A 242,369-nucleotide genomic window follows, 5' to 3' on the forward strand; every position below is an offset into this window, starting at 1 on the left:
ACCTTTGTTTCTGGCTGTAATAATTTCTAATCCAGACAACGGTACAAATTTGGTGCCCAGTTTTGGCTATGGAGTTCTGTTTAGTGTCCTGTGAGTACAGCGAATGGTTCTGGTGCAGCAGTCCATGCTGGAGCAGTGTCTGGGCTGAAAGAAAAAAATTCCTCCTGGGGGAAACCATGCTATATAGTCTAGCAAAGCATTGTAAGGAATGGTTTGCTGGAATGAAAGGTAAAGTGTGAAAATAGTCCTGACTGCTCAGCAAACTGTGATTTCTACTTTATGCCTTTTGGCAGCCTCATGCCTTTTGCTTTCTCCTACATTACCAACATACATAAAACTCAAGCCCCTGGATTTCTGGCATATTAGCTATTTTTTACTGAGGGGTTAGCCCGAGTTGTTCAGGCTGCGTTTACCTTCAGTACAGCATCGCCTGTCTCCTGAGTAGACCCAAGGGACGCGGTTGTGTGGACTGTCAGTGGGGATTGTTCAATGTTATTATTGCAAATCATCCCTGGGAACCTGCCTTGAGCCGTCCAGCACCTTCAAAGACCCTTGACTCTCCATATGCCTCTGTGCTTCTAAAGCACTAGTGATGGGAGGACTTGGCCAGGCAGAGAATGCAGGCTGGCTTACGCCAGGACTTTTCTGTAAGTGTGATACCATTTTCTCTTGTGCAGAATATTCCTTGTCATGGAGGCTCTGTTGCCTCTGAGCAGGTTTTTTATTTTTTTTTTATTTTTTTTATTTTTATTTTTTAACAAAAGAAGCTTGATCTGAAAAGGTTATTAAAGTTTACAGACTTTCTATGATAGATGGTGTTTCAAAATCTGTTTTTATGATGGTTTTACCTTCTTAAGTTTCTAAGTTTCCAATCAACATTTATAGTTTCTTTGCATCTATTCTTCATATTTTCACACAACATTCCCCAAATTTCCATTTTTCTGCCTTTCTCCAAGCTAGCATCTTAAAATCTAAAAGAAGAGTTTGATTTTGAACAGAGCTGTACAGCTGAAAAAGCTCACCTTGCAGAGACAGAATAAATCTGGTCTCTCTCGCTTTTCTACAGTTTGTCCACTTGAGCTTGTAAGGTATATTCAGAGATCAGCTGAAGAGAGGACAGTGGTGGCAGACGTGGATCTCTGGTCATTATGGCATCTGCTGGATGCATGGTAAGAGACATAAAGCCTATGGTTAAAGTGTCCTGCACTATAAACAGCATTATGCACACCTTAAAAGATTTCCTTTTACAGTATGAGGCTGCGTGAATTTTGCTTGTCATTATTTTCTATTGATTTAGTCACAGTAGTATAAAACTGTTTATATAGCACTTCATATTTAAATGTCTCTTATAAACACTATCTTATTCAGATGAAAAATGTGTATTTAATTCCAAGCTTGATTACAATTTTTCCCAAATAATTATCAGATGCCTTTTTTGACTTATTTCCAGTTTTAGTGCTAAATGGAAAACGAGAAGTAAGCCATTGACAGTTGGTTTTAATCCATTTCATTTGTTTTTGACCTTTTTCCCCAAACTACACTATATTTGCAACAGGGAGGCAGACAGAATAATCAGAATACTCTTTTGTCCACAAATCATGAATCTAGCATCTATTTTTTGCCTTGGTTTCTGTCACATTTAATTAGTTAACGAAATTTATACCAAAACAGTATTGGAAAAGGATTCTCTCAAATAATACTGAGCTGCTTCCCAAAATCACATAATTCAACAGGAAGTCTGTTAATCAAATGAGTTACTAATTGAGCTAGCATTCAGTTCATAAAGGGATAGCTCAGATGTAAGATACAGGCTACGTCCTGTGCACAACATAATTCTGTGGTAATTATTAATATTTCAGTTTTTCACAGTACTGAAATACAACAAGAAGTTAAAATTGCACACATTTTTTTTTAATTCAATTGAAAGGTTACATAGAATTACAGAAACCTGAATTTTCTTGTAAAGCAATTAATTTTCTGATGAGAACAACATTTGTTGGAAAGCTTTGATCTTGAAGGATGTATTAACAAACTGGGAAACAACTAATTGCTGAACTTCACATCCCTGGCCAGTTTCTAGTTGCATAATATTGCAGACTGACTACTCTGTAGTTTCAGATGAGATGGTATTACCCCCTGCTTCCTGTTTATTTGTATGCAATTTCACAGTGAACTATGTTTCATTGATACTTGGGTACGATCTTGTATCCCAGGACCCGTTTAAGGGTGAAAAGCATTAAATGAACAGCATCTCTCTTTTTCTTGCTTAGAGAAGACAGAGAAATGTTCTCAACACTCAGCTGCACAAGGTATAGAGTCAAGCCCTTATAATCTGTGGCAGAAACTCCTTTGCTATAGGATTTCCTGCTATGTAATTGAAATGTTTGCCTCCAACAAGGAATTTACTTCCACCAGGCACCAATCTATCCTTACATGCCAGACTGGCAGCTTCCTTTGTTGTTTTGAAGAGGCTGAAAATTCTTTTAGGAATTCTTTCAGACCTGTGGGACTAAGCCTACTATTTAGTTACTTTCAATTGTATCTTTGTGGGATACTGAAGGTTGAACAATGCCATTTCAAGAGCCCAATTCTCATTCTTCTTTTCTTCATTATTTCTTATATGCTGCCAAGTCGTAATCGTGACCCTCTTGCAGTAGGTGTTCTGTAAACATTTGCACAGTCCCTCTTCCAAAGAGCTTGTAATTTAGCACAAAGACTAGACAAGATTAAAGGAAAAAACTCAGAAGCAAATCACTTGGATGGGGTTGGTATCCATCGTGTCAGGAAGCACCAACTATTTACTGAGGCGTTTTCGGTTCCTCTTCTGAATGTCTTCCTGCCACCAGAGTAGTGGTTAAAATCACCATAACCATATTATTATTATTATTATTATTTTAATTTCATTCTCCCATACAAAATCCATTGACAGAAGTTTGTGGACACTTACCACATTGAGTCAAATACTATGCATATAACCCCTTGTAATGAAGGCTCTATCTGATGTCTTGTCAGGAGGTTAATTCTGTCTCTTCAGCACTAATTATCTGGGCAATCATGACTGATTTCAGGGGGATCAAACCTCCAAACATTTCTTGCTGGTGTATTACAGAAGATTTATTCTTATGTTCTTTGGCACCTCCAGCGGAACATGGCAGGCTCACAGCTGGTCAGGGATGATACCTGCCATGATGCAGAAGCAAGTGACCGAAGTGATTTTTCAGCCTTTCTCAGAGGAGGTGCTATGGGATGGGGGATGGAGAGCAAGCAGAGATTGATGGGGTATGGAGAAAGAAAGCTTTTAAAGCTCTGTCTGCACATCCATTCATATATTCTCATCCTGTAACATTAACATGTGGTAGACATCCAGCCTAAAGTGGAAGCTATGCCCTATTTTCACATGAGCTCACTTTGTCCCAGCTTTACTGCACTGTTTGAACTCACAGGTGGCTGCAGACCTGAAGCAGCCCCTCCATTCTTGCTCCCCCTTTCTGTCTCTCTGCTTACTTTTTTTCCTGGCTTGTAGCTTGGAAGAAGAGATGGAAGTGGATGAACAGGAAGAACACTAAGCTACAAACTATGTGCATGGTGGGATGTATCTGAAGGACAGGACAGCATTCACCTTGGTCTTGTTTTGAGCTGTTCATGGCTGATCTCTGATATTACTGCTGACATTGCCTCATTGTGCAGACACTGTTGTGCAGCCCACTGACAGTCATGGGAGCTTCGCAGTGTGTATTAGAAAATATGTTAGGTGTGGAGAGGAGACAATTTGACTTCTCATATTTAAGAAATAAGATTTGTCTTGTTTCCTTTTCTTGTACTTTTAGAACGAGATGAGCTCTAATATTTTTTTCTCTATCACCTCATAAGCATTAAGTCATTCTTCAGAAATGTGTTAGAAAAAAATTAAAAATGAACCAAAAATGGGGGCAACAAATAACATAATAAGATTTTTAATTAAAACATGGTTATTCTGATGCATAAAAGACAGAATAGATAATCGAATAGATGGATAGATAATACTTTAACTGTAAAACACTCACTGATACTCCTAGAAATATAGGAATGAAAAGTATTTTATAAGCGTGCTGTTAAAATGCAGAAAGATCTGTTCATTTCTTGACACCATATGTCTGTTTCTTGTATTAAAGGGTTCGGAAACATTGTTTATGGATATTGCATGACCATGAATGCCAAAAATAATAATCCTATTAAATTTAGTCCAAATAGCATGTAATGAGATTCAAAATGATATGTTAAATACACATTCTAATAATGAAACTCAAATTGCTTTACAAATAGCATTGGGAGAACATTAGCCTATTTTGATTCTAATAATTACTTGCATCCTGTGTTCCAAATCTATTCAATATGCTTTTTGTAAGAACAAATATTTGTTCTACTAATTGTTCTGCAATTCTCCTGGTTATTTTTAAAAGGCTAAAGGGCTACACAAGACCAGCAGTTGTCTGTTACAATAAAATCTGGTTGTTTTTTTTACTTTAATCATCTTACAGTATTTGAAGAAATTAGGTTCTCTAATACTTCTGTCTTTTGTCCAGATTTGAGTTGTCTGTGTTTTGTATACTATCATTAAACCACTTTTCAAGTGAATCCTTGCCAGACTAAACATAATCTTTCCTCGTAGGACATTCCAACCAAACCCCATGCAACCACTATAGCCCTTTCTGGATTGTCCTAAGATGTGGATTCCTGCTTTTTAGGCTAGGTACTATTCCTAGTTTATATTTTAATTCTTATGCAGCTATTAAGATATTATCATCATATCATATTATCAGCTAATAAGGAGCTATCGATATATTTTTGACTGCAGAAAAATGTAAACTCTCTATAAAGACACCATATGTTTTAAATGTTTTAAAATATTGTTTTTAAGTAGAGACAGAAAGACTACGAATGGGAGAGGAACTCAACTTTGGTTTACTTCTGGCTTCACACTGAAACAGCCGGGGATCTCGGTGGGTATTAGAAATGGACCAGAATTGTATAAATGCTACTTTATCCACCCCTTGAAATATTTATTCAGGTTTCTTTCCTTAAGCTTTCTACAGATGTGAAGTCGATTAGTCTTCAGTCTTACTGCCACAATCTCAAAGACCCAGTGTGTGGCCTCCAACACATGGAAAGATGACCAGTGTGCAAGATGCACAGGGGACTTTTCAGATCTGAAGCCAACAGTCTGAAAAATAAAGTACCTGTGGGAAGTGTGTCTTCTTTCTATTGACAGTGAGATCAGGTTCAAGAAGTTAAGCATGTGAGTTAGGTAACAGGACAAAAGTCAGGCAGACCAAGCCTCATTATCTTCATTTGCCACCACATTGCATTTGTATTTTACTCTTTTAAAAATGCATTAATTTCATTTTATACCACACACATTGAAATTTTCTGAAGACCACTGTAAAATTACAACTTTTTAATAACTTCAGCTCTTTCTAATTTCCCTGCATTCCACTTAAAACAAGGAGGAGAGAAACTGTTAGATAGCTAAAATGTCCATAACAATATCCTGGCCTTAAAAATGTCCTATGTTTGAATGGTGATTTCTTTTTCTTTTCTTAGCTGAATTGCATGTAATTCTTTTCACATACATGGAATAGTCCTGGGTATCAAGTACAGCTGGGATTTCTGAATACAAATACAACCTGACTGCATACCACTGAAACTAAACTCAGTTGCTTGGAGAGTCTATTGGCGAATTCCTTAAGTCTCATTAATCACGTATGTGGTGACACTGGAGGGGGCTCGTTACTTTTTTATTTCTCATTTGTCTCTGATATTCCCTGTTTATTACAAAATCCCTTCCTTTTCTGGAGTTATAATGTGGCTATTTTCCAATACAGTTGTACCCTTTCATTCCCAAGTGGAGCCACCCATGTGCGAGAGCTGGGAACCTGAAGCTTTTGATGAATGTCCTTATTGGCCACAGAGCAAAGAGACCATGACAGACCTCAGAGATGCTTGACGGTGTGGCCCACCAGGGAGATAACAATTACAGATGGAGTTTGCTTATGCTGCTTGTGTAATCTTATTCCAGTTTCAGTAAGGCAGAGCATATTTGTCCCTCCACTCTTCTCTAAGAAATCTGGGATTTCTCTTTGAAAAAATGCATATCTATTAGGAAATTTAAGAATTAATCTACTGTCTTTGGAACACAGATTCTCTCTTCCTATGTTGATGCCTAGAAAAAAGTTTACAAAGATATTTAGGTGCCAAACTGTGTTTGAGGGCTGTCACACACTGTGCATTGCAATGGTCTCAGTTTCTGTAACTGCCACTACCACTGATGTTTAGCATGGGCATGTCCTGACAATGTGCACTTTTTCTGACTGCACTAAATGCAAACTGCTCTTGATTTTCACACCCTGCCTGTAGGAAACTCTACCCTCTTTATTGAGTAGCTGCACGGAAATCTTGGCAGATAATACGGGACGAGGAAATTATCATCAATAATTAAACATATACTTCAAATTATTTAGATTCCAGATTGTTAAGAAATGGATCTGCCTAGCTCTGTGCAATATGCTCTTACTGCTTCAGGAAAACCATGTGTCTCCTTATGCTCGTGTGGCTATCTAAACCTAACAGAGAGTAAAAGGAAATGTGATGATATGAACATTTCAGGGTGCCATGACTGCATCATGTGATCCAGCTACCCAGCCCTTGAACTCATCTTTGATTTCACTTCCAATTTGCTTGCACCTGCTACTGCATAAACAGACGGATATTTACAATGTAATGTTGAAGCTTAATCTTTAAAAGGCTCTAGGCTGGATTCCTCTCTTGCCTCTGTGCAGCAGTATATCATGGCCACATACTTTGAGGGGCAGTCATTCCAGGCAGCTTTTTACTAAAGGTGATGTGTGAGGTATGTGGGATGGAGCTGTAGATAGATTTCACCTTGTGTTTACACTGCAATAGTGAATGCTGTTCCAGAGGTCTGCAGTATGCTTTTATTGCACAGTTAGCACAATGAAACTCCATTTGATTTGATGAGCAGAGGACAAATTTTGAAAAGCACGTGAAAAATATTTAATTCATTTTTTGATATGTGACCTCCATATTTCATTTTTCCAGAGAGGTAAAAGCTGGACTTGAAAACATCATATCTGTCAGGGATCTCCTGGTTCTTTTGCTAAGCTCATAGCAAATATTCCTTGTCTGGAAAAATGTGATCTTTCAGAAGAAAAACTGTGTGTGGGTATAGGTATCAATTCAAAGCTGCAGGTATGCAAAAGCATAGCCCATCTAGGAGAAACAAAGGACTACAGAGAACTATTAGCTCTAAAACATGCACTGACACATATATATATGTATGTATATATATAGCAGATGTAATGTCTAAGTATTATTCACATAAAATCAAGAGCACAAAAATTTATTGCAGGATTCATGGAGTCTGGCACTTTTTTCTTCATTCCAAAAGATACTCAGGTGGTGTTTCTTTTCTTTATTTGATATAGCTAATTCCCTTTTTGGTTTCTTGGTAGGAATTTGGCATAAAAGAGAACACCGCTGCTGTGATTCCTACTAATTGTCATGTTAAGTAACTTGACGCTAAGAGCTACCATAGGTGTTAACAAAAAATTGCTTCCAGAACATAAATGTGTGTTGCCAGCAGAATTTAACCTCAGGCTGTAATAGTAACACTGAGGCACGATGAGGTTGAAGTGGAGTTCTGCCAGATTTCCCCATGCAGATTCTGCAGGTGTTTCCCTGAAAAGGAAGAGTTGATAATAGATATGATGGCAATTTCTTTGCTCCAAAAGATAGCATGGGCAAGTAGACTTTTGGCATGTGTTTTGACCAGGAAATAATTCGTGATCTCCCTGATATTATTTTAATACATTTTTATAGAAAGCATAAGGAAATTCATGTTAAAATATATCATGTGTCAAAACCCCTGTATTTGATAAATGAAAAATGTTGGTGGCTATTCCCATAATGCTTTTTGAATTGGAAACATGGGGAGAAATCAAGAAAATGGAAAAGAGCAATACTTCAGAATGAAAACATATGAAATATAGAAGGTCTATTTCTTTTTTTTTCCAATCAGCTCTACTTGGCAATTTCAAGAAGATTTTGCTAAAACCTAACCTGCTGACTCTGCAGCCTGGGAGGGGTGATGACTTTCCATTGCCTCAGGTCCACTAGATGAGTCCAAGCAGCTAAAGGTCAGTCCCACTGTGTCCTTAGTTGCAGCAGCTTCATTCCCAAAGACACCAGCTGGAGTCACACCCTGGTGCATACTGCTGTATCCTCTAGGGCGGCCTCTCCTCTCATTCGTAATGCAAGAAATCAGCTAAAGTCAATGGAGTTAAGAGTAACAAATGGGAGGAAAAAGAGAAAGGAGGGTCTTTTGTCCATAAAAGCTGCTAAATGTTACGTGCACTTCAGCCAGGGCTGATTCCACTCCCATTAAGGGTTTTATACTGCTGGAAGTGCTAAGGAAGATCTGTGGATCAGAAAGCTGTGAGGCTCTCTTTCATCTGCAGTGGCCACCAGCATGTCCCAGGTGTGGGCTGGATTGTGATGCTCTATGGAGACACAGATTTACCTCCCAAGGAACGTGGCTCTCAAGTGCCTGTCCAAGCTGTTTAGCTCTGGGCTGGCTCAGGCTCTCAGTGAATGAGCACGTATCTGCTGTGGTAATCATGATCCTTTCCTCTCTTTTGCCAAGAAAGATTTTGGATTGACCTGAACATTTCACAGGAGTCCTGGAATACACAGGAAGAAACATAGTTGGGTAAAGAATAAATTTTAGGTCCAAAAAAAAAAAAAAAAAAAAAAGGGTTCTAAGTACTGAGAGGTGGGACAGTGCTGTTCTGGCATAAATTCAGCAAGGTGGATATATACGTGTATATATGTCTCTACATATATGTGTATATATATATGATTGGGCTTTGCCAACCCAGACAGACACACTGGGACAAAGTCAGTCTGTCCATACTCCCCCCAAACCCACCCCGAGATTATAATCAGCATCATGGCTGGCTTTTCTCACCTTACAAGTGCTGTCCCAAATGTACCACAGTTATACACTCGTGAACCTGCCCCATTCCCTCTCCCACACTTGTCTTTTTCCCACCCCTGTGTGCCTGCAGCTCTCCTTTCTGCCTTTTAGCACAGCTGAAATCAAACTCAGTCTCTCCTTACATCTCAGTGAATAGGGGGTGAGTAAGTAGCAGGCTTGGAAGGGGATGTAAATTTCTTCAATTTGCGTGATTTTTTAATCCCTTTCTTCTCTTTTCATGAAATGAGATCACTCAGTATCTCAACAAATAATTGATGTGTTGAAATTAACCCAAAATTTAAGTCCTGTGAACAAGTCACAAGGCAAGTTGGATTCTTTTTTTTTTAATTTTCTTTCATTCTCTCTTTTTTTTTTCCTCTTTTTTCTTTTTAATGGTGAATCCAAGTAGGGGAGTATTGCCAATGTGCTTATGAAAAAATGACAGACAATCCATCTGCAGAGAAAACAAACAAACCAATGACTAAGTCTCCAATCCAGGAGAAGTACATCAGCTTTCACCTGGCATCCGCGTGGCTTAGTCTAATCAGATTGAAAAGCAGTAGAGTCTTGCTGGATAGAAATGAACAGGCAAAATTTCAGGAGAGATAAAATATGAGATTTAAAATGTATGTTGGGTTATACTTCTACCCTTCCTGGGACCTGGGAAACTGGGAATTCACTCCTGGCCTTATCATTGACCTGCTCTGTATGTGAGGTTAGTATATCTCTGTGGTTCTGTTTCTTCTAGTGCAAAAATCTGATACTCAGACTGCTCTGAAATTTGAACTCTGCAGCTGAAACATACTGCAACAGGGAAAATATGGCAGGGTTTGTAGAAATGGTGTTTTTGTTTTTTAATCCCAGAGGTGCATTTGAAAAAAAAAAAAATCAGGCTTGAGGGACTCCCTTATTTGTTGCACATGTGTATGTATGGGGGTCAGAGTGCCAGCACCTGGAGTCTGACTGTTGTTCGAGGGTCCCAGTGTCTGTAGTGCCAGCAACTGGATCCAGTGCCATTGCTGGTGCACTGGAAGCAGGTGTGTGGGGCTCTGAGGGTGAGTCCATGGGCAAATTGGCTACTGGAGGGACCAGGGGAGTCCTGGTCAGCTGCTGGAGAACTGTGTATGTGTGCTCGTGTGTTGCAAGTGAGAGGATCTGTGCAAGCGTCTGCAGAGGGGCTGAAGCCTTGTATGTGCAGGGAGTCTGGGATCCAGAGCTGTGTCTGAAGCAAAGCCATAGGGTGATATTTGAGAGCAGGATAAATTTGGTAAGGCTGGCAGCTGGGTGACCCATGTGAGGGTGGAGGTTGCCCTGACCAAAGTCAAACTTTACTCTGTGTCCACCCACCTGCAGGCTTAGCTGGGGGCAGCCATGGCAGACACAACAGACACCTGAGACCACTCAAGTTATTTTTAATCAAAAAAGGGGAATGTGGTTCAAACCCCACTGCAACCTGCCAGAAGGCTCCCATATATTTGCATGATATAAGATCGTGAACAGGGAAACAAACTGCTTTGGGAAATGGTGTTATTGCATGGATGTATCCTGGAGTGAACTAGCTCGGAAAAAACAGCCTCACAGCAGTGAAGTTTGAGTGGGATCTTCCTCTGCACATCCCCAGCTATTTCCACCCCCCCTGTTTCTGTACTGCAAAAGACAATTGGGATCAGTGTTGAAAGCTGAGAAATATTGTGAGAAACATTATTCTTGGAACAGCACATGTATGTGCTTAGGGATGAGAGGGGACGTGTGCCAGTGCGGGGTGGTTAAGGAGGCTTCAACCACATTTAGATTAAGGCCAGATTTAGGCTCAGCCCAGGAACTTGTATGGGTGTTTGCTGCCTGTTTTCCAAAGCTAAAGCTGAAACTGAGGAAAACTGCTTGAACAGAGGGAAAGAAGAAGGTTTACAGTGTTTATCTATACGGTTAAAAAGCAGGTTAAAAATGATGGGAAATTAATAGGAAAAATAATTAATTTCCAGTATTTGCTGTAAATGCCACCACAATTTACCAGCATTTTGAAGAGTTCTGCTATGGGACGTGCACAGCAAAGGCAGGCCTGGAGCTTTTGTCTGCTACAGGGTTTCACCATCTGCAACCAGACAGTAAATGTTAATCTGTGGCAAAGACAAAGCATAACCTCTGATGATTCTTCACTGTAGCCTTTGCACATCATCTGGCATCTGCCTATTTCACTGAAAAAAACTGTTTTAGATATATGTTAAGAAGGAAATTTAGAGATATTGCTTATAAAACTGGCATATCTCTCCTCTATATAGACTCTGAGAAGAGGAGAAACCAGTAAATAGTGATGTGAGTCCTTTTCACTGTTTTGAACTGAAATTTTAGTTTTAGTAAGGTAATTTTTCTAGTTTCCCTCCTCAAAGTATGACAGAAGTACTATAGAAGTAAGATGATTTTTCTGTTGAAGAAATCTTTTGTTGTTTTTTAGGATGTTTGGTTTACCTTTTTTTAAAAAAGCAAATGCTTATAAATGTTATCTAAACTTCCATGATTTTCATTTTGCAATGTCATTTTAAAATGAAAAATGTTTTTCATACAAAAAAGTAGGTCAACTATAGTGATACATTTTTTTGAAAAATACATAAAAAACAAAAAAACAAAAACAAAAACAAACAAACAAACAAACAAAACAAAACAATGCCATCGAAGATGATTAAACAGTCACTGATACTCCAGGCTGTTCCTTGGTTTGCAGTACGTGGCATAGGAAAGCAGACTATTAAAATTCAGCTGATAATGTAGAATGATTCCTGTGTCTAATCCCTGAGTGCTGTAGAAAAGGAGAGCTTTGTTACTGCTAAGAGACATTTAGCTTGAATTCCATCAAGCTAGGTAACTTCAGGAATTAAAAAATAAATCTCTCAGGCTCTGTTGAAATCTTTTTTTCCCCCTCCATTTTCCTCCACAAAAGAAAGGACAAAATAGTGTGGAGAGGAGAATTTTAGACATGCACATGTTCAGTGAAAAGATACTTTTTAGCTATAAGAACCAGCTTGTTGCCAATTTCCGTCAAAATAATTCCCCAGGTTAAATCCTGGCCCTATTGAAGTCATTGTCCAAATGCCCATTGGCTGCGAGGGGAGATCAGGATTTGTCCTGCTCAATTCATTAGTGATGGTATGAACCCCAAGCAGTATTACACTTCCTTTAAAGAAAGAGAAGCTCCTACTTACTGTTTATATACCAACGTTATTTCTCACACGTTTATTGTGTTACTCTCCTTAATTTGGTCCCATGCTGGGTCCCTGTGGGATGCCACTCAAACATTATGTCAATGATCTCAAAATTGAACTCCAGCGCTTTATTTTACAAATGGCTTCTAGCAGATGTGTGGCACACTTTATTAACTTAAGTACCCATTAGTTGAAAATTTCATTAGTTTGGGGGAAAGGGATCAGTTTCGTCAATAGATCTGGTATGGGTGGACCCTTTGTGTCAACCTGACCCATATCAAAATGGATTATTGTTGTAAGTGAGACAAGCGACCTAATGTTCTGCCTATTATGCACACATGATCTATAACCTTTTAAAATACTAGTGTGGGAAAGGAGCACACTTCACTGCATCCCCAAACCACGGATTCTTAACAGGTGGCAGTCCCTCTCTTAGCAACCTTTGCTATGGGCTGCCTGTGCGGGTGGATGAGTTATCAGGGGGTACAGTTTCCAACCAGGTAACCAGGGGAAAGCCGGGATTGAGAATGAAACCAGAATAATGAACGGCCCAAGGGACATTTTAATGAGCGCGGGACACAGCTGGTGGAGCTGGGTCTGTAGTGCCATCGTCTGACTGACCGGCGCATTTCGGCCAAGGCGCTTTGCACGCTGCCTGGATGTGTTGTACTGATAAAGCCAACGAGGTAAAGCTGGATGCGGTCACAGCAGCAACATATGGTACGTTTTACTCCACAGTTTTAATGTTTTGATGCTGTTCACTCCCTGAATGATGGCAGCGGTAGTTTCCAATGCATTTGTTTGACCTTGTTTTGGAAACCATTTTAGGGCCAGCGTGAAGGCCACATGCAAAAATATTTGGCGGGACCACCCACTAAAAGGTGCACCATGCAACCCTGTGGCTGTTTTCTGCAGCAGCTCTCACACGTGCCCTAAACTGCTTGAAGAGAGAAAAGTAAATCTGTCTGGAAGTGATGAATCGTTGTACACAGCAAAGGACAGTCCTTATCATTAAGCTATTGCTTCATGTTTCTCCTCACCTTGTATCGCACACTATAACACTGGGATGTAAGCAATAATATTACAGTAGCATGGCAGCTTGTTCCTGGAGAGCAACCGACAGCAAATGCAGGCTTTTAGTGAGGTTCAGCTAACCATGAAGCCTACCGCAGCCCTCTGAGGGCTCTGTCACTAGGCAGGACTACAGGCAAAAGCCCTCTATTCATTGCCTGCTAGATAATAAATGGAGAAGAGCACACTCAAAAAATCTTGGATAGTCTGATCAATGGATTGGCACAAAATGTTGCTGAAATATGGAAAGAAAAGGGCAACCCTCCAGACACTGCTAAAGTTCTTCCATGCTGCAGGGCACTGGTGCTCCAACATCTTGTTCTGGTGGCTGCATTGACTCCTCTGGAAGTACTTGGAAATGATCTGCTCCCATCCCTCTGTCATCATGTGGTGAGGAATACGTGCACACACACAGTAAAGCTGGTCTGTTTCTGCCCCCCACCCAACCCAAAGGGGATGTGCCACTCATCGCACATATGAAGTATAAAGCACATGCACTTTCATGCTGGATAAAACTCTGTCAGTGTCTAGGAATTCCCAGAAAGAAGGAGGTTGTTGCAGGGAAGATTGTACAGCTCACTTCTGCTGAGCTCTGTGAGCTGTGGGGTGGGAAGCAGGGTAAGGTTGGAACTGGTCTGGCTGGGGCAGCCCCCTCCAGCTGCCATCCTCACGAGGGCTTGTGGGGATGCCTTTCCCTGACATATATTGGACACTGGCGTTTTAGCGAGGTGATATGAGGTGTGAGATAGCCAGGAGGACACCAGCTGGGGGAAACTGATACTGCCAGAACGGCTGGTCTGATTTGCAGCCAACTCCTTGCAGCAGCGTCTGGGCAGCCTATGGATGGGACTGGCTGGACAAGAGTGACACAGCCTGAGGTCTTAGGCTGTACGTTACTGGGTACAGCCTCTCAAAAAAAATGAAGTAAATAAATAACAACAAAAAATCACTACAAGAAAAAAAAAGAAAAAAAAATGAAGAAAAGAAGAAAGGAAAAGAAAGGAGAAAGGAGAGGAAAGGAGAGGAAAGGAGAGGAAAGGAGAGGAAAGGAGAGGAAAGGAGAGGAAAGGAGAGTGAAGGAAAGGAAGGTGAAGGAAAGGAGAGTGAAGGAAAGGAAAGGAGAGTGAAGGAGAGTGAAGGAGAGTGAAGGAGAGTGAAGGAAAGGAAAGGAAAGGAAAGGAAAGGAAAGGAAAGGAAAGGAAAGGAAAGGAAAGGAAAGGAAAGGAAAGGAAAGGAAAGGAAAGGAAAGGAAAGGAAAGGAAAGGAAAGGAAAGGAAAGGAAAGGAAAGGAAAGGAAAGGAAAGGAAAGGAAAGGAAAGGAAAGGAAAGGAAAGGAAAGGAAAGGAAAGGAAAGGAAAGGAAAGGAAAGGAAAGGAAAGGAAAGGAAAGGAAAGGAAAGGAAAGGAAAAAGGGAAAGACAGCAATACTGGGAATGTTTTCTAAAGGGTGAAACTGACTTTTGGTGATTGGGAAGATGTTAGCAAGGCAACACTGCTTGGACCAGCAGCTGTTCACAATATGGCAGGCCTATGGGATTTTGGTACAATTACTAATCCTGGTTTTCCTGGCTATGTCGATACTGGTAAGTTAAACAGAGCCAGAGCAGAGATGCAGGGACTGGGAGACAATTGTTTGCAATATTACATTTTTAGAAAATTCTCTGGCATGTTTTTGACCTCAAACAACTACCACTCTCCCAGACAATTTCTGGGCACAGTTCTAAAGTTAATACAGACCAAGGAGCATTCCCAATAAGCAGCTTAGGGCTGTGATTATCTTGTTGTAGAGACCAAAACAGTCAGATAATACTAATGAAGATGGTGTCAGCAGTGGGTTAGAGTCAAACAGTCCTGGCTGTGCCAAGTTCCCCAGCTGAGGTGCAACCACTCACATAAGGCCATCATGAGAGGCATGACTCCAAAAACCAGCTCAAACCTCAAGTGAATAAAAAATGTCCATGGTATTGTAGCATTGTGCAAGTTTTCCTTTGGGGAGAAACACATCTGTTGTAGCCATCTCACTTTTAAAAATGTAGTGTGAGGCTCTCCTTTACCTACCTATGCCCCTGATTTTAGACAGAATGTTTGAGTATGATTCGTTGAAAACAGACCAGTAGGTGCTTGTTTGGTGGAAAAAAGGACTTGCTTTCAATACCATGGAATGAAGAGGGAAGGTTTTTGTGCTCAGCATTTGTGGAGAGAGAATTAGTTGTGGACAGACATGTTCATCTTCAGTAATAAAGCTAGGTTCAAAGAATCACAGAATCACAGAATAGCTGAGGCTGGAAGGGGCCTCTGGGTCCACCTGGTCCCACCCCTGCTCCACAGGAGGATGCCCAGGACCACATCCAGGTGGATTTTGAAGATCTCCAGGGAGGAGACCCCACAGCCCCTGGGCAACCCGTGCCAGTGCTCGGTCACCCTCATATAAAGAAAGTGTTTCCTCCAGCTCAGAGGGAACCTCCTGTGCCTCATTCTGTGCCCACTGCCTCTTGTCCCGGATTTCCATGCTTAGTGAGGGTTTTCCCTCCTCCCCCTGCCAGCTTTGATTGTTTCTCTGAGAGGTAAATTGTTTTCTTGGTAGTCAACTGAGCAGAGAGAGTTTGTCTGGGTTCCTTCAGGAACTGTCAGCCATGCACTGATTTCGTGGAAGTACAGGTTGGGTAAGAATAAATGGCTCAGGGAACTGAAGTCAAAAGTTTATAGGATGGGCCCACATACTCCCAGTTGGGGCTGAGGGCTTCTAGGGGGTCATGGGACACTTTACTCAATTTCATGCCTGTTTCCCACTTCTAAAATTTAGGTTTATTTGTCTCCTGCAGAAAGTGTTTTGGGGTGGACTGAAGAAAACATTACATGAGGTATGTCCACTCTTGCTATACAGTGTCAAATCATGGTAAGTTGTGTTATGAAGCAAAACCACCTTAATTTTATTATGCTTAATCTTCTGTCCAGCACTGAACAAAGAACTTAGGGAGATTTAATTCTAGCCATTGTTTCTGCTGACAAGCTGAGGACCCCCCCTCTCAATTCAGCAAGCAAACATGCAGTCTAGTTGCTTCTTCAGCTCAGGTTCATTGCAATAATTTCAGAACATTTTGCTGGAAAGTGCTTTCTCACAGCCAGGTCTCCCATGATACCCATATGGAGTGTACACTGTACTCTCTCATTGTTTCCTCCAGAGTCTAATATATCCTTTACAGCACTTTCAGCTTGAAATGAAGTGTATGACCTAAAGTCTATAGAATAACATGAATCACTGGACAATAATTTATGGGGTCGCCTCATAATTACTACTGAGTGTATAACATGACCCCTTTTCTTGGAATATATATAGGAGAAAGGTTATTTTTGATTTTTTTTCTTGTTGGTTCAAGTCAACATTGCTCCAAATATGAACGTATTTATTGACACCACATTAAAAATAATCATTGGTAAAACAACCAGGAAGAAAGCTTTTGAAACTGGTAGAATTGTCCTTCTGAAACAGGGAGGGTGGGGAGCATTCTATGTCTTGTGCGTTTTCTATGAGAGGTGATTTATTTTTAATTTATAAAGAACCAAGATCTGTTTAGGGATCTGTAATAAGAATGAACTAACTAGATGATAGCAAAGCATGTTGCATGTTGATGTTCCAAAAAACATGTTGCATTTGGAAGGAAAGCAGGCTAAAGCAAAGAAGCAGCCAACAACTTAAAGGGGGAAAGTTAGGTTTTGGGCTTGTTTTGTGGATTCTCAGGTTTCTGCATTTATTGCCCTTAAGTTATAAACCCCAGTGCTCTTCTCCACAGGGAAGGTAGAACCAATGAGAAGCAGAACAGGCAGTGGTCAAACCTGTGCTGTTTTTGGTAGTAAATGCAAAAATCTTTGGGCAAAACACTTCTCCCATGTTATTTTGATTATCTGCAAAAATTTGAGCATTGGAGGATGAATTTTCTTTTTCTATGATCATAAATGATTTTCAGGTGCACCTAAAGCCCACTTGAGTCTTGAAAAAATTTAATCTTGATGGTCTTACATCCCTTGGTACTTCTGATATTCAGGTAGGGAAGGAAGAATTTTGAAAACCACAAAATTTTCTGTGTTCAGGGCCCTCTGAAACATGCTGGGGGTGGAAAGGATGTGGGGACCTGTTGCTGCCTTTGCCTGGGCAACAGCTGCAGTTGCAGGAGGAGCTGTGGCATATACAAACTTGTGTGCTATTAAAGAGATGTGATAGGAAGCTGGCGTGTCTGACCAGTGTCTGAGCAGGACTGTGCACAGGAAACTTGCTTGGGTGTATATTTTCAGAAGTTTCTAAGAATGACCTTACGTTTAGGATGGCTGAAGGAAAGGCCTCACATCTCCAGAAAAGGTGTTGTACAAGATGTGTATTTTTAACATATATTTGTGGGACCAGAACCAGAAACCTTATTGATTTCTACCAAGACTTGATGGTTTAAAAGCACCAAGACACTTCACACCAGAGCAGTGAATGTAGGGGACTGACAACCAGAGAAAATCAAAGCCTGTGCAACAAATATTTTAAGTGCTGTGCTTCAGAAGCCCAACTTGTTGCTCTTCTGGTATTCAGGATCCCTTAACGCCGTTGCACATTCCAGATGTGCATTCCAGACTGCTCCGGTTCTGAAAGTATGCTTGGCTTGACAAATACACGCTGGTTTTTATTTATTTATTTATTTATTTTATTCCAAATAGAGATGTATTCATTTGCAATCATCAAAAAAATGTATATTTCTGGAGGAAAGCTTGGGCACAGCATGCCAATACACCGATTATGAGTGTGTAGAGTAAAGAGTTACTGTCAGGCTGCATATGTTTTAAATATCTAACTGCAGAGACCAAACTACGTAGGGACATCAAATGGATCAGTGACACTTGGAAAACTATGGGTACATGTCTTCTAGTAAATTAAACAGTGTCAAGGCATGGGTACAGGTGCTGGAACATACTCATCTGCTCTTTTCAATTGTTAGAACAGTCCTTGGCATGGTTTTGGCCTAGATCTACTAACAATCTCCCAGACAATTCCTAGGTATGGCTTGTGAGTTAGTACAGGCCAGGGACCATTGCCAATAGGCAACATGAAGGCGTCTGTCCTGTTCTAGAGGTTAACAGAGTTTAATATTATGGATGCAATCAGATTGTTCCAGATGGCTTGATGGCCCTGACACTGTTTAGTTTACTAATATAGACGTAACCTTTAGGTTTTATACTCATCCACATGGACCTGTGACTCACATGTGCCAAACAAGCAGCTGTGGTGATTTAAGATGTTATTGCACCTGAGGTCTTTGTTACTGGCTCTTGCTGGAGGTTGCTGACCCCACTGTAGAGCTGCCAAAAGTAATGTGCTTCAAGTGTTTTAGACCGGTGAAAGTCAAGCAATGATGTGAGGTCTGTGCATATACTGAATGTGGGGAAAAGGTGGGTGTAAGAAAATTCTTCCTCCTTTCGTTACATCCATGTATTTACAAGGCTTTAGCTCAGGTCAGTGCTGTCACTGGAGCTGTCACTGTCTCATTCTTTAGCAAAGAATGCTCTTAATCATGAGTAACCTTTTGGATAACACCCCTTTCTCAAAGCTGCTATTTGGTTTCCATGGACTGCACTGCAGTTCCTCCACTGCAGTTCCTTCAATCTGGTATTGCCCATGAGTTTTGCACCCTAAAATCTATATAGCAATGATATTTTCACCAGTAATCACACTTGCTTTTAGAGACGGATTAGCTCAAAACAGTTCAGTGTCTGCTCAGTTGTCCCAGGCAGATTTATTGTGAATGGAGTCTTAAGGCTACATACACAAAACAATTTCATGGCACACACAGTCCTTTAGGTGCTTAAATCCAAAACTTAAATATCACAGAGATTAAAAACATAAAATAAATAAATAAATAAATAAAATCTCCTCCTCTCAGCTGTTGTTTAGTGACAGAAGACATGAAGTCCTAGTGATGTGTCAGGTTCTGCTGATAAACCCTACAACATGCCTAGTTTTAAAATTTTAGTATCATTACCAGAAGATCTTCGGTCACCTAGGACTCTACAGTCTATCAGCTTTTAATAGATTTCTAAGTCAGTCCTGATTGTTCTGAATATTTTAACTAATTTGGGATATTTATTTTGAAAATATCTTTTTTTTTTTTTTAACTCTTATCTACTTCTGTAAAAGAGGAAAGATCAAAATGTCACAACTGTAGCTCCTCTTTCCTTGTAGTGCAGATGAGAGTTTTTCCCAGCTGACAAAGAAGACCCACTCTCTGTTTCTAGCTCTCTACTCACCATGTAAGCTTGTCCCTCCAATGTTTTCCCCTCCCTGTATCATTGCCATGCCCAGGTAAAGTTTTGGGGCAGGGTTTGCAGTCAGGGTGTGGTTCAGAATGAGCCATTCCTCTCTGAAAGCTGTGTTGCCCATACACCGCTTACAGTTGGCCCATCTGGCTGGCAGAAAATCTGACGAGTCTCATGCATATGCTATGAAATAAATATTTTTAACCTGCACTTAATATCCCTTTCCCAGCCCTGATTTGTTCCAATGCACTGTCCTCCTACTATAGTTACAAAGGCTGGTGGTTTGCGGAGGTGGTTCTGTAGCTGGGAGAGACACCGCAGGGACAATGTATATTCAGACACACTGTGCAAACAACTTGATATCAAAAGCCTTCTCCTCTGTGGGATAGATTTCCACTTTGAGATGCCTGATTTTCTAAGTTGTCTGTACAGCCCCACTGGGACCAGGGATCCTAGCTGTGGCAAGGTGGATGTAAGACAGAGATCTGAGCATTAAGGATATATTGATGTGGTTTAGAAAGGAGAAGAGAGAAGAATGAAGGATACACAGAGTGGGAAAGGACTTCCTGAAAAAGGAGGGATGCAATAAGATCAGCCTATGGAATCAGCTAGCTGTGCCCCCCAAATTGCAGGCCACCCAGGGTCACCTGGCCAAGCAGCAAGATTACACATAGGAAAGAGGGGGCTAGGCCTGTGAAAATAAAAATAAATTAATAAATAAATATCAAAAAGCCCAAACCACAGTATTCATTAGAACAATACTGGAAGAAAATGTTTAATGAACAGGGGCATTGTCTAAGAGTCACTTACTGCACCTTTTGGCAGCCAGACCAGTGGCTTAACTGAAGCATAAAATATTGAGAAATCCCCCCCAACTTTATGCCAGATACTTCCAGGGTCATATCAGAAGGGACATGAAAAGGACATAACCAACTTTGAATACACAGGATTGAAGAGCCAGTTGAAAAAAAAAAAATTCCCAAATTCTGTTCACATTACAGTTGGTGTGTATATTGCAGTGCTATGGGCACTCCTAGAAAGACAAGCACAAATGCATGAATGCCCTTTTGTGTGCTTTTTCTGTTTTTGTTTTTGTTTTTGTTTAGTCCCAGAGGGCACTATCCCAGGCAAACTAGACTTCACAGCCTGGTCTTAGAAGACAAGCTCAGAGATAAAGTTAATTGAGCATAGGTCTTGCTCAGTTTCCTTGCTTTCTTATAGTGCTTCTCTGGTTGGAGAAACACAGAGCAGTAAATATAATTTAAAAGGCATCCTCAACATTTCCAACATCCTTAGCATCATAGCACATGCCATTCTTGTCCTCCAAAGTATGTGGGGAAAGCGTGGTCATCTCACACAGTGCACAAGGACAGCTGCTGTTTAGTGGTTCTGTTAATCACAAGTGCATTCTAATAACAAACAAATTCTACTACTTCTTATTTTAAGCCAAGTTCATGTGTTTATTTTAAGAACAAAGGCCCAATTGCATAAAGTATTGGTGTTGCTCTAGCCAAAAAAAATTGTAGACATCTCACTCCTCCCTTCCCCAAAAGAAAAAAAGATGCCTTATCTGGTTGACTGCAAGAGCAACATTCTTAGATTAATCTCGAAAAGCCGTCTAATGAGTAAGAGGAATGCATTACATCTACACAAAAGATCACATTTATTGGCCTATCTTTTCCCAAAAACAGATTCTACTTGTGCTGAAGATAAACAACAGCAGTAAAGCAGGGAGTCTATGAACATAAAATGTCATCTAGAGCAATTTTCTGTGACTTCCAATGGGAGTGGGGAACATGTGAGCTTCCTCCACTTACATTACTAAACAGTTTTGAGAGCTCAAGAAGCACTGAAGTCAGGCTTAATACATGTTTGTGTTGCATGATTGGTCATGAATTCCACTGGAAGACTTTCCTGTGGCAGGGGCATTCATAAATAGACTTTCCTCTGGGGAATCTCTAGCATTAAATGAGTATTAACTCACAGCCTTTCACTTTTTTTTGGGGTGCTTACATGTCCAGACCTTCCCATGAAATTGAGTGATTTGGAGTCAAAGGTACATCTGGAGATCATCTGATCCAACACCCTGCACAAAGTAGAGACAACTTTGAAGCTGAATTCAACTGTGAAGCCAGATGAAGCTGCTCAGGACCGTGTCTATTTGAGTTCTGAACATCTCCAAAGAATTTGATTCTAGAACATCTCTGGGACCCTGTGCTAGTTTTTGAACAGTCACAGGGTGATATTTTTTTCTTCATATAGATATTATCTATTGTTTGTTGTCTCTTCAGTCTGAGAAGAGCTTGACTGTTTCTTCTTTTTAACCACGGAAGAGGTTGCAGAAGACACCAATAAGTTTTTCCTCTTAAGACTGAACAGACCCATCTCCATCATGTTCATATGCTGTGTGCTGACCAGGTTGTTGGCCTCTGCTGGACACTGTGGTACGTTCATGACTCTCCTGCACTGGGGAGCCCTGAACTGGACATAACAATCTGGATGTGGTCTCACAAATGCCAAACAGAGGAGAAGGATCTCTTCCCTGTCCCACTAGCTGCCACTGCTCAGTGTGCAGTTAGCCTTCTTGGGCAAGAGGCCATGCGGCTGACTCACGTTCAACTTTTTGTCCATTGGGAGAATAGGGATAGGTAGATATAACATATAAATGTTGTGAGCCAGCAGTGTGCTCAGGTGGCCAAGAATGCCAATGGCATCCTGGCCTGCATCAGAAATAGCGTCGCCAGCAGGACTAGGGCAGTGTTTGTCCACTTGTACACGGCACTGGTGAGGCTGCACCTCGAGTATGGTGTTCAGCTTCATGACCTGCAGTACAAGAAGGACATTGAGTTGCTCGAGCATGTGCAGAGAAGAGCAACAAAGATGGTGAAGGGACTAGAAAACAAGACACGTGAGGGAACTGGGGTTGTTCAGTCTGGAGAAGAGGAGGCTGAAGGGAGACCTCATTGCACGCTACAGCTACCTGAAAAGAGGTTGCAGCAAGGAGGGTGTTGGTCTCTTTTCTCACGTGAAAATTGATTGGATGTAAAGAAATCTCAAATTGTGCCAGGGGAGGTTCAGACTGGATGCTAGGAAGAAATTCTTCATGGAGAGAGGGTTCAGGCACTGGAACAGGCTGCCCAGGGAAGTGGCAGAGTCCCTGTCCCTGGAGGTATTTCAGAGATGAGTGGACATAGCACTAAGTGGCATAGTTTAGTGGTGTGACAGGGCAGGTCAGGTTGATGGTTGATGATCTTGAAGGTCTTTTCTGACCTAGATGATTCTATGATTCTGTTATTGTAAATGTATGTATGTATTATTGTACATTGCATATTACATATTTTATCTTATATATCCAAACCTTTATACTATCCACAAGAAAAAAAAATTGTTTTTGAAAAAGTTCTGTTGCAGACTTATCCACAGTAGAGCAGATGAGCTATCTGCTAACTACATTATGGTGGACATCAGTAATCACTATGGGAGTACTTGACTTCAGAAATAGAGACTGGCTGCACACCAAATACGGAGCAGAAGTGGGGATGGGAAGAAGAAGCAGCTGAGTTTAGCATCAGACTTTCCAGTATGTGCTGACTTTTTGGTATCAATCTTTGTAGGCTATGCTTTTCTACTTTAAACAGTTTTTAGTTGGAATTATTTTTTTAATGGAAAAAAAAGTAATGTAATTTTATTAAATAAATCATCTTCTCCCTGTAATATCTACGAATTTGCATGCCTTGCTAAACATTAAACCAGATGAAATGGGGCTTGGTTACATACGGTTAAGTGGCACGCTTTTTATGAACAGTAAATGAGATAATTATTTGTTATTTTTAAAACAAATGTTCACCCATAAAAAGAAACATCTCTATTAGACAGAAGGTGACTTCACAAAGGTGCATTATGTGGCAGCCAAAAATTGAAACGGGTGGCAGATTATTTCCAAAGTTAAAAGTTTATGGCAAAACCACGATATAAATTAACTGCTAGCAGCCGTTGAGTCCATTCCTCGGATCATTTATCTGTATGAGAGTGTTATATGTTTGATGCCTGGTATGTATGATGGTTTTGGGGTGGATTAGAGTGTTTCTGAGTGATTTAACACATGAAATCAACTCCAAGTTTCTAAAACAATAAACATAATGATGGGAGAGAGAAGTCAATACATGTATCTTGATTTCTTGTTGCCATTACAATGTGCCTATCTATGTCAAGGTCTTCAACACCATTAGAGTTATTAGATTATCTCCAAGTCATGAATTAGTTCTGTTCTGACAAATCTGCTGAAATGTAGAGAAGTATAATTCCCATTTTACTGCTGGGAAATTAACATATGAGAAAGTAAGATGACCAAATCATGCAGTGGATCTGGCCTAAGAACTGAAAAAAAGCTGGCATAAGAACTGAACTTCAATCCAGAACGTGAGCTATTAAAACTAGATCCTGCCTCTGTAATGGGTAATATGTTGTGAGGGTAATCAGTCATGGGGTATTTATTAAGATTTGCAGAAAGCAGAAAGATAGGGACATTCTCTAGAAAGCTTAAGAAGGAGGACCTGAAGGTCCAAATGTCGTACACATATGCATGGCTACAAAGAAGTCACCTGCTGCTGAGATCATCCCCCACTAGTAAAATAAAAATGTTAATTTTTAAAACTAAATTTTATTTCTCAAAAGGTCTGAAAATTTCAGTTTGAATGTTTTGGAGAAGGAGCTGGCAGATGCTGAATATGATCCAACTGGATCATATCACAAAACTATAAACGAAATTCATCAGGGTGTTTCAGCTAAAAGGAGAAAAAAAAAAGTCAAAATGTTTCACTGTGACATTTTACAAATACAACTTTCCGATTCTTTGTTTAAACAAGAATTGAAGCTTTGGATGATGAACTTTGTGGAACATCATTGGTGATGCTGCTGAACTAATGGGAGCTGAGTGGGAAGAGTTACCTCAGCTAGCTGCTGACAGTCATCTTGGGAAGACTTGGCTAGCTCAATGTGCTGAAATGAAGGGGATGACCTAAGGATTAAGAATTAACTTTAGGCTTAACTTTAGGCTTTTAACTTGACAGTAATGTACATTGTACATGTGCGTGTGTTTGCATGGATGTATGTGCATATAGACAGATGTGTCTGAGAGAGACAAGGTGGGGTTTGTACTGCTGTAATGCATTTGACTTCATAGCTTTGCGTATGTGGGCTGTGTGTGAGGGATGTGTGTTCTTTTGAGTTTGGCTGGCTTTCTGTTCTGCAACATTCAAATAAATGGTTTTGCATAACTTTCTGTATTGTTTCTAAGTAGTTGTAAGCCAGTCATTACCATAGAGAAAAACAAAAGCTTATTAAAGAAACAAATGTAATAAAGACAGAGAAAGAGCATTATGGAGAGACAAATAGCCTGTTAACAATGTGAAATGCCTATTTGAAGTGTCACAGAAGACAAATGCAGTAGATGACTGTGTGACCTTTTTATTAATTAATGACTCTCTGATAGTATTCAAAGGTAGTGACCCAGAAATAATTTAAATTAGAAGCAGGAAAGCGCAATTAACACGTACACTGAAACTCAGAGACAGTCTGAGTTTCTCTACCACCTCTCCACTTTTCTTCCTTTTTTACAGCAGTGTGTTACAGCCCCAATGGGAGTGGGAGGTGTGTGGGAGTGCATGTGCACGCAAGAAACGGGGATTTTTCTGGCTAAATGCAGAAGCTTGATTCAGTTAGCATAGGGGTCTAATAGCTTTTTGCTACTGGTTTTGGATCTTGACTGTCTTTCAGGTTGGCTACCAATTGAAAACTTAAGAATATTAAAGGCTTTAGAAAGAAAAAAAAAAAAAAGGCATTTTAGGGTCATTTCTGAGTGCCATGGAGGGTGATTAGGACACTGACGACAAAGCTGTACATTAACAGATGGAGTGATTTCTGGAGGTTCCAGCATGAAAAAGCTTTCAAGCCTGCACAAAGAGCTACAGTTATCAGTGCTTTCAGGGCAATGGTACACTTGAACAGAAGGGCACCCATATATCACTTTTTACAGAAGGTGGTCCTGAATAAAAACAAAATCAAGCTTTTCAGAAAAAATGTCTTAATATCATAGCAAATACTGAAAAAGGTACTACTGCAAAATAATCAGTATGTATGCTCACTGTTTTTCTCTGTTTGGCTACAATTTTGGGATACATCTAACTGTGGCAAAGGTAGTGCTATCAGGAGAAAAATGTAGGGAAAAGAAAAATAAGTTATGAAGGCTAACTACTTGCTTTGCATCCTTAGCCAAAGCTGTACACAAAACAGAGCAGAATATAGCCTCTGTATATAACAGAGTAGAGTATAACCTCTGCTTTCAGCAAACACCTGGCAAAAAAAGTTTGGTGTAAGTATCTCATACAGCCTTTGTTATGTCCAGATGTTGGTGGTGGAACTGCTGCTCTGTGTTTGATCCTCTCCCTCTGCTGATGCCCAGGCTAGCAGATGAGCTATCTCCAACCATTCTGAGAAGATCTATCAGTGCTGTTTATTCTCCTAACAGCTACCAAAATCACAGTCAAAGTATGCTTTTGTGGTGTATTCCTGCTTGCTGGGAAAGCCTTCATGGTTTGGTAAGGCAGGGATACTTCTGTCTAAACTGTCACGAATCACACTGAAGACAGAATTCAGGATGCTTGTAAAATGAATACGGTACTGGCAAAGATTATGGGATACAGCTGTAGGGAACGATAGCGTTGGCCACGAAGAATTTGTCTTATGTTACCTATACTACCCACCTGATTTTGCAAACTTATACTCCTGTAGGTATATAGCCAGCATTATAGGAATGACGGACTGGTTATGGATACACTTACGTACCCAGTATATAGCAAGCTTGCAGAGAAGTACTTTAAGGAGGGTAGGGCAGGCCTTGGCCCATCCAAACTGCAGAGTGACTCACATCAGTAAAAGAACAGTGAGGTCTTGCTTCTTCTGCAAGAGAACGCAAAAGAAAAGGTTTTCAACACTGTAGGTGAAAGCAGGTTTAAAATCCCCTCGCTCAAATATTCTGCTGTGCCTGGAACCCAGAAGTATAAAAGAGAAATTAAGGAGGATCTCTGCAGTAGGTGGTCCAGGTTGATACAAGTCAGTATCACAGGCACTGAAGGTCAAAGGAAATGATGCATTATACTAAAGAATAATACGAAATAGTTGGCAGGTAATACCCTGGAAACTGTGCAGATTCCCAGGGTGTTTGGGTGGTGGTGTGTGGTTAAGAATAAACCTATTTTCTGGAGAGAAGACAATTCAAATAGAAACATAGTTGAAGACCTGTTATGATATCTTACTGTCAATCTAAAGACAGAAGTTCGAACATCCTAGCAAAAATGCCCTGACACCTACTTCCCCTTAACTCAGCCATGATAGGGTATCAGGTTGCACAAAGCAGAGATAGCGGATGGATGGACATGACATGATCACCTTGACCATTCTATTTAAATTCCTGTTATTGAAATATGCCTTAATCATACAAGTTCAGCAGCATTCAAAACTTCTGTCAGTCTTCCAACTGGATTGATGCCTGCTAGACATAAAGGTTTTATCAGAAATATGCTGCTATCTATGCATATTTTGCTAGAGGCTGGCAAAACAGTGGTAGGCTAGCAATAGAAACTATTCAGATTATTGGTTGCATCTGAGCTGGATACTGGGTCCTGTGCCTCATAGTTGGAGACAGAACGATGATGCATTTACACACAGGGATATGGCACAACTTCTATATTTTTGTATAATGATGCATTGGAATTATGAGGGAGGCTATTTCTCATAAATTATTTACCAAAGAGTAAGTATGGTGTTAAGTACCATAACATAATGCCACACCACTTTAGTCACAGAGAGTGATGAGATAACTCAGGCTGGAAGGGACCTTGTGATGTCTGTAGTGCAACTTCCCACTCAAAGCAAGGACAGCCTTAAGCTCAGGGTGGGTTGCTTGTTTGCTTGGTCAGGTCTTGTAAACCTCCAAAATTTGCTTTTGTTCTGCAAGGCCCCAGTTTCCTTCAATGACTTGGATGGATAATGAAATGAGAGAGAGGGTGGTGAGAGAAATAAGCATATTTCCATGTTTAAAGCATGGGACCAGAACCCAGGAGTTTTGGCCCCAGCTCACTTTGTGGTATTAGGCAAAACTGGCTATCATTAGGTATACAGAGAGACTCTGGTTAGCATTGCACAGGCAACCTTCATTCTGGCCTGTCTGAAATTTGTTAGTGCTTAATTTTCCTCTCTGCATGGTTTTGCAAATATATATATATATTTTTGTGTAGATTTTTATAGATAACAATATATTTTTTTGTCCTACAGGATCATAAAGTGCTTCTCAAATTATACTCATAACTAGCCAAAGCCTACGGCTGCTGAGGCCAATAGACATTTTGCCATTGATTTCATCTGGGCCAGGATTTGGCTGAGTAGCAACAGAATACAAGCAGTTCTGTACGTCCGTATGGCCTTTAATAAATTCTGCTTTCCCATCTGAGTAATAAATCTGCCAGCAGAAGAGGAGTGCAAAATTTGGTGTCACTTACTGAATAACTCAATTTAAACTTTGTAAGGTATCAGTAGGCCATAATGACAATTACTCTGCAATTATCAATAGCATAAAATAGAGATGGAGATGGATAATGCACTATACGGTAAGCTTAGATGTGGGTATGTGTGTAGAATCTGTGTATACACAGCAAATGTATACATGTATTTTTAAATCACTTAATAAAAGACCAGCTCCAGTTAGTTGCATAACCTAAATTCTGGAACATTTTTGCTGTCCTACGTCTGCGAAAGTTTTTCATTTAGGAACACACACGTTTCTTGTCAATGTTATTTCTACAATCACTTAGTTAGAGCAGGGCATATTGTTCTCTGAATTTCTTGTTAAAATGTTTCACTTAATTAAACTTTTACAACCAGTTCTGCTCTATGTCTGATACTTGCTGTAAATTATAAAGAAAATCCCCTCTGGCATTTATGAGAATTCAGATGAGGAAGACTATAGGAAAAAAAGAAACCATGTCAGTGAGCCCTAGATAGTTGCTCATTCCCTGTTATCTCCCACACAATTCAAATTAATGAAATATATTATTTCTTATTAAATAAACGAGGTTGAAAAAGAGCCCAAAATGGAACTAATAATATTTCAAATGATTATATTGCTAAAGTTTCATAAGCGGAGTCAATTGCACCATTATTTGAATATTTGTGGTTTTGTCTACATTTCATGTAATTATATGGAAAAAAAAAAAAAGTATAATTTGCTAGAACCTAAAAGAAAAAATTAGGAAAACCAAACAGGAATAGAAATTAAAGTTACATATAGTTGTACATGCTCGTGGGTCATACCTGTGCATGCCAGGCAAACACCCTCCCGCCCCACCCACCGTCAAAACGTGGCAGCGGTTTCAGAGGGGTGCTTAAGATGACATCTCTGGTGTGGGGATTTTACAGCAGCTAAGTTCCAGCAAGATCTACTTTTTTGAGATCAATGTTCTGCTTCCAGGCCCTCCCCAAACCAACTGTGGAATGACTGCAAGATGGCTGTCACATCGATTACAGGCCTGAGAGCTCTAATCCAATTGGCGGCAATGCTGCTATGAGACTTGGAAGTCTCCTCTAACCCCTAACCACAGTTTAGTGTGCAAACTATTGTGTTTGCTCTTGGGAATCTTCACTCTTGCCAAAGAGAGCCTGTATTTATGCTGTTTGGCATATTTATTATTCAGTTAACCCATTCTTTATAAGTAAATCCTTCTTCAGAATTTATAACCCTCCCAAGAACTATGGATGATGGACAGAAATAAATAGCCATGAAGGGGAAAACAAAAGAAAACAGAACTTTAAATCTCTCCTCTCCCATAACTTTTATATATTTTTTTCTTTTGTCCTTTGTTTCACAGGGCCATTTGTCATGACGGAGGGAAGCAAGAATCAGACAGGGTCTGAGAAATCTGGTTGTGCTTAAACATTTGTGAAATTCAGGGAAATGAGTTGTGTAATCTGACATCAAGTAAAGATCAGATGACCCATAGGCTTCAGTTTCCTTGTGAATGAAGGTGAAAAAGCTCTGCAGTCAACATCTTTATTTATTAGTATACTCAAGAGAACACGTAAACAGGGATTTTTATATCTCTGGTTCCCCTGGGCAGGGCGATATACACAGATTAGTTTTATTTAGGATCAGAACTTTTTTTTAAAAAAAAAAAAAAAACACAAAAAACTTGTGATGGCTGAAAGCCAAAGCGAAAACTGAATTACCTTATTTTCTAAGAGATGCTCACTCTCTGATGAAAGCTAGATAGTTGTGTATATACAACTGTGCTAGATTCATTCTGATTTGGGGGTTAATTTAGCATATGTGAGAACAATCATTAGTTGCAAACTAAGAATCATATTATGGTTTGTGTTGGAAGGGACCTTAAAGATCATCTAATTCCAACCCCTCCTGCCATGAGCAGGGACTTACTCAGGTGATAATATCTGGTAATAGGATGTCAAAGCTATATAGCCCAACCTGCTCTGAGATCTTGCTAGATCAGCATGGACGTGCTGCAGAGCAGGGAGTGTTATTACTGCATAAACTCAGTGTGGGCATTAGGAACTCCTGTTTCCAGGACCTGAGCTAGCAGCTTTGCATGACGCTGCTCTGTGCTGTAAATATGTATCTGCTGCCACAAAACTTACTCAGGTATTTGTAAACTAGTGCCCCATTGCTTCCCATATGTAACCCATTGTACCGTGGGTTGAAACCAGGCTCTAAAACGTCATGACTGCAAATAAATCAATGAGATAATTTCTGTTTTCCCATTAATGAACCAGCAAAAATCATATTCCAGACTGGATTGATTGTATTAAAACAAACATGTACACAGAATTTCTAGTCTTGTTTGTTAAAGAGTTTATTCTCAAAGAGATAACATTATTTCAGCCTAAGTAGGCCTTTTTCAAGGACTATCTATACAGTATTCCAATAGCTGAAAATAAACCATTACAGTTCCACACATATTCCACCTCAAAGTAGTCCTATTTTGTGAGGGAATTCTTCAACTTTATTAAATTCATCTTTAAACTTGGAATTCATTTAAACGAGATCTAGGCTCCTGCCTAGGGGACTGAGGGGAAAACACTTCGATTCCTGTCATATTCATCGATGTCAGTGGAACTTTGACAGTCACCTAAACTCATGATAAGCAAAAGTTAGACAGCTTGATGTCAAAACAGAAGTATCATGGGGAAACAGGTAAGAAACCCATGTATTTCTGAATCATAAATTAGCCAGTAGGAAAAAAAAGTCTAAATTTCTTTGTGAAGCTTTCTGAAAACTGATATATGTGTAGATTTCTTTTTCTCAATAAAACGTTGTTGTTATCTGCAATTGTCCAGGACCCAGATTTCTATTCAATGATAATCTTTTCTGCTTTTTGATATTTTTTCTGGAATTCATTACTTTTTTTCTTATTTTCTGTATGCTCTCTTGCGCTCCTTTCCTCTTCTTTTTCTCCCAAACTCATCTATGAATGTATTTCTAAGTTGGGAAATAAATGTGTTTTCAAGTTGTTCTTCACCTGGCTTATAAATGTGACCTTTATTTTAAACCTGTTTATTCTGTGTATTCTGTAGCTTTTGCAACTATTTACAATATGTATTGCACATTACTGGCTTGATCCAACATACAGTGAAATCAATGCAAAGACTTCCCGTTGACCTTGAAAATTGTTGGATTAAGCCCTATAGTCCAAGTAAAACTAGCTGTAATGAATGACACAAAAATGTAATAAAGAACTCATTTATTGGCTTATTAAGCTTATTAAAATAACCTACTGTAGATTATTCAGTTTTCAGTTACAAATTCAGATTCAAACAGTATCTACCTGAAGTTCCAGTATGCTGATTGCTGTTATTTTTAAATACATTGTGGTATAAACTTTTCACTTCTCTTCTGCATGTCCATTCAGGTCTTCATGCGCTTCTGTATGTTTTCCAAAATCTGCTGAATACTCAGCTGCTCAGTGGCAAGTTGTTCATCAATGAATGTTTGCATTTCTTCCCATTTCCTGGAGCCTTGTTCAATGCCTTGCTGAATTAGTGTGCGTGTTAATTCCACCTTTTTTCTGAGTGCCTCTCTGCTTTTCTGGGGCATTTGGTTAATGGACTCCCAATCAAATGGCACATCTATTCTAAGCTCTCCTTGACGAACAGCTATATATGGTTTTATGCTGTCAGCTGTTACTTGCTCAAGCCAACGAAGAAGCTCAGAGATATACTGCAGTAGTGCAGAGTACTTCTCTATAGTTAGATCAATTAACTTTTTGGCCTCACTGATTAGCTTTTCTTGAGAATCACTAAGCTGCTCATAGATCTCCTGGAGTTTTGCCTTGACTTGCTTGTTGTATTCGTTGATTTTCCTTTTAGCAGCTGCAGACCAGTATCGGATCTTTTCCTGAGCAGCAGATGAGAGCTCCATGACCTTCTGTTTTCCTTTCCCTTCAACATCAGCTATAAGGTCATAGTATTCCTGGCTGTATTTTTCCACCAGTTCTCTTACTTGGTCTGTCAGGCGTGTAAATGAATCAGCAAGATCTCCAACATACCTGGTGTGCCAATTCACTAGTGTGTCTATTAGATTCTTCAGCCATCCTAATACCTTGTCTTCTACTTCATAGTATTTCACTGACCATCCAAGTGTAGTTGGATCAAAATATTCTTCCCGCAATGCCCTTATATAGAGAAGCAGCTGGTGCAGCTTTTCTGAAAGCTCCTGGAATGTCTTCTGGCTAAAAATTTTCACCTGAGAAATGTATTTTTTAACATCTTCTGCCAAGGATCTAAGTTTCTGTGCATAGACTGAAGCCATTGCATCTTTGTACAGCTGTTGTGTTTGGACTTTGATGTCCTCAAAATTTTTGGACTGCAAGCTTCTAACTATATCTTCTGCCTTCTGAAATGTTTGTTGCACTATTTGTTTAAGTTGGTTAAGCTTTCCTGCAAAGTCAGCTTCCTGGAGAGTAGCAAACGTCTGCCTGATTTTTTCCTGCAAATGTTTCAGCATTTCTTTAATTTGATCAAGTACATTACGACCTCTAAGAATTGTTTCAGAAGCAGGAACTCTGACTTCCAGCTCATTAATAGCTGCAATCAAGGCATCAAAGTATTCCTGAAGTTTTGAAAGGCATATATCAGCAGTTTTTGCTGCCTTCTCTGTAGTCATAAGGTATAATTCTTCACCAGTGTACTTTTCAGAAAGCCCAGGAACCTGGAATTTTGTAGTCTTCAGGAACTCAATGACTGAATCAATTAGGTGTTTTATTTTCTTGTGATACTCTTCAATTATGTCAATTGTAGCATCCAAAATCTTTGCTTTTAGTTTTTGATATTCAATCTGTCCAGCTTGATCTGCTGCTTTTTGATACAGCTGTTTAGCCTTCACCTTCATCTCCTGATATTTGCCAGAGGCCTCATTGGCAGCTGTGCGAAGCTGAGCATCTATTTGGTCTATTTGTTTTGCAGCAAATGCATATGCTTTGTCAGCATTATTCTGTATCATATTCTTCATCTTCAAGGTGGCAGCACTAATATCCAGTCCCATATGCTCCTTATGGTACCGATTAACATATCTATAGACTGCATTTGTCATTTTAGGTACTTTGTCTTTTAGACCCAACAGCAAGTCTTTGGCAGCATCCTCTTTCCAGTTGAATTTCATTTGAATCAGGTGAGGATTCTTGAAGGATATCTCACTGCTTAATATGTCAATGTCCTTCTGAGGAGCAGACTGAAAATATAAGATGGGATAACCAAAAGATAGCTTGTAAATAAAACAAATCCCACATTATTTATAATAAGTGTATTTCAATGTTTTCATTTTGCATAACTTTACATTTAATATATATAAAGATATATACACTACAAATTTTTGTCTACTGTATGTTTGCTCCCATCTTGAAAGGTTATTTTGGAACAAATTATATTGTATCAAGGTACGCTGTGCCTCTTTGCACAGGAGTGCCATAACATAATTTAGTCTTTTTGTTTGTTTTTAAAATCAGACTGCAAATAAGATTTTTCTTTCCTTTCTATTAAATGCTATGAGGCCTCATAAAACCTGTCAATTACTTAGGAGATGACCCTTCCGCTCATTCTTGAAATTATTTAAAGTGAATTTAAACAGCCTTTCCTTAATATGAAAACATTAGAGGATTTAATTTTGCAATCATTTAAATCAATGAAACAATGAGTGAAAGCTACTTAGAGTAATTAAAGATCCTCAAATCTATTTACATAAACACATTTTCCAGTTTTCAGTAATAAATAATGAATTATGAGTTGATGGTGATTCTTAAATTAATTTATCATCGTGGAAGGTAAAATATTTTGTAATTGTGGTATGCCAATAATAGCATCTTTTGTTAGCAAATCTAAAAATGTTTTTACTTCTCATAATGTATTAATGGATCCGAAAAGAAGACACATTACGTCTGACCACTTCCAGGGGCTTGGTTCCTATAAGGGCAACTTTTGTAATAATTGTAAGTAGCCTGATGGTTTGGTTATCAAAAACTGTTTCTGTACTTTCTTCACTTTCAGCAGGTGTATTTTCTTGATCATGGCAGAGGGAAAAAAGCTGAAACAGTCTCTTCACATAGATGCTACTTTTAGAACTGGCAAGGCCAATGTAGGAAATAAAAAACATAATTACTGATAATACACTTTTTCTTTGGACAAAGGGTGTTTAACTTATGTCTTAATATCAACATACACAAACTTTAAACGGGAGCTTTTTTTCTGACCGCCGCCAACCTTTTTGCTTGTTATTGGTCATATCAAGCTTACCCGAGTTCGGTAGTAAAATTTCTTCTTCAGAATGTCAGTTTCTACTTCAATGAGATAGCCTAAGGTCCCAGCAGAAGGTGTAGATACTGAAGAGGATATTGTGCTGTCAGTCGTTTGATAACGTACATGAATATCAGTAAATGTTGGGCTGATGACGTCTAGTGATGCAGTGTTGGCCACAACTCTACAACAAAGAATACACAGCTATAATGAACACAAGAAGACAGCACAGGCCCTAAGGAAGTACACAATGCAGTATGCCTAAATATAACACTACCTATGATATTACATATATGTCCATGTGAACAATACCTTTGTCATCAAAAGAAAGTAGGGCTTTATTATCCAAATTTCTTAGGATTTAGCCTAATATATTCAAAACTTCATGTTACTCCAATTTTCCTTTTTTTAGATACCATATTGAGCTCAGTCGAGAATTTTCATTGAATAACGACAACAATTCAAAACCTGTAGCTGCCCTGTTGTAAGCTTTCTAAAGACTTCTATAAGCTGACTTCAATTTTTTCCATCGACATAAGTTCAGGCAGTATTTTGTATCTGCATTTGTACTTGCCTTCTCAGACTTCTGTCCCTTGGATATATCAGCACAACACTTGGAGATCAAAACAGGCAGTTAGAAGGCCAACTCTGTAATCCCTAGTACAAGTACTTGTGAATAAAAATTACTCTTTAATGACTTGTGCTGACAGAGGGTTCCAGTGAAAAAGCTTTGTTGATGGTCAGATCTAGAACCGCTCTGAATATGAAATGCTGGGTTTATATCTTAGCAATTATGTGAAGTAGGGCTGCTCAGAAAAGCTATGTTGGAAATACTGACAGAGAATAGCGTTTCAGCTATCTCAAGATAGAAAAAGTTACCACCAATAATGACATATTAGTTACATAGGTTCTTACTAATTACGGCAAAGCACTCTGGGGCATTTTGTGTTCAAAGCAACAAGTACATCATTGGCACTTTTGTCTATTATGAATTAGATTGTCAGAATGGGGCATTTGTGTTCAAAGCAACAAGTACATCTTTGGCACTTTTGTCTATTATAAATTAGATTGTCAGAACAAATCTTTACCCAAATCCCCGAAGAGTGACATCTTGCTTGTAGTTTGCACTCAAGTCACGGTGAGAAAGGCTGCCAGTGGTCTTCATAACAAACATGTCTCCTTCATATTTGTAGTTTGAAACAGCTGTGAAACAGATTTCAAGTGTGTTTTACCAGAACAATACAAAATACAAAATGTTGAGCTAGTCCACAACTAGGCCAGTTGTGGACTGTTTCCATTGTATGCAAAATTATACCTCAAGAAACTAAATGACCATAATGCCCCAAATAAAAAGATACAAAAATGCTTGTTCAACCAGAATATTTTAAAAATTAAATGTTCCTCTATGTTTATAATAACAGGGGTATAACATTTTGCATTCATGCAGACCAGAAATGGGGATTCTAGATTCTAATCTCTTGAGAGTTTTATAATTTTGTTCTTATGTATGCTTTTACTATTATTCTAAAGTCTAGAATTAAAAACTATATGGATGCCTGAGCTTTCTGAGTTGAAATATTTTGAAAACCAAATATGTTTAATTCATAATGATTAATTATGAAAATTAATGGTTATTTATGAAAATTAATGGTTAATTCTATGGTTCTATAAGAAAAAAGGTAGGCATTTATTTATCTGAACTGGATTACATAAAAAGTGAGCCCGCTTTCTCTCATTTAAGGGTATTATCTTAAGCAATGGGGAAACATTATGATGTCTGCAATTTAAAGTAAGAAACCTCTATATAAAAAAGAGATCTCTTCCATTTCTTTTCAGAGTGTGCCATTAGTTATACATATGACTTGTAATTAGCCTTCAAGGTGTCTGACTGAGACTGATAATAATTTATGAAAAAATGCTGATGAAGACAAAAGGAGATGTATAATCTAATGTAATTGCTAAACAGAAAAACAGTATGGAGTGTTTACCCCAGAACTGTGGCACATAGAATTATAATGTCTTACCATTCAAGTCATATTCCAGGAACTGTAATGTTGAGCTGCAGGTAGAGTCGACAGACAGTTCAAAGGAGTCCTTTTTATTTGATAAGTCTGTTCTCCAGGTGACATTGTACAAAGGGGAAACAGCTTTGAAAGATCCGGTCAAGGCACCAAATGATGGAATGTAAATTCCAGCAGGCAAGGACACCTTGAGAGGGGGGATCTCAATTTTCTGTTCAGGAATTGTAATTGTAGGAAAATCAAAATCTGCAATCTTATTAGCTACTTCATCCAGATTTACATGGAAACTGCCAAGAGAAATACTCTTTGGAAGAGTGAATTGAGACACAGTTATTTGGTATTCAGGTACTGTCAGCTCAAAATATGGTATCTTGTATTCTTCTAATGTAATATAATTGGCTCCTACATCCACTTTGGGGAATCTTAGTCTTGGCAGTGTGGGTAAATTGACGTCAAACGGCATCGTGTTTAGAGTCTGTGGAATTTTTATGTTGCGCAAGTCAATGGTGTAGGCTGGGACCTGCAGAGTGGTGAAAGGAACTCTGAACTCTGGAGTGCTGAAGACAGGACTTGGAACCTTTAGATGTAACTCAGGAATATTGAATGTGAAGCCATCGGTTAGCTTATTCACAGGTATGGGGAAGAAGGTACCATCATCACTCTTTGTGTACACGAGGGATGCTGAAGCATTTAAGTATTGCTTTCTGTCAGCACTGGTAGTGACGTCCAACTTCAAGATATCCCATAAGCTCTTCTCAGCAATGGGACACTTCATTTTTTTGAGGAAGTCCATGTATCCTCCCAAAGATCCAGAAATATCAAACTTTGCCTTTGATTTTTCATTTGATAATTGCATATCATGTCCCAAAGATAATGACTGAATTTGGCTTTCACCCTTCCAGCCAACTTTCTGGTTCACAGTATTGATTTTCATTAGGACAACCTGATTAATTGAGGCTATGTCCAGGAAGGAATTTGGCTGAGTGGCTTGAATCTGAAGATCTGCTGACATGCTCCAAGGAGCCAGCTCAAAGGTTGCTTTGCATTTCTGAGACCCCGTTGTTGTGAAAAGAGGTGTATATCGTGCATAGTTTTTGCCATTGTGCTCCCAGACTGCATAAACACGTCGAGTAGATGCTTCAATTGCAAGTAGTTCTTTCATTTCACTGTTCCAGAGTCCATCTGCTTGGGAGTTGGCCTCAAGCTTGAGAGATGACCTGGCTCCATTAGCATTCAGGTAAGTGTTTGCCTCGTGGACCAGAGTTCCAGAAAATGAATTTCCAGTGTAAATTACTCCATCAATATTCCCCTTTGTTGATGATTCTACTGATAGGTAAGATGTAAGGCTCTCTAAAGCAAATTTGTGAGCAACTCCTCCCTTAGCACTGGTGCCATATTTAGGAGTATTAAAATCATACATTACTTTTAGCCCAGAGGAAAGAGTGGGTTTAGACTTAGTATTTCCAGAAAGCTCTTGGCTGAAATTCACTTTTAATACTGGTGTGTTAATTTGTGCATTTGTTGTCAATGTTGCTTCCATGTTCCTCCTTGTGAGACTAATAGTGCTGTCATGACCTCCTCCTAGAAATTTGTTATTACTCAGAGAGAGTGCTGTGGCCAGTTTCAACCCCCTTTTTCTTGTCAAGCTGGTTGAACCATCCAGCTTAAATTGTAGTGCATCAAAGACAGATGAAGATGAGATACTAAGTTGCCCAGCAATATCTGACTGATTAAACAGCCCAGCATTTGCAGTCAAAGTGATCACACTGGATTTAAATGAGAAGTCATAAGTAATATTTCCCATGGCAGGAATTAAGATGTGATTTGATGGGCTATTGATTCTGAATCTAGGAAGCTTTAGAGTGCGTAGATCCTGTGGAACATGAAGGACTGGAAGTTCCAGAGAAGGTAATACTAGTGTGTAAGATGGTACTGAAAAGCCAATAAATGGGACTGTGAATCCTGTTGTACTTATTTCTTTTGGGAGCATGTAACCAAAGGCTGGCATCTCAGCAGTAAAAGGAGAAACCTCAACATTCACAATTGGAATGGTGTATCCTGGAATCCTGAAGGTCCGTGGCAGTTTGTTCAGTGATGTCTGTATTTTGTATTTGTCAAATTTTGTTTTGGCTTCGTTATATGACTTTGTGAGAAAATCTAGAGCTGTGTTTCTTCCTCTCTCAAAATATTTGTTGAAGAAAGTGATGTATTTATTAAGTGCTTCATGCACTGTTGCTAAAGGAAGCGGGATTACATGCATGTCTTTGTTTTTCTCATACTGAGCATTCAAATTTAAATCAAATGATTGTCTTGTAGTCTTCAGTAAGTCCTTCAGGCCTACCCGTTCCCACAGTGAAAAATCTTTTAGCTGAGGAGTCTGGATTCCAGTATAGGGAACATTAAGCTGAGGAATGGTTAGAGGAATATTTAGGAAGTCTAGGTTGGCATCTCCACTCATTTCAACATGAGCTTCAATTCTGTCATCATTGTTGCCAGCAGACATATTATGGGAATACCTGTACTGATTGAACCTGCCAGTAGCTTGCCAGCTGACCTGCTGAACAGAAGAACTGAGTGAAAGACCATAGTTATTCAGGAAGTCAATTTTGCCAGTCAATTTCATTGGGAAGCTGATTTTCACGTTTCCATCATTGTTTGTTAATACTCGAATTTCAAAAGGCTGTGCCAAGAAGAAAACCTCATTATTTACAGTCCCAGTAATCCGTCCATTGAGACGAGCATTGTGAGAGCCTGTTAATTCTACTTTCATTCCTCCAAGCTGTACTGTGCCTTTTACATTCAGAACGCTACGCCCCACGCGCTGTGACTCAATTTCAGACTGAATCTGAAGTGTTGCATAATTTAGGAAACCACATTCATATCTCACAGCTTGGCTGACTTTCAGGTACTTATCATTTATTCTGTAGTCACCAAAGAATATAATAATGGGACCCTCAACCCTGAAAGTGGCATGTGAATCATGAGTGCCTTCATCGGAGAAATTAGGAGAAGCCCATTTCCAGTTTCCTTTAGCATTGGAGGTAAATGATATATGTCCTGCTTCTACCTCTGTTGTCATATTATTGACGAAATCAGCCTGGCTGGAGAAGGCAGCCTGTGGAATATTCAGTCTGTGGGAATACGCTGTTCCACTTTGTATCCAAATTTTTCTTTGCAGTTTGACCATTAATTTATTCTGAAGCTCTATGGAATTTTTTGTTGTATAAAAGTTTGCTCTGGTTTCAGCTTCACCTTCTACAGAAGTCCCTAAAAATACCACTTCATTGCTGTGATCAACTTTAAGGAACCTGTTGTTGACCTTCATGGAATTTTTAAGGTTCAGCTGTTTCATCTCAGGGGCCAAGAGACGTGAATCTGCAATAACACTAAAAACTAGGAAATCTAATTTGGATGTTGTTTGAGCTGAAAGGGAGGTCACAAATTCTGGACTGTTTACAGATGTTGTAGTATTATGAACTTCAGCTTGCGTAGACAGTGTAAAGAATGGAGAGGTAACTCTGAAAGCACCAGACAATTTGCCAAATGTAGGGACAGTCACTGTATGTGGGATACGTGGAAGTTGGAACTCTGGTATCTTCAAGTCAGGAATCTGGAGCTCATTTAGATTTAGCTTTGGAACCAATAATTCCGGTATTTCAAACTGAGGCATTTGTAATTCTGGGAAAGAAATGCCAGAAAAAGGCATATCTCTCATCTTCAGATCTTTAAAATACAAATCAATTGCTGGCAGCTGAAAATCACCAGACATGAGTTCGTCTATTGTTCTCACAATCTGCAATTTAATCTCATTTAGGTCAATTGTATAAGATGGAACTTTAAAGCTATTTAGAACAGTAAACTCTGGTGTAGTAAATTTCATTGGGATTTTCATGTCCTTTAGTCTCTTAATATTTATCTCATAGGAGGGGATATGCAGATCAGTCAGTGGAACAACGAAGTCTGGTGTTCGAAATGTTGCTTCCCGAAGACTTCGGAGACTGAACTCAAAGGCAGGTATAGTGACTATAACAATTCTTATTTCAGGGACTTTAAATCCTGTTTCAACAAACTGGTTTAAATTTTCAGCCCAATTTTTTAGATCATACTCCTCAGCCAAAATAACAATTTTTTTAAAAGCTATGTTCCACTGTTCAGAAATGTATATGACAGCAGAATTGTAGAATTGGCTTATCTTCTGAAGATACCATTCAAATTCTTTGGAGATATCCATGTCAGAAATCCTCTCTCGCAGGTCTTCCAGATGCTCATTTACTTTGGCTTTCAGATTAGCAAATGTTGTTGAGTTTATGAGCTCCTTGAGCCAGTTAATTATGGCAGCAAGCTTGGTGTCCTTTAATTGTTCTATGTATTTTGAAATCACAGCACTAAAATCTTTCATATACTGTTTCAATGCTTCTGCTTTCTGTGGAAGTTCTAGATTTCTGAGTTCCTCATTTATTTTCTGTGTTACTTCTTGGATTTTCTCATTTGTTTCATCAACAAACTGGTTATAGTCAAAAGACTTGAGTTTTTTTATAACCATGTCAAGGAACTTGTTGACTTCCTTTATCATCATTGCATAATCAAAGGTTTGTACTTTCTTGACAGCATCATCAATAAAAGCAAGAATTTTATCAAAGTATGTCTTCACATCAATTTTTTTCAGGTAGACAGTCAGCTTCTGGACAGTTTCTTTTATTCTGTACTGGTTAAGCAGTTCTGTCATTCTGTCCATTAAAAAATACACCTGCTTATCAATTTCATATTTTACAATCAGTTTATGTATATGACCTCGGAAAGCACTGATCTTCTCGGACACTTCATAATCCTCCATCCAATTTAGAATAAAGTCTTTGATTTGTTCAAGAACTTCTTTCATTTTTTTAGTTGGCAATGAACGCTTCAATTTTTCTAAAACTTGTTTAACATCAAACATTTTAATCTGCTGTTTCAATTTTTCTGCAATGCGTCTGACATCAATATTCTGAATCTGAATTTTGAGTTGTTCTAGGCTCTCCTGTATTCTAGCAGTGATCCTGTACTCATCATCTACATTTTTAATCCAAGCCATTGTGCTGCTTCCAATTTTGCTGGGATAATATTCTTGAAAAAAAAATTGTAATCTCTGAAGAGAGTCAACTACAGTCATTCTTATGTTATATTTGTTATCTAGAGCTGTTATTTTTTCAACTATTTGGTCAAGAAGCTGTGCAATAAGTGCTTTAATGTCAAACTGTTCAAAATTGTCTTTGATGTATTGCTCAATTTGTATCAGATAGACCTGAAGCTGGAGCAGTATTTCTTGAAGATTTTCCAGGGCTTTTTCCAATATAATTTGGAGATCATCAGATGTTATTCTGTAGTCCTTTGTGAAAGCAATCAGATTAGTTTTCATGGTGCTAACTCTGCCTTTCAGATCTAATTTCTCCACGTAATCATTAAGGTGCTGTGGGAGTTTATCCAAAGTTGCCTTGTATTGTCTCATATATTGATCTATGTCAATGTTTTTCAGGTAACTTTGTACAGCCTGCAGTGTGGTTAGCATGGCACCTCTGATTTGCTCAAAGTAGACTGGTAAGTGTTCCAAGAGTGGTAGGTTAATAACATGCATATCTTTATTTTTATCGTACTTCACAGAGCCAGAGATGCTGAATTCTTGAGGCTCTGACACACTGCCCGTGAGGCCTAATACATCAATGATGTTAACTTCTTCAGAAGTGAATGGTAGTGTGATTGATGTATCCATCACAGAGAGATCTGCTAAAGCTCTTCCACTAAGTTCCACACCGGTCTTTTCTGCGTCATTGTAAGCATTGAGATCTTGTGAATACACGTTATTGTTCAGCTGACTTTTCAATTTCCAAGCGCTGGACTGTTCTGATGGAGTAAACAGCATATGAACTTTGTTATCAAGCTGAGTAGTGTATCTTCCTCTAGACTTGAAGCTGTGACTGGTAGATCCTCTGTAATCATGGGAGAAAGTGAAAGCAAGAGGCTCTGCTTTAAACAGGAATTTGCTGTAAAGGTCTCCTGTGTGTTCACCCATGGCAATCAGCTTTCCATTACCATTGGTATGGACATCAGCAGTGACAGTAAATGGGGCCATAGTGGAACGCAGAGTGTTGCTGAACCGGAGAGATTTGGAATCACAGTTTGTGTTCATAGTAACTGAGGTAGCCAGTCCTGCTATATTGAGATTAACTCTGTGACTCACTGCTGCACCTTGAACATTTGCAACCGTATCCGTTTTAAAGTTTGCAGTTAGATCAGCATATGTAATAGTGTAGGTATGCCTTATTTCATCTGCTCCATAGGCTGCTCTCATATTGCCACCCAAGTTCAGCTTCAGAAGCTCGAGGAGCAGTTCTGCTTTGTTGGAAACTTCAGTTTTGGTGTACTTAATATTATTGCTCAGCTTAGCTGTGAGTGATTTGGGTTGCAGCTGCAGATCAAAACCATGCTTGTGGAACTTGTCAAAGCTGAAGCTGTTGTCTAACTTTGAAGAAAATGTTAGGGATAAACCAGGAATAGTCAAGTCATTTGAGTACTCCAGCTTAATCTCTTTGAATGACCCTTGCAAATTATTTGAGAACTTGAGTCCTTCTCTATTAACTCTGAAGTTTAAAACATGTTTATTGTCCATACCCAGAACTGTACTCTGATATTCACTTCCCAGCGTTACTTCTGTTAAGCTGACTCTTCCACCAAGATTGAATTTTGCATTGTTTTTACCATAGCGCCCAGAAGAGGATAGTGACATAGAGCCTCCAGCAGTATCAAGTTTGGCATTCATTTCACTCTGCATTGTCAATGGACTAAATTGCACATTTGTAGTTGCACTGCTAGCTAGACCATACTGATTAACATTGAGTGATGACTTATGTGCTGCTCGATTCCTTTGATCGGTCAGAGAGATATCAGTGTTGAAAACAAGATCCTGGGAATTGAGAGAACCTGCAAACAAGGCATAATACTGGGCTTGCTTGTAAGTGGCTTGGTACTCAGAGCGAAGTGCTGCCATCTTCTTTGACAAAATTAATTCAAGCTTATTGACAGCTGCAAGTTGTCGATACCTCCCATTTGTTTCAGATGTCATTTTCAGCTGGCTATTTTCATACTTCAGTGAAGCTGTGTTCTTTAATAGTCCACTTTGTACATCAGAAACAGAAGTAATGGAAAATACATCATCACTGTATCTACCAGATAGCTGATTCGTAGCTTGCAGGTAAGGAGAATCCAACTTCAGATTTGATTTTCCTTCCAAAACCTGTCTCTTTTCATTGTATGAGCTTGACATAGTATAAATGCTTCTTGCAAAGACAGAAGCCACTTCCAGTTGCCCTTCCACCTTGACATTATTGATGTTCATGTTATTTGTTTTTTCAGAAACAATATCACCGGAAAATGAAAGCTGAGGACCCAGAGTACTCGATGCCATAAGTGATACAGTGCAGTTTGAAACTAGACTAGGTTCATAACTCTTTGTCCTAGACAATTTAAAAACTGAAGTTAAGAGTCTGTGCTTCAGGTGATTTTCATATGCACAGGTGAATCCATTTCTATTATAAGATGCTTCGCCAGAACCTGAAATAGGAAAAAGAAGACAAAAGATGACAAAAAATGACAAAATGATGTAATCTATACCGTTTTGTCTTTAAGATTTTGTCTGATGTCACTAAGCTTTTATGTTACTACTTGAACTGCAGTTACTGTTGCTATACTATTTTGCTTTAAATGAAAAAATATTTTGGTTGATCCTGAATATTTCTAAAAAAAATATAAAATAATATTTTTATATTTGGGGCTAAATTTTCAGTGAATAAATCAAATCTTTATATCGCTGTATGAAATATAATTATGAGATGATGCAAAGTTATGTCATGATTTAAAATTTAATTAACAAGATGGACTCCCAAGAATAGCTGAAACTACAACATAGCTAACATTCCCTTTTCTAAAAATGTCATTTTTATCATACCTCATATGAGGTGGGAAGTTGATAAGAGACTAAAGTTAGCCTGACCTTTTCCAGTTTAAGAACTATCTTAAAAGAACACCAATTTTAACACCTGCCTAGTCTGAATCTGGGCTAACTGCCATATAGTTACGGCAGTATATGGACACATATAAGTAATAAAAATATATATATTTGTGTACCTATATAGAGAGAGGGAGAGAGAAAAACAAACTGGAGGCATACCTACACACATGCCTGATTTTGAAAACACTTGACTGGTGAAATACAGAAATGTTTATACGATCATGCCTTCAGTTCTGAAGAACTGTGCCTTTGGTATGGAATATATTTGAAAATATATACCTTAAGTCTTTAGCAAGTTATCTGACTTCACCTTTAGTGCCTAAATAAATGGATTCACATTGTCTCTTTAAAAACAAAGAGAAAGTGATTTGAGATTACACAACCTCTTTCTTTAAATAAGCAATGTAAAAATAAATGGGCTGTACCTGATACGTATAAAATAAAGTCATTTAAATAGTTTTGCCAGCATTACAATATTAGCACACATTCTTACCTTTCACATTGTAGGAAAGTAGCTCAAAAACTGAATCAGCATTCGTGGTGTAAGTAGTTCTTATGCTGGATGCTTTCTCTGTGCTGCTATTAGCCAAAGTGTATGCTCCTGTCCAGTTGTAATAGTTGCTGTACACATTAGTAGAGACCTCTAAAGTACCCAGTAGAGGCACAAGAAGAGGGTAGGATTCTGGAACAGTAAATGCTGGGATTCTGTATTCCTGAGATGGTACATTTATTCCTATTGACTCCATTACCAGAGGAGGTGTTTTAACAGTTTGTGGCACCCTTATGTCATAGGATGATCTTCCACCAAATGGTAACGGAATATTAATCAGAAAACTGTTCTTATTGAAGATGTATTTGATCCAGCCTTCACTAGAAAATAAAAGTGATTCTGTTAAAAGCTGTGCAAGTCCATGACATATACACAGAAATGATTCCTACTATTCCCAGGATAATGGGCTTATATGGTTATATCAATGTCCTTACTTTAGGTTTAGAGAGAAATGTAAAGATTATCTCAATATTTTTGAAGCGCTCATCTATCAGAATCTCCTGAAAGCATTTTTGATATCTGAATTCTGTCAGTGTTTTTTCCCCTTATTTCATAATCAGGAAGACTGAGAGATCAAATAGTCATAGAATCATAGAATGGTTTGAGTTGGAAAGGCCTTTAAAGAATATCTAATTCCAGCCTCCTTGCCATAGGTAGGGACAGCTTCCACTAGACCAGGCTGTGAAACCTGTAGTCCAGAAACACAATATTTCCATAAGGCCTTGGATTAGAATTCAGACATTCCTGAGTCTTTGTTCAGAGTTTAAATAACCTTAGCTCACACGTAGAGAGTGTCATTCAAGGGGCCACACATGCAATTGTTATGAATCTTGCATTTGATTTTCTAATCTAAGAATTCAAATCTAAATCTGCCTTATGCACATTCATGAAAAGATGTATTGGCATGAAAATGAAGGAATTTGAAAGAAAATTGTTGGTATACAGGAAAAGATAATTCCTCCAAAAGTCGTGCTGCACTTCAGCAAGGTGTCATGCTGAGTACCAGAAAAAAGTGATTATATTCTTTTTTTTTTTTTTTTAAATGATATATGCTTACAGATAGGTATGAAAAGTCTCACAAGCATTAGATGTTGTAAGAACCTAAATTAGCAAGAATTTTTCTCTCTGATCATAAGCATTTCAAAAGCTTAATCCAAATATTCAGGATTTTTTTTATTTATTTTATTCTGAACAAAAATATATAAAAATGTAAGCATTCCACCAGGATTTAGGACTGGAAAAATGGATTGTTAGCTGAAAAGTTTGTGGGGAATATGTGTAGTTATGAAAAGACAAAACAGGAGGAAACTTTGCTCATTTGTTCATGAACAATAAGCTGGCAAAGATACTTTTCTTGTTTGTCTAACTGGTCTTTTATATTACAAAATGTTCTTTTTTACACTTAGAGCTATTTCCTAAGATGAAAATTAAGCAAACATTTAAAAAATTTGTTCCTTACATGAAATGGTTAAAAAAGCAACATCACAGAGAAGTAGAAATTCCTGTTATTCCAATGTGCACTATTGGTAAGAATGTAGGGGAAAAAACATTTTCCTTGCTTATACTTAGCTTAGGAATGCAATGAAAGAAATAGAGATGTAACATTTTATACTACCTCTGTGAAAGACGATATACGGAAAAACAGCACTAAGAGATAAAATGCAACGCTTCTCCCCATCTGTTTATATAATCCAATCTTACACTAGCTTCTTTAGTTCTTTGCATTCATTTTATCAATCAATATTTCCTTAACTCATGAGCAAACTATACAAACAAGATTTATCAGAGTAATAGCTGTGGGTGTACCACTGAAGATATTACCAAGCACCACTGCTCCTTGAATCCTTATGCATGAGCAGAGAAGCAATATGGTATGAACACTAATTGGCAAGAACTATATATGCTAGAAACTGCAATGAGATCAAATTCTGGCAGGCACATGAACATTTTAATGACTAGATCCACTTCAGCTGATTTATTTTTTAATTTCCTAGAGACAGAAGGAATATACTATTTATTTGCTGCTGGTCCCTCTTTTTGTTGGTCAGGCCTTACCTTTCAGAACTTTTTAATATATTGGATGATTTCTATCAAATTTGACAGAAGGATAAAAGCCTCAAGAGTAATTACATTTATACAAACTCTGAGAAATCCAGAGTAGCTGGAGGAGATGGGCTCAAACTAGTACAAGTATCCAGCCCATATGTTTACAACCATGGCATGTGCTGCCTCTGAGCAAGTGACAGATGGAGTCAGGGTACTTATACATCTACTATACCAGTGAAGGTCAACCAGAGTGTTTAGGGGAATAGGAAGAACTGTCCAGTAGGACTGCACAGGAAAAAGTACAGATGTTAGGGTTATGGCCAAAGAGGTGTCTGTAGGGATGCAGAACACAAATCTATGAGAAATCTGTCTTCATTAGTTCTGTGACTCTAGAGTAAAGGTTGTTGAACACTGTATTTTTGCTCAGTTCTCATTACTATACAACACAAGACTTCAGGATGTATTCATTCATATGCTGCAGGAATGATTAGTGTGGATTCAAATTTGTCTTACTTAATTACATGCATCATTTCCTCTATATAATTTAGTCTCTCTGGTCCTAAAATTCTTTGTTATTATTCTGATGTTATGATTTTTACAACAATTCCACAATGTTTAATAAAATAAAATAAAATTAAATTAAAATAAAATAAAATAACACAAACATAGGAATAAATATCTGTTTTCAGTTTTCTGTGTGATTATCCTTATTTCTCTATCTACCTTTTCAGGAAAAGTTCTTCAGGAATGGTGATAACAGGCAGGTTAATTTTCTGAATGCTCAGTTCCTGCAGTCCACTTAGTTTGGCGTGTAGAGTCTGGGCATAGGGGACATCTTTTGATGCCTTTTGCAGCCAGGTGTTGGTTGCCTGCAACGAGGAGAAAAGTTTTCCAAAGTAAAACAAAGTTTTAGGACTTTCCAACCCTTTAAGTTATGTAAGTTATCTGAAAGCCAGCATAACAATTAGTATAGCACTAGCCATCTGATAAAGTGGTTGGCTTGATCAAAGTTGAAAATATAAATCGTACTCAATCTGACGAGTGCTTTTACAAGTAGTACCCATTTTGTCTTCCTTGGAGGAGGCAAAAATTAGTTAGGACTATGCAGTCATGTTGTAATTAATATCTACTGTAGGTTGAAACATACCACAATAAATTGTGATACAATATGTCGCATTGTCATATCCGTATGAGCAACCTTCTGATCCAGCAGTTCATTGGTATACTTCTCTAAAGTCTTTGGGTAGTCTGAAAAGTCCACTGGGAAGCCAGAAGACATTCTTTTCACAGCAGCACTGGCACCTGAATTCCACTCTAGCTCAACTTTTTCAGAATCTGAAAATGATTATTTTAAAAGAAAAGAGTAAAATTAGTATATTTTTGTTCAATTTAGGGGTATAATGTAAACTAAGGTAATAAGTTGTTTAAAAGTATAGGTTGTACACATGGCTTATGTTTTTGCTCCTACCATATCTGAAAAGAACTCTTTCTGAAATTCTGTTCCCATGAGTTGTTGCAGCTGAGCTCATCTGAAGATATCCTTTGGTGGGTGAATAATTAACCAATGCTTCAGATCTAAGTTCAGTTTGCAGGCGAGGAATAGAAATGGTGCCTCCTATCATCGCTTCTTCCATTCCAGCATATCTGTGAAAGCAAAATGTAAATACAAATGTAAAACATTTCATTCTACGTTTTCACTATGTCTCAGGAGCAATTTCAGCATTTAAATCTAAAGTAAAAGCATAATAGATGTTACAAAAGATAGAATGAATAAAACTTGTATACTTCTTTATGAGTCAATTAATGTTTTCAGCTCCTGTCGGTTACTTTGTGAAATTTAAATTAAATTGTTATAATGCAGCTGTTTGGATATATACAAGAATAATTCCATATTATATATAATATAAATCCATAATACTGAAATGGATGAAAATATCTACCTGTCTGTTAATGTTCTACCTGAACCAAATTCTGAACTCAAGCTGAATTCTCTATTAAGGATACTGAGTGTGACCATGAATCAAGTAGAAGTAAAACACTTGACAAAATATATTATGCCACTGGGCTTCATTTTCCTTTACTCACATTTATTTTATCTCTGTAACTTTGTTGACTTGAGCAAACTTCTAATATTATGTTAGTGCAAATGAAAGGGAATTGAGGTCCCTGACATCTGTCCAAAGCTCCCACTGATATCAGAGGCAATTCTGCATGAACAGCAAAGACAAAGACTCCCTGGGGCACCATCAAGATCACAGAATTCCATGGAAGATTGAGGTTTATTAAAGAATGTGATCAGCTCATTTCACCATGGGCTTGTGAGGCAGACAATTTTAGAAACCCTGGCAGGCTGAACATTTTTGTTAGGTCCCCTGTAGATGTTCCCGGAAATATTCTCATCATGAAGCGTGGGAATTTTTACAGGAAGCTCTCAGTTATTTTTGGTTTTGTTGCTTATTGAGTGCTGTTAGATTCCTTCATGGGGAGATGTAATAACATTTTTTTTTTTTTTAGAGCTGAATATATCTAGTAAATGATAATACCTCTCTGAACAAACCTTGCCTTGTTTATATCCTTTGACTATCACACCTGCAATAACACTAGTACAATGTCATTCTTGTAATCATGTTTGCAAACATGGCAGAATTACCTCAAGAATCTTCCAACAGAAATTATACATGCAGTAGGAAGGATCAGTTGGTGTATTAGGTATAGTTATTTTATGTATTTGCGATGGGTAACAAATAAAATAATATTTCAAGGGCTTTTAAAGGGGGTTTGAAGAATGAGTTTATATGTCTCCATACACGAATGTGCAGTTTCTCCAAAAATGAGATATTGTTTTCCAAAATTTTCAACGTTCAGTAAAAACTTCAGCTATCTTATCCAAAGGTATCTGAAGAAGTCTAAATGGTTTTCTGAGTTACCTTATTTGGCCAGTAAGAGTAACTTCAGGAATCTTCTTGTTATTAAAGTCCAAGACAAAGGTATATGCTTTCTTCCCCGAAGTGGATTCATCACTAATTCTGAAGTTTGTACCAAAGTCAATATCAACATCTGGAATGTGGACATCGCTGGTCAAAATCTTCCTGTCTCTATTGTACTTGAAGGTCAGCGTGGCTTCATGCTGCTTTACACCTGGAAAATATGTACTCTGGTTATTCACAACTATGGAGTCTTGTGGATTTCTCTAAAAAGGAATCAAAAACCAATCAACTAGAAATTATATTGTCCTGGGGATCTAAGGCAACCTTTGATGAATTTCAGTTAGAAACTGGGTCATCTTTTTCTCCTCATTTTCTAAATCCATTATGGATTAATCCAGTCACAACTTTGTTACTTAAAGTTGCTGTCTCCCTTTAAAAACTTGCTTTTTATGCAGTTTTTCTTAATTTGTATGCATTACATTCATATTTTATCAGAAATGGTATTTTTCTCTTATATAAAGCCCATTAATTTCTCCTTTTCCTTTCTTTCATTCCCCAACACCACATTTTCATTTAAAATACATTAAAGCATTTTTTGGGATGCAAAATCTGCCTGTCATCACGAAGATTTTTCACCAGGATTGAAAACATTGAAATGAAATGAAATGAAATGAAATGAAATGAAATGAAATGAAATGAAATGAAATGAAATGAAAGTGAAAGTGTTGGCCTGTTTGGTTGTGAAAACAGTGTTCTATTTTATACTGTAAATACCTCTATTGTGATTTATTCATAACAATCTTTTTCCAATTCAATGACATATAGCTCAAAACTAAGCTAAACCATACTGATTTTTCAGACTCTTACCTTCTGCTTGGACAGCAAATTTCAAAGTATCTATCAAGCCATTTCCCTCTCTCTGTAGGTCATAGTTTGCACTTGCAGAGTATTCCTTCACTTCTCCTGTGGACACTATTTCAACTTCATATCTAAAGGAGGAGTAAACAAATGTCTTATAAATAACTGATTTTGCCATGACCACAAACAGTAGAAAACATACAATTCTCAATAGCTCTCATTCTGAGCAGCTCATGTCTGTAATTTGAAGATTTTTAAAGGTAAGATTTATATGAGAGTGTACTATAGATACTAAGCTCTGAGAAGGAAGGTTATTTAACACAAAATAGACATAGTCAAAGCTTTTCTAACTTACCTGGTTTCTCCAGTCAAGGGATAATATGGAGCTGCATCTGTGGCACTGGCATTAGAGTACAATAATTTGGTGCAGAAATTTAGACCAGCAATGAGAGGCTTGCATGACGTCCAGAACTCTCGGTTCTCAATCAGAGGTGGAATCTCTTCAGTTTTGGTTGGAGACACCAAATGTAATGTGTTGCTGGAAGAGGAAAGTGAGCCATTTATTCCCAGGACAGGTGTTCAGATATTACACATATGTTGTCTGATTAGTAAGGTTACAAAGTTACTTTCTGAATAAAAATAACTTACTGAGGAAGGGGCTTAATGAAATAACATCGGTAGTTAACAGGCATTGCTATTGCAATAATTTAATGTGAGAGAAGAAAAAAATAAAAAAAGAGAAGGGAAGGCAAGAACACAGCACTGAAAGTTCTCATTGAGTTCCCATTACCTGACACTGAGGAGCTTTGTTGGGGTCTTTGGAGCAGGAATGCTGAATTTCAGCTGTCCAGCTTTCACGCTAACATGTGCTTCAATTCCAGACTCATGGAATATATTGGAATTCATCTCCACGCCACTTCTAGCAAATTCAGGCATGTTTATTCCCAGGTGTGTTACAAACTCAACTGCTACTGAAGGTTTAGCAACGAGTTCTGCTTGCATCTATTTAATAAAACCAAAAAGATGTATTTATTTTTACAATACACTTCCTATACTTTTTAGAAAACAAACATAATACCCTCATTACTGATAAACTAAAGGTAGGTTTTGTATAATTGATTTTGCTATTCAAAATAATTGATTCCCAAGTCACATCAGCTGAGGGAGCACATAAGTGGTAACTGTCATGTAGCAAATACAGCAAGATAATATCACCAAGAAACCTTATCTAATTTACTGTACAAGTACTCATGCTGCAGAAGGAAAGTATGTTAAGCTACTTGCATGTATTTTTAAATAATGGCTCTGAAAACAAAAACCATTGTGGAAAAAATATAGCAATTTTCAAAAGCAATGAGTAAGGTATTTGGAAAAAAAAATGGATCCAAGATTTGAAATTCTCTAAACAGAAGACAGCTAATTTTCAAGCTTTTGTTTAGCTATTACAGAAAGAAGGGACAGAATGCAATATTCTGGAAAACACTCCACAAGATACTAAATAGCAGCCAATAATAACTTTAAGGGCATTTTTTAAAATGTTTACTTAAATACTGTGTATGTTAAGAAATTAAAAGTTTATGTGAACTGCAACTATTGAGAACTTTATATAAAATATTGACTAAAATAGAGTAAAATAGTTACTAAAACTGGAAAAAAGTTTAAAACTTTTAAAATGTTAAAATATGTTTAATTTCATATAAAAAATGTTTCCTTTAGCTCATTTTTTCAATATTTAATTGGAAAGCAAATTTTTCACTTTGATTTGGTTACATCAAAAATTTTTATTAACTGGTCTGAAAAACTAATTCACATGCTGTAGCTTTTGCACTACTCTCATTTTGAAAGCATACATAGAGAACTACACAGAGATTAAAAGGATTATTGTAAAAGGGTGATTAAAATACATTTCATTCATACATTTCATTATATCTCATATTTAATTTATCATATGTGTTACTTCTTACTTCAATGTAAATATCCACATATTAACTGGTAATGTAAATTACCACATATTAACCTCTAATAAATTAGGTTTTGTTTTGTTTTGTTTTTGTTTTTGACTTCAAGAATATTTGGTAGTCTTTAACATTCTTTTGGTGTTACAGTCTAATCCCTAAATAAGATTGTAGATTAATAGGAGAAGACAGAACAAAGAGCTCTTGAGACTTACACTTTTTTGATGAAGCCTCACAGCTACTTTGGCACCGGGTGTCGCTATTCCGGACAAGGCAAACTTCAGTTGCAAACCTGCTCCAGTTGGGAGCTCAAACTCATTGTCCATGAACATGTAGTGGACAAATAAGTCTCTGTCAACACCTTTTGAGATGGCCTGTGCAATCTGCGAATCAAACAAGGAAATTAACAGATCTATGCTGGATTCTACATTTTATCTCCTGTCTTGACATACACATATGAAAGTGAGTTGGTTTAGATGACGTAACATTCTGGCTTCTCTAAAATCAATGGCAAAACACTTTTTGGCTTAATTGAAAGCAGCATTTTACTAAATACTCCTAAACTGTACTACATCTCCTTTTCTTTTTAAGATGATAGACTATTGTTTAATATTAATGTACATTTTTCATAATAAAAAGATTAGTAATATAACATACTGGCAAGCACTGAGATTTTGGGCATTGTTCCAGTAGATATCTCAGTCATACAATAAGATCTGAACCTGCCTTTTTTTCTGCCCTTCCATTCACCCATCTTCCAGGAGGACTCCACTTGGTTATTAAGGGGTCTTTATAGGTTCCTCAGAGTCCTTCAGACTACATTTTGGTATTTCATTTTAAATAATTTTATTTTTATGTGACCAGCACTGGCATCAAATATCCATTCTTTACATAGAATGGCTATAGATCAACACAATCTAAACTTTAAAAAAATTGTAGAAAAAAAACCACAAATGAATAACACATATTAGTACACCAGAAACATACCATTTCGGGAATACTCTGAAGAGTTTTAATGCTCCTTAAAAGCATGCTTCCCAGCAATTTGAAATCATTGAGTTTCAAGTACCCAAGTTCTTCTCCCAGGATTCTCAGATATGCTCTTCCTTCAGGAGCTTCCTTGTTGCTTAATTCTTTTAACAGTTTTTCAAGGTTAAGCATTATTCCTTTCATGACCTCCTGAAAATTCAGTCAGAAAGTAGTAAAACAGATCTATGAGAAATCTGTAAGATCACACATCTAGAACAATTACTCAGTTAATGTCGGGTAATCTGCACGTGCAGTTCTTGCCATTTTGTCTGCTTCCAGTCAAAGGCCTCTCCCACATGCAATTACAAAAGAGCATTGCTAAATAGCATTAAGGATTTCCATTCTAGCGTACCAGAAAAGGAGAAAGCTCATACACAATAAGCATGTAAATGCTGCAGTTACTGAGTAAATATGGGAATGCCGTACTGCACAGATAATGTTTTCAAGCTGTACCTGATCCTGCTTGCCATCCTGGGAGTAACCAAAGTAGTCAAAGAGAGCTTTGGAAACCTGCTCTGGCACTCTGCCGTCAACCCAGTACAGGGCCTTGCTTGCGGTGTCTGGGAAAAATCCTTTCTCTCCAAACAAAGCTTCCAGTGTTGGTTCAAAACCCTTTCCATCCAAGCCAAGCTGAAATGAACAGAACAATACCATAACTGAGACAGCTTCCCCACTTCTTTGGAGCTTTACAACAAACAGACTTTCTAGGGAACAAAAAATGCATTTAAAGTGTATCCTACAAGTCTCTGATTCTGAAGGGAAGATATGCAACAGAAGAGAATACTAGGTCTTACGATTCATTTTCTTTCTTTGTCGAGGTCCAACATAAAACCTACACATAGGCTGTATCTCACTTAGAATCTACTATGAGTACTTCAGTGTGCCAGTAATGACTCATTAGCATGAAGTCAATTTGTTACAGATGGGTTCATTTTACCCTAGCTGAGGCCTTCAATAACTCCAACAGGGTCGTCCATCCAGTCAGTGGCAAGTGACATCACATAATGGATGGCTTGCTCTAAAGCCCATTGAGATCAAATGAAAGTCTCCTTGTAAGCATAGTGATCTTTAGATTTCTCCCAAAGCTTGTAAAAACAATACATTATTCACGGAAAGTTGTTATAAGCAAACAGAAGTGAGAAAGAAAACAGCTGAATACTAGCAAAAGCTTTCGATAATTGTTGTACCTCAAAGATATCGCTTGGGCCAAATCCATATATATCCAGGGTGGTTTTTAGCATAGTCTCTTTAGGAACATAACTGTTTGGATCAAATATCACATTTCCTTCTACTTTGGCAGAGATGGGATCGACTCCAGGTACCGAAATTCTTTTGGAAACCTGATAATTTTGTGAGAATTTTCTGAAATCTTTGGCTGTTGGAACCTCATTTCCTTTCAGAGCTTCTTCAAGCTGGCTTTTAAGACTACGAAAGAGGATAGCAATGCAAAAATGATTAGTATGAATTCCAGAAATACATTTAGCTTTAGGTGTGAGATTTCTTGTCTCCCTTGTAGACATTCATACAACTAAGGTGACTGTAAATGGCTAGCTCTCTGTACATACTAATAATAAAAATAAGACTACGGGCAAGAGTGCAAGTTGGCAATGCTCTAACAAAAACATAGATTTACCCAGCTGATGTTCTTCTTCAAACAAACAAAACCAAAACAAACAAACAAACAAACAAAAATGCAAAAACTGCATTTCTAATATAACAACCACTGCAATTATGGAAAAACTTTGTTCTTCTTAGGAGAGCAGTATATAACAAAATTTTACTTACTCTTCAATGCCTACTTCTTCAGAGTCTAGGATGTTGGCAATGTGTGAGGCTACAAAGCTTTTCACTTGCTCATTCTTCTCCTTTGTTAGGACTCTCAAAATCTTTGTAAGATCACTTGGGGAAGGATTTTTCATCAGTATGAGATAGGCTGCTAGACGTTTGTCTGCAAGTGCATCCCCTTGGAACACTTTCAAAAGTGCTGACCGGTCCTATGTAAACAGAGAAGGATATGTTTTGCACTGATGAGCTGGCTAGTAGACATAGTGTCAAGCTCCTTTGGGAACATATAGGGTGAAAGAATTTCTAGGATGTATTTTTTTAGGACTGTGTAAACACAGAGCACCTTGTTTCTAAAACTGACCAAATGTGTTTCATAGGTATTATTCTGATAAAGCTTCTTTTCATAGATTTTTTAAATAGAAATTACTGTTTTGGTTAAAACAGATTTTCTTATCCTGTATCTGGCAGGTTAATTTTCTTTTTTTTTTTTAGAATAATGATTTTTTTTGTTGGGAATCTGAAGTGTTCTGGTCTGTGGAAAAACCTTCAAATTTGGGAAAAAAGAGTATCATTCAGTTTAAGAAAAGAAGGTCATCAAGATATTCTGCTGCAGGAAAATAAAAAACATAGTTTGAAAATGATGAATAACAATAATAAAAAGTCAAATGTTTTAAATGATACTAAATCTGAAGATGTAAGCTCCAGGGGCTTCCAGGTCCCAGACTCCTTAAACCTTGTCTGGAAACAAGATCTCATCTTTTAGAGTAGGAAGTTGTTGATGTTGAAACTGTTTTTCACTATACTTAGCTGAAGTGCACTGTATAATGTCACCCATTCTGTAGGAGGTGCTTTCGTATCACTGTGATATAAACATAAATCTCACTAGTACTGCTAATAACAATGACAACAAAGTGACAGTATAGAATAGAAACGTGATTTTTCTTAGTTAAATCCATTTAAATCTGGATTAATTCCTTAGTTAAACCTAGCTTCAGATAAGAACTCCATTTAAGACACTCTGACAGGAACAGATCCAAACTTGTCATTTGAATTGAAACTGTCTATATAAAGCAGCTTCATCTCAAAGGAGCAACACCCACCAAATCTGAAGTCTGCAGAACTTCTCAGATGTGTGAACAAAAGCTAAACTAACTAAAGGAGTTCCAAAAAAGCTGCAGACAGCTAAGAGGGAGATAGCAAAAATATGAATTAATAGCAATGTCCTAGTTTATTCAATTATTTATGTGAACAGTAAGGGTGAACTGAAAGCAGTTTATGCTGGTTCTTGTGACCCAGTTTACCTCTTCAGTAATAGTCATTTTCCTGAATGCCTGGATGGCTGCTTTCTGAACTGAAAGTGATGCAGCTTCATTTCTAATACATGTCTTAAGAGAAGATTTCAGGTTGGGTTTAGCTTTCTCCATTACTGCACCCATGTTTCCAATAGCCTGTCAGTGATAAAAACATAGAAAAATGATAAACTTTTTTTCTCCACCAATAGAAGTAAAATAATACATGTGCTACAATAAGGAAAAAATAAAAATACCCTAAGTGTGAGGTATGTGAGTTCAGCATCCCCAGAACAATCAGTGCCAAGCAGTGACATCATGAAGTCTGCAACATTCATTATTTCCTCTGTCACAATCATCTTCTCATTATAGAACCTAAAGCAATAGAGATATTAGAAACAAAAGGAGAAAATAGGAAATGCCTATTTATTTTTGTAATATTTTCTTGAGGTTATTTTGTAAAATTACATGCTACCATTACTTACTTAGTAACAGAATGACTCAAGCCATAAAAAGAAGCTCTACTTGGCTGATACTGGGCCATGTTAAGAATTTCCTGTATTCTTTCTGGAGTTGGAGAAGGCAATAGTGCCAGTGTGTATGTAATCAAATCTACCACAAGTGGATTCATGTTTCCAGTTCTCAGTATTTGAAGAATGGCGCTGTAGCACTCTGGAGTCCCACACTGAGTCAGGGCCTGAACTGTGAAGGAACTGAAAAGAAAAGGGATGGCCTTGGTTAATTAATTCCTTGTTTGCTGTTATCCCTGCATGCTTCATGTCTGAAAGAAAAATTTGACGTGTTTATTAAGGTGTGTTAATATAAATCATGTATGCTAATGTATGACTGGAAGCAAGTCATGCAATTGCTTATCAGAAACAAGTTTCTTAGTTTTATAAGCTACAATGTAATGACTAGATATGAACAAGAATAAAGTATTAACAATACTGTCATTACACAGACATATCTTTTTTTTCTCCACAACCTCAGACTTTCCGATACCTTTCTGTATTAAAATATATTGAACTAGACTGAGGCTCTGATCCTTCTACAGACTGAAGACATGAAGTATGTGTAAGTCCAGCCAGGACAGGAATAGTCTGGGTGGGGAGTGGAGGACAGACCAAAGATTTGTGCCCTCATGTCTCAAAAAATCTCACTTTCAGTACTGTGTTCTTGGAAATTGGTATTACATTGTTCTTGAGAAAAATTAGATAAAAGATATTTGGCTGTAATAACATATTCACTGGATTGCATCAGGCGTACACATTTGGGATGGTGGTTGGGAGAAAAACTCTGTGCTGTGCTTCAACTATAATTTATAGTTCAGCTTTTCCAGTAAGATTGGAAGATTTGAGCATATAATGATCAAGCAATATTAGTACTTCACAGAAACCTAGAACTTTCAGACCTATTTAAATTCTTATATTGTTTTCATGTATTTAATGTTCAAGTTCTCATTACCATCCAAGAATTTCTGATGGAAAAATATTAAATTCAAAGTTCTTACTTACTCTCATTTCTCTCTCTAGATAATTAGTATGATACTTATCTTTATGAAAGACAATCTTTACATCCATTAAACTACAATTTAAAGGAGTGTGAAGCAAATCAACTTTGGAATTATTTTGCTATGTATTTGATACATGTTGTATTTGTATAATGAACTGTTGGAACATACCTTGAAGTTTCCATCATCTTTGGTACAAGAGAGCCAAGAGTGGTGTTGTGTAAACTTCTAAGTCCAGAAACAAATTTGTAAAAGAGTCTTGCTCTTTGCTGGTTTTGCTGGGAGGCTGCAAGTTTCTGCAGTTCTTGAAGAATTTTCAAAACAGCATCACCCTGACGAGAAAATTTGGCATCTGCAACTTCCAGGGCAAGTCCTTTCTCCTCCAGTTCATCTAGCAATGAAAAAATGGCATTCTTTATATCTTTATCACGGACCTGTGTTCATTTTTACCTTTTGCTATACGCAATATAATTAATATCAACACTACAGATTGTTTTATACCACAACTGATGAAATTTAACAGCTGAAGCGTTTGTAAAAATAATGGAATGGAGTTTAAATACAATCTCTCCAAAGTAAAATCATGATACTTATTTGCATAAAATTTCTTAAAATTTCGTGAAAACATTTCCTTGACACCTTTCGTATTAGCAGAGTTTGCTTTTCTAATTTTTAATGAACGTATCTTAGGAGAAATATGCTCTGACTAGGAATAAGAATTGCATTTTAAAGAAGGGTTTTTCAGAACCTAATTATAGAAATCATGAACTGTTTAGATTTGGCAGCTGAAGTTAAAAGCTGCAAAAGGAATTATGGTTAACTAAGAAAGTATTATTAAACTAATTTCCAAAAAGATTAAATTATTTTCCAGACTATTTATAACTTTTTTAACTATAAAGATTAATTTCAAAATTAAAATAAAAAGACAAAGATCATTTAGAATTTCAAAGTGTTTTTAAATTTTTCAATTTTCCCCCACTTCTCCCCAAATCTTTTTTATGTCTGAATCAATGAAGATTCATTAAAATTTGTTTTAATTTTTTGGTGCCCTCAAACACATCTTTAATGAATTCACTGTTACAAAAAAAAAGTTCCCGTATTTAACATTTATTGAGGATCGCAGTTGTACCTCCATCAAAATTTCTGTTATTGATCTTTGGAGTATCTTCAAGCTTCAGTGTCTGGTTGACCTCTGTCATCATACCATAACGATTTCTAGCAAACAAAGACATATTCAGAGCTTTAGATGAGTCTAAATACCTTTGAGGGATCTTGCTATGCTTTTTGCCTCCTTGAGAACAAAATGCATATTTGGGGAAGAAGTCATGGCAGAATTTAATACATCATCATTCCAAATAAATATCAATTTTAGAAGTGTTATATTTAGTAGTGAGCAACCTACTTGTATGAGGAAGGCAGAAACAGGTGTTTTTCACTGCAGACAACATCTCTTACATGCCTTTTCTTTGCATCAATATTGTAATGACAGAATTGAGTACTACTCAAAAGGGTAGATAATGGGATGTTCTGTAAAATAAACAATATGGCAGACATTTTATTGAACAATGTAGGAACAAACATAGTTTTACAGGCTGCCACACTTCTTCTGTAATGTTAACAGTTACAGTATATTGAAAATGATGGTGCATAACTGTAATCATTCTCACACAAAGAGGAAATTGTGCTAGTAGTAATCTTTATTCTTAAGTCTCTTCACAGGCAAAAATCCCACTGAAATTTTTCCTCTGGCCTCACTGTGATGTTTGGCTTAGTAGTTACCTCATGATCGATCCCCTGTTGCTTACGATAAAGGACTCATTCATATGAACTAGTTTGCAATTTTTAAAGTAGTTCAGGCCCCGCATAAGAGTTGATGTTCTTTGTAATTTCACTCTTATTATACACATTTTAAAGATTTCTACAACAAGCTGTAGAAGTGGCAGAAATCAATAAATGTATTTTTTCAGAACTATATGAAGTCCTGTGTTTTTCCTTTTTTTTTAGGAAAAACACTCAAAGGCACAGATGCCATGTTATCAGGAAGAAGTCTGCAAATATTCATGGAAGCAACTGCATTTGATCATTGTGGATTCCTAATAGCCTGAACAGTATGTCAAAACTTTTACTTTAGGGCAGAGAGCCATGTCCTGCACATCACAAAAATATCAGGGTGTTGGTGGACTGTATGTTTTACGTGAAATGGAAATGTTGAAAATTTTGACCCAGTAAACAAACAATTTGTGCATGATCTGATAGGTTATTGTGTAATCGATAGTACCAACTCCTCTATAGAAGACAAACTATGAGATGGTCTCCTCTAAAAAATCATGAGAAGAACATGGAAGACGGTAATTATATTATTTTTGTCTGCATCTGTTCTCTATTGACAGCCAGCAAAATCACAGTCTGTTCTTACACAAGGGTACAGAAAACCTATTGAAACTTTTATAAGATAAATACAAAATTAGTAGTTGTTTATCATTTTAAGTGATGCAGTGAAGAATATTATATTACAGATTTTTAGTGGTATACTTACTAGTCCCTTCACAACGGCAATGGGACTGACATAATCTCTGATTGGGCTGAAATTGTCACAGGCTTTCAGGTTCCTGTTAATTGATATATCTTCTGCAACATTTCCTTTCCTGGATTTGAATTCAACGTCAGTGTCGCACTTTCCATATACAGTATCCTGGAGAGAAGAAAGAAATTGGTACCTTTATTCATGCTGTCAGACGTTTTCTGATCTAGCAGAAATGCACCCTCTCTCATTTGAATTTCCATGTCTTCTGAAAATTATATTTAGGAGTAATTCTACTAGGTGAGATTTCTTCCATTTGTTAAGGAAATAACGTGAATGGTTTTCAAAACACTTACCATAGAAATTGTTTTTACATTTTCCACTGTTTCTGTTGGCACAAGCAGAGCCGAGATGATCCCTCTCTTGAGATTCAGGACATTCAAAGGTTCATCCTTCTCTGGATACAGCTTGACTTTTGTTCCATCCTGAATGCTGAATTTTAGCTCATGTCTGTCCAAAAAACCCCCAACATTAGTATGAAAACATGTCAAAACCACATGGTGAAGAACATGCTGTCAATAAAATGATGGGCTACACCTAAAGCATCACGTTTATTTTGGTCTATGATTATTTACTATTCATTGTTACTACTATTACAAAGTCTTACTATTAAAGTAGGTATTTCCCAGCAAAATTCTAACCAAGGACATTCTGATATCACCAGACTACGTCATCTAAGGACAAGTAAATATCAGGAGCAATGGCTGGAAGTTGGAATTGCACAAATTCAGAGAGGAGATAAGCAAATTTTTAGAATGAGGTAATTATTAACTACTGCAATAGGCTACAAAAGGATGGGAAAGATTCTCTGCTAGTTGCGTTTTTTAAATAAAACTGTGATTGTTTTCTGAAAAAAATATTTTAACACTTCCTCAAGTTGTTTTAAAATCTATGGCTTAAAATGGTTTGGGAAACAAGAGGAAGTGGATAGTGAGGCACTGAAGCATGCCTAAAGGGGCACGAATACAACACACTAAAGAGCACTGAGGTCTAGCTGGGTGGAGGAAATAATAGCAGTAAGCTACGAAAGCAGATAAGTAAGGAAAAGATAAGTCCCATAGGTCATTAAAGATCATGATAGGAAAACTGGACTTCAGTCTCAAATGCCTTTCTGTTGCACAGTCTTTGTACCATATCAGCAATGGAAAATGATCTCAAAATGGCTGCAGACAGCCATTTGAGAATTTCCTTCTAAGAAGGAACCTTCCACTTGCAGTAATCTATTGGGAGACTAACCAACAGTTTCATTATGTAAATGACACAAATTACAAAGACATTCTAAGTGAAAATTCTGGATAGAAAAAAAAAAAAAAAAGAACAAACACTTCCCTAGTCACAACCAAGAACTGTATCAAGTTAGCCCTAAATAGAGAGAGTATTGCTGTGGAAATAACGTATAAACCTGCCATCTTATCATCAGTGTGTTCTAAGCCTGGAAAAGCATAGTCAGGGCTGTAACATTACCAGCTGTTCAGTGTTAAGGTTACGGGTGTTGATGTATTGATATTGATGTATTGTACTGATAATTGATATTGCTTACTTGGACATGGCATTTGCAAAGTCTTCAGAGTTCTTCGACTTTTTCAGCATGGATCTTCCCTCAGCGTCAACACCAAATGTCTCCCTTAGGGAGCAATGCATTGTCCTCAGGATGAAGTGGCACAGCTGTGGTACCTCCAGTTCAACCTGAAAACACAAACAGGTTGTGTTTATCTGTTTTTTCATTACCATGTTTCCAGATCCAGTTTTGAGAACATAGTCTTCCTTGGCTTGGTAAATCGTCAGAATTGTGCTGATAGCAGTTCTTGGGAAAGATTCCAAACTGATCTAAACAGCTTAAGGTAGCTTGAGGTAGAAGACTTCAAAGCAGGTATTGGCTTGGCTAATGGCATGGAGTATACACACAGTAAACAAGCAACCTAGGTTCTGAAAATTTATAGTACTAGAAAAATTGTATGAAAACTTGAGTCATTATGATTGATGTTTAGACTGTCAAATTGTGTGAGCTAAATAAAGAATACTTTCCTCAACTACTCAACTTCTGAAAAAACATTTAAAAACAAATATTTTTGGGAAGCTGGTGCAGGATTAGGATGGACATTAGTTTAATGCCCTGTGGAGTCTTTTACCCCTAATGCACTGATCCTGGCCTGACTATTACCACCAACAGGTGACCAAGTTGTCTTCATGGCATCAGTGAGCTGTCTTAGTTTAACCTCTAGAATTGTTTGATATACATTCAGCCTGGTAGCGAAGCAAAGTTCAACTACCAGGTCTTCTTCCTCTCTCCCCTAAAAGTACAGCCAGATCAAGACAGAACACTAACATAGCGGTATGAAGGTATGAAGTGCCTTCTGTCTAGGATAGGGAGGGTTAGTCTTCAGGGCTCTCAACATGTACTTTCAAAAGAATAATCCTGTTTGGAAAAACACTGAAGGATGTTTCTCAGTTGCCAGCTCCTATGTTACTCAGTATACAGTCCCAATGAGTTGTATTTACTCTCTTTTCCTTACCTTGCAGGTGATCTTTGAACCGCTTCGAGAATCTGCTGTTCCCGTGATTCCATTTGATGTTTCTGCTTCATATAAGTAAACATATTTCCTGAGGTGTTTAAATCTGGTTGCATCTTCTGCAATTAGGAAAACAAGAGAGCTTTTATCACTTAGTAGGATTGTGCATATTGAGATCCTTACAATACATACTTAATGTCGTGTAACTAAAATGAATGCCCCTCATAAAGGAAGCATAAGTGCCCCACTACTCTCTTTTATACTTGCTATAGGGGAGTTTTTAGACAGAGAAGTAATGCCTTCATGTCAGCTGGATATTTTCTAAAGTAGCTATAGCTCAGACAAAAATTTTTGGAGGAAGCATAACTTTTTGGGTCCCATGTTGTATAGAATGAGAACTGAAAATATGACCCCACCTGGCCTTAGAATCACACCTAATTGAGTTAATGACAGAACCAGCAGAAAAGTTAAGATGTGGAACCCTTTTAAGAATGACCCCATTACTTTAAAAATACACTAATCAAATGGCAGTTTTAAAATTCTTAATAAAATGAATAAAATCACCTAAGATTTTGCCTAATAATTCAAAGATGCAAGAAACTCTACCTAAATCACATGGGAAAGACTGAAAGCAAATAAACACAGAAAGGGATAGAATGTTAAAACTAGCTTTCTCCATTACCATTTTACCATTTCATCTGAATTTACAGAATATCTTCCTGAAATGTGATATACTGTAATGAATTCGCTTAGTAGATCAATGATTTTCACTACAGTAGACTTTTTAATGGTGTTAACTTTTTGCTATATAAAATTTGCTATATAAAGACCATCCACTGCAAGACAAAACCACTCAGTCTTTGAGCGAGGATGAAGCAGGAGGAAGGATTAGTGGAGGTGTTTCTATTTTATATCAAAGGAAGCCATAAAACATAATGGTCTTCCTCAAAGGGATGAATATCACCAGTATTTAATGTGTTGCTGTTGTTTTCAGAGGCAATTTGTCTGTAATTTTAAATCCTACAAGCAAAAATGAACATCATAACAGAGACATAAAGAAAGATTATTTTGGCTCAGTGTCAAATACAGAGCTATAAGATATTCTTTTTGTGTCTGGAATGTATAATGTAGGCCAAATAATATCCTCAGGTACAATGCACTCCCATTATATTTACAGGCATCATTTTAAACTAAACATATGATCAGGTATTTAAAGTGACTGTATTAAAGCATTTTAGCTGTATCTGAACCTGAAATAACTGTTCCCTCTGTTCGGACTGAGCAGCTCACTGCGACTGTGACATTATAGTGATGCTGAGTGAAACTCATTTTCCTAAATATCTACTATGTAGTTATTTGTGACTGTCTGAACATATCTGATCTACTTTTGCAGAAGAAAAAGGTACAGTCATCTTGCTATAAACCCAAATGCCCACCATCAAATCTGTATGATTTTGCTTGCCTACACCTGCCATCAATGTAGGTGTACTCTTCCTCTTTTATAAAATATTTATCATGTCACAGGGCAAATGAAATGGCATCTTGTCATATATACCACAGAATTGCATACTTAGGGAGGAGAATGGAACATTACTACGGATATTGTATTTCCTCACTGGACTATAATTTTTATAAGCTTTAACTATTTTAATAGTGTTTTAACTGAGATTACTTTCAGGAAATTGCTCGACTTATAATATAATTGCTCGATTATAATATAATTAATACTTGCTACCATACAGTCATCAGCATTACTGACAAACATTTGACAAATTACTTAAGTCATCTAATTAACCTTAAATTTAACTGCAGTAAAAAAAATCACCACTATCCCCGTTACTTTTTACTGTCCTGGACTTTATCACTGCTTAGCTGTACATTCTCAGAAATGTTTGCAATACCAATATCTGCTAGGCTAAAGCCAAAAGGCTAATTATTGCTTCATTTTCTGCTTTTGCACAGGAATAGATGGAAAAGGAATACGGAAATGATAAGATTAGAAATGCAAATACCAATGAATTTATTATATCAAAAATACACAAGAAATTGGCAGTGAAGCCCAGAAAAGAATTTGAATTTCTTTCAGGCAGCTGAAATAGCCTCAGTTGCCTGGCGGTGGTGCTAAAGTATCCAACAACTGAAAAAAAAAGCCTGAAGACCAAAAGGGACAACAGACAAAACAACTTATTTGGTACTTTGACCCTGTGGTGGAACATTATGTGTCTAACCAAGCAGTCAGGGCCAGTCAGAGTTCATTATAGAGATAGGGCATAAAGTCAGCATTTCCTGAGTCTTGACTTGTTTTAAGGAATTGCTGTCCTTGCTGACAGAGTTGATGATTTATTCTGCAGTTATTTAGTTAGAGATCCAAGTGCAATTCTGTGGGTTTAGCAGCCACTGTGAAGAGTACATCAGAAGTGAGATTCAGCTCATGGTAAAGTGTAATGTGCATAACCTCACTAGTAAAGCTTCACATCTGATAAACAGGGATTTCCAGATTAAGGAATTTACACCTGAGAATTAAGAAATTAACAAAACAATGAAAAAAAAAGCTTCTTAAAGGGAGCTTTTTAAAAAGTTTAGAAACACTATCTCATCTCTTCTGATTTTACTAAAACTTTTGATATTCTTATGGTTAAGCCTTATGGATAATTAAATACTTGAAATAAATGACAGTTAAGACTTCAGAATATTGCCATCACTTTTGTTACACTTATTTCTGAGGCAGAAATGTGTGGAATAGGAAAAAGCTTTGAATATTGTATTTAGTTAATATAGCAACATGAGACAACAAAAGCAGATGCAAGAAATCAGTTACTTGAACATCCGGGATTTCCATTTTCAGGTGTTTCTTCTTCTGTAAGGAATAAAAACAAGAATTAAAAGTTGCACAGGCGGTTTATAGTCATAAAGCAAGGACTATGTATATATAAAAGGAAATACTACATTTTCACTGTAAGACCTGTCTAATTAATACCAACTTTTGATGTTTTCACTGAATTAAATTACTTTGTTTTACAAGGAGATGGATCAGCTTCTAGGTTGGCAAGTATTTTTAATGGTTCTGTATTACATGAAGAAGTTTAAACAATAGGCATAAAATTCAGAGGTAGACAGATGAAATACACCTTGTAACATAGTTTGCTTGCTTTAAATGTTTTGTCTGTTTGGAACACAGAAATACTGCATAATGAATGAATGGCTGTATTTCACATTTTGTACATTTGAAAAACGACAACTTTGATAAGTAATACTACAATTCTCTGCTATTAAACCTTTTTTTTCCAAGAATCTTTTTTTTGGTAGACAATGTAGGGCAATAAATAGGATTGAATTATATCGGTCAAGATAAATATACTTGTTGATTATTTTGTTTAAACAATCAATATGCTTTCTCTGGCAACCAGTGTGAATATTCAGAGTTCACACTTTGGAGAAAAAGAACATGAATTTAAAACCTATTTAATTTAAGAATTGTTTGCTCCATTATGTCTTAGACACATCCCATATGACTATTGTATATACAATAAAATATATCCTAGTAAGTTTGCTGCACTCATGTGGTGCTATGTCATTCCTTGGACATCACACATAAATGCCAACACTTTTCAGAATATTTCCTGCAGACTTTCCAGGATTCCATAATGGGAATTCCAAGGCTGACCACTCTATTGTAATATAGTAGCAACAGTAATAACACTAATATTAAGCATTAGAAAAAAGTGCATTGTTCAAAATTTTGTAACATCAGTCAGGAACAGAATGGTAGTCCTGCAAAGGTGTATTTATGCTGAATTGGATCTGCGTATAAATCCTGACAGTGGTTCAGAACTGCATAATTGGCCCCAGACTCATTTCCCTCCTTGAGGTTCCTGCAGTCATAACACTACAGTGTCATATTTTGAAAAGCCACTTCTTGGGAAGCAAAGAGAGAGCTCACAATACACTGCACCATATTGATCCAGAGTGTCTTTTCTGATTTTAGAAAGAAACCTCTGCTGGTCTACTGCTTTTATTACTACTACTGATGGCTGTGTCTCCTTAACACAAAATTGTGTTTCAAACCTAAGTGCTACCTGCCAAATACATTTTGCTTTATTGCTTCCATTTTTTTTTTTCACGCACCCCAAACATGGTTCAGCAAAACCTGGGATAAGCCTGAACTGTAAGCTGCAGTAGTTCCATGGATGTGAACAAGGACCGCATTACAGAAAAACAATCAGGCCCAAATAAACTACTTGAATTCCTTATAAGTTGTAAAATACATTAAATCTGATCAAAAGGCACCAGAAAACATTTGTGTTTTTTCCTATGTTGGGATCCTCCTATAGTTGCCCAGTCCTCCAAACGGAAGAGATGGCCTCTTTAATCACACTTACCCTCTCTAATTCTATAAACCACTGTCTTGCTGATTTTTGCATTATCGTTGTTTTAATGAGTTCATAAATAAAGCAGCAAAAAGCGCTGCCATAAAAGGCGGTACTTACGTGTGAGAACACCACTGCTGAGCAGCAGCAAGAGCAGCAAGAGCTGCACAGGGCCCATGGCGAGCCCCGAACCCTCTTGCTGCTCTCTCTTTTCCTCTGCTTTTCTTTCCCTCCCCTCTTCACCTCTTCCCTACTGCCTCAGAGGGAGAGTGAGCCTTCTGACTTGGACCTTCACTTATATAGTCTGTAGCAAGCAGCTGAGGCAAACGGTTTAGAAAGCTCGGAGCAAATTGCCAAAGGTCCAAAGGTGAGAGATCTAGATCCTCACTGCGCTCCAAACACTGCACTGCTTTGGTTGCTGGGAGTCCCCAAAGGCAGAAGACTGAGCATATACTAGATATATGTTACTCTTCCACTGTTTTTTTTTTTTCTTTAACAGAGTTTTGAAAACAAAAGCCCGCAGCTACAGCATCTCCCAATGTATTCAAATATATTTCCCGCATTTACATAGGAAAGCTTACAATGCATAAATTATAGCTGGAAGAAATGATCACTGCAGCATGCTTTCACCATAGATGTTGAAAGGCTTGAAGGTGTGAGTATTTGAGAAGATGAGAGTATTGTGCAATTTAGACATCTTCCTTTTACAGGCAGAAGAATGAAAGGTTAAGGATTTTTACTTTGTTCTGCTAGAATTTGTCATATGCCTTTCTAAAAATAAAAAATAAAAATTAAATTTACTTGTAATATTCTGGCAAATCAGGTCATATTCATGTTGAAAGTGAGCTCTGTACAATTCCTTTGTCTCCTTAATTTAAATTCCATTTCATTTGCTAATTGTAGCAGAACTATGAAAATCAGACAACAAATACATCTGAATGAAGAAGAAAAGCCTACAAATATAAACTAAATTCAAATACAAACAAATAAAAAGCTGTTTATGAATATGTACATTGGTACTCTATTGAAACTAATATAGGTGAGGGGGTTGCAATTAGTTGATCTTTAAGGTACCTTCCAACCCAAACCATTCTGTGATTCTAATTTCATTAAAAAAAAAAAAAAAACCTAAATATGGAAATAGTTGAGAACATTTTGTTCAGTAAATTTAATTTTCATATATCTGATCAAAATGAAATGTTTTGACTTTCCCAAATCAAAATATTTCCTCCTAGCTTGTTGAATCAAAAATTAAATTTTGGCTTAGCTAACTGGTAATTCCTTTTCCCTTGAAATGTTACTATGCATCATAGCAGTTATCTTTAAAGTCTCTTATTTCTCTGTATCTTTTCGCTCTTGGACTTCATGGTTAAGTTACCTTACCATTCCAGCATACACTACAACCACGTATCTCCTAGCATCAGTTCAACCAAACAGTAAGCATGGGGCATACTTTTCAATAAAGGAGATATCTTATAATTAGGATTCTGTCTGATCGTATTAATTGGAACATGCCATTTCTGAGAGATTTCTTGCAGAAATCTTCTTTGCTGAACTCATCAGTATTGGAAACATCATGAAAAGAAAGCATTTCTCAGGCTTTTCCATTTCTATTTCTGTCCTTGGTTCACACCAATCAGATACAATACAACAACCAACAGATTATTATTTTTACTTCCAAAAAGCAACATAGCTTTTTGTTTACTTTTGTGTCCACAGCTGCCTCAGTAGGTTTGTAATACAAGTGATTTTACTTTGTAACATGATTCTACCAAAGAGACTGTAAAATAATATCGTATTTTTGTTCCTAGCATGTGATCCCTTTCTGCATTCAAATATCAAGAAATTTTCACTATTATTTAAAATCTGTTTATTTGTTCACTTTAGCACTGCAGATTAACAGAGCTTTGGATTGGCCAGTGTTCAGGATTCAGAGATTTGTTAGCTACTTCCATATTTTGCCTTTGTCTCCTCGCTGCCTTCAGGTGTTTCTCTGGGCCCAAGCAGAGGCAGGCTGATCGAATTAACATGACATTGCATGGACGTAAATAGATTACAGAAGTCATGACTCAGCCCATAAGCATGATAAGCATGTAGGTAACGTGGGTACACCATTCCTCGGGGACAGGTTTATATTGCTGTATTACCTAGTCAAGGGACAGCAGGTGTTTCTCATTGCTGGTACCACAGAATGTCACACACTACTTTTATCTGTTCCGTCACCAAGGAATCACGATTGGAAGATTCAATATACACACAGAGCTAGACAACATAAAGTTCTTATTTAACCATTTCTGTGAACCCATGAGCTTTGACCTCAGAACAATTTATCTTCTGGATCAAACTGTTTCAAATGGTATTATCTCATTTTATTTTGCATGTTTCTCAATTACTTTTAGCCAAGTCACACTCTCTCCACTGAATTTCACTCTTGCAAACGAAACAAAGGCTTTGGAGATGGAAACATTCTGAAGTCTGGTGATGGTATTGCAGCTCTGACGCCTTTGCATCTTTTGCATTCCATTTGACAAAGAGAGGCAGAGGGTATCAGTGCGGATTTGAAAGGATGACAGAAAATTGAACTTTACTCCCCAGTGTTCTACACTGGGAGTAGCTCCAAACTTTGGTTTATGTTGTATACCTCTAATCTATACAGATTTGGTCCTGATCTAAAAACCAATTACCTCAATTGTATTTCTCCATCCGTCTTTGGACCAAGCTGTCTGCAGTGAGTGCTGTGTTCACTGGTTCTTTTCTCTTAAGGATTTTTTTTTTGGCTGTGTTACATAGAAAGAGGGAGTTTCAGCATTGGGGCTCACCATGGTAAACTCCAGGCATTGCTGAAGCACAACGTAATACCAGAGACCAGTAACTCTGTTCACCTCTCCTTTCAAAAAGATTAAATACTAATATTAAAAATTATTATAAAATAAATTATATTTAGAAAGGAACTGGTTTTGCACATTTCAGGTTTTTTGCCTTAGGAGAGCCTAGTAAAATTCCTTAAATGAGGTAAAAAAGTCATCAACGTATGTTAATTAACCATTAATTAAATGAAGTTCTATGTTTTGTTTAGGAAAATGTACAGCATTTATTAATGCTGATGAAATAAGAAAAAAAAAATCAAATCACTATATAGCCTGAATCAATGGCCCTATGAATTGTAGGAAGTATGATAATGCTTATTATATGCTGAAATAATTTCATTCAGACATAATATGCGCATGGTTATAATGGATATGGATGATCTCTGACATGATGTGGAAGACTTCATAATAATGGAATCAGAGAATAAATTTAGTTTGTAGGGTATCCCCCTAAAAGTCATCTAATGCAATGCTACATTCAAAACAGATCTTACTAGATCAGGATGCTCAGGGCCTTACAGTACCTTAGAGGGCCTTATGGTACCATAGAGTCCAAACACATGCTGAAGGCAGGATCATTTGATGTTCTGTCCTTCATGGACTTCAATCCAGCTGTGGTATTAGCAGGCTAATTCTAATTCCTCCTCACCTATACATGAACAAATGTATACACAAATGTGTTTGAGTCCATTCCTTTGCTTTAAAAGACTGGAACAGCCGCACTTACTTTGGAACTACAGAAGTTGCTGTGCCGTGGTCAGAGAGGGGAGCAGCCTTCCTGATCAACCTGGGACTACTGTGCTACCAATATATTAAGTTTCCAGGCCCAGAAATAAGGCAAGTGAATAATGAAACAACTCCTATGCGGTTGTTAGGACGTATATCTGAGAGTGAGAAGTTCTAGCTTCAGCTGTGTATGCACTGCACATGTGGATTAAATGAAAGCATAATACAATGTTGCGGTTTTACAGGGCAGGCAGCTCAGCACCATGCAGCCGTTCGCTCTCTCCACACCTCCAGTGGGATGAGGGAGAGAATTGGAAAAAAAGGTAAAACTCCTGTGTTGGGATAAAGGCAATTTAATAGGACAGAAAAGGAAGGGAAAATAATAATGATACAAAAATACATAAAACAAGTGATGCACAATGCAATTGCTTACGACCCGCTGACTGATGCCCATCCCATCCCCAAGCAGCGGTATCTCCCCTGGCCAACTCCCCCAGCTTTATTGCTGAGCAGGATATTGCTGAGCAGGGACTTGTAGCTCAGGACTAAGTACATTTATTGCCTACTTTCAAACTGCCTGAACTCTTGCACATAAGATATGGCGCATCATACACATCAGTATATCACTTATAATGAAAAGGGACTTGATGGTCACAGTCGCATGTGGAATCTAGAAAAAACATTTAAGGAAGCTCAGCACAATAATCTACTGCCAGCATATAACTGGGAGTCAGCAGGAGAAAGCATTTTTAGTATGTCCTATTCCATAACACTGGCTGTGGAGGCCTGTATTTATGGTACAGATGGCAAGTCCTGATAGCCTCCACAGCACTAACACTCACTGGTCCTTTCTTTTCAGAGTAAGTGTGAGCATTGTTGTAACATTCCTCCTATTGTATTTAGGGGTGGTCATATGAGTACCAATAAAGAGAAGACAGAGCTAATACTCTAACTGAACCTCTTAAAACTGATAAAGAATTTTGGCTTGGAATTTGGTTCTTAGCCATACTGTGTTAACACTGCGTTTTTTGTAAGGCCTTAGTCTTAAAGAGTTCTCCTGACATTCACAGTCTGGATTTGTTTCTAGAAAGAACAATTTATCAAAATTTGTCTTTATACTTTTGTCCACAGCTGTATAGAAGAAGTCTGTAACCTTAAATCACTCACCTGAAAGTGAACTGCCTCCTTCTTATACATGTCCTTTCCAGAGAGGAACTGTTTTTCTCAGTTCTGTTTTGGTAATGCCAACAATAGCTTTGCTAATACTGATACATATACAAAATCCATCAATTTTTCTTTAATTATATATTAATACCATGGCCTTTTACTCTTCTTGATGATACTTTTCTTTTACATTTCCTTTTTCGGTCACTGGATATTAGTCAAATCCTTTGACAGAGGTGGTCTAACAGCCACCATCTGAGTTGTCTAGATACACCCACCATCAATTTCAACTTATGCTTACTCAAAGGACAAAGGCCTCTTCACTTAACTCATGCAGATTTTTTATTAAGTTTTGCATCTCATTTCACTTAATGACTTTAGCAAAGCAGCAATACAAACAGTTGATGGAAGAAATCACACAAGATACTAAGTTTCCTATATTGCAAAGAATCCTTGTGCATCTTCCTTTCCCTTCCTCTCCCTTCTCATTTCTTTTCTTGCGTCTTTTCCCATTTTTCTTTTTTTTTTTTTTACTTTTTTTTTTAATTTTCTGAGAAATGTACATACTAGACGGTGCTCACATTTCTTTATTATTTGTTGAGGTCAAGGCCAGCACTTCAGGTTCTTTGGGAGCTCCTTGGAAACATTGGTCTTACTCTTCTACTGTGTTTCCCAGATCAGTGTCATCTGTTTAGGTCTTAGCATGTCCCTCATCAGAGAAAAATGGTTGTATTTTCTGGCGAAACACCTATGGTGCTAACCACAACCCAATGGCAATTGGAGGAAACTGTGTCTCCCAAAGGAGGTGTTGGAGGTGCATAAACATACACTCTGTTTGTCTAAGAACAGCTGCCAGAAGCCTGCTGAGGCATCAAGAGTAGAAAAATATTTGGCATAAGCCATCTCCTCCAGAATTTCTCTCCTTGTAGGTAGTGGAAAATGTTTCCTTTTTACATATTTATTGAGTTCTTTTGAGTATATTCCTGGGCAAATGGTCTGCCTTTTTTCTACACTAACAAGAAAATGTAGCAATTCTGTTGAAGCTTTTATTCATACTTTCCTTTCAAAGTATTAAGCCTCCCCAGTTCTTTCATTTTGTGTTGTCCCTAGGCAAAGAAATGTATTTTTGAATTGTGGTAGGTTGGGCTCTCTAAATTCAGTTTTGAATTCTGCCAAGAGATTCTTAAAAAGAATCCTGAAAACCTTGACTTTATTCTCTCTCTCCTACAAGGTGACATGTTGAAGTGCTTAATGTATTTCTAAAATAGCAGTTTTTCCATTCCCCCCTCCCTTTTTTTTTTTTTCCAGTTTCCACTATCTATACTTTCCATTCAAATATTTCCTTCTAAGCTCACCACTGGAAGCTTGATCATCTAGTGTCTCTTTTAGTACAAACAAAAGTGTTACTGGTACAACTTGTTCAGTGCATCTGCAAAAAAGTTAAGACACATTTACTTTCTTAATGACAATTCAGGGATTTCCTGCAGCAAAATTATAATGTTGTTCCAGTAACTGCTCTTGAACCAGTGGCAGTTTTTCTTCACCATTTTTGTCCAGGTTCTAATGTTCCATTACGGCCAGCCCCTCTGAGATATCATGTCGTACCAGAGCATCGTGACATGAGTGGTTCAGTGAATCATGTTTTTTTGAGAACTCCAGCTCAAAGTTCTGTAAATTTTTTGCTTCAGCTCTCTCATTGTTTCAACCCTCCAACATATTCATACTGTTAGAGCACATGCTGTCTCCACAGACATTCACATACACAGGATGCCACCTCTGCTTACAAAATTCTAACTGCTTTCCCCAAAATGATTCTCTCCACCACTGTGTTTTCTGTGAAGCTTTTCCTCATCTCCACATCTGGCCACTTCTCAGAGACTCAATTTGTTTTCCAGATTTACACGCTGAGTCCATTAACATAGAAACAACTTCTTTCCTTTTTTTTTTTTTTTAAGATTTAATTTTATTTTTATTCTGTCTTTTCAAATATTTAGCTGTCACATATGCCAATTTTCTACAGAATAGTATGTTCCTCAAATGTGCACACTATGGTTTAACACAGCCTTCTGCATTTCAATTAAATAAAGCTTTGGATATGAGAGTTATCAGTTACAGAACTACTGTCTCAATTTTTTTCTTTTTTTTCTTTTTGTTTTTCTTTTTGCTGTTTTTCATTTTTGTTTTTCTTTTTGCTGGCTTCTGCTGCTCACAAATACACCAAGGAACAATGTTTAAATCTTTTCCAGTTGTTTTGGGAGTTCATTTTTCCACCACTCTGAACAATTTGTTTTTTCTTTTTGCTCTTTGAGCTGTTCAATAATCACTCAAAGTCAAGGAGTCTGACAGGTTGGCTTCACTCAGTGTCAGAGCTGATCCATCAGTTGAAGAATTTTAACTGATTGATACTGTACAACACAAATTTCTACAAAATATCACATGCATTTCTATGAGATCATTCCAGAGCATTTTCAAGGCACAGCTCTGCTCAGGAAGAGAAAAAAAATCTGTCTTCACATAATCTGTAGGGAATAGAAGCACAAAGGGACTGACTAACTTGCCTTATATAGCATAAGAAGCACTCACTACTAGCTTTCTTCTAACATTAGATAACCAACACTCCAGAAGATGCACCCCTTGAGGTACTAGCTGCTTGAAGGCCACAAGGGAGGTTCCATGAATTAAGCTTGCACGTGATAGTTAAAGAGATAATCAGGTTTACCTATGTCTCATCTGAGGAGGAGTTGTTTTTTTTTTTTCCATTTTATGAAAGTGCTGATGCTGCAAGGAAGAAAAAAAAAGTCAGTACCTTTTGTATGACATGACTAGAAATGATAATGAAATATATGAAGCCATGAAAGTGATAGCAGATATGGCTGTCAGGTCAGGACTGAACTTTAATCTATATGCGGACCAAGTTATAAATTTCATTACTGAATGATGAACAGCACCTGCTAGGCTTGAGGCTCTGAAAAGTTAAAAAGGAAGGGGACATGCCACTCAGGTTATTGGTACTGACATCAAAGGCTTTTCACTTTCTGATCACCTTTATAAATATAGCCTTAATGAGCAGTGGGCTCTGTTTCCTTCATAGGGTAAATTTTTTTTCAAAATTAGAAACATCATTGTAGTAGTTGTGATTTTAAATTCTAGGACAGGCCAAGGGTCACACAGATTTCAGAAAAAAAAATGCCTTTTAAGGTTGAAGAGGCTTTGCATGTGTGCAGCAGATTATTGCGGTGGTTTAGTATTACCTGTACACCTGAGTATTTTGCTGATTAAACCGCACAATTCTACTGTTGATAAATAAAATTCTTGGTTAAAATCTATTTCCAATATTATTACATTTTATTTAGTAAAATCATGTTGTTTTTTCATTATCTCCACCATATAGCAAGAAAGCATGATAATGGAAATAAGCATGTTACTCCTTGTTGTCTTTGCTTACACATTTGATGATGTCCCAGGGGCTACGGTGATACCATATCTTAATTCCATTTTTAAGCATCAAATAATGTGGTCAGATTCTTACACTGGGCATAGAATATGTTCTCTATCCAGCTTCTGTTGTGGGGGCTGATGGTCTGAAAATCAGTCCACCACATCTTTGAAAAAAATGCCTCTTTCCGGATAATAAGTGGTTGCAATTGATTGTCACGTAAGTTAAAACTCATTTACATTAAGGGTTCAGTGAAGATGCAGCATTTTGTTTTATGTTTGTGTACAATGTTATCTGATTCTCTACCAACAATGTCATTATTCATTATGCTGATCACTCAAATGAAACCAACCCTCATTTAACACTAAGATAAGATATAAACTGCAAAAATCTGTTAAAGTTCATCTTTCAATAGAAGCTGGATCTCAGAAAAGAGAACATCCTGTTGTTCTGATGTTGTTTAGTTCAGATGTTATTTAGTAACAGACGGAAAACTTCCAGAAGTTAACTTTTTAAGCTCCTTGAAAACAAGTTTAATCAAGTTAAACAAAAAATCTAAATATTTATTTAGTTGGCAAGAATGAATTTTGGAATTATATTTTTTGGTATTAAGAAAATCATCATCTCAACATACCAATTACTACATAATTTAATGAGAATGGACAGGTTTCTTAGAGAAATACAACACTAAGTGTTACTGTATGTGTAGGAATTAATTGGTTGACAATGATGGAGTTATGTTACTCTGTCTGAGGATTTGGCTCCATTTTGAAGCTGCCTCTTTGGCTGTTCTTGTTTGATGGTCTCAGCAGCCACTTCTCTGCTGACTGCCCCACCATTTGCCTTTCTGTTCCTTGACCTTTCATCATCTTTCCTGCTCTACGTGGCATCTGTTTTGATTTTTCATTACTACAATGGTGCTTAAATTAAAGAAATTTTCCAGTATTTACCTCTTCTTGTCTTTATTTTTATCTGTTTATCTGTTATTATTATTTTTATCTGTTTCACACTATCCCAGTGTTACCTTAATTTCTTCTTCCTCCTAGTTAGCATTTTGCTAAGCCTTGCTTTGGTGCTATATTGCTGAAATTCTCTTTATCTTCCTGTTCACTAAGCCCTTGTAATCCTCTATCCTATCCAGAATTCCTCTGCAATAACAACCAAGCAGATTCTCATCACACACACTTCAGCTCCTTAAAACGGCCTCTTCTGTTGCATTAAAACATGCATAACCTCAGAGTGCTTTATTGTGTGGCTTCCTGCAATAACATGCTTTCCATTTCCTAAGTTCATGATGCAATGCTTATACAATGGCATTATATCCTCCAGATATGCAGTTACCTATTCTAGAACCATTTTGAGTTGCAGTGTAGACTTCAGGCCTACAATGTTCAGATGTTAAGTTTAAATGAGATGTGCTTCATTGTAATGGTAAGAATTTGGGGGCAGACAGGAATATGCACATAGTTGTGAGCATTTCAGAATTGTAGTCAATGTGTAGAGGAGAGCAATAAAGCAAAGCAGCAATGTATTGAAGGAAGAAAATGGAGAACAGTGTCCAAATGTATTATAATAATACAAACAATGGTATCTTCTCAACAGGAACAAAAATAATAGAAGCAAACAGAGCTATTATTCAGTTCCTGTGGTAAAGTTCAAAGAGCATATAGTGGAAACCGAGAAGGATCAGATAGACAGGTCAGAGCCATGGAAAATATTCCAATCTGATAGAGACTGAAGAGACTGCCATTGTTTGCTTTGAAGATGAGATAAGAAGAGATAAGATAAAGGCACAGAAAATAATTACAAATATAAAGAAAGAGAAAAAACACTGTGAGTCTCCTTTTCCTGTAGTACAAGAAGACATCTAAGTACACATATGTGGAATCAGTTGTTGAAATACAGCCGACCAATTCTATTTTCAGCTGTTTAGGATATCAAGAATATCTGCATGGAGGTTAGAGATATGACATAGATCTTACAAGAGATTTTCACGCTTCAGTTAGCAACTGAAGGTCAGAAAAGACAATCCATTGAATAAGAAATGATACCAGATGCCCAAGTCTATTTAATCTCACTAAAAAAATAAAATAAATAAATACAAATCCACGGGTAGCTTTGGGGACTTCTGTTTGAGTCTCTTCATTAATGTATCTCTTAGTTTAGCAAATATCCTGGACGTTCTCTTCTAGCTAGACTGGGACCATATCACAGTCATGTTCTACAAATACAAACAAGAATACTTCTTGTGTCTGCTGATCTAAATACAGACAAGAGAGACTTAAACTTGAAGATAAAACAGTATGAGAATACAGAAAGGATTTAATTTATGAATTGGACATCTTAACTCATCTGATATCTTGGAGTGTTATGTTTGGTCTTCACCTCCCTCTCCAAGAGGGCAAGAACCTTTTATAGATCATGTATCATAGATATCACTACCTCAGTAACAAAAGAAATCTCAAAACTATATACTAAATGCCTGTGACTAAACATCTGATTAAACTCGTAGATCTCCACTGACTGTAATGGGAACTCAGACATTTAGATTATCTGCAGACCCCTACATCACAGAAAATAGCTTGTAGCATTTCACTGTGAATCATTTTACATTGCTTGGGAGAGTACAGCTGTTTCTGTGTGCCTACTTTATATTCTATAAAAATCTATCTTCTTGTCTGAATACTAGTTGATAAGGCATGATTATAGTGGTGTTAGAAAATAAACTTAAAAGATTAAATTATGTTCTCAAAGTAAAATTTACTCTCACCAAACTTGTACTGATACTCCCAGTATCTTAAGTGAAATAATTTCTGATGCACCCAAGTCAGAATGTAGAACGTAGAGTGAAAAAGAATATAGAATGTGGAATCATGCTCCTTGTTGATGGATGGTAGAGTTTGAAATGGTTATAGCTGAGAATGTAAAACTTCTCCAATTCTTTGAAATGGCAGTTGTGCTTAGAAGGTCAGATGTAAGAATTTTTATTATGCAGTTTCATGGGATTAATATCAAACCTAACGTTGAATTTCAGTTATCTGAGATTTATGTTGGGAAAGTGAAAATTTCCCATGACTTTAAATTTTGGTAAAAAATTACTCTAAAATGAAATTACATATGGGTTTAACATTTCCATCTCGGCTCTTAGCTAAGCCTGTGCTGGAACCTTTCTGCCTTTAATCACTACTGATGTACATTTAATTCACCCATAGCACAGAAGTAGAGTTAGATCAAATGGTCAGCAGTGACCATTATCAGTGACCAAATGGTCAGCAGTGAAATAGACCACAAACAAGTTATTTGGGATGGCAGTTTTCCTGCTTAAAATTAGCGTCCAGAAAGAGAAGACAATAATGGTTAGGAAAGTGTTAAGTCCAGACAACTAGAATGCATTTTGTCTTTGAATGGGGCCCTGAATGAAAGAAAAAATATTAAAAAATAGAATATAAGGGAAAAAAATGGAAGGATGGAATCAAGAAGTTGGCTAAGTGATTGGGCTGCTCAAGTATTTACACACAAGATGCCCCAAAATGTAGACAGTAATTATCACGAAGAGAAAACAAAAGAGACCCATTAGTACAGAAAGACTTATCTGACAAACAGATTTGCTGTAGTGAAGAATGAGATGAAGACAGAAAATGCCTGGAAAAGAAGAACAGAAAGGAAACTAGCATCAGGGGAAAAGGGTGATGAGGACAACCAGATTTGTTTATATTAAAAAATGACATGGACCAAGGATTACTTTCTGACTCTGAGGCCAAGTGGCATGGTACAGTCCATGTCCATCAAGTTAAATTCTCTCGTATCACCAAACAAGGTGCTCACATGCAATATCCTGACTTCAGGTAAGTTTCAAATGGTGCCCAGGCATTATTTGGGACAGTGCTTCTTAGGTTGGGATAAAAGTGGGTCATGGACTCTGATTATTATCTGTGAGAAAAAGTAAGGCCCAATTAACCATGGTTCTCTTTAGATTACTAGTGTAGGTGTAGCCTCAGAGAGTAGAGTCCAAGGAGACATGAAGATAATATACGAAGAACTGCAAGATTAAATGGAATGCCATGACCTGAGGACAGAAGACAAGCAGGAAGTAAAAACCCTGGGATTCTTATCAAATTCAGGAGAGGTCAGGTCTAAAAACCTGGGAAACATCTTACTAAGAAATATTTAATATGCCATCAAAGCCATTATATTTTGTCATCAAAGTGTATCTAGAGAACGGAAGGATGTAAGTAAGGATATGAGATGTGAATGAATGAATCTGAGGAAGCCTGAAGAACTATTCACTGTAAGCTATGCTGTAAAACAATGATTCTGTTGGTTTCATACTGGAACAGGTCTAGATTGTCAGTTTGGGGGAAACATTCAAGGAAGTGTATCACAGTATCACAGATTTCTAGGTTGGAAGAGACCTCAAGATCATCGAGTCCAACCTCCGACCTAACACTAAGTACTCCACTAAACCATATCGCTAAGCTCTACATCTAAACGTCTTTTAAAGACCTCCAGGGATGGTGACTCCACCACCTCCCTGGGCAGCCCGTTCCAATGCTTAATAACCCTTTCGGTAAAGAAGTACTTCCTAACACCCAACCTAAAACTCCCCTGTCGCAACTTTCGCCCATTCCCCCTCGTCCTGTCACCAGGCACGTAGGAGAACAGACCAACCCCCACCTCTTTACAGCCTCCTTTAAGGTAACTGTAGAGAGCGATAAGGTCGCCCCTGAGCCTCCTCTTCTCCAGGCTGAACAAGCCCAGTGGTATTATTTCCAGTGATTCTTCCAGTGGAATTTCAGAGATTTTTTTTTCCAAGGGAGAAGGATATAAAATTGACAAGGGAAGGAAAATAGGTAGACTGTTGATTAGTATTTCTAAGAAAATGAGGAATGTTCAGCCACTGACAAGCATTTATGAAAAGAGAATTGTTCCTAGGGAACACTGAAAAATCAAATGAAAAGCATGATGTTAAGTATTTGCAAGAAGAATGTAATCTCTTTACTGCAATGCCAGTTTGGAATTTCCATATTAAACAACGGGAAAAAAACTTGTAAGGGAGAACTGCAAACCTAACTGAATTAATAACCTTGTCATAAAGTACTATTAAAATAAGCAGAGTATTACAGATGAATAAGAAAAAGATCAACAAAGAAGTTAGATCTTGGAAGTGTTAAGGGAGAACTTAAAACTCCAGACAGAAAGTACAACTGCTGTAAAAGAAAGCAAGCAAAGGAAAGATGGGAAGAAAGGAGCTGATAGAAAGACACTGTTAAACTCCGTCTGAAAATTAAATTGACATCAACCTCAATTCTCAGTAACATATCTTGGGACACATGCAGGACCAGAACTGAAGATGTTGATTGAACTTTCTAGTGATGAAGGGAGGTACTTCAGCAGTGACTGTGCCATCAAAGTTAGTGAGCTACTGAGAAAAAAGAGCACAGTTAAAAATCGGAGTAAATCTCAGTATGTCTTTCTGTGGATATAGCCTATAGTCAACAAAGAGATTAGAAGATCACACAGGAAGGGACTAAACAAAATGAAAGGTAAGAACATTTAAGAACAGAAAGGTTGAACTACTGCTTTAAGCTAGAAACTTGTATACCAGGAAAAAAAGGAGAAAGGGAAGGATTTACATGTATTCATGTGCAGGATAACCATGAATGGTGAGCTGTGGCATAAGTGGAGAGCAGCTATAATCTTAGGCTCTATCAGTGAAAGCATTTGCATCTTGATAGGGATATATTACTTATTACCTGCTAGAATATAACAGTAATTGCTAATTATTTTCCCTAGTACTGCTGGAATTTCATGTAGAATACTATAAGCATTTGTTGCCCATATTCAGCAAACATGAATTCAAACTAGACAGGCAAGGAGAACTTTCTGAATCAATACAGAAACAAAATGTTTTTTTTTTTTTAGGAGGGTACAAAGCGGCCTGACACTTCTATCCTAGGGAAATTTGAAAGGACTATGAATGATCCCTGTAAATCCACTGGAAGAGAGAAAAGCCATATAAGCTTAAGGATGATGTTGTCACGGGCCCAAAATAAAGCTGTCAAAGGTACATCTAGGCTGAAGACTGGAAATTATGCATCAGAATATAAGCCTTTGCAGAGGAATGGTGATATCCTAGGGGACAAAACCAAACAGATTTAGAGCCTAGTTTAATACATTTATGACTAGCATAACAAAACACAGTTGCTTGTGATAGCACACAGGACTGTGATCCTAAGGATTTAGATAGTTCTTTCCAGCTTTATGCTCCAGAAATGTGGGCAGCTGTGCAGAAATGAATTAAAAGAATGATGAAAATATACAGTGGTTACTTCTTTGATGAGATCAGTAGCTTAAATCTGCAGTGTTCTTACAGAAAGACCTTTCTGTTTGTGGACATTTGCACCTAAAGTTAAACATTACCCTGAAAGGTGAAGCCCCTCATTGCAACATCAGAGAGTATTTTTCCTCAAACACTGACAGGTTTCTAAAAAGCACAAAGACAAAAAATCCCTCTGAAAACATACCCTAAAATTTCAGGAATGTTGTATCTAAAATAAGAATTGTGTCTATTGTCAAAGGCTGACAACTATGCAGAAAACCATAGATTAAACATTTATGATACTGGAATACTCAGGTCCAGCACTACATTTTGTTTTCTTACTAAATGTGATTATGTCAGAGAATGGAAGACAAAAAGCAAGATTTTCAAAGGCACCGAGGACAGTTTAACAATGGAAATTAGGTGCCTAAGGGGTGTTATGCCTCTGCATATAGATTCCATCATCTCTGCAATTAATAATGTTCAAAAGTCCACCACTGTATGTGAATGTGCATGCACAATAAGTGCTGCTTGGTGTTCAGAGGGAACCTCCTGTGTTCCAGTTTGTGCCCACTGCCTCTTGTCCTGGCACAGGGCACCACTGAAAAGATGGCTCCATCTTCTTTCAGGTATTGATATACCTGAGATCCCCCTCCTCTTCTCTAGGCTAAAAGGTCCCAGCTCTCTCAGCCTTTCCTCATAGGAGAGATGTTTCAGTCCCTTCATCATCTTCACAGCCCTGTGTTGGACCCTGTCCATGTCTCTTTTGTACTGGGGAGCCCAGAACTGGACACAGGACTCCAGGTGTGGTCTCACCAATGCTGAGCAGAGGGGAAAGATCACTTTTCTTAACCTGCTGGTAATGCTTTGCCTACTGCAGCCAAGAATACTGTTAGCTTTCTTAGTGGCAAGGGCACATTGCTGACTCATGCTCTCCTCCCCCGAGCGATTCTTTCCCTTATAATCTCATTAGGTCAAATAGTCCCTTATAATCTATAATAGGTCAAATTTTGGCTTGACTAAAGAAATTTGCCTCATTGCACTTCAGATAAAAATTCATATGCAAAAAATCCACATAATGCAAAAAACATTAAATCAGACCTATTTTTCCATAATAACTGGAACTGGTAGGAGACATTGGCTTTCAATGAGGCATCTAGCTTACTGTGACAGTTATTCTTCTAACTTATCTGATAAACCCAAGCTACTCAGCCTGCTTCCAAGAAATCTGTCTACATAAAACACTGATTTTATTAAAAAACACATAGTATTAGTTGATATAGAGGAACGAAGTTTAAAATAATTTCCTCTAAACTATGCAGTAAGCTCTGGAGTAAGATGGGCAGGCTTTAAGGACAGCCGTTTCCACAGATGTAGATTTCAAAACCTTACAAAGCCAACTGTGGATCATCTCAACGTTCTTTAGCAGAAAGGATAACCACTTCTTTTGATGGTCACACCCTCCTGAAAGGTACCATTTCACCCTTCATTGGCTTTTCTCCCCAAATGCTTAATTTTTCCTACGATGGGGATATTTATTGAAAAAAAAAAAAGATCACAGTTTATTAGAATATATACCATTCTGTGGCAAGAAAACAAATACTAGGAATAGGAGGCATTTCAATAAACTGCTGACTGACAGCAGAACTCATCAAACATTCTCTAAACTTTAATTTACTTTCTGTTGTAATTCAGGCAATGTGATGGTCATATAAAGCACTTCGTAAAGCAGTTAATGTTGTAAATTAATATTGACACTTCATTAGTAGAACGTAGCAACCGTTATCTGTGGGGTTAATCTATTAAAATGCACTTATGCTGTCATTAGCCATGACAATTCTTACAAATAATTTAAAGATTTCTTTTCACTGGCTTACAGTTACCTACTTATGCCAGTCGAGGAATGATTTCCATGTGATAGTGGGGGGTACACCATGTACACTGTGTTTCATTACTACAGTCACAAATTCAACAGTGAAAAACTCATGATGTCATGAACATAGTTAAAAGAGGGCTGTTCTTGGTTACATATTTATTGTTGTTTGATACAGATAGAGTAATAAAAGTTAATGATGGAAAAGATCTGAGCCAAGCTTTAGAAATATGGTAATAATTAAAATGAAGCTGCTAACTATGTTAAATATGACTGCATACTTAACCAATTAAAATGAACACCGGGTAATTTTTTCAGAATCTAGTAGCCTCCATTGTTAAAAAGTTGATTAAAAAGTTAGCTGCTATAAACTCAAGCTTCTTGTTTCAAAGACTAAATACAAACTTGAAAGCTTAATTTTTTTAAAGCATTTGGCCTCGTTAGATTGACAAATTATTGTGGAATTACAAACGCAGTGCTACCTTTCATTCTGTTTTGTGGTGGATTTTTAAAGGCATTAAAGAGGTGCTTTGTGTTCACTATTGTATTTGTAAAACTGCAGTGTAAATTAGTTCTCAGAGTTCTTGGCCACAATGCTGACACTTCCACAAGTATCTGAAATTGCTTAAAGGTAATAATTATTGACATATCATTACACTGCAGACTTCAGTATGACCTGTGTTTGACTGGGAATTCGTGTGAAACCCTGGACAGAGCACAGGCTCAGAACAATTGCTTCTGGGACAGAGTAGTAGCTGCTTCACTGGAATATCTCCAAGAAAGTACGCAGGGCCATCATAAATGCTTTGTCTTCGAATATGCATATTTCTGTACACATTAAGAAAATGTACAGCATCAATTATTTCTTCATCAGTAAAGCTCCTAAAATAATAATTTTGTAGTGCCTTGTTACAATTGCAGTACCAATTTTGTTTTTTAATGATAAATAAATGGAAAGGCAATTTTAGCTTTGTTATGAGACAGACAATTCACATTCAAAGTTATACACATAGACCGAATATACTACAATAAATACAAAGTGAAACTGGCTAACTTTTCATGTCTGCAGTTGTGAAAACAACAAAGCTGACAGAAAGCAGCAAAACCCACCTGAAAAGCTGGGTGAATTCTTGAGCAGTGAGGCTTCACAAAGCTCTGCCCTGCTCTGTTTCTGCTTGAGAGCAGAATGCCTGCCTGTTACCAAATTCAGGATTGCACTGCAGTCCTTTCTATAAAGATATATGCCAAGCTGAGCTCAGGGCAACTGAGGAAGGGGTCAAGGAGCAAAGTGCATGGGATAAAAAAGAAGAAAGATCAAAGTAAAGAAACTTAGCATAAACCTGTTAACCTAACAGATAACGAAGGCATTAAAAAAGAAGGAACTAAATAAGTGATACTTTGATATGAGGGAGTTTGCTGGGATGCGGTGATTGACAGAATCTATTTTCTTAGATAAGAAAAGAGACCTGATGGAAAGAACTTCAAGGGTTATCACAACAGGCTCCATTACAAGTACCATGGTCTTAATCACCTGCTGCATTTTATGGCAGGAGCAACATGTTCCATGGAAGCAGACAAGGATGTTTTGTGTCCTAGAAACACTGGATAACTAAATGTCTTCTTACGGTTCTTTCTCTACACATTTCTGTCACTGCGCAAATGATTATTGAAGCAAGCATTATTGAAGTCTCTGGACACCGCTGTCTTTCTGAACTACAGGGCTGTAATTTGACAAAAGCATAACTTGAGGACGTGAACAAATCAAAGCCAACAAATGTGGCCTCTGCTTCCATGGTGATTCTTTGATGGTAGCCCAGCTGAAGACAGCAGATGACTTGCTTTCAGAGCTGAGAAATAAGCAAACAGTAGTTTGAGGAAAAGGATATTCAGCATTTTTAAAAAACAGGATAGGAAAAAAAAAATGAAATCAGTCAAGATTATAGACTATTTTTTAAAAGGAGAGGAAGGACTGCACTAGACATACAGTGAAATAACCTGACATGGAAACAAAGAAGTCTTATTTATTAAATTCAGTAAATCCTATGGAAGATTTTCTTACCAAGCCTCTTCTATTGGGATAAGACTTAAAAGCTACTTTTTATCAAAATTCCATTTTTAAAAATTATTATTATTATTTTTTAAATTATTCTCTCAATTTTAAAGTATATGTTTTAAGTTTCCTCAGTGCCATATGTCCTTGCAGTCTTCCGGTTAGCATAAAAATACATCTCCCGGGAGCTCCAAATACATTCAGAGTTCATCCACTGGCAGCTAGTTACTGACAGAAGAGTCCCATTATGCACTTCATGGCCTGAGAAAATGTTGAATTTTCAGAACTTCATATGACAAAAACAAAGACTCTCATTTTCAAATGTCTCCCTTCCCCATGATGAACATGCAAAATAGAACAGGTACAAACGAAATGTGTAAATGAAGAATTTCTTCTCTTGATTTACCTCCTCAGGCAACATTTTAATGATATTTATTCACCTACTGTTATGGATTCAAAATGGGATTAATTTCACCTAACTTTGAATATCTATAATCTTAAATTGGCCTCGCAGATTCACCTGACCAAACACATCTAACACAAATACCTGTATTTTAGTTAGAACCTAGGTTTGTCCCACAGCTAATGGGAGAAAAAGGTACCTCCAGGCACAAATCATCTCCTAAAGTTAAATCCAAACCAGTGGAAGTGAGTTGTGCTAAACATGCCCAGTTCTTTTCACTGAATGTAAAGGTAGCTTAGACAGCTCATTCAGATTTTAATGCTGAACACTAAATATATATTAGATGAGCTCTCCCGAATCCCAAAGAATAAAGAGATTTTAGAAAATATCAGAAGGTTCTTATTTTCTCATTTTGGTGTCTAAATGTTTACATTTACATAAATGTTTACAGTATATCCTTTAGGAGACTTAGATCTTGCTAAAATTAAACAAGACTTTAAATGCCTTAATTACCTACAAATCATTTCACCTACCTTTGTGCATCTATAGTAGTCTAACTTTGATGAGTTACTTAAAAATGATGCATAACGATTATGTGATTATGTTTACAAAAACCCAGCTCAATTTCACCCTCTGGGTGTTCTTGAATGTTTTAAACTTTTATTATTCCTCCTCTTTATGAGAAAAGCTATGGAAGATGAGGTCAAACTACAGTTCTGTAGATATCTAAGTTGTTTTTGTATATGCTTTCTGTGTTTATATCACAATTCACAGTTCTTTCTAAACTAATAATAAAGCATTTACTACTTGGGAGCCTGAAAAAACCACAGATATAACTTGTCTTTTATAGTCTGAAATAGGATCCTTTATCCGTGCCTTAAGGAAAGCAATGTAAAGGAAATTGCATTGCTTGTAACAACAATAAGGAATTCACTGTAAACAACTATTCTGTTCATGTGTAAAGTTTCCAGCTCTTAACATAAGTTAACAAAGAGGATGTCAGCACTTGCATGTATTTTATACATTCACTATAGAAATGAGCACTGCTCCAAGCTTAGTGTCATGAGTAGATGTGAATTTCAATTTGCAGTCTTCTGCAGAGGTAGTCTTACATGTATGATATGTCTTCTTAGGATTGTACTAACTGCAAAAAACAGTTTCCTTAAACTAAAACTCATGTATTCATGAATTCAAATAAATGTTTTTACCGAGTACTTCCCTTCTCAACTTGCAAATAATTTCAGTATAAGACATGTCATTGGAAATGGTTAGACAAAAGGTGATTACTTCAAAGGCTTATCAGACCTCTGTTATAAGGTTGTTGCTGCAACCCCTGGTTAGGGTCACCAGTCCTGCAAAGATAGGATTAAAACAAACAAACACAAAAACAACAACAACAAAAAAAAAACACAGAAAGAAACAACTTACATAAAAGACCTTTCTCTCTTTTCCATATCTGTCTCTTTTAAGACATAAATACTCTTTTCTGTTTCCCTTACAGGCATGAAGAATGATTTCCAGACTCCTCTTTGGTAAAAGACACTTAAAAGTAACGTGCAAACTCAATTATTATATAAGAGAATTTTGTCATTTCCATCAAGTTAATTAGTGGAGGTGTTCCTTTGCAATACAGACGAACAGACTGCTGCACTCAGCCAGTTACAGTGCCTACAGAAAATATGTCTAAATACTAACTCAAACCTACAAAACACATATTACTTATTTCGATGAAGGAAACAGTCAGTAATGTGACATGTATCTAACAAACATATATGCAAATTCCAACTGACTTGTAGAGACACCTATAAAATGGAAAGCAAATTCATTAAAATCTTCATCTTTCCTCATGTTTTGAAATTACAGTTTCAAAAAATACTTTCATCTGCGTTCTGTTAACTCCAGTTGTTATTTTTCACTTTCTCTTGGAAAAAGGTGGAGTAAGGATTATATAAAAAGAATTCATCTCTCGCTTACTTAAAACATTAAAAAATAGCTCATAATCACTATAGAGTCCTGTGCCATAACATATATAGCACCACTCTGCCACTTTTTCTTTATTAATTATTTCCTTTTGAATAACAATCGGTGAACCCAGATGTCTGAAAGTGAGAAATCATAGCTGTGGCATCTGGATCCTTTACAGATTCCAAAAGTAAGTCCGCTACTGGCATTTAAACAGAATCACACTCTGTTTAAGTATTTATACTGCCTTTGGCTTGCTGTATTATTGTGCATTTGTTAATAAGCCCGTGTGCTTACATTTTGACTTGAGAAAACTCTGTGCACTTTGGAAGAAATCCTATCCCCATTGAAGTCAATGGGAGAATTGCCATCAACTACAAGAGCATCAGGATTTCACCCTTTTGAGTTTTTGTTCACAAAGAGACATAGAAGTTCTTCAAAAATCTTTCAGTCCTGTAAGCCTTCATTACTCATACATTTAATAAAAAAAAATAATCTAGGGGAAGAGGTTAAGCTAAAAAAAAAAAAAAAAAAGGTGGGTCTGGCTTTATATTGCCAACACACTCATAGATCTCCAAGTTGGACTGGCTCTGGCACAGAACATGCTAGGACTGAGAGTCTCAAATTACTCACAGAATACGTGACAGCATGTAAAGGCTACTGAAATATAAAGATTTTGACCCAAAGTTACAGGCAGGGTCTATTGGGTTCACAGTTCTGCCAGAACTCTTTTGCTAAAAGCTGTCATGTACCATGTTGCCATGAACCCTCCCAGTGGTGTGTTTGCATTTCTGCTCCCTCCAACAGTATGTGGAAGCCACAAAGATTCATAGATAAGATGCAGCATAAAAATAAAAAAAGACAAAAAAAAACCTCCGAAGTTGGATCTTTCAGACTGAGATTCATCACATATTTTGTGAGTTTCTAAAAGCCTTTCACAAAAGCAGAAAAATTTTACTAGAAAACCCTCCATAGATCTAAGAAGAATTTCTCATGATCAAATTCTAATAGAAAGTGAAATATTTAGAAAATTGAGCTCTTTAAACCTTCAATTTCTCAAAAAAAAAGGGACTAAAAAGTGCTGGGAAGACTACTGTGTACTTTTCAGTGTCCTGGTTATTCTGCCAAAGAAATCTAGGGCAAATTTATTTTAGTTAAACATTTATTTGGTGACCACTGTTTCTACAATGATTATTTTGCTATCCTCACCATTAACCCTTTGTTTCTCTGAATGCAAGCACGTGTCACAATATTAATCTAAAAGGAGGTGTACAGAAGTTGTTAAATTGCAGAACTAGTTTTCATGGTTCAAAATCTTGGGTTTTGCAGCTCAGTATAATTTAAGCCACAAACCATTCCCGCTACTCTATAGTGAATTATAAAACATATCAATCCCCGTTACCCCAAAGAAAAGAAGTAATAACATGCAAGGTAAGTGGCTTTATTTTTTTTTCTCATGGTTGAATGCTTATCCACTAGGAACAGACTAAAGGTTTAGTCAAACAGACAAGTTTAGTCAACAGATAACTGCCAGAGTAGTTCTCCATGTGCTCACTCCTAGCTTGCAGCAAATGAAACCTAACATCAGGTTAAGTCCACATTTCCTTAGGGTTAAGCATATGTATGTTGACAGCTAGATCAGCTTATCTGACAAGAAATGACTTAAATTATTTCAAAATAAATTAAGCCAGAATACATTGAGCGTATATCTGAGTTGAAGGTTGAACACCAATATTTACTTTCTATTTAATTTGAATAAGTATAATATTTGGGGTTCCCAACTAGTCATTCCAAAATGGACCAACATTTGGTTACAACCCTTATGATCCATCTGCACTTCACATCTACTGCTTCTCAAAGCTGCAATGTTTTAACCTTTTCTGACCACCAGTATAGTCCAAAACTCTGTGTAACTTGAGATTATTTTAGCTTTCTGTTTCTAAGATACAGGGTACTTTGATTGCAGAAATATGTCTGACTTTAAAATATAGTACTTTTGTGGAACTAAACTTTGTCACACATTGACAATAAGCAGCTGAAGACTTCTTTGGTGGCTAATGAGTAAATAAGAAAAAATAATGAGACTGGGATTATTCAGCCACCTATTCTCAGACCTGACAAATCTTTCTAGCTTCACCTATAGTCAGTAGAAAGGTGGGGGTGAGTCAAGATATTCTTTCATTAGCAAGTACTGCAGATTAAAAGGAGTGGACACACAGAACAAAATTATTTATGTTGAGGACCTAATAGCCAGAGCATGCACATTTTTGTGGATTTTGGATTAATTTCAATTTGCTCCCACAGAATGAATATACACTAGGACTGAATAGCTTAAGGTGCATCCCTGCTTTAATTTCATTTGAAATTAATCCAGTTTGTGTACTTTGAGACAGTTTGAAAATACGAATCAAAGCAGAGTAGGATGAGGTTTGCTTCAGAAGCACATGTTGGATTGAGACTAAAAAATGAATGCAGTTGCATCTTCAGATCATCTGAAAAGATGCAATGTTTTTGAGGTTCTTATCTTTCTCTGCTGAGCATCTGCAAATGGAGACAAAATAGCTAGATAAGGCACCTGAGGCTGGGTAGTATGAGTAACTACCTGCATCTCTACCGTATTCTTATTCCTGTGTCTCTTCCTCATAATAGAGATATCTAGAATAATAACTTAAAGGTGTGTCTTGTATCTCTTCTTACCCCTGCAACACTGTCAGCTGTTGCTAGGAAAGTTTAGCTGCTTCTCTACTTCCCTGACTCTGTTGAGTGATTTGGTTGCTGCTTTTCTCCATTTCTTTCTTTGCTTTTATTTTGTACATTTTGGAAAGCACAAGATTTACAATGTGTCTTCCATTAAAGAACACATAAGATTAATTTCTCTGAAATGCATTTAAAGCTGATTTTAATTGAAGGAATCAGTATGTTATCACTATTACTATTGTTAAAAGACAATGTTAGCCTGTTAGTTACCATTGTAAGGAACAGATCTTAGCCTGGTATTCTTTGCTTGCTCAGGACTTCTTATCTAGGTAGGAATTTTAACTGAGCATGAAATACAGGGCTATGCCCACAGAATAGCTGAATAGAAGTAAAAATAGGAGGTTCTTCAAATTAATTTAGGAAATTATCTAGTACAAGGGGTGGTGACTGTAGGAAATTATCTAGTACAAGGGGTGGTGACTGGTTCCCATTGCGTTTTTATCTATCAGCTAATGGTTAGAGCAGTCACCTGAAAGCTAAGCAAATCACATGAAACATGCCTGGACAAAGTAGTCTGGAAACTCTGACTTCCATTTCCTGGACAATTGGTTTAACTCTCTAGACTGCTATACAAAAGTCTGATGCTTACTCCAGATGTACTTTCAGATGAAACTATCTGTGACTGCTGTACTGTGTGATGAAATAAATGCTGTCCATGTATATTAGAGGTGCTGAGAGAGCACTGATTGAATTGACCTCCCAAAGGAGCTGAAATAGACATGCCTTGTTTGTAAATCATAAATGGTCTTACAGGAGAGACAGGCACTGGAAAGCCAAGGTGGTGATGCTTCAGGGAACATGTAACGTTTTCAGCACCACAGTAAGTTTTCACTAAAATAAGCACCCACAAAATCTCAGGTGCCCAAATAAGATTTATATGAAACACTCCGTTGAACTTAGTTACCCAAAATCCCAACTGCACTGTTTCATATGCCTGAAGGTCTTTTTTTTTTTTTTTTTTTTTAACCTTGCCCTTTGAGAGCAAATGGATGAAATTCAGGCTTTGTTTTAGTCCAGCCCACTTCTATGTGCAGTATTTTGCACTACCTCTCTATATAATACATATATTAAAAATAACTGGGCTAGTTTGAATTCTGGCAATTAATATTTCTGAAATTCACGCCTGGACTGCTTTTGTAATAAAAAAAAAAAAAAAAAAAGAGTAATTTGCTAATATCTTGCATTTTTTTCTATTACAAAACAGATGAAAAATCATGCCTGACCAATCTGGTGGCACTCTATGATGGAGTGACTGCATCAGCTGACAACGGAAGACCAACCAATGTCATCTACCTGGACTTCTATAAGACCCACCTAATATCCAGATCTCTAAATTGGAGAGATATGGATTTGATGGGCAGACCATTCGATGGATAAGGAATTGCCTTGAATGTCACACCTAGAGAGTGGTGGTCAATGGCTCTATGTCCAGGTGGAAGCTGGTGATGAGCGGTGTCCCTCAGGGGCCTGTCCTGGGACCGGTGCTGTTTTATATCTTTATTAACAACTGTTGTGGTTTAACCCGGCTGGCAGCTAAACACCACACAGCCGTTCGCTCACCCTCCCCCCTCCTTCTCTGGGATGGGGGAGAGAAACGGGAAAGTGAAGCATAGACCCCATAGACAATGGGATTGAGTGCACCCTCAGCAAGTTTGCAGATGACACCAAGCTGAGTGGTGCAGTTGACACAACAGAAGGAAGGGATGCCGTCCAAAGGGACCTGGACAAGCTTGAGAAGAGGGCCCAGAGAAACTTAATGAGGTCCAACAAGACGCAGTACAAGGTGCTACACCTGGGTCAGGGCAATCCCAGACTTGAGTACAGACTAGGTGAAGAACTCATTGAGAGCATTCCCGGGGAGAAGGACTTGGGGGTTCTGGTGGATGAAAGCTTGACATGAGCCAGTAGTAGGTGCTTGCAGCCCAGTAGGCCAACTGCATCCTGGGCTGCATCAGCAGATGAGTGGACAGCAGGTGGAGGGAGGTGACTGTCCCCCTCTGCACTGCCCTTGTGAGGCCCCATTTGGAGCACTGCGTCCAGGTCTGGGGCTCCCAGCACGAGAAGGATGTGGGTCTGTTAGAAAGGGTCCAGGGGAGGGCCACGATCAGAGGGCTGGAGCACCTCTCCTGCAAAGAAAGGCTGAGAGAGCTGGGGCTGTTCAGCTTAAAGAAGAGAAGACTCCAGGGTGACCTCATTGCAGCTTTTCAGTACTTAAAAATGACTTATATAATAGATGGAGAGCAACTCTTTGCTTAATCAGATATTGACAGGATGAGGAGGAATGGTTTTAAACTAGAAGAGAGGTGATTTAGAGTAGATATTAGGAGGAAATTCTTCACACGGAGGGTGGTGAGGCACTGGCACAGGTTGCCCAGAGAAGCTGTGGATGCCCCATCCCTGGAGGTGTTCAAGGCCAGGTTGGATGAGGCCCTGGGAAACCTGATCCAGTGGGTGGCATCCCTGCCCATGGCAGGGCGAGTTGGTACAGGATGATCTTTAAGGTCTCTTCCAACCCAAGCTGTTCTCTTATTCTATGATTCTATGAAAATAGATTAAAGCCTAGAGACAGCTTTCCAAAAGCATTTAATTTTCTTGTGATGCAAAAATGCACCCAATGTCTTCCATTTATGTCACTCGTTTATGTGATTACATGTATGCCACTTGTACTTAGCTGCCTGGATGATTTAAGAAATTCTCTTCCAGGCCCGTTCCCTTAAAAATTCTGACTGCTAATACCATAGTTACAGGAAATGTTTATTTGAACAACAATTTCCAAGGGGAAATTTATGAAAATCTTGTGCATATTTTCTCTGTTTTTCTCAGGGGGGAAAAAAAAAGTTTAGGTAAAAACAAATAATAAAATTTGAATTATTTTATCTGATTGATCTTGGTTTTCCAAAAAGTGTTTCAAAGTACATCTGACATTACATTTGCCATGTATTAAGTTGCTTTTCTAGTTAAAAGGTACTTTTTTTTGCTTATATACAACTTTCGTGTTTGAGTTTGAAATTGAAACAGTCCTATAAAAATACGATTAATTAACAATACTGAAAGACAAAGATTTTTTTCCTCTATTAAGATAATTTTGTTATTCAAATCAATTGGAGCATACACTTGCTATAAAGCAGCAGTTCCTTCTGTGTTTAAGAGTAGTTTTACATGACTAACTTCAAAACATTTCTTTGTTTTTCTGCTACTAATTCTATGAGCTCATTGCCACGCAGCAAACGCATTTATTATGCTGTGCAAAGGTTGCAGCCAACAGAGATTTGTTATGTACAAAGTCCAGGTATCTAGGATCCTAGTAATAAAAGCATGGTATTTCTTGCTGCTTCTTTATAATCCAAATGGGCTCAGAAAAAACAGCTTCTTTATAACTTCTCTGATAAGGACTGGGATAAACAGGAGGTACGGGCAGACGCTGGTTTCAGGCTTGAGTTCATTCACTTACTGACACTAGTTTTAACCAACATGCACAATACTGATAAACACTGGTAGAGTCAGCACTATTGATAAGACTACTTGCTCCCTGTACAAATACTGCACAGGTTTTGCAGTTGAAAAAATTCACAAGAGTGCTTGTCAGAAGTTGTTTTTGGCTAAGAACCAACTATAGTGTACTTCATCTACAGAGCCTGTCCTATCTTAGCTTCTCCAAGTCCATAAAGTATACAGGAAATACAAGGAGATAGAGTTGTAGCCTCTTCAATGAAAATGAATCTGGAACATCATATCTAGGACAGATTCATTGTTCTACCATTAACTAGAGACCATAAGTATTCCTATTACTTCATTCTCCACTGGTTGATTAGACTATGAAAAGGAAAAATACAGAGGAGGAATTATACATTTAGTCAGGAAAGTGAGACAGTAAGTGAACAAGTGAACTCATCGACAGCTATTTTAATACTCATGCTTCTGACTAAGACTGTAAAGCAAACAACTGACTTTTGTTCCACTCCCAGATAATAGTCTGAGTGTTACCAGGAAACAGTAGCGATTTATTCAAAATCTCATAATTATTGTGTCCATTTTCAATTTTCAGAGCTGTCACTGCGATGCTAGCTAATTGATCCCAGGACCACTATACTCTATAGGTAAGTGGTAACGAAGTCCTCCTTCTTCCAAATAATAGTTTTCCTTTAACTTCTTATGACAACCACAGCGGTTTCATGGCTTAAGAATGTACTGAGGTATAGGACTATGATATGGCCTAACTTCAATTATGTTTCTGCCCCACTATTGGTTCTCTTGCATTACACACACACAGGCTCAGTCCACATTCATTTCTTTTAACCCCATGTGGGAAGGAAATAGATAAAAATGAGTAGAGGAACCCTGGCTCCACCCTACCAAAGGATAGGACAAGGGGACTGCTAAAGGAAGGAGCCAAAAGCAAATCACCTATCTTTCAGAAAAAAAAAAATCCTACAACAATCAGTTATTTATCATTTCTACCAATAGTTAGGAAAAAATGATGCACAAATCATTTAGGATTTTAGTAAAGATACCCTTTGAATGTTACATTGGATATTTTACTTTAAAAGAATAAACATGAATGACAATGTTCTTAGTAATACTATAGTAACTAAAACTTAAGGTGAGAAGTTATTTTCAAGACTACATTAGTCCGTTTGTTCTGAAAATGAAACATTTTGAAGATGAGTTCAGAACACAGAAGCATTTCTATGACATTATGGGCATTTAAAAACATTGACTGAGAGAGCTGAAGAGTGTTTTCAAAAGCTGCATCTTTCACATGTGGAGTATCCAAATACAAGATTTTTTTAAAATCTTATATTCTATATGAACTTACGTCAAATATTACGTAAATTTGTGCCACTACCTCTACATTTCCTTCACATTTTTGAGGGTTTCTGTAGAGTTTGTGTAGTTGAGTTCGTAGTTGTTTTTTTTCATACAAGTTCTCTAGCAGAAAAGTTTAATGATTTTGACGATTTTAAGTAGATATCTTATCTGCCTTCCTCCATTTTGATTTCTGGCAGTAACAGAATCCTAGCAGTCAAACTGTGTATAAGAAAGTCCATAAACTATGACAGGAAGTTGAGCACTGAATGACTGATCCCCTTTACTGGTTAGATCACAGAATCATAGGGTAAATTAGGTTGACAGGGATCTCATAAGGTCACCTGGTCCAATCACTTCTCAAAGCAGAGCTGACTTCAAAGTTAGAGCAGGTTGCTTAGGGCAAGCTGACTTGAATAATCTTCAAGAATGGCGATTCTGCAATCTCCCTGGGAGATCTGTCCTATTATTTGTTCAAATTCCATATTGTTCTTTATATCTCTGGAATATCCCTTGTTGTGTTTTGTTTCCCTCAGCTTTCCACTGGTCATCCCTGAGAAGAGCATAGCTCCATTTATCTCAAAGATGAGTTCATCAAAGAGGACACAGCACCCCAGATGGCTGCTCTCTTTCTAAAACAGCCTCTTATAAGGCAGGCTGTCATAGCTGGGGGGGCACAGTGCTGACTTATGTTCAACTTTTCTACCAGTTCCCCTTCTGCAGTGCTGGTTTCTGTCAAGTGAGATCCCAGACTGTTCTGTTGCAGTCTTATTCCACTCCAGGTACAAGGCTCTGTAATTACCTTTGCTGAACTTCACAACGGTCCTGTCAGCCCACTTCTCTAGTTTGTTCAAGGCCTTCTCAGTAGCAACCCTGCCCTGCAGCCTATCAGTCCCTCCCCTCCATTTGTTGTCACCCATGTACTTGCTAAGAGTGCATTCTGTTCCATCTTCCAGGTTGTTAATGAAGATGCTTGTGACTGATTAAAACCCTAGATGTGGAATTGACTCGCTGAAAAAACTCCTAGAACGAAAGAAAGCCCAGTGGAGATGGGCACGACCTATTAAGCTTAGAGAAAAATATTGGATGGGGTTAACCACAGCTGCTGCAAAAAAGCTGACTACCTCATCACCAGCGGACCAGAGGGTGGCCTTTGTTTTAGATAAACAGCTTTAGATAGACAGTTGAATGGATAAACCAATGGTGTAAATGTTTCTTCCTGAGTTCATTAAGAGTGTGAATGCATCTCTGTGTTAGCCAGACTAGCACGTGGGGAGTGAATAGCTAGCTCAACAGAAGAGTATAAAATTTTAAAAAATAGCAAAATAATTTTGAAGAGAGCAACAGGCTCAACCCAGTTCATTCCCAGTGACTGGGGATTTCCAGCGTTGTGACAGTTGAGCATAGAGACTAATAATGGGAATTACATTTGTACTGTGATCCAACTGCACATTGCAATTGCTTGTACAGAGATTTCAGTACATTTATTGCATTTCTAAATCAAAATCTTGTGATCAAATATCTTTCAAGAAGTAAACTTGATATTAAATGTTACAACCCCCATGAATAGTTTCAGGCCTGGTACTGAGCCCCAAGGAAAACCACTAGTAACCAACCACCAGTAGTGGACTATATTGTATACTAACCATTCTCTGAAGCCTTACAATCTAGCCAACGTTACAATGAACACACCCAGAACGCACCTCCCCAGCTGGGTCTCAAGTCGCTATGAAACATTATTTTGAAACCTTGCTACAGTCTAAATAAAAAATAGCCATTTCTTGACACTATGCTAGCTTTCTTCCAGTCCTTAAGAAGTGACTGAAGACTTATAAAAATCAGCATTAAAAACACAGAGACCTCCTCAAGCAGCTTTAAAAAAAAAAAGTTTGGATGCAAGCACATCCCTATGTGCTTATTTGAAAGTATGCATTGTAATAGCTGACATTTAATATCTTCATTAGTTGCTGTTAGAGTGGAAAATACTGGAGCATGACCTTATTATAGTCACCTAGCATACTTTCCCAAAATGAAAATAAAATATTTCTAGAAAACTTCTGCATATTCTGCATTGTTATTGACAGCATATCTTCACTGACCATGTTTGTTGTTTAAAACTTCTAAAATCGTAAGTCTCCCAAACATGTTTTTCTCCTTATCTCTTTGCTTTTCCTATGACTTTTCTTCATTTTCTAATTTCTCAGTTACAGCCATTGCTGTCACTTTTCATTTTTTTGATTACTAGCTCCCACTGTATTTTCAATCCTGTTGTATTTTCAATCCTGTGTGACTGTCTGCATTGCGGTTTTCCAGGACCTAGTATGCTATGAAAACATACCGCTAACGCTCTCCTATGTACATTTAAAAGTAATTGGCTCATGATTGTTCTCTAATTGTAAGATGTTACTGGAAAAATGATGTCTCCGTTGTTTTGTTCACATTGAAATCTCCATAAAAGTGCAGCTTGCTTTCCTCTTAGTCCAAAATAGGGTTATTCTTTTAAACTCCACTGACAGTAGAAGTTCTGTTTAAGACAGCTACAGTCATTGCCATGCTTAGATGAATAGAGCTTAGTGTGAGGAGAATGGGCTATAACAGTCTTATGTGACTATCTGGCCTGCTTCTAGTGCCTCCACTTCTCTCAGGCCTCACAGAAGTAGCAGGCTGGATGTGCCCACAGTAGCTGCTAGCTTTCATGTGCTGTTTATTGGAGGTGGATGAAGTCCTCTTTCCAGTTATGTGACAGGCATGTAGGTAGTCTAATGATTGGTGAGGTATTAAGAAACTGAAGGCAAGGAACAGAAATGCTGTCATCAATTCATGCAGACTGCTCCCTGTTTTCACCCAAATTTTAATTTGATCAGATGGAAGCCTTCTACTTCCAGTCACTATCTAAGTTACTTTGCTGGTATAGGCAAGAGTAGCCTATGGGCAATGAATATATGCCTGTACTATACAGTCAACATGCAATGCACTTCATCACAAAAATCTGCTGTTTCTGAGAAGCACTCCGAAACTTGCTAGATGTTTTTTGTGTTTGCAGTACCTCTGATCCTGAAATTGATTCATAGGATAAACTACGGGGATGAGGACTACCCACAGATGTAAAGACAAGGTTTTGATATTAATGTAATTTTTTTTCAATGTAACATCTATGTTTTTTAGCTCTGTGATACATAATTGTGACAAAACAGAAATATTTTATTGTAATGAATAGACATTATTTACCAGTCTGAGACCTAGACCAGTTGTCTTGGTAAACAGAGAACAAAAAGCCAACCGAAATGTATGATAAAAGATAGTATCTGTATCTCTGACACAGAAAAAGAAAAATGTAAATTAGTAGTTACTACAGCCAAGCAAGGCAACGAGTGTAATTAACTCCATCACTGATTACATTGCAATGTTCTATGAGGAATGGTAACATAGCAATTTTGAATACTGCTGTGAAAGAAATCCAGGATTTGCAATACGTAACAAAAAGTAAGATATTATGATCCAATTAATACTAAGTTCTGAGCACCTTTAGGAGTGATGAAGAATACGTATGCAGTGCATTCCTCATCTGCACTCACTTCATAGAATTAGGATGAGGAATACTATTAAAAATGTCTATATGGACACAACAGACCATACTTACTCCTTTATATATTTTATCATTTAAGTGTTAAGAGGATGGTGTCTTCCTTAAGAAAATGCTTATTTACAGAAATGTGTGATTCTGTTCCCAGCTCTCTTTTACATTTGAGCTTGTGCTTATGACTAGCTATTATGCACATAATTATTCATGTCTTTAGGAACTGATGGAGATAAAACGACAAAAAAAAAAAAAGATATGAGTTAGCTCAAATAGTTACAGTTTATGCACTTACCAAATTCAAGGTACAGTCTCCCAATTTTTAAAGTGCTGTTTTGCAGCTTGAACGATCTGTTTATTCTGCTATATCATTTGATTAGTTATACATTTTATCTTCAATGATTCACTCCCTGAAATAAGCATGACTGACTTTATTGATTCCAAGGGAAGGTTCATGTGAGAACAGTCACATAGACTAGCATAATTACACCTTAGCCTATATTTCTGCAGACCTGTTTGCGAAGCTTGTTTGCAAAATGTATATGATTTTTTTTTCTCTTGAAAATTATCAAATCATCCTTACATTTCAGGCTTGTCTGCAAGGATCCTTTTCTCAAGTCACTGTTTTATCAGGTGTTAAATTAGTCTTGAAATTTGGCCTCAATCCATCTGGACAAACGGACTTAATTAGCACATATTTATGTTTCACCATCTCCTAAGAGGGAAAATAAAATAATTAGGTAAATATACATTTCAAATGCAGCTACGAATTTCTTTTATAGTGAATCTTTCCTACAGCAGGCATACTTAAGATATGCTAATTATCAAGTTTCTAAATTTTGAAGCAGCTGGAAATAAAAAGGTAGAGTAGGATTTTCTTGTTGCAAGTTTGTTCTTAGTTTGATAGAAAATGACAGTCACCACTTTACATGATAACAAGTATCACTAGTGGCTAAAAGATTTTTTCCTATCCAGGTGGAAAAAAAAAAGCTTTCAAGACAAAATTTTAACTCAGTTCGTACAGGTGGATGTGTGCTGACCTGATCTTTGAGAACCATTGGTATCCCAGCACTGTGTCTGAGCCCCGCTCCTCACTTAGCACTTGATTTGGGTGTCAAGCTTTCTGATTCAACTCCAAAGTATAACTAGAGGTTTTTAATATATATTAAAAGCTATAATTGAAAATAATTTTATCAGAACTGGGCTGTCTACACACTTGTGCTTTCAAAGGCATCTATGGGAACACTCTTACTCTAAGGCACATAACGTGGTAATTAAATTTGATGTGGCAGCACTAAAGAGAAAAAATGTTAGTCTGCTTGAAAAGAACTATGAAAAGATGGGGACATGGTACCAGGAAGACAGTTCAGCATTTAAAATGCAAACTAGAAAGGCTTTGTCTAAGAGAAATCTAGGAAGTCTACAGAGCCTCAAAAAACATTAAGCTGTGAAGTTTGATGTAGCTTCAAAATCTGTACCAGTGCATTATGTACATTTTCAGTGCGGAAATTTCCTGGTCTCACTCACCTCTATCAAAGCTAAGGACAAAGGCAGATCAGGTCAGAGTTCTGAATCAGTCTCACAGCTAAGGTGACAGAAACATATCAATTACTCTTCTTAGAAAATACAAAACTGGAACAAAAATTCTACTAAGGTTGTTTTTTCCTTCATTTAGCACAAAATCTACCCAGTCTCTCAAAGCTCTTGGCATAATTCTGGATTGTAAATAAAATAATTACTTTTTCATACTTTTGTCTGATCTTCTATTTTTGTTTTAATTGCTCCAAAATATGTATTTGTGTTTTCTACAGAAAATGCCAAAAATATTAATTTGAGTAAAATATGAACCTTCAATGTTTTCACGGAAAACCTTTGGGTCCAATTATTATGTTTTACCCATTCATGACTCATTCTGTATTACCCATTCTATAACTCAGAGAACCCAGTACATAATTTGACTTTCAGTCCAGTTATTTTGTGGGAAGGTACAGCAGCTTTTCTCTCATGTATGCTGACACTGCAACTGAAGGTATGACTGCAGTGGAGAATGGTTTAAGCAAGCACCAAATACACTATTTGGAGACTGTGGGTGTCAGAGCAGGCTAGCAACTGAAGTACATGCCTAAGGTCCCCAACGTGATTGCACAATCTACGATGAAGTCTGTGCAATTCTATCCTTCCTACTGTTTACCCATGTTATCACGTTTAAAGCTACTATATTTACCGACTTGCTTCTATTCAATACACATTTACATTCTGATTTTTATTTTGCTGGATACGTACTTCCATTGGCATACAGTTCTCAAATGATTTAATATTTTCTCAATTACTTAGTCAAGCCTTAAAGGGCAAAAATATATTTTATTTACTTCAAAAGATTCCTGATAAGACTTTTTAGAGGTATTGCATGTTGTGTAATTCTTTGGGGGGGAAAAATGATAAGAATTATTCAAGGCAAACACTTTAGGGCTCAGATCAACTGATAATGCTCAACTGCAGACCACACTGACCCGTTCAACTGAAAGATCATCCTGACACAGAACACATGAAAGAAAATATTTTCCATGGACCACTATGACCATTTGCATGAATGTGACCTCAAGCTCCCCCTACCTTTCCCCATCCCCTGCATTATCCCATGTAACACAGAAAACTGCAGTGAACAACCTGTCAGCTAAGCTTCAAAGCAATTTTCTTCAGACACAAGGGAAATTGGGGACCTACAAATATAGAGTCCAACTGCCCAACCACTTCAGGGCTAAAAAAAAAAAAAAAAAAAGCATGTTACTGAGGGGATTATCCAAATGCCTCTTGAGCACTGACAGCCATGGGGCACCAAACACCTCTCCAGCAAGCTTGTTCCAGTGTTTGATCACCCTCCCAGTAAAGACGTTTTTCCTAATGTCCAGCCTAAACCTCCCTGGCAGAACTTTGTGCCGTTCCCTCATCAGCAGCTACCAAGGAGCAGAGACCTGCACTTCCCTCTCCACCTCCCCACCTTGGGAAGCTGCAGAGAGCACTGAGGTCACCTCTCAGCCTCCTTTTCTCCAAACCACACAACCCAAGCGTGCTTGGCCTCTCCTCATAGGACGTGCATTCCAGCTCTCATACCAGCTTTGTTGCCCTCCTCTGGCCACTTTCAAGTACCTTAACAGCTCCTTTAAACTGTAGAGAACAGAACTGCACCCAATATTCAAAGTGAGGTCTCACCAGTGCTAAATACAGTGGGAGAATCACCTCATTTGACCAGCTGGCCACGCTGTGGTTTAGTGCACCCCAAAATGTGGTTTGCCCACTTGGCTGCCCTTCTTTTACATTAGTCAGGGCAGTGACAGTGCAGTTTGCCAACGAAATACCTAGAAAAGTCACTGTGTACCTTTTCGTGTGGGAATGAAATTATGTCCTTAGATATCTGCACAGAGAGTCTACTTCTGTGCACCAAGCGTGCCAAGCAGGACCTGGGATTATTCTCTGCCCCTGCACCCAATTGCTGTAATTCAGTTGCACCCTCATTACTGAAACTTCTTCAGTCTCTAAACCAGGCTGACATCCATCCAAATCTGTTGCAAAACAGTCCCAAGCTGAATCTATGATCATGCCTAGGACTTTTTTGAAAGTGTTTGTTGACTCATGACAAAGGACTACTCCACACATAAGAATCACCATAAAATAGTCAGACCTGTGATATAAAATTTGGACCATTCCAAATTTAACAAATTTAATCATTTAATGAGTTTAATCATTTAATGACAGATGAATCTGTCACTGATTTCCATTAGGGTATTTTTTTCTCTTTCTACTGAAAACAACATGTACACATTTCAGAAAATATTATCTAAATTTAACCTTGAGATAACATCTTAATATTTCAAACATAACACAGGTAATGAAGCATCCCAAAAGACGTTTAGATGTAGAGCTTAGTGATATGGTTTAGTGGAGGACTTGTTAGTGTTAGGTTGGACTCAGTGATCTTGGAGGTCTCTTCCAACCTAGATGATTCTGTGATTCTTGCTTCTAACTGTCAAAGCTCCATCCACGGAATGGATAGAACCATGTAGTGGCCTTGCTACATTATGTATGTCAAGGTATGATCGTGGATTACATCAAATGCAAGTACAAGCACTCTAGTGATATAGATGTTTAGCAGTACGTGGGAATTAAAAATTAATTTTGTGCACATATGGGCTGGACATGAGTTGTGCACAACTTCCCCTTGGAAATGTGGTCATTTTGAAGATGACTGGCTCTCTCTGTATTTGGAACCCATTCTTAACGTAGACGTGAAACACTTTGTTAACGATATCCAGTAGTGCCTTATGATTTCTTAATAAGGTAACAGGGAATGTTCTAAACTAAGAAATCGATATAGAAAAAAAGTACTATTATAAGAATTTATATGGAAATCCACGGGGTAGTACTGGAACCATGTTTATTCAGCCTTTTTAGCCACTGTTTTAGATGTTGCTGTTTTGAAACCAAGGTACAATGCCCTGGTAAACCTCAGAGCACATTTGTGGAGAGCATAATGGGACCAGGTTTTGCACTGAGGCTGTTGAGCTGGTACTAAAAACCTAGTATGTACATGGACTGAATGTGTTTTACATGGCTTAGATTGCATGTAAAAGTAAAGTATATGAAGCAGAAATCTCCACCTGCCCAGAAATACCACTTTACATGACAGAGATGGGAAAACTTAAGAGTAGACTGAATGCTGGGAAAAGAGCTTAGCACAAAGTCTGGACTGGGAGGTGCGACTTACATAATTTCCTGAATGTGGCCAAACTCTGGGTCAAGAGTGAGTGAATTTCACTTAAAAAAATCATGCTACTGAGTACGTTCTATCTTTCAATAACGTTACTGTCATCTTTCGAGTCTTGATCCTATATTCAAATTCACAGCTGAAAAATTCAATGAGATCCATCCATCTGTGCAAGTCTGACTGTGCAATCAGACCTTGAAGTGTTAACTTCATATATATTGTTTGTGCTTTAGGGGACAAGAGACTCAAAATGAATCTGTAACAAAAACAATGAAAAGCCAATCAGATACAAAAAAAAAAAAAAATATATTTTACTTTCCACACAGTATTAGTAACACATGTAATACTTTTTTTTTTTTTTTTTTTTTTTTTTGTTCCTTAAATATATGGAGTGAAATCCTGGCCCCAGTGAAGTCAATGGGACTTTTGCCATTGACTTCAACAAGGACAAAATTTTCCTCCGGTGCTGGTGTGATTTTCAGCCTGTCTTTGCCCCTTTAATACTTGTGATGACAAAATCCTGTAGTTGAATTCCAAGGATGGATCAGCACCCTGCAGCAATTAAAACTGCTGTAGTATATCATGCTTTTCCAGTATTATCTGAAAGACCCATCATGCAGAAATACATTTTGCTTTATGCTGTATAACTAAAATTTACCAGAGAATAATTAAAGAACAAAAAATGTTTTAAGATGTTGTAACTTAAAATCTATGTCTAAACTAACCTCAGTGGGTAAAATAATGTATGCAGACATCTCAGAGAACAGTATGCTTCCTGCACCTATCCAAAGGTAAAATTTGGCCACTCACTAAAACAGAACTGGTATTAAAGGCCACACACATACATATGAACATCCAAGAGTACTGGTATGAGAGAACAGGTTGTGCTGAAAATATGAAAAGCAAGCAAATGTTGTAATGACCACTGCCATTGTTTGCACTTTGACTTCAAATTTCATGCAAATGACTGATGACAAATGCCAGAAAACACCTTTAGGGAATTCATTCTGTTTGTAAACAGAGACAAGATGGAAAATATTTAACAAGATGGATATAATGATTAACGTCGAAGTCTAACACTGCAAGGCCTTTAAGAAAAAAGAACAAACATGGAACTAGCTTAAAACCATAGACCTCGGCTTCAAAAAGATGCTGAGCGCTGCTACAGCAGGAATTAGAGATGACCAACATGCCTGAATAAAAAGGTCTTTTACAGATTATAGACCTGAACCTGAGATGAAGAAATTTAAATAATCAAAGCCTTTTCCTTTACTTTTTTTTCTTTTTTCTTTTTTTCATGTTTTAATGAAAAGTGTGCGCAGATATTCCAGGTAAAACTGCCATCCTTAAACTTTATGCATCCAGTGGATACCTTCATAGACAGGGTCTGAGCCAAAACAATTATTTGGTTAATACTGTGGAAAGTTTGATTTTAACTTGAACGTGTAAAATTCACACACAGGTCTGCTAAAATTTTAAGTGAGCATGAATTAAGACCATACAAGTGTCGTCAGACCTGCATAACCCAAAACATGTACCTCTTCAGACACCCCACAGTGTTCATTAAACTCTGCAAGAGGCTAAACTTCCTTCTTCATATCCAGCTTGTAGGGCTGGGGCCAGAATTAGTTAATCGATATGGACCATAAAAATGAATAATGTTAAAAACCTATTAGATCATTCAGTTTGTCGTTTTAGAGAAAACTAGATGATTGAGAAGGTTCTTTTCCACCTCTTAGTTCTTGTGATCCCACGACTCAAATTTACGCACCATCACTACATGCAATAGATTGTTCGACTCTGCATCAGAATTATTATTACTCAATATTTCTGATGCATTTCAATATTGAAATATTATTCAATAGAAGAATTGCCATCACACATGCAACTTCATTTTTCCCTCAGAGAAAACTAATCTCAGTATATAAAAAATCCCAGACGTCTTGATCTACATGCAAAAGTTTTAGAAACACAGAATTTACTATGAGAAATAGAACTTTTGAATCCAAGGAACTAAAATTGTTAAAGTTCTATTTTGAAGCTGATTACTCCTCTTCCTGTAGTGATATTCAGCCTCTCCATTAGCCTTTCTCTTCCACTGCCATGATGAGGAACTGGGAATTTACCCACTGAGAGCAAAGTGTAGATTCACTATGGGTGCTTCTACATTAAATTTAGTTTAGAACAGGTGAATCTCCATCCCCACTTACCTCAGTTTTATCAGCACTGCAGACCTGTTTCAGTGTGCGCAAACCTGAATCCTTTGGAATGAAAATAACCCCCAAAAAATCTTTTCAAAATTCTAGTGGGCATCCAGTCCATGTGACCACACTAGAGTTTACCTTAAGCAATCCCTCTGGCTTTAAAATCTACTCGATGTGGATAGCGGGTCATCAGCACCAATCACTTCTCTTTACAGATCTACTCTGAGTGTGCAACAGGAATTGCTAATGTAGATGGAGCCTGAGATTCTCTCAACCCGCACAGCAGATTAAGTTCATGACTTGATGTGATTCTCCTCCTATACTTTGCCCCTGTGAGACCCCACCTGCAGTACTGCATCCAGGTCTGGGACCCCCAGCCCAAGAAAGACGAGGACCTGTTCGAGCAGGTCCAGAGGAGGGCCACAAGGATGATCAGAGGGCTGCAGCACCTCTCCTGTGAAGACAGGCTGATATAGCTGGGGATATTCAGCCTGGAGAAGAGAACGCTCCAGTGAGACCTCATTGAAGTCTTTCAATACTTAAAGGGGGCTTGTAAGAAAGATGGAGAGGGACTTTTTACAAGAGCATGTAGTGATAGGACAAGGGGCAATGGTTTTAAACTGATACAGATTTGCATTAAATATAAGGAAGAAATTCTTCACTCTGAGGGTGGTGAGGCACTGGCACAGGTTGCCCAGAGAAGCTGTGGATGCCCCATCCCTGGAAAAGTTCAAGGCCAGGTTGGATGGGGCTTTGAGCAACTTGGTCTAACGAAAGAAGTCCCCACTCATGGCAGGGGGGTTGACCTTTATCTTTAAAGGTCCCTTCCAACCCAAACTATCCTATGATTCTTATACACAGCTCTACATTATGTCTAACTGACATGGAAGATGATATAGTGGCATGGCCTTACTACACAGCACCACGGAAACTGCACAGGAGAGAAACTCATCCTAACCACTAATACTGGGACTTTATCTACATAGCTGTACTGGTATGGTGTAGTTAGTACAACAAAACTCATCTGCTTTGGGTGGCCCCAATTAACAGAAATTCTACTTTATGCTTTGTTCCATTGTTTAAGAACAAGTCTCAATATGCTCTTTTAACTGTAAAATGGTTGTATGTTCTGATACAATGGGCATATCTCCTCCTTTCTCTAAGAGTCATTGCCACTGAGAAGTGGAATGTGTATTTTAAGAAGCAATAACTACTACCTACTGCTGACAGTATTTCATAAAAGCTGTCTCCGTGCTCTGCTTTTTGATATGTAAACTGCTAAGTTAATGGCTATCTTTGTAGCAGCAATTATTAAAAAATACATTAATAATAATAAAGCAAAAGTAAGATGACATGTCATTTACTAAAATAATTGAAATGGAAGTCTGACTGTGTACTAGGTAAATAGGTATAGCAAATTAAATATATTTCAGAGTTAGTCCAGGTTGCCTGGACTTTTCAAGTGGTTTCAAATTGTGCAATTAACGTGATGACCCTTCTAGTGAAACTCTGCAGCACATGCACTCTCATAGTTCATTATAGATCAGGCTGAATTAATCACTCTAGTGCTCCTTCCTCCTACTGAACTAACACAAGCCTATTTTCAAGCATCCTGCTAAACTTGTGGTTGTTCCTGCCACCTAGTGGCTATCACTCAAGTTAACAGAAACATAAAAAGGACCCATTGAGGATACACTTTAAGAAGAAAATAGAAAAAAGCGCACAAATTTTTGTTTTTAGATGACCATTTAGAGTCCTGCTGTTTAAGTCTGTTGAATACTACAAAAAAAAGCAAAACAAAACAAAACCAAAAAAACTTCTGGATTGATTTCAGAAACAAAGAAAGAACAAACTGGTATACTGATCTTGCAGTATGGAAGGTTCTCAACAAATTGTTGAGAACTTCAACAACAACCTCATCTTTTCGGGAAAAGCTAACAGAATGATGTGATTATTTTTATATCACCTGTTTCTAATGTAATTTTCATAATTTAAAACAATAATCCTGGGCTTACCTAAACTGGAAACAGTGCTCCATCTACTGTGCGATTTATCTTAAATAAACAGGCTTTCTTCATTTTCAGAAGTTGGCAGTATCTTGTATTTCTGCTGTTGCCACTCAGTTATACCTGTCTGTCACATAAATATTCCCTTTCAAAGACACTTTCATAAAAGACAATCACAAATGCTATTAACAGGAATGCTATTTTGACTTTTTGAAAAGCATTTTTTTACATACAATAAACAGACATCAATGGCTGCTGCGTTTTTTTTATTTTATTATAAACACTGCTTTATTTTCAAGTTTTCATGAGACTCTGAAGTCAGAGGGCTGGAATCAAACCATGCAGAACAAGTTCCTCTGCCCATAAACTTTAGTATGTAATGACCCAGTAAACAAATCCTATAGAAGACAATTTCAAAAGTGCTTTGTTACAGCAGACTGTCCCTAAAAATGAAAAAGTGTAACAGCCATCTATTCTAGAAAGTTCTATGATATTATTCAGAAATAATCATAACAATAAAGGACACGTCCCGGAAAACAGATTAAAAGTAGGATGTGCACTGTCTAATTCCCCTCCTCTCCCCCAGTGGAATCAAAGCAGTTATGATTTTTACATAATTCTTGCTGAGTATCAGGTGCTTCAGAATGAGATTCAGTCCAGTCAGAATACCCTTTACTGAATCATCATCAGGAAGGAAATGTTAAGTATAGGATGAAGTCTTAAAACATTCTCTTCCCTTCAGCTGTGGACATATTCCCCTCTTTTTTTGTAAACCATAACTCTTGCCTTCCACAGAGGTAGGTGGTTAACCAGCTCTCCCACCCCTCCTCCAAGGAATTCAGTGAGGTTCACTCTTATTTTAAAACTCTTACAGAAGAGAAGCTGACAATTCCTCACCTCTTCTTATGTGGTATCCTCCTGATGGCAATGTATTTCCAGGATTTTTCCAACTGCTCAGATCAAATCAAATCAAATCCGTATTCACCACCCACCAAAGGCGCTTTAGGAAGGCTGCAGACTACTGAGACTACTGTTGGTGTTCACACTGGGAGATGAACGTCTATGCCATCCACAAGGCATCCTTTGGATAATGTTTCAGCATCCATGTAATTTTTTTTTAATAAAGGATTACATTCTCTTATGTTCTGTCCCCTCCAGGGAGAGAGAGTTCTGAACAGTATTTTCAGCTGTTGCTCACCCCCCCACATTGCTATGTTCTACCTCCTGGCAGACAGCAGGCAGTAGAACTTCATTTCTGGTATTGTGCTAACATGTAGTAAGAAGAACAGGTTTGCTTTCTTTATAGCACACTTCCATCCACAAGGAAAACTAATATCCAGTTCTTCACAAGAAACCCAACATGAAAGCATACTGAACACAGTAAAACAGTCAGATTGTCATCTCCTACAGAATTAAAAAAAGAGTACATACAGCCATCTCATACCATGAGTACAAAAGGCTTTTCTAGTGAAAAGTTTTACTTTTTCATTAACTGTTTTTAAGGTCTATGTAACAGTAACAGCAAAAATTTCCTGAAGAGAAGACTAATACTCTGGCCTTACACGAAGTGCTTCCTTGTTAATTAGTTTGATATATACAAAATACAACTTTAGGCTCACTTCAGGAGTTTCATGTTACACACATTTTTTATTCAAGACTTGTTAAGAAAAGCCTCACAAATAAAAAGATAACGTTAATTCTTCTTTCATATTATTTTACATTGTATTATTTTACTTTTATTTCTGTCAATGTGATATAAATAAGCTTACCAGAATTTGTTAACTTTCCATACTGGATAAAACAGCAAAAATATGGTTACCTCACAATAACAATGAGGAAAGAAAGCATAGCTTTTTGTGGGAATAACAGCAATACAGTATTTGTAAAGTTCAACAGAGGAAAAACTGAAAACTTGGAGCTGGATGTTTTACTTACCCAGTAAACAACACTGGGTAAACCACTTCAGATTTAGTACTAACTGACATGCAGTTTCAGCAGTATTTTAAAACATTCACTACTCAAATGTGAAAATTCAGTAGATTTTGCAAGTTTGTCAAAATTCACTGTAGGGATGTTATGGGTTGTATCAATACTGTTATTTCTGCTTTTGGCCATTATATGCTTCCTGAATGCTTACAAAGGCCTCTAGTGACCCTTCCCATCTCAGAAATATTATTGGAGGAGCTAATTTTTGAGATTTGGAAATGTTTTATGTACACCTGACACTTTCCAATGTAGATATCAAGTCTAGTAAAAAAATGATACCAAAGCAAACCAAAGAGCTATCAAAAAATGCCACCCTATGTCAGAAAAGACAATTCCTTCACTGGTTGAAGTAATGTAAAATCGCAAAGAAGTTTTGTAACAAAGGCATAAATAGCTGTCCTCTCTTCCCAGAAAGAGGTGAGAAAGCTACATCTTCTAATCTGCCCTGACAGATTGTCCAGTCATCTTCTCTTTTCCTTTCCTCCCATCCACAGTGGCACAACTTCAAAAAGGAGGGACAAACTGCATTCCACCATGCATAACTGCACATGGTTAAGGCACTCTGCAGGGAAGTGGCACACAGTTTTTAAACTCAGTCATGCTGAAAGAATCCATTTCTGATTGTTCTAGCCCTAAGATTATTATATTACAGCTGCCATCGCCACTGTAATTTAAGTAAGAAAGGATGTAGATATTGCTGCCTTCAAAAAACAAAAAACAGTGATAGCTCTGTGCCTTTAGAAGTGAATTTTGGATTGTAATCGGAGAACAGCACTGACTTTAGCTGAAATTACAAGTGAAAGCATAGCACCACCCCACATCCCGTAGTAACATTTAGTATTCATAAACTCAAGATTGCTCCTTCCCTATTGCCATACGGAGGCAGCATTCTCCCTTCGCACTGAAGAGGATGACTAGATGTCTACCTTGGATTGTAAATTTCAGTCTGAGGTTTATAATCTTGCAATAATCTAAATTCTTTACAAGTTTCAGTCTTACCTTTGCTCCCTATAAACACGATACTAATGAACTCCATTTTTACCTAACTCAGCATAATTAGACCAATATGATGGATGTGAAATCTGATAATCTAACACCAAGTAAAATACTTACATTAATCTAGTTAAACTGCTTAAAAACACCTTAGAGAAGGGAAAATTTCAGTACTGCGAGTCTTTCATTCATTTATTACTATGCTAAATATAGTTGTATACTACCTTTAGAAATACACTGGACATCCATCTCTAAAAGAGCTAAACATATGATGATCTTTAGAATAAGAAACCTTAAATTTAGACTACTCTTAAAAGAACACCCAAAAAGCCCTGTCAGTACATCAATGCAAAATGCAGTACCTCCAAATCAACAGATAATACAGTATTTGCAAATTAACAGATTTATATGAACAAAGTGCGGTATGAAATTAGCTGTTAAATTACTGTTCCAGATTTCTTGAGATACAGACTCGTTTATTTGCAAGATTTGAGAAGTTTCCTTAAGTTTGCACCTCCTGTTAGAGGTGTTCAGGAAGGGTGAGATGCCTCCTGCAGGAAAGCCTTCATGAGAAACTACCTGAAGACAAGTATGGATGTGAAACCCTGCTGCTACTTCAGATTGCCAAGGCCAGTTTAACAGCATATAGGTTCTGCAGCTGAAAAGAGCCAAAATGGGAAGACTGGCGTACAGGGGAAGTGCATAGGACATTTCTGCACTGCATTAATGAAGACAGTAAACAACCCTACAGTTTAGAATGAATATGTATACCCTTATTTTCTATCAAAGAACAAAACGAACTGCACAAAATTCAGTCTTCCAAAGCAGTCTGCCAGTAATGACATACTGTTGGGCAACATAATAATTCAAGAATACACTAGGCATTCTTTCCAGGTTTATAAAGCTAAAGGTGTACCAGTGATAGACCTGTACATTTTTCATTCTGAGTAAATCTTATGAAAAAAGATAGAATATCATGGCCATGCATGCGCACTTACCTGCAAAATTAAACTGAGTACTCTCAGTTTTGGGGTTAATTCAAGTAGGTATAATAGATTTAACGTATATAATCCAGCCTTCACTGTAAACTGTACTTGGAGATTATTGTATCTAGACATTGCAAAAGCATCTTTTCTCTCCCGCCAGTTTAGAAAATATTAACTACAATGCAAGAACCCTGACCTGTGACAAAAAGCTGTAAAAAGTGAAGGTAAGCCCTTAGAAACTATTATACACATACAAATTAATTCAAACTGTGAGGGAGAAGTACCGTACATCGTTTGATATTTGCAAGACTGTTCGTCATATCAAGTTTCTTGTTGTGACCACCTCACTAAACTTGCTTTCTGAATAAGAAATTTTAAATAAATAAATAAATGAACAAATAAATAAAAGCACAACTTTCTTGTAAAGGCCCTCCCCTGGTTCCATGCACCAGATCCTGCTGATGTGGGACATTTAAAACTTCCTATTAAGATGCACTCAGTTCCATTCTGGAGAAATTCTTGATGACGGGAAAGAATGAAAGCTCTCAGAGCCTCTTGAGGTATTTCCTGAAGATTTGATGACCTGCAACTCACAGGCATCTTTAAAAAAGGTTAAAGACTGTTATGACAGACAGCTGCAAAAAGCAAATATAAGAAAACAAACGAACAAACTAAACCCACGAAGTGACGACGCCTCAAACCCCGACCTCCCCCCCGCCCTGCTCAGCACAAGATGGAGGCCGCACCTCCGTGCTGCACCGTGCCGATTGGTTGGGCGCCTCCAAGGCACTGCTGCCAATCAACCGTAAGCCCCGCCCCTCCCAGGAGCGTGTATATGTGTGTGAGGAAGTAGGTGCGCCGCCATTTTGCCGGCGTGGGACGGGTGGTGGCGGCGGTGTATTGCTCGTCGGTCCGGCGTTGAGGTGGTGGGAAATGGTCGTGCACTGGTGGTTATGGCTCTCCCACGTCCCTTTCACACTTGTGAGTGTTAAAGTTGCTGCTGCTCGGGGGTGGCGGTTGCCTGAGGGTTATGTGTGCGTTGTGGGTTTGAGCCCAGCTTCACGCTCTGCTTCTGCCAGGGTGTCAACCAGCCCTGTGCAGAGCTGCTGCTGTAGAGGGTGTGCAAATCCCTTAGGCTCTCACTCCTGTCCTACTTTTGGTTGCACTTTAGAAGTTCTTTTGTCATTCTGTAAATCTGCATTGTAGTGGTGTGTGATAGATTATAGATTTTTGGTTGGCTGAAGCCCAGCAAACAAGAGTAGCTGTGTGACCAGTCTTGTTTAGCAAGTATTTGTAGTGTTCTGGTTATGTGTTCTTTTTTTTTTTCCCCCCTTTTTTCTTCCTAACTTCTAATGAAGAAAGGTCTTACTATGGTTTTAGGAAGGTGGGTTCAGTCTTGTAATGTTGTTTTTTGAAATCTTAACATTTTAATTAAACTGGATATAAAGAACTTCTTCAGGGTGTTTTTGGGAGGAGGAGTGTTTAGAGAAGGACAACAGGAATTTTACTTTCTAATGAATTTATTATTACCTTCTAGAGAGGTGCAGAGCTGCTATTATAAGGGCTCAGGCTTCTAAGAAGTATGTTCTGAAAGCATAAGCCATATCTGGTGTAGAAGGTGAGTAAAGAGCAAGAAGTCATTTTGTGAGCTCTGAAAATTTGATTGTTTTGGTGTGATGCTATTTGGGTTATGATAACTGGAAAAAAACACTGATGCCCAAATTGGAACACATAACAAATGAAAACAGTGGAAGAAACGAGATTTGCAAAGCATTGATGATGCACCTGGTGTGATTTGATTCTGTCTGTTACGGTCAGGTGTGCCTGCTAGGTAGACAAGATCATTTTCTGAAGGTTGTTTTCATTCACTTAAAAAAAAAAAAACCAGAACTTAGCTTTCTGTGTTTTTTTTTTTTTAACCAGCAAAAGCACAAAGCGGGGGGGTTGCTTAAAGAAGGTGTAGTCACATCTGGATTTGGTACTGCTTTTATTGAGAGCGTTGGTTTTTTTTGGTTAGTTTTGTCTTTTGGTTGTGTTTATTTATTTATTATTTTCTGAAAAGTCAAGTATCTACAGTGTCATCTCATCTTCCTTCAGCTGAAGATGTCCTTGCACATGGGAGGGGGTTGGAATTAGATGCTCTTTAAGGTCCCTTCCAATCCAAACCATTCTATGATGGTAAGCTTTACAGTGGAATAAAGAACGACAGGGATCAGTGTTTCTTCTGAAGATGTATGATCACTAGCTACTTCACGTATGCCTGCGATAAGAGCTTCTATTCCAATTCTGTTGAAAAATCGTTTGCAAGATGAGGAAAGTCTTGTACTAATAATTTCTAGTTCAAATTGAAAGCTTCACTTTTAATGTTATGTAAAAAGTCATAGATCAAGCATGTTTTGCCCATTTTGTGTGTTTATGAGCTGTCTTTGCATTTGACAGACATTGACTGCCATAATTACTTGGTTAGAACAGTGGTTTAGTTCACAGAGTTTCTTGGTTAAATTATAGGCATGTATTGCCTTTTTAAACAATGTGGAATTGCAGATCCATTGAAATGTCTAAATTTGGATGAAAATGGAAACTGATCTTGAAGACCAAATTATAGATGAAGGTCAAGGCATAGTTTGAATGGTTTGAGGGTATTTAAACTGTCAGAACCAGATGTTACAGAGCACTACAAGTTAAGACAGTACAAAACATATTTGACCCAATTGTTAGTTGATGGGCATGGCAGAAATGTTAGACATAGATAATGTATTCTGTATGTCCTTGCAATTAAGAAAACTTAAAATAAGCTAAAGCTATATGTGATAGTGTAATGAATATAATTCAAAAGATGAAGTAAACAGTAAATCAGAGCATTAGACGTCGTTGGTTTGAAGAAATGATTCACATGAAAAGTCACATAAAAAGAGCACAGTGTGAAAAGAAGTCCTTGGTAATTCCTATATTAAAAAGAAAGAGAAATAATCTAGAAATACTTCTCCAGGTAAATTCATGTAACTGCAGGTCTAGTACAGTGATACTCTGGATCTCCTTTGGAGACCACTGCGGTTGAATTTATTGGATACAGATCAGATCACCAGAGATTTATAAAGGACATGAATTGCCTTCCACTTTTTTTGAGCAGAAAGACATTTTTTTCAAAAAGAAACAGGTATTTTCCTGGTCTTATCTGCCCCCTTCCCTTCCTACCTTTGTGATTCCCCTTACCAAGGTATCTGATATCTTTAGTTCTCTTTATCATTGTGGGAACCACTTTCTGATGATAAATTATGCTCAAGTGAGAAATGTAGACTGCAGCAATGAGAGCAGCTCTAGAGGTACTTTTTTCAGTTATTACCTGAATATCTTTGTAAAAAGACAATTGTGTCAAGTATATTACAGTAGCATAAAACGTGACAGTTACACGTTCAGTATATGTTCTAGCCAGAACTGTAAGAATATGCTGTTAAAACATTTTAAAAACAAATTTCATATAAGGAATTAGTTAATAAAGGAAATACGGAAAATTGTCAGGCTGATCTTGCTCCTTCTCTTTGCAGACAGAATGAAATCTCTGACTCCTTCACCAAAAGTAGTTGATATGAATCTGAAGATCACTCATATAGAGTGCCATCCAGAATGCGTGGTCATAGTATTCAAAGGTCAATGCAAGGTGGGGTGTGAACTTGACTACCACATACTGCAAAATGAAATGCAACGTGTGTTCAAAGTAAAAGATAACGTTGACATTGGTGGACCTTGTTTGGTGGAAGATGCGGAAGGAAAATGGCATAGAGGAAAAGTTCTGGAAAAGAAAGAGAATATCTGTAAGGCCTTTCTTATAGACACTGGACAGGTGCTAGTGGTTGAGGAAATACATATTGCTTCTGCTGGTGATGATTTTTTTCAGCTACCTCCAAAAGTAGCTTGGGGGATTTTTGCTAACATACTTCCTCTTGGAGAAAAATGGGGTCCAAAAGCCATAAACTATTTTTCATCACTGGTAGGATTGCAGATTACAGGTCATGTGAAATCTGTTACATCGTACCAACTTTTTATTCTGGAAGTACCAAAGGTCATTAGTGATATTCTTGAACTGCAGTTAGGAAAACTTATCGATGGAGATTCTTTTTGTCTCATTGTAGAAATGTTGAAAGTGTTTCCACCAGAAACATTTAAGAGAATGCCACAGTTGTTGCAACAGAAACGTCCAGTCCAGGAATTGCTTACTTTTAGTAATTCTGAGAAACCATCAGACTTTTGGCCAGTTCCAGATCTCTTTCCATGTCTACCAGCTGGTAGTAAAGTAAATGTAAAAATAACTGTTGCAATAAGCCTGAGTGAATTTTACTGTCAGATACAGGAACGGCAGAAAGAGCTGGAAAATTTGACAGAAGCTATGTGTTTGTACTACGAAGCTATCAGTACAGAGAATAATACATCTTTTGATAGTTTAGGGCTACTTTGTGCTGCTAAAAGGCAAAATGGACAATGGCATAGAGGAGTGATAAAACAGCTGCAGCCCAACCACGTGGAAGTCTGGTTTATGGATTTAGGTAGTATCGAAACTGTGCCATCTAGTTGTGTTCAGAAACTTAAAGTAGAGTTCATGTCACTGCCTATGATTTCATTTCCATGTGCGCTGTCTTGTTTTGGGAATCAGGATGAAGCAGTAATAAATCTTCAGCTGAAAAGATTTATACAGGCCTTGACAGGACAGACTTCTGTGTGTGTCTGTGTTGATTTATTCAATGCCAGTAAACACTTGTATTATATTACGCTGCAAAATCAAAATTTTGGAATTAATGTTAAGCATCCAGAGAACTTGAATGAGGCGGGTGCATCATTTGTCTCACCTTTGGAAACAAAAATCTCTAGCATTGGTGTAAGCTACAAAGCACGTGCCTGGAGTTCATCTAAAAATCGCACTGGAAATAAACAGACCAAGAACTGCTTACCTGAATGGGATGGGTCTTTATCAAAACACTGCAAAAGAGTAAAAATGCAAGTGAATAGTTCCTATACTGCTTTCGTGGTGTATGTCATAAATCCATCCAACTTCTGGATTCAGACATGTGCATATCAGAAAGAATTTCGAGCCCTCATGAAAAATATTGCAGATGCATATAACCACTGTGGAGCTGGTGACTGGGTCCTTGAAAACCCAGAACCTGGATTACTGTGCTGTGCCCGGTATAGCAAAGATATGCATTATTATCGGGGTGTTGTCACTGAAGTGCTTCATGTAAGTGTTACTGTCTACTTTTTAGATTTTGGGAATACAGATACAGTTCCCTGTTATGATGTGAAAACATTGCTTCCAGAGTTTGCTGCTTTGCCGGCTTTAGCTATGTGTTGTGAACTTGCTTGCACTTTTCCTGTTGAAGATGTGTGGGTTAAAAAGGAAACTGATTTCTTCAAACAGATTGTATTTAACAAACTGCTGCTGTTTCAGGTCATTGGAAAGCAAAATAACAAATATATTGTTAATGCACAGTACAGGAATGCTGTGCAGGAAAGTAATGTTGCTGCACTTATGGCTCAGGCTGGATATGCAGAATACTGGGAAAGAAGACCAGTTTCTGCTCTAAATCTGTCAAAAAAACGTCAAGCCCAGAATCCCCTCCAGTTAAAGCAAAAATATATAAATGCACGGTGTACCTCTGATATTTGTAAAAACAATGTATTACAAAATAGACAGGTATTTGAAAAGGAAAAAACATTAAGCACGTCTTCTAGGCTGAGAAAATCAGTGACACTGTCCTCTTTTGGAAAAGATGCTCTCTCTGAAAATCATAAGGTCAGGTCTCAGTCATTTTCCCAGGTCCCAGTACCTGAGAAAAAAATACTTTATAAAGAGCTTGTGTTTAAACCAGGAGCTGTTTTTGAAGTGGTGTGTTCTTACAGTGTTTCCCCAGCAGAGTTTTCATGCCAGTTGCAGAGTAAACTGCCAGAGCTAAATACTTTAATGAAGCAAATCCAGACTTACTATAAAGAGCATACCATTCCTTACAAAACTGGACAGGTTGCCTGTGTTGTTAAGTGTCCCAAAGATGGGAAATGGTACAGAGCTAGTGTTTTGCAGCAAGTGTCCGCAAATGAAGTTGATGTGTTTTTTGTAGACTACGGTTATCGGGAAAGAGTTCTACTTAATGATCTTCAAGCTGTCCTTCCAGATTTCCTAACTCTGGAAAGTCAAGCCTTTCAGTGCGTGCTTAAAAACGTACCCTTACAGATTGATGCACTTAATTGGCCTGAAGAAAAGTGTAGACATTTTAACGACTTCATTTCTGCTGCTAGAGGACCACTGACTTGCACTGTCTGCGCTCTAATTCTTTTAAGTCCAAACTGTTTATGCAATATAGTTGACTTACAGACTCCGTATATTAGTGCGGAGGAGTTTCTCAAGGAATGTGGACTCAACCGGTCTGAATATATTGGATTGCAAAGACTTGCACCTCTGGGTTCCATGTACAGTTTTTATTACTCATCTTTTAATATAGAAATTGGAAGCGAGGAGGAGGTTTATATAACTCACATACATAGCCCTTCAAAATTCTATTGCCAGCTTAATCGAAACAGTGAAACGATAGAGGCATTGATGGGAAGTGTTACTGAAATAAGTAAGATGGCAAATCATGCAAAATATGATACCATCAGTACGCGATTATGTATAGCCAGATATTTTGAAGATGGTCTGTTTTATAGAGCTTTGGTTTTTCCTGTGGAATCAACATCCTATCTATGTGCTGACTTTGTGGATTTTGGAAATAAGCATATGGTAGAGAGAGACCAATTGATGCCTATTCCAGACTCTGCCACTGACTTAATATTCACACCCATGCAAGCCATTAAATGCTGTCTGTCAGATCTTAAGGATGCAAAATTTCCAGCAAGGGTTATTAGATGGTTTGAGGAAACTTTCCTTGGTAAGCTGCTGAAAGCTGTAATTGTATCCAGAGAATCAGATGGCCAGATTGTTGTGGAGTTGTATGATGGACAGCTCCAAGTAGGTCAGAAAGTTAAAGAAAAAATATTGGAAGAATTGGCTTATGTGACAAATTATACCGAACAATTTGTTGGAAGTTATGGAGTGATACAACACATAGATAACAAAAATAATGGTGAAGTAAATATTAAAAGTCCTGAAAGGATTCAGTTGAAAAATGAACTGGAATTTCAAGCAGACAATAAGTATTACCAGGCAGATAACGGACAGAATTTTGGAGATGAAGAGCAAATTACATGTAGAACACAAAACCAGTGTTGTGGGTCCTCAAAGCTGGTAACTTCAGAGGGCAGTGAAGAACCAGGTTTTCTAAAACCTTACAGTGCTGCTATGGAGCACAGAGAGGAACCTCTGGATGGAACGTCTGCTTCTCAATCACCATGTCATCCTTCTTTAAGTTTAAAGGAAATAACTGTAAATGCTCTCTCTGAATCTTGTACTGAACAACTAAATTATACAGGTCAGCAGGAAAGGGATAATGAAAATATTCCAAAATTAATTAGTCTTCCTCAACGTGATATTCAGGTGAATTCTGAAGTAGCAGGGTATATTTCTCATATAAATAGTCCATCGAGTTTCTATATTCATTTTGCAGAGGATGAAAACTTAATAATTCAACTAGCAGAAGAATTAAATGAAAGCATGCTGAATATAGGTCATGACAATGGCTTAGGTGAGCTCATGGTAGGGGATCTCATTTTAGCAGAGCATGCCATTGACTGTTTTTACTATAGGGCAGTTATTAAAACTCTGAAATCAGGAAACTCCTTTGAGGTTGAGTTCATTGACTATGGCAATACAGCAGTTGTAAGCCTTTCCAAAATGTGCAGGATTCAGAAAAAGTGGTTAACTTTGCCAAGGCTCAGTATTCACTGTTTCCTTAGTGCAGTGAAAAGTACTCCTGATGAAAGCTGGACTAATGAAAGTACTTCCTATTTTGTAAACAAAATAAATAATAAGTTAGTCACTTGCAAATTCTTAGAGCAAGATAGAGAGCAGTGGAAGGTAGATATAATTTGTGATGGAAAATCTATCTCTGATGGCTTTCAGCAGAAAAGTGGCAGGACAAGTTTGCAAAACAAACCAATATTTAGATGGGAACATATGCCAAAACAAATTCTGGTTACAAATGATAATCCTCAAGATAGAAAGTCTGTGAGTGACTTAGGTGGTCAAAGGAAAAATCAGACTGCTAAGATGAAGAATAATTCTAAAATGTGCTTAAACATCCCTCCTCAAGATCTAAATACTGATCAAGTAGAAAGAGCAGAAATAATTAATGCTTCAGCGGGTGGAGAATTTCATGTACAGTTACTTAAAAATCTGCAAATATTAAATGATTTAAATGTCATGCTGGTCAAAGAAGCACAAAGAAGTGGTTTACTTACGGTGGATAACATTGAAGAAGGGTTGGAGTGCATGGTAAAATCTGAAAGGAACTTAAAGTGGTATCGATCGAAAGTGATAAAGATGTTTATCAGGGAGAGGTTAATGCTAGTTTTTTTTATAGATTATGGCAACTATGAGATGGTGTCCTTAAATAATGCAAAGATTCTCAGTGATGAGATGAAAAGCATTCCTAAACAAGCTGTGCTTTGTGAATGGGTTTGGTTAAAAAAAATGAATAAGGTTCCATTTGTCCATGTAGTAAATGCACTCCTAGATGGTGGAATAAGGATCTTGTTTCTGAGATATTTGGAATCTTCTCATATCTGGGAAGTAGATATCTTAATAGGGAAAGTTCTGCTTCAGGAATATTTGAATCAGCTCTTAACAACTATTGTTGGACTGGAAAAATCCAGTAATACAGACTGTATGGAGTTCCGGGAGTCATTCAGGATAAATTCAATCACATGGACACTGCTGCAGAGTGGCAGAAGGTATCCTGGGTTTGCAACTGCAGTTACTGATCCTTCAAACTTCAGCATCCAGTTTGAAGACTTATTTGATTCCATGAAAAACTTGTCTTTGCTGCTCTCTGATGTTCCTGATGACTTGCCAGCTTTGCCAGAAGAACTTGTGTCTCCTGGTAACAGCTGCTTGATCCAGTTTGGACTGGAAGCACAGTGGAACAGAGTACAAATATGTGATGTGACAAGTCAGTCTGTTGTTCTTACATTTATTGATTATGGCTTTCTGAAAAGCATCCCCTGCTCAGAAATCCATAGACTTAAAGTTATTCCGGAAAGTCTGTCTTATTTACCGCACTTGGCTTACTCTTGCTGTTTACATGGTATAGTTCCTGCCACAGGGGAATACTGGAGTGACAAAGCCAAACTTCTGTTTCAAAAGCTTCTTAGTAAACCAGATCTCATATTCCATTTTAAGCACTATGGCTCTGGAATGAGGTTAGAGGTTGATGTTCTGTATGAGGGGAATAATCTAGCTTGTGCCTTAGTTGCTGCTGGCCATGCAGTCTACTCTGCAGGTAGGTGCTGCCGCATTCCAGTTGATGGAGTTGAATCAGCCAAAACGTGCTTGCAGCCTAATTACCCAAATTCTAAGTGCTGTGGTTTCTTTTGTGAACCAGATTATAACTAAGCCAAAAAAACTTTATTTTTTCTGGTAGACGTAAAGCAAAGAAATGAAACAAAAGTATCTGAAGGATAGGACTGCTTGTGATAAAAGTTCCAGAAAAGGTGTTGGGAAAGAGGGTCCTGATACATCGCTAATAAGGGATCTGAGTTCTTGTAACACTGGGGGGGGTGTGTGTGAGACTGAAGTCTTTAAGCACTGTGATGATACAAAAAGTAAAATTGATTTCACACAGAGTAAATCTACTATCAGAAGTAGTGGTTGAGACTTGTCATTCTGATGAACTCCAGTCTCTAAAGACAGTGTGAAGATACCATCAAGACATTTATTTGAATAATAATTAGGCTGCAGATTAAGAAAAAGTACTACTTCACTGCATGAAAAAGCTCACTCAACTCACATTGAGTGATAACTGTATATTTACTTCATGGGGTTATGTTCTTTGTAGTGCCAAGTAGTACTTAGTTTAAGTGCCTCTGGATAAAAGTTTTAAGGGTTAATTAACTGTAATTCGAACTTCTGGCTATCATTCAGTTCTAAGAGCACATCTTGGGTGTCTGTTTTTTTAAAAGATTATCCAAATACCTTAAATGGCAGTTCTGTTTGTGTAGTATTAATGTGCAACTAACGTTTTAAAATTTGATTTTTGCTAATGTAAAATAGACTGTGTCTTAGCTCAGGTGGCTGTACAATACTTACCTAATGTTACAAAATGGAGCCTAGTAATGACAGGTTGTTTAAAAAGAAAAACCAAAGAGCTGTTATGAGTATGATTTTGATGTTCTGCTAATTGCACATTAGCTTTATTTGCAAGACTGTGTTTTATTTTAAACACGTAATGAATCTAGCTTGAAATTATCATTTCTTTTCTGCAGGTCTGATGGCCAAGCTCCTTAAGGTAGAGATTAGATAATGGGAAAGTATTTTCAGGATTACACTGTAAATGAAAATAAAGATAACAGCTTTAGTCATTGTTTGTATGAACTATCAGAAAGGCATTATAGGGTTATGTTACAATTGTGAAATGAAGTTGCTGGGATGTCTTGCTAAGGATTTGATTCCCAGTCTTCTTTCTTTGTTGTGCACTTCCCCTATCCCCAGCCACAGCTGTAACAGCATCCTCCTTCCAAGTAGTAGAAGAGGCTATGCTTGTGACCTAGCTGAGAGGGATTGCCAGAGGATTTGGGAGTTTAGATGACTTTTGCTATTTGTCTTTGGGCAGGCATAATTCTGAGTAAAAATACTACTTTGATTTGGTAAAATTTAATTGGAAGCTATTGCTTATCATTTGGTTGTACTTACTAAATATTTTTCTGTACATTATGCATTTGTTTATACATGTCATTGATTACTTTGTTTTTTTTAAGTATGTAAAAGTGATAAAGAGCCAGTTGCATTTGGAATTAAAAATGATGTATACAGTATTCTGCTTTTTTGTTGTGAATAATAAAATGCTTATTTTCTGTGCGTAACATGCCTTGCCTAAATCATTCTGAATGTTTTGAAACTTCCTGTGACCTCCGTGGTTGGTGAATGCGTTAGAGAGAATTTGAAGCTATGTCTCTACTTTCTTTGTGGGATGGTGCCACAGAGCAGTCCTTGCCATCTAGTCCAGCAGCTGTGAAGCAGATTGTATCTGTTGCGTGCCAAATCAAGTTTTAGTTTTTAATGCTGTACAAATGGCACAGCCTTTCTGTGGGCTCACTTGTACAGCTTGCTAGCATGAGATGCATGCCTCCCTCACCATGCATCTGCTCTGTGCTGCTCTTGTACTCTTAACTCACACCTTAAAGGGAGCCAGGCCTCTTGTGGCAGACAGGTAGGTATGCTTTATATACCATACTTGCAAAGTAACTTGCAGTTACTTTGGGAAACACTTTGCATTATTTTTAAAGATGTACAGTGTGTATTGACGACCATTTGAACTCTGTTAAAAAGATTGTGATCTTTTCAAATGCTCTGACATTTTACAGTGTCCCCAAAAGCCTACCTGGTATTTGTGGGAGTGGGTGTCTTTTTCTTGGTTATATATATTTATTTCTTAAGGTAGCTGTAAGATGGTATAACCATACAGTGAGATGTATCTGAGTTTGAGGAACTTACCAAGCAACATTATTCTCTAGTTAAGACTACCTCTTGCTGATTTTGGTGCTCCTTTCTGACTGATTTAGCAGGAGCCCTATGCTATCTCCAGAGGGAACTGTGTCGGAAGAAACTGTGGGCCTGAGAGAAAGAGATGATTAAGGATTCATCTAGCAAGAAAGGCAGAGGGAAGGAAAAAGGTTTTACTGGTGATATGGGGTGGTGATTCAAGACTGTTGAAATGTCAGACCAGTTACTAGATGTTAGTATGGGCCAGGAACCATAGCTATTTAGGTTTTCAGGCATAAATTTAGGTTTCAGTGCTCACTACGTGTGAAGGTTTTTCAAGTTTGCAAATGAAAAAACAGGAAATATGAGTTAAAAACTTGACGAAGAACTTTTAGAAACTAATAAGTGATCAACTCTTCCATAAAAGCAAACTTAAGGATGCAGAAGAGCCTCTGACATTGCTTTTAATGACTGCAGAATCATAGAATCATAGAACATCCTGAGTTGGAAGGGACCCACATGGATCATCGAGTCCGACTCCTGACACCACACAAGTCAATCCAAAAATTCAGACCGCGTGGCTAAGCACACAGTCCAGATTGTGTGTATCCAATTTTGCAGTGTCAGAGGTGGCTTGTACCTAATTTGTTGCTTTGCATTGAATAGCACATACTTTATACTGAAAGAGGATGTTTATTTCCAAGTGGTGGAATAGAGGATTGATTAGAGATGGGATCATCTTTTTTCTTACAAATAGCTATCTTTTTATGTATTCATATTTAAAGTTGAGTCAAACTGGAAATGCTTGGTCAGCTGATCTCAGCTGTTATCCAAAATTATGCTGAAAAGGTAAGAATATACACTTAAAAAGATAGTGTTCTTAATTGTGTACACTTTATATTTGGGTTACTTAATTTCTTGTAGACCATTTTATCTGTGCATTTCAATTTTTAGTGTCACATTCAATGTTGTTTTAAGGTCTTTAAGAAATAATCTGTTCTCTAGTCTACCTTAACATTTTCTTTTAACATTTCAGTGCACAATTGTTCTTTTATAGACTGATCTTCTAAGGAACAAAATCTTAGTTTTGCAGGCTGTCAGTTTTCTCTGATGCTCGCTGCTCTTATTCCAGCATTCAAAAGTTGTGATTCTACTGACCAATTTCAGATGTCTTGGTTAGAAAGGAGGACTTAATGGCATTACATCTTGTTAATGCTGGTGGCTGGATAGGAGAGGAAAAGCAAGTTTTGCTTCTTTATCTGAGGGAAAGTGATCCTGGGCTGGTCACCAAGCACCGTGTAGTATGGAGTCAGCCAGTGCTTTCTTTTAGTCAAACATGACAGAAAACTGAGGGTGCAGTCAGGCTCAAGGGTGTGGAGCTGGGGAGGATGTTTAAACTGCCGAATACGATAACAACTGTACATCCCTGCTGAGCAACTTTTCGATTCTAAAGCTCTGTTTTGTATTGTGACATTTTCTTTGACAAACCCAGTAATGACAGAAACAGTCATTTTCACTTGATGTGAAAAGAGTTTGTGATTTTTAGCTTAACTCCTCTTTGGATTTGTTTAGGAGGTGTTTGTATGGTGACAGGGCCTCTCAAAGACAAATTCTGCTAAGCATGTTTCAGAGGCTGAGGAGGCTGCTTGATCCTGATTAACCGTGTTTGAGCTGCACTGACATCTGGTGGCTCTGTGCACAGTTCCTGGTAGGCATTTTCAAGCTATTTATTACATAAGTTTCTTTCAAGTGATGATCTTGTTGTATCTGTCCAGAGAAAAAGTGAAATGTTAAATTAAGCAGAGAAAGGAAAAAAGGAAGTTATTTTAAGGGAGGTCTGATATAAGAATGTTTGCCAAATGGTTTCTCTAGGTATATAAGTATTTTATTTGCAGACTGGGTATGAAAAAACTTAGAAATGCTTGTTTCCATTAATGCCCAGTAAATTTCTATTTCTTAATTGTTTAGACACATTTGAAAACCTCCCTGATTTGTCTCTGAGGAAGATTTTTTTTTAAGAATAATAAACATTGTGAAAGCAGAATCATGAAAATACTTATCCAGCACTGCACTGACTTTAGGGAGAGCCATCTTGATTCCTGCAGATTTAATAAGGTTTCTAGGACTACCATGTCTAGATCTGCATAATGAAGGAATTAAAATTGTCTGCAGTGTAATTTTTAGTGAGCAGTAAACATCAGGAATCCAACTGGGTGACCCTCGAGTATAACCAGACCTAGTTCTGTGAAATTATTATGCTGCAAATAAAAGGAAATGGAGTAAAAGTGGGGTTTAAATGAGTTTAATATTTTTTTCTACTTTAAAGGAATACCAAGGTGTTGAGAGCAAAAACACTATTTGACAGACTTTGATTCCGATTAATTCTTTAGTGTTTAATCACCCTGATTTCATAGGAGCTTGAACTTAACACAAAATACATGATCAAGCTTTTTAATTACGTTCATTTTCTTTAAAGCCATGGAACCACTGATCTCCTCTAATCTGACATTCCATATAACGTGGAATTTCACTTACTTTTGCATTAAGCCAGTATTCCCCCTTTTGCCTCCAAGGGTTCAGACCCTCATTTCCCACCTTCAGGCGATAAGCATGCTATTCCCCCCCTTGAAGCTGTTTTACTGTACAAAGATTATACTGTACAGTATTAAAGAGCTGTGATACGTCTCTTTTTCTCCAGCCACAGGAGTCAAGTCTAGGAGCTAGACAATTCTTTGGGCAGGGGGAAACCTATGCTCCAGTTTCTGCTCGAATGAATTCTTCGGCATTTGTATGTAAAACACTCCTTGATGCAGCAGCTAGGGGAGCAGGCACTACGACTTCCATAATCCAGTCATGTTCTCTGTTTTCCACCCTTTATTTTCCCTAATTAATTTTGCATCCTTTCTGCAAAGCAGGGCACCTCCAGCAAGAGAACTTGAATGACTGATACCTTTGGGACTAAAGCACACACCTGAAAGAACTGAGGGGGGAAAAAATCAACTTTGGTCGGAAATAGAGAATGAACTTTGTATTTTCTCCAGTTGGATTGAATGTACCAGCCTGCTTTATAAAAGAGTTTATCCACCTTATGTGCTTTAAAAGGTGAAACTTCAATATGAGACAAATTAGGCTTCTAATTTCATGAGGAGCTAGAGGATTGAAGAACCACCTACCTGCAGCATAAGGTGGCTGAGGAAGGGGTGGCATCTCAGGTGCCTGTGCTTGGTGTTTCAGGTCGGCTGCTTTAGGCAGTTCTCCCTTCAGACTCACGAATCATTTGGAGCGTGTCCTGAAACATCTGCGTCTTGTCATGGTGCGGGCTGTGGAGTCTGCTCTGACAGCCGGCTGCCTGAAGTTGGCTTGGTGTGACATCTAAGTGGGCACTTCTCTCGATGCAGTGTATTTTCCTGAGCTACATCTACAGATAGCTTATTCAACGTAGTGAGCAGTCATTCATAAAACATAAGATAATGCTCATTTTTCCTATAATGTGCGCTGTTTACATCACTGGCTTTGATGTTAGGAGTTCCAAGAACAAATTCCTACTAAACCACAGCCAGAAGTAAAAGCTCCTGCAGATTGTATGACATTTTGAGAAAAAACATTTTCCCTTCTTACTGAAGCTGTATAGCAGTGTGTCAAAGTACTTGGGAGGGACAGAAGGGAGAGGGCATGGTTTTATAGCTTAGCTGCTAGGGCACAGAAATACAGGGGTTAAGGTATGTGCTCTAAAGCCTCGCTTCTGTGATGCGTTCACTAATTTATCCACAGTGAAACAGTTTTGAGAGGAAGGAATGAAAAATGACCTTATTGTTATAGCTTGGTGATGGAAGGTACGGTTTTGGACACTCTCAAACTGAAAATGTCTCATTTCCTGGTTGGATGTTTTAACAATTAAGCTATTCCTTTGCATTTGCTACCCTCTTCTCAGGCAACTCTTGGAGGAAAAAAAGGCTAAAAAGCACTGTCCCATGCTGTTTATATGGGGTGTTCACTCAGAGTACCCTTATTGTAAGTGTGGACCCCTAAGAGCTAGGCAGTAAGAAAGAACACCAGTTTTGAGTGCTTGGTTCCTAAAGGATGTATGCTGAAAAAGGCCCTGACTTGGATTCCGGCTGTGTGTACGTGGGAGATAAGCACTGAGGTGCTGAAATAGTTCAGGACATGTTTAGTAGCGCAGCTCCGAGTGCCTGGGGAGTTGGGATATCAGACAGGAAGGCAGCTTGTGACTGCAGGGGCCTGCAGGTACAGCAGCTGCTGAGCAAGGTTTTTTTAAATAACAAGTCTGAACCTGAACACTACCATTCCGCCTAATGCCCCTTGTCAGAATTTATTAAACGTAGTCCATGCACCCTAATTCATGCTGTTAGCTTTCATCAGAAATATTCTGGTGTATTGTAAAAGTTAAACCTATTGCTCACTTTTATGTTTGTTTCCACCAAAAGTTGATGCTTTCTGGTATTGAAGTGGGATGGAACTGTCTTGTACAACAGTACAAGCTGGGGACCAACTGGCTAGAATGCAGCTCTGCAACAAAAAAAAATGTATCCAGTATCAGGTGTTTGGGTTTCTGATGGACAACAGGCTGAATATGAGTGAGCAGCGTGGCTGTGTGGTGAGGTGAAGGTCTGCCTTGGTACAGGGCTAGATCACTCTTCAAAGACCTAAACTGAAGTTAGAGAGAAAACAGACTCTTCACAGGCCGCAGCATTTTACAGAAGAAGGTTGAGGAATGATGGACACAAATTGTGGCAAGGGAAATGCCAGTCAGATACAAGAAAAAAAAGGATTTCCAACAAGACTGGCAGTCTGCCTGGAGAGGCTCCGTATTTTCCATTCCTTAGAGATCTCAAGCCTTGACTGAGCGAGGCCCTGGACAACCCACCCAGGCTCTGAAGCTAGTCCTGCACTGAGTGGGGGTCAGACAAGTCTGTTCCAACCTTAGCTACTCATAACTATTATTTTCTTGGATTATGCACAGTGTATAGTAGACATACCTGAACTAGTTCAGGTGATAGTTGGGGAAGGGATGGTTTCATGTGGAGAGCTTGCTCCAATCTGGGCAGTGGTGTAGACTTTGTACTGCATTCAGTCTAGGTAATGTATAGCAATGCACGTACGTGCTTGATGACATAGTAGAGATGTAGTATCTCCATGCCATTCTCTGGGAACAAATTTAATTTAGTAGGGCTGTCAACACTAGGGTACCATCATAATGTGATTTAATGACGACAGACAATATACTACAATACCCAAAACCACTCTCCCTGCTTTATTTCCTTCAGTTTTGAGACTTTTGATATAATAGCTTTTTTTCCCAGCACGTGCTTTATACAGGTATGTGTGCTTAGGAAGGTACATTTGGCTGAGCTAAGTAGGGCTTCTTAATAAACCAGGAGTTTGTTTTGTCAATGATTGTTTATTCCATCCAGGCAGTAAGAATCTTACAGCAAGTTTCTGTCCCTTTCCACTTTTCAAGATGTTCTGTACTCTGAATCTTTTTCAACAAGCAGGGTTTTCAATTTAAGGGAATAGACATACTTGATAAATTTCTTCGGTACTAATAACTCTAATTTTGGAGTGGGTTACATTTGTAGAACATTACAACATTGTTATATCTGTTATATGGTTATAAATAGAAAAAATTTTGCTTGTTTTTTTACTTTTGAAACGTTTCATCAGAATGAAATTCATTTGTAAAAGAAAACTGTTGAAATTCATCAGATTAATGATGGTGAGGGTTAGCTGTGCTTTTTTTTTTTTAAAGGGGGCTATTTACTGTATTTCAAAGGTTTACTGTATGAAGTATAATACATATAACTAGAAGTAATGGGAGGAAATTAAAAATAATTTAAACTTCCTGAAAATGAGTTCTATTAGATTGTAGAATAAGTTCCCAGGGGAAGCTGTAGAAGCCTCATTATATGGCTTATTTAAAACTAGATTAGATGAATTGCCTGAAAGGAACAAGCTTAGGTTGTTTCCTGTGAGGCTGAAGGAGGTGACCTCAGAGGTATATTTTGCTTCTGAAATATTTTATTCTGTGATGTGGTCCTTCTGGGAAAGTCCTGTTCATTCTTATATGATATTTTGTAGGTGCTCCCCTTTCTGTAATACTTGGTTTATGGTTTGGATGGGTACACAGGAGAGCCTGGAGGTTAATTTTGAAGCTGCGCAGTAAAAATCCAGGTATATTTGTTGAGTCTGTTCTCTGCCTCAGTGGCTATATAAGTACTTCATAGGAAGTGGAACAGTCCCAAAACAAAAGGATGTAGGAGACCCATCTCAGAAGACATCTATAGCAGTGTTCAGAAAGCTCATCTCAGCAATGGTAGGCCTTAGTTTAAATAAATATTTGAGGTGGTTCTTAGAGCAGAAACCACAGCTATTCCAAATTTCCCTTTTATAAACTGAGCCTGGCTTGACAGTCATCTCTGTGTTTGGCTACTCTCACGAAATGGGGTTTCACACTTTCTGAAATGGATGTGAAAGACTTCAGCTGGAATGTAAACATCTGAATTTGAGCTAATTACCACAGGCTTTTTTAATAAAATGGAAAGAAACAGACTTTTGTGTTGTGATGCATCTCACTCCAAAGGAGATGTCTGAAATAGGTTGGGTGAATTGCTCCCCAAAAGCACACACTTCTCTCCGGTGTCTGCCAGGGGAGCTTATGGTGTTTGCGATGGCTGCAACATAAATGATCTTATCCTGATTAGACCCCTTACCTTCTTGTCCTACTAGCAGCAGTCCAAATCTAAACCGTGCTGCTAGATTTGACAACAAATTAATTTGAAATCAATTAGACAGTATGTTCTTCCACTTTTGCAAACCCTGGCAAAGAAAGCGACATTCCTGCAGGCCAAGAACCACCCAGCAATGTGCAGGAAATGGTTTCACACGCATCAGTGACTGCCTGAGATGGCACTTTGGTCTTCTCACCTGCTGTTCTGGGAAGAGCAGCATTGTACAGTTACACAGAATTTCTCTGTCCTGTTCACACGGAAGCTCTTCAATGCCCCTTTTTATTTTTTTTAAAGTGATCCCTACATTAGTTTCCACTGAAAGCTCATAAGGCATGTATGATCTGAGCTTTCTTTGTTTGTAGTGTTTATAGAAATCTACATTAGAAATGAGACAGTTTCTTCTAGGGTGGCTTTAGAAATGCTTTTTACAGCATTCTGTCTTTTTTGCAAGTTGGAGTATAAACTCTCAAAATTACTAAAAGACCCATGGGCTATAAATTTGCAGTACTCCAATGTGAATCCACAGTATCTGCTCCAAGTTATGATTTGATAGCTGATGCCAAAGGGAGTGTAGACATTTGTTTAATTTTGGATCATCAAGTCCAAAGCTGTCCTGGTGATTATGGCATGCTATTATTTTTGTCCCTGTCAAAATCAATGAGCAGTTACACAAGTAATGGGCTTAGCTGAGCAGAGATGCTGAAAACACGAGGTTAATGATGAAGAGCTGGATCAGGCACAAGAGTGTTTCAAAGAAGATTTAAAGGGGGGGAAATTAAGTTGTTGAAAATGAAATTTTCTAGTATTTTCATTAAGTTTACAAAATAATTGTAGTGCTTTCAACAAGAGAAAACTGTGGTTTATGGTACATTTAGACGATGACTATGTTTTTTAAATTCTTACTTGGAATTAATTTTTTTCCTAATAATTATTAAACTTCAATCACGTGATGCCAAATTGTCTTCCTCACCAGATGGTATGTTGTCATATGTTGTGGCACTGAAGTGACCATTCACATCTGGCAAATGGGAATCCACAAACAAATTTCTTTAAAATCACCATTAGATTTTGCCACTTCCGATGATGCTAGTAGATGAATTTTCAGAGCTTTCTTTGACCAACTATCTTTTCCCCCTAATTACTGTTTTCTTGTTTCTCTTTATTTTAGAGGGGATTCCATTTGTTGTCTCCAAATGTGCTGTGAAATTTTCAGTTCCTCTCAGGAGGTATTTGCAGAGTTTTTCAGTTTGTGTTGTGTACTGCTCAGTTTTTCTCTGCCTGCTTGGGCTCCTTGAGGATTGTGCGTATAAAACCGAGTAACAAGACGCAGATAAAATAGTGTACTGATCAGAATGACTGTGAAATTACAAATGTGGGAGGCACCTGTGAATATCACTGTAGGCTGGAGATAATATTGTATCCACAACCCATTTTTGGCCTTATTTAATCGGAAAAAAAGTTGAAAGAACAATTCGACTAAGTCGGTAAGAGATTGAAAAAGTGTGCTGGACAGGTAGCACAATGTTCCTATTTCACCAAAATACGGTTGGCCACCAGGTGGAGACTTTTCATTAACTATTCCTGAACTGAAGATACAAAAGACAAAAGAAGTTATCGGCATAAGAAGCCATTTGCACAAAAATAAAATAATCCCATTTATTTTTCAGTTCTTCTTATAGATAATTCTTGCAGTGAAAAGTTTCCCAAGCTGATCTGAGGAGGCGAAGTCTTAATTCTGGGGAGGAAAAAAAAAAAAGAAGCGTATAGTGTAAGATTTAGCAACATAATGCTGAATTGTTTTATGAAGTGATGGAATTTGCTAAAATTAAATATGTTCCATCTGCCTGATTTTGCTTTTTTAAGTGACCAATCTTGAATTATTTTCATTTTAAATGACCTAGTTATGAAAACTCTTTGGCCTTTGGAATTTGCAGCAGGTTTAAATAACATTTATCTTTGTGTAGCATAGTTAATAGCAAAGACATAATTGCATGCTTTTCTGTAAGTGGAAGTCCTTAAATGCATATACTAATAGGCAGCATCATCTATAACAATCGTCAAATTTATGGAGGAAATTGGTTTTCAAGCTATTTATGTATTAATATGGAGGAGAATAATACTAAATTGGATTTCCACCATTTTTCTTTCTATTTTTATGCAATGAATAGGACTTGTTGCCCTCTAACTAATCTGTCTGTGGACTTTCAGCAGTGGGGCAGGAGGATAAAACTGCTCTATTCCTCTCCGATCAGCAGTAATACCATTTTTCAGCTATGGACTGGTTAGTTGGAAAGGGATGAGAAGTGAGTAAATGTGGATGCTGAGTGGAAGTGAATGAAGGGAACGAAGGATAAAACTGTGAATCAGATTGCTTAGTTTGTGCGGAAGATTAGCCAGAAAAATGAAGATGAGGTGATCTTGGATTTTAAAAAAAATATATAGACATGTATAGACATGGTATAAATGGGTGCATGGGAAAGAGTGATGTGAAAAAGCAGTGAAAACTGCAGGCAGGTGAGGAATGAGGCTCTAGTGAGAATGGAAAGCAGAGGGATCTCTTTGGGGTTACAGCTCTGTGTGGCTGTACACTTCAATGTGGTTATTTTTTATTCCCAGTTTTTCATCCTGAAGGAATTTAGGCTTGGCATCCCTTCTTTCTCCCATTGGTTCTTGTGGCATATCTCACCAGAAGATACTTTTAAAAAACTCTGCATTTAAAAGAAAGAGTAAGTGGAGTTAAGGCTCACGACAGGGCCAGTGACATCTGCTTTGGGCCTGGGGACAAGACAAATGTTTGGTTGTAGCACAGGGAGGGAGTTATGGAACGGAAGGATGTGCTCTGAAAGTAAAAAGGTGATGCCAAGGAGGTTCTCGCTGCCTGTTGCTGATTGTAAGGAAAATGTCTTCCATTCTTCCCTTTCTCATCAGGGATGCTGCTATGCTACATCTAACTCGTTCCTTGGTTAAAATATTATTTGCAGCTACATAACAACAACAAGCATGAATTTAACCCCCTGTTTCAAAAGAAGGAAAAATTAAAGCGAAGTTCACAAATATTAGAAATCCAGTTTTAAAGATCTCAGAGGACTTTTATGATCAACTGGTTTGATTTCTGATGTATGGTTCCTGGGAAATTAAGGAATTTGCTACAGATTTTGAGTACCTCTTGATGGGGTACGAAAACTGCAATTATTTTAAAATTGTGAACATGTACCTGGTAGGTTCTGCTGTAGGGTTGCAACTACATCTAAATATGATGCTTTGTTGCAATTGTCCCTTGTGTGCTGTTGACAAGAATTGGAGTGCCTTAAGGCAAGTAGGTCTGGATGGGCTTCTAGTTTTCAGCATTTTGTGCTGTTCAACAGTAAGGACTTTTTTTCTTGTTATCCGCATTAATCTCATAATTTTCTCTTGAGATACAGAACAACTTTTGAAAGGTATTCCATGCAGTTATCAGATGACATCATTCAGTGTAGTTAATTGGCCATCTGCCATTAGAAAGTTATGCTTTTATTTTTATTATGAATTTCTTTTTTTTAAGCTTCCAGCCACTTCTTTGGTGCTTTGCAGTTTGGCTTTGTAAGGACTTAATTGTGAATCGTGAATGCTTAGAAAAATAACCAAAGACTTTTAAAATAAATGCAGAGCCGTGTAGTTAATGATAAAACAATGTGCTGTTTGTATATGAATGATACATAAAACACTCTAAGGGCAGGTTCTCCTGCTTTTATTATTCTTTATCAGTATCTTAGAGTGGGTTGTTTGTGCAGTAAGACAATTCAACATGGTTAGAAGGAGGAGAATCTAGCCCTTAAAAATAAAGATCTGAAAATAGCCTTGTTTCCCTCATAATGTTGTATCAGAAAAGCAATTCCTTTGGTGCCAGTGTTGGTGTGAAATTTTAAGTGAGGGAAAGCCTGTGCTCACAACTATAGGGTTCATCCTCTTACCAATTTTAGCTTTAAGAAACTTTCTATGGTGGTGCAATTCACAGCTCTTCAAGGTGAGGTGGTTACTCTTAGGTAAATTCAGGTTTGGATGTTACGAAAATTTTCAACAACAGGGTGGTCGGGCACTGGGACAGGCTCCCCTGGGCACTGGTCACAGCACCGAGCCTGCTGGAGTTCAAGGAGTGTTTGGACGACGCTCTCAGACATGTGGTCTGATTTTGGGTGGTCCTGTACAGAGACAAGAGTTGGACACCGTGATCCTTGTGGGTCCCTTCCAGCTCAGGATATTCTATGATTCAATGATACTCTTAAAAACTGAGATTTCATTTATAAAAGGAGACAGTTACATAATCTGCAGGTCTTAACTCTTTTCCCCTCTTTTTAAATTTGCACTAGTTGCTTCTGTGTATTTCAGAGGAAAAGACTTTCAATGGATTCCGGAAAGGGCATTAAGATTGGAAGAGCTTATTTAATGATTGGACAGTATACTTAAGCCAAAGAAGAGCATTAATTGCAGCAAAATATTAAACCACTTACTGAGATTATTTTTTTTAAATATAGCTTTTGAGATTTGTTGAAATAAATCAGAATAACACAGACTGACATTGACATTATTTGCATTTGATGAATGCATGTGCTGGCCTAAGCTGCTGAACTATTCAGGCTGAAGGTTTCCACCATTGTCCTTGTTGCTGTAGATATCACAGAGGAGAAGATTAAGAGCATTATAACTTTAACACAAAATTCAGAAATATTATAATAGGAAAAGATAGTCTAAGTACAACAAAAGGCAAATTTGCATAGACTTACTTTTATCCAAACATTTGACCTCCAGCTTAGATGGCTTAAAAAGGAAGAAGAAAAACCTGTACCAGTTTGTCTTCTTGCAATAATCTGAAAGTTATCACATTGAGAAACATTTCTCACTAACTCTGAACTGGATATGCCAATTATTTTTTAATTAAAATCTGCATTTCTCATACCAGTGCTGTAATAGCCAACTGACCATCCCATTGGAAAATATTTTGCATGTATTCATCTTCCTTAATTCAAAGATCTACAAATTGCTTTTCCAGTTGTTTCATCATTCAGTCCTTGCACTAGCTCGCTCTTTAAGCAACTTTGAGTTTGAACTGTCATCACAGCTCTTGACAGCTCTGTCTCTGGTTGTAGCTTGGATTTTGTGTTCCAGCAAGTCCTCTTGACCTGGCTCTTTAAACCTTTTGGAGGTTCAACCACTATTTTTGCTGTAGCTTTCTCAAAGTAGTTTACGATTTTACCCTGCTGTCCTTTAGGAGAAGAACATTTCTCTTTCCTCCATTCACTTGACCACTCCTCTCTCTTTATTCAAAGACTTAAAATTTGATTTTTTGACACACATACTAGAACTGAATCAATAGCAGTATAAACTACATGAAAAGAAAATCTTAAATCTGAGTTACCTCAAAAGTCTTGAAGTATAGCAGTCTACCACTTAAAATAGATAACATTTCTCTCTTGTTTTAATGAATTGTCTGATACCAAATGAAGAATTGGTAGCTGCGGAAGTTGCTTTCACCTGTGAAGATTTCTGTCATTGGTGGCTAGAAGCATCCAAGCAGAAAGGGGTGAGGTGTCAAAGGCATCATTTTTAAGACATTTATTATCTTCACTATTATTAAAAATTTCAATTGCAAAATGATGGGTCCCATTTTTATTTAAATTTTTATATCCCAATAATGAGACTATTTGTTTCAAGAAGGACTGTATTAAGTAAGGTGGGTCTACAGGAGTCTGTAGTTAAAAATGCTCAGGCAACACTTCACAGTCATCTTCCCTACCCACAAAATTGGATCTGCAGGGATTTGAATGTGCTCACCGCATTTCAATCTCTCTTTATTTGAATCCATTATGTATTTTATATTTCTTATTCTGACAAAACAATCAAACAGAATAGCAATGATGTATTTAAGGCTGGTTATAGTAACATTTAAGGCAGTAGAAAAAAGTGAGATGGTCTGGTTACTAAATCATTCTAATAAAGGACAGCATTGCTTAGTTTTATTTTACAGTCTCCTGAACAATAACAACAGTAGCTTCACTATTTTCATTTCTAGTCAAAGCAACTGGAGAGTAAGATGGGAAAAACATCAGAAGTATTGAAATAATTATGCTAATATTTGAAACAATGATTTGCAAGTCACTGTTATATAAGAAATGTTTCCTTTTTCTGATTTTGTTGTTGTTTTTTAATATGAAACATCTATCAAGTAAACAGGAAAGGAAAACTGTCTTTTCTGAGTGGTTTCATTTCCAGTGTTTCTTTGGCGTCCCCTCAAGGGTCAGACTCAATAAACAGCTGTGCACTATGTGTGAATAAAATCAGCGTTGCAGAACTGCATAGCACACCAGCAAAAAAGGGTTTTAATTCTTTTCTCTTTGAGTGTAACTGGGACACTTATGACTTTAACTTTTCCTATTCCAGTATTTACTCTCGGTGCTTGCACCAAGGAAGAATTCAAAAACAAGAAACAGCTGGAGCCTTTTCTTTACACTTCACCTGCTATTCACATCAATAACCCTTCAAAACACAAATGTGCAGGCAACTCGCACACAATTTTCACTGCACCCACTTTTGTATGGAAAAGAAAAGTAACTTCATCATCTCACTTGGAATAATAAATATCAGAAATCTGCATGATACCATTTTGTGTGAAGGCTCTTATTTCCTATATTAAAGGACAAAATGACTTGCACAAGAAGGATATTCAGTTCTATAAAGACACATGTATATGCTTCATTTGTCTGCATGAATATATATACTTTTTTCTCTTTGGATCATAAAGAGCCAGATAAACCTTGTTACTAGGCATGAGATGTTGCAAGCAGCACCATCTATGCAGGCAGAGGGTGTATGAAGAGTATGAGGTTGTTCTTCCTGAATGGGTGCAGGGCATTTCTTGGACACCCCAAAGGGCTTGGCTGGAGAGGACTGCAGCACACTTAGCTGAGAGAGCGGCATTTGGTCTGTAGGAATTGTCCATCTACATTGGGTGGAAGTACCTTTGGGTAAAGCAGTAGCAGAGAGAAGGAGAATGGCAGATGCTTGCATTGCGCATGTATCTGTGTCAGGGATACTTCCAGCATATTAAAAATGTTTTTGATTGCTCTATCTTCTTGTAGCAGTGAGGATGTCCAGGGGTTCCAGCAAGCACCCAGATCTTCGGTTGCATGTTTGGGCTTCCTGAATGGCTGTAAATGTGTACTGTTTATAAGGACACGATGGCCATTTTGGAATAGATCTTGGGGGGGTTCAGATTTCATACAGCTTGTGATAGTTTACTGGCTTGTTCAGTGTAAATGTATCCTACAGGGTCTGCAGTGAGCAGTCATGGAAAATACAAGGATAGGAGAAGAGATTGCACTATGTCAATTTTTGTTAGCAGAGGTAATAAAAAATGTTGGCTATATACCTGGTTTTTATATAGGTCTCTACATTGCTTCTCAGGTAGCTGCCTGTGGAGGCCTTGTGAGTGGGGCAAGGACACAGAGATAGATGGGTGATGGAGTGTTGCAAATCCTCACAGATTGACTCAGGGAGATTTCAGAGTGTCAGAACGGATCCCATAGTTCATTGTATGCCTGGCTAGCTTGCAAACGTGGGCTGAATGAGTCTTCCTTGATCATCAAATTTGTCTTTTGGCTGTTCCAAGTTATCCAAAGAAACAGCAATGTTTTTATACTGATCTTGCCAATGTCCTCCTAGTGTTACAAGCAGTGTCTTCTCTTCCACTTCCCACAAGCTCTGATGTAACTTCGGTTACACAGCAAGAACTTTTTGTAGGTCCGTGGAAACTTTTCAGGGATTTTCTGCAAGTCTAACAATATTATTTCCTTTACACACTTGTCTAAATAGTTTATATGTAGTAATGGTTTCTCTATTGCTTGTCTCAAAACAAAACATGGCATAATGGTGTTTTCATGTCTCGTGGTTAAGATTTGTAAGTAGAATATATTCACGTTCCTGTACATGTCATGATATAGGATATAATATAACTTGTCCTACATATAAATTGTAAAATAGGAAGGGCGAGTCATTTTGTGACACAAGGTAGTTCTGAAAACGAAGCTGCAAGACGGGGTTCTGACCTCCCGTAAACATCTCAGTCTGGGTGGGGATGGAGGGGAGGAAGGGAGCAGATCTGTGGCGTAGCCATTCAGGTGTTGTGCTGGTCTGTTTGGGATGGCGCTAATGAGGGGGTCTCTCGTTAGGAAAATGGTCTTCATGAGCAACAAATACACGTACTGAGGCCTGCCTCCCAAGATGTGGTCGAATATCACTTGCTGAGGGGAAGTAGAGAATAAGTGTTTTCTCCCTTTGTTTCCATGTGGCTTTTGCTTGTTTTTGTCTCTTTTCCTGTAATTAAACTGTCCTTATCACAACCTGTGAGACTCTTTTTCCATCATATTCTCTCCTTTTGAGGGGGAATGAGAGCGGCATGGTGGTTAGATGCCCATCAGGGTGAAGACACTGCAGTTGTTGACTTAAACTTTACTCTGAGATAAAGTTATCTGCTCAAAATATGCAAAACTTATTTTTGCCTGCTCAAATCAGATAGTTCTCATGAGTTATAATCTCAGGAATACCAGGAATTCTCTTAGAGTGATGTACATTGAGGAATACAGAAGAACTTCATTGATAAATGAGAAAAACAGAAGTTGCCTCTTTTGGTCCATGGAAAAAAAGAAAAGGAAAACTAGTAATTCCCATAATGGTCCAGTCACTGCAAATAAGTGACATCTTAGTACTATGAGTATATATGCAGCTATGTAACTTGATGGAAAATAGGTTAAGCCAGCTTTTGTCTCCCTGAAATGATGTGCACATATGAAAATTATCCATGCAAGCCTAAGTCAGCGGAGACAAATACAAATGGGCACATCTAGGGAAACACTTCGCCTCATGTAACAGAAGGTAAAAAAACATCCTGCTTTTCTGTGTGGATTTTAAAGGTAACATGAAGACAGACAACTGACTTTAAGATGCTTAAAGTTAGGGAGATGTATCCTACCTCTAGCACATAGCCCTGGGTCAGACAGGACAAGGAGTTACTGTCCGGCTCTGGAGGGCTCCACATCAGTGTGTAGGGTAGCTCTATAAGGGTTGTTCTTTAGGTGTAGTGCTACATCAAGAGACTAACATGACTAACTTACACTCTCTGAATCACTATGCAAGATCTCAACATCTTTTTTTTAGGTGCTACTGTTCCCTTGATTGTTTGGATCTGACCTCCAGTCTAACAGTGAAAAAAACAATGTCCAAGTTTATTTACCTGTTTAATCCAAACTGGTAATTCATTTCACTCTAGCTTCAGTCTTGGAGGAGGCATGTGCCTTCACATGAATTGTCAGCGGATCGCGATAAAGTAGTGTGACTCGCGCTACATATCCGTTCTTCAGCAGTGTGCTCAGGGACAATTTCTTTTACACGTTGACAGTTTGACACATGATTTTTTTTTCCCTGATACTTAGAAGAAATGAAAGGATTTCACAAACTTGCTAAAGATGCTGATTCCCAAAGCTCTGTATTGTGAGTTTTTTATTAAAGCATTCCAGCGTCAGAGCATCCAGACTCGTGCCCTCTTAGTTGATAGTCAAGGGGGACATTTGCAGGACTGACTGCACAGTGACCTCAGGCTTTCAGCAGCAGAAAAAATGCCTCAGGGAAACTCAAGAGATTTATCATAATGCTGTTTGTTTACAGAAACTTTCAGGTGCAACAGAGACTGACAGGTACAGTACCACATAGGTTAAACAGTAAAGAGCTAAGCAATAACAATATAAAAAGACAGACAGTCCAATATTTACATTGTATACAAAATTTCTCTTTGTTGGATGATGTTTAGAGTTCCCTAGAGGTATTTTCCTTGATATGCTGACGTTTTTGGGCCTACAGTTCAACATGCTGTACTGGGTAGCAATTCATGAGGCTTTTTTTTTTTTTCTTCCTGTGATGTTTTTTGCAGCTGGTCAAATTTTGGAGAAATAAAATATTTTAAGGAGGCTTTTGCCTAATACATCCATGCTAATATTTTTCAGAGCCACTGCCATGATAGTTTGATACAGAGGTGTAGAGTAAGGTCATAAAAATTTACTGGCCACAATTTGGCTTTTCTGTTTAATATGTGGAAAGGAAGAGTCAAGTCCTCACTGGTGAATTGAAGAGTCTAGCTAGCTGGAAGGCAAGTTCCAAGTAAGAATCTCAATTTTCCTTTGATGTAAAGTATCTCTCTTTGATACGTGTACATTTCTGCAAAATCTGAATAAATCACAGAAATATATTTCTCCACATAAACTTTGTAATAGAAAGGGACAGTGGTATCCTTGCTGGACAGATAGGGTTCAGAGACTCAGTGTCCCAGCTCACAGACTTAGTTGCAGAAGTTGTCTTTTAGCAGGTTGAAATTAAACACTGAATTCCAAGTATACAGTCATTAAAATCTCTGTATAATCCTCCAGCTGTACAGATTTTTGCCAGTGAAGTTTCCTTAAATGCTTGCTTAGGCCTTAGGGTGGGATGAATCCCTCTGCATGTTCTCCAGTGACCATGAAGGGAACATCGGCTTCCAGATTAGACTAGGCACCTGCCTTGCATGCCTCAAAAGATCTGTGAGGTAAATCTAGGTATAAAACAACTAAGCCTCCAAGACACATGATTTCAGGCACAAATCCCACCTTGATTTTTGCTGTTGGTTATGCAGGTAGCTCTTTGCTCAGCTGTGAATACTCTGACACCTTTCTCCAAGCTATTGATGTTCTCTGGAGCAAAGGTCCCTAAAAGTCAGGCAAGTTCATCTGTGAATATAGATCACATGCCATTAGATTCCTGAATCCCAGGCTAGAAAATTATAGGAACATTTTTCCTTCCAGTCATTACATGAAATCTTTATGAAGCTTGATTCAAAATATTTTGTAGCCATTAGGAAATTTTTTTGCACTTTCAGGAGACAAGGCATTCCCAAATTTCAGTTTCACAAATGTGAAACACATTTCACTGTCACAAATGTCTCTCTCATATTCAGCTGCTTTTTAAAAAAAATCACTTTATTTACTGAGTTTACCTGTTGAAAAAGTTTTCATGCTTTTACCTGGAGGTGATACCATTCTTTATTTATTCTAAATTCTGTGGGGGTGAATCATGCTGTTCCTATGCACGTTATTACAGTTCATGAAAAATAAAATACAGGTATACATGAATTGCAACACCCTTCAGAGTTTCTGCTCTCCAAACAAGGAAAATAATTTCATTTATGAGCTAGATGATAGCAGCTAGACAAAAAAAAAAAAGTAATAAAGTAATGCAAAACATCTTCAGGATTTTTTATATATATGTAATATATATAAATATATATGCATATGAGCATGAAAAAACAATGCATAAAGTCTTCTGATCAACCAACCTTGAAATAAACCACAAGCAAAAGGGACAGAGAAATGACACCTATATAATAGTCTCTAAAGGCAAAAAAATAACTATCGGTCTTACAAATTGGTGGTTGCTTGAAGTCTAGACTGCAAACCACATTGGATTGTGCAGCTCTCAAGCCACACAAGGATCGAGAGTATTATAGCAGCTGTTACCGTGGACGTTGACAGAAATCTGAAAAGTGCAAAGGATAAACATAACAAAAAAAAATTAAATAAAAAAAAAGCCTTTCCAGATGGCTGTACAGCTTCCTAAAATACACACTACCACTGAAGGTTGGCTGGATTGAAAAGAAAAGAAATGTCTAAAATAAAAAAGCTGTAGAAGCTGCTGCATGTTAAAAAACAGTAAATTAGAAGACTTTTTAAGTGCAAAAATTCTCTACTCTCTGTAGAACTTAAATATACAGTATAAAGTTGCAGATGGGAGGTATAACTAAGATTGGTGCATAGATAGTAATGTGAGCACCATTTAAAAAAGAATGGATGGATGGTTAAACGATAAATGCCATATAGCTGCATTTTGATAAAACAGACTTAATGTTGCTAGACTAAGAGAAGCAACTAAAACCAATGTTGACTAGAAAGTCTGCCTGCTGCTTTTCTGTAGATATCTCATCACGCGTGCCCATGCCTGTGTCACCTCCAGATGATGCTAATGTAACTGATTTATCGGGGTCTGCTTTTGGTATGTGGTCCCCAGCAAGCAAAAGAAATGAAGCTGGAACTCATGCATGAGAGCTTGTCAGTGTCTGCAAATTGTAGTTTCCTTGAATAACTGCCTGCTGTTTAAGATGAATGGCAATTCCATATATCATGACACATAGTGAACACCATTAACAGATACATTTCTGGATATCAAAGTGCTCCTGATACTACCTTCTACTGAGAAACTTTCACCAGTTTGGCTAAAAGTTTCCAGACCCATTTTTCTGCAAGAAAAGTTGGACAATAATCATCAAAACTCTTCCAAAATCAAAACTTAAAGGACTTAGGGCTGCATTCCACGTGATCTAAAATGAGAAATGTGCCATTGTTGCAGTGTTACAGTTATGATTGCTGCAATAAGAGAGTTAAAATTTTGGCAGGTTTCTGCTGTTGTGACTGTCATCAAGAGGCTATACTGAGTTAGGACATTCCTTCCAGTCTCTAGCATCGAGGTATTCATGGTTGATTTGTTCTCTTACCAACATTAATCTTTAGCTTTCACCATTTTTCCCTTTAATTTCTAATTTCTAATTAGCTTTATCTTTCCACTTAAGTTTCATTTCCTAGACTGACTGAGCCACCTTCTAGAGGTGTACCTCGAGGTGAGCAATTGCTTACCTCTCATGATCTATCTCCTCCTCTCCCTTGGCCAGCCTTACAGGCCCTCCCTGCATTTCTCTCAGTTTGATCATGGGCAACAGCCAGAGGTTCATGAGATATTCCAGTGCTGGTAATGCACCTGAAAACAAGGAAAGGAGAAAAACCAGAGCCTGACATCTTAATTTAAGAATTGTTACTTCTGAGCATTTAATTGCGATGTCTTAACACTCTAAACATTTTTAGTACCATAGAGGCACATATAGAGCAGAGAGTGATATTTTTGAAATAACTGTCTAAACTTCCACTGTCTGTCAGTATAATTCCACACTCTAGTGCTAATTTCAATCTAAATTGCTTCCTTTCAGGCCTAAAACCATGCAATCTAAATAATATATTAAACATGAAGGATCCAAATGAAGCCTGGCAGTCACTCAAGGTGAGATTACAGGCTGTTTAAAATGAGCATGTGCCATTTTAGAGGCAGGTGTCTCAAAGGTAATTGTCATCATCTTCTCCTTTGGATTATTCCAGAATTCATCAGGAAGATTGTGTACTTCCATTAGCCTCGACAGCTGGTTCCGCTGACGCCTGGATGTTATAAAAAGTGTTGTTAGAGTGGTACATTTCTCATGGAGAGTGCATGGGTACATGGAAGAAATACTGCTCTGAACCAGGTTTTCGCCTGAATGAATCCTTCCTCCTATAGGATAGAATAATCACTCGTTATTAAAGAAAAGACGCCATTGAAAACATTGTCCAAGCTATTACAAGTGCCTTGGCATGCAACCTCCAGATACAACTTCTTATTGTAAATTCCCTTGCAGGGAAATGATACAAATAACATCTCATTTTAGATGATAGACTTTGCTTTCCTAATCATATTTCCTAGCCAATCAACAGAGTAATAATTTTGTTAAACAATTTAAAACATATCTATGGCTTTATGAATGTATGGACATTGTATACAGCCTCTTTATCGTGCCTTAGCTAAATTAGGAAGTTATATCCTGGCTCGGTAAAGTACTTGCATAAAGAACAATTACTTGGAATATTTATAGCAGTTGCTTAGGTGTTCCCTAGCTGTTTTGATTAATTAAGCCTCTAGAAAGGCTCCCTCCCCAACATCAGCAATCGTTGTTTATTAAAACCATTACACTGCTTTCTCAGGATCTTCCTGTTGAGCTATAATTTCATTATCTCAGTGACTGGCTCCACTGGGGTGTTTCTGTTTGAATGCAAGAAGATTAGTGTGTTAACCCTTTGTTTTGTATATTGTATACTATCTCTGACACACAATTATAAGTCAGTCATTGTAACTGCACTACATGCAGTAGCTCTAAGCAAAGCAGAAGAAACAAAACTTAGCTCTAAGAAGCAAAGCTTAGATTGCTCAGTGTGACAAAATCCAGATAATCTCCATTCTAGATTACTGAAGGAACTGGTGCAGGAAATACCAAGTCCAGCAGAAAGGATTTTAATGAACTTTTATGTTCATTAAAACATAATGGGTGCAGTAGGATCCCACAATTAGAGAATACCAATCTTTTTGAAATAAGTCCCCATTATCCTCCACAATTTACTGTTTTCTTACTTCTCTCTAGAGCCATCTCAAGGCTTCTTAATTGTGAGCAAAACTGAATTTTGCCACTGCATTGGGTGAGGATCAGGGATATTTATTTTGTCCTCTTTGTAGGGATATTTCAGTTTTGTGATCGTGCGAAGGAGGATTTTGGGAGGACAGAGTAGACAATAAGGGAGGGGATGGAAGAGTTTTTAAAATTTCAGGTGAAATAGAGACAACTGGAAGAGATAAGTGAGATTTTGAGTGCCATAGGTCTCAGGTGCTTTTCCTCTTTCACTACTGTGCCGATCAAATCGCTGTTTTTTCCCTGAGAAACCCTTCATCCCACAGAAAGGATACTGGTGCAGGCTCAGCATGGACTATGTGCTGAGGACATAGCCTGCCTTACCAGGTCTATGAAAAGTCAGAACTAGAGCTCTCAGGCTTTTCACCTCCCCAGAGCCTCATCTTTTTTTTTTTTTTTTTTCATATATCCCATTAATACAAAATGTACTCCTGTGTCACCATCCCTTTATATATTCCTTCCTCTCCCTTCACCTTCTTCCAGGATAAGATTTATTTCCATAGGGTGTCCTTCTTTTGGCTGGACTTCTCTTTCTCCAGTCCATAACGGCACAGAACACAGTCTCCTACTTTCTCTGAAACTACCCTCTTATTCTTTCTGTTATGACCGGGAGCTCCTTTAATTTTATTTTTTTTTCTATTTTTTTGCCCAGTCTGGCCCCATTCTGCTTTCTTCCTCTACCTCCATCTCTCCACTATCACCGAGAGCAGGAGCTGGCCGTGACCCACTCTTGCCTCCTGCTCCCAGTGCTGTCAGGGAAGCAGAGACAAGACACAGAGGACGTGGGGGGCAAGGTAAACAGACATCAAAACAGTGGCTCCCCTTGACAGCTGCCACCCCAGTCTATACCTAAAATCGGCCCTATTACCAAGCAGAGAACTAGAAAAGTATTTGAAGGAAAAGATAATTAAGGAATAAAGGCAAATGGAAAACTAGATAAATTACTGCAGAGTTTTATCAAAGGTAATTTTTGTCAGATTAGCCTATTATCTTTATTTTTTCTATTTCTTTCCTTCCTATGCAGGGTAATGCAGAGGCTTTATCTACTTAGATTTCAGAAAAGCACTTGCTACAACCTTGCATAGGAAATTCGTATGATAGGTGGGATGACGACAATTAGTAGGGAAAGTAGGGTGGATTAAAGAGCTGTTGAAAGGAGAGGATATGCAGAAAGGGGATACTGGGATGGAGAAAGGCTACTGCTAGTATCCTCAAGGGATCAGTCTATGACAGATCCTGTTTAATGTATTCATTGATGACCTAAATGTAGGGAACTAAATATGAGCTTCTGAAATTCATAAATGGGTATAAAGCTGGGAGGTAGTGCTGAAACAGGGAGTGGGGTGGGAATCATCCATTAAAAAAAGGGTGAGGGGAGTATCAGATGACTCAGGCAACTGAAATAAGAAGTATGAAACTCTAGAGGTTCAAATGACTGGGCACTCAGAAACTAGTAATAAAAACTTCTGCTATAAATAGAGGATTTCTAAATTGGAAGACAGAAAACAGCCTTCCTTAGCTGGAAGATGGCTACGAACTGTGAAGGATTTTACTCATCTTCATGTGTTTTCCATTTTAAGATGGCATTCATTGGTTATACCTTATTTGGCAGACTAAAAGATTTTGCCTTTTTAACCTAAACAACTGAGTATCAAAAGTGATAAGGTAACTTTCTGCAAATACTTCAGAGAACAAATATCAAATAGGAAAAAAGTTTTGAAGTTAAAAGATAAGATGTATACAAGATCAAAATTAATCTTCAGCAAGTCTATGAACGACAACAAAAAAATAAAATAGAAAAATTTTGAATTATTGGAATCGTCTTCCACATAGCAGACTGGAGAAGGAAGGGACATTGTTTTAAGATGATGCTTGGTAAACTAATGAAAGGAATTGTAGACCAAAATAGTAGAATTTAAGGAGACTGGAAATGAAGTTTTTGATACAAGTTCTTGGAGATTCGATGTCTTTGAAAACAAGACCAAGTCACTTGATCACACTGTATATTAATATCTTTCTGGGCTTGAGGTTGCTTAAAGGAGGGTGGATTTTTCCCTGATGATCCACAGATAACTTCTGGGGATTGTGTGAGGAGAGTTGCTTTCCTTTGACCTTCGTGCAAGAGCAGAAATAGGCTCTCTTGGTTTCCCTGGAGCCATTACATGTTCAAGACATGATGGTATGAGTCTTCAGCTTAGATTGACAGGTACTAGTTTTCACCCTCTCTTCTGCACTGTAGGTTATGATCTGCTTTCTGGATTCATAAGATTCATCTGTTCTTATGCATGACGAATTAGATGAGAGTAGGTAAATGGCAGAGACTGAGCTTGAGTCACAGTAAATCTTTATTTATTAAATACCAAATAACAAAAGTGGTGCAGGACATTGGGAACACATTCAGTCCCTTCACATTCCCTTCAGAGGTTCACTGTAGTTGTAGCTTTGAGTTTTCTACTTTAGGTCATCAGGTTCTTTGAGGTTGTACGAGAGGAACTGCCGATGCTTTATGTGAAGCGTCACACAAAGGAAGGACAAGTGAAATCAATGTGCAATGGATCTTTCATCTGGTGTCCCATTGCAGAAGCAACATTCAGTAGCACAGGTGATCCCTTCTAGTCCTACATTCCTGGTAAAAATTGGTTGAAATGTGAAGTCATTAATCAGGCAAAACTTTTCTTAGAACTCTACTTGAATAGAAGTTCCTTGTAATATTTCTTCTGTGTAGGCTCCCTGCCCTCTCAATCATTTTTTTTTCCTAAACAATAATCCATTCTCAAATCACGGTGTGCAAAGACTCTACAGTCTCTAAAAATTTTCCCAGCAAGAGTCATCAATGGTAAAGAACTATAATGATAAAGGAAGGCATTAAGAGATAGGAATTGAAAAAAAACACAAACAATTTATCAAAATAAATTGATAAATAATTTCTTTTGTTCAAAATCTCCACCAAAACTTATTTTGTCAATATGTGTTTTGCCTCAAAAAGATTAAATGAGAAAGAAAAAAAGTAGAAATCACAGAATCACAGAAAGAATTAAATATTACTGCTCAAAATAAAAGGAAACATTCAGTTTTGCTTAAAAAGCAATATTTTGAAAGAACTGAAAATTTTCTATTGAAAAATATTTCTAAGGAAACATACTTTTCATTCGGAGTGTTTTTGACAACCCATAATTATCTTTATTTAGTATTAACAGAACCAGAATTGTGTTTGATTCAGACACAGACTGGACATAGAAATAGGCAATGAGAGCACTCAGGACACCACTGATAAAAGCGATCTGGAAGATGCATTTTGAAGAAGGTTACGGTATATAAAAGGACAAAATCTATCACGATAGCTTCCTTTGATTTTTTCTTAAATATTTTTAAAGCTATTCTGTTTTGGCATCTATTTGAGGCACAGACATCATTCCCTTCATCTAATTCAACATCTCTCATGATCATAACAGAGTGTTTTTAAAAGAGCTTTTAAAGCATAGAAATAATAAGTTCACCATGATCTGAGGAATGCAGGTGATTTAAATTATGTCTTTTTAGAATTCATTTAGATTTTTGGAATTTAGAGTCGTGCTGTGTTGCAAAAATTTTCTAAAAAAAGCTTTGTTTATGGGCCCCAGACCAAGGATATCATGCTGAATGTGGCCCTCTCTGATTTTACATGAAGTAAACCACTACCTGCTGACTCTAATTCCCATGATCCATATTCCTTGTTCAGGTACATTTTATGTGAATAAATATTTCTTACTATACATTTCTCTTAATGAAAGTCTATAATTCTTGAGACCCCTGTGAACAGAAGAGAGGATACACCTTTTCACTCTGAAGAAATAATTTTGGACTGTTTGGTTTCTAGTGTGTCTATCCAAATACTCGAAGAAATCAAGGTCAGTGGCACAGATGTTGTAACTTGACTGTTGCGTGGTCCCAAGGATTCTCGGCATCCCTCTGGCCTGAGGTAACGTAGTCTCCCAAGCTGTTCCTGTGCATGCTCCAGGAATAAGCTTGTGCCAGCGAGCATTCCCTATTGGCAATGTAGATGTGGCCGATGTGCTGAAGAGTTCAAGCGTGGGCATGAAGAGGATTGTCGTGTGTTAGTTTATGAGTGGAGAAAGGGCCATGGCATCCTGTGTTAGAAAGCTAGAAAGTAGGGATTTTGTCTGTTTCAGACAAATCTTTATGTGCCTACCCAGAGAAAGAAGTAGGTGTAAGATGGCTGGGTAGCAGACGGTGGTGTGGGAAACAAGACCAGCTCAGGTAGAACAGTGAACTCATGCTGGCAAAGAATGTCACAGTAGAAAGTGTTTTTATCACAAGAACATAATAGCTGTGGGGCTACAGGAAGTGTGATTGTGGATGAAAGTGCTAATTACACAAAGTTGTGATTATGTGGGAGTGGGGGTTGTAGAATGATGCATGGAAAGGCATCAAGAATTTTAAAGAATAGATTTTTTTTTTTTCAAAGGCAATAGAGTTAGTTGAGATAAACAACTTATCAACTTTATGGAAAAAAAAAAAAAAAAGCTACCTTACATTGAGTTTGAATAGACCACAGAATAGTTTTTCAGGGAAATCAGAAAAAGCCATGCCACCGGCAACTTGTACAGCTAAACTGAGTAAGTACTAAAGACTTGCTGCATGGGAAAGGCTGCCCTGAGAAACTTGTCTGGAACTTCTGGAGACAGTCTGTATGGGACATTCTTAAAAAATGAGAAAGGAAGAGAGGTGAATAAGCTGAACCTCAGAAAGTTACAAAACCTAGGGGATTATTACTCCCAAGCATGGTGTCTGGATCACAAGATTATTATTATCATTAGTATGTACAGAGAGAGACAATTAATATTGAGGGATAAACTACTGCAGATTTCATAGGAAGACAAGGAGAGAAGAGCGTATTCATCAATGAGTCATGGAACATTAAAGAAAAGTAGTAGTATGTTATCAAAAGGTAATTATATTGCTTCTACAGAAGTTCTCACCTGTTGTAAATCAGCAGATTTCTTTTGCAGTGGGAATTCTGGTGGTTTATAAACAGAGGAGAACTTGGCTGGCTGCTTGTGTTCCCATGCTGTCCTTGTAACACTTTGGACTGGAAACATTCATGCTCATGTTTTCCTGAATTTTAAGATACTATGGATTGTGAAATATTTGGCAGCCTGAGAAGTGCCATCTATCACTGCTGTTAGCATAATGGGAAAGCTGTTTGACCACAAAGCACACTCCACAACGACAACAAAAGAGAAACTCACTTGAAGTGTCTGCAAACTGGGAACAATGAGCCCAGTCTTGAGAGGTGCAACCCAGGCATAGCTCTCTTTGGAAGCAAATAAGGCAGATTTTGAATGCAAGAAAGAAAAAAGTTCTCTAGGGCTTATTCCTAAAAGGAACTAAAAACATACAGAGTACTCAGTGCTCCATATTGCCACTGAATTCTTATGATTCTGTTCTTGCTTCTTTATTACGTCTTCACAACAAAATGTAGAACATTGTGCTTCTAAATCTGGAGGCTGTTTTGGTTTTTTTTTGGCATAATGAAGTGTAGTTTTATTTTCATTTCAAAATACATGCTCTTAAAAACCATAAGAAATTGTGCTTTGCAAGTTATCTGACAAAATGAAACTAATAATTTTGTTTGCTGCTAGTATCCTCCAAGCGGTAATGTGAACTGAGGTATCAATTATTTAGGACTATGAAGCACTAATATGGATATGGTGATTTCTCATTTCTACTAACAACTTCAAAACTAATTTTCATTAGCTTGAAATAATTATTTAGCTGCTTAGGAAGTGATTAAATTCAAACAGAAGTATATAATGCATTTACAAAAAAGGAATTGGTTGACATTACAAAATGTTAATGGCTTTATTCCTTAAAACTGATTATTGGATTGGCCCATACATTTAAGGAATGTTCTTAAAACTGTGTACTGCCTTTTTCTTTCATGTAGAAATTGCATCTAATTTGGGTTTTAAAAAAAGAAAAAAAATCTGGGGGGCTATCAGCTACAAATTAAGCAACAATCATTAAAAACAAAAAAAATCCTAGACGTATGTAATTCAGATTTTAATGAAAAAGCAAAATTATTTGCCTGTAATTACTTGGCTAAGATTGTTCTTTGTTGTTGTTGTTGTTTTGTGTTGTTTTGTTTTGTTTTAATATTTGTATTTACAGCACTTAAAGATGGGAAATACAGTAGCAGAAAGAAATCCTGTCACTCATTTAGAGTCCAGAAACTCATAAGTAGGGAAGACTCAGACTCCTAGAACAGACATGAAGTTTGGGTCTCTGTGTTCCTTGCTTGAAATTCTTGAATTTCATTCTTTGAAAGCTTGAGGCTTCCTTTTGAGGGAGACACCTTCTCTGGTATATCTTCTTCAGTTATCTTCCAGGTTTTAGGATTATGTACTCAGCAGTAATGAAAAAGTACTGAGAAACAAGTGTAAAATGAAGTGATGGGAAATGTTCTCTCTGCATTATAACTTCCATCTTGGATGATGCACAGGGAGCTTAAGTGAGGAGCTCAGAAGCAGATGCATGGATGCTATTAAAGCTTATGTGCCAAAGCATTAAAACTAGAACTGTTCTTCTCCATAAAGGATAGAAAAAAGAGGGCCCTCTAGCCATAAATTCGCCAGTAAAGTGCATGTGCACTGTATCATTTGGCTCAATAAAAAATGCAGCATGTGGCAAAATTTTAGACAGATAGATGTAATTAACACTGAAAGGCAGATGGCAAGGAAAAGGGACAAGGGAAGAAAAAATATTTAAGACTGGGATACAGTGAAACTCTATAACATCATAAGTACATTAGGAATTCCATCCTCATAGCAATATTTTAATGCTTGCTTAAACAGAAGTATATGCCACAGATTTTTTCCTGAATTAGGTCCTAAGTTTTCAAATGAGGGTCAGTATATATTGGTTTATGCATTCACTGTTACACATTGTTGTTATCCAAAGTATAAATTTCAAGCATCCTGGAGTTAAGAAATGTGTTTAAGGGTGGCAGTTATACCATTTCTTAGAGGTATGATAAGAAGTGTCAGTGCCCTGCATAACAAATCATGTTTATGTTACAGTAGAAAGTAAACATTTGCATTTCAAACCCACGCAAACTGTGGGTAATACGTTTAGGTTGCTCAAGTCAGCCTTGCAAAAAGTTCTGGAGCCTGCATTCTGAGCAAGGTGACTGTTCTCGAACTAACATGCACTTCATTTCAACCTTCGCAACCTATGGTTATGAGTGTCAAACAGTGGGGGGCTTTCAGTACTTGGATTTAATGGAGAGATAATGGCAAAGAGCGCATTAGAAAAAAGGGAGGAGTGAGGTGGAATTAAACTGGGATTTTAAAAAATGGAAAATCAAAGTATGAGGTTTCAGACCTGTCAAAATGTTTAATTCTTCTTGTTCAAGCTGCAGATGGTTTGAGTCATCTTGTGCCAGAATTAACTTGGTGACACAGTAAAATAACCTTTCAGAAATACGTTTCCCATATTTTATTCATTGTTGCACTTTAGCTGAACCTATTCTTTGCATGAATAAGGTATTTGAGATCAGATGCCCTCTTCATACTTGCTTGGTGGGAATTAGAATGTGACTTGTTAAGAGCTAAGCCTAATTATGAAATGAAGGCATGAAATGTTGCTTTTGCTTACAGTGTGTTGTGCATCTTCATCTGTCTATGCAAAATACTTACGAAGTGTGCTAAAAATGAAACCCTTGTGTCTACATCATGCAAACAATCTGGAATGCCACCTTCTGTTATATAATAAACGCAGCCTCATTTATTATATAGAAGAAAAATAAACCAAATGTAATATCCGTACCGTTGAACTCGCTATTTAAGATAAAAGTGTCAGTTCTACTGTTTGGATGCCAGAAGATACTGTTTGTCAGATGCCAAAGTCAAGTAGAAGGTACGGTGTGGTTGCTGCAGTGTTTGCAGGGGTTTAGCAGGTCAAGGTACCAAGTAAAAAGCTCGGAATGAGTGTCAGAAGTTACCTGTTTCAAAGGTGGCATGTTTTTTCCTTCCCCTAGGAATATCTTCTGTCTTCTACCAGCCAGTCCCTTTTGCTGACAGACGCTGTAGAGGGTCCTTTGTAGAGTGGAGACCATTAGAGCAGGACTCTGTGCAAGATCCAAAAAATGGTCTGTATATCTGGGAGACAGATTTTCAACCTGGTTTTGATACTGCACAAATCAGTCTTATTTAGCATAATGTGTCCCTTTAAGGTGGAATCAAGCCTTTTCTTAAAGACGTATGTAAAGAAGAGAATCCACTTTGAACTCTTAAGTATTACTGGTTCAATGGCTGTCAATGAAATATGTGTGTATATATTTTCACAATACACATATCTCATTATACAATTAATTACAAATAAAATATTTGTTCAATGCTGCATACATATTTAAGTGGTTTCAGTAAAAGGATTATTCTGATTTTTAAATTCATTTTGGATTTTTTTTCTATCTGAAAAAGTTATCTGTACTTCATACAAGGGACTTCATTGAAGCAGATGACATCTTTCAAACCAGAAGAAGCATTTTAAGTGCAAGTACTACATTTTGGTCCGAGGCAGGTGATTACTTTTATAAATCAGCTGTAAAAGGTAATCCTGAAAGCTCTCCATAAATAATAACCAGGACTGAAAATTTCTCTGTAGTGTGTGTGTATAATGGGAGGAAAATAGAGTTGAGGGAAATGGAGTTGAGGTTAAATGACTTTCCTTATGTAGCTAAATGGGCGTTTCTGCCATGGAAATCAAATGAGGGGTATACATATGGAAAGAGGGCAGGATCTGGTACAAGCTTTGCAAATGCTTCAAAAAATTATGCTGAGCAGCCCAGTCTGTTACAGCTTTTGAACAAAATCTGGAGGAGTGTTCATAACAAGTATAGAGCAATTTACATATTTTTCAGTTGTCAGACACTGTGCGCCACAAACTAACAGAGATGACTGGGTAGTATGGAAATCTGCTGCTGAAAAGTTGTCCAAATAGATTTCAGTTCAGCATGTTCTCCCATTATTGTCTGTGAACATTTGTACAAGTAAGACTTTGTTTAGAGCTGGTGAATTATAAACCTGCACAGAAAGTTTATTTAATCAAAGCTGTATTTGTGCCAATGTGGAAAATGGTTTAGCACAGTCAGGTCACATGGTCAAGAAACTAATGCTATTTGTTGCATGATTTGGATAGCTGTTCATGAAACTGCAGTAGCAAATTCGTAGCTGTAAGGGTGATATAGCCAACATTTGCAAATAGATATAGCTCAAACGCCTTTTAGAAGTAATTTCTTTAAATTTTCCAATAAATTATTTTCCAAATTCTGGAGAATGTGTTGCTTTTTTGTTTGTTTGTTTGTTTGTTTTTCAAATACCAATATTTTATCAAATTATTAAAAAAACATATATACTTAATCATTAGGGCTTGGTCTCAATCAGCAGTATGCTGAGTAAGTACGTATAAAGTAATCTGATTTTTCTGGTGACTTCATAGGTAGAAGAAAGGACAAAATTTATTGAATTAATAAATTCAGCCTTGAATTTGTAGAGCAAATATTTCAGTTATTGCTACTTAAACATGAATTTAATGTTCCTCTTTAAAATTTAAACAAAAATATAAAAGTACTGTGTTACCTTGTCATGTATATCTGGATGCGGTTCAGATGGCACTTAATGGGAGTCTTGACACTGTATATAAGTATTGCCTTATAAAGGAAACTCTGAAGAGTTCCCATAAACACAGGAGAAAATTCTAGCTCTATTATATAAAACATTTTTTTTCACACCAAACAGAGTAGATCCCAAGATTGTTGAAAATGCTCACTTTCGTGTTGTAGAGATTTATGAGAAACAGAAACCATTTTTAAATGACAGAATGTTTATTATTAACTGATGACTGATGAGAAAATGGAAATTGTATCCCTTGAAAAAAATGTTTTAAAAAAATAACCCTTAAGCAAGATGAGAAGGCAAGCCCCCAGCATTTTTGTGGCTAAGATTTGATGGAAAATTCCATTTGAGAAAACTGCAGTGGAATTTTTCAGCTTTCCAGCTATGGCCATAGAAGCATTTTGTCAACTGGGAGGAAGGGAAATGGACAAGAGCCTTCGAGTGCAGCATCTGGGAAGCCATCATTTTGGTTTTCCTAAAGGAAAAGTGTTCAAAAATTTTTTCAATGGCAAGTTCCAAACCTGCTTGATTTGTTATTGTTGCAGTCACAGCTGTCCACAATAAAAATTCCTTAGTCAGGCTGAAGGATGGATGCAGGTCCGCTTTTCTAATAGCTATTTGATTTTCTAGCTGTATTAATCTCTTTGTTGTGCAAGCCTTCAACAACGCGCTTTTTTTTTTTTTCTTTTCTCCCATGGTTTCCCTTCCTTTTGAACCTTTTACCCATCCGTGTTTATGTTACTGCTTTTGATCAGCACATTTCTGTAGTTCATTCCCTCTAGATATTTCATTTATTTTGTGGGTTGCTTGTTTTTTTTTTTTTTTTTTTTAATGTGTTCCTGTTACAGCTTTTCTTACCTGCAAAGGTAACAGCTTCACCATAGCAGCTCAAATATACTGCAAAAAATCATTAAGAATTTTCACTATAACCTAGCATTTAAAATAGCGGTCAATCTTAAACTGTTTGTCTGTGCACTGCAAGTTATTAGCTCTCCCCAAGAATGTAAAAATATCCTTGTCAGAATTTATATATTATTGAAAGGGTCAATATTGAAAGGGTCAAAACGCCTGACAAAACATGGTATTGTTTGGTTAGTAGATTTTAAAAACCCAGGAAGGCAAACTGCTTGCAGGTTGCAGAAGGCTTAATATTATCTCCATATTAAGATGGAATGGCAGAAGGGAAGGGAAGGGAAGGGAAGGGAAGGGAAGGGAAGGGAATAGTTCAGTTGGAAGGGACCTACAAAGATCGAGTCCAACTGCCTCATAATACCAGGGCTAACCAAAGGTTGAAGCATGTTATCAAGGGCATTATCCAAATGCCTCTTGAACGCTGACAGCCATGGGGCACCAATCACCTCCCTAGGGAGCCTGTTCCGATATTTGACTACCCTCATGGTGAAGAGGTTTTTACTCATGTCCAGCCTGAACCTCCGCTGGTGCAGCTTTGTGCCGTTCCCGTGTGATCCTGCCATCAGTGACCAGGGAGCAGAGACCAGCACCTCACGCTCCACTTCCCCTCCTCAGGAGGCTGCAGGGAGCTCTGAGGTCACCTCTCGAGTCTCCTTTTCTCCAAACCACACAACCCAAGTGTCCTTGGTCTCTCTTCACAAGACGTGCCTTCCAGCCCTTTTATCAGCTTTGTTGACCTCCTCTGGATGCTTCCAAATATCTTAGTATCCTCTAAACTTGGGAGTTAATAAAGACAAAGGAGCATACAGACATCTGAGCAAAATGGCTTTTCAATTATTTTTCATGTGTGCAATAACATCTGCGTGCATATTGATCAGAGGACTCGTTCTGTCCTTGTAACAATGTGATTTTCCTGTTTTAATGTCAGAAATGAAGTTCTAATAGTCTGAATTTATAGTTTCACTGTCAAATCAATGCTTTGTCAGGTGTCAAGATGATGACTAAAAATATGGTGTATTTTATAATGCAATTATTTTGACCAGTGGCTTACACTTGCTCTTTAATAGCAGCAACTGGTCATATATGTAGTAATTAAGGGCCTAAAAATTGGATATCTTTCTGAAACACTCATTTAGGAACTTGACATTTTTCATGCTTGTCTGTATCTGGGAAAATAGTATATTTGAGGAGTTAATACAATTGGAGATACAATTCCTTTAGCTATTTCTGAGTTATAGGTTTATGTTGAAAGAACACTTTTTTCTATTGTTTAAAAATACATATAACTACTTTTTTATTATTATTTCGAACAGAACTGCAGCAATATGTTTGAAGCTTGAAACTCAAATCTTCACACATAGCTTCTTTTAGTGCTTTTCTTGGTTTGAGGGAAAATAAAAATAAAGAGTCATACATGATTGAAAAAACATTTTTTTACTTACCCAGTTTAACACAAAGCTCACAGAAAATGTAAATGTACTCACTAACATTCAACTCAGTGAATGAGGAACTTCAAAGTCTAACTGGAACATTTAAAAATCAACTTATTATGCAAGGGCTCTTTCCCCTTTCTTTTTCTTAGCAGAGGAACAAGAAACTCAGTAATCTGCTACTATTAACTTTTAAGTTCCTTACCACTTAAATGTCAAAATATAACACAAAAGGAAGATTTCTAATAACTGCTCCAACTTTTTTTTTTTTTCCTAGTGAAATACGAAGATTATTACTGTTTTAAGTTGCAAAAAGTAAGTAAAGCTGTTTGGGAATCTTCTGATAAAATGCTTCTTGGTAAAATATGTCAATTTGTTGAAACAGAAAGTTTTGGCAGAAGTACGTTGGCTTTGATTAATCTTTTATTGGGAAATGGTTTCTTGGGCTCAAAATGGAATCTCTCATCAAAAGGAGACACTGAGTGCACAGAATAGTCGATAGCCCAGACACCTGTAGAAGATGCACTTTCAAGTCTTCGCTGTGCTTGATTCAGGCTACTGGCTTGGATAGGAATGTGTTCATCTAAGGTAAAGGCCTAATCCTTGGTCTTGCTTGAGTGCCAGTCCTGTTCTCTCTTCTCTCTTCCTCATGTAATTTTATGTTGTCCTCATATGAAACTGGAATATTTTAAAATATGCAAGTATTCTGTGGGAAAGAATGATTTCCACCAGAGCCCTTACAAGAAAAATTGCAGAATATGCATGGTGTCTGCATTAATGTTATTTTTGGCACCTTACCATTATATTAACACCATCTTTCTTTTTTTTCACTCTCCGTGGTTATGTAGAATAGTAAAGTTTAAAGCACCTTAGAGTTATAAATCTCATTAATTTTCAGTGGAAGTTAGTCACAACTGGAAAATTTATCGTTTTGCGGTAGAGAGTAAGTATACATTTAGGAGAAAATGATAATACTTGAGAATAGGATTAATCTGACAAGATGGGCATCTGTAGAGCATTGACCCATTTTAGGGGTGTGCTTCAGGATCAGCTGAATCACTGTAGGAGTTATTTCTTTTCATTGACTCTAAAGAGAACATAAGGTTGAGATGTAGATATCTTCACTGTATACGTCTAAAATGGGATGACTATGGGCACCAGTAGTAGGGGCTTTGCAAATCTGTAAGTGAATCAGGGACATGTGGAAATAATGCTTATGATTTTAACTATGGAAGTGTGTTCTCTGGAAATTCCTTCTCTAAAGAAAGACTTATTGAAGCACCAAAATAAGAGTAGACTTAAAAATAATGCTAGAAAGTTTTTAACTCTTCCATCAGCTCCCATAACCCCACCATCCTGGTAGTATCATCCGATTCCTACCTTGGCAATGTGATTTTTATAGTCTCTACACTGGGAACGCAAAATACATGGGACTGAGATGTAGGAGGTGGGAATGAATTGGGGAGATTGAAACGTTCATCTGTTGTGGCACTGGGCTGATGCCATGAGGGGACCACATGAGAATATTCTCAATAGTCATGGTCATTCCTCAGCAGAAGGCCCATTGTGACCTTAGCTGCATTTATAATATTTGTACAAACCATAATGGACTGTAAGTCTTAGCTTTTCCATGGCAATTGCTGGGAAACTTGCAACACATAAGGACACAACAATTGAATATTTGAAGAGACTTCATAATTTATCCTTCTGTGGAAGGGGTTCTGTTGAAGTTTATATATGCAAGTGTATATGTACAACATTGCATCTAATCTACTGAACATAGGTTAAACAAACGGAGTCAAGGTTAAATATCTGTCAAACCTTAAGAGTGTCCTATAGCCATCTCTTACCCATTCATGAGTCATGATGTGGCAAATAATTTTCCATTGCTTTTCATACATGACATCTGCTGCCTTTTGTGCCAGTAGCCCAAGGATATATACACATGTTGCTGCTGTGCAGACAAGGCTCATAGCCTTTACTTAGACTGTACTTGCATATTGTTATGAGGATAGTTACCCCCTGGAAAATAATGAGAAAACAATTAATCTATTGCACTAGGGGCTTAGGGCTGGAGCCAGCCAACTGTTGCGTATCCATAGAATCACCCAGCCCTAAGAAAGAATGTCTTAATGATTTAATTACTTTTCTCATCTGAGTGGATATTGTAATTCTGATTACAGAAGCTGAGGGTGAACACGCTTAAAACTAATAAATACAAAGTGCATTCATCTGAAATGAGCATCATCAGCACTCACAATGAAATTTCATTTATGGGCATTGTTTCATTAAATGTAACCTCTGGCTTATTACAGATGCATTATTTTTCATTTTTTATGCATGATGTCATTCCTTTATTTAAACAGACCATTGTAAATATTTTATGAAACCATTAAAGGAACAAATAATAAATTGCTGCATTAAAAAATGGATCTGTGAAAGGGTCTGGCAACTAAAATACAAACAAACAAATAAACAAAAAGAGTGGAATTATGTTGCAATCTGTCAGAAATTCTCCTGGAGTTTTATCTGTGATTTGGCTACTGTTACTCCATTTCTCACTCAGTTGGCCTATTAATATGAGATGTGTAAAATGGTAGAGATATGTGAGCTACCTTGGGGCACAATATGATGATCTTGCTCTACCTCAGACTTTACAGGATGCTAATTGTATGCTGGGCTTTTTGTTTCCCCCAAAGCCCTATTTCATGTATTTAATTAGAGATTTTTAACTTTTAAAGCATTTGCTGTGCACACTGGCAAGTATTTTTAAGAACCATGTCCCACGTACTGCGGCAGTTGTGCAGATTAGCTAAAACAGTCATTAAGCATATCTGCTTGCACAAGACTGCCATAATCCAGTCTCCTAGAATAATTTTATGGCTATTGCAAAAGGCAGGGTACAGATGGGGTGTTGAACTTAAAGCTTAGCACCTCCTTTGAATTGCATTGATTTCAGCAAAACTGAGAGATTTTTTGAATTTGCGAAATCTGGCCCCTCAAAAGATGGGAACTAATCTAAAGTCAATCCCCACAGTCTTTATGCAGGTGAAACTCACACGGCTTATTGAGAGCTCAGTACAATTCTAATGAAATCAAGAGTAAGGTTCGCATCGACTTCATAGTGAGCTGGATCAAGTAACTAATTACTAAAGATGTGATCTTGCAGGAAGCTGGGCCAAAGCTTCATTATCTCCCAAAGGGGATGATTGTGGTGATGGTGGGAAAAATTCATAGTACTCAGCATCTTGCAGCACTGCTCAGTACGTGAGAGGTTTGAATCTTAAATGAATGAAATTCAAGAGACATTCTCTTACCACTTCAGAAAAAAAAAAAAAAAAAAGCAATGAAAGGAATCTGCATACACAGATTTGAGTTTCAATACTAATGTGTCATTGGCAGCTATTACTTTTCAATTTTCTCATTGCAGAAGGGAGTATTTTTGTCAAGGTCATGCCACAAATAAATCATTTCTGTTTCAGCAAGGTCTTGGTAAACCAACAGTAATCAGGACTGTCTGTAAATTAGGGTTTCCTTCTGAGGAATGGATTCTTATTTCAGATGACCCGTTGCCTCTTTTTCTTTTCCTCCTTCTGTTTTTAACATCTAAGAGATTTGCAAACTTCTTGTATTTCAAGGACATAATTAAAAATGCTGATTACATTGACATCATTCTTAACACCAAAGAATGTGAACAGGAGTGCACTCACTGCTTTTTAAATATTTTTGTCCTGTCTTCTATAAATAAACATAATTAATAGAACTCGAGAAATAAAACAGGGCATGGTCTCTCCTCAAAAGGTGCCAGACTGGGAGTGTAGATATTTATGCATCAATAAGAGAATGTAACCAGTGATATGTTGTCTTTAAAAGAGAATAACCTATGTTTTTGACAAGGCTTGGGCTTGATGAGAGTAAACGGATGCTACTCTGATACTATTATTTCTTCAAATTGCACATTAATATATTTCAGATGCAAGTCATGGCTCTCATTAATGCCATTATTATGGATTACTAAGACCTCCATCCATTAGTTTGGTCATAATGTTATTAATTAATAGGTGACCTATATTTAACCAGATATCATATTTTACATAGATTGTCTGCTGATAACCTGAGACAAACACTGATGCATAATTAATTTTATTTTTTAATTAATTCTCAATCTATGATGCTGTATGGATTCAGAAACAGAAAGGTAATAATTAGAATTTTGTTTTAATTAGCTTTGCATATGCTAAGTGTATTCTTCAGTGCTCATTGTAACAGAACTGGTGATGAGGAGGATGGTTTAAAACTCTTGATGCTGTTAGAAATATGGCTCATAGCAACATAAGTGCTACCAGTGGTGCTCAGGAAGGAAAATTGCAAAGCCATTCTCCCATGGTCCTTCTTCTGGTTGTGCAGGGTCCTGTCTCCAGCTTTGATCCTAGAAGAGTTTCAAATTGGTAATGAGGTGAAGAGGTGTGGATGTTCATGTAGTGGTCTGTAGCTGGCAATGAAGACAAGTGCCTTTTCACCCAACCATAGCTTACTCTACCACTTGTAAGGCGCTGCAAGAACTTCTGTGTGCCCTTTTCTGTGAGGTGTCGACTGGCAGATAGTGAAATTGTCTGTAAGGAAGTTTTGGATAAGCTAAATGCCCCAGGCTCTTCTAAAAACACCTGGATTATGGCTCTGCGTGTGATAGCCACTAGAAGGAATTCTCTCAGAAGCTGCCAAAGCCAGCCTATGGCACGTGGTAAGGCACGACGCGTGAATCAGGGTAACACATCCAGGTACCGACCTTCTTTATATCTCCCAGGCTTTTCACTTTTTCTCTTCATCTCTTGATATTTTTCTGTTTTGAAATGCTCATAGGAGCCTGAATTGTTTAGATGAGTTGAAAAACATCACCTTTCTCTGCAGTGAGGATCCTGGTCTTTAACCCTGAGCTGTTTCCTTCCTTCTGCTATCTTTCACAGAGCTTCACAGAAGAAAGATTTTGATGCATTTTCCCCTAATTTTTGGCAGAGCCACCATTATGACCTTGAAGGCCATCAATAAAGGCAAGATTTTGGCCTGCCTTTTCTCGCACTTTCCCCCTCTATTACCACGCAACTGTGCCTCCAGGCCCAGTTGTGCTCCATGACCTGCGCCTCCAGTGGTTGTCCACATCCCTCAGACCAGCCCTGCTTCCCCAGTCTTGTGGGAAGGAATCTACTAAAAACTATCTGACTTGGATGCTGATAATGCAAGCTGTATAAGCAGCAATCTTTCCAAGGCCTTTTTCTCAAAGTTATGAATGTTCAGCGTATTAAGAGACTGGATATGGGAACATCTGTTCATACAACATCATTCCAAAAATCTGGACTATGGAAACAGTAGCTAACTGTCAGAGAAAAAGGACTTGGAGAGATTTTCAATTTGTTTATTTTTTTTTCTTTTACTCTCTTTGTTTCCTCCTTTAGAGCTTCTTCAAGGACTAGAAGTATTTGTAATTATACCAGGCAGGTGCTCCTAGCATTGGATTAGATGTCCTCAGCAAAATAATAAATAAATAAATACATAGTGCAATACTAGAAAAATAAGGATGGTGAAGAGCTGCATACATGGAATTAAAGTAACACATTGTGGCATTCCAATTGAAGATTTCCATTCAGTGTTAAAATAAGCTTATACTGTGGACGGGAAAAGCAGTCACTCAAGTGGCAGTATTCTTGTTAGCTTTTGCTTTTGTATTTCTTTTTAGAATAAAAATACGTATCTCTTACATTTCTGAGAAAAAGTTTGGTAATTATTCAGAGCTGGAAATACAAAATTTTGCTTTGGGTGACAGCATAAATTGTTCAAGGTAAAATTTTTAATTTTCTCAGTTTTATGACTTTGTGCTTCAGTATACATATTTAAGAAAAATAATGATTTTCTTATCTATTGTCAGCCAGATTCACCTGTTTTTCTGTTAGACAATACTGCAGATACTGAGCATAGCATAATCTAAGTCTTTCTGTGTACATTAAAACTGTAGCAGATCAGAGTTAATGGAGGAAAGAAAAATGATGCTTGTTATAATAGCTCTCTGCAAAAAATATGGTCATATCCAATTCATATGTATCCGTTTTTTAAATACTCTTACAGTATCTGTTTGACCTTAAAACAATTCAGTGTAATGACGTACCAGACCACAGCAGTACTAAGTACCTTATTTATTTGTGGATTAGACTTACCATTGCTCATAGTCTGGTGTCATTTTTGCTTGTGATCTACAGTAACAACTTCCCAGGGAAGTAGCATATTAATGAGGTTACAGAAGGGCATATCCCTGCTGTCATTTGTGTCACAGAACCCCCCCTTGAAATCAGTAGGTTTGAACTGCATTAGATGGTAGGACAGCGTGTCCCATTGCTGGTCCTTATGAGCATCTTCTATCTATCCCTCCACAGAAGGAATATGAGCGAAATTTGTCTGTTACCACCCTATTTGGTGTTCTGTAGGGAGCTCCAGTCTTTGGATAAGAAAAGATTTAAGGACCCATTTGTCCACTGTTGCCCATGGTGGCTGCAGAGTAAAGCCCTGCTGGTTCCAAAACTTTCCCGTTTGCTCACCACGCATCTTCTTGCCAGCCCGAGAAGGGGCAGCCACCCCTATGGGCAGGCCAGGAAGCTGGCTGTGATAACGTCTTTGAACTTGCAGGTTCTTCTGCTTCTCTCTGCTTTAGTCTCTGTGTGTGTAGGAAGGGAGGAAAGGGAGTTCACAGCCCGAAGTTTTTCTCGCCTATGGTTTTTTAAAGGATAATATTTGTTGATGTAATGCATAAGATTGCCACGCACAATATAATGGCCAACTGATGTTGACAAACGTGTTGGGAAGTTAGATGTAGTAGACCAGACCAATTATACTGCTATGAAAGTAAAGATATATACATTTTCAGACATACAGATGAGATCAGAATCCAGCTTCCCTATAACTTAACATACATCTTGCAGATGAACAGCTTAAATTTTAAATTGTTAGACAAAATTTCCCTACATATAATGATATAATGATGCAGTACAGTCCAAACTTTTGTTGTTGTTATTGTTGATTATGCCAATAAAAGCTTGTTTTTAACCCATCCACTATAGGTAAAAGTAATAAAAATAATTCACCATTATGAGTGATTCACTGCCAGGAAATAAAATTCAAAACTGAAGGCTAGTTTTGGCTGTTTGTTAAGCAGAAGAAACTGTCTTGTAGTATGAAATAGCTGTCCTGTTCAGGTGTCACAATAAATTTATCACCTCCAATAAAACGTAGAAAGTATTGTTTTTCTAATATTAGTAAAAGATGATGTCCATTTAAATTAGATTTTTCATTCATTTCTAATTGGCTTAAAATCCGGTTTAGCTACAGCTCTTTCACTCATAACTTGTTTAAAGGATTCTAATTCTCACAGATAAATAGGCATCCTGACGTTTTTCATTTTCATCCATCATTAAGTTTCTTATGGCTGAGCTTGCCGGTTGTGCATTGCCTTTCCAATATGCTATCAACTTCTGAAGTAACTGGGTTCAGATTGGATACATTTATTTCATTCAGTACCTTATCTGCCTCTTTCCCCCACTTTTTTAAGCACTGCCAAGGGTCATATTGAAAAACTATCTGCAATTCCATCTGAAATCAACCAGGAAATGGCTTTATTTTACTTTTAACTGCAATTGAAATCAACCAGGACTGCATCATTTTATAAAATAGTCATTTATGATACAGAGGTTTGTATGCTATATTGAAAGCACCCTAAATTTTCTATATATGCCTATTTTTCATTTCATTCATTTAGAATTGCTTCAGAAATAGAAAATGTTGTAAAGACTAGGGTTTCATTAAAAAAATGCATATTGTTTGGAAACGAGAGACATTTCTGTATACAGTGTAGAAGGAACATGTGTACTTTAGATGGATAAGCGTAATAGGCTCTGAAGGGCAAAATAAATCAAAAGACTGTTCCTTTCCAGAAGCCCTGAGAGACTGAAAGAGAATGTCAGGACACAGAGGCAGTTTGTGTATTTTGATTCAAAAGTACACTATTTGCAATAAAAGGAAAAACTGAATGGGAGATTCAGAATTAAAAATTCCTCATACTCCGCTTTTATTTACAAATGCCTATCCCCATGGACTGCTTTCTGAGGCCATCTGTAGTGCGTTTTTGTCCAGCCTTAATTCTTAGCCTTGTTTTACAGTGATCCCAGAAAAACGTCAGGGTGACTTTTCCAGGTCTGGGACTGTGGTTTGAAGAAAGAGGACTGGTGCTAGATTTGTAAATATGTAGCTTGAAGTTATCTTTCACAAGTACAGAGAGAATGGAGCAATGACTCCAGAATAGATTTTCCTGATATTAGGTGACTACCGGAGGTTGAGAGTTTTTATTCTGTACTTCATGTGTTTCTCATCCTCTTTGTTTGAACTGGCCGTGCTAGTAATTGATGAGGACAGCCTTTAAGATGTGTCTATGAAAACTGTTGTTAGTCTTGAAGTTTCTGGCTTATAAAAATGGTCTATCCTATGGCAATACTTTTTTTTTTTTTTGGTTTCAAATGAGTCTAGGATTAGACACAGACACATTAGACACATTAGATCAGTCTATTAAAGAGACTATCAATCAATCAGTTACGTTTTATAGCAGTTTCTATCTCTTCCTCTCTTCCCCCCATCTTTATCTTCACTTTTTAATGGAACTAATTTTGTTAAAAGGAGATATTAGGAAATTACCTCAATTATCTTGTATGAAACGTTCAAGAATGTGGATGTTGAAGCAAAAAGTCTTATATGAAGAACTGATAAATTGATAGAAGATTTTTTAGTGTCTGTGGTACAGATCAGACTCCTTTTATGAAATTTAGAGAGTGAATAATAATTTTTGTATTATCTCAGGCTGTTTTCTTGTTAACAGTCCACTGAGGAATATGGCATTTCCCATCTGCTCCTGAAATAGTCACTAGGTCTACTTCAGAAATGTCAGCTACGCTCACGGTGGTCTGTTAAATGTGTGTCCTGGATAGAGACTGGCTCAGGAGTCTATTTTCACTGCCTTTTTTTTGGAAGGTTTTTCCATCCTGTACTTGCTCTTCTCCTTTTACTCTTTCACCGGGTATCTGGGGTTGTAAGGGTAGAAAGAACATCGACCTGACTCACTGCTGCAGTTCCTGCCCCCCCTCTCAGATTTTGGGGCACTCTGCATATACCAGCAGGGCACGAGCATTATTTCACTGGCAGGGTTTCTTTGGCAAGGACTGCTGTCAGCATCTCTGTAGCCCCTTCTTTAGTGTCTCCAGCATGCAGAGCAAACCTAGCAGAGAGCGTGCAATCGATGCCATCATATCAAGTATCCTCAGAAACAGAACTGGGGACCTCCAGGGCTGAAAGCAGGAGGTCCAGCAGCATGTGCAGTATCTCAAATAATTACAAGATGCTCATATTGGCTCCCAGCTCTGTGTGGAACGTGTTGATGTGTTGGGGATGATAAAGGAGAGGAGGTTGGGGGAGGGTAGTATATTTGTCTTTTGTGCATGATTTTCCTTCACTCATCCAGTCCTGCCCTTCATAAGCCATGAATTCGCAGACATCTGGCATGAGCTCTTTGACGTCTGGCAAGGGGGTAGCACAGGAAAAGGGAAGATGAACGGAACAAAGCTTGGTATTTCATAAGCGGTTTACAGAACATTAAGGGGAATATTTTGTTCCAGTAGATTTTAGAATTCCTTGCAAATAAAGCTGGAACACAGAAGCGGTACATTTCAGGTTTTGGAGACTTTGATCCCTTTACTCTTTTCTTCTGATTTATTTGAGTGAATTTCACATTTTAAATTGCACCTCCTATAATGATTGAATGCACTTTCCGTATACCCAGTATTTATGGTGCAGCTGTTGGCAATGTTAATGTGAAAAGCACATCTCCTGAACATTGTCAAGCTCTTATTGTCACCTTTAGTTCCCTGGGAGATGGGGACAGAATTTTATTTCAGATTAAAAGGAAGAAAACTGTTACCTTTCAGGGAAAACATATATTTATGTTTCTGGATGTCTCTAAAGTGACTCAGACAAGGAGACACATATTTGAGTTATTGTTACTAGATTTTATTATGCTTGGTGCCTGGGTGGCTATACTATATTTTATGCTGCAAGGCTTAGAGTTGTTTTGGAAGGAAAGGGAAGGGAAGCATTTTGGGGATCTTGATGAGGATGATAAAATGTAAATTCTAAGGGCAAAATTCAGAGGTGATGCCATCGGGAATGTAAGTTTGATTTTTTATACATGACAGTCATTTAAATTCAGGCCTCATCTTATCTCTTCTCTCTTTTCCACCTATTTATTCCTGTTTTTTCAATGAGTAAATATGTCAAAATTTGTGAAATGTGTACGCCAGTAGCGTATAAGAGATATGAATTAAAATAGGATGGCACAAACCTAGGCTCAAGCCCACCACCCACAGGCATCTGACTTGCTAATTCATGTTGTGTGCCTCACCAGTAAGGCTTCCCAAGGTGAACATCAAAATTCCCTGTGTGGTCAGCAGACAAAGCAGATGCTTCTGAAGGACTCCAGAGGGAGAATCTGCCAGTTTTGTTTTATGTACCAAATTACATAGATGACTTCTATGCCTGGAAAGCCTTTAAGATCATCTACTTCTTCTCATTGATTTGAAACTTGTTTTTGAAGGCCTGCCTCATTAGGCCTCTGAAATTTAAGAGTGAGTTTGGTGCAAGAAAGATTAACTTGATCCTACCCTAATTGAGTCTCCCAGGGAGTCATAGTCAGTACAAGGAGAACACGGTACCATGAGCCAAGGGATCCCAAAGAACGGATTCTCCTGGCTCAGGCTGTGACACTGCAAGTAGGGTCACCAGCCGAACAGAAATTCAATCACTAATTCAGGCTCCCAGCTGAAAGCAGGGTCAAAAGCCCAAACATGAAACCTAATTAGACATTGAATATATGCAAAATAGAACTCCTCCTTCCTTTCCTTTCCAACATAATGTTATATACACATTTAATGATACAGCGGTATTATGTAAAAATGCAGAACTATTAACTGATAAGTGTTAATATAAAGACTTGGTAATCCACAGTATGTAAACTTCATACCCTTTGATGGAAGCATACGACCCTTTTCAATTTATTTTTTTTTTAAGTATTATTTTAAGTACCAATAACGAAAAATAAAAAAGATTAACTTGCACCTTTTAACTGGTGCACATACTACGATTTACAAGAAAATCATAACTTTTGCTGGAGGGAAGCAAAGGAACAGTAATACAGCACATTATATGAGAAGATTTATATGACTTGTTTTGACTATGGATTTTCTTCGCAAGTCAATACAAATATACACATGCACATATATGTGTGCACACAGACATGAATCTTAGCAGCTTCTGCTTCAAAAGAGAGAGGAGCTGACCAACAAAAAAGATTGGTTGCTTGTTGGTAAACGTAGTCATCTTTTAATTAGCTGAAATTATTTAGTGAGGACGGTATCACAAAACGGGAGAAGTATCCTGTTGATTGCTGGATATATGTGATGAAGACCCTTAAATAGGAGAGTACATGCACTGGCCGAAAAAGAAAAGCTTACAAACATATTTGGATAGTTGTGAAACATCACATCACTGTTGCTCCATAGTGGTTCCTGGCTCAGAATTCATGCTCAGCAAAGCTTCATTTGTGGGTGAGCACTAGCTCTTGTGGGTGAGCACAGCCTCCAGTCGGTGGGGGCTTCTATGGATGTACTTCCTTATCCATATGTACTTATCAGGATTTTGGCCATTAAGGAAATCTCAACTCTTCAGCTGATGCATATTTGGTTTTCTTTGTGGCTGCAAGTCTTCACAACCTTTCTTCCCCTTCTGACTGATCTTTTTAAAATTTATGGGGCCACTTGTGTGCCAGTATATTCTTAGTAGTATTATATATATATTATTATATTATATTGTATTTTATTATATTAATATATATATAAATACACAATTTAAAATCAATGTGGGTGTGGTTACAGCCAGCTTCTCATTCAGCAGCAAACACAGGTATTTTTTCATGGAGGAGAAGGTTTTATCCAGTAACTTTAAGAGTTTGAGTATGTCTTTATGTTACAGTGCAGTGTTTTGTGGTGATATAGAAGCTCTGATTTTTCTGTGTAATTAGCTGAAAAATGTGTTGTATTAGACTCTCAGAGAATGCTCTTACCGGATCTATATGGTTTCTGACTCCTGAGCTGGCTTTCTCAGGGCCATCTGAGTAACACTGCTATGGAGAGATAGGCACCTAGTGTTCAGATTTAGGTTATCCTTCATGTGGGAAGACATGCCTGAAGCTAAAAAATTGTAATTATGAAAATTTTGTTCTCATAGAAATGAAAAAATTAAATACCTCATCTAATCTTGGGACTCATGTATATTCTATAAGGAAACAGATCTGTCCTAGTAAAACTGAGGTGTATACAGGGGAATCTAAAGTACTTATGTAGTTTCCCTACATAATGAGTAGAGAGAATGACTTATTCTGTTATAAATTTCAGAGGTAGACATGCCCTTACTTCCTATTAAAATTAATTCCTCCTTGCTATGAATATAACTAGAAATCCTTTAAAAATTGCAGAATGTGTACTCTGAAGGAAAAACAGTGGAACAATATCAGCAATGCTGTCTTTGAAAACTTATATGTTAGGGGATCTGTGATCACATTTTGAGTTGACTACACTGAACATCAGCATGAAGAAACAAGATAGACTTTTGAAAGTCTTTCTCTCTCTCTTTTTTTTTTTTTTTCCCCTGATGGATTTAAACCCTCTTGTATCTAAAACCAGATATTTAATTTATATAAGTTCAAACTGGTGGGAGTGAATTGAACTTTGTATGGAATAGCTAAGGAATTCATTTGACATTTCTAGAAATAAAAAGAAATAATGTAATACACTATAGATTTTTTGCCCTTCTAATAAAATTCCATGCTCGCTAAACTGGCAAGATTTTCTTTCATTATTAGAATTATTTCTATTTTCCTTTCTTGTGTTATTAAAGTTCTCAGTTTTCCGCCAAAACATCCACAAAAATGCACATGCCCTGGGTTTTCATTTATTTCATTATTTCGATTTATCTCAAGGTTCAGTTTGGATGAGAAATAATGAAAATAGCATATGTCAGTTATTTTCTGTAGCAGATAACTCCCGGAGGAGCTTATATATTGCTCAGCTACATTTATGCTGTAGAATAAAAATGATTAAAATGTCATACAATAAGCCACAAGCTAAGTTTCATCCAGGGCCAGAAATTATTTATGAGCTTAACATTTAGCACTAGAAAGTGTCCTTCAGCAACTGTTGGCCAACGTGGTATTTTATTTCTTTGGGCTAGATGGCGCTGCAGTATATAAAATTTGCATCCTCTCTGCCTGGCACGAGGGCTCTGCTTTAACCCTGTGGACTTGCAGGCAGGCTTCCCTCCTGGTTGGGAAAGAAACAAGCCTTTCCTACATGCAGACATTTAGTTCTTTGTTTCTGTATAGACAAACAGAATGAAAACTCTTCTTCTTTTACATATAAGGTTATTATAAGTTCCTCTTTTCCTTTGTGTGTATTCCCATGTAGAGAAGTGTAGTAAAGTTGCATTTTATACATGCAATATAATCTATTTGCCACAAATTGAATATGTGCCTGAAACTCACTCACGTTTTTTTCTGTGATTTTTTTTTTGTTTGTTTTTTTGTTTTTAGCCTGGAGCAGGAAAAAACAGCAGAGAGGAAGAAATAGTGGTTATTGCCTGGGATAGTCTGGGTTTCTAGCACAGGAGATGAGCACTTTTAAGTCTAAAGATCTGAAAGTATAGGGAAATGGAGGTGATGTCTGCTGGTCATAAAGCCCTACTTGGTTTCACTGTGACCCACTGTAGCCCACAGAGTCCTGCTGTGGTTTTGCACAGTTGTACACCCGGATAATCACAACATCATCACTGTTAAGCATAAGCAACACAAGACATAGTACTATATAAAAGCCACTCTGAACTCTGCCAGGGCTAATGTCAAACACTACTCATGTTCTGATGCTATACACTGATATCTCCCATCCTACAGAAGCAGGACCTACTTTCTGCTGTGCAAATCCTCTGTGCATCCTCTACGTTCTGCTTTCTACGTCTCTGGGGAGTTCAAGCTACCGACACAGTCTCTCTGCTCCAGCCCTGGGAGAAGTGACTGCAGGTGAGCTGAGTCCCCACCAGCAGCCTCTGCCCCAGTCATGGAAGAGGAAATGGGATCTTCATGTCACCTTGTGGTAAATCTGCACAGCCCAGTGCACTTCTCCAGGGACAGGAAATAGTTCCCCTAACAAGACCAAGCTCTGCCTCCATTAGATTAGAGGAAGAAGGATCTCTTGAGGAGGAGATAGTCGGCACCACCCATCTTACCGGAACACCCACCGACCCCGAGGCTGAGATATGTGACTGTGCCTGCTGTAGCTTTCTGTGCTGTCAATACCATGAAAGATTGGTTATTGACCAGGCTTTGTAGAGAGGATCGAATATAGGGGTTAGAGGGAGATGGTCCTGTAGCCTTAAGTGGCAGATTCCTTCCTGCAGGACAGACAGACGGGCATGCTGCCTGTTGTCTTACGTGGAGGCTGCAGTGCCCGTGCAGGTCACAGAAAGCTTTCTGTAAATTAACTGCCAAGCTTTCAGCACTGAACTGAGGTGCTGCTCAGATGAGAAAAGGCAGAGGTGAGGGAAGAGGTGCACTAAACTGCAGTGATTGCATTGAAGTCCTTCATTTGAAGGTAGCTATGCAGGTAGCCAGCAATAAAGCTGGAGTATTGCTTGAAGAGCATCTTTAAATTCATCTCCTAATAGTATTATTCTGAATGCTGTATGTACTGTTTTGGTTTGGGAATAGAAATTAGTTTCAGACTATAAGCCACTTCCTTTGAAAGTTTACTGGACTTAACTGATAGCTGCCTATGAGTTTTTACATACATGGTCTGAGTTTAAAAACATTTTATGAAAACACAGCTCAGATCTTGATCTTCACAAAAGGAGTTAAAACAAAGTGCAGAAGAAAAAATAATAGTGCAATCAGTCATTACTTATTTCACAACATTGCCTATGCATCCCTTTATTGTGCTCCAGATGGCATTTGTGTTACTGCTGTGTAGCACAGAAACACCTCAAGAGGAGTAGCTAGCTGGAAAGTGGGATGCAGACTGGGGCTGTTCTGGCACCCTTGCCATCTCTTACCTGGCACCCCATAGCTCTCCGTTGTCAATGCCAGGGTAGCCCTTTCTTTTCTGGCTCATGACTGCCTCTGCACTGTGCCCTCTGCAGTGCCAGTTCAGGGAACTGTTACTTCTTAATAAAAAACATTATTTGACTAAAACACCATTATTAGCAGTGTTGCTAAATGTGGAAGCACAGCTATTGCTGGTCGACAGATGTGCTGAAAAAAAGCAGCTACAGCCCTCTTGAGTCTGTAGGCAGGATACTGTTATCAATGAAAGAATAAATACGTTTACCTTATTTGTTAAATTTTGCTCTTTTGGGGCAAAGCTTCTTCTTTCTGTCATGTGTACAGCAGGGTAAGGGCAGGCACAAACCACGGAAACCAGCTGGTAGAAAATTTGGCCCCATGGTAGTGTTTCTGCCCTTGAGGATTCAACATGATCAGTGTTTATTGCCAGGAGATGTTTTCCTTTCTCTCCCACCCAGTCACACGCAGTTCTTTTAAGGGCTCCTTCTGCCACTGGCTGGGCAGTGGGGCTTAAATTTACTGTACAGTTAAATTATCACAAATTGGTAGCACCTGAGCTGATGTCAGTAGCAGTGAACTTATATATCCTGTCACACTGCTTGATGTAAAACTGCTGGCAAATTTAGAAATTCTGGGCTTTTTTTCTGTTTGGTTGGTTCTCTTAAATTTTATTGGTGAGGTTTTTAAGAGTCCTGAAAAAAAAAATCAAATTATTTTAAGACAGTAGTTAATTAATACGGCTTTTGAGCATACAACGGACATTTAAGTTGACTTTGCTGTTGAAGAAAGGCAGTATTGTTTTCATCTCAGATCTTGCATACTTTGCTCATGTTATTCTCCTGCACTATCTTCTCGTGCAAGGAGTCTAGGGTTTGGATCTCAGTAAATACATGACACAAAAATATCAGTTTAGAGTCCTGGGCACTGGAGGTTTTTAGGAGATGTCTGCATTCTTTTGTTTTCAATAGAAATTGAGGACAGCTAGGACTTCATTAGACCAGGTTGAATTACTGCAAGCTCTCCAGGGGAAATCAACCATTTCAAAATATCTTATTAAAATCAAAGATGAAACTGATGAGACTGAAACAAGCAACCCTATCTTCTGCTCTTGGCTAACAAAATTACCCTGATTCTCTGGCTGTTGTTATAGGTGTTCTTAAAAAGAATATTAAAAGCAGCTGTCACTTTTTTTTTTCCCCCATCAAAATGGATGAATTTTAAATAGGTCTTGCTATGAAAGCTAGGTCAATATTCTAAGCTGGAATGAAGAAATAAGTCTTTGTATATGTAAAACAAAGGATAAGGATGTTTCAGGGGTGTATTTCAATGAGGAAAACAAACTGACTTAATATAGTTTTTATTTGGTTGCGAATAAGAAATGTCAGCTTAGTAGAGTATAGCAGAAGCGAGGATCCCTGATGTGCTGCATCCAGTGAGAAATATATATGTAAAAAACGTATCAATAGCAAGACATTTCTTTGTGATGAATTGCAGACATTGTTGGAGACACACATCTCCTTTCCTGGTACACCAGGAAACCCCACCTTCAGAAAAATCTGATTAGAAAATCTAGATTTAATACATCAGTAAAACGAAGCCTTCCTAAGCATGGACACCAGAGAGGTGGCCCTTTTAATCTGGGCTGTTCGGTCAGCCTCTGGCTTTTATTCTTATTATTTCAAGTGAGTTGTTTAGTGGGTTCTCTGAGTGTGTTCAGGCTTTGTTCCCATTCCCCTCAATACTGCTTCAGATCCTGTCCTGATCACCTTAACATCTGACCACCTTCCTCCAGCTGGGCATTACAAGACATGACTAATATCTGTCATGTGTAGTTCAGTTTGTTTTGCTTCTTGGTCTTCCCTTGGGTTGTTGCAGGTGGCAAATCCTTATCATTTCAGTAAATCCTTCCACTTTCAGCAAGCCTCACTTTTTATGCGTTGTCTTGGCTGACGCTTTCTAACATCAGAAATGAGGTGTCATCTGCACAAGGGGACAGCAATATCCAGTATGCCAAGCAGGATGTTTATGATAAATTTTGGAGTTAGATTAATTAGTAGGAACATCTAAAATGCATGTGACCTACCAAGTGTCTCAAAATCTGGCTCTGCAAATGGGATTCACTCCAGCCACTTTCAGAAGTGCCTTTTCTGATGTGGAAGGCGAACCAAAAGCAAGCCTCTTACAGCTACTGGAAGAAGCACATTGCAAGAAGGCTTGGGCACAGGGATCTAATAAGTTTTCATTCGCTTTTTAGATTTTCTAAGTCTCTGAAGTGATACAACTTTCAGAACAAGAGCAAAAATTAATTAGTGCAGTAAGAAACCTGTATTTTAATTCAGGAGAGCAGTTAGCCACAAATGGTGCCATAAGGAGGGAGGGGGGAAGGGAAGGAGGGTTGCACCAGGTGACCTCTGGAGGTCACTTTCCAGATGAATTATCTATGAGCCTATATATTTTTCAGTATTAATGTGTTGATAGAATACTTGTTTCTCTGTCTATTTTTCTTAAAAAATAAGGAAGAAGATTTTCTGACCTCTGTGGGGAGTCTGGGTCCAGTTATGCTTTGTCATTTGTACTTCAGAACCAAGTGACGATCATTGCACCTGTACTATCTCTTATTTTTGTTCAAAGATAGTGCCAGCTCCAAAGCACTTCAGTATGAATAAACAGCTCAAGAGCGATGAGGAGAACAGCCACACAAAAATGTGAATAATTTGTCCACGTTCATAGAACAGCTTTGTGACCAAGATGGAAATGATTTTTTCTAATGCATGGATACCCTGTGATACTCTTATGTTCTGTATCTTATGTTCACTCCTATTTTCCCTCCAAATAAATTTAGCCCTAAAAATATTTGTGAAGCCAAATGACTGATTTCACAGCCAAAATCACATGCCAAACAGTAGACTATAAGCTATCTGATACCGTTGCAGTCCTATGCACATTTTAAGAGGAAAGTTTTTGTTTGGCAAGAAAAAATGAATTTCAATTGCACTGAAGGGAAGCCTACACCTCTTCTTTTACTCATATGTGATACAACTGCTGAAGGCAAATTGGCAAGGTTTTTAGATTCTTGCAGATTGTTAGGTTAAGAAAAGAGCAGTCAGACCACTTAAACCCATCTCCCTCCTGACAGGCTTTCTGTAGGTACGTGGAAGTCCAGCGCCTGGGGCAGAAGCAGCAGGACAGGCTGAAGGCAGCTGATGTTTCTCCAGGTTCTGGGCCAGGGTCTATATCCAGATGTTGGCACAGGCTGCCAATAAAACCAGTCCAGGATGATATCATGGTATACCTTTCCAGTGGTTTCAGGTATTGTGCTGCCATTTGCTGATCTGTGCCCCTATCAAGCCTCATCACACTCAGCTCTTGTTTACGCAGAACTTCTGCTAGCTGCAGCTCATTGTATTCAGGCACGCAGCTCTTGATCAAAGCAAGGTTGTTACGCTTTTATAACACATTCACTTGCAGCAATGAAGGTTAGCTCTGTTTTGAGCTGTATAACCAGAGTATAGCCTGAAGATCAAGGGAGGTGGTTGTTCCTCTTGGCACTTGCTAGGCCACGCCTTAGCCATCACGGGTCTCCCCAGTTCAAAAGAGACACCAAAAAAAAGAAAAAAGAAAAAAAGAAAAGAAAAAAAGATCAGCAAGAGGATTAGAGGGCTGATGAGTTTGACATATGAAGAAGGGCTGAAGGAATAGGGTTTGTTTGGCCAAGAGAAAAGAAAGCTCCAGGGGGATTTACTCACAGTCTGCCAATACCTGAAATGTAATATGGAGAAGATGAAGGCACTCACTTCACAAGGATGTATGGTAAAAGCACAAGAAGGAAGAGGCAGAAGTTGCTTTAGAAAAAAATCCTATAAAGAGGTAAATTCTTCATCATGGGAACAATTTAATACTGGGGTGGGTTGCCCAGAGAAGTAGTGAAATCCCTCTTGATGGAAATATTCAAGAGCTGGGTTGACAGAGACCTGGATAATCCAGAGACCAGATCATCTCTTGAGGTTTCCTCCAACCCACACACTTCTACTATACTATGATTTTTTAATTCTCTGTACATTCAGCTCCACAAAGCCTCAAATGGGTTATTGCAGCAAGGAAAATCTTTTAGGGAATCACAGGTTTATTCTGCAGTCAGCTTGATGACACTAGCAACTGTCAAAAACTTGTTTTTATTTTGTGACTTCTATTAATTATTCAGTAACCTTGTAAAATTTCCCATCAGCCCTCTCATTTACTGAAATTGCTTACATGAACTGGTTGAATTTCACAGATTTTTTACCTGGCACCTTAGTATCCAATTAGAAAGATAAATAGATAGTGGAAAATCAATTAAAGCAGAAAAGTTTTAATGTGTTAAACTAGAATTGTTTCTGACCTGGAAGAATTGGGTCGTTATCTAAATATTCCCAAGTCTTGGAATTGGTTTCATCCTGTGGCTCAGCTCTAGTTCCTCAGTACTTCTTAAGAAAATTAATATAAATTTTATTATACAGCAGGATTTCTGAAGAGTTTGAAGACTGCTATATTTGCAACATCAAACAATTTAGAAGCAAAATGAATGACTTTATGCTTCTGTTCAGACTTGTGAAATTATGGGGTCATGGAAAGAGAGGGGTTCTCTTGTTAACTCAACTGTTTCCATAATTAACATTCATTTGGCTACTTGAGGTTTAACATGCCATTTCATTAAAATAATGCAATTGCAGATAGAGAAAAAAAGTTTTGAAAGTATAATTGGTTTTCATTGTCAATATAACTTAAAGTCCCATTAGCCACAAAATTTCAGCATTGTTTTCCTAATGACTTGCATAATTGGATCATCAGATTTCTCTCCCCCCAAAAAAAAAAAACGGACTCAGTGGTTTTAAAGGTTATTATTTGCATGATTTTTCCCCCCTTAGTGTTACATTTTCACTTCAATTTCCACCAATGCTGAAAGGTCAGAGACCTAGCGAGTTAAATGAAATCATGTCAAGAGCAACTGGAGCTGTTACTTCCTCCTCCCTCTCTTTTTGAGATACTGACAGCTACTGGCACATACATACATGCAACAAATCTGATTTGAGATACATTTCTTCCTCAACCCATTAAGGCAATTTAGAGCGCTCTTCTGGGTCTTCCATGGTGCTGTTCTCTCTTTTACATGTGCCTATGGCAAGTTTTGTCACTTCATCTAGGAACTCCAGTGCCCTCTTTCTTGACTTCAACAGAGTCTGTTTTGGAGACGTTTTAAAATACAGAGTGTGACAAAGTGGTAGAGGCAGTCGCATCGAGAACTATTTTTCAGACGTAGTACATTCATATAAGTAAACCTGATCTTCCATATAAATTACTGGAAAAAATCCCTTCTCATGTCCCATGTGTTTGTGTTATCACAGGAGTCAAACATAAAAAATCACAGAAAAATCACATCTCTGGAAAAGATCTTGAAAGGTTATCCAGTACATTCTCTTGCCCCAAGGCATGGTCAACTCTGCCTAAACCATCTGTGATAGATGTTCAGCTTACTGAGTCTTAAAAATCTCCACTTTAGAAAAGTCCATCTTTTCCCTAAACAATTTATTCAAGTGTTTAACAATATTTACCATTCTTTCTCCACTGCTACATTTTAGGCAAGGGTGATTTGTTCCTTTTCTATTTGATAAGGAGCAGAATTTGCTTCTGTCCTGTATGCAGTAACCTTTTCACATATTTGAAGACCATCAAAATGTTCTTCAAATGCCACTTATCTAACTAAACAAGCCAACTTATTTTGATTTGTCCTCAAAGGTCATGGTTTAAAACCTTCTGATTATTCTTGTCTCTTTAGTTGGTCAGCATTTTTCTTGATGATATTTGAAATCTAGACAAAGCACTTGAGATGAGTGAAATAGAAAGTTTATCTCTGATGTCTTCTGTGCGATTCTCTTGTTTATACCCTCCAGGATAAAGTTGGTTTTTTTTTTTGTTTGTTGTTTTTTTTTTGTCTTTGAAATACCCTAGCATTGCTGACTCATGCTCAATTTATAATTCACTATAGCCCATGAACCCTTTTTCAGCAGCGCTGTTATTCCTCATCCTATAATTGTGGAGGTGGTTACTCTCACCTAAGTGGAGGTTTGATTTTTTTTTGCCCTTATTAAACTGCATCCCAGTCTCTTCAGACCATTTATCCATTTTGTAATAATCAGTTTGAATTCCAGCCTTGTCATCCAGATGCTTTTTCAGTGTCTCCCAACTTTGAATATAGTAGCAAGTATATTGTCTACTCCATCATGCAGTTTATTACTGAAAGTGGTCCATAGACGTAGACTTCAAATTAGTCCCCAGTGGACCTCACAGATACATCCTTCCAGCTTAACAGTTCCTTTTTATGCATAGCATCTCAATCAGTTGTGTCCCTACCTTATGGTAGTTTCAGAAGAACCTGGATTGCATAGAAAAATGTCATAATGAGGAAATTATGAGGAATTTATTTATTTATGAGGAAAGGCTGAGAGACCTGGGTCTGTTCAGCCTGGAGAAAAGAAGACTGAGAGGGGATCTCATCAATGTGTATAAATACCTGAGGTGTGGGAGACAGAGGGATTTGGCCAACCTCTTTTCAGTGGTTAGTGGGGACAGGACAAGGGTCAATGGCCACAAAATGGAGCACAGGAAGTTCCGCACCAACATGAGGAAGAACTTCTTCACAGTGAGGGTGACGGAGCACTGGAACAGGCTGCCCAGGGAGGTTGTGGGGTCTCCTTCTCTGGAGATATTCAAGGGCTGTCCGGATGCCTACCTGGGCAGCCTCCTGTAAGGAACCTGCTTTGGCAGGGGGGTTGGACCCGATGATCTTTCAAGGTCCCTTCCAACCCCTTCAATTCTGTGATTCTGTGATTCTGTGATAAAAGACATTGTCAAAAGCTTTACCAAAGTCAAGGTATTTTTCTTTTCAATACACTACACAGGCCTGTCACCATGTCCTAGGAGGAAACTGGGTTGCTTTGATGTGATTTGTTCTTGACAAATCCATGTTGGCTGATTTTTATTCCCTTGTTACCAGTCAGATGTTTGAATATTTGAACCAGTATTTTTTTGGTAATTGAAATTAGATTGACTGATCTACACTTGTTTTCACTTTTTTAAAGATAATGACTATGACCACCTTTTTCTGTTGTCTGAAACTTTACCTGCCCTCATTCAGTTCTCAAAGTAATTGCTAAGGGCTCTGAGACCACTTCAGCCAGTTCTCTAAGTACTCTCAGGTGAATTTCATCAGGACCAGCCAGTTTAAAAATATCCAGGTTCTCAAAGTGGAATTAAACCTGTACTTTTCCTTTTCCATTCCAGGTTCTTACCCTTTTGTCGTTGATGCTAATTGTGTTAGACATCTAATCACAGCCACTGTATCAAGTGAAGACTGAAAGAAAAAAAAAAAGGCATTCTGCTCTTTGGCTGCCTGTGCACCTTGAGTCCTCTTGTACTCAGGAACCAATGGAATGTTTTGATAATCCCCTCTTTGTATAGTGGTAGAATAAGGGAAGAGGAAGAAAGCACTATTCATATTCAAACTTGTTTTTGACTTCAGAAAGAAGAAAAATTCTAGCTTGGGCCAGACACCTATGCAAGATTCATCACACTCATTTTGATCAACAAAAAAAGTCATTATCTAGTCTAAGTATGTTCTTCAAATGTTCCTCTATACTAGATAGAATATAGAAAGACACTTCCAGAAACAGCATTTCCCTTCTCTTACCAAATACCTGTGCTAGATGAAACCCAACGTGGCAACCATGTGTAATGATGATACCAATGCAAGCAGGCATTGAGGACTTGGTGCTTGGAAAGGCTATATTACATTTATTGGCAAAGAAGACATCACCATGAAGAAATGGCCAGGTTTTGTTCCAGTTACATCATTACGTTTAAGACTATATTACATTAGCCCCATCTTTTACAAAAGTTAATCACAATTTGCATTCTAATTCTCAAGATGTTTCATTTTATGCACAGCATTGTGCTTGACACACCACTGTTTTTGCTAGCTTTTTGTTGGAAATCTGAATTACGTAGGAATTATTCATGGGTGTATGAAAAATAATCTGTCTGTGCAAGATAGGAAGTTACTAGCAGCCAGAAACTGGCTACAGCCCACTTCTTCTGTCTTCCTAAATATCTTTCTAGGCTAGAACAAGGTTTTTCTCTAGCAAGTTTTAAAATGACTTCTACAAGATGACTTTTGAAGTAGGATTTTGGCATGGTGTCAGTTTAAGACAGCTTGATCTAATGACATGTAACCAATGTGGTGACACAGCAGAAGCCCAAGATTGTTTTACAGGGCTAAATCCATTTTATATCACCAGTGTAGTCAAACCTTCCTGACTTATTGCCTCAGTTTGCCCACTTTGCAGACTTGTTTGTTCCCAGAACTCATTCTGTTGCCATCCATCCAATTCATAAAGAACTGTGAATCACTATCTTATATCTGATTTATCGTTGATGCCAAGAAAACTAATCATACTATATGTTGGTCAAAGCATTCAGTTACACATTAGTAACCTTCAAATGTTTGATATCGCTATATTGCTTGAACTTCCTTCAGTTCTTTTTTTTTTTTTTTCCTCACCATGAACTTCTTTTAATTTGTAGAATTTTCATTGTCCTTTTCTTTCTTTTCTTGCACTTGACTCGAATTTGATGTACCCACTGTGCTCCATGCAAGTCTCCGTTCAGCCTGGATACGTTATAATATGACTGTGTGTGTGTATGTGTGGGTGTCTCTGTGTGTATCAGGGAGAGGGATGTGTGGTGGGTCCCTGAAAAAATGAAAATAAAGGACAGTTTCCTTTTATGCCAGTTTGAATGATCACCCTTCACTTGATAAAGTCTGGCACATATCTTGGTGTTTCCTATCAGCAATCACAACATCCTGGCTATAATGCAGATTCCTGCCCCAGCTTCCTGAGGTTTGCGATATGTCTCCTTATTCCATTATCACTTTGTCATCTGCTCCCCGATGCCACTGTAATGAGGAGAAGGGGTCTAGGGTGAGGTTCTTGATAGTGTTGAAAAGTCTCCTTGTATTGCACTCACTCTCCATCTCACCCCATTCTCAGTTTGCACAATACCTGCTTACACATTCCTGCCTATCTCATCTCACCCACTGATGTATCTGACATACAACTGGTCCAGCCTCATTGTGGAGGAATGAGAATTTAAATATTTGGTGTTTATTTTGAACATATCGTATCATTACAAGATTGTTAACTGTTACCTTCTGTGTAGTTCCCTATCTGTGTTTAAGAGACCACTCTGACATGACAGTAGGAATTGGCTGAACTAGTTTCTGCAATATCTGTAAGGGAGGGATGTTAGGCATGGATTTCCTTTTGGGATCGTGAGCTCAGTTCTGTGGTGTTTTTGTGTGTGTGTGATTTCTGATGAATTCAATCTATGTCATTCTGTCCCTAAATAAAAGAAGTGGAAATAGGATTGACTGAACAGATGAATAGCAAAGCAGAAAGGAACTGCATAGTGTTTCCTTCTTTTAGTTCACGTGATTTTAAAAATATTCAAGATGTTCCTGTAGTGTGGCTTTCATTTATAACTTACATACCTTTATTAAGCAGCCATACATAATCATCATTTTTGTTCATTGTGTATATCATTGAAGACATCATATAAATATCATTTATATTACAGATATAAAATAACCATAAATATATAGGTTTTACTCTACATGCTAGTAATAAGATACTGTGTATAAATATGATGTAATACTTTTTATACTTATAATGAAGATCAAATAGCTTAGGAAGATTTTGCTGAAGTGCAGGAATAGGAACCCGAAAAACATTGCTAGAAATTTCTTTCCTCTTTAGTTTAGTGCAAATAACTTAACTGCTCTGCAGCAATTTTCTGATCTCTGAAATGGGGACAATAGCTGAGAGTTAGTCCTTGGCAAATGACTTAAACAAGTCTAGATTTCTATGACTGAAATATAGGATATCTGTATGGACTTTTTCTGCTGAATTTCTTCTTTCATTTTTCACATAATTTATTTCAATTTACCACGTAACTACTTGGTGTCAGCTTTCAAGGTTATATTGAATTATATTTATTTTTTTCTGATTGTATTTGAACTGGAATCCTTATCTCATCAACATAGGAAAAAATTACTCCTTCAGATTGTAATTTGACATATTTGTGAATTTGCATATGGCATTATGTTAGGACAATGTGTCCAATATCTTTATCTTTGGAGGTTTGAAGAGCAAGTTAGACTTGCAGGACAGTTTTCTGTATAGTTTTGCTGCAGCTATGGGAGCATAGCTAAAAAAAAAATTGAATAGTCTGCTTTCTCCCCATGTACTGCTACTATGAGGCCTGTTTCAGGCCTTATAAAGCGTAGTGATGAGTGGTTTCCAATGTGGTCTGAATGGGATAAGTCCATTTACAAAACTGCAATGAATTTACAGGGCCTACCCATAGCAGTAGAAGCTACCTTTAAACCCAAGCTACCTTTAAACCCAAATTGCTTTTTGGCCCAGTTCTATGGGGTCAGAGATTTTCCTTGCAGAGCAACTCAGTTTCTCTGTATTTATTAGAAAAGGCATAGTTAAGCAGGAAAGCCATGTTTTATGCCAAGGTGCATGTCTTAATTCCATAGTTCTCAGATATCACCCCTTACTTTATTGAGATATATTCTGCACAACAGAAGGCTTAGAACTGAGTCCTTTCTCAGGGTAGAAACCACCCATTATGAGAGATGCTGGGCAGCCTCCGCGCTCGGAGGCAGTGCTGGTGGCAGACAGCTGTGGTCCGTAATTCTGCAAAGGGTGCCTTAGTGTTAGCAAGGGCTCCAAGTCGCTTAATCATGCTTTGCTCCCCCATCGTTAGTGCGGGAATCACTGCCTCAGACTCTGCTGTCATGGTAACAGGGTGACAGCTGCCATTTTAGTTGTCATTTGAGATTTAGCCCAGGAACATTTTGGAACTTAAAACCAGAAGTCTCTGCATCTTGAGCTGAAAAGGTGTCAGTAGCCAAGAGAGAAATAGTTTTATATCCTTTCTGTAGACTGGGCAGCTGAGACAGTCTTCCCAAGAATGGTTGTAGCCCCAGTCTAAGAGGAACAGCTACATAGTGATGTCAGGCAATGTGGCAGTGCTCATCCCCATGCTTATAAGCACTGTATTAAGGGAATCAGGAAGGTGAAGGCACATTTGAGTTTAATAAACCTAGCGTGAACATATATTAGGAGTAGTTGCAACATATATCTAGCTGTCAATTCAGTTCTACTAATCAGCATACAAGCGCCTACAACTTTCAGCAATTAGAAAACTTGCAGAAAGTAATGCTACTAGTGGTGTCTGCAACCCAGCAGCAAATAAACAGTCATTAAAATTCTTCCACAGTAACAGAATCTGATAGTGACTCGGAAGCAGTAAGCGAGAATAGATAGACTAGCTCCAGCCCTAATGGAGAAGGATTTGTGCCAGCTGATAGTTTTCTATTTCTTTTGGTTAAATGAGTGTGAGTGTTGTGGGTTGCAGGCTGGGTAACTCATGCAAGCTGAATCACCTGTGTTCTGAAATTTACGCATAGTAGTCAGACAACAATTTCGCTACTTACTGATATAGTCACCCCCACATGTGTTTTTGTAATACTTGTTTACATTAATGGGAAATATACTGCTATGTGGACATGTGAGGTAGACGCAGGGTCATAAACTTGTCTCATCTTTCCATTTGTGTTAGGCAGAGATGAAAAACAGCCCTTATTGTTAGATTCCCACACAAATTAAGACCAAAATATGCTCCTTTTTCTTCCTTCACACATAATACTGACTGAATGCATGCCGTTGGTTATGATGAGTTATATAAATATTTCTACTGTATCTGGGAAAAAAATGGAATGGCTCATTTGTATCATATGATATTAATATCATATCATTCTGTACCAACTTTTTTTTTTTTTCAAAAGGAAGCTGATTTATACAAAACATAAGTTACATACTTTTTATTCAGCTCTTTTTAACCATTGCCACTGCAGATTTTTTGAAAGAGCTGTCTGGATCCCTCTCTGGACTGCTTTTGCTTGCTTTCCACTGGCCTTGGAAACCTTAGTTTGAAAAAACAAAAGAGGTTTGGAAGAAAATGAATGCATCAATATTTTTGAAAGGTACAGAGGACAACAGTAATAATTATGGGCCTATTTCCCCAACATTGATCTCAGGAACAATAGTGAAATGGTTGATGCAGCTCAATTAATAGAGTTAAAGGAGGTTACTTTAATTAATGCCAATGAACACTGGTTTATGTTAATAGGATTTGTTAATCTAGCTTGATACTTTTTATGAGGTTACAAGTTTGATTGAGACATCTTTCTATTTAGTATAGGTAGACATTTCCAAGGCATTTGATTTGTTACAGAATATATCTGTAGAGGTAGGAAGAATGGTGCAAAATCATTCAATGGATTAAAAGAAAAAAAAAAAAAGTAATTTCCAGGCTTTGAAATATTGTTGGAAATGGGAATTATTAGAAAGCAGCCATATTCTTTGAGAAGCCCCAGTAGGATCCATTATTCACTATAAATGTATTCATGTATTATGTTCTGGAAAATACAGAATTGTACTGGTGATTGAGAAAAAGATACATGAAGAGGTAAATAAGAAAATAGGCTACTACCTTGATTCTTGGGATTGTGGCACAGACAAGTTATTTTCCAGTATCATCAAATACGTAGTCACAGTGGCAGGAAAAAAAAAAAGAAAAAAAAAAGAAAAAAAAAGTCAGTTATACATACAGGATTGGAAATGTGTTCTTGGGAGCAGGAAGCATGAAAAGGACTTATAGGTCATGAGGGTTAATCTGATGAAAATGAGCTGCTAAAGATAACATTGTGGCAAAAAGGTTAATGAGACCACTACATGAATTCACAAGAGGATATGAGAAGTTATAGAGAGATTAAATTACTATATTGTTGGGTTCTGCAGTGACCCCTCTGTATTGGGATCATTTTTGATATCCAATGAAGAATGTTGTAAAATGGGAGAAGATTTAGAGAAGAGCCATGAGAATGATTAATGAACTGAAAAACATGTTATACTGAAGGACTAAATTAGTTCTGTGTATTTAGTTTATCAAAGAGAAGATTAGGGAATGTGTAGATAACATCCAGTCAATGTCTGCTTGGTTAGCAAAGCCATAGTAGCATGTTCTTCCATCTGAACAGCAAAATAAAACTTGAGCCTTTTTCTAGGACTTGAAGTTAGGCAAACTAAGACTGGAAATGTGAACACATCTTTGAAAAAAAGCCTTGTTTGTCTTTAATGCATTTTACCAAGGGTTTCTCCATAAGAGGGAAATTTAAAATCAGGATTGGATTTTGTTTTCTAAAATATATCTTCCTGTTGAGATATATCTTTTGATCTGAATCAAGGATTCACACAGGAATAAAGTCTGGCTTCTTCTGTGGGAAACTGTTCTAGGTGACCAGAAAAGTGTCTGTTGGCATCATCATTTACACATCTGAATCTGAAAATGAATGAGTGATTCCTTTTAAAGATGCTATAATTAATTAGTGCCAGTTGGGGAAGACTGTAATCAGGATTGTCAGGACAAATTATCAATCTTTTTAAGTCAAAAAAAAAAGAAAGAATAATTTCCTTCCATACTCGATCTTCAAGCTGCTGTCATATTTTTCTATTTCTGTGATCTCCGTTTGCAATTCCATACCATCCCTGCTGAATGCTAATGACTCTGCATCTTTGAAAACACTATTCATTGAGATAATGTATACTTGTTTCACAGTATCCAGCAAAATAAACAGAATGGGAATTCTTGCTTGCAAATAATACCTTATATACCCTGAGCATACCAAAACAGAATTGAATTTTGGTCTCATATCAAACTGTGGAGCATATACCAGTGAGAAGAATGCTGTGCTGGTGAGGTATATGCACAAGCTAGGGTTCAAACCATCTGATTTCAGCTGTCTAGTAGTTAGCATCTATATAGCCTAGTCAGCTGAGTTGTCACTGCAGTTAGGGATGAGAAATAAGCAGGTCCAGAGGTGGTTCATCCCAATGTCATGGTGGCTTGTACATCCTGGCAGACGTAACTGGGTAGCTTTTCCTTGGTAATGGGAAGAGAATGGATATAGTCATGGATAAAATACATCCACGAATGCCTCGTTTCATTATGTTGTTAAAGTGCTTACTGGTTTGAAAGAGTGCCTGTCTTTCTTCTGTTTTCTCTCTACATGGCATGAGGATGAGAAAACATTTCCAAAGGCCAGCACCTGTTTCTTCAACAGCTGATGAAGCAGCTTTCACAAAGGTGCAGGCATGGGAATGGACATCTTTGGTTCTGCCACAACCAATATTCCTCTTACCTCAGGAGGTTTTCGTGATGTTATTTTAAGAGAATATGAGAGAGCCTTCAACATCGCAGAGGCTTTTTTGTTTTTGCTTTTGTTTTCTTTTTTCTCCAAATGCTTCTAGTTTTTGACAAATGCTGTAAAGAATTTCCTTATGGGTAATCTATAAAAACAGAATTAGCCTTGGTTGTTTTTGTTTGTTTGTTTGTTTGTTTTGTCTGACTGTTCTTAAATGGAAAATTTGCTGATTGCTTCCATTAAGCAATAAACTTTTTTCCTTCATTTTTAAGATTGTAAACACAGTGCTTTAAAGAAAATTAAACTAAATAAAGAAAATTTTCAACTAATTTGGCAAAGGGGTTTTTGAGGGATTCCCATGTTTTGATGCTTTTATAAAGAAAAGCCTAAGCTGAAATTTCTTTGAACCTCACCTCTTGCTTTTGCATGCTTTTATATACTAACTAAATACAGGAGTTCTTTTTCTTGATGGTGACTCCCTCATACTGCAAGTTGGAGTACAGGTTTCCTAAGACAGTTGTAAATTTTACTGTGAGTCTTTTTTTCATTCAGAAGCTATCTGTCTAGTCTTTAAAGCATGGAAATTCTTTTTGTGCCTCACAGGGATATAAGTATTAGACCAAAGCTTTAGTCCATACTATAACTGGAAATGTTAATGCAAACATTTTGCTGAGTTCCTTTGTTTTCAAGTTTAGCTGTATTAACATCTCTTTTGTTTGCTTATCTATAACCATTTATTTCAATTTTTGTTGGTATGGATGCTTATTAAAAAGGCACATCATGGAGACAGTTATATAAGGAAATGTATTTGCAGAAATATCTCTATTTACTAATTGCTACTTTCCTAGGCATGCACACCTATTTCCACAATTTCTAAGAGGAAGAAGTACAAGGAGAGGAGAACAAGGAGAAGTAGAAGGAGGAAGATGATATGGAGAAACACATTATGAACATCAAAGCAGTGATTGTAACAAACTAAAAACAACATTGTACAGACATGAATATGCTTAGTGTAGCGTTTGTCTGGTGATAGTGGATGCATTTATAGGTGGGCACTTCCACTTCAGAAAAGTCTTGGAATGGCTAGTGTAATTATTTAGTCTTTTGTCTTATTTACCTCCCATAACTTTCTTTGACTTCATTCTTTTTCAGCTCTTCTCAATAATCAGAATCTGGATCAACCTTAAAAATGAAAAAAAAAAAAGTGACATAAAGTCAATGGAAAATATTAATTTACATACAACTTTATTAATCCCCACTAGAATCAAGGCAGGGGAAGTTTTTATTTTATGATATTGCTGAACCTATGAAAAAAACAACTGGAGAGAGTCCAAATTCTGAGATTATCAGAAAGACTTCATTAATTTCATTTTGAAGCAATGACTACTAGAATTTATTTTGGTAATTGTTCAGGATAGTAATTGCCTAGAGTACAGGGCTAACCTTTTTCTCTTTCAGGTTAATAGAAAGATTCCTAATAATTTAAGTAGGAAGTAGCTATGACTATGTATGAGTAACATGGTCTACATTAATTTTATCTTAATGCCTTTATGGAGGTCAAAAAATGGACAATGTATTTTGAAATGAAAACACTGACAGTACTCAGGAGTTGCTTTATAAGTTGTCATCTTCTGAAGTTAGTAACTGGCTATTTTATTTTAATGCTTCAAATTACATCACCATAGAAATTCCAACTGAATCTCTTGTTTTGTGTGGTCCTGGCATGGAGACCTACACAGACTTAGAGTTTTAACTTCTCATATTCAGTGCAAAGAGTGTGTATATAGTCACCCTCATTAATCTTTTATGCCTTTATTCTGAATAAGGTGTGTCATGGACATTCTTCAAGTTTTAGTGGTTTTGCTTTTGAAAATGTAGAACTGGATTCTGTCAGCATTTTTAGTACCTGAGAGATACTTGCCAGATACCCCAAATAATTTTGGTGAGATAAAAAAATGCCTTTTGTGACATATTTCCTGGAAAAAATCTTCATCTACAAGTGGTGAATACAACAAACTTTTAAATGAAGAGTTCACTGAACACATCTATAAGTATTTATTGTTTCTTCCATGGGTGATACGTTGCATAATGAAAGGTTAGATACTGAGTTATTCTGCAGAATGCTATTAATTTTCTGATTATGCACGTGAAAGTTTTTCATTCAAAATTGTTTATATTCCACTGTATTAAAAAATCCCACTGATATTGGTAGGTTATTATCAATCATGGCTGTGTTCTGTGAACATAAATGTGGGATTCATTTACATCTTTTTGTTACTTTGGTCCAAGAACATCATGAGTAGTACAGATGGCATTATTTGCTCCACAGCTCATCTCCTTGACATGTTCTGGATCTGTGCTGTATTACACTGATGGGTGTCTTTGTGGAAAGGTTATGATCTGCCAGCATATTTACAAATGCCCTCTCTGCCTTCATACATCCTGAAAATTGATTAGTATGGTAAACCACTGTGCCCACTTCAGTCCAACAGTCCTATTCAGAGAATATAAGGCAAGGTGATGCCCTTTGCCACTAATATGTTCCACAGATTTGTGAAACAAAGCCAGGCAGAGGATTTTTTGTTTGTTCATTTGCATAAGAAAAGGAACTTTGAAAGTTCAAAAGAGCAAAATATTTTTGTTGTTGTTACTTTGTTTTTTACACTGTATTCAATCTGATGAGCTGCACTTGTATCTTTGTTCTCCAGAACGTCTTCAAGAAAGCAATGTATAAATGGTAAGACAAGGAGGAAATAGAGATCAGGACAAGACAGGAAGCTTAAAAAAAAAAAAAAAAAAAAAGTGCTATGATACAAATCAGATTGCAATCAACTATGAAAAATTCCTTTTTCCTACTGAATTCACGTTTCTAAATCTCAATCTCCCATATTGTGCTGTCTGTCATCTTTCATAATAAGACAAGTATGTTAGAAAAAAGGTTGTTTCTGTGTTCAGTTTTTCAAGTTGCATGCTAAAACTGATGACCACTTGATTCTAAGTGAAAATAAAGCACCTTTCCATTATTTATCGGCAGTCCTGGCTATCAGGGGAGGTCCCAGTCGACTGGTGGCTAACCCACGTGATACCCATCTACAAGAAGGGTCGGAGGGTAGACCCGGGGAACTATAGGACTGTTAGCTTGATCTCAATGCCAGGGAAGCTCATGGAGCAGATTATCTTGAGTGTCGTCACGCGGCACTTGCAGGGCAACCAGGCGATCAGGCCCAGTCAGCATGGGTTTATGAAAGGCAGGTCCTGCCTGACGAACCTGATCTGCTTCTATGACCAAGTGACGCGCTTGGTGGATGAGGGGAAGGCTGTGGATGTGATCTACCTTGACTTCAGTAAGGCTTTTGACACCGTTTCCCACAACATTCTCCTCAAGAAACTGGCTGCTCGTGGCTTGGACTGGTGTACGCTTTGTTGGGTTAAAAACTGGCTGGATGGCCGGGCCCAGAGGGTCATGGTGAATGGAGCCAAATCCAGTTGGAGGCTGGTTACTAGTGGAGTCCCCCAGGGCTCAGTGCTGGGGCCGGTCCTCTTTAATATCTTTATCGATGACCTGGATGAGGGGATCGAGTGCATCCTCAGTAAGTTTGCAGATGACACCAAGTTAGGTGCGTGTGTCGATCTGCTTGAGGGTAGGAAGGCTCTGCAGGAGGATCTGGATAGGCTGGACCGATAGGCTGAGGTCAACTGTATGAAGTTCAACAAGGCCAAGTGCCGGGTCCTGCACCTGGGGTGCAACAACCCCAAGCAGCGCTACAGGCTGGGAGATGAGTCGTTGGAAAGCTGCCTGGCAGAGAAGGACCTGGGAGTACTGGTTGATAGGCAGCTGAATATGAGCCAGCAGTGTGCTCAGGTGGCCAAGAAGGCCAACAGCATCCTGGCTTGCATAAGCAGCAGTGTGGCCAGCAGGTCTAGGGAAGTGATTGTCCCCCTGTACTCGGCTCTGGTGAGGCCGCACCTCGAGTACTGTGTTCAGTTTTGGGCCCCTCGCTACAAGAAGGACATGGAGGTGCTCGAGAGAGTCCAGCGAAGGGCAATGAAGCTGGTGAGGGGTCTGGAGAACAAGTCTTACGAGGAGCGGCTGAGGGAGCTGGGGTTGTTTAGCCTGGAGAAGAGGAGGCTCAGGGGAGACCTTATCGCTCTCTATAAGTACCTTAAAGGAGGCTGTAGTGAGGTGGGGGTTGGTGTATTCTTCCACGTGCCTAGTGACAGGACGAGGGGGAATGGGCTAAAGTTGCACCAGGGGAGGTTTCGGTTGGATGTTAGGAAGAACTTCTTTACCAAAAGGGTTGTTAGGCATTGGAATGGGCTGCCCAGGGCGGTGGTTGAGTCACCATCCCTGCAGGTCTTTAAAAGACGTTTAGATGTAGCCCTTAGTGATATGGTTTAGTGGAGGACTGGTTAGTGTTAGGACAGAGGTTGGACTAGATGATCTTGGAGGTCTCTTCCAACCTAGACGATTCTGTGATTCTGTGATTTCAATGCAATGCAACGTGCCAGAAATCACACAGCTAATGGGAGTGTGACATTGCACTGGCCAGAAAAGGAACAGCTGCAGTTATTGCTTGAAATTGCACAAGAAGAATCTCTGTCATTCCTTTATAATGGAATCAAAGACATTAGATGTCCTTCATATGCAAGTAGAAAAACAACAACTGTACAGTTGTGTCTGATGGGCCTAGAACCCAAATTCCCCAGTTTCTTTATGAATCTGCTACGGAAAAATGTGGTTATGTTAATGCAATGCTTTTTTTTTTTTTTTAGGGAAGTAAAGAACCCTGGTTAGTTCTTTGAAAGAACATTTTGAGAAGATCCTAGCTTAGAAGAAAAGTTCAGACTGTCTGCCACCCTGGCAATCCATTCTACTATTTGGTCCTGCAAAGTCTTTCTTGTAAAACTTAAGAAAGAGGCACAAAATGGGAAGAACCATCCCCTTGTTAATTTGCTTATGAAAAAGCCTAGATAAGGAACATAAGCAAATTCTCTTACGAACCAGATAAAATTGTAGCACAAGTCTACTTCAAGTCTTGAACTAAAAGCCTGTCTGATTCAGTTTTGCAGAGAACTTCTTTGATTATTTCCTGCCCATCATTCTTCTCTCGGGTTACTGTGACATTTCACAAAACTTCTGCTTACTTCCCATGCGTATTTTCGAAATGAGACTGTAACCATAGTCCCTGGTTATTTAACAGTGTCTCTTGTACCCTCAGTGCAAGAAACCTTAATCTCCAGAACTTTATTGTATTTTGCATCCAGTTTTCTCAGTTTTGCTGGAAACATGTTCTTATAAATGAAACTTAATTTGATTTGATTTTCTCAGTTCACTAATGTAAAATAATAATAATAATAATAATAATAAAATCCCTTCGTTTCTTCCTTTCTTTCCTTCTTTCTCTCTTTCTGTTTTCCTCTGTCTCTCTTTCTCTCCACCCCAAAAAAATTTTTAGGAAGCACAGAAGGCCCAACACATGTCAGTGGTAACCATTTTGTTGTGGATACAAAACACAGGGTTTTTGAAGTGGCAATGGAAAGACCTTTGGATGAATGCTGTACATTCCTATTCCCTGTGGAGCCACTGGAAATGATGATCGTCTTTTTAGGACTAGACAGGCATGGAGGCGTGGGACACTAGGGATTAACTCAAAAGGTAGGGTCAGAGAAGAGATAACGTTTCTAAAACATACAGATTAAAGAGAAAAGAATAAGATTAAGGGGAGAGACACTCTTACAAATCAGTACAGTCAAGAGTGAGACTGCTGCATTCTCTTCACTGAAAAGCTAACACTCCCTTTATTCAGAAATGTTCAGGATAATAAACAGTGCCTTGAACTCCTCTAGCCTCCTTTCTTTTAACCTTATCCTTCTAGCACACCCCATGTTATGTCCACCAGGGAGATCTTTGACTCTTTCAAAAGCAAGTAGCTCAATTAGAAAAGCAGCAGCATTTGCTGCACAGCCCACTCGCTACCGCAGCCTCCTTTAATCCAATCTAAACTGAAAGCATTCATTTATATGTCTGCTCTGTCACAATGGAACATATTGATTATCAATACAGGGACCACATTTTCAAAACAAGTCAACTGTAGGGTTCGCTGTGTACAGTCGTGGCACTATTGTGAAAAGATCCCTGCTCTGTGACATTTATGGACACGTTCTCAATAGATGTTTCCCAGGCTTCGTTACCTTTACTGCAGTCCTTCAATTTATCTGGCCCAAAGGATAGCGGTGCTGAGCTCTTCTTAATACCTAGGGACTGTCTTTTGTTCTGTCATTTCATTAGCATAGTCGGGCTATAATCCTCAAGAAAGCTGCTAATAATGCCATGGTAACGGAAATACAAATAAACAGACAGAACAATAAATATTGCTAATTCTTAATTAATCACAAAATGGATGTTCAGACATTGCTCAATTTTACATTCTATTCTGAAGATCCATTTCTAACTTGAAGTGTCAAAAACAGGGCAGTTGGCAGGTTTGTAATTTTAAATTGCAAAATTTGTTATCTATGTAAAGTGTCCCTGCCATAATGATTAATTACTCCACTGAGCAACTGTACAGTCGTATTGCTCTAACCCACAATGGCTTTCTCCTGCCTGTAGCCAAGAGGAGGTCTTGTCACTGTGGAAGATCCAAAGAATCAAAATCTACCAATTATTGCTTCAACTGCTTTTGTGCAAGGTGTGTAATTTCCTTTGCATTTTCTCAATGCTCTACTCAGAGCTGTAAAAATAAAAATAACAACTTCTACTTCTTGCCAGCTTATGCCACTAAATAACATGGTTGAAAAAACTTTTTAAAAGTTCCTTAAGGAAAACTTGAATCAAGGACAGGAATGTTGTATTGATGAGCTTCAGGGACACGGTCATTTCCTTTATCACAGATTCTTCAACTGATTATTGTTCCCAAGACTGTTCTATATTCTGTACTTACAAGTCTTCTTAATCACAACCACTGTTTTAACACAACAAGCATAACTTGCTCCATTGTCCCTTTGAGGGTAAAGCTACAGCATAAGCTGAGAATTGCTCGGATTTTGAAAATTTAAAAACAACAAAAAAAATTGAACCTGATTGCCTTTTTGGAAAACTTTTCCAGCTATAGTCCTGGACAAAAAATTTTAGTAGAGAAGAAAACCAAAAGTAAAAGAAAACAACAACAACAAAAAAGGATTTAAAGGATTTTCCAAAATGTGAATACAATATTACTAGTTCTTTTTTACTTTTCATCTACCCTATTTGATGGCTCCTGAAACATCTCTGGATATTGTAGGATTAAGCAGTTATTAATAGGGACACAGTAATTCTAGGCAAGCTAGAAGGCTTAATATCTGAGGTAGTTTGAAAGACAGTAATGTGATTTTTTATCTTGATTTTTTTTCATTGTTGTCCTCCTTTTGAGGTAGCGATGCAATGAAGTAGAAGTAGCTATGTGATACAATGTGAATGTGTTTGCACAGTGTTCTGCTGCTTGTTTTCAGTTTGGTTTAAGGTTTTGGTCCCATGGTTTCTCTTTTTACTGGATGAACATGTCTTCTTTTATTTCTATGTAATTTTCTCTGTTTCAACCAATAACAGCAGACATTCTCATGGGTATGTTTACATATTTTAAAATTTATCCCTAGTTTAATAATTTCTCAGAGTTTCTGGTATCTAGAGGGATTCAGATTGTAATTCAGGCACCTAATCCCAGTTTTCTACAAATGCACTAGATGTCTAAATTAATGTTAATGGCCACCCATGCTGTGTTCACAGATCACTTCACAGTGTCAGTCTCATTGATCACCAATCCATTCAACATGACTGTGCTCTGATACGTAGTAAAGAAATGGATGAGGAATTACTTGGGGTTCTTTAAAAAGGAGATAATTTAGAGAGATCCCAACACAAGATGGATTATTCTTATGTAACTTTAATCATCTGCAAGTTTGGCACCTATTATAAGTCATTGGCTAGACTCCTGGAATTGACAGGGAATGATAAATACCTCTAGGGTGCCACTCATCCTATCCAAACACAGATGTCTAAGAAAGCTGGAATTAGTAAGATGGGTCCCATGCATGACTACAGAATCTTAGAGTATCCTTACTTTATCTTATTTAGCAGCCCTGAAAAGCTCTATTCAAAGAGCCAAAAGATTTTCACGTTAATTTAGAATTAAAATTCTAATTAGAAAATTTAGTATTAAAAAAGATTGTTTTTCCATTCTCCAAAAGTCAAACATTTGTGGTTTATTACAAGATTTGTGGGCTGCTTAGAAAAAAAAAAAGAAAAAAAAAAGATTGACATTATACACACACACACCTTAGTTTAAGGTTTCTCATTCCTTAATTATAAAATGGGCACTCCAAAAGGTAGCCTACTAGCACCAAACCAGAATGAAAAATTATTTAAGAAAAGAACTATAGCTGATAAGTGAAAATAGTTTTTCGAAGTTGTGTTGGATACCTGAAGAAACAGAATTTTGCACTGACAAAAGGTATTTTCTTCAGTTAAAAAGCAATCCTGGCTAAGAGGGGGGTGAAGTTGGTGATTAAAAAATAATGGAAAAAATGGTGCCTGATAGCAATGAATAAAATCAGTATTAGATAATGCAGAGAACTGATAAAGAAAACTAAAGGGATCAGTTGAAAATCTATGGTTAATAGGGGAAAGATAACAAAAAATTCTTTAAGCAGGAGTAAAATGCTCAGAGTATTATAAAACTATGGATAGTAAAATTGTGCACCCTGGTAGAAAAAATGTAGGATTAAATAATATGTCTGTTTTCTAAAAGAAGACTTAAATATTTTATTTTCTCTCACTTCTGAGGAAGAGTGCTAAACAGCAACACCAAATATTTTTGAATTTACAGATAATTCTCAGTCAAGAATATTACTTGTCTGTGGAGCTGTCTGTACTAATCCTCTTTTTTTTTTTTAGTAAAGCTAAATATTCTAAGACAGTTCCAGAAGTGTGAAGAAATAGTCATTGCCCAACATAACAGTAAGATCACTGACCTTGAAAACAATTTGCTAGTTAGCCCAAACATTACGTAGAAAAAAAACTTGGATGAATTGCACTAAGATTTTAAGTATGATCGATGCCAGTCAATGTGACATTATGGAAAGTAAGTTGTTTTCTGTGTGTGTGTGTGTGTGTTTTGTTGTTGTGGCTTTTTTTTTGTTGTTGTTTGTTTGTTTGTTTGTTTTCCAAATGATCCTGTGTCTTGGTGAGATCACAAAATAATTTCATAGACTGATTGTCCTGATGGAACATATCTAGACATTTTACAGTTTCACTGACAGTGTGTGTGGCTGGCAAATGTGACCCAGCATCCATGGTCGCTTGGTGCCTGTCTGGAGCAGCCAGCAGCCGGGTGGGATACGCGCGGTGTCTCGAATCGCATAGAACATCTATGTTTAGACAGCCAGATTGTCCCCTGGTGCCCGCACTGAGTGGGATTCATGTGCCTCACTAAAGATATCCAAAAATTAAGATGCCTGTGTTAGAGCTTCATTCTTTTTAAAGTCAGCAGAGAAAATAGGCACCTTCCAGTGTGCTTCATCTGACTTAGCTGAAATGCCTGTCTTAGGGTGAGGTGAAACATCACCATAAGGTGCTGAATTTCCCTCCATCAACTGTGGGGAAACTTAGTGAAACTGAAATTAGATGAAAGCAACCCAATGCCTTACAAAAAGAGTATTGACAATTTGAAAAGAGTTTGGAAAAGATCTATAGAAGCATTTCAGGGTTTGGAAAAGGTGCTTTCTGGTGTGGAACTAAAGAAGCACAATCAATTTGTATGTCCAGAAAGGTTAAGAGGTTGTAACCTGTCATTACAAGTGGGAAAATAAATAAATAAATAAATAAATAAGTATTTGATAGTTGGAGGCTCTTTAATCTACCAGAAAAAAAGAGAAAAAAAAAAAAAGAGACAACATCCAACAGCTGAAAGCTTAAACTAACATGACGTCAGTGCAGAAATTAAAGTGCACTGTATTTACAATGGAGGTAGCTGTGTGACTGTTACAGCTGGTGACTGTAAAAGCTTATCTAAGGATATAGAGTCTTCTCATTGCCATAAGTGCATATCTAGATGATACACTACTATGGAAAGTGAAGAGATGAGCTTGGTTAAATTCCTGGTGAGTTTCCGTGGGTTGGGATGCACCAAGCAACAGCCTGAATACTTACAATTATTCATTCTAGCTTTAAAAACTATGAATTTCAAAATCTTTTTTCTAAGGTAGAAGAGAAGCATTGTATATTTGTCAGTGTTGCTGCAAGTTCCAAAGAGGCTTGGGAGAAATTATTAACTAAGGCAAAAAGGAAGGTGAAAAATGGGGAAGATGATAAAGAGGGAAAGAGAAGAATAATTATATAGAATTTCCTCTCCCACTGTCATCTGTTTGGTTAAAATCATTTTAATTTGATTTTGGATCAAAAAGTTATATTATGCTTTATTTCCAGTTTAGTTTCTTCGAGTTTCGGAAATATATATACATATATATATATATATAATTTGCCTGACACTTCCTCTTAATTTTACTCCCTTCCCTCTTTTTCTTTTGCAAAATAGATTTGGAAAGAGAAGACTAGAAAGGGAAGGAGAGAAAGGGCATATTAAGTTTTTTAACCAACAAATTTCCTTGGCTAGAAAAGCACATTTGCCATTTACTTCTTGACATTGCACACAGAAAAGAAATAAAACTATACAATGATATTCTTTTGAAAACTTAATGAACTTTGAAGAACGTATAGATGAACCTAAATAAACAGAAACTCATGTCCTAGTATATAATGATTACGTGATTTTCATGATACTTGTGTACTTTTTTTTTCCAGCACTTAGAAAAAAAAATCACCACAGGCTTATATCCACAAAAACTGAAGTTTTTGTTGTTTTTTTTTTTACATCTTTATACAGCAGCTGCTGCTGAAGTGCTTTTGTAAGTGCGACCATTTTATAACACAGCATCACATAGGAGCCTCTCTGCTGTTTGTCTAGCTGGGAATGCAGGCGGCCTTAACCCACTTGGTATTATGCCTAGAACTTTTATATATACTTTTTGCTTGCTGTTTACAGCCATTTTTATTAGTGTGCCTCTTTTTTTCAGTACACAGGTTTGTGGAGCAAGCAGCTGTTCATTTGTTTTGTCAGTAATGGAAAGAAGACTTGAACAGCTGATGACAGGTAATTTGGGCTGATGTTCAAGTTCTTATAATAGAACTGTGTAGAAAGCTATCACTTTATCTTACACTGTCTGTATACGTGTGACAAGACTTTCAGAACAGAAGAAGAAATTTGCACTTTACAGGGTAAATAATAAAACATGAGAAAATAGACAGTGGTGTTAAGAGTGACGTATAGGAAAACTACACGCAGGAAGCCATTTCTGGTGCACAACAAGGCATTTTGCTGCTTCTGCGCTGCTGGAATTTTTGATAATGATTCATGACTGTCACGCATTAGCACCTCTTCTATCAGTTTTTAATATTTGTACAAGACTGGAGCATGCTCAGAACATTTGTATTTCCTTACTGGAAAATGAGTAACGTCACCTAACGTGAGTTTCAGGAATTTCTGGGCAAATTTAACACACTTGTATTTTGTCCGGTTGGAGCCTCATTTCCACTTGTCATTCACTCTCTGGGGATTTCACCTTTCATGTGTTTTCTGGCAGTTCTTTGACAGCTCCTGAGTGTTTGCCATAAGCCAGCCTCATACATTCATGGCAACCCTCTGTTCCAGATCTACTTCCATGCAGGAATTCATATTTCCATTATACCTCAAAGGACACTGTTCCTTTATGGCTTCCTGGAAATGGCAGTTGTAGTAATTACAGCGGTCCTCTACTCCTTCCTTGTTTGACCTTGAAAGTAGCTTTTGTGTGTGCATCCTTGTCCTCTACTGCTTTTCTCTGCCACTGGCAACCCTCTTACTGCCTGTCCTACCCAGAGTTCGGGGAGTTCCCTGGTACCTGTGTTACAGCAGTATTTGGCTCCCTGCTGCCACTTTTTAATTCGTTCTGTCAGCTTTCCTACCACTGCTGGCTTCAGAAGTTTATTTGCTGTAGGCAACAGAGAGTCCACATATGGAGTGCCTGGAGATGCTGTCCTGGCTGCTGCCCATGCCTTCTGTTATTGTATGTCTCCAGTTGTTCAGTCGCTTCTTAGCTTGCTCGTGAAGCTGTGAAAAAGCTCTTTTTTCATAGATATCCCCATACATTTGCAATGCAGATGGAGTGTCGGTCATCACTTGTGATGAGTAACTCAGTGGTTTTGCTTAGCATCACAAAAAATTAAAACAGAAAATATGCTATGAAGAGTTCAGGTGATAGTCCAATCATCAGAAACCATATGCTTCACAAGAATGGGAAAAGCTATTTGGTTCAGCCAAAAGCAGAGACCATGTAGCATATTCCTTATCATTATTTAATAGGATGTAATTATGAAGTATTTGCATACACAGAAATATACTAGGTAGCTAGTCATGGCTCTTGAAAACTTGCCACTTGCTTAGTAGAACAGACCCCTGTTTTATATGGATCCTCATGAATTACTTATTGGTTCTGTTCTTTGTGGCTTCTCCCTCCCAACTTAAGTGTTTTGGGCCTCATTGTGCTACATGGTGTGACTGAAAGGTCATTTTTCAACCTGTTGCATCCTCTGGATGTGACTGCACTCTTGCTGGTACTGTGTCTCCATGTAGCAGTTGGATTAAGAATGGATCATACAGCTTAATGATCTGGCATAGGGATGTGACTCTTGGAATACAAAATAGAGGAGAAAAACTGAATGTAAGTTACTGAAAAACTGAGATGATACAATAAAAAGATACATATAAAGGTAAGCATTATGGTAGGGCAATGCATAAATGGCAAATAGACAAGTCAATAATTAATGACTGTAAAAAGCAATCACCTTAGAAATACAAGGCTCATTTTTTCATTCTTTGAAGCTTGCCTTGTTGGCCACTGTAAATCAACAAAAAAGTTCTCGGATATTTTGTCCTTGGTATTCTTCAGCGTGCCAGTTCCTACCACAGCATGAAGAATTTGTCACTATTCAGACAAACAATCCAAACAGTACAAATACTGAAGTTCTTACTTCTAAGTATAAAAGAACAATAAAACTATCAAGGAATATTTATTTCTGATGTACTGTTGAACTTTTGTATAATCTTCAGCAAATTGCCATTTTAATTGTAAACCCACATATGGGAACCTCCAAAATTAAACAGGTCTGTCTTTCAGTCCCAGTAAATTGGACTATGCAATTAATAACCCATTCAGTGTATTATTTTTGAAGAATGGAGAGTCAGCTATATATTTCTTGTGAGCTGTATTGGGATTTAGCCACCTACCTTCCATTCGCAGTAATGGGACTCATGCAGATAAATTGCCCTCAACAACATAGGATTTCACCCTTTGGTCTCAAGCTAGGCATTCAATTACAACCTAAACAACCAACCAACCCCCGGTTATGAAAGACATAAGGCATATGGACATTCAGCATGAAGAACGAAATATCAAAATGAGGTTATTTGTCAGGAAATAGAAAAAAAAAAAACCACATTATTTTATAAACAGCAGACAGTACAGATGGAACTAGAAGTCATGCAGCTAAGAAAAGGATCAAAGAAGAACAACTCTTTCCTTGATGCAGGGAAGAGAAAGCAACAACAAAGTGTGCAGTACAGTGTGTACTCTTGACATAGCAGGGTCAACCAGGAGCTTAGAGAGACTTTTGAGCAGGGTAAAAGGAACTAGAGTGAGGAAGAGGAAAATGCATGAGTATCTTGAAAAGATAGAAGGAAATTGTCTGTTTGTTAAGTTCCTTCTCTGTAAAGTTGCCATCTCTTGAGCTTTCTTTACTGTGTATTATGAAATATATTGAATTATTTTAATATTAAGGTGCCAATACCATTGAGTCCAGTGATGTTTATTTTCTCAAGAAGAAAAAAAAAGGAGGGGGGAAATATAATGTCAAAATTTTGAGAAACATAAACATAAAACTAAAGAACTAAAGTTGTTCTACATGTTTAGGAGGGTGGAATGGAGATGCAGAGAAAGACAGAGAGGGCAAGGTAGAAATATAACGCCATTTAAATTTAAATTATTTTAACCCAATCTTATGATTTTTATAACCTGTCATTTTCAGTGCTGGTTTTGTGTTTTAGTTACAGAGTCTTATTTTAATCGGTCTTTTGCTTTTATTTAAAATATACATAAATATTGTAATGACTTCAGATATTGTATTAGGGAACTGAGCAGGCTGGCAAACCCACATTTTTCAAATGCTCATCACCTGTCCAGGATACATAACCCAGGACTCAGATCTGGATGTGCTAATCCAAATGTTGCAATGTACTGATGTATGCCTCACGTGGTGTGAGTCAGCCCTCTTTAATGTCCCACGGAAAAATCCATTAAACATGCTTTCCTTCTGCATCTGGAGATCATTTTATGTGAGAATGGCTGAGAAGCCAGGATCTACTGGATTCTTAAATACATTTTACCGGAAAATGGCAAGATCATAAAACCATAGAATCCTCTAAGTTTGAAAAGACCTTTAAGATCATCAAGTCCAACCTTCAACCTGACTTACGAAGTCCCATCACTAAATCACTTCCCTTAGTATCATATCCGCACATCTCTTAAATACCTCCAGGGACAGGGACTTTATCACCTCCCTTGGCAGCCCATTCCAAAGCTTGACCACCCTTTCTGTGAATAAATTCTTCTTAATGTCCAATCTAAACCTCTCCTTGCACAACTTGAGGCTGTTTCCTCATGTCCTATCACTTGTCCTATCACCTGAGAAAAGAGACCAACACCCTCCTTGCTGCAACCTCCTTCCAGCTAGCTGTACCGAGCAATGAGGTCTCCCATCAGCCTTCTTTTCTCCAGACTAAACAACCCTTATTACCTCAGCCACTGCTCATGTGTCTTGTTTTCTGACCCTTCACCAGCTTCATTGCCATTCTTTGGACACACTCCACCACCTTGATGTTCTTCTTGTAGTGAGGGGCCCAAAACTGGCCACAGTACTCGAGGTGCAGCCTTACCAGAGCAGAGTACAGGGGGATGATCACTTCCCTGGTCCTGCTGACCATGCTATTTCTGATGCAGGCCAGGTTGCCCTTGGCCTTCTTGGCCACCTGAGTACACTGCTGGCCATATTCAGCCGGCTATTGACCAACAATCCCAGGGCCCTTTCCACTGGGCAGCTTTCCAGCCACTCTTCCCTCAGCCTGTAGCATTGCATGGGGTTGTTGTGCCCCAAGTGCAGGACCTGGCAAATGATGAATGTGTCTAGAAGAATAAAGAAGAAGAAAAGAAGGCAAGAAAAATGAATATTAAATTGAGAAATATATTTCATCATTCCATTTCGTGTTCCATTAATGGACTCACGAGAAGAACCATCTTACATTTCATAGCAGTTCTTTTTGGTTTTTCTGGAGTTTTACTTGTATTTTTACTATCTGTGGGCTTGAAGCACAAATTATATATTCATTGGTAGCAATGCATTTTACAGCACAAAGCTTGCTTCCTTCTGCCAATGCTCCTTTCAGATGACTCATGGATTCTTCAGGTAAAATAATAATTATCTCCCAAGAATTAAAAAAAATAAGCTGTACTGACTGTCACTGCTTCATTGAAATGTTGGATAACAGGATAAGAACAAATGAACATTTTTAGTTTCTTTCTGGCTTGCTAATTTGTAGCTAAGATTACATTTCTGTCATTTTCATCTCCTATGGCTCAAGAATTCTGACATTTGTGCCTGCCTCCTGTGTTACCCCCCAGACTCAACCATGCAGTTCGTATGCCAAAGCGAATATAATAAGAATAAAAATTAACAACTACAAAGCTCTTCAAGAACATTTGGTCTTTGGAAGAAAAGTACTTGTCACATAGTCCTGTTGTTGCTGAAAAAAACAGGAAGGATTTCCATTGCCATCATTAGCAGTTGGATTAGATTCAAGTGTGGGTTTAGCAAAATGGCAAAGGAAAAGTGCTCTAGTGATGCCTCCCTAATTCACATTAGGCAGGAGCCCCTTCTCCCCAAGCATGGTGCAATATCACAGCTATGCAACCTTCCTCTCTCAGAAAGACAATTTCACAATAGGGCGGTTTCCAAGGATCTGTATGTGTATCTGCATCGTTATCTGTGGGAGAGCTTCAAAAATCCAAAAAAAAAAACCCCACAAGTTTCTACCCAGTCTGTTTCAGATACTTCACAGTTTTGTGGGTGTTTGTACCAAGGTGGTGTGACTCGTTGTTAGCAATGAAGTAACTACGTGCTAAGATTTATAACCAGACTGGAATCCAAATTACACACTGATGTTGTGGAATTCAGCTCTAGTGCTGTGGCCTAGGCTGGTATCATATGGCAATTTGCTATTATGGAAATTACATCAGACTGGTGATAATGTTAAAAGTCTGTTCATATGTTCAACTTATGTGGTAATTTCTTTGTTCCCAGAACCAAGAAAGTGCAGAGGAAGAAGAGTAAGCTGAGTCTGCTTAACACCTTTCACTAACACTGAACATCATGCTGTGTGGGTGACAGTCAGTGTAAAAGAAGAGCTTGAAAGCAGGTTTTAATAAATTCAGTTATCACTTTCCTAACTTTGTTTTATGACTTTTCGCCCAGCTGCAATAGGTAAAAGAACATCATCTGGAAATGCTGTAGTATAAAATTTTTCACTGATGCTTTAGCGACGCAAGAGGGACGATACCCAAAGCTGTGTGTAGGGAGCTGTGAAATGTGGCACTCAAATCTCTCAAAGAAACAGTTTCCTTCACTGAATGTGGATGCTGAAAATCAATTATATGTAGATTGGCTATGAGAGAGACAAGCTGTTCTGTTGATTTAGGCATGACCTGTGTGGTGACGCTTCATCTCCCACTGAACTAAATATTCTTTCAAATGACATATTAATGGGAGGGCATCCAAAATACTTGCTAGGCAAATGAATGTGTAATAGCCAGATGGTTTATTTGGATTTTCAGTAATCCTCAGAGGATCAGAAAAGGGAGTTATTTAGGATTCAGTAAGTTATGGCATGCATTTACCTGTGTTAAAGCATCTTGAAATACAGTATGTTATAATTGCATATCTGTTCTTTTCTTATTCTGCCACATTTGTAAAGCACTGTGGAAAATGACAGCCACCTTTTCATGGGGTAGTAGGAGTACATGGGGGTTGTTTAAGAAATATGCTTGTAAAAGGCGTGGTGAAGCAAATTACCCAGTAATCCTTTTGTCACCTTTATGGCTGCTCCCATCACCCTTCTGCTATTCTTAGGACTATTCAAATCTTTTATTCCACATCAGATTCCTTCTATTCAAAATTTAGCATAAAGACCATAGTGCATCTCAGAAGGTGGAATAAAACTTACCCATGGGAGCCTACCTACATAAGTCTATTTAATAGATAAAATATATTTTGGAATGCCTTCTCTTTACTTGAACATATTGCACTAAGACAGAAACTTCTAATAGAATACCATACAGGCTTGCTGTTCATGCTTTTATCTGTGTAAATGTCTGGTCAAAAGTCCTCAGCATATGCACACTCTCTTCAGCTGGGAGAGTGAGCCACAGGTGTTACATTTGTATAAAGTCTGGCTTTTATCTGTATAGTTCTCTAATATACACATACATATAATTTTTCCTCCATGAGCTGGAATGGGTCCCTTTGATGCTACTGTATATTCTGTATAGAGGGAAAAAGGAAATTGAGTTTCACTCAGTGGTGGGGTATGCCTGGAACACATTTCATCTGGGGAAAATTGGGCTGTTTCTGAAGCATTTCAGAAATTCATGTCTTTTGTAGACCAATAGTACTATTCTTGTGTCTTCCACTGGCAGCAATAGTGGACCAAAATGATTCCTGTCTATGGTACAGTTAGGGAATCAGCAAAACACTTACAAAACAAGTGTGTCACTTGAACAAAATGTAAGTGTAAATTCTGTAGAATAATTCAGGAAAGCCTCTCCAAGGCCGCTTGTCATCTAATTTGTCCCAGTTGTTACAAACTGGGGGAAACCCTGCCGTACAGAACCAAAGCTCTACCACTGGGAGTGCACAGCAGGATCACATATATACTCTGCTTGCTGCTTGGGAAATCAGTCTCCTGAGTGATACAGAAAATAGCCATTCATGCAGCTAGGGTCTCTTTAGAGCCTCGTTTGTTAAGCGATATCTGATTTTACTGAGTTCTACTAAAACTGTTTTGCAGTGATTTAAGGACATGACAGTAAGACTACAGTGAATTCATTAATTTTTCACAATGACAGACAACTGGATAGTCTAAGGAGAAGACATCATAAGATTTTCCTCCTGCTAACTTGTGTAAGTCTTGGCTTCTACCCTTTCGGCTTCATGCACATGACTAGATCTTAGAGGCAGACTCTTTGCCAGATATCCAGATATTCTTGGAACATGGGAACTATCTGCTTGCTCTTCCAAAGGCTGGGGATAACCCAGTTTCCTTAGCCCTTGTAATGGAAGGCCAAATCCTTTCATGACTGAGAAGGCAGAGGAAGAGCTACGGGCCTGTGCTCAGAAGTGTGCTCAGGTTCTGCATCCAAGTCTCACAGAGATGCCAAGTGGCAGACCTGAGATATCTTCCTTGCTGGCAGAGCCGGTGGGTTGGCTCTGGCATCCCAGTGCTTGATAACTCTCCCAGGTGTGAGCCACATCTGAGGGGGCTAACTGCTCCGTGGTGTCTACAGAGACATCTGGATGTTTCAGATGATCCCAGGACATCCTTACCCACATACAGACACCTCACTTTAAGCTATAACCATGCAGAGCCTTGCCATGTAGACCCACTGTTGAATGCCTGTAATGCAGCAGGAGACCACCCATCATTAGTTATGTCTTGTGACATGTTCCCCTAATTTCCTACACTCCTTGTGTATTCCAGTGTGTAATCGTTGTCCAGAATGCCAGCAGCATGTACAAGCGTCTTTGTGAACCAGGGCATAAAAAAATCTACCTATCCTTGAATTCAGAAGGTAGTCTTTCCACCATTTGTCACTTACCACTCTCTCAGTTTCATTGTGAGCCGTGCTTTTGCATGAAATATGAGCCATAGCTATAAGCCAAATGCCAGTAAAAAAGTGGATTATCCCTGCTTCAGCATCTCTTATTGTGATTCAATTTTCGTACATGATAGGCACTACTGTTCAACAAGCAGCCCTGTCACTGGTCAGCATTTGATTTAAACAAACATTTTCAGACCATAAGCTGGAGAGGTGCTTGGTCAAACAATTGATCAGTGGGGTAGATGAAACTAGTAATACAAACACTCCATAAGGTAGGCATAACACTGGGAAAGCAGATGAAGGTTTGAAGCCAATGATTTTGATTTGCATGAGTACATAAAGAAGGATATTTCTGAAAGTAATAGAGATTAAAGGTGCTGAGAGAAAATAAAAGCTTTTTTTTTTTTTTTTTTTTAAAAGCACTTCGTAGGGGAAGGGGGGGGATCATTTTTACTAGTTTAATCTGGCTGTAAGAAATATATTACTTTGCTTGTCAGCATTTGATCTCAAAATTCATTTTAAGGATTCAGGAACAAAATCTCAGATGAACCAGTGCAGCGCCCGCTTAAGTGGGGAGATGTTTTTCCAATCGTTTTAACAGGCAATATGCAATATAAGTGCGAGTCTCCAGAGGTCAATAGAGTTTGCTGTAGTTATCAGGAGAAAATAGGCTTCATGGTGAGCAGAGAAAACAGAATTCTTTTAATATCCACAATATCATTTTAATGTTTGATAAAAGATTCTTTGTACGTGTGTGTGTATGCATATTTGCACACATATACACACACAAAGAGATATTAGTAATATGCTTCAAACAAAAATATTTCCTGCACAGTGACTTTGCAGTATATTTAAGAAAGGTACAAAAATCCAGCAGAAGACAGCAAAAGAGAGGAAAAAATATGGCTTCATGCAAACTAAAATGAAGTTAATTGTAGGATCTTTTAGTTCACACCAAGAATACTACATGATATGTAAAAAATCTACTGTCAGTCTGAGAAATGGTGTCCGTTCCTGACATCGCTCAAGCCTGTGACAAAACTCCCAGTGGCTTGCATGAAACCAGAATTACATCCATTAAGTTTTTCGCATGATGAAGTACACCAACAGCAAAATAAACTTTCAGAGCTCTAATTCCTCTCCTTTTGATTATCACTACTTACTCTGCCTTACTGTAGTGAAATCTTAAAACAACATGTTACCCTTAATCTCAAGAGGAAAAAGTTGTATATGCTTCTTGAGATTAAATCTCTTTTCATGCAGAATATGCTCAGTGGAGATGCTAAAAGGAAGAGGTTTCCCCTGAAGCCTAGCCCAGCATTAAGTAGAGGTTCCTTAGAACATTCAGCAAGGCTATTTTCAGGAAGTTTTACAGATATTTTATTCTTCATAAATCCGATAAAAATATACAATAACACTTTCTTTTTCCCTTATATCGATAGTGAAGTCTTTCAGATATAATAGTTACAAATAAAGGTTTATTATGTGACCTCCTTTGTTGGTTCCTTGGCAAAAAGTACACTAGAGACAAATGTCAGGATCCAGGCTTCAGTAGGGAAGAGAGGTTGTTATTTTTTTGGAAAATGCAATTTGTTCAATACTGTTAAAAAGTAAGTGTGTGTCTAAATTTAAGACTCAGCATAATTGGAATACTACAGATTTCCACAGGAACACTGGTCCCTCACCTGGGGTGATCTGAAGCTGTGGTCAAATACTTGATGAAATTCTCAGCTGGTTTAAGTAGATGTAATGACCCTGACTTCAACAGATAGCTGGCAGAGAATAGAATTTAGTCTGCTAACTTTTTGAAAGCAACCATTTTATTTATTCGTCAGCTCTGAGCATTTATGTTCCAGCTGGTCTCAAAAATCACATAACTGGAAGTCGTAAAGACATGCTGGGGAAAAAAAGTGGCAGGAAAATTGGCAGAAAAAGAGACACTGAAAACTTGAAGCAGAAACTATGGCAACCTGAAGCACTTGGAGGAAATGCACAGGAGTTTCACCAGTGACACCTGGAGGACCAGGCTTACACCTCAGCAGTGCAGGGAAGTTTGAGAGAGATGATTCTTCCCTTGATTTGTCACATGTAAGACTGCAACCCAGACTGCATCTACACCTGCATTTTTGGATTGTCCCAGTACAAGAAAGACATTGACAAACTGGAGAGAGTCCAGCAGAGGACACCAAGTTGGTCAGGAAGCTGGAGCACAAGGTAGGCTGAGGAGCAAAGAGAGGCTGAGGGAGACGGGCCTGTTCAGGCCCCAGAAAAGATTCTGGGGTATCCTCTGAGATGCCTGGTGATATGATAAGTAAAAATCAAAAGCTGGAGCACTGGACTTCCAGTTTAGATACTGGGAATAATTTCCTGACTACAGGGGCTGTAAAAAACTGGAACAGAGGCTGTTGGTGCTCTCTATAGACACTCAAAACTCAGCTGGGCAAAGGCCTGTCACCTGCTCTACTGTGGCTCTTCCTTCAGTGCCCAGTTGGACTGGATGACCTCCAGAGGTCCCTCCCAACCTGAATGATTCTGCGATTCTATGATACCATTTGGTTTACTTAAATTATTCTCTTTGTTTTCAAAGAGAAGTGACAGTTTCAGAAATGGATCCAGCTGTTGATTATATGCTTCAGGGGGCAACATTAATGGAGAAGCTGCAGCCCTTTTAGCCCCCTGGTAAACTCAGGCCTCAGTTTTTATTGTTTTCTACCTTCAGCTATTGTATAGCATTGCTGAGCTCATAAAGCAGCTGCTGTGAGTGGTGTGAAAAGTAATTGCTGTATATACTTCATACAGCTTGTAAAATGATTTGGAAATTACTGTAGAGAAGTGAACTGCTACTTTTTTATCAGTATAGAAAAGCTCAAGATGGCAGATGACTAGATAAGCTATATATGTATGCATATATAAATACTCATATATAAGAGCAGATGTGTATATGCATATATATATATGTATATATATATATGCATATATATGCCTTGGTGTTACTCTGATCCAAGGATCTGAATCCCAACTGTTGAGATAATTCATGTTACCTTAGAATCTGGCTTTAAAATCTGGCCACAGCCCATTGTTTTTTTTTTCAAGAAATAATGTTAGTGCTACAATGAGCAAGGTGGAGTTCCAGATTACTTGCCTGGCTGTTAAGATGGGTTCAATAGAAAAATGAACAAGAACTCGAAAGGGAAATCCACAAATATCAGGAAAACACGCCAACCTTAAGATATACAATTGAGCAACTTTCGTGCTTAGGGACATGGTTTAGTGGGTGATATTGGTGATAGGAGGATGGTTGGACCAGATGATCTTGGAGGTCTTTTCTAACCTTAATGATTCAATGATTCCCTAAAATGTTCGGGTCTGAACAAGTGAAAAAGGGAAACAAGATATAAGCTTATCTGATAAAGTAAGTCATACACTATCAACATGTATGTTGGTACATAAACTATGCAAGAAGGAGCCTCTTCCCTCCTAAATTCAAACACAGCATGTGGGACTAATTCTTCCAAGAGCATGGTAAGAGTCCTTCCTATGTCCTGCTTGCCTCAGCTTCTGTTGCTTTTCCCTACTTTTCAGATGATAACATCCATGCATCTCACAGGGTGGGCCTAGACTTTTATTAATTAAACTTTTAAGACCTTTGAAGAGGAGAAAGAAAAAGTATTATTATCAAGGATTATTTAAACTACATTTCTGTGAAGTTGAAATACAGTCCAGCTGAGAACTACATACCAAAGCCTTAGTAAAAATAGTCAACCAGTGGGTTTTCAGCCAGTATGATGTCAAATTAAAATTATACTTTGCAACAGTACATTCCATGCTGATAAATCCACGTGGATTAAATACAGAAATCTGAAAGAATAAACACCTTTTTTTTTTTTTTTTTTTCCTTTCTCATCTAGGTCATTTTGCTTCCTGTTAGGATTTTATTTTCAAAAAAAAGTAAACCTGAAATCTGTATGTGGAGATGTAAACAACTACACAGGAAAAAAAAGTAAGTACTTAGCAGCAGTGAAGTTTGTCCAAGGATTACCACAGTGAATAAAACCAACTTTGCTTTTAAAAGCTGAGTGTACTATTTTGGGAATGTGACCCCTTTTCATGAATAAATGACGTGGTGACATTTACAGATAAAGCAAGATTTAACTGCTATGAAAGGAGATGACAAATGTCAGGATGTCAGTAATGATCTGTGAACATAATGGTCTCTCACCAGAGCACTGAGTAGATATATAATGTAACTGTCGCCTGCTAATGCTGCCATGGAAGAAGAAAAGCAAAGCAATATGAAGAAGATCAAAAACCTCCCTGGAACCAACCTTAAAGTCTGATTGATAGACATTGGCACAACTTAACTAATAAATTATACTGTTAATGACTTTAAAGTTTTTACCTTGTGCACATTACTATTAAACACTATGAAATTCCTGTATAACTTACAACTAGGTTGTGTCAGAGGATCAAGTGCTGGCCGTCAAAACGGGCCTTCTGACAGTTTCTGTATTCCTGTTGTACTGCTGGGGGTTGGCTGTTGTGGAGGTCTCGCTGGAGCTGGAGGGATTTACAGCAATCAGAATCTGGTTCGTGGAGCCCAGATTACTGCAGAGCAGGATTTTCCTTCGGCATGAGCCAACTGTGGGAGAGACCTATTAGACCACTTAAACATGGCAGGGTTGTCCTCTTCCAGTGTTCTTAAGTGTTAACATCTCTCAGTTTTTCACTCCCTGGCAGACCTGTGTAGGCCTAGCCTTGTGATTACTGTCAAACTTATCTTGACAACTTCTTTGGGAAGCCTAGAAATATGGTAGGGAAAAAAGCTTGGCATTATTTATGCAGTTGTCTTCTGAAGTTGTCTCAGTCAACTGCCTCCTACCCCCAGGCCCCAATCCAGATCCCCATTTGTCTCACATATTGAATGCTTTTTCCAGCTGACAGTTAAATTGATTCTTGTTTGCTATTTAAAGTGAGGAGAGTGCCTGGAAGTCTGAAGGTTTAAAAATCCAGAGACCTAAGCACAGCGCGGTGTGGAAGGCAGGGAGTTTCTTCGCATCCACTCCCCAGCCTCCCGGCAACTTCACAGCTCTCAGCTGTGCGGCGCGTTTTGCTTTCTTCGTGCGTTGCTCCGACAGTTTGTCGACCTTTTCCCTGAATAGGTTAGCCTGCCACAGGGCTTATGTTACCCAGAAGACCAAGGGTGTTTTCAGAGACATGGTGAAGTTGTGATTGAAAGCCAGACATAGTCAAACACTGGTACAATAAGCCAGGAAGTATTTGGCTGGTAGTTTGTTTATGAGAAGAAATATCCGGGACAAAATATTAAAATATCATGGTTAAAACATTAATACGGTAAAAATGCCAAGTTCTGGAACACAGTGAAGAAGATGCTGAACACTGAATAGATGTATTTTTAAGGAACATTCTGCTCCTGTTAACAGCGCACAAGTGCATCTCTAACACTACTTGTATAGATAAAGCAATCACAATATATTTCAGGCGAATCCGCATTACAAAAGAAACTCATCCCAATCTACTGTATCTTTTGATCTGCGCTTTACAGTCAGTCATCTATAACAATGGACATGGAGGTGGCATTTCTGATACGACAGCCAGCATTGCAGCAATCATATACTGACATCTAGCAAGGATTCATCTCGATTAACATTATCCATCTAAAAGTTAGATGTCTTCTCTAAGCGAATTCTTTTAAGCTTTTTGTAAAGTCAATGGAGAGATGCAGGCAGTGCAGAGGGCAATCGACCCTATCCTGAGATAACTATTGTAAGATAAATTGTGCCTATTTCTTGTTATTCACTGTAGAAGGGTCCCAACTATCCAGAATAGGTGCCTGCATCTGAGGCGGCTGTACTTCGGTGAGGTATGTGGGAGGGAGGAGTGAAGAAGTGCTGTTCTAATTTCCATTGAATCAGCTGATCCAAAGGGTCAATTGCTTTAACACAACCTTGTTACTGTGCAACATTAAACTGTTAAACGTGATTAGGGATTTCTAGAGAGCGGTCTTTCAACCACAGTATTTTGCACAGACACAAGAAACTATGTACTAAAGAAAAGAAATACATTTTCTAAAATAGCAACTGCATAATTAAAGAGTGCACAAAAGAAGGATTAAGAACAAAACACTGAGTAGTATAAGAGCATTAAGCTAATTAATCAACATTTATATGGGTCCCTTTTTAAAGGATATTCAGTTAAATAGAAGTGACAGATAGTTCTAATATTGAATCCTGAGACGGTCATTGTGAAACTTTCCTTCTCTCTGACAAAACAGACACATCATTTGGAGAAGCAATACAATCATTCTGATAGTAATTGGGGAAGAGCCAATATCAGTGCTCTCAGGTTGTAAGACAGAATGGATTCCTGTTTGTATCAGTGTGGCATTCCTGCTGATCCAGTGGGGATAGTTGGGTCTATTTGTGTTGATATGAAAGTCCCAGTGAGTAAAGATTATCTGTTAAGGCCGGTTTTGTGATATGAAGCAGTAATTCTAGGGGCTGTGTGTTTAGTCCCTAGGATTTTAGTCCACAAAACCTCTTCTTGAAAATGTTAAAAGATAGTTTCTAGGTGGACTAACCAGGATCTACTTAGGTCTAGCTTTTCACCCATCCATTTTGAGTCAGGGATTTTTAATCTCAAATGCTTCTAACTTGTTAGATGTACATTCTGGTATTAGTGGACCATTCTCCCTTAAACTACTTGGGATTTTTCAGTGTAGTTTGTTTTGCTTTGTTTATTGTAATATTTAATGAACTCTTACAATTGGGTGGATTTCTAGGTTGCAGATATTGGAATATTGTTTAGATCTGTTGGGGTGAGAAGCTCATTACAAAATGTGCTAACAGTTCTACTGTTAACTGAAAGCCTAGGAGAGGGTTTTACTTTTTTAGTTTCAAAACACGCAGTTTTTGTCTATGCTTTTAATGCCCTTTATACCCATGAGCTGAGAGAAGGACATTAGTGGTTATCTCAGCCCTAACGCTTACTAACAAAGAGTGACAACTGCTGACACAACAACCTGCCTTGAATTATTTTGGGGTAGGGGGTGGAATGGGTTGGCTTAACACAAACATATAATTTCAGTAAACCACCATTTTCAGAAAACCACATTGTTTCAGATTTCCTTTGCTGACAGGGAGATGCATTTTTTTCAACAGACCTCTCTTAAAACAAACAAACAAAAAAAAAAGCAACATACAGAGGACTGAATAGGAAAATGGTGCTGAAAGGAGAATTACAATATGTACTTAGTGTCAGTCAAGATCTTCCATTTTAATTTTTATTCTGAGTTCTACTGAAGTATAAATATGTATACAAATTCTTATCCTTAATTAACTGTAGAGCTTACAGAAAGCATTTATTGCTATCCATTTCTTTCCTATCACTCCCCTTATCTCCCCTGATAAGAGCCGCATGTTTAGTAGACACACTATAACCCCGTAATTTGGAGCTACTACCATAGCATCAATTCTTCTGGATGATACCACACCTTGCCAGTCAAAAATGATTTGAACTTAAATTGTCAGTTAAAGATGTTCTTCAGTTTTATTGTCCCGAACTTGCAGGCAGTCTATTGGATCAAGTGAATTACTTTGTTGCTGAAAATGCTTGTAATTTTGTGTGAAGGACACAATCAGAATACACAATATTTTTTCCCCTTTGCATTTCCCAACCTGCTCTGCTCCTTTGGTGCCCAAGCATATTACAAAATTGCTGACATCTAAGCTGATCAATCAAACCCTTCGCAGTTCTGTAAATGATCAAGCTTAACTGTCTATGCAGCTGTTATTTGGCAGTGCTCCATCTGAAAAATAAAATGCAAACATCAAAAGAAGTTCACCTAGGTTTATAGTTCAGAGAAGGGGTTTTTTTTTCTGATAGCTTGTCTGTTATATAAACAGAGTCTGTTAGGTCAAATTAGAAGACGACAGACGTTTGTCCTTTCAAAAATCTCTGGCCAGATGACAATCACCTCCCAAAGCAGAGTTGGTGTATCCCACCTAAGCAGTGTGTTGGTGCCATGCTGATAGTCTGCATACTAACATGCATAGTTTCCCAGAAAAACATGGGATATATACAAGCGTATTAAAGAGAAGCTATGGAAAGCTGGGATAGCCATATGGTTTACAGGATTAAAAGGATAGATCTTTTAAGAAATAGATCCATTATCTTCTCTTCAATTCTCCCCAACTCTCTGGAAGGCTTTAACTCCATGGCATGTATGGGCTGGACTAGTTGCCTTTAAAACTGCCGTAATTGATCTGCTACAGCTGTACTGTAGGGAACTGTGTGTATGTTAGATTAGTCTCAATTCAGAAAAAAAATAATACTAGTGTTCATGAAGTGTTTCCCTTCTTCATGTTCTATTCCTGAATTTAAATTATATCCTTCCCCATAGTTTTATGAATTCCGCTAAACTGTTGATACGACTTGACCTGAACACATTAAGCAAATGTACCAAACTGAAGAAAGAACACAATGTGCATGAACAGTTTGGGATTTATCTAGAGGTGAATATGTGCCTCTATCCCTTGCCACAGATAGAAAGAGCTGGGCACAGAATATTGATGCTGGTCTGGTAGACCGCAAGAAGTCACTAGCCAAGGCTAGAGAGAGACAGCAAATCTCCCGACACTTCATGCTCTGATTGGTCATGCCCAAAAGGCATAGCAGCCAACTTGAACAGATCAACAAAGTTCTCATTAGCCAAATTCTGAACTAACCTTTCCGCATGCTGATTGTAGAGAGGGCAAAACAGTAATCACAGTGGAAAAGTTATCCTTAGCACCTCTAAAAAGAAACTATCAGCCAATAAACATTGTTGATCAGCCACAACATTGGATAAAAGAAATGAAAATATATTATTGAATCAAATGTCTTCCTGGGCAAAATGCAGAGGTTAAATGTTGTAGATATGAGTAAGAATACTTTACATGGAATGATGGACATAGTACCAGTTGGTCCTGGTCAGTTAAAATGTTTTCTGGGGTAATGTGGAAAAGAAGGTTTTCTCAAAGGATGTTAAAGGAAATGAAGTGCCCAATACCATTGCCAGTTTTACAACCCTCAGACTATGTGGAAAACTCAGCCAGAAAACACTGGCAGGGAAAAGAAAATAATAACTAACAAGAACAACAAAACAAGTTTATGTGCTGTACAAGTTGCAATGTATTTAAGAGATATCTTTTTATATGCTTTCTCTTTGAGATGTGCTTTTGCAGTGCATTTTATATGCTGCTTAGTTAAAGACTGCAATGTCAAGATACAGAAATGTACAGCAAATTTTAAGCCTTTTAACCAAAGCCACAATATGCATCTAGCAAAATCATCCTTTTTTTTTTTTTTTTCTCCTTGGCAGAAATTAGAACTGCTGCATTTAGAAGCACATCCCATTTCTATCAAATATACACCGTTTCCCCTGCAGCTCTTTTTATGTTAGTCAATATCTTTTAATGTTATCTGATGGTTTCCTAGGAGATGTCCTAAATGGCCAAACTCACTAGTTTGATGCTAGTGTTGGATAATATCTATATGCACTAAACATCTGTTTTGTTCACTGAAGTCTGCTCTGCCCTTTTTCCACTGGTCATTATGTTCCCCCTGTGGGTTTCTAATGGCTGCTAATGAGATAAGAAAAATGCTTCATGTACACTTCCATCTTCTCCGATGGTGTGTGATCAGAAGTCTGTGCTCTTTGTTAGAAGGAATTACTTCAAAATCATTGTTAGTATTTCCTTGTACAGTAGTTTGAATGCAAATTTTACACTTAAGGACTAAAGTGCCTTTTAAAAATCTGTAAGAAGCAATTAGAAAAAGAAAGATCACCACATTATGGGGTAAAGAGTTCTATTTGTGGAAGGGTGGGCTCAGTGTTGATTCATGTTTTTCAGATGGTACAGTACAGGTTGCATCATTAATAGAAGATTAAGATGCCAAATGGGGAATTTTTACCTTCTGTTTCTGAGTCTTTCACCATAGGAAATCACCCGGATATGGCTAGAGGTTGATTTTACATAACATGATGAGCAGACAGAGTGTTCCTCAGATTTAACAGAGCCTGCTGTTACTGTGGGAAGAAGGGCTGACAACTTGGGTAGTATCCATACAGAACTATAATTTTTAATCTGTCAAAATCACTTCCCTTTAGAAAGTCTGATTTCATTAGCATGTTTTTTTGTTGGATGTGATTGTCTCTCTTAGCAGCTTTCCTTTTACAGCTGTCACAAAAGCCAATCAGATTATACCAAGGGCAGGAAATAAGTCTTTTTGTTGTAAATTAATTTAGGCAAGAATAAATCGCATATGGCTAGATTTAGTTCCTACTTTATGAAGTGTGAAATTTTACCAAAGTAACAGATGAGGGTTCTAAGAGCAGGTATTGGCATAAATGTGGTTACAAACTATATTCCTTCTGGCACTCTTGTGGTGACTATAATACATATAACCTATGTCTCATAAATGGCAAAGCAAGCTTTCAGCTAAGCCTACAGTGTAGGCAAAACTGATATATAACCTTCATGGAGAGAGGCCAAATTAAGCTTTTATCAGATTCTGTCTGTGCTGCACTGCTCTGGGGTAATTCTAACCCAAACACCAAGAATTCACTTATGTTCATTTTTCTTCATATTTGATCTCCTGCACTCTTCGACTTACCAGTGTAGGCTCCACTGCCATACTAAAGTTTGAAATTTTCTTACGGCTTTCTATGCTGTACTACCATGGAGTCTCCAGGCTGAAACTTGCCTCTCTTCATCTCATGCATTTTGGCCTGAGCGTGTAAGATAGGAAGGATGTGGGTGCTTTATGGAAACCTGTGCTTGATTCAGCTCTGTTATGCTTCATAAATTTGTGGGGAAAAGTATCAGATTCTCATGAAAAAGTATTTTGCAAATAAGTGGGGTAAAGAACAATTCCCCCAAAGGGTTGTTCCATTTGGCTGCAAAGGTTAAAAATTGATATTTTCAGAAGTCCTTAGTACACAGAATGATGTGATGAGCATCATGGAAAGAGGCTACTTAGTGTGTTAGCTGGCTGATCCATCTTCTCCTAGGCTGTTTGCAATAAGGGACAGCATGAGTTCATAGCAAAGTTCATCAGTGAAGCTGTAGATTTACTTTTCGGTCACCATGCCCTATCTGGAGAGCAGGTAAAGCTGTGATTTTATTTGGTAATGAGTCTTTCTGTACAGGTGCAGAGAAGCATTCTAGAAAAAGTCAGTGTCCACCTGTGGTGCTATATGATTACTTCGGATAAGAATTTCCTTTACTTTGGAATCTTGCTCCTTTTTCTGTAGAATGTATTACTAGGAAGAGGTAGTAAGCAGTATGTGGATCAGTCACTGTTTCCCTTACAGATAATAATATTACCTGAGCAGACACAATACAAGTCCCACTGTCTTTTTGTTGTGCCCTGAAATAAAGGTGAAAGACTCCATAGTAATTATTTCTTGTAAACAAAGTGTCTTTCCCTTCTGAAAGATTATTGGTCTTCCAGTTTCTAATTTTGGAGTCTTTGCATTTCTAAAGGCTCATTAACTATGTCTACTACCTTGAATTTTTTAGAATTAAGAGATTCTTCTGTTTTATTAAAACTCTTCCATTTCTTTGTATAATAGTCTAGCTGTTTTTCCTCTCTTCATTTTTTTTTTCCCAGTTCCATCTGGGCATTTAAAAACAGTAATTCTGTGTCTTTTCATGTGCTCCAGATCTTCTGCAATGCCAGTCTCTAACTGACAGTATTTGATCTGTTTTATGATTACCCTTCATCTGTTGCTGGCTCTTTTCCTGTATGCTGGTAACTGCTTTGATCACCTCTTGGCCAGAATCTGTGGATTCTCATAATTCCTTCTGGAAAGATTCTTTGTTGTCTTTTAATTACTTTTTACCATTACCTGGCTAGCATCCATTGTCTGTTGTCTGGTTTTAATTTTTGCCACTAATAGGACTCTTCTGCATTGGGACATTTAGGAAAGTCAATCCAAATTAAATGTTAAAGATCACACTTCAGCTATGTTAAATCCCTGTGTAGATAGCCCTGTTAGAAGTAAAGAAGACCTTAATTTTGTTTAATTTAATACATACTAGAAATGAATTAAGCTAAGACAAATTTAACCACTTCAGTTTTGAGCAGCTGTGTATACAAGAATTGTGAGACTTAACTAATCTATCTTAGATTCATACTTCTTATTAACCTGTTTTTCATTTCCTGAGCTTCTTGTAGACAAAAGCTGGACTTTCTTTTCTATAGGAATTATCATTTACTAACAACTGAATTTTTATTCTGCTTTTCTTGATGTTTGACTGTCACTCCTTTGCTCTGATGGTAACTTCAATAATTTCTGAGAGGTAAGGAAGATTTACAGAACATAGTTCAGTTCTTATTATTTCATTAAGTTAACTTATGACGTTATAGATTCACATTAAGCTCAGAGTCACACTGTAATGGATGCTGTAAACGCATAGGATGGAATTCATCTCACATATCCTTACTGGGCAAATGGCAGACAGATGGAACATACCTTCAGCAAGTTTGCAGATAATCAAAGCTGAGGGGACTGGTTGATACACCAGATGGTCATGCCACCATTCAAAGAGACCTTGACAGGCTGGAGAAATGGGCAGAGGGGAATCTTATGAAGTTAATGCAAAGCTCTGCATCTGGGGAGGATTAACCCCATGCACCAGTTCATGCTGGGGGCTGAGTGGCTGGAAAGCAGCTTGCTGAGAAAGACCTTGGGTCCTGGTGGATTGCAAGATGACCATGAGCCAGCAATGCACCCTCACAGCAAAAAAGGCCAAGGGTTTCCTGGGCTGTATTAGGCAAAATATTTCTAGTAGGTCAAGAGAAGTGATCCTTTCCTTCTACTCAGCGTTGGTGAGGCCACACCTGAGGTACTGTGTCCAGTTCTGGGCTCCCAAGTACAAGAGAGATGTAGATGTACTGTGGCACATCCAGCACAGGGTCACAAAGATTATTAAGAGACTGGAATATCTTCTGTATGAGAGGCTGAGAGAGCCCTGTTTTATCCTGGTGAAGAGAAGGCTCAGGGGAGATCTTATCAATGTGTCTATAAACACCCGATGGAAGGGAATGGAGAGCCAGACTCCCTTCGGTTAGTACCCAGTGACGTGACAGGAGGAAATGGACATAAAATAAAACAGGTGAAATTCAATCTGAACATGAGAAAACACTCTTTGGTTGTGAGTGTGGTCAAGCAATGCAGCAGATTACTCAGAGAAGCTGTGGAGTCTCTGTCCCTGGAGAGTCAAAACAGTTGGACAAAGTACTGGGCAACTTGCTGTTGCTGATCCTATTTGACCAGAGGGGTTGGACTAGGTGATTTCAAGAGATTCCTTCCAACTTAAATGATTATATGATAAAGCTGAATTTCTGAATGCTCCCAGTATAGGATGGTAAATTCCTTAATAGATAGGAGTCTTGGTAAAGTGATGTCTTCTGCTTACATAGAAAGTCAAAGTTTGATAAGGTGAACTTGTCAAGAATGCATCCATTCATCTATCCATACATTTTATCATAAGAAGTGTTCCTATATTTGATATTGTTACCCATACAGAGAAGATACAGTTAAAACACACATCCAAATCGAGTCATGCACCCAAGGTCGCAGTGTGTCACTTCCAGACTTGTTCCATGTACTCATGCTGCACACATGCCTTCTGAAATTTTGTACTTTTTAATTCATCCTTTCTGTGGTAACCCAAGCCTTTAAAACAGTAGCAAATTTCCATAGTGATAACCTGGCACTGAAACAGAACACCGGAAAAGCAGGTGTATATGGTGTGTGACCTAAAAGGTTCATTTCATCACAGAGAACTTCTTGTTCTTGTATATTTTAATGTCCCAAACACAGGACTCGGAGCCCACAGCCTTGTTCCCAGGGGGCTGCTGATCTGAAGTTAATGATCCTATAGGCAGGCACATTTGAAAAGTATGCTGACTTTTAAAACTAGCATGCATCCAACAGCTCCTAGTGAAGATGATGAAGAATTATCTTCAGAATTATTTTAATATTTATTATTTTAAGAGGAGGAGGAGAGACAAGGATGTGACAGCTTCTGTAATGCAAAAAGGATGAACTCATGCAACTCTAACTATCCTTTTGCTGTCTATTAAAATCGTTCCCAGTGAGTCTGTCTCAGCAGCAGACAAATGAACACTCCTATGTAAATCCCCTCCTGTCTGATAGGTAGGCATTTGCAAGCCAAAAAAGAATCCTTCTTCTTACTTCTCAAAAGTATGCTCTGCCTTTCAGATAATACGTACTTTCCCAACCTTGTCAGGTGAGGCAGGGCTTGAAAGCTTTTTAGCACTTACCCTTTTGTATAACTAGTTATCTCTGTAGGAGAGTTTGCAGCAGTCTTTAACCCCTTTGTATTCTCCTTATATCTCAGAGATGTCTCTTGCAAGCTAATAAATTCTGTTAAGTCTCTCCTTTTTCCACAACATTAGTCTCCCATTAACTAGTAATGAGCCTTGGAAGATTCCTTGTGAGGATCTGAGCAACCACATTAATTCCTTAAAACATCTTTAACAATAGTGATCCTATTAACAGCGAGTTTAGGAATGTCTGGTACATACAATTAGCCTTAGCGTTTTGGTGGCCTACATTTATTCTGCTCTGAAATTGCTGAAGTCCTAGAAAGATGTTGCTAAACTCTCTCTGAATGCTGTCATATGTAGTAAACTGGAGCTGTGCTGCTAAATTCATGCTTTTTCATGGTAATTTCTTCAGCTGAATTATTTTTGTAGAGAAGCTCATGTCATCAAATACAAAGTTTATATAGGTTTCTGCATGCTTTTAAACACATGAAGTGACAGCTAGTTGTTTAGTGTGATTATTTTATTTATTTATTTATTTTTGCACAAAACATACCAGCATACCAGGCAACATACAGCCAACACACACACTGCTAGTCTTCGCTATATGATTTCACTCCACTTTGGATTGTGTGGGAGCTCACTCTTTCATTTTAGAAGTCTAGAGAAAAATGTATGCCTTTGGAGGTTTATAAAGAGGGTTCTTGTTGCTTAAGGTTAAGTATCTAAATTAGGTGTCCAAAATCCTACTTATCTAGCAGCCTACTGACAGCCGACTTACAGCAGTAGGATAGGGATTGAGGGAAAAGAACTAAATCCTACTAGAAAATATCATTTTTTTCCCCCAGAAATCTTGTATTTTATGAACACTTCAGACAAAGTTTGGCTTCTAACTAAGCTCACTTTCACATTCATGTCAAAAAATCAAACCAGTCAAAAAATAAATGGGGAGTCAAAGCTGAAAGTAGATCACGTTCTTCTGGAGAAAGAATGAGGATCGTGGTCTTGCAGAAGACAACTGTGGATTCTAGACATTTTTCTGTGCATGCCTGTGACATTACAATATGCACTCAGTTTACTTCTGCTGACCTCTGCATTGCTAAAAGGAGAAATGACGCCCATCGATTCAACCCACTCATTTCTGCTTCTTTTCAGCATCAATTCTTCAGTGAATTATTTCCTTCTGCTACAGCAGCTCTTTCAGACTGTCATGGTTTTGTTTTTGTTGGGCTTTTTCTTTTTTTAAGTCTCTTTTCTGAGGCCCATTGTTTTATGCCATTTTAATCTTTGCTTTGTTCCCTTGTGATAGGCATTAAAACTGCAATGCATTTAGCAAAGTTAGTTACATTCATTCTGCCCTTTCACTTTTTAAAAAGACAGTTTTTATGAACATAAAAAACTTTTATGAACTTTATGAAAAAAAAAAAGAAAAAAAAAGGGGAAAGAAAACCAACTACCCAACCACTACAACTTGGTGATTTGGTGTCATACTTACAATCTCCTACATTCCTACATTCTGTCTGAATATGCTGAAACCTGATAGCACTAGCTTCAACATCATGAAAACCTCTATGAGTTTTTCTCTAAAGCCATAATTTGATCTGAAATCAGCTCCAAAAGGATAATTGATTGCGAGACTATATGCTTGGTTGAAAATAGTTTTTAATCTATATTACAATAATACTTCCAAGTTGCATATATTACAAGAAGAAACAATATGAAGGCCATTACTGAGACTGTGACATGAACAGAGAGCCTAGTACAGCCTAGTACATAAATTATTTAATTATAAGAAAAGAATGGCAATAATCTATCTTTTCTCTGAAATGAGGACAAGAAAACAAGAAAGCCATGGCTGGCAAGTGTAAGTGACACAGTTTAGGTTTTCAAAAGACACTTGAGGAAAGAGGGCTGGTGCAAAACGGCTGTCCCGGTGTGATTAGAGAGGCTAGGTCCTTCTGTTCTGTGTGTGCAGCTGAGCACTCATTGCACTGGCTTGTTGGTTTGGCCTTCAGAAGGTTCTGATCATTTGTTCTCTTTAGACACAAAATCTTTTCTTTTTTTTCTTTTTTTTTTCTTTTTTTTTTTTTAAACAAAAGACATTTGAAAGGGTTTTTAATTGACTGCCCAGCATCATTGTTCATTTCTGAAAACTGAGCTTCACTTTTTTGCTTGGTCCATTTGAATTTTCTTGAAGTGAGTGACTTCGATGTGAAAAATTGTGGCCCCTCTACAATAACTGCAGTCCTATTGAGCAAATGGTGTCTCATAGAAATTTACGTTGTAAAAGGACTAACAAGAAAAAAAAAAACAAACATTGAATGCTGCTTTCCACCAACTTGTCTTTTAAATTACCCCATATGCGGAAACAAATGGTGGTAGTTCTACGGTAGTTTCTATATTATGGTAAAAATAATATATAAAGTATAAATCAGTTTTCCCGCATTAGTTTCTCAAATTTTAACTTGCATTTTGGACATTTTATCTTAGAATAGGTGGATCTTCCATGCTAGAAAATAAGACTGTGTCAGCTTTCTAAGCACAGAAACAATTCCAGTTAGTGAGCTGGGCTGTTATTTGATTATTAAACTTTACTTGTTCCACAGAATGGCCATCTTAGTTACCAGGTTATGAGCCCCTTCTCAATTCAAAAATTCAGTAGTCTTCCTAGACATATGTGATCTGGACATAAAGGTGGTATAACTAGGATACAAATATGAATATGCCCCTTTACAGAGATGCTTTGGAATTTTCACATGGGAAAGAGTGTGCATATAGAGCAAGACTGCTTCTGGGTTCATTTTCTCTGGTTGTTCATCTCTCTCAGTAACATAATCTCTAGTTTTAGCCAGGAGATGGCTTTAAATACCATCTTGGTGTGATCTCATATGAAATGGTCCTTACATATTGAAGAAACATCAGCACAAGCTGTTGCTAATTTTGTTAATAATTAATTGTGCAGCATGGATTTGTTGACGTGACATGGATAGGGGTCAACTAAATAGATTTTTCTTGGGTTAATAGAAGTTTTCCATCTCCTCTATTTCTGGTGCTTAAAATTTTCTTTGCCAACCTTAAGTTCAAGAATCAGTGCATAAAATCCTCATGAACAGGCAGCCATCCTTTAACCAAGGCTGCCACCATCCTTTGTATTCTTCTGCTGTGAAGCTTTCCTTATTGGTAGGAGGCCTGTGAAATGCTTGGGAACAATTTTATGAATAAAAGTATTTCAAGTGCTAAAACTCATTTTGTATAAATTAAAATAATGTCTTTTGGACTTTCCATAAAACACTATATGCTCTACTCATCCCTGGAGTGGATTTCTTTTACTATTATTACTGTGATGACACATAATTAAGTCAGATTACATTTTTATAGAGAACGGAGAATAGCTAAGACACAGTTTTAAATTATTCATCAATAAGTTTCACAAAAAAAGCAAAAAGATAAGAATTTAAAATGTACTCTCTGTTGTGTTTTTTTTTTCTTCTTTTTTTTTTCTTCCTAAAACTAGATAATTTTATAATGGTATATTGAACAAATAAGTCTCTCTCTTCCCCCCATGAGAGAACAAGAGACTTCATTTAACGCCACATGTGTTATTGTGCTTATCTGCTGATTACCATATTACTTTGATTTGTATGGTAGATTGTAAACTCTTGTAGGATTATGGAAAGATTTCTTTCCCCAGGCTGAAGCAGTGAGATTTTCAGCATCATGAAGCCAGAGATGAGTAGGAAAGAAGCAGATTGGTTATTACGTCTCTATGTATTTTTTACCCACTGGTTCATCTCATTTTTATCACTGCAAAGTCAGCATGAAAGCTGACTAAGTTAATACACCTCCACAACATTGTCACACCACTAAGTTTTAATGCCTTTCCATATCCTCAATATGCTTAGTGAAAATGTGAATTGCTGAAATGGGGTAGCTGTAAGGAAGGGCAGGAGTCAATAGGCTGTGATTCAACTGGTTAAAATACTCCTTTTGATTTCAAATTGGTACTATATGATGAAGGAAAAGGCTGATTTTCTAAACATCAGGACTTCTTTTTGTATGATTCTTTTTGACTTTGGATTGGTTCATCCAACTACAAGACAATTTACTTGGCATATTAAGCTAAGATTTAAAGAAAAAAAAAAAAAAAGGAAATTTAGAAATGAGTGTGTGTGTCCTATAAAGCTAAAATTGCTAAAATTCCAAAACAACACCTGGAATCCTGAATGTACTTTTTGTCAGCTGTGTCCAAGACTAATAGAAGTTATCAAGGAAAGCATAATGGTAGGTGAAAAGATGAAAGCAAAGTGTAGGGACAGCTTTGCAGTTTTCACTTCACAAAAAGATTGTCAGTACAGACAGAGGGGCTCTTGTTAGGACTTGTACAGTTCATCACATTTATAAATTATTTGGAATAACAGATGAATAATGAGGTGACTAACTTTGCTGATACTACAGAATTCTTCAAGGTGACAAAACTGACAACAAAAGTGTAAGCAGATGTTGTGATTTTGAGTAATTGGAGATAAAATGAGAGACAAAATTCAGTGCTGATAAATGAAAAGTAATAGATGCAAGGAAGCACAGTCCTAACAATTTGTACACTGCCATAGATTCATAAATGAGATATTGCTATTTTGGAAAGACATCTTAGAGTTGTAGTTATCTCTTTAAAAGGTGCTCAGTGAAAGGTGAAGACAGTATGAACAACAAAGAAAGCATCAAAAACAGAATGGTAGACATAATTTTTCCTCTGTATAAAGCCAGGATCACCTCGTGTCCTGAATACTCTATGCAGTTTTGTCCATCCTTTTCCAACAGAAAAAAATGTTGAAACAGAGAAGATCAACAAAGATCAAAGGCATTATGAAGACACTTTTGTGAAGATCAGTTAGGCTAGGATTATGGATCTTTTGGGAAAAAAAAAATGACTAAGGAACAAAATTATATATTATATAAGATAATAAATAGCACAGAGAAGATGAACTGCTTTGTTTACTGTTGACCATGTTTGAAGAAATAGGGACCATCTGATGAAATTGTCATGCTACTAGTCTAAGGTAAATGTAAGGAAGTGCTTTTCTCACACGTTTCAGCTTTGGAACTCACTGTCAGATTTTTGTAGTGCCCAAAGAATAAATTAGATTTTAAAAAAGTCAGGAAAGTTAGCTAGAAGAAAAGACCATTATTATCCTCTATAGTACTAAGATGTATATATTTTTATTCATATATAGGAGGAATATTTCTTATGCTTCTTCTTTAAACAGCAATAAAAGATGACTTCCACAATACTGGAGCTTGTTTGCTGAATCTGATGTACTTAGTTTTATCCACTGTGACATTTCCATTGTTACAGAAATGAACCCAGTCCACGGAAGGTCTACTATGACATTCAAAGGGAATTCTCATAAAATAAGAAAAAAGACTCTTGCAATAAACCTCATTTAAAATAAGAAGGGAAATGACCCCAATATTTGTGAATTAATCAGAGGATAAACACTTGGAAAGGAAAAGCTGTTTTTCATATAGGACAATTGAGATGTGTTCTGGGGTGTCTTGAAGAAATAGTTTTGTATGGGATCACTTATGCCAGATTTGCATCCAAACACTGCATCTTATCTGGTGTTAAAGCTGTCCAGAAGCATGGAATAATCCAGCTGTGAGCATCTATTTGCCTTTTTCCTTCTATATCTGCAGTTAATTATTGGCAATTAAAATATTTGTGGAGATATTTTAAAAGTAGATGTGAACAATTATACCAGTTAGGAACAGATCAGTACAGACCCTTACCTGGTTGGCTCGATGGAGATAAATGTTACTTAAAAGAGCTTTCAGTCCACCCACCAGTGAGAAACAGAGCAGTAAGGCTGATAGCTGCTTGTTAAGTTGTAGCAGGTGGAAAGACTGAAAATAATTTTAAATTACTTCCCTTCTCCCTCTTCATGTGGGGATAACTGTGGAACCGTTGGAGCAACAAAAAAGGTTTTTTCTTGTCTTGAGAAGTGTAAAGGTACCCAAAGGTGTTAGATATGAAATACAGGAGTGTTGCCAGAACACTGTACAAATTGTTGAAATGAAAAGTTGGAGAGGTGTTTAAAGATGCATCTGAGGGAGGTGAGGGCTTAAGAGAGACATAGTTATTTTGTTCTGTCATTTTGGCCTCAGCCTGAATCCTGCATGCAACATCAGGTTGTCTTTCCTTAGGACTGAGCCTGGAATACAAGGATGAGACAACCTGGCATGCCCTGAGGTGGCCTGGAGCACTGACCTTCTTCCCAAGGACTGCCAGAGCTACTGTGCTGAAGTTCAAACTTTTTATGGACTTGTGATTTTCCTGTGTTACTGCCAGCAATCTTAAGCACTCTGGATATTCTGGCTGCAAGTCAAGCTGTCTGTGTAAATGTAAGTAACGTCTCTGCCCAAGTATTCCTTACCCCACAGGGTTAAAATAATAAGTGTATCAAAATTGGAGGTGTTCTGGTACCATGGTAATAGAGTCATGTCAAATATGGAACCATGTAAAGTGTAAAATTTTTTAGATGTATAGAGCTAAGTCAAGCTGAAACATACAAATGCAAATTGTGATCTGAACTCTCTCCCAGGAGCAAGAGCTTTGGGTCAGATGTTACTGTTCAAGACTGTTTCCAAGTGAGGGACTGTGCCTTTTTATAACACAAGCCTTGTTACACTTTGATTTCTTCCTCTTCCCTCGTCTGAATTATGCTACTTTTGTTGATACGAATTCATGGCCACTAGCCAATGACCATAAAAGCCTTTCTACACCACATATTGACTTGAAAGACTTAGGTCCCCAGAATAAAAGGGTGACACTTTATCCACTCAGCCAGACCAGACCCTTGATTTTACATTGCTGTTTTCTCTCTGAGTTTCAGAAGACCTTTTAATATTTCAGAACCATACCAGCACTTTCATAAACTTTCCAAAGGGTGAACAGTAGTAGTTGTATTCCAGCTGCTGCTGAATCTGCTGTGTTTGTTCAGCCCTGAAATGATCTTTTAAGATGTGAAAATAAAATGTTTCACTAGTACTGAGCCATAAACACAAAACTGACCGGGGATGCTATCCACCCAACAAAAAACTACCTCTTATGTATTAGAATATTTTTTTCCAGCTTTCTGCATGTAGACCTGATTATGATTTTATGATTTAACCTGATTCTTTTTCTTTCCTTTTTTTTTTTTTTTCGTCTCCCAGCAGAGCAGGTAAAATAATATTCATAAAATGACTTTTAATTTTTTTTGAGAAGATAGTGGCTATTACTTTGCCCTTAAACACACTATGAATCTATTGCAAAGATTTATAGGAAACAAAGACAATCTTTTTCTCATAGAAAGCAAGCAAGCCATATTTACTTGTTACAGAAATATTCCTCTGAATGATCTAAGTATTTTGACTCTAGTCACAGAGCTGGTTAAATCTAAGATTGCAAGCTGATCTTCTGATTACTATTGTACATTTTTCCTCATTTTACATTATTTATTTGACTGTGTGAAATAAATTTCTTCTACGTATGCTGTACTACTTTCATATTTTCTTCATAATGCAAACAAATGAGGTGTCAGTACAGGGGACTCTCAAACTCAAGTCCTTACACACGTTTAATGCTAATAGCACTCCATATCAACAATATGAGCTCTTAGCAGAAATCATACAACTCCAAAAATATTTTTTCGCTCTCTTTCCCTTTACCAAGCAATTAGGAGGAGAGGAAAACAAACAAACAAACAAAAACTCACACCACAACAGAACAAAACCAATAAAAGCAGAAATGAAGAAGACTGAGGAACTCTACATGTTCTTTGCCTCAGTCTTCACTTCCAGTCAGGCTTCCCATGTCTCTCATTTCCCTGAACCCATAGATGAGGGCTGGGGGAGCAAAGTCCCTCCCACTGTAAGCAAAGAGGAGGTTCAAGATCATTTAATGAAACAGATCAGGTGCAAGTCTATGGGGCCTGATGATATGCCTCCCAGGGGCCTGAAGGAACTGGCTGATGGAGTTGCCAAGCCTCCATCATATTTGAAAAGTCCTGGCAGTCAGGCAAAGTCCCTGGTGACTGGAAAAAGGGAAACATCACCCCCGTTTTTTAAAAGGGTAGAAAGGAAGACCCAGGGAACAACAGGCCATTGAGCCTCACCTCTGTGCCTGTCAAGACCATGGAACAAATCCTCCTGCAAGCAATGAAGGACAAGGAGGTGATCCATAAGAGCCAGCATGGCTTCACCAAGAGTAAATCATGCCTGACCAATCTGGTGTCCTACTACGATGGAGTGACTGCATCAGTTGGCAAGGGAAGACCCACTGATGTCATCTGCTTGGACTTCTGTAAGGCCTTTGCAATGGTCCCACATGACATCCTGATCTCCAAATTGGAGAGAGATGGATTTGATGGGTGGACTATTCAATGGGTAAAGAACTGGTTGGATGGCCACAAAGTGGTGATAAACAGCTCTATGTTGAGGTGGAGGCTGGTGATGACTGGTGTGTCTCAGGGTCTGTCTCGGGACCAGTACTGTTTTATATCCTTATCAATGACATAGGCAGTGGGATTGAGCACACCCTCAGCAAGTTTGCAGATGACACCAAGCTGAGTGGTGCAGTTAATCCAACAGAGGGAAAGGGATGCCATCCAAAGGGACCTGGAAAAGCTTGAGAAGTGGACTCATGCGAACGTAATGAGATTCAACAAGGCCAAATGCAAGGTGCTACACCAGGGTCAGAGCAATCCCAGACAGGAGTACAGACTGGGAGAAGAACTCATTGTAAGCAACCCTGTGGAAAAGGACTTGGGGGTTCTGGTGGACAAAAAGCTCAACATGAGCCAGCAGTGTGCACTTGCAGCCCAGAAGGCCAACTGCATCCTGGGCTGCATCAGCAGAAGTACACACTTGAAGTACTGTGTCCAGGTCTGGGGCCCCCAGCACAAGAAAGATGTCAATTTGTTAGAGCAGGTCCAGAGGAGGGCTACAAAGAGGATCAGAGGACTGGAGCACCTCTGCTTTCTTCAGAAAGGCTGTGAGAGCAGGAGCTGTTCAGCTTGAAGAAGAGAGGGTTCTGGGGAGACCTGATTGTAACCTTTCAATACTTCAAGGGTGCTTATAAAAATGATGGAGAATGACTTTTTACACAGGCAGATAGTGATGTCTTTAAACTAAAAGATTGGAGATTTAGATTAGATGTTAAGAGGGAGTTCTTCACTCACTGGAACAGGTTGCCCAGAGAGGTTTTGGTTGCCCCATCCCTGTGGGTGTTCAAGGTCAGGTTGGATGGGACCCTGGGCAATCTGATCTAGTGCATGGCATCCCTGCCTATGGCAGGGGGTTGGATCTGAATGATCTTTAAGGTCCCTTCCAACCCAAGGTCTTCTATGGTATGATTCTATGAAAACTTTTTTCTATATACTAAATGCCCAACTCAAGCAACTATGGACAAAATATCAGGCTCTAATAGGTAAGACTTTGAAATACAGCTGAGATTGTCTTTCCTTGTCATGTCGTCCTCTCACAGCCTTCTAGGTTCCTGTCTAGGTGGGCCTTATGTCTGAATTTTAAAATTCTACATCAGAGCCCAAAATTGAGCTATGGGTGAAATAAAACTTGGAGGGATGTCAGGCTCAGCTGGGTAGGTCAAACCGTACGTGGCATCGTTATGTACTGTTTGTCAAAGTGAACAAGGTGAAATAAGATTTAGAAAGTGGAATGGATCAAAATGAAGACTCTGAGAGAGGACTAGGATAGGTGTTGTGGTGATGTATTGGGAGGAATGAATGTATTTGGGGTTCATGTGAGGAAGTTGGGACAAGGTAAATGAGAAGGGTTGAAAGAAATAGTTTTAAGTGTGTTGATAAAGAAAAGGATGCTTGGGCTGGGAGGATTATGGATCTCCAGGGTCCTAAAGGCTTTGGGACAGGAAGGCTTGAGAGGTATTCTGAGGTGGTTGCAGAATAGATAGGTAAAAAGAAGTTAATTTTACACTTCAGACAGCAGAAAGAAAGATCGTGTAAAAGCCCAGAATACTTAGTGACCAATTACCTCCTGTATACATTCACACAACTCTGCTCAGGTACCTGTTCTGTTTGCCCCTCCAAAAAATAGCAACACGGGCTTTACAGTTAAGTAGGTACTATCCTTTAGGCTGTTTAACGCAAGTATAGACTTGTAAAATACATAGTGCTCATGTTTCAAGTCTGGATACTATCCATGCTGCCAAATTCTCTGGCAATTCAAAACGATGTAGACATGTGAAAATTACCTTGACCAAAGTCAGAAGTGCCTCTAAACAGATTTAAAGCCTGAATAGAATTGATGTTTAAAACCTAGTGACCCAGGCCATGCTCTCTCAGCTTAGTACATTAATATAGCTGTAGACCGTAGAAAACTTGTATCTTTAATTTTTGTCAGAAATCCATATTCTACCAGGACTTTAATGTTGTCTGAATGTTCTTAGTTTAGATGTAAAACCTCTTCTGGAGGCTTTGGCAATGTTTCTAAAAGTCTGTCTTACTATCACTTATTACTATCCCTGTCACTTATTTTGTATTGAGTGGGTATAAATCCTATTCTGGGTTCCACAGCAAGCTCATAGGTCAAAATTGTGTTTAAAATGTGCTGAAGTGTTAACTGGTCCTATCATGCCTTCTGTCAACATTTAAGAAGTTGCTCAGGTCTTGACTTCTGTGGGAGTACTGAAAAAATCATCTTGAATAGCTCTTCTCTTATCAAAGATCTCCCCTTGTTGGCAAATGGCACCATAACCCAAGAGAAATGTGTGACAGACGTGTTATTTCTGTGGGGATTATCTGAGTCTTCAGAGTCAGTAGCAATTCTAAATATTGTATGTAGTAGCTTAATTTATTGCTGGAACTAATTCTGTGCCAGAGAAAGCAAGCTTTATTTATTTATTTATTTATTTTATTTATTTATTTATTTATTTATTTCTCCAGAGCTTTCTGGAATTAACATATGTTTACCTTGAATGGTAGAAAAGTTTCATATCTATAGATGCAGAAAGAAATTTTGTCCATCACAGCATGTCAAGGAATCATAGAATCATAGAATGGCCTGGATTGAAAAGGACCTTAAAGATCATCTAGTTTCAATCCCCCCTGCTCTGGGCAGAGTTGCCAACCACTAGAGCAGGCTGCCCAGAGCCACAGCCAGCCTGGATAGGAAGAAGAGCACTATTAGGTGTGGCTTTATTTATATGCTTGTTGGGAAGATTGTATTGCAGGTTTGAAAGCTGTTTTTACTGCAAGAAGCAAAGCATAGTGGTACATGCATGGTTTTGATGTCATTCATATTTCATTTGATTATAGTTACCTCACCTGTTCTTTTTAATGACCAGTTCATGGTGGGAGCCCACCCAAGCAATTAGTCTTAATAGACTATAGAAAAACACAGAAGGCATCAATACTTTCTGATTTTTTCATGTGACTGTTTTCCAGTGGTTTGAAAGGTCTTCTTCTCATTTCCATACACCTCCATGTCCAAATGCAATTACATAAAATAGGTCTGGAAGCAGTCATAGTCTTATCCTGATAACATCAGCTCAGCATTTGCCAAGTACAAGTTAGGCAGCGATAGACACTAAAGAAATTCTGTTCCACTTCCCCAGTAATATCAATCTGTGTTCCCCAGTAATACCAATCTGTGTGAGGTATCCTCCTATGACCAAGTCATATTTGGTAGCTGTTCAGCATTGCCTTCCCTTTGTATTTTGAGTTGTCATTCACATCTGCTGCATCACACACAGAAGGAACACTAGATGAGATGATTTACTAATGGCGTGAGCAGTGACGTTGTGTTGTCCTTTATCCCTTTATCCAGTTAAGCTTTGCCTGATCCATACCTGCCTGTGTAGTACTTTCTGAGACAAAATTGAATACATGACAATGGACAGTTTCTGAGCCCTGTGTGATCTAGAACATACTGCCCCGCAGGGCTGTCCAATCCACACTGTTGTACAGGTAATTTGACCATTCTCCAACCAAGAGCTTTTAATGGCAATTTTCCAAAGAATCAATTCAGAGTATCTAATATTAGACAAAGATGCTGCTGTATGTGGATAAGATATGATAGGACATGTGTGCAGGGAAGGTTCATTACTGTTAATAGAGTTTCCCTGAAAAGTCTGTGATCAGGAATCTCCATTGAAATGCATGTCATAGCCACAACTTCCAAAGTGCAAGAAAGTTGTGTTAGTCTGTATTCCTGTCCCTCAGCATGCTCAAGGGGACATCTTACTGATCAAATCCTTTCCATGGATCCATTTGACTTGCCAGTTTTCTCTGAAGATGATGGACAGCATCTGGTGGAGGATATACACAACCCAGACACCTTAATGTTTCTTCCTATACAAACAATCAACCTGAGTGGCTTCTGCTCTTACCAAGAACAAAAGTAGGAGTGGATAGGTGGCAGCTCCATCTGGAGGCTCACAGACCTGCTTTCCCAGTAGCTGTATCTGTTGTTGGTAGAAAAATCTGTTTTAGCAATCTGGTTGTCTTAGTGAGACAGAGATTCTACTGAGATCTATTTCATTATGAAGAGGGATAAAAGTTCACTTAGTATCAGAGGAATGCTGGAGTTATGTTCTTAGACCATTATTTTAAAAGTATTTGAACACCTGAAGACAATGATGGGTGTGAGGGTAGGTTTTAAAGAGCTCCTGCAGATACCTTAAATAGTGTTCCAAAGTCCTTTTTTAGGAGTATTATGTGAAGTTCATCACTGGATATTCAAGCTTATCTTCTGTATTCATTATCTATTATTGTCCATAGATATTCCTGATGATTTTGAACCAGTAGGAGAAACATACTTGACAAAACCAAAGAAAAATCTTCGAAGGAAAAGCTCTGTCCTGACTGTTTTTCTGTTATAAAGAAATTTCGTATAAACTTCACAGTGAAGCTCTTGGAAATCCTACTGAGAGACTGGAAATCATCTCCTAATGGAGCTTACAAAAGAACAGATACTACAGGGATTTTATTTTCTGGTGATGAATAAGAGGTGAGGAATCTTAAAACACCAGTAGTACATTTTCTAGCAGATGCAGTAAAAGAAAGGCAGTTACCAGAAAGTGTTACGATTCTGCTGTATATTCGATCTTTTATTAGCCTATAACACTCAGGACAGCATGTTAATTAGTGCTTCGTCTCAGAGGGTACTGGTTAAACCTAAAAACCTACAGGAAACTGTTATATTTAGATGCATTGATAGCTTCTGTAAAAAGAAAAAAAAATCCCCCAAATACAGATGAACATTATCGCATGTTTTCTTAGAGATTTGTCGGCAAAGTTAGCTTTCATGCTAGCCAGCTGGGGTCTTGGGTTTCTATATGAAAAGAATAGCTCAGCTATGTCTTGAGGCTAATACTGAAAAGGTCATGAGATTCTTTTTCATGAAAGGAATGAAAGTAAGCTGAAAAGTACAGGAAAACATAATGTTCACGATAAATGATAGATCTGATTTAGTTCTATGCATTTCTCTGTGTATAGAAAATGACATTGAAATACATTTGTATTTAGATTTAGGGAGCAACTTACTTTCTGCCTGTTCACCAGTTTATTATTTATTTCTAATCCTTATTATTTTAAAATGCCATAGTGCCCAAAATATGCTAGACCATTTCTAAACACAATCACATAATGGATTTTTTCTATGATGAGCAAAGCAGTCATTTGAAGTTCATTCACTGAGACCCTTTGGCCTTTAGAGCATTTAGTGAAGGGTTTGTTTTGTTTATTTTACAGTTCAGTGGAATGGAAAACAATTTTTCTTAAGCGTTACTGGAGGCCATCAAACAGCAAGAAGGAATAATTTGTCTGCTGCTGCATGTTCAGCGGAATTTAAAGGTATCTATAAAAAAACCCAGGTGTAGTGATAAACCTAGATTCCCCCCCCCCTTTTTTTTTTTGAAAAAGTGTAATTATACTCATCAGACATAATGATCTGTTATTTTCCCCATCCTGCTGTTGCTCAGAGTGTAATGAGAAAAGTTTGCCAATGCTGGGTGGGTTTTATTATTCCCCATTTCTTCCTGTTTTTTCTTACCAAAAAGAAAATAGAAAACCACACTCAAACACAAAATAAAATAAAAACAAATTAAATTGTTTACTTATTCACGAAGTGTGATTTGGATGTGCAGTTCACACACGGAAATAAAGTAATTGAAAATATACTTTTCTCTGCCTGTTGCCATAGAACTATTTAGATTCAGCTTTTGATTACTTGGAGAGGCGATAGGAGGTCCTGTTTTTCATTCCTTGCTTTTGTGTTTTTCAAAAACTAATTTTCATAAGACATTACAAATATTATTAAGTGGAGGCAGGAAACAGATAAATAAAGCTGCTTTGAACAATAATGAAGCAAACTGAGAAATCAAGTGATTGATGATACAGTCATTAATTCATGCAAGTTGAAAACCTGGAGCCTAAACTGCTGTTGAAGTCAACAGCAAAAGTTTACATTCACAGCAACTGAGAGTCACAGCTTCTTCTTAGGAAGACACTATGGTGAAGTTATTCTGACTTTACAACCATGTAGCCACAAGCTGCATCTAAATTCAAGTTGCATTAAAAATAACAGTCTTCAGAATCTCTTCATAAAGGTGAACTCTCGTCTGTCTCTGATACAATGCATAGAAGTAAAAGGTATTTGACCTTTAAGGAGGTTTGGAAAAGAATTTTGGAAAACATCAAAGCTCATTTTCAAGTTGAGTTTGGCTCATAAACAATGCAGTCCTACTGAATATTGTTAGGACTCAATATTCAGGTATCCCTTTTAGATGTGAATGACTCAGACAAAGTGAATTAGGATCTAAGACCCCTTTACTAGCTAATAATATGCAGACGTCAAAGAAGGGCAGCTTGGTGCTTATCCTGAATGTTCGGATAGACCAAGATCCTGACAAGCTGAACAGCTGACATTCTTTGGAAAACAGTGATATTCTTCTTCATTATATTAGGCATGAAATAGTTTCTCTGAAGGCAAACCAGTAGATTGGAACCCACTTCACTCTTTCCAGAAGGGTATCTTAACCATGCCAGTGTCGAGTAAGTCTGCTGGGACTGCCAGCCATGTTTATCCCCTCCTAACACCTTGTCAGAACTGGAAAGCTTCAATGTCAAGCTTCCTCTTGTTTGCACACCTCAGCCTCAAAACTCTCTTTTCTGCCTAATCATTGGTACAACTCCCCCAGGCACATTTTACAAACTGCACCCCTCAGGATTTTATTGCCCACTCTTAAATTCTTACTGAATTTTTAGTGAGTTGTGTATTAGAAAGGCTCTGTGTTTTGACCCAGGTTTTATTCAAAACCTCTTGCCTACTAATGTGCTTCATAGTTCATGACACTTGCCAGCAGTCTGGGGCAATGTTGATCTTGAAAGGCTCCACTGACAAAGCTACTACAGAGTGACTAGGACCAGAATTTACTTCATTTTAATTTTTATTTTTTAAGATAAAGGCAAATATAAACATCGCTACTGTGGGTGTTACATTTTAGATGACATTGGCTGTCTTTTGATTAGAGACAGTAAATTTTGTCTAGTGGAAGATTTCAAGACATGGATAGAAATGTAATAAACATTCAGTTACTCGTAATAGTTAAATGCCTTGAACATGTATTTGCAACATTGGAAAAAGCAAAACTCAAAACACCCAGTTCATTTCTGCTATAATACACGTAGTGTTTTTCCATTTGTTTATTTTTGTGTTGAAGTCAGGTGCTTTTAACAATGCATAAAGTGACATTTTCAGGCTCTGGATCTCATTCCCTGCAGCATTAACTGTCTGTGACTATTCAAAGGTGACTTTGTATAGGCTGAGGTTAGCTTTCTACTACTCTCTAGCCTAATATTTCCTATTTAATAGCATCATTTTCTTTCCCTTGGATTCTTATTTTCTATTTTAAATGGTTATAATGCCTTTTATTTTCTCTTTTCTGAGCTTGGACTGGAGTTAACTAGAGTTTTCTGGTGCTTCTAGAGCTCTTTAACAGATCAGTTAGACACCTGGCCTTCATGTTGGAAGGTCATTCTCAGTGAGACTAATCTAGCCTCCTTTAAGGTACCTATAATGGAATAGTCAAACTTCAAAGTGCCACTGTAGAGTCTCTCCATAGCTAATGAGAGACATAAGCATCTCCAAAGGGCAATTCACGTAACCTGTCACATGCATCTATCTCTGAATGAAAACAATTGTCTTCTGGAGGTGCCAGTTTCACTCTACTGACAACATAGACTTATGCTACCAACTTTGGTACCAATGACAGGGCAGATGAATTTTACTCAATGTGTCTAGGATATCATAATATATATTATATATATATATTACTGTCCATCTGAAAAATATGGCTTTAACTCATTTGGTATTCGTGCACATTCTTATTGCCTTTATAATATTATTTTATAAGTGAAGGCTAAAGTAAGTACTCAGCTGTGTTTTCTGCTTCCTTAGGAAGTGGAAAACATTATTTTTAAGCACTTATTTGAATAAATGAAATTTCAAGGTGAGTGATACCATGTTATATCTTAAGTTAGAAAACATTAGCAAAGGCATGATTTTTAGTAGACGATAGACGAGAGCTTTATTTCATGGGCTTTAGTTCAATTTCTGATTGATGATTTTTTTCTTCCCCTCTCCACAGTCTTACTATATTTTTAAAATGTGTTAAAATTAAGTAAAAGCTTGCTTCTGAGTAGGTCCAACCAGACACTCTTGGGAGACTTGCTGGAAGGCTAAGTGATCTAAACCCCAAAATATGCAAAGTTCAATATATTTACCTGAAAGTGTCATGACTGACATTGCAAAACAGAGTGAGGCAAAGAGCTGATACTGAGGTCAGCATGCAGTTTATATTCCTCTGAGGAAATGAAAGGGATAAGAGAGTTCAGAGGTTTCTGATTTCTTCCCCACAGGCTTTGCTGCCAAATGGGAAGAACATTATGTAAATATGTGCTACAACAATGATTCCTGTGACATAGTTTCCCTTCCCTTCCCTTCCCTTCCCTTCCCTTCCCTTCCCTTCCCTTCCCTTCCCTTCCCTTCCCTTCCCTTCCCTTCCCTTCCCTTCCCTTCCCTTCCCTTCCCTTCCCTTCCCTTCCCTTCCCTTCCCTTCCCTTCCCTTCCCTTCCCTTCCCTTCCCTTCCCTTCCCTTCCCTTCCCTTCCCTTCCCTTCCCTTCCCTTCCCTTCCCTTCCCTTCCCTTCCCTTCCCTTCCCTTCCCTTCCCTTCCCTTCCCTTCCCTTCCCTTCCCTTCCCTTCCCTTCCCTTCCCTTCCCTTCCCTTCCCTTCCCTTCCCTTCCCTTCCCTTCCCTTCCCTTCCCTTCCCTTCCCTTCCCTTCCCTTCCCTTCCCTTCCCTTCCCTTCCCTTCCCTTCCCTTCCCTTGAGATGAATGTGTATTACTGTCTTCACTCTTGCTAGCCCTAACATCCCTTATCTTTGCATTCATGCTGCATGAAGGATGACCATAGGATTTCCCTGCCTCTTTACCTTCTCCCTATAGAAGAAAATGCATGAAAAGACCAGATGTATTAATAGCAAAGATACCTAAAGGAAGAAACTGAAACCAGGAGGATAAATAAAGCAGCAAAACTAAACACTTTCAGCTAACAAGGTAATGAAGGATCTTTCAGACACTTTAAACATAGATTGATGGTACAGCAATGATAATATCATATAGCATCTTTCATCCTTAAAATACTCTGGGTATCCAGAACATCAGTACAAAGAATTGCTTTGTCTAAGACTAACATAAAATCACCCATGGGGTTACATCTGGCAGCTACTGCATAGGGAATGGTAGTGCTGAAAACATGAGGTGTGGGGAGGTACAAATTATGATCATTAAATTTAAGAGTTCACAGGACATTAACCCTACTTAAACCTGGTTGAAAGATCAGGCCTCATTGTGTTCAGAGGTAAAGTACCTGTTTTCCAAGATAGCTAGTGCTAGTAACCAGGTCTGGTGTATATAAAGGAGGGATGTGCTAACAAGGGGGAATTCACTCCTATTTGCATCACATTTGCCAGAGTTTTCACTGCAAAGGCAAAAGTCCAGAATGTCAGCAGGAAAGGTAATGGAAAGCAGCTCTGACCTCTTTCATTACAGTATAGATGGAATCACACTGATGTATATTTATCCCAGGTTAAATATGCATCCAGTTGTTTTCACTCCTCCTGTGCCAGCTCATGTATGAACTGAAGAAACTTTACTGAAATCTTAAGTTTTATTGAGTGATGTGCTTCTTAGCATTTCTCTGCTGGCAAAGAATACATATTGACCAAATAATATTTTTACAATTTTGCTAGAGACATTTTATCAGTGTACATTTTTGTGAAACTGACTTTTAAAATGCCACATGAAAATGTGTGCAGAAAAGTGATACTCATTTAGGGACTGTTTGAAGGTCTGCAATATTTTTTTCTTTTTTTTTTTTTTTTTTTTTTGTAAAAATGGTATAGGTTATTGATTATGGCCAGGATGAATCTAAAAATGGCAATGCCTACTACAATGGGAAAGACCTGAATAAAATGAATGTTGAAAAGTGGTTTTAAAATGCTTGTTTATAGTATATTCTTTATGTGCTGGAAGTATCTGTAACACATGATCTTGTTTGCTTGAGAATGTACTTCTCTTAGGCTGTTGTCAGCTGGGAAAAGAAAGGGTCCAGATGAAGAAGGAATCCTTACAATGAGGTCTGTGTTCAGCAGGTCAGTCCAAAACCTTTTGCTATGATGTGAAAGGCTGCAGTGGGCTTCAGTTCAAGCTCTGAATGGTCTGTGCTGACATCTTTAGCTCATGGCATTCATTGCTGTCTTCATTGTTGTCCACGATTTCTCTGATAGGATATAATTTTCTACAGCTGGCTTAGGCGCAAAATCACCACAGGCAAAGCTTTATGCTGTTCCTTTGATGTGCTATTTCATTGTGTGTTTCATCAAAATTAGACAAACAAATGTAGAGAGAATAGGTGCTCCTGCATGTGTCATCCTCTGCATATCAAGTGTATAGAAACAATCCCTCACCCAGAGTCCTGCTTGGGCTGCTGCACACGTCAGAATTCAACCACAGAGGGTTTCATTTGCTCTGTTTCTACATCTTCAGGATCAGAAGAGGTTTAAACACCTACCCACTGCTAAAGCTCATTATTTTCTGCCAGTATCCTAAGTGGGGGTGGGGTAAAGGGAGTATAAAAATTTATTCTAAAACATAATTAGATGCAAGATTCAGGTAGGGATTTAGATATGGCTTGATTAAATCAGAGTCCTTTTCTAATACAAATGAACACTACACTGCGAGTCCCATTATTTAGAGATTTTTCCATGAAGATTTAGAAAATGTGCTCTTTATTCGTTGACATCACATCTTAATTGAAAGCTCCCGTCTTCAGGTGTGTTCAGTAAAGTAGATTCTCAGCTGAAATATAGTCATGTTGTTCCAGTCTTACTGGTGTAATCACATCAGTGGATGTCTTCTAAGGGAAGCTGAGGACATCACTTGAAAAAATGTCTGTGTGAAGGTAAACTCTCCTGCAGTCATTACATCGCATTGCATTAGTACATTAGTGGGAAACCAGAGAGAACAAACTACTGTTGTGTCTCATGCAAGTTACTTTAATAATGAGAGTCATTAGACTCTCTTAATTCCAGTGCTAGACTCCCAAGAATGGTGAAATATGGTTCTTAGAAATCAGTGATCTATACTGAGTTGTGTTTTTAAAAAACAAAACAAAACAACAAGCAAAAAGCTCAGCTATCTCTCTTGCCATGGCTGGCTTTTGAGCTGTGCCTAAACTTTGCAAACAGGACAAGAGTATATATGGGGATTTTAACTGGCTGGACCAAACAGCTATGCATTCTGTTTATGTACTCCCTAATGGGCTGGATAATGGGTGCTGTTAAATGAGTAGCACTGGATGAGTGACATAAAGGATTCTGAACGTTGATTGAAGCTTAGACATGGTGGATATGTCACTGGCAGGTATTATATAGGAGTCATGAATAGCACAGATCTCTTGCCTACTGGGATGATTTCCGTGGTTCCCTGAGGAGCCAACAGAATGAGAAGAAAGCTCTCTTCTTCCAGTTGCTGCCATGAGCTCGAAAAAGCTACACGCAATTTCGTTAGTGTTCATCTAGCCAGAGGCTGAAACTAACACCAGGGCGTTTGTATCTGTTGCAATAACAGAAAGCCCCTAAGGACTCCCCAGTGTCTATCCTCTTTCATGGGCTACGGTCTGGGCCTCTGATTCTTCCATTTGGCCCAGAAAATTCACAACAGGGTATTATGGGCAGCCAAACCAGCGTATGTTGGCTGGGTCCTTCTGCGGGCTGCCAAGCTCCTCAGAGCATGTCTGCTTATTTGGCTCCCCTTCATGCTCTTATCATGGGCAGTGCCTACATCCCATGCATTCCCAGCTCAGCATCGCTACATCTCACCCACGTAAGGATGGTCTGGTCTGTGCCTCCTCCTGTGATCCCATGTTCAGATAATCTCCCTTAGCAGGGTAGGGCAGCAGAGCAGCATCGTGACCCGTTCTCCACTGTTTGGCCAGACGGACTCAATCCTTTCTTGCATGTGTTTTTTCCTCTGGTCTCTTTCTCTTCACAACTCATTACTCAGTAAGGTGATACCCTGGGTGAGCTGAGTTTACACAAGCAGTGACACACACATAGTCACAGCTTTCCAGCTCGACCCATCTAAACACAATGCTCCCCTCAAGCTCATCCAACATCCAGATTTGCTGATGAGAAAGCAAGCAAGTAAATATAGAATGCAGGTTGGAGCTGCAGTTATAGAAATGCAGATTATGATAAAACTATGTATCAAAACATAGTATCTGTTCCTATGAAGCTGAGGTCTGCAATATCCCTGTCATGGGCTATAAGGAATCTGTATCTTAAAAGAAACAAAATTTGTGAGTAAGGAATGCAGAACACTTTTTTCCTTTTTTCAAGGTTATATTGTTTATCAATGAGACACACCAAGGTGAAGGACAAGAAATAGATTAAAAAACAAAGAAAAAAAAAAAGCAAATGCTTTTGCAGCTGGTTGGTTTTATTTCTGACTTTGGAGGCAAGATCATCTGCTACCATCTCTAACACAGTCAAGATGAATTCAAAATATTCTGGCACTTGTCTTCATTGTTTTGAAATCTTTAGGTGACCCTGTGAGATGCTGCTTCAATCAGAAAGGCTATCATTTCCTTTTCTGCAGATACCTAACATACCTAACATCTTAGTAATATTACCTTGTCACATTTTAATCAGTTTTTTTTTTTCCCTCTGTTTTGTTTTCTTTGCCTTGGAAATATATTCTAGCATGCTTTGCAAAGCTGAAGGTCTGCAGAGACAAAGGAAATGTTTGTCAATTGTCTAAATATTTGAAACTGCAATATACAAATTACTACTTCTGTTTTTATGAGATATTTTTTGTAATGCAGTGTTGTTTGCTATTATTGCTGCTCTGATGACAGTGACACTAGAAGCTGTTAGGGACGTTCAGCAATCCTCATTCAAGTTACAGCAATTAGAGAAGATTAAAACAAAGTGACTTGTGCAAATTCAAAAAGCAAGTAAGTAGTGGAGTTAACATTAAATCTCAAACTTTTTGAATCAAAATCAAAAGCTAATAGATTGTCTAATAGGCTGAACAATGATGCTAAGTAATTTAAAAATATATCATATTTGAATCATCATAGATCATATTGTGCTAATCTTGAATGACAGAAAACTTGCAAATATGGTAATGAAAAGAAATCTGCCCAGATGTGGTAACAGTGACTCGATATCA

At 37.9% G+C, this 242,369-nt stretch overlaps 2 protein-coding genes and 1 long non-coding RNA gene across 20 annotated transcripts; 2 read left to right on the forward strand and 1 right to left on the reverse strand.

The window, feature by feature from the left end:
- Positions 1-30,489: 30,489 nt before the first annotated feature.
- APOB (apolipoprotein B) lies at positions 30,490-68,182 on the reverse strand. Its single transcript, XM_080586041.1, has 29 exons — positions 68,029-68,182; positions 66,360-66,398; positions 63,545-63,660; positions 62,572-62,717; positions 61,328-61,481; positions 60,987-61,142; positions 59,853-59,977; positions 59,580-59,665; positions 58,622-58,841; positions 57,426-57,653; positions 57,198-57,315; positions 56,953-57,099; positions 55,652-55,860; positions 55,054-55,291; positions 54,320-54,496; positions 53,825-54,016; positions 53,053-53,220; positions 51,673-51,884; positions 51,238-51,420; positions 50,892-51,013; positions 50,025-50,235; positions 48,566-48,741; positions 48,245-48,432; positions 47,821-47,966; positions 44,995-45,371; positions 36,464-44,044; positions 35,528-35,642; positions 34,440-34,623; positions 30,490-33,381 (listed from the first exon to the last, which is right to left on the reverse strand). The coding sequence occupies exons 1-29, from the start codon at positions 68,084-68,086 to the stop codon at positions 31,561-31,563; spliced, it is 13,893 nt and encodes a 4,630-aa protein (XP_080442167.1). The 5' UTR covers positions 68,087-68,182; the 3' UTR covers positions 30,490-31,560.
- A 20,852-nt stretch (positions 68,183-89,034) lies between these two features.
- LOC308193441 lies at positions 89,035-100,264 on the forward strand. Its single transcript, XR_013949636.1, has 3 exons — positions 89,035-90,139; positions 95,511-95,562; positions 97,228-100,264. It is a non-coding gene; the product is annotated as an uncharacterized lncRNA (long non-coding RNA).
- A 13,357-nt stretch (positions 100,265-113,621) lies between these two features.
- TDRD15 (tudor domain containing 15) lies at positions 113,622-239,187 on the forward strand. Of its 18 annotated transcripts, XR_013948615.1 has the most exons (22): positions 113,622-113,766; positions 114,323-114,403; positions 144,239-144,309; positions 144,405-149,477; positions 153,558-153,668; positions 154,000-154,129; positions 157,813-157,850; positions 171,616-175,484; positions 187,996-188,195; positions 189,856-190,069; positions 192,604-192,803; positions 193,758-193,836; positions 196,077-196,263; positions 198,254-198,330; positions 203,628-203,807; positions 205,390-205,502; positions 208,036-208,414; positions 210,109-210,200; positions 226,760-226,957; positions 233,353-233,581; positions 234,325-234,426; positions 238,037-239,187. XR_013948615.1 is itself a non-coding variant. In XM_080585486.1 (4 exons), the coding sequence occupies exon 4, from the start codon at positions 116,336-116,338 to the stop codon at positions 122,318-122,320; it is 5,985 nt and encodes a 1,994-aa protein (XP_080441612.1). In that variant the 5' UTR covers positions 113,622-113,766; positions 114,323-114,403; positions 114,883-114,963; positions 116,331-116,335; the 3' UTR covers positions 122,321-125,970. The 18 variants fall into 18 exon arrangements, 2 of the variants coding, with proteins under 2 accessions (XP_080441612.1, XP_080441611.1); XR_013948616.1 differs by lacking the exons at positions 226,760-226,957; positions 233,353-233,581; positions 234,325-234,426; positions 238,037-239,187 and adding an exon at positions 210,337-215,660; XR_013948617.1 differs by lacking the exons at positions 226,760-226,957; positions 233,353-233,581; positions 234,325-234,426; positions 238,037-239,187 and adding an exon at positions 210,423-215,660.
- The last annotated feature ends 3,182 nt before the right edge of the window (positions 239,188-242,369 follow it).

This window comes from Anser brachyrhynchus (assembly GCF_964034855.1).
Source record: "Anser brachyrhynchus genome assembly, chromosome: 3".
NCBI classification, from domain to species: domain Eukaryota; kingdom Metazoa; phylum Chordata; class Aves; order Anseriformes; family Anatidae; genus Anser; species Anser brachyrhynchus.

Excerpts from the sequence above, each read along its gene's own strand:
- APOB (XM_080586041.1), bottom strand. The coding sequence starts at position 68,086 with ATGGGCCCTGTGCAGCTCTTGCTGCTCTTGCTGCTGCTCAGCAGTGGT. Across the intron at positions 47,967-48,244 it reads TTGTATCACAATTTATTGTG|GCAACCAACACCTGGCTGCA; the intron begins GTATGTTTCAAC and ends TCCTCGTTGCAG. Across the intron at positions 44,045-44,994 it reads ACTTTCCTACAATGTGAAAG|GTTCTGGCGAAGCATCTTAT; the intron begins GTAAGAATGTGT and ends TTCCTATTTCAG.
- TDRD15 (XM_080585486.1), top strand. The coding sequence starts at position 116,336 with ATGAAATCTCTGACTCCTTCACCAAAAGTAGTTGATATGAATCTGAAG.